This window comes from Mesoplodon mirus (assembly GCF_964341445.2).
Source record: "Mesoplodon mirus genome assembly, chromosome: 4".
In the NCBI taxonomy this organism is placed as follows: Eukaryota; Metazoa; Chordata; class Mammalia; order Artiodactyla; family Ziphiidae; genus Mesoplodon; species Mesoplodon mirus.
In genome coordinates this window covers 42,869,042-43,157,399 of record NC_138979.1, presented here as the reverse complement: position 1 = coordinate 43,157,399, position 288,358 = coordinate 42,869,042, and the positions used below count along the sequence as shown (strand labels likewise).

Here is a 288,358-nt window from a genome sequence, read left to right as displayed (position 1 = left end):
AGATTCCTAGCCTCGCCACCACACACCACCCACCAACATCACCTAAGGCTGAGCTTCCAGGTGAGTTGGGACACATCACCTAAGGCTGATATTCACAGGGCCTTACCTTCTCCTAAGGGGGACTTCCCTAAGCCCCCACAATCACCTAAGGCAAGTTTCCTGGGGGTCATCCTCACCTAAGGTAGACAATCCTGGCCCCCCACGACCGACTATGGTACATTATCGTGGCTCCCACCGTCACTTCAGGATGAGGTGATACCCTAAGGGTGAACTACCTCTACCCCACATTCACATCAGGTAGAGATTCCTGAGCCCCCGTAATCACCTATGGTAGAGTTTCCTGGCCCCCTCAAACTTAACTAAGGCGGACATCCTGGCCTCCCACAATCACCTAAGATCCATATGCATGCTCCCCCACAAACACCTAAGGTAGAGTTTCCTGAGCCCTCACAATCACCTCACATAGACGTTCCCAGGGGCCCTGGGATCACCTAAGGTAGAACACCTCAGGTCCCCAAATACCTAAGGTTCAATAATCTGGGCCCCCACAATCAAATAAGGTCAACTTTCGTGGGTCTCACAGTCACATAGAGTCGAGTTTCCCGGGCCACCTCCATCACCTAATGTCTAGTTTCCAGGGCCCCCACGGTCAACTAATAGGCAGAGGTCCCTGGCCCACAGTCAACTAATGCACAGTTTCCTGGGACCCCGCAACCACCTAAGGTAGTGTTTACGGGGCAACCACAGTCACTGACATAGTGGTTCCTGGCCTCACAATCACCTAAGCTAGTTCCCTGGGCCCCTAGAAGCAGTAAGGCATAGTTTCTTGGGCAGCCACAGTCATGCAAGCTAGGGTTTCCTGGCCCCCGTAATCACCTAAGGTCGTTTCATCGACCTTCACAAACAACTAACCTAGAGTTTTCTGGGACCCCATAAGCACCTGAGGGGAGATTCCTGACCCCCTACAATGACCTAAGCTAGAGCATCCTGGGACCCAACATTCGCCTAAGGTAGAGTTTCCTGGACCCACAATCACCTAAGGTAGAGGTTTCTAGGCCCCCACGATCACCTAAGCCAGCGTTTCATGGGTCCCCAAATCTCCTAATGTTGAGTGTTCTGGGACCCCACAATCAGGTAAACTAGTGACTCCGAGGCCCCCAAATCAACTAAGATTATTTCCTGAGCCTCTACAAACACATACGGGAGAATGTCCTGCCACACCCACCCCCCATAATTACCTAAGGTACAGTTTCTTGGCACTTCTTGGGCACCCGCAATCACCTAGGATTTGTTTCCTGGGCCTCCAAAATCCCCTAAGTTAGAGATAGGGGTCTCGCAAAATCACCTAATGGAGAGTTTTCTGGCCCCCCACAAACGCACACTAGTTTCCTGGGCTCTGACAATCACCTAAGGTGTTATTTCCCGGGTCCCCTCAATCATCTAAGATCGGGTTTCTGACTCCCCACATCACCTAAGTTAGACTTTCCCGTGCTCCCAACATGACCTAACGTACAGTTCCTTGGGACCACACAGTCCCCTAAGGCTGGGTTTCCTGAAACCCCACAATCACCTCAGGTAGACTTTAGGCCATGATCACCCACTATAGAACTTCTGAAGCCCACAACACCTAACGTAGAGTTTTCCAAGCCCCCGCAATCACCTAAGGTGGAGTATCCTGGCCCCATAATCAACTCAGCTAGATTTTCCTTGGGCACCCACCATCACCTACACAGAATTTCCTCAGGTACCGTTATCGCGTAAGATATAGTCTCCTTAAGCCCCCAACACCTAGGTCAAGTTTCCAGGGCCTCATAATGCCCTAAAGGTAGATTGGATTAGGCCCCCACCATTGCTTACACAGAATTTCCAGGCATCCAGATCACCTAGGTAGAGTTTCCTGGGCCCCCACCATCACCATAGCTAGATTTTCCTGAGGCCACAATCACCTCAAGTAATAAGCTGTCAACCGCACAGAATTACTTAAAGAAGACTATCCTGGTCCCCCACAATCACTTAACACAGAATTTCCTGGCCCTCTGCGCCGCCCCCCCATAGGGGAGAGTTTCTTGGGCACCAACAATCACCTAAGCTAGAGTTCTCTGGCCCTACAATCACCTAAGTGAGACCTTTCTTGGTACACCCCCCAGTCAACTAAGGTAAATTCTCTGTGTCCCTCAATGGACTCGGGTAGGGTTCCTGGGCCACCACAATAACCTAAGTTAGAGTTACCCAAACTACCATGGTCACCTACGGTCGACTCTTCAGGGCCCACATAATCACGTACACTAGAGCTTCCTGGGCACCACAATCACGGTAGATTTTCTAGGGTCCCCACCGTCACCTAAGGTACAATTACCTTTGGCCGAACGCTCACCCAAGGTAGAATTTCCTTGGTCCACAACCACCGATCACCAGAACTCGAGTTTCCTAGGCCCACAGTCACTGAAGGTAAATATTCCTAGTCCCACCAAAATCACCTAAGGTAAGAGTCTCCTGAGCCCACAATCACCTAAGGTAACGTTTGCGGGGACCACTTCCACCCGAGGTAGATTTTCCTGGGCCCCCAATACCTAAGGGAGAGTTTCCTGGGCCCTCACTATCACCTCTGGTAGTTACCTGGCCCAATTGCCTAGCTAGAGATTCCTTTCAGTTAGACACTCCTAGGCTCACAGGCACCTAAGGTAGACTTTTTAACCCACCACGTCCATCTCGGTAAAGTTTGGGCCACAGTCACCTACTTTAGAGTTTCCTGGGCTCCCACGGTCCCCTAAGGCAGAATTTTCTGGACTCCCGACCATCAGTTCTAAGGCAGAAATTTGGGACCCCACAATGAGCTAAAATAGATTCTCTGGAGTACCCACAAACACCTAAGCTAGAGTTTCCTGCCCCCCACCCCCGCCAAGGGAGAGTTCCTGGGACACAGCATCACTTAAGTCAGATGTTTTTCTAGCCCCTCAAAATCAACGAAGGTGGAGTTTCCTAGGTCCCCACCATCAATTATGGTATAGTTTGCTTGGATTACACTCACTTAGGTACCATCCCCTGGAGCGCACACTCACCTAAAGCCGTCTCTCCTGGGCCCACAGTCACCTAACTAAGAGTTTTGTGCCCACAATCACCTAAGGGAGAGACTTCTGGACACCACAGTCACTTATGGTAGAAGTTTCCAGGCCATCAAAGTCACTTAAGGTACACGTTCCTTGGTCCCCACAATGACATAAGCTACTACCTTTGCCTCCACAATCACCAAAGCTAAACTTTCCTGAGACCAAAACCACCGAACATAGAGGCTCCTGGAACCCCAAATCACCTAAGCTAGAGTCCCCAGGGTGCCACAGTCACCTCCACTAGGGTTTTCTCAGCCCCCACTATCACCTAAGGTAGAATTCCTGACCCCCCCCCAATCACCTAACATAGGGTATCACGAGCCCCCAAGAATCACATAAGCTAGGTTTCTGGGCCTCCTAAATGACGTAAAGTAAGATTTCCTGGGGCACCAAAATCACTCTTATACTTCCACGGCCCCCACGGGGAACTGAGGTGCAATGTCCTGCTCCTATAATCCCCTAAGCTCGAGTTTCCTGGGCCCACGATAACGTAAGACAGTTTACTGGGTGGCCAAAACCTCCTAAGCTCGAGTGTTCAACACCCCCAAATCATGAAAGGCAGCATTTCCTACACATACAATCGTCTAAGCAAGAGATTTATGGCCCACTACAATCACATAACGTACAGTTGGGGGCCACTACTGTAGCGTTTCCTGGGTAGAATTTCTTGTAACAATCATCTAAGGTAGCCTTCCTGGACCCACACAGTCACATAAGGCAGAGTTTCAAGAGGCCACAATCACCTAAGATGGGTATTGCTGGGTTTACAATCACCTCAATAATTGGTTTTGGTCCCCACAGTCACATAGGGAGGAATTTCGAGGCACCCAACAATGAATGAAGACAGGCCAAGCTAAGAAGCACAATCACCTGAGCTAGTGTTTCTTGGGCCCCCACAATCAGTTAAGAGTTTTCTGGGCTCCCAGTCACCTAGAGTGTCCTGGGTGCCCAACGTCGAATAAGGTACAATTTGATGCCCCACAAAATCAACTACGTTAAGGCTTCCCTGGTGGTGCAGTGGTTCAGAGTCCGCCTGCCGGTGCAGGGAATATGGGTTCGTGCCCCGGTCCGGGAGGATCCCACACGGAGCGGAGCAGCTGGGCCCGTGAGCCATGGCCGCTGGGCCTGCGCGTCCGGAGCCTGTGCTCCGCAACGGGAGAGGCCACAGCAGTGAGAGGCCCGCGGACCGCAAAGAAAAAAAGCAAAAAACACAAGAGAACACAGAAAATGAACTACCTTACACCCTCCTGGGCCCCACAATCCTGTAAGGTCGAGTGTCCTGGGCCCCAACAATGTCTAATGTCAAGATTCATGGATCCCAATATCACCTTTGGCTGAATAGATATATGTTCCCCTACAAACACCTAAGGTCGAGTCTCTGGGGACCCCGCTATCAGCGAAGTCAAGTTGCCAGCACCTCCACGAGCTCCTGAGCTCGAGCTTCCAGGGTCCCCAAAGTCACCAAGAAGGAGTTTTCCGGGCCTCCACAATCTCCTAGGGTCACGTTTCTTGGGCCACCATCGTCTCCTAAGGTAGAGTTTCCCAAGCTCATAATCACCAGAGGTCAACTTTTGGGGGACCCCACAAACACATAAGATAGAGTTTCTCTGGCCAACAGTCTCCTCCATAGAGATTCCTGGAATCCCACAATCACCTAAGGTCCAATCTTCAGCGCCCCACAATCACCAAGGAAGAGTTTCCTGGGACCCCACTGCCACTTAAGTTTGAGTTTAGGGCCCCACAATCACTTAAGTTTGATTTTCCCAAGTGCCCACAATCACCTAAGGTATAGTTTCCTAGGTCACCGTCATCATATAAGGTAGATTTTCCCAGGCCCCCACTATCTTCTAAGGGTGATTTCATGGACCCCCACAATCAGGTAAGGTAGTGTCCTCACAAACAACAGGGTAGAATTTCCTAGCCCTTCCATGATCCAGTCAACTAAGGTAAACCATTCTGGGACCCCACAATCACCTAAGGTTGTGTTTTCTGGGCCCACACAATCCCCAAAGGTAGAGATTCCTAGCCTCGCCACCACACACCACCCACCAACATCACCTAAGGCTGAGCTTCCAGGTGAGTTGGGACACATCACCTAAGGCTGATATTCACAGGGCCTTACCTTCTCCTAAGGGGGACTTCCCTAAGCCCCCACAATCACCTAAGGCAAGTTTCCTGGGGGTCATCCTCACCTAAGGTAGACAATCCTGGCCCCCCACGACCGACTATGGTACATTATCGTGGCTCCCACCGTCACTTCAGGATGAGGTGATACCCTAAGGGTGAACTACCTCTACCCCACATTCACATCAGGTAGAGATTCCTGAGCCCCCGTAATCACCTATGGTAGAGTTTCCTGGCCCCCTCAAACTTAACTAAGGCGGACATCCTGGCCTCCCACAATCACCTAAGATCCATATGCATGCTCCCCCACAAACACCTAAGGTAGAGTTTCCTGAGCCCTCACAATCACCTCACATAGACGTTCCCAGGGGCCCTGGGATCACCTAAGGTAGAACACCTCAGGTCCCCAAATACCTAAGGTTCAATAATCTGGGCCCCCACAATCAAATAAGGTCAACTTTCGTGGGTCTCACAGTCACATAGAGTCGAGTTTCCCGGGCCACCTCCATCACCTAATGTCTAGTTTCCAGGGCCCCCACGGTCAACTAATAGGCAGAGGTCCCTGGCCCACAGTCAACTAATGCACAGTTTCCTGGGACCCCGCAACCACCTAAGGTAGTGTTTACGGGGCAACCACAGTCACTGACATAGTGGTTCCTGGCCTCACAATCACCTAAGCTAGTTCCCTGGGCCCCTAGAAGCAGTAAGGCATAGTTTCTTGGGCAGCCACAGTCATGCAAGCTAGGGTTTCCTGGCCCCCGTAATCACCTAAGGTCGTTTCATCGACCTTCACAAACAACTAACCTAGAGTTTTCTGGGACCCCATAAGCACCTGAGGGGAGATTCCTGACCCCCTACAATGACCTAAGCTAGAGCATCCTGGGACCCAACATTCGCCTAAGGTAGAGTTTCCTGGACCCACAATCACCTAAGGTAGAGGTTTCTAGGCCCCCACGATCACCTAAGCCAGCGTTTCATGGGTCCCCAAATCTCCTAATGTTGAGTGTTCTGGGACCCCACAATCAGGTAAACTAGTGACTCCGAGGCCCCCAAATCAACTAAGATTATTTCCTGAGCCTCTACAAACACATACGGGAGAATGTCCTGCCACACCCACCCCCCATAATTACCTAAGGTACAGTTTCTTGGCACTTCTTGGGCACCCGCAATCACCTAGGATTTGTTTCCTGGGCCTCCAAAATCCCCTAAGTTAGAGATAGGGGTCTCGCAAAATCACCTAATGGAGAGTTTTCTGGCCCCCCACAAACGCACACTAGTTTCCTGGGCTCTGACAATCACCTAAGGTGTTATTTCCCGGGTCCCCTCAATCATCTAAGATCGGGTTTCTGACTCCCCACATCACCTAAGTTAGACTTTCCCGTGCTCCCAACATGACCTAACGTACAGTTCCTTGGGACCACACAGTCCCCTAAGGCTGGGTTTCCTGAAACCCCACAATCACCTCAGGTAGACTTTAGGCCATGATCACCCACTATAGAACTTCTGAAGCCCACAACACCTAACGTAGAGTTTTCCAAGCCCCCGCAATCACCTAAGGTGGAGTATCCTGGCCCCATAATCAACTCAGCTAGATTTTCCTTGGGCACCCACCATCACCTACACAGAATTTCCTCAGGTACCGTTATCGCGTAAGATATAGTCTCCTTAAGCCCCCAACACCTAGGTCAAGTTTCCAGGGCCTCATAATGCCCTAAAGGTAGATTGGATTAGGCCCCCACCATTGCTTACACAGAATTTCCAGGCATCCAGATCACCTAGGTAGAGTTTCCTGGGCCCCCACCATCACCATAGCTAGATTTTCCTGAGGCCACAATCACCTCAAGTAATAAGCTGTCAACCGCACAGAATTACTTAAAGAAGACTATCCTGGTCCCCCACAATCACTTAACACAGAATTTCCTGGCCCTCTGCGCCGCCCCCCCATAGGGGAGAGTTTCTTGGGCACCAACAATCACCTAAGCTAGAGTTCTCTGGCCCTACAATCACCTAAGTGAGACCTTTCTTGGTACACCCCCCAGTCAACTAAGGTAAATTCTCTGTGTCCCTCAATGGACTCGGGTAGGGTTCCTGGGCCACCACAATAACCTAAGTTAGAGTTACCCAAACTACCATGGTCACCTACGGTCGACTCTTCAGGGCCCACATAATCACGTACACTAGAGCTTCCTGGGCACCACAATCACGGTAGATTTTCTAGGGTCCCCACCGTCACCTAAGGTACAATTACCTTTGGCCGAACGCTCACCCAAGGTAGAATTTCCTTGGTCCACAACCACCGATCACCAGAACTCGAGTTTCCTAGGCCCACAGTCACTGAAGGTAAATATTCCTAGTCCCACCAAAATCACCTAAGGTAAGAGTCTCCTGAGCCCACAATCACCTAAGGTAACGTTTGCGGGGACCACTTCCACCCGAGGTAGATTTTCCTGGGCCCCCAATACCTAAGGGAGAGTTTCCTGGGCCCTCACTATCACCTCTGGTAGTTACCTGGCCCAATTGCCTAGCTAGAGATTCCTTTCAGTTAGACACTCCTAGGCTCACAGGCACCTAAGGTAGACTTTTTAACCCACCACGTCCATCTCGGTAAAGTTTGGGCCACAGTCACCTACTTTAGAGTTTCCTGGGCTCCCACGGTCCCCTAAGGCAGAATTTTCTGGACTCCCGACCATCAGTTCTAAGGCAGAAATTTGGGACCCCACAATGAGCTAAAATAGATTCTCTGGAGTACCCACAAACACCTAAGCTAGAGTTTCCTGCCCCCCACCCCCGCCAAGGGAGAGTTCCTGGGACACAGCATCACTTAAGTCAGATGTTTTTCTAGCCCCTCAAAATCAACGAAGGTGGAGTTTCCTAGGTCCCCACCATCAATTATGGTATAGTTTGCTTGGATTACACTCACTTAGGTACCATCCCCTGGAGCGCACACTCACCTAAAGCCGTCTCTCCTGGGCCCACAGTCACCTAACTAAGAGTTTTGTGCCCACAATCACCTAAGGGAGAGACTTCTGGACACCACAGTCACTTATGGTAGAAGTTTCCAGGCCATCAAAGTCACTTAAGGTACACGTTCCTTGGTCCCCACAATGACATAAGCTACTACCTTTGCCTCCACAATCACCAAAGCTAAACTTTCCTGAGACCAAAACCACCGAACATAGAGGCTCCTGGAACCCCAAATCACCTAAGCTAGAGTCCCCAGGGTGCCACAGTCACCTCCACTAGGGTTTTCTCAGCCCCCACTATCACCTAAGGTAGAATTCCTGACCCCCCCCCAATCACCTAACATAGGGTATCACGAGCCCCCAAGAATCACATAAGCTAGGTTTCTGGGCCTCCTAAATGACGTAAAGTAAGATTTCCTGGGGCACCAAAATCACTCTTATACTTCCACGGCCCCCACGGGGAACTGAGGTGCAATGTCCTGCTCCTATAATCCCCTAAGCTCGAGTTTCCTGGGCCCACGATAACGTAAGACAGTTTACTGGGTGGCCAAAACCTCCTAAGCTCGAGTGTTCAACACCCCCAAATCATGAAAGGCAGCATTTCCTACACATACAATCGTCTAAGCAAGAGATTTATGGCCCACTACAATCACATAACGTACAGTTGGGGGCCACTACTGTAGCGTTTCCTGGGTAGAATTTCTTGTAACAATCATCTAAGGTAGCCTTCCTGGACCCACACAGTCACATAAGGCAGAGTTTCAAGAGGCCACAATCACCTAAGATGGGTATTGCTGGGTTTACAATCACCTCAATAATTGGTTTTGGTCCCCACAGTCACATAGGGAGGAATTTCGAGGCACCCAACAATGAATGAAGACAGGCCAAGCTAAGAAGCACAATCACCTGAGCTAGTGTTTCTTGGGCCCCCACAATCAGTTAAGAGTTTTCTGGGCTCCCAGTCACCTAGAGTGTCCTGGGTGCCCAACGTCGAATAAGGTACAATTTGATGCCCCACAAAATCAACTACGTTAAGGCTTCCCTGGTGGTGCAGTGGTTCAGAGTCCGCCTGCCGGTGCAGGGAATATGGGTTCGTGCCCCGGTCCGGGAGGATCCCACACGGAGCGGAGCAGCTGGGCCCGTGAGCCATGGCCGCTGGGCCTGCGCGTCCGGAGCCTGTGCTCCGCAACGGGAGAGGCCACAGCAGTGAGAGGCCCGCGGACCGCAAAGAAAAAAAGCAAAAAACACAAGAGAACACAGAAAATGAACTACCTTACACCCTCCTGGGCCCCACAATCCTGTAAGGTCGAGTGTCCTGGGCCCCAACAATGTCTAATGTCAAGATTCATGGATCCCAATATCACCTTTGGCTGAATAGATATATGTTCCCCTACAAACACCTAAGGTCGAGTCTCTGGGGACCCCGCTATCAGCGAAGTCAAGTTGCCAGCACCTCCACGAGCTCCTGAGCTCGAGCTTCCAGGGTCCCCAAAGTCACCAAGAAGGAGTTTTCCGGGCCTCCACAATCTCCTAGGGTCACGTTTCTTGGGCCACCATCGTCTCCTAAGGTAGAGTTTCCCAAGCTCATAATCACCAGAGGTCAACTTTTGGGGGACCCCACAAACACATAAGATAGAGTTTCTCTGGCCAACAGTCTCCTCCATAGAGATTCCTGGAATCCCACAATCACCTAAGGTCCAATCTTCAGCGCCCCACAATCACCAAGGAAGAGTTTCCTGGGACCCCACTGCCACTTAAGTTTGAGTTTAGGGCCCCACAATCACTTAAGTTTGATTTTCCCAAGTGCCCACAATCACCTAAGGTATAGTTTCCTAGGTCACCGTCATCATATAAGGTAGATTTTCCCAGGCCCCCACTATCTTCTAAGGGTGATTTCATGGACCCCCACAATCAGGTAAGGTAGTGTCCTCACAAACAACAGGGTAGAATTTCCTAGCCCTTCCATGATCCAGTCAACTAAGGTAAACCATTCTGGGACCCCACAATCACCTAAGGTTGTGTTTTCTGGGCCCACACAATCCCCAAAGGTAGAGATTCCTAGCCTCGCCACCACACACCACCCACCAACATCACCTAAGGCTGAGCTTCCAGGTGAGTTGGGACACATCACCTAAGGCTGATATTCACAGGGCCTTACCTTCTCCTAAGGGGGACTTCCCTAAGCCCCCACAATCACCTAAGGCAAGTTTCCTGGGGGTCATCCTCACCTAAGGTAGACAATCCTGGCCCCCCACGACCGACTATGGTACATTATCGTGGCTCCCACCGTCACTTCAGGATGAGGTGATACCCTAAGGGTGAACTACCTCTACCCCACATTCACATCAGGTAGAGATTCCTGAGCCCCCGTAATCACCTATGGTAGAGTTTCCTGGCCCCCTCAAACTTAACTAAGGCGGACATCCTGGCCTCCCACAATCACCTAAGATCCATATGCATGCTCCCCCACAAACACCTAAGGTAGAGTTTCCTGAGCCCTCACAATCACCTCACATAGACGTTCCCAGGGGCCCTGGGATCACCTAAGGTAGAACACCTCAGGTCCCCAAATACCTAAGGTTCAATAATCTGGGCCCCCACAATCAAATAAGGTCAACTTTCGTGGGTCTCACAGTCACATAGAGTCGAGTTTCCCGGGCCACCTCCATCACCTAATGTCTAGTTTCCAGGGCCCCCACGGTCAACTAATAGGCAGAGGTCCCTGGCCCACAGTCAACTAATGCACAGTTTCCTGGGACCCCGCAACCACCTAAGGTAGTGTTTACGGGGCAACCACAGTCACTGACATAGTGGTTCCTGGCCTCACAATCACCTAAGCTAGTTCCCTGGGCCCCTAGAAGCAGTAAGGCATAGTTTCTTGGGCAGCCACAGTCATGCAAGCTAGGGTTTCCTGGCCCCCGTAATCACCTAAGGTCGTTTCATCGACCTTCACAAACAACTAACCTAGAGTTTTCTGGGACCCCATAAGCACCTGAGGGGAGATTCCTGACCCCCTACAATGACCTAAGCTAGAGCATCCTGGGACCCAACATTCGCCTAAGGTAGAGTTTCCTGGACCCACAATCACCTAAGGTAGAGGTTTCTAGGCCCCCACGATCACCTAAGCCAGCGTTTCATGGGTCCCCAAATCTCCTAATGTTGAGTGTTCTGGGACCCCACAATCAGGTAAACTAGTGACTCCGAGGCCCCCAAATCAACTAAGATTATTTCCTGAGCCTCTACAAACACATACGGGAGAATGTCCTGCCACACCCACCCCCCATAATTACCTAAGGTACAGTTTCTTGGCACTTCTTGGGCACCCGCAATCACCTAGGATTTGTTTCCTGGGCCTCCAAAATCCCCTAAGTTAGAGATAGGGGTCTCGCAAAATCACCTAATGGAGAGTTTTCTGGCCCCCCACAAACGCACACTAGTTTCCTGGGCTCTGACAATCACCTAAGGTGTTATTTCCCGGGTCCCCTCAATCATCTAAGATCGGGTTTCTGACTCCCCACATCACCTAAGTTAGACTTTCCCGTGCTCCCAACATGACCTAACGTACAGTTCCTTGGGACCACACAGTCCCCTAAGGCTGGGTTTCCTGAAACCCCACAATCACCTCAGGTAGACTTTAGGCCATGATCACCCACTATAGAACTTCTGAAGCCCACAACACCTAACGTAGAGTTTTCCAAGCCCCCGCAATCACCTAAGGTGGAGTATCCTGGCCCCATAATCAACTCAGCTAGATTTTCCTTGGGCACCCACCATCACCTACACAGAATTTCCTCAGGTACCGTTATCGCGTAAGATATAGTCTCCTTAAGCCCCCAACACCTAGGTCAAGTTTCCAGGGCCTCATAATGCCCTAAAGGTAGATTGGATTAGGCCCCCACCATTGCTTACACAGAATTTCCAGGCATCCAGATCACCTAGGTAGAGTTTCCTGGGCCCCCACCATCACCATAGCTAGATTTTCCTGAGGCCACAATCACCTCAAGTAATAAGCTGTCAACCGCACAGAATTACTTAAAGAAGACTATCCTGGTCCCCCACAATCACTTAACACAGAATTTCCTGGCCCTCTGCGCCGCCCCCCCATAGGGGAGAGTTTCTTGGGCACCAACAATCACCTAAGCTAGAGTTCTCTGGCCCTACAATCACCTAAGTGAGACCTTTCTTGGTACACCCCCCAGTCAACTAAGGTAAATTCTCTGTGTCCCTCAATGGACTCGGGTAGGGTTCCTGGGCCACCACAATAACCTAAGTTAGAGTTACCCAAACTACCATGGTCACCTACGGTCGACTCTTCAGGGCCCACATAATCACGTACACTAGAGCTTCCTGGGCACCACAATCACGGTAGATTTTCTAGGGTCCCCACCGTCACCTAAGGTACAATTACCTTTGGCCGAACGCTCACCCAAGGTAGAATTTCCTTGGTCCACAACCACCGATCACCAGAACTCGAGTTTCCTAGGCCCACAGTCACTGAAGGTAAATATTCCTAGTCCCACCAAAATCACCTAAGGTAAGAGTCTCCTGAGCCCACAATCACCTAAGGTAACGTTTGCGGGGACCACTTCCACCCGAGGTAGATTTTCCTGGGCCCCCAATACCTAAGGGAGAGTTTCCTGGGCCCTCACTATCACCTCTGGTAGTTACCTGGCCCAATTGCCTAGCTAGAGATTCCTTTCAGTTAGACACTCCTAGGCTCACAGGCACCTAAGGTAGACTTTTTAACCCACCACGTCCATCTCGGTAAAGTTTGGGCCACAGTCACCTACTTTAGAGTTTCCTGGGCTCCCACGGTCCCCTAAGGCAGAATTTTCTGGACTCCCGACCATCAGTTCTAAGGCAGAAATTTGGGACCCCACAATGAGCTAAAATAGATTCTCTGGAGTACCCACAAACACCTAAGCTAGAGTTTCCTGCCCCCCACCCCCGCCAAGGGAGAGTTCCTGGGACACAGCATCACTTAAGTCAGATGTTTTTCTAGCCCCTCAAAATCAACGAAGGTGGAGTTTCCTAGGTCCCCACCATCAATTATGGTATAGTTTGCTTGGATTACACTCACTTAGGTACCATCCCCTGGAGCGCACACTCACCTAAAGCCGTCTCTCCTGGGCCCACAGTCACCTAACTAAGAGTTTTGTGCCCACAATCACCTAAGGGAGAGACTTCTGGACACCACAGTCACTTATGGTAGAAGTTTCCAGGCCATCAAAGTCACTTAAGGTACACGTTCCTTGGTCCCCACAATGACATAAGCTACTACCTTTGCCTCCACAATCACCAAAGCTAAACTTTCCTGAGACCAAAACCACCGAACATAGAGGCTCCTGGAACCCCAAATCACCTAAGCTAGAGTCCCCAGGGTGCCACAGTCACCTCCACTAGGGTTTTCTCAGCCCCCACTATCACCTAAGGTAGAATTCCTGACCCCCCCCCAATCACCTAACATAGGGTATCACGAGCCCCCAAGAATCACATAAGCTAGGTTTCTGGGCCTCCTAAATGACGTAAAGTAAGATTTCCTGGGGCACCAAAATCACTCTTATACTTCCATGGCCCCCACGGGGAACTGAGGTGCAATGTCCTGCTCCTATAATCCCCTAAGCTCGAGTTTCCTGGGCCCACGATAACGTAAGACAGTTTACTGGGTGGCCAAAACCTCCTAAGCTCGAGTGTTCAACACCCCCAAATCATGAAAGGCAGCATTTCCTACACATACAATCGTCTAAGCAAGAGATTTATGGCCCACTACAATCACATAACGTACAGTTGGGGGCCACTACTGTAGCGTTTCCTGGGTAGAATTTCTTGTAACAATCATCTAAGGTAGCCTTCCTGGACCCACACAGTCACATAAGGCAGAGTTTCAAGAGGCCACAATCACCTAAGATGGGTATTGCTGGGTTTACAATCACCTCAATAATTGGTTTTGGTCCCCACAGTCACATAGGGAGGAATTTCGAGGCACCCAACAATGAATGAAGACAGGCCAAGCTAAGAAGCACAATCACCTGAGCTAGTGTTTCTTGGGCCCCCACAATCAGTTAAGAGTTTTCTGGGCTCCCAATCACCTAGAGTGTCCTGGGTGCCCAACGTCGAATAAGGTACAATTTGATGCCCCACAAAATCAACTACGTTAAGGCTTCCCTGGTGGTGCAGTGGTTCAGAGTCCGCCTGCCGGTGCAGGGAATATGGGTTCGTGCCCCGGTCCGGGAGGATCCCACACGGAGCGGAGCAGCTGGGCCCGTGAGCCATGGCCGCTGGGCCTGCGCGTCCGGAGCCTGTGCTCCGCAACGGGAGAGGCCACAGCAGTGAGAGGCCCGCGGACCGCAAAGAAAAAAAGCAAAAAACACAAGAGAACACAGAAAATGAACTACCTTACACCCTCCTGGGCCCCACAATCCTGTAAGGTCGAGTGTCCTGGGCCCCAACAATGTCTAATGTCAAGATTCATGGATCCCAATATCACCTTTGGCTGAATAGATATATGTTCCCCTACAAACACCTAAGGTCGAGTCTCTGGGGACCCCGCTATCAGCGAAGTCAAGTTGCCAGCACCTCCACGAGCTCCTGAGCTCGAGCTTCCAGGGTCCCCAAAGTCACCAAGAAGGAGTTTTCCGGGCCTCCACAATCTCCTAGGGTCACGTTTCTTGGGCCACCATCGTCTCCTAAGGTAGAGTTTCCCAAGCTCATAATCACCAGAGGTCAACTTTTGGGGGACCCCACAAACACATAAGATAGAGTTTCTCTGGCCAACAGTCTCCTCCATAGAGATTCCTGGAATCCCACAATCACCTAAGGTCCAATCTTCAGCGCCCCACAATCACCAAGGAAGAGTTTCCTGGGACCCCACTGCCACTTAAGTTTGAGTTTAGGGCCCCACAATCACTTAAGTTTGATTTTCCCAAGTGCCCACAATCACCTAAGGTATAGTTTCCTAGGTCACCGTCATCATATAAGGTAGATTTTCCCAGGCCCCCACTATCTTCTAAGGGTGATTTCATGGACCCCCACAATCAGGTAAGGTAGTGTCCTCACAAACAACAGGGTAGAATTTCCTAGCCCTTCCATGATCCAGTCAACTAAGGTAAACCATTCTGGGACCCCACAATCACCTAAGGTTGTGTTTTCTGGGCCCACACAATCCCCAAAGGTAGAGATTCCTAGCCTCGCCACCACACACCACCCACCAACATCACCTAAGGCTGAGCTTCCAGGTGAGTTGGGACACATCACCTAAGGCTGATATTCACAGGGCCTTACCTTCTCCTAAGGGGGACTTCCCTAAGCCCCCACAATCACCTAAGGCAAGTTTCCTGGGGGTCATCCTCACCTAAGGTAGACAATCCTGGCCCCCCACGACCGACTATGGTACATTATCGTGGCTCCCACCGTCACTTCAGGATGAGGTGATACCCTAAGGGTGAACTACCTCTACCCCACATTCACATCAGGTAGAGATTCCTGAGCCCCCGTAATCACCTATGGTAGAGTTTCCTGGCCCCCTCAAACTTAACTAAGGCGGACATCCTGGCCTCCCACAATCACCTAAGATCCATATGCATGGTCCCCCACAAACACCTAAGGTAGAGTTTCCTGAGCCCTCACAATCACCTCACATAGACGTTCCCAAGGGCCCTGGGATCACCTAAGGTAGAACACCTCAGGTCCCCAAATACCTAAGGTTCAATAATCTGGGCCCCCACAATCAAATAAGGTCAACTTTCGTGGGTCTCACAGTCACATAGAGTCGAGTTTCCCGGGCCACCTCCATCACCTAATGTCTAGTTTCCAGGGCCCCCACGGTCAACTAATAGGCAGAGGTCCCTGGCCCACAGTCAACTAATGCACAGTTTCCTGGGACCCCGCAACCACCTAAGGTAGTGTTTACGGGGCAACCACAGTCACTGACATAGTGGTTCCTGGCCTCACAATCACCTAAGCTAGTTCCCTGGGCCCCTAGAAGCAGTAAGGCATAGTTTCTTGGGCAGCCACAGTCATGCAAGCTAGGGTTTCCTGGCCCCCGTAATCACCTAAGGTCGTTTCATCGACCTTCACAAACAACTAACCTAGAGTTTTCTGGGACCCCATAAGCACCTGAGGGGAGATTCCTGACCCCCTACAATGACCTAAGCTAGAGCATCCTGGGACCCAACATTCGCCTAAGGTAGAGTTTCCTGGACCCACAATCACCTAAGGTAGAGGTTTCTAGGCCCCCACGATCACCTAAGCCAGCGTTTCATGGGTCCCCAAATCTCCTAATGTTGAGTGTTCTGGGACCCCACAATCAGGTAAACTAGTGACTCCGAGGCCCCCAAATCAACTAAGATTATTTCCTGAGCCTCTACAAACACATACGGGAGAATGTCCTGCCACACCCACCCCCCATAATTACCTAAGGTACAGTTTCTTGGCACTTCTTGGGCACCCGCAATCACCTAGGATTTGTTTCCTGGGCCTCCAAAATCCCCTAAGTTAGAGATAGGGGTCTCGCAAAATCACCTAATGGAGAGTTTTCTGGCCCCCCACAAACGCACACTAGTTTCCTGGGCTCTGACAATCACCTAAGGTGTTATTTCCCGGGTCCCCTCAATCATCTAAGATCGGGTTTCTGACTCCCCACATCACCTAAGTTAGACTTTCCCGTGCTCCCAACATGACCTAACGTACAGTTCCTTGGGACCACACAGTCCCCTAAGGCTGGGTTTCCTGAAACCCCACAATCACCTCAGGTAGACTTTAGGCCATGATCACCCACTATAGAACTTCTGAAGCCCACAACACCTAACGTAGAGTTTTCCAAGCCCCCGCAATCACCTAAGGTGGAGTATCCTGGCCCCATAATCAACTCAGCTAGATTTTCCTTGGGCACCCACCATCACCTACACAGAATTTCCTCAGGTACCATTATCGCGTAAGATATAGTCTCCTTAAGCCCCCAACACCTAGGTCACGTTTCCAGGGCCTCACAATGCCCTAAAGGTAGATTGGATTAGGCCCCCACCATTGCTTACACAGAATTTCCAGGCATCCAGATCACCTAGGTAGAGTTTCCTGGGCCCCCACCATCACCATAGCTAGATTTTCCTGAGGCCACAATCACCTCAAGTAATAAGCTGTCAACCGCACAGAATTACTTAAAGAAGACTATCCTGGTCCCCCACAATCACTTAACACAGAATTTCCTGGCCCTCTGCCCCCCCCCATAGGGGAGAGTTTCTTGGGCACCAACAATCACCTAAGCTAGAGTTCTCTGGCCCTACAATCACCTAAGTGAGACCTTTCTTGGTACACCCCCCAGTCAACTAAGGTAAATTCTCTGTGTCCCTCAATGGACTCGGGTAGGGTTCCTGGGCCACCACAATAACCTAAGTTAGAGTTACCCAAACTACCATGGTCACCTACGGTCGACTCTTCAGGGCCCACATAATCACGTACACTAGAGCTTCCTGGGCACCACAATCACGGTAGATTTTCTAGGGTCCCCACCGTCACCTAAGGTACAATTACCTTTGGCCAAACGCTCACCGAAGGTAGAATTTCCTTGGTCCACAACCACCGATCACCAGAACTCGAGTTTCCTAGGCCCACAGTCACTGAAGGTAAATATTCCTAGTCCCACCAAAATCACCTAAGGTAAGAGTCTCCTGAGCCCACAATCACCTAAGGTAACGTTTGCGGGGACCACTTTCACCCGAGGTAGATTTTCCTGGGCCCCCAATACCTAAGGGAGAGTTTCCTGGGCCCTCACTATCCCTCCTGGAAGTTTCCTGGCCCAACTGCCTAGCTAGAGATTCCTTTCAGTTAGACACTCCTAGGCTCACAGGCATCTAAGTTAGAGATTTTGGCCCACCACGTCCACCTAAGTGGCCCAGTAAACTTTGGGCCACACTCACCTTCTTTAGAGTATCCTGGTCTCCCACAATCCCCTAAGGCAGAATTTTCTGGACTCCCTACCGTCAGTTCTAAGGTAGAAATTTCGGACCCCACAATGAACTAAAATAGATTTTCTGTAGTACCCACAATCACCTAAACTAGGGTTTCCTGCCCCCAAACCCTGCCAAGGGAGTGTTCGTGGGACACATCATCAGTTAAGTTAGATTGTTTTCTAGCCCTTGAAAATCAACGAATGTGGAGTGTCCTAGGTCCCCACCATCAGTTTTGGTATAGTTTGCTTGCACTACACTCACCTAGGTAACATCCCCTGGAGCCCAACGTCACCTAAAGCTGTGCTTCCTCGGCCCACAGTCACCTAACTAGTAGTTTTCTGCCCACAGTCACCTAAGGGAGAGACTTCTGGATCCCACAATCACTTATGGTAGAAGTTTCTGGGCCATCAAGGTCACTTAAGGTACACTTTCCTGGGTCCGCATGATGACATAAGCTACTACCTTTGCCTCCACAATCACCAAAGCTAAACTTTCCTGAGACCAAAACCACCAAACATAGAGGCTCCTGGACCCCCCAAATCACCTAAGCTAGAGTCTCCAGGGTGCCACAGTCACCGCCACTAGGGTTTTCTCAGCCCCACTATCACCTAAGGTAGAATTCCTGACCCCCCATAATCACCTAACATAGGGTATCACGAGCCCCCAAGAATCACATTAGCTAGGTTTCTGGGTCTCCCTAATAACGTAAAGTAAGATTTTCTGGGGCACCAAGATCACTCTTATACTTCCATGGCTCCCACGGGGAACTAAGATACTATGTCCCGCTCCTCTAATCCCCTAAGCTCGAGTTTTCACCGATCACCAGAACTAGAGTTTCCTAGGCCCACAGTCACTGAAGGTAAATATTCCTAGTCCCACCAAAATCACCTAAGGTAAGAGTCTCCTGAGCCCACAATCACCTAAGGTAACGTTTGCGGGGACCACTTCCACCCGAGGTAGATTTGACCTTACTTGATTGTGGGGGCCTAGATTATTGAACCTTAGGTATTTAGGGACCTGAGGTTTTCTACCTTAGGTGATCCCAGGCCCCTTGGGAACGTCTATGTGAGGTGATTGTGAGGGCTCAGGAAACTGTACCTTAGGTTTTTTTGGGGGACCATGGGCCCACAATAACGTAAGATAGTTTACTGGGTTGCCACAATCTCGTAAGCTCAAGTGTATAAAACCCCCAAATCACCAAAGGCAGCATTTCCTATACATACAATCATCTAAGGAAGAGATTTATGGCCCACTGCAATCACATAACGAACAGTATGGGACCACTACCCTAGCATTTCCTGGGTAGACTTTCTTGTAACAATCATCTAAGGTAGCCTTCCTGGACCCACACAGTCACATAAGGCAGAGTTTCAAGAGGCCACATCACCTAAGATGGGTATTCCTGGGTTTACAATCATCTCAATAATTGGTTTTGGCCCCCACAATCACATAGGGAAAAATTTCGAGGCCCCCCCCAATGAATGAAGACAGGGCAAGCTAAGAAGCACAATCACCTGAGCTAGTGTTTCTTGGGCCCCCACTATCATATAAGGGTTTCCTGGTCTCCCAATCACCTAGAGTATCCTGGGTGTCCAAAGTCGACTAAGGTACAATTTGATGCCCCAGAAAATCAACTACGTTACGGCTTCTCTGGTGGGGCAGTGGTTGAGAGTCCGCCTGCAGATACAGGGGACGTGGGTTCGTGCCCTGGTCGCGGAGGATCCACCTGCAGTGGAGCGGCCGGGCCCAGGAGCCATGGGCTCTGGGACTGCACGTCCAGAACTTGTGCTCCGCTTCTGGATAGGACACAGGAGTGACAGGCCCGCCTACCGCAAAAAACAAAACACAAAATACAAAAAACAAGCACATGCAAAAAAACACAAAATCTACTACCTTACACTCTCCCGGGACCCACAATCATCTAATTTCAAGTGTCAAGGGGCCCAACAATGTCTAAGGTCAAGATTCATGGATCCCAATGTCACTTTTGGCAGAATAGATATATGTTCCCCTACAAACACCTAAGGTCGAGTCTCTGGGGGCCCCACTATAAGCGAAGTCAAGTTTCCGGCACCTCCACGAGCTCCAGAGCTTGAGCTTCCAGGGTCCCCAAAGTCACCAAGAAGGAGTTTTCCGGGCCTCCACAATCTCCTAGGGTCACGTTTCTTGGGCCACCATCGTCTCCTAAGGTAGAGTTTCCCAAGCTCATAATCACCAGAGGTCAACTTTTGAGGGACCCCACAAACACATAAGATAGAGTTTCTCTGGCCAACAATCTCCTCCATAGAGATTCCTGGAATCCCACAATCCCACAATCACCTAAGGTCCAATCTTCAGCGCCCCACAATCACCAAGGAAGAGTTTCCTGGGACCCCACTGCCACTTAAGTTTGAGTTTAGGGCCCCACAATCACTTTAGTTTGATTTTCCCAAGTGCCCACAATCACCTAAGGTATAGTTTCCTAGATCACCGTCATCATAGAAGGTAGATTTTCCCAGGCCCCCACTATCTTCTAAGGGTGATTTCATGGACCCCCACAATCACGTAAGGTAGTGTCCTCACAAACAACAGGGTAGAATTTCCTAGCCCTTCCATGATCCAGTCAACTAAGGTAAACCATTCTGGGACCCCACAATCACCTAAGGTTGTGTTTTCTGGGCCCACACAATCCCCAAAGGTAGAGATTCCTAGCCTTACCACCACACACCGCCCACCAACATCACTTAAGGCTGAGTTTCCAGGTGGGTTGAGACACATCACCTAAGGCTGATATTCATAGGGCCTTTCAATCTCCTAAGGGGGACTTTCCTAAGCCCCCACAATCACCTAAGGCAAGTTTCCTCGGGGTCATCCTCAACTGAATTAGACAATCCTGGCCACCCAAGACCAACTATGGTAGATTATCGTGGCTCCCACAGTCACTTCTGGATGACGTGATACCCTAAGGGTGAACTTCCTGTACCCCACATTCACATCAGGTAGAGATTCCAGGGCCCCCGTAATCACCTATGGTAGATTTTCCTGGCCCCCTGAAACTTAACTAAGGTGGACATTCTGGCCTCCCACAATCACCTAAGATCCATATCCATGGTCCCCCAAAAAAACCTAAGGTAGAGTTTCCTGAGCCCTCACAATCACCTCACATAGACGTTCCCAAGGGCCCTGGGATCACCTAAGGTAGAAAACCTCAGGTTCCTAAATACCTAAGGTTCAATAATCTAGGCCCCCACAATCAAGTAAGGTCAAGTTTTGTGGGTATCACAGTCACATACAGTTGAGTTTCCTGGGCCACCTCCATCTTCTAAGGTCTAGTTTCCTGGGCCCTTACGGTCAACTAATAGGCAGAGGTCCCTGGCCCACAGTCAACTAATGCACAGTGTCCTGGAACCCCACAACCACCTAAGGTAGAGTGTACGGGGCACCCACCATCTCTGAGATACAGGTTCCTGGCCTCACAATCACCTGAGCTACTTCCCTGGGGCCCTAGAAGCAGTAAGGTATAGTTTCTTGGGCAGCCACAGTCATGCAAGCTAGGGTTCCCTGGCCCCCGTAATCACCTAAGGTCATTTCATAGACCTTCACAAACAACTAACCTAGAGTGTTCTGGGACCCCATAATCACCTGAGGGGAGATTCCTGAGCCCCTACAATCACCTAAGCTAGAGCATCCTGGGACCCAACATTCGCCTAAGGTAGAGTTTCCTGGACCCACAATCACCTAAGATAGAGATCTTTAGGCCCCCACAATCACTTAAACTAGCGTTTCATGGGTCCCCATATCTCCTAAGTAGAGTGTTCTGGGACCCAACAATCATCTAAACTGGTGAGTCCTAGGCCCCTCAAATCAACTAAGATTATTTCCTAAGCCTGTAAAAACACATACAGGAGAATGTCCAGACCCACCCATAATTACCTAAGGTATAGTTTCTTGGGCACCCACAATCACCTAGGATTTGTTTCCTGGGCCTCCAAAATCCCCTAAGGTATTATTTCCTGGGTCCCTTCAATCACCTAAGATCGAGTTTCTCACTCCCCAAATCACATAAGTTAGAGTTTTCTGTGCTTCCAACATTACTTAATGTAGAGTTCCTTGGGACCACACAGTCCCCTAAGGCTGGGTTTCCTGAAACCCCACAATCACCTCAGGTAGCCTTTAGGCCATGATCACCCACTATAGGACTTCTGAAGCCCACAACACCTAACGTAGAGTTTTCCAAGCCCCCGCAATCACCTAAGGTGGAGTATCCTGGCCCCATAATCAACTCAGCTAGATTTTCCTTGGGCACCCACAATCACCTACATAGAATTTCCTCAGCTACCGTCATCATGTAAGGTATAGTCTCCTGAATCCCTCAATACCTTGGTCGAGTTTCCAGGGCCTCATAATGGCTAAATCTAGATTTGATGAGGCCCCCACCATTGCTTACACAGAATTTCCAGGCCCCCTGATCACCTAGGTATTGTTTCCTGGGTCCCCACCATCACCATAGCTGGATTTTCCTGAGCCCACAGTCACCTAAAGTAATAAGCTTTCAACCCCACAGAATTACTTAAGGAAGACTATCCTGGTCTCCCACAATCACTTAACACAGAATTTCCTGGCCCTCCACATTCCATAGGGTAGAGTTTCTTGGGCACCAACAATCAACTAAGGTAGAGTTTTCCCGCCCTACAATCACCGAAGTTAGACCTTTCTTGGTACACCCCCCAGTCAACTAAGGTAAATTCTCTGTGTCCCTCAATGGACTCAGGTAGGGTTCCTGGGCCACCACAATAACCTAAGTTAGAGGTACCCAAACTACCATGATCACCTATGGTCAAGTTTTTAGGGCCCACATAATCACGTACACTAGAGCTTCCTGGGCACCACAATCACGGTAGATTTTCTAGGGTCCCCACCGTCACCTAAGGTACAATTACCTTTGGCCAAACACTCACCCAAGGTAGAATTTCCTTGGTTCACAACCACCGATCCTCGGAACTAGAGTTTCCTAGGCCCACAGTCACTGAAATAAATATTCCTAGTCCCACCAAAATCCCCTAAGAGTCTCCTGAGCCCACAATCTCCTAAGGTAAAATTTCTGGGACCACTTCCTCCCGAGGTAAAGTTTCCTAGGCCCCCAACACCTAAGGGATAGTTTCCTGGGCCCTCACTATCACCTGTGGAAGTTAACTGGCCCAATTGCCTAGCTAGAGATTCTTTTCAGTTAGGGATTCCTAGTCTCACAGGCACCTAATGTAGAGTTTTTGGCCCACCACGTCCATCTCGGTAAAATTGGGGCCACACTCCCCTTCTTTAGAGTTTCCTAGGCTCCCACAATCCCCTAAGGCAGAATTTTCCAGACTCCTGACCATCAATTCTACGGTAGAAATTTGGGACCCCACAATGAACTAAAATAGATTTACTGGAGTACCCACAATCACCTAAGCTAGAGTTTCCTGCCCCCCACCCTCGCCAAGGGAGAGTTCCTGGGACACAGCATCACTTAAGTTAGATGTTATCTGGACCCTAAAAATTACCTAAGGTGGAGTTTTCTAGGTCCCCACCATCAATTAGGGTATAGTTTGCTTGGACTACACTCACCTAAGGTACCATCCCCTGGAGCTCCACACTCACCTAAAGCCGTCTTTCCTTGGCACACAGTCACCTAATAGTTTTGGGCCCCACAATCACCTAAGCGAGAGACTTCTGGGCCCACAGTCATTTATGGTAGAAGTTACTGGGCCATCAAAATCACTTAAGGTAGACTTTCTTGGGCCCCCACAATCACATAAACTACTACTTTTTCCTCTACAGTAACCGAAGCTAGACTTTCCTGAGACCAAAAGCACCGAACATAGAGACTCCTCGGCTCCTCAAATCACCTAAGCTAGAGATTGCTGGTCCTTCACAATCACCTTAAGTACATTTTCCTGGGCCCCAATCAACTAATGAAAATATCCTTTCCCCACAATCACTTAAGGTAGACCTTCCAGGCAGTTCACCCACAATCACCTAAGCTAGAATTTCCAGGGTCCCAGAATCACCTCTTCTAGGGTTTCTGAGCCCCATAATCAACAAAGGTCAAATTCCTAGCCCTCCTAATCACCCAACTTAGGGTAACCTGAGCCCCCAAGATTCACATAAGCTAGGTTTCTGGGCCTCTTCACTCACCTAAGGTTAGATTTCCTAGGGCACAAAATCACCTGTATACTTCCATGGCTCCCACGGGGAACTAAGGTACAATGTCCTGCTCCTATAATCCCCTAAGCTCGAGTTTCCTGGGCCCACAATAACGTAAGATAGTTTACTGCGTGGCCACAATCGCCTAAGCTCGAGTGTTTAAAACTCTCAAATCACCTAAGGCAGCATTTCCTAGACATAAAATCGCCTAAGTTTGAGATTTTTGGCCCACTACAATCACATAACATAGAGTTTAGGGCCATGATCACCTACTGTAGGGTTTCCTGGGTAGAATTTCTTGTAGCCCCCCAAAATGAATAAGGTTTAGGGTTTCCTTTTCTGAAAAATCCTATAAGACAGTTTCTGGGGCCCCCAGATCACTAGCATATAGTTTTCTGGTCCATACAGTGAGCTAAGGTATGGTGTCCTGGCCCCCTGAAATCCCTATGTTAGAGTTTCTCGGATTCCCCAAATCGCCTAAGATTCCCGAGTCCAAAATCACCTAGAGTTTTCACGGTCATCAATATTACCCAAGGTAGAATTTCCTGGGGCCCCCTCATCTCTGAAGTTTAGTATCTTCTCCCCCACAATGAACTAAGGTAGATTCCTGGGTGCCCACAATCTCCTAAATTCAAGTTTTCTGGTTACACTATCACCCAAGATAGAGTTTCCTAGAATCAAATCACCTACGGTAGATTTTCCTTGCCTGCATAATAACATAAGCTACATTTTCCTGTCTGTCTGCAATTACTTAAGGTAGGATTTCCTGGGCCCCACCAATGACCTAAGCTAGAGATTCCACAGTCCCTTCAGGTAGACTTCCCTGGGCCCCCAAAGTGTTCTGAGGTAGGTGTTCTGGATATCAAAATCACCTGAGGTAGAGGTCACAGGCCCCAAATCACCTAAGGCAGGGTTCCCTGGGCCCACAATCACTTAAGGTTGAGTTTCATGAGCCCCCAGCAATCATCTAAGGTAGAGTCCATGGCTCACCACATCCATTTAGGTAGACTTTGGGTCACAATCACCCACTTCAGGGTTTCCTGGGCACCTGCAATCACCTAATGTACAATTTTTCTGGACCCCTGCCATCACTAAAATAGAATTATTGGCCCCTACAGCAAATTAAGTAGGTTTTCCTAAGCACCCACAGTCATTTAAGGTACAGTCCCCCAGAGCCCCACCATCACCTAAAGTAGAGGTTCCTGGGCACCCCACAATCACTTATGGTAGATTTCCTAGGGCACCCACAATCACCTAAGGTACAATTAGCTAAGGCAGAGTTTCCTGGGACCATAATCACCTAAAGTAGAGTTTGTCGGGCCCTCACAATCACCTATCTAGATTTACCTAACCTCACAATCATCTAGATAGATTCCCAGCCCCCTACAATCACCCAAATTAGGGATTCCTAGGCCCACAATCACCTAAGCTAGAGTTCCCTGGGCCCTCACTATCACCTAAGCTAAAAGTTCCTACCAGGAAACGGGCTCAGAGTTGGACGGAGCCAGCACATCAGTTAATCTCAATTAGTAGCTCTCAACTCCAGGCGCACATAGAAGCACTGGGGGGAGCTTTACACCAATGCCCAGGGCCTCTCCCACCTCCCCCAAAATTCTGACGTAGTTTGTCTACATGCCAACTACAGCATTCCCAAGTGATTCTAATCAGCAGCCAGAATTAGATGAGATCTAGGCCTTCATCGTTAACTATTACTTAACCCCCAAGATTCACCAAACATTGAAAGAAAACTCCAACTGCACAGCAGAGGTAACAAACATGGCAGAAAGAATATTTCCAAGGGAGCAGGAACAGTAAAGAAGAAACCAGAATACAACATTAATGCCTCAATTTGGAAGCCATATAAAAATCTTCCTGGGAGGGCTTCCCTGGTGGCACAGTGGTTGAGAGTCCGCCTGCCGATGCAGGGGACACGGGTTCGTGCCCCTGTCCGGGAGGATCCCACATGCCGTGGAGCGGCTGGGCCCGTGAACCATGGCCGCTGAGCCTGCGCGTCCGGAGCCTGTGCTCCGCGGCTGGAGAGGCCGCGGCAGTGAGAGGCCCGCATACCGCAAAAAAAAAAAAAAAAAAAAACCACACAACTTCCTGGGATAAACTTCTTGGAAATTAAAAATATTACTGAAATGAATTTGCTGGGCATTGCTTCCACTAATTTTTGCAATTTTTACATAAAATTCACCATTTTAACCATTGTATAGTATACAATTCAGTGTATTTACAATGTTATGCAACCATCACCATTATCCAATTCCAGACATTTCCATCTCCTCAAAAAGAAACCCCACATCCGTTAGGCATTCACTCCCAATTCTCCCTCCCCCAGCCCCTGGCAACTAGTAGTCTACTTTCTATCTCTGGATTTGCCTATTCTGCACATTTCATATAAATGGAATTATACAACAAGTGGCTTTTAGAGTCTGACTTCTTTCATTCAGCCTGATATTTTCAAGGTTTATCCATGTTGTAGCATGTATCAGTACTTCATTCCTGTTTATGGCTGAGTAATACTTCATTGTATGGCTATATACACTTTGTTTATCCATTTGTCTGTTGATAGACATTTGGGTTGTTTGCAGTTCTTGGATATTATGAATAATGCTGTTATGAAGATTCTTTTGCAAGGTGTTTGTGTGGACATATTTTCAAGGTATATTCCTAGGTGTGGAATTATTGGGTCATATGGTAGTTCTACATTTAATATTTTGAGGAACTGCCAAACTGTTTTCCAAAGCAATCGTACTATTTAACATTACAATCAGCAACATAGGAAAGTTTCAACTTCTTCAGCTTTTAAACCTCAGGGTTTTGAAGGGGAAAGGGAAAGAGCTGCCTGGGGACAATCTGAGGAAACTACACCTTGTGCCTTTAAAATGCAGAGAGGACCCCGATGACGCGTGCCCCCTGCCCCCTGACTTGTCCAATGCCACACGGCCACCCATCCTGACTTGCCAACCCCACAGCTGACAGGGCACCTCTCCTAGACAAGGTCGGAGGTCAGCCACTGGATCCTCCGGTACAGAACCAAAGGTGCTTCTGTTAACCCACAACACTCCGCCACTTCTGCCCCGAGGCCTCCATCTTGGTTTGTCTGCCATTCAGCTGCTGTTATAAGTTCTGCTCACGGAGCTAACAAAGTGTGTCAGTTTACATTTCTCAGCCAAACCTCTTCTAATATCATTTAAAACTCAAAGGAATTGAAAATGCAGGTGACCACAGTTAATAAAACCCCTGAGACAAGGCACTGCTGTCCCTGTTTGGTTAGGCACACCCTTGGGGTTATCCTTATGACTTACCTGCTACAGCTCTCTGAGTTTGGTCGCCAATTTAATAAGGTATCCAGAGTTTGAACACACAGATCCAGACAGCGCCTTCCTCTGCAACGCTAACCGATTTCAATGTCCTTCCGAAGTTCCCACAGAGGCCCAAGGCTCTGTAAAGCAGCTACCGAGAGCGCACCTCTCACGCAAGCGCTTTGCACACCACCCAGGTGTGCTCCTTTTCCCAGTTGGCTGCCTCGTGGATCTCGGGGCCAGGTGGGAAGCCAGGTGCCTCCCATTACACACTGAGACAGGCATACATGTCAGGCCAGAGGCGTGTGCTAACGCTGGAGTACTGCAGGCCTTACCTGGCCCCCTGTGTTTTTTCCAAGGTGAGGATGAGGGGGTGAGCAGCAAAGATGAGCTGGGATGGGAGGGTTGAATGAGGAGGAAAGAGAAGCCATGAAGGAGGGGCCACTTCCACCTTCTGCCGCCTCCCAGCAGCCCTCCTGGCTTCTTTTCTGGAGTCCCATTTGCCCTGCGGATATTGAACCCAGTCCTGTCCCAAAGCTGAGCCTTCTACCTTGAATTCTGACTCTTATTTGTAACTACCAGAAGCCCTTCATACAAACACCTCAGTGATGACAGTACACACAAAGGACTTAGAGCATTGCTATTACATCTCCATTCCTGATCCCAGGGCCAGCCTCAGAGAGTTCTAGCAAAGCCTAGAGGGAAGGGCGGGGTTGGGGGGAGGTTATGTTTCAGGGGAGTGGGACTCTCCGTTTTGCTTACAAGCCAGTTTCCACCCTATGCCTCAGATGAGGGGACCCCATAATTGCCGAAACTATATCCTAAGAGGTACGACACAATGAGGCCATTGCTCTTGACTTGGATTATAATGATAGTGACCTTGATTTTCTGATAGGGTCCTGGATATCCTGGCACAGTCTTGCCTCCAAGTGTTTTCTACATTCAATTTATGAAGAATGCCAAGTGGGGAGGATGTTTCTGCTGACCTAATGCTTGTCCATAAAACGTGTTTTTAAAAATAGGGTGCAGGGGCTTCCCTGGTGGCGCAGTGGTTGGGAGTCTGCCCGCCGATGCGGGGGACACGGGTTTGTGCCCCGGTCCGGGAGGATCCCACGTGCTGCGGAGCGGCTGGGCCCGTGAGCCATGGTCGCTGAGCCTGCGTGTCCGGAGCCTGTGCTCCTCAACGGGAGAGCCCACAACAGTGAGAGGCCTGCGTACCGCAAAAAAAAAAATAGGATGCAGACCTAATGAATCATGAAGTCATGCTGCCTCAAGACTAATAAAAGATGGTCTGGCAGCCCAAAGGGAGGTACAGGATCATAAAGGGGTCATCAGTTTGCACTAATCATCTGCTAAACATAATCTTTTTTTTTTTTTTTTTTGCGGTACGCGGGCCTCTCACTGTTGTGGCCTCTCCCGTTGCGGAGCACAGGCTCCAGACGTGCAGGCCCAGCAGCCATGGCTCACGGGCCCAGCCGCTCCACAGCATGTGGGATCTTCCCAGACTGGGGCACGAACCCGCGACCCCTGCATCGGCAGGCAGACTCTCAACCACTGCGCCAGCGGGGAAGCCCCAACATAATCATTTAGAGAGCTTGATTTTATGTGTTTTGTGTTTGCAGGGGTCACTGGCTAACTTGTGCTCTGATCACCTGATGAAGAGGAAACCTCCCAGCTGGTGGATATTCTCCACCAGTTATTTAAATCTCTTGGCTTTCAGGAACTGAAAATGCAAAAAGAAAGGAAAAAGTAAAGAAATCTGTGATCTGCACCCTGCACCCTTATCCTGTGTTGAGACCATGGAGGCCACTGCTCTCCTGACCTTAGGACTGTAGTGACACTGACCTTGACTTCTCCATACAGCCTAGATACCCTGGCCTGGGTCCGCCTCCATGCTGGGTCTGCACATCAGCCTTCACTTATATCTTCCACCATACCTCCTTCTTCGGGAAATGGGGTCACTGATCAAGTATCCTGTGAGCTGCATTTAAAGGAAATAGGGTAAATTTTAAAATATGTTCCTCAGGTTGTCATTAGACTGGTGGGTCTCAATCTTGATACACATCAGAATCACCTCAAGTAAAACTAGGGGTGCCTCTGCCAGTTTGGAGGCTCAATTTGATTGGCTTAGGTGAGGCACAGCATGAGCAGTTTCTAAAAGTTTCCCAGGTGATTCTAATGTGCAGCCAGAGTTGAGAACCAATACATTAAGTGAGTGAGTACCTGACAGTTAACCTTTCATGATAATACAGTTCCATTTGAGCTCAATCAAGTTAATTGATAGGTTGATTTCAATTAAATCTTAAGATACTTAAAGATGTCCATTTGAATATGATGAGTGTCAAATTTCTTTTTTTCTTTTTTTACTTTTTTGAAGTTATATATAATCATAATTTAAAGAGTCTAATAGTTCAGTAAGGTCTGTTCAGAAAAACAACAGTACCTAGTCCCCCTCCTGCCATTTCCCAGCCCCAGAGACAACTCCTTTTAACTCTTTTAACTGGTTCTTTTGGTATTTGCCTCTATATCTTTAAGCAGAATGCTTGGATTGCTATTTCTTGATTTTCAGTTTGGGATATTATCTCGTCTTCACACCATGATAGTGAAGATTTATCTCTTTCATCCCCACCATCTCCTGCCACACAGAGATTTCTGTCCCCCTACCCCCACCCAATATAATAATTTTGCTTAAATAAATATCATAATTTTGCTTAAATAAATATTCATTTTTTACATTATTATGATTTTGTATACCATTCAGAGCTGAGCCATGTAACAAACTATGATTACTTCTCCTTTCTTGTACATTTATTTTATTTCCTTGAGTTAATATTTGTCTTAATTTTTCACTTGATTCATTTTTTATTAGCGTTCTATGAACTTTTCATTAATCCATCCTTAAATTCTCCACCAGTTGTTTAAATCTCTTCTCAAGACATTTATTCACATCAGGTATTTTATAAATTTCATCTTCCTGAAGAACTGTCACCCAGAGCTTTCTGACCTGCTCAAATCTGTTCTGGTTGCCCTCTGTACCTGGTACACAATTGTCATCCTGCAGTATCCCTTCAGTATCATCATCCTGGGATTCCCTTAGCTTTTATTGCCTGTTAGATCTCCTGTTTCTGTAGCTCTCTCTGCCTTTTCTCTTTCTTGGTTTACTCCCTCATTTTGCTGAAGTACATCCTCCAGCAACTTCTTGAGAAAGAGTATGTGGGAAGTAAAAAATTTGAAGCCTTGCATGTCTGAAAATGTCTTAGTTCCACCCTCACACTTGATTAATACTTTGGGTATAAAATTCTAGATTGTAAATTATTTTCCTTCAGAATTTTAGAGGCATTTCTCCATTTTCTTCTAGCTCCCAGTGTTAAAGGCAATCTTCCATGTTCTTTTAGCTTGCAGTGTTGATTCCTGATCCTTTTTTGGTGGCCCATTTTCTTCTCTCCAGAAGCCTGAAGGATCTTCTCTATGACCCTAGGATCCTGAAATTTCACAATGATATATGGGTATATTTTCATCCATTGTGCTGGGCACTTAGATGAGTCCTTTCAATCTGGAAACATGTGTCCTCCAGTTGTGGAAGTTGCTTTCCCAGTTGCTTTTGCAGCTGGAAGTGTCCACGTGACATGGTCTGGCCAAAGGATTGTTAGCAAAAGTCTATTGGGAATTCTGGGAAATCTTTTGCTTCCCTAACAGACAGTGCTAGCATGGTCCCTTCTTCTTTCTCCTTGTCTTGAATATAGATTCATATATATAAGAATGGAGCTGTAGGGAACTCCTGGCAGTCCAGTGGTTAGGAATTGGTGCTTTCACTGCCATGGCCCAGGTTCAGTCCCTGGTCGGGGAACTAAAATCCTACAAGCCATGCGGTGCAGCCAAAAAAAAAAAAAAAAAAAGGAGCTGTCACAGTTATCTTGAACCCATGAGGGAAAGGTAAAATATATCTCTGATATTTATCACTGAACCAATATCAGAAGCTGCATGTCTCCTGAATTTTTTTAATATGAGAAAAATGAATCTCTATTTTTCAAAAACTCTGTAGGTTGGTTTTTCTGTTACGTGCAGCCAAATTTATTCCTAACTGATAGATTCCTGCTGACAGTAGATGTTTGATAAACATTTGTTTGGCTGAATTCTACAGAGGGGATGAAAGATTTGAGCTCATAGATGTCATATGTGAAACTGTGTCTTCTCCAAGGGAGAAAACTGAGAAAGAAAAGTGCCCAAGTCTCTCTTGGTGTCTTCAAAACCTCTGTAAAAAAGAGGAACTCGACCAAACTAGGCAGAGGTACAAAAGGCACTTGGGGGAAGTGAGAAGAGATCAGTGTCATGGCTCTGAGAAAGCATGTAAAACTCCACTGCACACACTTCACAAGCTTAAAGAATTATAGTATTTGGACAGTAGGGTAGCATTTCTTAAAGTAGCAAGAGAGGGAAAAGACCTTAAAGCTCTGGCAGAGGAACACTTGGTTTTATCTAAAATACTGGCGTATCCACTTGTGCTTCTTGCCTGTTATATATATTGAACCCAAATAATAATTACATTGTAATCTGTGCTCCCAAGATAGACCATCCTTGAATCAGAGTTTTAACAGGGAGCAAAAGAATGGCATAAGAAATAAAGCTTGTTTCATTCTAAAAATCAGACATTGAGCCCGGAGGAAGATGGCGGAAGAGTAAGACGCGGAGATCACCTTCCTCCCCACAGATACATCAGAAATTCATCTACACGTGGAACAACTCCTACAGAACACCTACGGCGGCCGCCGCCGCCGCCGCCGCCGCCGCTGACAGAACGCTGACAGTACGCTGACAGAAGACCTCAGACCCCCCAAAAGGCAAGAAACTCCCCACATACCTGGGTAGGGAAAAAGAAAAAAAGAATAAACAGAGACAATAGGATAGGGACGGGACCTGCACCAGTGGGAGGGAGCAGTGCACCTGCACCAGTGAAGGAGGGAAGGTTTCCACACACTAGGAAGCCCCTTCGCGGGCGGAGACTGCAGGTGGCGGAAGGGGAAAGCTTCGGAGTAGCGGAGGAGAGCACAGCAACAGGGGTGCGGAGGGCAAAGCGGAGAGATTCTGGCACAGAGGACTGGTGCCCTCAGGCACACACCAGCCCGAGAGGCTAGTCTGCTCGGCCGCCGCGGCGGGCGGGGCTGGGAGCTGAGGCTCGGGTATCGGCTTTCAGTCGAAGCGCAGGGAGAGGACTGGGGCTGGCGGCAGGAAGAGAGCCTGAAGGGGTTAGTGCACCACGGCTAGCCTGGAGGGAGTCCGGGGAAAGGGTCTGGAGCTGCCGAAGAGGCAAGAGACTTTTTTCCCTTTTGTTACCTGGTGCGCGAGGAGAAGGCATTAAGAGGGCTGCTTGGGGAAGCGCCGGAGACGGGCGCGAGCCGCGGGTAAGGCGCGGACCTCGGAGACGGGCGTGGGACGCTGGGGCCGCCGCCGCCGCCGCCGCCGCCGCTGCCGCGGGGCCTGTGTGCGAGCGCGGGTCACTGTCCGCCCCGCTTTCCGGGGGGCCTGTGCACCCCGCCACTGCCGGGGTCCCGGGACCCGGGGACGGCTTTCCCGGGAAAGCGCACGGAGCGCCACGGGCTGCTGCAACGTCACGCCGGCCTCTGCCGCCGCAGGCCCGCCCCACACTGCGCGCCCCTCCCTCCCCTCTGCCTGAGTGAGCCAGAGCCCCCGAATCAGCGGCTCCTTTAAACCCGTCCTGTCTGAGCGAAGAACGGACGCCCTCCGGCGACCTACGCGCAGAGGCGGGGCCAGGTCCAAGGCTGAGACCCGGGAGCTGTGAGAGCAGAGACAGGGAAATCTCTCTGTGCAGCCTCGGAGGCAGCGGATTAAAGCTCCACAGTCCATTTGATGTGCCCTGCGACTGTGGAGTGCATGAATGGACAGCGAATCATCCCAAATTGAGGAAGTGGACTTTGAGGACAAGATTTAAGACTTTTCCCCCTTTTCCTCTTTTTACAACGAATTATCCCAAATTAAGGAGGTGGACTTAGAGAGCAAGATTTCAGACTTCTCGCCCTTTTCCTTTTTTTACAATGAATTATCCCAAATTGAGGAGGTGGACTTGGAGAGCAAGATTTTTTATTTTTCCCCCTGCTCTCTTTTTGTGAATGTGTATGTGTAATCTTCTATGTAAGATTCTCTCTGTATAGCTTTGCTTCCACCATATGTCCCAGAGTTCTATCGGTCCACTTTTTTTTTCAATAATTACTTTTTAATTTTAATAACGCTACTATATTTCATACTTTATTCTATTTTACTTTACCTGCTCTTTCTTTTTTTCCTACCTTCCCTTCCTCCCTCCCTCCCTCCGCTCCTCCTTTCCTTCTTTCTTTTTCTCTCCTCCCTCCCTCCCTCCCACCCTTCTTCTTTCCACTTTCTTTTTCTTTCCTTCCTCCCTCCCTCCCTCCTGTCTTTCCTTCTTTCTTTCCTTCCTCCCTCCCTCCCTTCTTCCATTCACTCTTCCTTTTGCTTTCATTCCTCCCTCCCTCCCTCCTTTCTTTCCTTCTTTCTTTCCATCCTTCCTCCCTTCCTCCCTCCTTTCTTTCTTTCTTCCTTCCTTCCTTTCTTTCTTCCCTTCTTCCTTTCTTTCCCTCTCTCTTTCTTTCTTCTACTAATTCTTTCTTTCTACTTTTTCTCCCTGTTATTCTGAGCCGGGTGGATGAAAGGCTCTTGGTGCTGCAGCCAGGAGTCAGTGCTGTGCCTCTGAAGTGGGAGAGCCAACTTCAGGACACGGGTCCACAAGAGACCTCCCAGCTCCACATAATATCAAGCAGCGAAAATCTCCCAGAGATCTCCATCTCAACACCAGCACCCAGCTTCAGTCAACGACCAGCAAGCTACAGTGCTGGTCACCCTATGCCAAGCAACTAGCAAGGCAGGAACACAACCCCACCCATTAGCAGAGAGGCTACCTAAAAACATAATAAGGTCACAGACACCCCCAAAACACACCACCAGACACGGTGTTGCCCACCAGAAACAAAGATCCAGGCTTATCTACCAGAACACAGGCACCAGTCCCATCCACTAGGAAGCCTACACAATCCACTGAACCAACCTTAGCCACTGGGGACAGACACCAAAAACAACGGGAACTACGAATCTGCAGCCTGCAAAAAGGAGACCCCAAACACAGTAACATAAGCAAAATGAGAAGACAGAAAAACACACAGCAGGTGAAGGAGCAAGATAAAAACCTACCAGACCTAACAAATGAGGAGGTAATAGGCAGTCTACCTGAAAAAGAATTCAGAATAATGATAGTAAAGCTGATCCAAGATTCTATTTCCAAGATCCATAATCTTGGAAATAGAATAGACAAAATGCAAGAAACAGTTAACAAGGACCTAGAAGAACTAAAGATGAATCAAGCATCAATTAAAAACACAATAAATGAAATGAAAAATACTCTAGATGGGATCAATAGCAGAATAACTGAGGCAGAAGAACGGATAAGTGAGGTGGAAGATAAAATAGTGGAAATAACTGATGCAGAGCAAAATAAAGAAAAAAGAATGAAAAGAACAGAGGACAGTCTCAGAGACCTCTGGGACAACATTAAACGCACCAACATTCGAATTATAGGGTTTCCAGAAGAAGAAGAGAAAAAGAAAGGGACTGAGAAAATATTTGAAGAGATTATAGTTGAAAACTTCCCTAATATGGGAAAGGAAATAGTTAATCAAGTCCAGGAGGCACAGAGAGTCCCATACAGAATAAATCCAAGGAGAAATATGCCAAGACACATATTAATCAAACTGTCAAAAATTAAACACAAAGAAATCATATTAAAAGCAGCAAGGGAAAAACAACAAATAACACACAAGGGAATCCCCATCAGGTTAACATCTGATCTCTCAGCAGAAACTCTACAAGCCAGAAGGGAGTGGCAGGACATAATTAAAGTGATGAAGGAGAGAAACCTGCAACCAAGATTACTCTACCCAGCAAGGATCTCATTCAGATTTGATGGAGAAATTAAAACGTTTACAGACAAGCAAAAGCTGAGAGTTCAGCACCACCAAACCAGCTTTACAACAAATGCTAAAGGAACTTCTCTAGGCAAGAAACACAGCAGAAGGAATATACCTACAATAACGAACCCAAAGCAATTAAGGAAATGGGAATAGGAACATACATATCAATAATTACCTTAAATGTAAATGGGCTAAATGCTCCCACCAAAAGACACAGAGTGGCTGAATGGATACAAAAACAAGACCCATCTATATGCTGTCTACAAGAGACCCACTTCAGACCTAGAGACACATACAGATTGAAAGTAAGGGGATGGAAAAAGATATTCCATGCAAATGGAAATCAAAAGAAAGCTGGAGTAGCAATTCTTATATCAGACAAAATAGACTTTAAAATAAAGACTAGTAGAAGAGACAAAGAAGGACACTACATAAAGATAAAGGGATCGATCCAAGAAGAAGATATAACAATTGTAAATATTTATGCACCCAACATAGGAGCACCTCAATACATAAGGCAAATACTAACAGCCATAAAAGGGGAAATCGACAGTAACACAATCATAGTAAGGGACTTTAACACCCCACTTTCACCAATGGACAGATCATCCAAAATGAAAATAAATAAGGAAACACAAGCTTTAAATGATACATTAAACAAGATGGACTTAGTTGATATTTATAGGACATTCAATCCAAAAACAACAGAATACACAATTTTCTCAAGTGCTCATGGAACATTCTCCAGGATAGATCATATCTTGGGTCACAAATCAAGCCTTGGTAAATTTAAGAAAATTGAAATTGTATCAAGTATCTTTTCCGACCACAATGCTATGAGACTAGACATCAATTACAGGAAAAGATCTGTAAAAAATACAAACACATGGAGGCTAAACAATACACTACTTAATAACGAAGTGATCACTGAAGAAATCAAAGAGGAAATTAAAAAATACCTAGAAACAAATGACAATGGAGACACGACGACCCAAAACCTATGGGACACAGCAAAAGCAGTTCTAAGGGGGAAGTTTATAGCAATACAATCCCACCTTGAGAAACAGGAAACATTTCGAGTAAACAACCTGACCCTGCACCTAAAGCAATTAGAGGAAGAAGGACAAAAAACCCCCAAAGTTAGCAGAAGGAAAGAAATCATAAAGATCAGATCAGAAATAAATGAAAAAGAAATGAAGGAAACGATAGCAAAGATCAACCAAACTAAAAGCTGGTTCTTTGAGAAGATAAACAAAATTGACAAACCATTAGCCAGACTCATCAAGAAAAGAAGGGAGAAGACTCAAATCAATAGAATTAGAAATGAAAAAGGAGAAGTAACAACTGACACTGCAGAAATACAAAAGATCATGAGAGATTACTATAAGCAACTCTATGCCCATAAAATGGACAACCTGGAAGAAATGGACAAATTCTTAGAAATGCACAACCTGCCAAGACTGAATCAGGAAGAAATAGAAAATATGAATAGACCAATCACAAGCACTGAAATTGAAACTGTGATTAAAAATCTTCCATCAAACAAAAGCCCAGGACCCGATGGCTTCACAGGCGAATTCTATCAAACATTTAGAGAAGAGCTAACACCCATCCTTCTCAAACTCTTCCAAACAATATCAGAGGAAGGAACACTCCCAAACTCATTCTACGAGGCCACCATCACCTTGATACCAAAACCAGGCAAGGATGTCACAAAGAAAGAAAACTACAGGCCAATATCACTGATGAACATAGATGCAAAAATCCTCAACAAAATACTAGCAAACAGAATCCAACAGCACATTAAAAGGATCATACACCATGATCAAGTGGGGTTTATTCCAGGAATGCAAGGATTCTTCAATATATGCAAATCAATCAACGTGATACACCATATTAACAAGTTGAAGGAGAAAAACCATATGATCATCTCAATAGATGCAGAGAAAGCTTTCGACAAAATTCAACACCCATTTATGATAAAAACCCTGCAGAAAGTAGGCATAGAGGGAACTTTCCTCAACATAATAAAGGCCATATATGACAAACCCACAGCCAACATTGTCCTCAATGGTGAAAAACTGAAACCATTTCCACTAAGATCAGGAACAAGACAAGGCTGCCCACTCTCACCACTGTTATTCAACATAGTTTTGGAAGTTTTAGCCACAGCAATCAGAGAAGAAAAGGAAATAAAAGGAATCCAAATTGGAAAAGAAGAAGTAAAGCTGTCACTGTTTGCAGATGACATGATACTATACATAGAGAATCCTAAAGATGCTACCGAAAAACTACTAGAGCTAATCAATGAATTTGGTAAAGTAGCAGGATACAAAATTAATGTACAGAAATCTCTGGCATTCCTGTACACTAATGATGAAAAATCTGAAAATGAAATCAAGAAAACACTCCCATTTACCATTGCAACAAAAAGAATAAAATATCTAGGAATAAACCTACCTAAGGAGACAAAAGACCTGTATGCAGAAAATTATAAGACACTGATGAAAGAAATTAAAGATGATACAAATAGATGGAGAGATATACCATGTTCCTGGATTGGAAGAATCAATATTGTGAAAATGACTCTACTACCCAAAGCAATCTACAGATTCAATGCAATCCCTATCAAACTACCACTGGCATTTTTCACAGAACTAGAACAAAAAATTTCAAAATTTGTTTGGAAAAACAAAAGACCCCGAATAGCCAAAGCAATCTTGAGAACGAAAAATGGAGCTGGAGGAATCAGGCTCCCTGACTTCAGACTATACTACAAAGCTACAGTAATCAAGACAGTGTGGTACTGCCATAAAAACAGAAAGATAGATCAGTGGATCAGGATAGAAAGCCCAGAGATAAACCCACGCACATATGGCAAACTTATCTTTGATAAAGGAGGCAGGAATGTACAGTGGAGAAAGGACAGCCTCTTCAATAAGTGGTGCTGGGAAAACTGGACAGGGACATGTAAAAGTTTGAGATTAGATCATTCCCTAACACCATACACAAAAATAAGCTCAAAATGGATTAAAGACTTAAATGTAAGGCCAGAAACTATCAAACTCTTAGAGGAAAACATAGGTAGAACACTCTATGACATAAATCACAGCAAGATCCTTTTGGACCCACCTCCTAGAGAAATGGAAATAAAAACAAAGATAAACAAATGGGACCTAATGAAACTTAAAAGCTTTTGCACAACAAAGGAAACCATAAACAAGACCAAAAGACAACCCTCAGAATGGGAGAAAATATTTGCAAATGAAGCAACTGACAAAGGATTAATCTCCAAAATTTATAAACAGCTCATGCAGCTCAATAGCAAAAAAACAAACAACCCAATCCAAAAATGGGCAGAAGACTTAAATAGGCATTTCTCCACAGAAGATATACAGACTGCCAACAAACACATGAAAGAATGCTCAACATCATTAATCATTAGAGAAATGCAAATCAAAACTACAATGAGATATCATCTCACACCAGTCAGAATGGCCATCATCAAGAAATCTAGAAACAATAAATGCTGGAGAGCGTGTGGAGAAAAGGGAACACTCTTGCACTGCTGGTGGGAATGTGAATTGGTACAGCCACTATGGAGAATAGTATGGAGGTTCTTAAAAAACTACAAATAGAACTACCATATGACCCAGCAATCCCACTACTAGGCATATACCCTGAGAAAACCATAATTCCAAAAGAGACATGTACCAAAATGTTCATTGCAGCTCTATTCACAATAGCCCAGAGCTGGAAACAACCTAAGTGTCCATCATCGGATGAATGGATAAAGAAGATGTGGCACATATATACAATGGAATATTACTCAGCCATAAAAAGAAACGAAACTGAGCTATTTGTAATGAGGTGGATAGACCTAGAGTCTGTCATACAGAGTGAAGTAAGTCAGAAAGAGAAAGACAAATACCGTATGCTAACACATATATACGGAATTTAAAAATAAAATATCATGAAGAACCTAGGGGTAAAACGGGAATAAAGACACAGACCTACTTGAGAATGGACTTGTGGATATGGGGAGGGGGAAGGGTAAGCTGTGACAAAGCGAAAGAGAGGCATGGACATATATACACTACCAAACGTAAGGTAGATAGATAGTGGGAAGCAGCCGCAGAGCACAGGGAGATCAGCTCGGTGCTTTGTGACCGCCTGGAGGGGTGGGATGGGGAGGGTGGGAGGGAGGGAGGTGCATGAGGGAAGGGATGTGGGAACAGATGTATATGTATGACTGATTCACTTTGTTATAAAGCAGAAACTAATAAAAAAAATTAAAAAAAAGAACCAAAAGATGGAAAATAAATAAATAAATAAATATTTATTTATTTATTAATCAAAAAAAATAAAATAAAATAAAAATAAAAATAAAAATCAGACATTGAAGCTTTCTAGAAACAAATGCATTTTGGCATGATTGCAATTGTATGTTTCCATCACCCTAAAAAAATCAAGGAGCCAAAGCAACAGTAAATTTTATTTAAAAGACATGTATTGGGCTTCCCTGGTGGCGCAGTGGTTGAGAGTCCACCTGCCGATGCAGGGGACACGGGTTCGTGCGCCAGTCCGGGAAGATCCCACATGACGTGGAGCGGCTGGTCCCATGAGCCATGGCTGCTGAGCCTGCACGTCCGGAGCCTGTGCTCCGCAACGGGAGAGGCCACAACAGTGAGAGGCCCGCGTACCGCAAAAAAAAAAAAAAAAAGACATGTATTAAGCACCAATTGTACATCAAGAAAAGGCTCAATTTGGCTATGAAATTGATTTCCTGCTGAAAAATCAGGCAGGGTCAGATAAAGGGGGTTCAGGGCTATCAATCACCATAGGATCTCTGTACCTTTGGGAACTGAAGTTTCTCCCACAGCTGGAGACCACAGTAGCTATTCAATGGGAGAAGACTATTTCTCAGAAATCAGTTTTCAGGAAAGAGAAGTTGGGTTTACTGTGGTTTGACAGCTCTGACTGGTCTTTATTGCAGCTATTTATATTTTTAAAGCTGCTTTCCAGTAACTGTGAACAGCCCTCAAGGTTGGCAGCTGTCCTAGTGACCAGGGCCTGCTCCATAAGGAGATGGGGGGGGTCAAGGGGTATGGGGACTGAATAAAAGAAGGGGCCAAAAGACAGCGAGAGGCATTGTAGTGAAGTAGGGAGAAGGCACCTGGTGGGTTAAGGGCAGCAGGTGACCTCGTGCTGACTGCCCCACTGTGCGGGGTGAGCTGGCATCTATGTTGCCTGAGCAGTGCACTCGGAAACAGCCCTGCTCTCTGCTGGTCTCCCAACATGACCTCCTTTCACAGGCACTGAGGAGATGAGAGGAGGCTCTCGAACAGTAATTCTTGGTAATCCTGGCTCTCTCTTCGTGGGGGGTTTCTGAGGGTCCCCTGGTGGTGAGGCAGAGGGATGTGGGCCCTGGATGTGCCGAGGCAGGAAGGTTGCCTTCGCCTCTAGGCTCATGGGGAAGGCTTGGGTCTTCTGGGGACCCAAGGTACTTGGTTTGCCTCTTTTCTGCTCCCAGAGGAGAGAATAAATGAGCACAGAGGAACATGCATCCCACAATTGCCAGTGTGGTTCGTCTGGCTTATTTTCTTTTGAAGAAAATTGAAATTCTCTTTCAACCTTAGCTGTTTACCTGTTGAAGCTAGATTTTAAAATTACTTATTCAATTTTATGTACAATTAAATCCCTGCAATTTTTTTTTACAACTTGGTCCTTTTTATGTGGCACAGCCACGTTTTATTATTTTTAAATTTCTATTATGGACAATTTCAAAAATACAAATTTAGAGGAAATGACATAACGAATCCTCACATACCCCAAATCCAGTTTGAGCTATTATCAGCTCACAACCAATCCTTTTTCATTTATACCCTCCCTTACAATCTATCGCTTCAAAAAGCAAATCCCAGCCACTCCATTGCAAGCTTCTGAGTTCTCTGACCTGCACATAGTGGTCTTCAAGTGGTCCTGCTTCCTGTTATGATAAGCTGCTCCAGGTTCATCCTGTACTTTTGCTGTCCCAGTGGAGACAGCCATTTCCTTTAAATAAATAGTATTTTGAGAAGACAGTCTGGGTCCTCAGGGTACTGTTACATCTGAGCTGATCATTTTTTCTAGGATACAATGCCCACTTTGGCGTTCTTTTCAAACTCTAGTAAACATTTATACTCACATCACTGCAACAGGTCACACTTGGCATTGACTTCACTTAGAATGAGGATACAGGACAAGAAACATAGCCCACCAGCAGGGCAGTGGCAGGCATTTCTCTAGGTACTGCCAGCCCCTGGCCCTTCAAGGAGGTCATCAAAAGAACATGACTGCCAGTTGACCCATGAGCTGGACCCAGGCAATCAGAGGTTCCTCACCTCCTCCCCTGTCCTTAAAATGCATGTTTTGCCAACCGTTTCCACAGTGGGAGCTGTTCCAGGGATGCAGCCTTGAGAGAGTAAGGTGTTGTTGAGACCATCTGAACGGTATACATGACTGAAGCCAGTTAAAGCAGTCAGCCCTCTGTATCTACAGGTTCCACAACCTTGGATTCAATCAACCTCAGATTGAAAATAGTCAGAAAAAAATTTTCTAGAAAGTTCCAAAAAGCAAAACTTGAATTTGCCAGTGGACTGGTAACTATTGAATACGTAGCCTTTACATTGTATTTATAACTACTTACATAGTGTTTACATTATATTAGGTATTATAAGTAATCTAAAGCTGATTTAAAGATAAGGGAGGATATGCACATACATTATATGCAAATACTATGCCACTTTATGTAAGGGACTTGAGCATCCATGGATTTTGGTATCCATGGGGGTCCTGGAACCAATCCCCTGAGGATACCAAGGAAAAACTGTATGAACTTTAAAATTTCTGGCAGGTGGGTGCAGCGATCTACTCATCTTTCAGCATCCTAAGACAAGCCTGGTATGTAAATTATCTTTTTTATTAAAACCTGCCACCTACCAATCTGGAGTGGTCTGCCTCTTTCTTCGGTCTCTCCTGGCCTTCCATGTATGGGGGCCAGTTTGCAGACCAACACCACCTCCCCGCATAGGTTGTCAGATAAAGTACAGGATACCCAATTATACTTGAATTTCAGACAAACAATGAAGATAAGCCTCATATTCCAGTTAGAAACCAATATCCTAATATTAGCAATATTTTTATGGGACCAGCTTGCTTCCATGTTCCCTCAAGGGACATGTCCAATTCCAAGAGTCATAATTCTCAGGAAACTTCAAAGCCACAGCTTTCCATCAGGTCTTTCTAATTCATTCACAGTCCTCATTGTCCAGATGCAGTGTGTCATTTTTACCACAAGCAATGTTGCCTAGTAACATAGCTGACATTCTACCTTCATCAGATTTTCAGGAGAAGAGAGCTATAAAAAGTAAACTCCATAGAGAATGAGAAATGATTTTTTTTTTTTTTAGCCCTTTACATATACAGGTCTTTTCCTTAGTCAGAGCTAGAACAAAATAGAGATAGACAGATTATAGATGATAAAGGAAAAACTCAGTTTTCCACCTGAATAGGGAAAAACCCAGTACTTCCCTACTAGTCTTTCTTTCCTGTGTGCCTTCTTTACTACTCACACAAAACACTTCACTTCTGACACTTCTGGTCACCAAATGTGTGGAGGTTTTTCCCCCACACCAAGCAATTCTCTATGACACCAGCTGAATGTCCTACAATTCAACTTAATTCTGACACTATGTACCTGAAGATAGTGTCAGATCCAAAAAATGAGCAGTATCCTGTGGGACCCTTCCAGGTACAAAAGCCTTTCCATGTCCCCCATTTCTTGTTTGTAAGAAAAAGACTTCAGCCTCCTAGACTTTCCCTGAGTTCCAAAGGTCAGATTCAGACAGTTGCTTATCAGGGAAGGGAGGGGATGCAGAGACAAGGTAGGAGCAGCCAATAAACAATAATGCAGCTGTGGGGCAGGGTCCTGGTTCCTCCTCAAAGAATATACATAACAAAATACCTTTGAGTTCTGTTGGGAACTAAGGTCTCCACCCAGATGGAGGATGTTAACTTTAGGCTGAGCACAATATTCCTGGAGCTCCACCCTGTTACCTCATCACCAACCAATCAGAAAAGTCTGCACCCAGTGGAGGATAACAAAGACACCCTTCCCAAATGTTTCTCCCTTTAAAAACTTTCATGGTTGAGCAGAATCTTCAGAGTTGTCTTTTGGTTTTTTTCTGGGCATGCCACGCGGCATGTGGGATCTTACTTCCCCCACCAGGGATCAAACCCATGCCCCCTATAGTGGAAGTGCAGAGTCTTAACCACTGGACCTCCAGGGAAGTCCCTGGAGATGGTTTTTGGACACAAGTCTGCCTTCTCCCCAGGTTGCCAGCCTTCTGAATAAAGCAATTTTTCCTTTCTAGTCAGTATTGGCTTTCAAGTGGTGAGCAGCCAGACCTCAGTTCAGTAACAGTATACTTTTTTCTCTATTACATATGCTTATAATTTTTAGTAATAAAAAAAGGAAGGCATATAATCTTAAGGCATCCTTCCACAAGGAGTTATTGAGCACCTACTATGTGCTTGGCACCGCTCTAGGCATTTGGGATACATCATTGAATAAAACTGACAAGGTCCTGCCTTCTTGTAGCTTACATTGAGGGGGTGAGGGAGAGACACACACCACCAATAAACATAAGAAATAAGAAAATTGTGTAATAGGTTAAAAGTGATAAGTGTTGAAGAAAACAAAAGTAGAGCAGGATGGGGAGCCAGAGTGCTGAGAGGTGGGGCAAGGGCTGGTTGCAGGGCTAAACAGGGGCACAAAGACTTGAAGACGTAGGGCTTAGTCACGCTGCTCTCAAGAGGAGTACATCTATGTTCAAAAGTACGTCTATGGCCTCACCTGTCAAACTTATAGTTTAACTTCTATACTACATATATATCCTTATGTAGTCTCTTTACATATCTCATATTTTCATAGAAAAAAATATATACTCCAAAATGTCAGCAGTGGCTATCTGTGGAAGGTGGGATTGTGGTGATTTTTTATTTTATCTTTTTTATAGTTTGCTGTATTTGCTACATTTTATAACATGAATAGCCCTAGTTTATTATCAGGAATAAAACAATATATAACATGACATGTTTTAAAAAGCAGAGCTATTCTACCTTTCAACCCCAGGAAGGGTTTTCTGAAAGGAGCAAGGAGGTGTGATTTAAAGGCATGAGGGGTCTGACCTTTCTGAGGAGACTGTATTCCTCCTCAAGGGGGAGTTTTGCCTTCAAGTAATGAGGCAGCTGAGCCCTGAGTCAGGAGTCGGATTTCAAGGGAGCGATGTGTAAAGGGTAAATTTTTCGAAATTCCACCTCCACACCTAAGAACCATGCTGAGAATGGCTCGAAAGATTAGAACACCTGCCTCCCTGGTCAGTAATAATATAAAAGTCCATCTTCCTTGAAATCAGTTAGCAAGTACAGTTTAGGAAGGTTTGGACTCAGCAAATACAAGGAGGAAGAACATGCTCCTTGCCCTTGGGGAGTTAATAACAACCAAAGAGGCCAAACTCACAGTGAGGAGGAAGAGACCTGCGGGGCAAGGGAAGATCGGGCAGATTCATCAGTGCAGAAGCAAATGTGAATAAGCATGATGTTATCAGATGCTTGAAAGATGGGTACATAGAGGAGGGAAGGGCTTTGGGGGAGGAGGGCAGGTGGAGAAGCAGACAGAGGCAGAGGCCAGCAAGTACATACAGGAGGCACAGATAGTGCTGTGAAAAGCCTCTGACCTGAGCTGGTACTGGAGATTTTGCAACTTAATGACCCCGAGGAAGGGGTTACCAGGAATTGCACTCCTGGCCATGGGTCTCTTAGCAAACCTGACCTACATGAAACAGAAGAGCAAAGAAACGCCGGCGGCTCGTGGTGCTGACGCAGCCATTCCACCGCTGCCAGCCAGTCTGGCTCGCAAGTGTTTACTTACCTGGTCAGAGGGAAGCTGGATGCAGTCCCTCTTCCATCAGCAAGGCTTGCTTCCCTGCATGCTCGGGAACATAGTGGGGCAGGTCCTGACCAGAAGACTGGGGAATGAAGGTGGACAAGACATGCCCCTGGGGGAAAACATACCTTTCTCATCCTAATACACGATGTGATGGGAAGAGAGAAGAGGACCACCCTCTACCCAACCTGGGGGTCAGGGAAGGCTTCCTGAAGGAAACGGTACTTGAGTTATTTGGGAAGGACATACAGGAGTCTGAGAGGAGGAGAGGGTTCCAGGCAGAGGGAGCAGCACAGGAGAGAGAATGTGGCATCTGTCCATGCAAGCAGCTCAGCCTGGCTGGAGCCTGGAGTGGGTGCATGGATGTGGTGAGAGGCTATGCCGGAGTGGAGGCCACCTTCTCTGGAGGGCAACGGGAAGCTCTGAGGGTTTTAAACAGTGGAGTCAGATGATCATTGACATGGAAGTTTGCTAAAGTCACCAATGACTTTTGTGTTGCCAAATCCATTGGGTACTTTCAATCTGCATCTAAAGTAAATTCTTGTGGTGGCATTTGGTCCTGCTGCTCTCTCCCTCCACCCTGGAGCATTCTCATGTCTTGACTTCTCAGGCACCACATTCTCCTGGTTTTCTTTTTTTTTTTTTTTTTTTTTTCCTCCCAGTTTTCTATCTACCTCTCTGGTCACTTTTTCTCAGCTTCCATTTTGACTGCTCCTTGCCGCTCTGGGCTCTGAATGTTGGTGTTCTGTAGGGCCTTGTCTTGGTCCCTTCTCACTATTAACTCTTGCTCTCAACCACCTCGTTTATTCCCATGGCTTCACATGCATCTGTTATACATAATAGCATCAGGGGAGAGAGGAGGGGCCAGAATCAAGTCAAATCAAGTATACGGTCCAATTTCCTGGGTGTCATGGCTGAGTCTGCATGTTCATACTGAACCATGAGCAACTGTGGGATGAGTCAGGGTGGAAAGGGTCAGAATGTAATGGGGGCTGGTGGGGGGAGAGGAGAGATGTTGATTAGTATAGTCAATGTCCTGGATCAGGAAGAAAGCAGAGAACACAGCTCATTGTTCCCAAGTGTGGAGGGAGTAGTGGACAATGATGTGCATTAAAAGACCAAGTCCAAGGTCTGAGAAGAATGTGATTGCAGGGAGGTGCAGGAAAGATGGGTAGGCCCAACTGACTCCAAAGTCCAGGAAATCAAAGGAAGGAATCCAGACCACAAGAGCAAGGCCAGCAGACTGGTGGCCCCTGGCCTGGCTTGGACCTCTGCTGTGGTGTGGGCAGGAAGGCATCCACAGATGTGCTCCCAGCCTGGGGACAAAGGCTTGCAGGTGTTGGTGGGCTCTGTGTGCAGTCCAGACCACACTGACACATTCATGGTGAGGCAGGGAAATCATGAGCCATTCCTGGTCCCTTCTGTTTTCCAACCTCACATGCTGAGAGGACAAAGAATTTCTCAAGGCTCCAACATTACAGCCACTGATAAAGCAAGTTCGTTTTGTGCCTCATCAGGAGTAAGGTTGCGATCAAGATCCAAAATGGTCTAAAGAAGTTTCTGTGGCATTTACAATTAGTAGGAATAGGTAGATCATTCAGTAAATGATGCTAGAACAATTGACTATCTATTTAGAAAAAAATTAAGTTAGAGTCCCACCTTAAAATCACGCACAAAAATAAATCTAATAATTGGTAATTAATTTTAAAAGTTCCCACAAAGAAAAGCCTAGGTCCCGATGACTTCACTGATGAATTCTACCAAACATTCAAAGAAGAATTAATACTAATCTTTCACAAAGTCTCCCCAAAAATAGAATAAGGAATATTTTCTCATTCTATGAGAAGACAACCCACAGAATGGGAGAAATATTTGCAAATCATATATCTGATAAGGGATTTGTACCTAGAATACATAAAGAACTCTCACAACTCAATAACAAAAAGACAATCCAACTTAAAAATGGGCAAAAGATCTGGGTAGACATTTCTTCAGTGAAGATATACAATATACACATGAAAATATCTCAACATCATTAGGGAAATGGAAATCAAAATCACAATGAGACACCAGTTCATACTTAGGATGACTATAATGGGAAAAAAAAACCCAGGCAATAAAAAGTATTGGCAAAGATGTGGAAAAATTGGAACCCTCATACATTGTTGGTGGTAATATAAAATGGTACAGTCACTGTGGAAAAGAATTTGGCAGTTTCTCAAAAAATTAAACATAGAGTTACCATATCACCCAGCAGTTCCACTCCTAGGTATATACCCAAGAGAACCAAAAACATACTTCCACACAAAGACCACATGTTAATGTATGTGGCAGCATCATTCGTAATAGCAAAAGTGAAAACAAATTAAATGTCTACCAAATGATGAATGGATAAACAAATTGTGGTGTATCTATACAATGGAACATTATTTGGCAAAAAAAGAAATGAAGTACTGATACATGCTACAGTATGGATGAACCTTGAAAACATTATGCATTGAAACATTATCAGTGGTTGCAGGGGAATGGAGAGGAGGTGGAGATTGGGGAGTGACTGCTAATGGGACACGGTTTCTTTAGGAGACATAAAATGTTCTGAAATTAGAGCGTTGTGATGGTTGCACAACCCTGTGAATATAATAAAAAGCATTTCATTATGCACTTTAAGAAAAGGTGAATTGTATGTTATGCAAATTATATCAAAATTAAGCTGATAAATAATCTGAGGTGGATTGAATATATAAATGTAAAATAACCCTTAAAAATAAAAGAAAATATAGAAGACTGGATCAATACTTTTGGTGTGGGGAAGGCCATTCTAAGTATGATACAGAACTAGGAATACATAAAGGACAATATTGACAGATTGAGCACATTGGAATAAATAATCTTCAATGTAGAAAGACACTATAAAATTTAAATATATATATATATATATGAATAACTTTTGCAACATGAGAAACAAATATATTTAGAGAATAGTCTTTAAAATCATTAGGAAAAAGATGAACTCCCCAGTAACATGCAGTGCCGGCCAGAGTGTGGGGAAAGGGGCACTCGTGTGGAGAAACAGTGAGTGTAAATTAGTGCGGCCAACTGGAGGGCAATTTGGTGTCCAGGAGTGACCTGAAAAACCTTTTCAATGGGTACGGCACAGTCTAAGTGAGAAGCACCAGCTGAGAATAACCAGCCTCCCACACTGAGGCAGACAGGCTGAAAGTCAGCCCTGGGGAATTTTTGAAATGTTCAGCATAAGCAGAATTTTGTCCCAGCATTTCTACTTCTAGGATTGTATCCTCAGAAATGTTTCAAAGGCACACAAAGAATGTTTACTACAGCTGTGTCTGTAGTAGTAAACAATTAATGTCCATTCATAGGAAATTGGTTATATAAACGATTGTATCCTCACCATCAGATACTATGCAGCCATTAAAAAAATAACATAACTCAATCACTGCTGACATAGAAAGATGCTTGAAATGCATTGCTAGAGGAAAAAACGTAAGTTACAGACAGTATGTATAACGTGATCCCAATTTTGAAAAAATAATGGTATAGATGTTTGTATATGCACAGAAAAAATTCTGGATAAATGCACAATGAACTGTTAATGGTAGTTACCTGTGAGGATTGAATATTTGGAGGGGAGAGAGTATGGGGGGGAAGGAAATTATTTTATATACCTTTGAATTATTTTTATACTTTGGTAAATATGGAAAAATAAAGTAATTACCTTAGGAGAAAATAAGGAAGGAAGCAGAGAAGGTGAGAGGGAAGGTACAATATATGAATAGTAATTAACAGTGGTTATACCTAGGTGATGGAGTTTTGGGGAATTCTCCCCATTTGCTTATCTGCATTTTCTCATTTTTCAATGAGTTTTATTAGTTGTTTAAAAAACAGAAATAGAAGAACATCCTCATGCATTTCTGCTTACCAGTTGAACAGACTGGTGATGTGGGTGCAAAAGGAGATAGTTTCTAAACAATGAAGCCATTTAGAAGATAATGTTAAGAGAGTTGGTGATGGAAACATATATAAAAATGAACTCCTAAGTCACATACTTAGTTATCACGAATGTATCTCTTTGAGACATCAGGACTTCAAAATTTTAATGTATTCTTTGTGAAACATGCACTTGAACTTTGAAAGTTCTATTATGCTAATTGATCGTTATGGACAACAGAACTCAAATGACATCTGTGAGTCCAGATGGTATATAAGGTAGGTAACATTTTAATTTGTTAGAAGTCTTAGAACTCCTTTGTCTTTTCTCCCATTGTGCATGAAGGTAGCTAAATAATTGAGTCAGGTAGGTTCCCTGTCTTAAAGCAATATGGACAAGGAAGTTTATTCCAACAATATGACATGTTTGAAAAACAATCATTTTTTAAACTCTAAAAGTATATTTACATTTGTGTATATATCTATATCTATCTGTCTGTCTGTATATACTATAGGTATACTCTGTAAAGGATACATATGATTATCAGGCATGTATAGTGGGGCTTTCTGAGAGGGAGAGGGAGTAGACAACTGGGGAGAACCAAGCAAAGAAAATAAAATGTACTCAAAATGTGTGAAATTACATTTATGTATTTGTGTTAAAACAAAAATAGATTCAACAAATATTTGAGGATTTACTATATGCAGGCCCTGTTTTAGGTGTTGAGGTACATCAGTGAACAACTCTGACAAAGATCCCTACCCTCATGAAGCTTATATTCCAGAAGATAATAAGCCATAGACATAATGTGTTGGTAAATCATAACTTACACAACTGTGTGTGAAACACACAATGTCTTTCCTTACCCTCACACTACTATCACACTCACGACAGTCTGACACATGTGGGGGATATTTCCAATTCTGCAACGCCAGCTGGGTATCGCATAATTTAACTCAATTCTGACATTGTCGTCCCAGAGATAGCATCAGATCCCATAGGTTAAGGGGATCTGAGTCTGCCCTCCTCTTCAGATGCCAATCACAAGCAGTCAGTCCCAGGTTACCTGCAACTTCTGTCTGACTTGGCTACAAATTGGGGGTTCCCATGACCTTCTCCCCTTTGGATTTAATTATTTGCTGGAACAGCTCATGGAACTCATGGAAACACCTACTTATGCTTACAAGTTTATTATATAATAAAGGATGTGATGAAGGATGCAGATAAACAGCCAAATGAAGAGATACATAAGGTGAAATCTGAGAGGATCCTGAGCACAGGAGTTTCTTCCCCGTGTAGTTGGGTGAGTCACCTTCCCAGTATGTACAGATGTTCATCAACCTGGAAGCTCTCTGAATTCCATACTTTTAGGATTTTTATGGAGGCTTCATCACATAAATACAATCCATCATTAACTCCATTTCCAGCCCTTACCCCATCTCTGGAGAACGGAGAGTAGGGTTGAAAACTTTAAGCTTCTAATCATGGCTTGGTCTTTCTGGTGACCAGCCCCCATCTAGGAGCCCACCAAGGGTCACTTCATTAGAACAAAAGACACTGCTATCACCCAGGAAATTCCAAGGGATTTAGGAACTCTGTGGCAGAACTGGGGTCAAAGACCAAATATTAGAACAAAAGACGCTCCTAGTGGTCTATCACTTAGGAAATTACAAGGATTTTAAAAACTCTGTGTCAGGTACCAGGAGCAGAGACCAACATATATATTTCTATTATCTCACAATGAATAAATATAATTTTAAGAATTATAATGAATGATTATTAAGTGATAGATGTATAAAAATTAAAAGAACATATACACATATTCTAAAATTAAAAATAAGAAATTGCTTTATCAGTAATTTAGTAATTAATACCACCAACAAAAAAGAAATATATTAAATGGTGTGACAGCAGAGAATTTAAGGAAATTTTTATTCTAATAAAAAAGAACTGAAAAGACACCTAAGAATTAGGTGGCCTCAATCTAGTCCTGATTCCACCACTGTCCAAAGCTCAGCTAGTTACTTAATTTCTCTTTCTGTATCCGTAACTTGCAACTGGGGATAATAATACCTGGTCTGCTTGACTTCATTGGGTTATTGTGAAACTCACATGAAGTATAGAAGTACACTCTAAAAATCATCAAACACTATATACAAGTCAAAGAATTGAGACTGATAAAGCTATAGATTGTTCTGATGAACCCAACAAGAGACAAGCCAGTGGAATCAATGCCTGGAGGACTCCAGTGGGTCCAGTTGGAAAAGCATTGCCCTTCAGAATGCTAGAAAGGTGACTAAAATATAAGAGGAAAGAGGTAGTTTATTATACCATGTGTTGCAGGCATACTGGGGACAGCCAGCTAAAAACAATCCCCCACCTGCCTGCCACTCTCCCTTAACTAGGATTGACTTCCGGCAGCACTGTTTCCTCAACACAACACTGCCAGCTGGTCATAGTTAAGTAGAGGTGGGGCAATATGATTTTTTTCCAGAGAAACTTTGACTTAGGAGAAGGGAATAAATAGAGGGATGGACAGCCAGACAGAATTCTGTACAGCTGGAACAGTTACATTTGAAGTTGGCGCTATGAGCAGCCATCTTTGGGCCAGGAAGCCCGGCTGGTGTAGAATGAGGCAGAGTTGAGAAACAGCCTAACCCTCCTCGGGCTGCTGGTGCCCTCCGGCCTGGTTCCGGTTCTTCCTGAGGCCCAGTTCTTGGGCTCCATGAGTCACCCTTGAATCCTGAAAATTTTTCAAAGGTTAGCATGTTTTCTGTTGCCAAGGATCCTTAACTAAACATATAATCTACATCTGGCTCATTTGGCAGGGTTACGATTAACAGGAATAGCGCAGAGGCAGTTAAAAAATAAACCACCTTGCACTGGCTTAACTGGGTCATGAACATATTGTGCAACCCTGACAGGTATAGTCATTCCAACAAAGAGAACAGGATAATAGCAAAGCAGCTGAGTCAGGAGTAAGGCAGTCATTAACCTAAACTGCACCAACATTTGAAAATGCAGTTCAGGAAAATGAACATGCTGGACCAGACATTTTTTGAGAATTTCTAACTGCTCTTGGGACTGCGGCTTAGAGCTTGCTGGTTCTGGAGAGTCACAGCGAAGGAACCCCGAAGTTACACACTCCCTGCTGCAAATCACAGACAAGTTGGAGAACCATGAACACTATAACTTAACCTCAAAACTATTAAGCGAACCCCAGGAATATCAATAGAGCCTCACTGCCCCTGAGTCCCATCAATATAGAAGAATTTAGAAAACAGCAGTCATCATTCATTTCCTTCATGCCTTCATTCATTCAACAAATATTGAGAGCTTATTACGTGCCAAGTACTGTGTTAGGGGCTGGGGATACAGCCGTGAAAAAAAACGATGAAGTCCTTGCCTCAAGGAGCTTATGGTCTAAGTGGAGGGAGAGAGACAATATAAAATCGGGATGTAACATGTTGTTGTATGCGCTGGAGAGAAAAATTAAGCATGGCAGGTGTATAGGAGTGATGGATGTGTGTTATTTTACATACATTGGTCAGGCACAGCCTCTGTGATAAGGTGACATTTGAAAAGAAATTTCTGAGAAGGGAAGGAGAAAGGGATACAGCTCTCTGGGCCAAGAGCTTTCCAGGCAGAAGGAAGAGGTAGTAAACAGCCTAAGGTGGGAGCCAGTGGGAGCCCATGTGGCTGGAGCCACGTGAACTTGAGAAGGAGTGGTGGAGGGGTGCCTCGTAGGCCTTGGTAAAAACTCACATTTACTCTGAGGAAGGGAGTCATTTGAGATTTTGAGTAACTAGAGGAGTGACATGGTCTGACTTATGGTTTAAAAGGATCACTCTGGCTGCTGTATAGAGAATAAACTGTAGGGGATCCAGGGAGACCAGTAAAGAGACTATGACTGGGGCTTCCCTGGTGGCGCAGTGGTTGAGAGTCCGCCTGCCAATGCAGGGGACACGGGTTCGTGTCCTGGTCCGGGAGGATCCCACATGCCGTGGAGCGGCTATGCCCGTGAGCTATGGCCGCTGAGCCTGCGTGTCCAGAGCCTGTGCTCCGCAATGGGAGGGGCCACAACAGTGGGAGGTCCGCGTACCGCAAAAAAAAAAAAAAAAAAAAAAAGAGAGACTATGGCTGTAGTCCAGCAGACAGATGGTGGATTAGATCATGTAGCAACAGTGACGATGGTGAGAAGTGGTCAGATTTTGGATATCACCATAAGGCTCACTGAGGGATTGCATGTGGGTTTTCAGAGAAAGTACAAAATGACTCCTAGGCTTTTGGCTTCCAAATGAAGATGCTTGTCCTCCGGGGGGATGTGGAGCGGGGAGGCAATGCAGACTATTTACATCAAACACAGAAAGTAGACATGAACTCAGTCTAGTCGTTATGGATCTGAGAGCTGCCTGTGCTGAAGCACTTCAGGCCAAGGTCTGGGCTGATGAGGAAGGATCAAAAAATGGAGCCAAGAGCTGGGCAGAGCTGACGAGCAGTATGACTAGAACAGAATGCCATCTGTAAGTCAAGGCTGGATGTTAAGATACTTAGATAAGGGGATGCAATACTGAAAGTAAAGGCAAGGTCAGAGTTCAGAGTTTCAGTCCAGTTTGGGAGGCAAAGGCAATAATTCAAACGGGACAAGAGCAAGGATAATTTATGAAATATGAGAAGGCTTTGAGTACAACATCTCATTTAATCTTTACAACAACCCCAAGAATTAGGTGTCATTAGCCCTATTTTACAAATGAGGAAAATCAAAAGGGTGAATAACCTATACGTGGCTGGTAAGCAGTAGAACACGGTTTTAAGCTTAGTTTGGATCTGACTCTGCAGCATGAGTTTAAGCTTAAAGACTGAGCAATACTGCAAGTTTCAATGTCTCAGTAGGCAGCTGAAGTCATCTCAGAGGTTCAAGTTAGGTGGGTGTGGGAGTAGTAAGCACAAGTGGAAGCAGAGTCCAAGTATACAGACAAATTTGGATCCAAGTTAGAGTTTGAAATCAGGAACCCAGGATCTGACACAGCAACACACTCACCCTACTGCAGCAGCATCAAGAGCTAAGCAAGGCATTGCAGATGCAGATGGCTGTAATGCAAGGTAAGTATTCTGCTTAGCTAGATTTGTTAGATTTGTAACACTGCCACCGTATTATACCAAGGCATCAAGGGTAGCATGCAAATCCAACGGAATTTGATTGTTAGACCTCTGCACTGGAACTGAGAGTGTTCCAACATGGGTAATCAAACGTCTTTTGTGTAAGATACTTGTTACATACTAAGCATTGGAAGAGCTCATAAATATCCTTATCTTTACCTGGTTTATTTAAGGAGCCTGGCCGAGGCATTACAAGGAAAGAGCTTGGTGAGTTCATAATGCCCTTTCAAAGGTAGACAACTTTGGGCTTCCAATACTTTTGTTTCTTTTCTTCCACCAAATGCAGGAACTGAACACACTGAACACAAATTCCATTCTTAATCTGCTTAAAAGGCACATTAATGCACTCAGTCCAATGCAGCTATTATAGAAATAAGAGCTATAAGCAGTATATACTGGTAAAGGCTAATCATCGTGGCTATTACAGTGGGTTAGAATTCAACAAGGTGCTGTCCTGTTCAGAGTTGTCCCAGGTAGGCTGTATTGTTAGGCTCAAGTAATTTGCATCTTCTAAGTTAACAAGGACGTTAGGCCCATAGAGATAAGTGCCGCCCAGTGACAGAGAGTGAGTTAGTGGTGAAAGTGGATCCAGAACTCTGATCTCCCAATTCCCAATTTGTCCTCTTTCTTCTCTATCTAGATTTTAATGAGATAATAGATTTGAATAGTAAGCAATCCTAATATGAACAGGCATACGGTAAAACTACAATTACTAATACTAGATACATGATAAACCCATTTAGGGTAGAGCGTCTACTTGATTTGAATTCAACAGTAAATGGGAACTGAAAAGGCCAAGATTAGGTGAGCAATTCAGTCAGAGAACATGACAACCAGCCTACTAACTAAATGTGCTACACACCACAGCATATGATGGAAAACAGTACTTTTAAATAATTTTGTAAGGAATACTATGCAGAACCTACACTATTTTAACCTAGAAGCAAAGGTGATACCATATTGAATTTTATTTTAAAAAGTTTGATTCATAATGCTCTTTTTACTCCTTAGATGTAGGCCCCAGTATAAATTTATATATAACTGGCTCAGTCTTTATGATACAAACCACCTGTTCCCAAGCTGCAGCAACTGCAGCAGGAAATAAGAAACAAGACTATCTCATCATCATCATCACTGAAGTGGCTGCATAAGGATCCCTAAGGTGTAGTCATGACTTTGTCATGAAGTTGTTTGGCATTAGAAATTCCGATTCCTACTGTAGTTAAAGTAAACTAAACACAGCAAGCCTGGTAAGGTTAACTGAATAGAAAATACCCGGTTTCTTATTTGGGAAGATGTGGATGAATAGGAACTCTCATATGCTCACAGGAATGTAAATCAATATGCTCACTTTTGGACAGCAATATAGCATCTCATAGACTTGAAGATATGCATTCTCTGTGACCCAGCAATTTTACTTCTAGATATATACCCTAAAGACACTCTTATACATGTTTACAAGAATTCTCACTGCAAATGCGTTTGTAGCAGCAACATTTTAAAAACAAGTGTCATTTAAAAAGTGGATAGGACTTCCCTGATGGTCCAGTGGTTAAGAACCCACCTTCCAATGCAGGGGACATGGGTTTGATCCCTGGTTGGGGAACTAAGATGCCCACATGCTCTAGAGCCTGCATGCTGCAACTACTGAGCCCCTGACCCCAAAAGAAGAAAAAAAATGGATACACTGCAACACAGCAATTAAAATGGAATTAGAGATACATATATCAACATAAATTTCAGAGACATGTTGAGTGAAAAACATAAGCTGAAAAAATAGGAATATGCCATGAGATTTTAAAACATGCAATATTTACAAGCATACAAAATCATTAGTAAAAGTGAAACCGTGCACCTCAGAATGGGACTTGAACCCACGTGCTGGGACTGGAGCCCAGCCAAAACTCTGACTGGGACTTGAACCCACACAGCTGGGACTTGAACCCAGCCAAAACCCCCAGTCTTCCAACTGACATCACACACCTGGTTTTAGGACTTAAAGAAACTCAGGTTCTTGATGTCTCATTGCAGAAAGAATTCAGTGAGAGACAAAGTGATAGGTAAGAAGTGGATTTATTTAGAGAGAAACACTCCACAGAATGTGGGCCATTTCAGAAGGTGAGAAAGGCACCAGGGTATGGGGTTGTCAGTTTTTATAGGAGTGGGTAATTTCATAGGCTAATGAGTGGGAGGAGTATTCCACCTATTTCAGGAAGGGGTGGGGATTTCCAGGAATTGGGCCACCTCCCACTTTTTGATCCTTATGGTCAGTCTTGGAACTGTCATGGCACCTGTGGGTGTGCCATTTAGCTTGCTGATGTGTTAGTTAGTGTATACTGAGGCTCAAGGTCTAGTGGAAGTTGACTTGCCACCTTGGACCCATCAGTTTATGTCATGTCCTTGGGCTACGTCATTCTTTCAAAGGTTGTGCCCTGCCCCCTTCCCTCCTGTGTCAAAAGTATAAAACTGTGCATGGGAATGATAAACAAAATTCAGAAAATTGTCTACCTCTGAGGAGGGAGATAGGGAAATGAGATGTGGGAGGGTTAAAGAGAGGGATTCAATTGTATCTGTAGGTGTTTATCTGAAGCAAATGGACATTAGATGAACTGATAAAGCAAGTGGTATTGAAACAGGAGGGAAGGAGGCAAGGCACAACCTTTGAAAGAATGACATAGCCCAAGGATATGACATAAACTGATTAGAACCAAATGGGTCCAAGATGGCAAGTCAACTTCCACTAGACCTTGAGCCTCAGTATACACTAACTGTAACACATCAGCAAGCTAAATGGCACACCCACAGGTGCCATGACAGTTCCAAGACTGACCATAACGATCAAAAAGTGGGCGGTGGGGGCTTCCTTGGTGGCGCAGTGGTTGAGAGTCTGCCTGCCGATGCAGGGGACACGGGTTCGTGCCCTGGTCCAGGAAGATCCCACATGCGCGGAGCGGCTGGGCCCATGAGCCATGGCTGCTGAGCCTGTGCGTCTGGAGCCTGTGCTCTGCAACGGGAGAGGCCACAACAGTGATAGGATAGGATACAGCAAAAAAAAAAAAAAAAAAAAAGTGGGCAGTGGCACAATTCCTGGAAATCCCCACCCCTTCCTGAAATAGCTGGAATACTCCTCCCACTCATTAGCCTATGAAATTACCCACTCCTATAAAAACTGACAACCCCATACCCTGGTGCCTTTCTCACCTTCTGAAATGGCCCACATTCTGTCTGTGGAGTGTTTCTCTCTAAATAAATCCACTTCTTACCTATCACTTTGTCTCTCACTGAATTCTTTCTGCAATGAGACATCAAGAACCTGAGTTTCTTTAAGTCCTAAAACCAGGTGTGTGATGTCAGTTGGAACACTGTGGGTTTTGGCCGGGTTCAAGTCCCAATCAGGGTTTTGGCTGGGTTCGAATCTCGGCAGCATGGGTTCAAGTCCCAATCTGAGGTGCACAGCTTCATATCTATACGTTTTTTTAAAAAAATTTTACAGTTTTCCCACATGCTTGAAATCTTAAATAATAACCAAAAAAGTGTGTGTGTGTGGGGGGGTGTTGCTGTTTCCAAATTAAACCTAATATCTAAGAGTCAGAAATAGCTCTAAAAATTGTGATGTCAAACCAACAGCTGGGACATTCCTCTAAGTTAGAATGAGTCATTTAAAAGGTAAATTATTTTTGGACATAAGCAAAATGACAGAATAGAAACCTCTAGACCTCACTGCCCCATAGAAAAACCGACTTTAACAATATATGGTACAAAAAGCCTTTATGAGTACTCCAGATCCCAGTTAAGAAGTCACAGAACCCCCAGACAATCTCAAAGCCAAGAACAGATGCACTGAAGTGAGTAATTTGAAAAGCAGTTTTGTTTCAACCATGTCAGCCCCTTCCTCAAGCCAGCATCGCTCATGCTTGAGAGGGAAAGCCCACTTTGAAGCTTCTCCTTTGGGAGGGACAGGGAGGACTAGAACAATCAAACCAGGTTTTTGGGGGCTGCCCAAAAGATTGATTGCAGTCTGGCCTGACTCAAAGCACCACTTTGGCTGCCTGGGGGCCGCTGAGAACAAAAGAGAGCTCAGGGAATTGCTGCAGCACCAGAGAACCTGCAGTACCTGGGACAGACATCGGACAAAGCAAGAGACGACAACCTCCTGGAAAAGAAACTTAGCTGGGGGATGAGGGGTTGGGGGGTGTGTAGCAACACACACAAGTAACGAGATTACACAATCCCACAGAAGGTTTGAGAATCTCTAGCTTGGACGATTGGTGAGATTACTCCCCAGTACAAGCCAGTCTGTAAAGATAGGTAGAAGCACCTGTTTTTTCAGATGCAAAAATCAGAACAAAAAATAACACGACACATGAAGAAACACGGAAACATGGCCCAAAGAAATAAATCTCCATATACTGAAAGGAAATGAAATGGAGGTCTATGAATTACCTGACAAATAGTTCAAAATAATCATCTTAAAGAAGCTCAATGACGGGCTTCCCTGGTGGCGCAGTGGTTGAGAGTCCGCCTGCCAATGCAGGGGACACGGGTTCATGCCCTGGTCTGGGAAGATCCCACATGCCGCAGAGCGGCTGGGCCCGTGAGCCATGGCCCCTGAGCCTGCGCGTCCGGAGCCTGTGCTCTGCAATGGGGGAGGCCACAGCAGTGAGAGGCCCGCGTACTGCAAAAAAAAAAAAAAAAAAAGCTCAATGTGCTACAAGAGAACATAGATAACAACACACAAAATCAGGAAAATAATGCTAGAACAAAATAAGGATACAACAAAGATTTAGAAACTATAAATTCACAAGAGGGGCTCAACAACAGACTTGATCAAGCAGAAGAATCAGTGAACTCGAAGACAGTTCATTTGACATTATCAAGTCAGAGAAACAAACAAAAAGAACAAAAGAAGAAAGCCTAAAGGACTTATGAGACAAAAATCAAGTGGACAAATGCATATTACTTAGTAAAAGAAGCCAGTCTGAAAAGGCTACATACTATATGATTTCAATATATAACATCCTGGAAAAGGCAAGACTATGTATGGAGAGTAAAAAGATCAGTGGTTGTATTGGTTTTGGGGCAGGGTGGGAGTGGAGGAATGAGTGGGCAAAACACACAGGATTTTTAGGACAGTGAAACTACTCTATATGATACAATGGTGGACACATTATACATTTGTCCAAACCTACAGTATGTACAGTATCAAAAGTAAACCCTAATTAATGCAAACTATGGACTTAGGCTGATACTGTTGTGTCAAAGTTATGTTCATCAATTATAACAAATGTACCACTCTGGTGGGGGATATTGACAATGGGGGCGCTGTGCATGTGTGGGGACAGTAGGTATATCAGAAATCTCTGTACCTTATGCGTAATTTTGCTGTGAACCTAAAACTTCCCCTAAAAAATAAAGTCCATTAAAAACAAACAAAAAAAGGCTTCAAATCAACAATCTAACTTTACACCTCAAGGAGCTACGGAAAAAAAAAAAAAACTAAACCCAAAGTTATCAGAAGGAAAATTAGAACAGAAATAAATGAAATAGAGAATAGAAAAGATACACAAATTTAACAAATGCTTAGGTAGAGTGAGAGAGTCAACATAAATCAGAAATGAAAGAGACAGAAATTAAAAAGGGATCATATGAGACTATAATGAACAACTGTATGCCAACAAACTGGATAACCTAGAAGAAATGGATAAATCTCTAGAAACATGCAACCTCTAAGAGTGAACTGTGAAGAAATGGAGATTGAATCAATCATCAAAAACCTCCCAACAAGGGGGAAGGGTAAGCTGTGACAAAGCGAAAGAGAGGCATGGACATATATACACCACCAAACGTAAGGTAGATAGATAGTGGGAAGCAGCTGCAGAGCACAGGGAGATCAGCTCGGTGCTTTGTGACCGCCTGGAGGGGTGGGATGGGGAGGGTGGGCGGGAGGGAGATGCATGAGGGAAGGGATGTGGGAACAGATGTATATGTATGACTGAATTCACTTTGTTATAAAGCAGAAAAAAAAAAAAAAAAAACCTCCCAACAGGGCTTCCCTGGTGGCACAGTGGTTGAGAGTCCGCCTGCCAATGCAGGGGACACAGGTTTGTGCCCAAGTCCGGGAAGATCCCACATGCCGTGGAGCAGCTAGGCCCATGAGCCATGGCCGCTGAGCCTGTGCATCGAGAGCCTGTGCTCCGCAACGGGAGAGGCCACAACAGTGAGAGGCCCACGTACCGCAAAAAAAAAAAAAAAACCTCCCAACAAAGAAAAGCCCAGGACCACATGGCTTCACTAGAGAAGTCTACCTAACATTTAAAGAAGAATTAATATCAATCCTTCTCAAACTCTTCCAAAAAACTGACGAGGGAATACTTCCAAACTCATTCTGAGGCCAGCATTATCCTGATGCCAAAATCAGACAAAGATCTAAGAAAATAAAACTACAGACCAATATACCTGATGAATACTGATATAAAAATACTCAAAAAAAAATACTAGCAAACGGAATTCAACAGCACAAAGAATTAACATTATAAACAGGTGGGATTCCTGGAATATAAGAATCAACCAACATATGAAAATCAATGTAATACAACACATTTTCAGGATGAATGACAAACCCCACATGACTATCTCAATTAATATGGAAAAAGCATTTGATAAAAATTCAACACCTTTTCATGATTAAAAAACTCAACAAAATAGGAACAGAGGGAAATTACTTCAACATAATAAAGGCTACATATGAAAATCCACAGCTAACATCATATCCAAGGGTGAAAAACTGAAAGCTTTTCCTCTAAGAGCTTGCCTTTTTAAGGTAACTTGAATATACGTTTAAATTCACAATGATATTCATTGAAATCACTGAATTCATTGAAAATATGTGCATTTTTAAAACCTTTGTGAATCCAGATGAAATTAATAAATAGGTCAGTGGAAAGGTAGAAGTCCAGATATTAAGAGAACTGGCTTTGTACAAAACAGGAATGGAAGACAAAACAGAAAAGTGAGGTTAAAGGAAGAATGGTTATATTTGGATAGGTAAATGGGTAAGTTCTTGAGCAAAGGAAAGACGGTGTATTGTAGAGCAAATACATTTAAAGGAGGTTCCTCCAACTGCATAGCTCAAAGCTTCCACACACATCTTACATAATAAGTTTTGAAATCTATGAAGGGCTTATTCCATTTTAATGTGTGAGGTTAAGTCAACAAGAGATTTTTGTGTGGAGACGAAGAATTTTTTTCTTTTAAGTCTTTTAGCCTAACATAGTTTAAACTGTAGCTATGATTCAAAGATGCTGAAAAGTGGAACTAGATAAGATTCTGCTAGTGGTCTTCATTCTAGCAGGTAATTATTTTCATTACCTAAAGAGTTAAACAAGAGCCATATTTGCCGGCCATGATTTATTTGTCCTTTTTCTTCAAACAGGATACCAAAGATACAGACAGTATTCAATAAAATAAAATAGATGAAACAAATTCTAAGAGACTGCGATGCCACATGCTACATTTAACCTAATTTTATTCATGCTTGCCTTGGGATGGGGAATAGATCATTCAGTAAAAACATACAGTAAAAACAAAATATGTCTTACCATGTACAACTTTTAAACTACAATAATGATGTACCTTAATTACTTCCATGCACACAAGTCTAACATTACAGTTCTTTTTCTTAAAATAAACATAATTAAGACTTCTAGGAGCATTTTATAATAAAGTAATTCCTAATTTTTCTTTGTAGATAGATCAAGCACCTCCAAAATACAAATTCCTATACACAGTGAGCGCTTTACTTAAAATGAATACTTAAGTAAATTAAGTACATGGACAGCCTTAGGATAAGCTGACATTATATATTCAGCTAAGTAGGCAACAAACCATAGTGCCAAATGGAAAAAGTGTATTTGCAAAAAAATTTCAAAAACTACGTTAACTTTTTATAATTAAATACAGAAAATATACTGATTTGCTAAAATAAATAAGATGTGATGTAGTAACACTCCACTATAAAGAATGCATACCAAAACATTTATCAACGGTGAGTGAATCTTATTAAGAATAGTTTACTACAATAAACGCTGGCTAAATAGAAGTGCACATTGTGAAGCACTATGGGTGGTATATGTTTTGCCACATACTTTGTTACCTTGAGGTAGATAACACATGTGTACCAAATTCGGCATTCATTTTCAGTTGCTGCTGGTATCATGTGTTTTTAAGAAATGTGTACAGTATGAAAAACTTGAAAATACTCATGAATGAAAAATGTTTTAGGAAAAAAATAGATATTTTCATGCAATTATGTACAGTCTCACTGTGTAAATTTCAAGGCAAGATTTTTGTTTCCTGTAAAACAGATCATTGTTCTATGAGAGAATGTTTTTTACTTGTCTTAGTGCATTTCTTTTGTCTCCTCCTGCATTGCATTATTTTGCTCTATTCTTTATTTTTGTGTGCAAACGACATGCCAGTTAAAACGAAAACCATCTCACATGTAGAAAAAAAGTCTGGATTTTAAAAACCAAGAAAATATCCTTTCTAAATGACACCATCTGATTCAAGTAAAAAAATGACTTAAACACTAGTAATAAAGAAGACAAAACACATTTCATGAAGAATACAAAAAGAAATGTCTGCTGAGTGTTTTAGTTCAGATGTTTCAGAATGCTGCTGTATGTTTTATGAGGAATCTGAGGGGAAGATTTCATAGCAGAAGGTGTTAATGTGGCCTGTATTGACTTAAGTGGTGACCCAACTGGACTGTGAAACTGTGGGATGCCTATGGATTCAAGCTGCTTGTTAAAGAGGAACTCCCCACTGTTGTTGAGAAATCCTTCCTCATTTCCTCTCTCCCCAAGCTTCCCATCCTCTACCGGCTCAGTTTCTAGCATTTCAGTATCCTCTTTCCTGCTAAAGAACTTGTCCAGGTAACTGGTGTAGGTGTTTTCCTTTTCAATTTGCTCATCCTTCCTTACCTCACAACAAAACTGATTTATGAGAAAACAGTCCTCCCCACCTCCCACAAACTGGCTATCCCAAGAAGACTGGTACAAGGCTTCTAACTGAGCCAAATTGGCCATTCCTTTCTCCTGTTTTTCTCGGCTTACTGACTTGGATATCAAACTTTTCAATTCTAGTTGGGACACTGAGCTATTCAAGTCATTTAATTTGTCAACAACATCAGTAGGCTCATGTTGTGAACTAAGTTGAATAGTTCCTGCAATAAAGGAATCAAAGTCAAATCCCTGATTCTTTTCCCTTTCTTTTTCAGCCAGTTGCTGTGACGCTTCCTCTAGAGCTATCTGGGCTTTAACCAATCCATTCCTTTCACACTTTGACTTGCCTTTCTTATCAGATTTTTCTTTGCTTTGTTCTTTCCAATTGGAAAGATCTATAATAAGCTTGGGTTCATAGTAATGATTAACTTCACTCTCTCTCCAAACTAAGTTATCTAAGTATGATGATGACCTCGTTTTATAGTTACAAGTATGACTACACTCCAGATCACAATATTTGTTTTCATGATGATCTGAGTATTGCCAACAAGGCTCAGTAGAGTAACTGGTGTCAAAAGCAGGATCCTCCAAATACTTTTCACGATCTCCATCCAAATATTTTCGAGGATCGACTTGTACTTCTTCTTCATCAGTGACATCGGACAGAGCTCTTGGGTCAAGCTGAACTTCATCAATATCAAAGTTGTTATGTATAGGCCAATCATGCTCTGAAAACTGACAATCATGGTACCTGAAAAAAATTAATACATTAGTCTTAGTCCAGGTGTATGATTTCATTTTCAAATTCCCTGCGTGCCTTTTAGATCAAAACACTGTGTGTGCTAGGTCTATGAGGGGATAATAAGAGTGTTAAGTCACGAGCCTTCCTCCAGGAATTTATTATTTATAATCTTAACGGATAGGTAAGCTCTGTTACTATATAAAGCAATATGAGGCAATATTTGGTAATTACCAATAAAGTATATAATTATATAAAATGCATATAAACATCTGAGTGGCTGATCTACAGTTCAATTCTAACACAGTTTCACACGCAGAAAAAAATACTTTATGGCCACAAAATGTAGATCTCTAAACTCAATCAGGTGTCATACAGATTTTCACTCTACTGGTAATAAAGCAGATAAGGACTTGATGGAAATCATCACCATGAATAGAAAAAACAAAAAAACCCAACAAGTATCCATGTATACGTTTTACTGAATGTGGTATCCTCTTACTGACACATTACAGTAAGGTGACCACACCATGCTCAAGTAGAGGCAGACCGAGACACACATGAAAACATGGGGGGTTGAGAAGAAGGGCAATAGAAAAGAGATTAGATAACTAATAAGTATGACAGAAAATGTGGAGACTGGAAAACATCTGGGTATGTGAGGAAAGAACTATACACAGATGGTAGAAATGTTCATGTGGAGAAAGAAAATGGTTAGCAGATGTGTGTAAACATACTCTCAAACACCTCAACATTTTAGGAGTAAAAAAAATGCAACAAGTGAACAAACTAATTTCAACATTAACTACTTCTTGTTCCAAAGTAGCATTTAATTTTTCCCATCATGTATATCCTAAGCAGTAATTATTAAATATTTAAATCACATATAGGCTATTCAAAGACAGCAGTAACCAAAGACCATTTCTAAATTTTTAAGACTTTTACATTGCCTTATCACATATAATTTAAAAATAAAACTCACTATATTATGGTTCATTGAAAATAAAATCATTTTCAAAAAAAAATCTTTTTCTAATTTAGAGTCAATTTACCTTTCCCAGTTATAAATGTGACTATGAGTTTCATCCATAAGCAAAATATCATCAACTTCATCTTCAATATGAAAAGGATGACTTGAAATTGGCTCATCCATTGGAAAAGAGTAAATGCTCATGTAAGGATGGGAAAGCGCTTCTTCTGCTGTCAACCGATCCATGGGGCTAAATGTCAAAATTTGTTCCAGGAAATCCAGTGCTGCAAAAGAGAGGAATAAAACACCTTAACTATACTGGAGGTCCACCAACCCATAAAGGACAAAAGGGATTATACAATTAAAAGGTAAGTTAATTTAAGTTTTGTCAGAGAAATAAAACTAACTTTCCTGGTTCACTGATTGAAAAGACACGTGTCCAAGAAACAAAGTAAATATTTGAAATATACCACAATCTCATATTATGGCCAGTCATAAAGAAAAAGGAATATATTAAGTTGAACCATGTGAAACTTTCATTTTTGTCAGTCAAAAACGGTCAAATAACAGCAATTTCATATGGCTCGACCTAATACATAGGTCCTAATTTCAGCTCTGCAACTCACTAGCTTAGCTGAATTACTAGCTATGTGGGACTGGACAGGTTATTTAAACTTGCTGAACTTCAGTTTCTTCATGTGTAGAATGGATATATAGATAGATGTCTTACAAGGTGTAAAAATTAAATGTATAGTGTCTAGTGCTTAATATAAAGCCCTTTCCTCCCCTTATCTCACTGACTAGCTGTTGTACTAATTTGTTGATTTCTGTTTCACATCAATCACACTACAGCATATCACACAATGCACTTGATCATTTTAGGGCTATGGTGGAGCTACCACAAACCCAATTCTTCCCACTCAATCTTTTAGGCCTTCCTAAGCTCCTTACCCAGCCTGAACCACTCTGTCACCAGCCCTCCACCACCACACACTTGTATGCCTTAGGACTGACACCAGTCTTCAACTCTGAATCATTCCTACCTTCCACTTTCTCCATTTCCTAGCCACACAGTGCTGATAAAAACTAGATGCAAAATCACATGTATATCTAGCTTTCTACAAATTCATACATACTGTGGAATTTCAATTTGGCCTTTGCTATTGCTTAGCAATGTTCCTCACCATCTCTTTATGCTATCTATCTTCCCATTAGTCTCAACAGATAAACCTACTTCACATTGATCTCAATCCCTACTTCTTCACTATGGTCTATCACACATCTACTTAACCTTACCTTCTGTCTCAAAGGAAAAGCTAGCTAGCCCTTCCCTCTAAAACTAAGCTGCACTCTAGAAAGGATGCTATTCTCAATTCCCAATCTCTCATTAACATGAAAAGTAGCTGACATTTATATAGCCATTTATATTTTCACTTTTTCTCCACTCCTCTCTATTATATTACCCTAATCTAGGAAGTCATTTCATGATATAACAAGCTGTTGTTCTTGGTTCTCCTGCAAGTCAGTCTTAGGCCAGGGCCCATGTGTCTCAAGGCAAGAGACAATCTGAGGCACAGAGTTATGAATGGTTGACTCAGCATAATCACCATCCTCAGAAGAAAATATATCCAGCTACACAAGAGGAATATACTCTAAAATCCCTACCATTTGGGAACAGCAGATAGCAGGTAGAAAGAGGCAGAGGTAACAAAGAAAGTAGTCAGGCTGATGGACTTCCCTGGTGGTGCAGTGGTTAAGAATCCACCTACCAATACAGGGGACGGGTTCGATCCCTGGTTCGGAAAGATCCCACATGCCGCAGAGCAACTAAGCCCGTGCGCCACAACTACTGAGCCCGTGCTCTAGAGCCCACAAGCCACAACTACTGAGCCCGCATGCCATGACTACTGAAGCCCGTGTGCCTAGAGCCCATGCGCAACAAGAGAAACCATCGCAATGATAAGCCCACACACTGCAAGGAAGAGTAGCCCCTGCTCGCTGCAACTAGAGGAAGCCTGTGCGCAGCAACAAAGACTCAACGCAGGAAGAAAAAAAAAAGAAAGTACTCTGGCTGAGCTGACTACTCAGCTCAGAGGAGAACATAGGAAAAGCACTCTTTGACATAAACCACAGCAAGATCTTTTTAGACCCACCTCCTAGAGTAACGGAAATAAAAACATAAATAAACAAATGGGACTTAATTAAACTTAAATGCTTTTGCACAGCAAAGGAAACCATAAAGAAGACAAAAAGACAACCCTCAGAATGAGAGAAAATATTTGCAAATGAAACAACAAAGGATTAATCTCCAAAATATAAAAATAGCTCATGGAGCTCAATCTCAAAAAAACAAACAATCCAGTTAAAAAATGGGTGGAAGGCCTAAACAGACATTTCACCTAGGAAGACATATAGATGGCCAAGAGACACTTGAAAAGATGCTCAACATCACTAATTATTAGAGAAATGCAAATCAAAACTACAATGAGTTATCACCTCACGCTGGTCAGAATGGCCATTATCAAAAAAGCTAGAAACAATAAATGCTGGAAAGGGTGTGGTGAAAAGGGAACCCTCCTGCACTGTTGGTGGGAATATAAATTGATACAACCACTATGGAAAACAGTATGGAGGTTCCCCAAAAAACTAAAAATAGAACTACCATATGACCCAACAATCCCACTACTGGGCATATACCAAGAAAACCATAATTCAAAAAGAGACATGTACCACAATGTTCACTGCAGCTCTATTTACAATAGCCAGGACATGGAACCAACCTAAATGTCCATCGAAAGATGAATGGATAAATAAGATATGGCATATATATCCAGTGGAATATTACTCAGCCATCAAAAGAAATGAAATGAGTTATTTGTAGTGAGGTGGATGGACCTAGAGTCTGTCATACAGAGTGAAGTAAGTCAGAAAGAGAAAAACAAGTACCGTGTACTAACGCATATATGTGGAATCTAAGAAAGAAAAAAAATGGTACTGATAAACCTAGTTGCAGGGCAGGAATAAACAGGTAGATATAGAGAATGGACTTGACATGGGGTGGGAGGGCAAAGCTGGGGCAAAGTGAGAGTAGCATTGATATATATACACTACAGAATATAAAATGGTTGGCTGGTGGGAAGCAGCAGCATAGCACAGGGAGATCAGCTCGGTGCTTTGCGATGACCTAGAGGGGTGGGATAGGAAGGATGGGAGGGAGCTTCAATAGGGAGGGGATATGGGGACATGTGTTATGCATATGGTTGATTCACTTTGGTGTGCAACAGAAACTAACACAATATTATGAAGCAATTATACTCCAATAAAGATCTATTAAAAAAAAAAAGAAAGAAGTGGTAAACTATAGAGAAAGGGAGGATGAAAGGTAAGAATGGAGGGAAATTTAAAAGATTGGGTATTCATCTAACGACACTAATGGGAACAGGGTTCCTAGTAGTCTTAATGGGTTAATTCACATGTACTTAATCTTATTTGCTTTTTCCCTCTGATGATCATGAACAGAACGTGAGAAAAGCTTAAGATGTTTAGGAAACTATATATCCTTATCTTTATGATTCATGAAAGAACTATTACAATCCTGGCATTGATGTAGCTAAATACAGTATGACAATTCTTAAAGATATGAGACACAATCAACTTTTAAGAAAGATGTTTTTCATGTCTAATGCTCTTCTTTTAAAGAATGTTATCTTATTACAGATAACTATTACAGGAGTTAGACTTTTGTATCTTATTTATATCAACAAACCCTAAAGATAGGTCTTATTTTGAGATATGAAATTAATTACTTTAGTGGTCAAGTTTTGATTCTCCCCAAGTTCCTACTATTTTCAAGTTTGCACAAACTCTCACATTTAGCACCTAATACTACTAACAGTGACCCATCAACTTTTATGTAGGAAGTTTGCTCATATGGAGTTTTGATCTTTCCTCCTTCTCTTCCTTGTTCTGAAACCTCTGCTTTCCCTGACTCAATTCCCTCTTTCATATCTAAATCACATTTATATTCATACTCACACTTACGTACCATATAACCCTCACAGAACCCCATTCCAGCTTAGTGAGAGTCAGTGATTAATATGTTCACCTAGCGTAGACAATTAGAGGTGTAAGCTGGAAAAGTAGATGGAGTTAGAACCAGGAGAGAGGGGTTACTTTCTGGAATCTAGAAAATTATTCAGAGCAAAGAAACAGATCCCAGCCTAAGTGCCAGGCCAAAAAAGGGAAAGCCAGAGCTGAAGTTTTAGGTATACCTTAAAGTGTCTAAAGATTACTTGAGAGAATGCTACATATCTAAGGATAAAAAGCTAAAGCTTCCCTACACAAATCCTGCTTACACACAAACACACCATTACATGATGGCTACTCTTCAGTCACAATACCTTCTCGACTAATTCCCGGAAGCAGCTGAGTTAAAGGTTTGTGTGGCTCAGTCATGTCATTTCTAATGTAAACTGGAATTACGCTGAGAAGCTCCTGACGATCTTCCTCATGTACGACAGGAATAGATTCTAAAATCAGCTGCATCTGTTCAAGTTCATGTGCACCTGAGATCAAAAAAACACCAAATACAACAGGAATAAACACACTGTTTACTTATTGGCAATAAACATTCTAAAGCTATAGGAAAGTAACTTAAATATTGTAATGAACACTGGGGGGAAAATGGTTTTAACTTAATTATTAATCAGCAGATTTCACTGCATTGAATATCATCATCAACCTGCTCAAAAAGCATATCTATTTCAACTACTGCTCACTGATATGTTTAGTTTTAGCTGCTTTGTTTCCATAAGAAACTGACTTGAAGTCTGGCCTCATATTAAGGTATCAAAAAGTAGTGAAAAAAGCAATGAATTGCGATTTAAAGACCTAGATTCTAGTCCTAACTGTACCACTAATTAACTCACTGTAACTCTGAGAATACTTAACACGGTGATGACTTAATTTCACTATCAATAAAATAGAGGCCTGGACTAGATTTGGGAAACAAAAAGTTTTGTAGTTATATATTAGGCTCAGTTAACATTTCAGGACCACTATTAAAGAAATAAAAGGGGAAACACTTCAGGCTAAATGGGCAACTAAAATTTAAAAATAACCATTCATTTGCTTTTCCACTTATTTCTAGAAATTCATTCAACATTCAAAATTTTTCTTGAGTGCCTACAATGAGCAAGCCACTTTAGAATACATCTGTGAAACAAAACTGAGCAAGTTCCTGCTTTCATGAAGCTCACAATCTAATGGAGGAAGACAGATAATAACTCTGTAAACATTCACATCAAACGGTGACAAATGCTATGAAGAAAAATAGAGTAAGCTAAGGGGGACAGAAGCACTGTTGGGGGTAGGGTTAATTTATATTAAGAACCAAGGATGACCAAGGAAGGCCTCACTGAGAAGCTGAAAATTAAGGAAGTTAGGGAACACACCATACATTCATATGGAGGAAAGGAGTTCCAGGAAGATGAGAAAAGGCCCAAAGGCCTACAGGAGACAGTGGGCTTGGGATGTCCAAGAAACAACAATTAGGCAAGTGTAGCTGAAGTAGAGTGGCTCGGGGGGAAGTGACAGGAGATGAGGTCAGTGGTACCAGAACACAAAGAGTTTACTTTATCCTGAATTTGATAAGATGCCATTATAGAGTTTTGAACAGAGAAATGACATGAGCTATGTTTTCAGAGAACTACTACACTGCTATATGGTAACTAGACCACAGACAGCAAAGGTTAAAGCAGGAAAGCCAGTCAGGAGGTCATGCATTAGACCAGGAGAGGCAAAATGGTTTACTAAACTGGCAGGAGGTGGGTAGTGATAGAGATACTAACAAGCAGTTAGATTCAAGACATATTTTGAAGGAAGAGCCTGCAAGATCTGTGCTGAGAGAAGTGAAGGATGATACCAAGATTTTGGCCTGAGCAACTAAGAAGTGGGTCTGGTTTACTAAGATGAGGAAGAGAGCAGAAAGACAAAGTATGAGGGAGAAATATCAGGAGGTCAGTTTTGGATAGGTTAAATTTGAGATGCCATTAGACATCCTCCAAGTGGAGATATTGAGTAAGACCGAAAAATAAGGCTAGGACACTTACCATAGGTTAAAAATACACAGATTTCCAATGAATGCTTAGTCCTTGCCTTTATTGCTCTGTTAATATATTGAGGCCTATACTAATCAACACTTTCTCCCTCATGTCGCTTTTACTGGATGGTTCACAAACCTACCGAAGAGGCTTTAGAAGGGAACTATCACTGAATCTTTCAAATCATTTCACTTGTTTGAATTCTTGTTAAAATTCTCTTTAATTAAATGTTTAAAGTTTAAAAGGGTTTAAGATCGGAAATTACGTTATTTAGAGGGTTTTTTTTTAATCCACCTTAACTAAAAACTCTCACGCACTTTTTTAGACTCCTTCATAGCACCAAACTCTGCAAAAATTGTTTGTTTCTGAAATATCACAGCAGTCAGGCAACAGGATATGGCAAATCAAGCAACAGGGTTGATAGGGGACACAGAAAGAATTACTGAATTTTCAACAACTGCTAAAAAATTTTACCAGGAAGTGACAAACACTGACAGAATCAGGCTACTCAGGTATCATTTAACACAGATAACCAACAAATACTATGGATCTACAAAATATGAAATTATGTTCAAGAAGATATATGCTAAAGAACACTAGAATTCTGACTAAATTTACTGAGTGAACAATTCAGTGAATATGTAAGTTTTCTCAATTTTTTAGATATTAAAACCATTTTATCTTTTCATTTTAATATTCTACACTACAATAAATTGTTTTAAATCTTACATAAATCTTGCTTCATAGATATATGCAAAATTATTTCTCTTTGGGATAATTTTTTCCCCTGTATTTTAAAATTTCTAACCTGCAAAGAGGGTTTTACCAGTCAGCATTTCAGCAAAGATGCAGCCTGCAGCCCACATGTCAATGGCTTTAGTATAATTATTAGGAGAAAGTAAAAGACGTGGAGATCTGTACCATTTAGTAACCAATCCTTCAGAAAGATGACCCTGAAAAAGAAACAAAAATATACTTTTTACTTTAGCTGAATAACAGTACATAAAAAACATGATTCACTAAAGAATCCTTAATCTAAAAACAAACTGTAATTGTAAACTCCTAAAACAATACTGTTGATCTCTATGCCTATTTTCAAGTCTCTTGCACTTGTGAGCCTGAATGGAGGTTAAACTCCCCCTGTAATATACCATCTATAAAATTATGTTCACGTGAAGGCTGCTAACCAAAGTATACTGTAAGAATTTAGTGTTAGGACTTCCCTGGTGGCGCAGTGGTTGAGAGTCCGCCTGCCGATGCAGGGCACGCGGGTTCATGCCCCGGTCCGGGAAGATCCCACATGCCGTGGAGCGGCTGGGCCCGTGAGCCACAGCCGCAGAGCCTGCGCGTCTGGAGCCTGTGCTCCGCAACGGGAGAGGCCACAACAGTGAGAGGCCCGCGTACCGCAAAAAAATAGTGTTAACTCTAGGCCACATATTCAAAACAGGTTTCACAGGAGGAGCTATTTTTCACTTCAAGTCTGAAGTTAATGAAGGAGCAGAAAGGCAGGAAAGAGCACCAGAGGTGCTATTTAAAAATGCATTGCTGGGGCTTCCCTGGTGGCGCAGTGGTTAAAAATCCTCCTGCCAATGCAGGGGACACAGGTTCGAGCCCTGGTCTGGGAAGATCCCACATGCTGCAGAGCAACTAAAGCCCATGCACCACAACTACTGAGCCCTCGTGCCGCAACTACTGAAGCCTGCGCACCTAGAACCCATGCTCCGCAATAAAAGAAGCCACCACAATGAGAAGCCCACGCACCACAACGAGTAGCTTCCGCTTGTTGCAACTAGAGGAAGCCCGTGCACAGCAATGAAGACCCAATGCAGCCAAAAATAAATAAATTAATTAATTTAAAAAATAAATAAAATAAAAATGCATTGCCAACCTCCTTACTGACAATCCAGCAGGCCTGGCTTTACTGCATACCCCATTCCTAATCAATTTTACTAGTTTACATTTATGAATTGTTTGACAAAAAAAGTTACACATATATTGCCTCATTTCATCTTCAAAACAACCCTGAGAAAATGTGAAGGTAAATATTAACACAGATTAAAGAATCTGCTTAAGGTCATATAGCTTAGTTGGATAGAAATTAACTCGATTTTAGATAGTGTAACTTCTAGTTGAGTGTTCTATCTACAATACTTCACTGCTATTCATGAAGAGGATGTGGTCATCCATTTCATTTTGGTACTCAATTTCTATGTTAAAGTTTTTTTTTTAATTAAGTTATACTCAGTGTGAGATGATACATGAAAATGAAAAGATTTGTCTTACACATGTGCTATGGGAAACCAAGCAAGCAGGCCTCCCAGGGATGCTTTATAACCAAAGCAGCTCCATTTTTATATTTTGAACATCAGGATCCCACATATGATTTCATTTGAAAACTAAAAGACCAGAGTTCGGCTCAGAAAATTAAAGCAAGATTTTATTTAAGGCAAAGTTACTATGAATCCTTTTGGCTATTCTTATTGTCTACTTTATGCGAATTTAGATTTCAAACTAAACTAAGTTTACTAAACAAGGCAAAACAGAATAGTATACGCGAATGGACCAAAAAAAGGCATAAAAGTTGAAATAGCAACCCCTATTACCTTCAGATAGGACCACCTTCTGCCCTAAACACATAAGGATATATCCTACTTTTAAATAAGGGAGAATTTCAGTTATATAATAAATATAAATATATAAATCAATAGAATAAATAACCATACACTTTTAAGAATTTGTATTTAATCAGGATTCTACTCCTTCATTTCAAACACAGGGAGAGTGTGAATGGAAAAAAGGTACTATGTAAAGTTTAATACAATTAACTAAAAATTCTGCCACAACACACAAAGGAAACATAAGCACTTATATCTGATGATGTATATCAGTTTAAAGGTCTGTCTCAGCTGACTTTCCACATACCTTATGGGAATAATGAGGATCCATGATCCGTGCAAGACCAAAGTCGCCTATCTTCAGCACCAAGTCTTCAGTATTAATGAAAAGATTAGCTGGTTTGAGATCTCTGTGCAGTACGTTTGCTGAGTGAATATATTTGAGCCCACGTAGCAGCTGATACATGAAAAGCCTGGCATGCTCTTCCAGTAACGGGCCCTGCTCCAGGACATTAGCCAAGTCTGTCTCCATGTACTCCTGAACAATGTAAACACTGTTCAGTTCAGTAAGAGAACCCACATCATCTGTTAACTGGCTTCCACTAGGACCAAGAATTTCAAACACCTTCACAATGTTATCATGGTCAAGTCTTCTAATAATTTTGATTTCACGTAGAGCATGTTTGACACTCTGGGGATCAGTAAGGACAATTTTCTTGATGGCTACTCTTTTGTCACAGTCATTGTCTACAGCAGAAAAAACCAAGCCATTGCCTCCACAACCCAATGGTTTTAAGTCCATATACCTAGAGCCCAGATCAAAACCATGAATGTTCATGAGACTTTCAAATTTCTCTGCCATTCTGAAACCCTCACTATTGCCTTTTCCTTTCGTATTGTTGAACTTGTGTAAATAAGGAAGAAAGCTGGCATCAAAAGGAAAGATCTTTCAAAAAGGTAGAAAAAAAATAATTTTGCTTCCACAGCAAGATGGTTTCATTGCATATGCCAACCAGGCCCGTTGAGTTCCCCTTAGATTTAAAGCTCAAAAAGCTCTACTCATACTGAGAATTAAAAAGATTGCAGTACTCATAGTTCAAGAAAGGGGCAGCAACTCTGCAGACATTTAAAGAAAACACTCAAGAAACTCAAACGGAATGAAATGACATACTATGCACTCAGATTTACTGTGCTGAAGGATTTAACATTTAACAAAAATGTGAATAAATATGCACACAACAGGCTCCTATGAACATTCTCCTCACAGTGCAGATACATTCAGTGTTGGACTGGTCCTGAGCAGCATCATTCTAAGGTGCTGGTAAGCACTATTTCCGTTTTGCTTCTTTTCTTCCTTTGTTGCTGTATATTTCAACAGGAAGCCCTGGTGGCTGTTGGTTAACAGAAGATGTCTTTTGTTAGTGATCAGGTGGCTCCAGCTCACCACAATCACAATCAAAGCTACCGTCCATCTTACTCTGATACAACCTGGAGGATGAGAAAAAAGAAGGAGAAGAGTCACCACTGTAGGAAATGCTTTTTTTTTTTTATGGCTGCACCTTGTGACAGGCGGAACTTCCCCGACCAGGGATCAAACCCATACCCCCTGCAGTGTAAGCGAGGAGTCTTAACCACTGGACCACCACGGAAGCCCAGGAAATGCTCTTTTATTCAACTCTGTAAAATGACACAAATTGGGTATTTAGCTATAGGCTACTACTGGTACATTAAACATACGTATTTATAGTCACTAAGTGGAAAGATGACCCTCAATCAAAAACAGCTATCTATGTTGTAAGCAATTCACATGTGTTGGCTCAGACTCCAGATCCCACCATACTAGATTCTTTATATTATTTAGGTCATTAGCTTGTATAATTTCTTAAATGTCAATGAGCAAAGGAAGGCTCAGAATATTTTTAAAGAATTCTCTAGAATTTTTGAGGGGTAAAGCATTAGTAACATTTTTCTAAAAATATATATATATAATAGCCTGCAATGTGTTAGTTCGTTAAAGAACATGTTTACTTATTAACTCTGCCTAACAATATCTAATGAACAAAAGTGTAGCAGTACAAATAAGAAATTTGCCGAGCATGTTCTTAAATTTACATAGAAGTGAACTTAAACAATGAATAAACCTATGAATAAAACCCATGAAATGATGTTTAACTTCACTGGTAATCAGAAAAATCAAATTACTTCATGAAGATAACACTTCAGATTGAAAAACATTTTTAAGAGTCAGCTGTTAATATCAAGTCTGGAGAGCAATGTGGAAAAACAGGAACTTTCATACAATATTGGTGCGAGTTTAAATCAGTAAGAACATCAAAGAGCAATTTGGCATAAGCAAATAAATAAGGATCATACCTATGACTTGGCAATTTTTCTTCACGGACAGGTTCCTAGAGAAATGCTTGCAAATGAACATGCAAATGTTCATTTTCTTTGTAATGGCAAAATATCAAAAAAAAAGCCTAAACTTTCAGCAATAAGAGAATAAATGAGTTATACTCATATAGTGAACTACTATATAATAGTAAAAAATGAATAGAGATGGTTGAAATCACCAAATATACACTAAATTAAAAAAGCAAACTGCAGAGAGAAATGTGCATGCTGAAACCAGTTATATCAAGTGCAAAATGATGCTTTTAGGGTGCATACAGATGTAGCAAAAGTATAAAAAATGTAAGATTGATAAATAACAAATTCATAACAATGATTACCTTGAGGAATGAAGGAAGGGATAAGAATCAGGGTAGGATTACACAGCACTCTTCAACTGTATTTTTAATGTGTTAGTTCTTTAAAAAAAACTGAAGTGTGACAAATTATTAGAATTACAATTACATTGTTAGGTGGTATGTAAATGAAGAGCTCACATTATAGTGGGGGAATACAGGCAGACAAAGAAGTAAAACACAGATATTAGATGGCAATAAGTGTTGTGGAAAAATAAAACAGAGAAAGAGGACAGGGAGGGTAGTTAGGAAATGCCTCTCTGATAAAGTGTTATTGGAGCAAAGCTCTAAAGGAGGAAGTAAGGAAGTGTGTATGCCTTAGGGATGCTATGTGGGAGAAACTGTTGTAGACAGAGGGACTAGGACTGGAAAGCCACTAAGGTGAGTGTCTCATGTCCCAGAAGCAACTAGGAGGCCAATGTCGTAGCTCATTTACATGTACATGCCTATGAGCATGTAATACAGCCTAATTAACCCTTAAATGGAAAGGCTTCCTGTTGCTTAAAAAAATTTTTTTTTATTTTTATTTTTGGCTGTGTTGGTCTTCGTTGCTGCGTGCGGGCTGTCTCTAGTTGCGGCAGCTTCTCTTGTTGCGGAGCATGGGCTCTAGGTGCGTGGGCTCAGTAGTTGTGGCTCACGGGCTCTAGAGAGCAGGCTCAGGAGTTGCGGCACACTGACTTAGGTGCTCCACGGCATGTGGGATCTTCCCAGACCAGGGCTCGAACCCATGTTCCCTGCATTGGCAGGCGGATTCTTAACCACTGCGCCACCAGGGAAGCCCAGGCTTCCTGTTGCTGACTTTTGATCTTAAAGCTGGTATAGGGGCATATACAGTGCTATTTTCTGAATGGGTCTGAAGAGATTGGAAATAGGACAGCTGTAATAGTCCTTTGTTCAAAGAGCTAATCGTTTAAAGGCAAGGAGAAAATTTATCATTTATGAAATAAAGCAGTCCATTCTGAACCTGAACATGTAACAACTTACAATCACCTTCAGGTGTGGCCTAAGAACTGCTAGGACCCAAACACATCAGCTATTTCACAGTGGTGAAGCTTTCGTTCAACAGAGGAATCTGCCTTTATTTTCTGCCTGCTTCGTTCACATTCCTATATACTTCACATGTGGAAACACAAGATTCTGAAAAATAAAATAAGGTAACAGCATTTGCCTCAATCTGAGCAAATCTTCAATTCTGAGAAATCCACAAACATTAAAAATAATGTGTGAAAGAGAAACTGATGATACTAATAACTCAGAGACTAAGTAGATAAATGATCCTAATGGCAATAGCTTATTTAATAAAAACTGATTATTTACTATCCCTGAGTTATTTTAATAAATATGAATGTTTCTTACATCTACTTAATATTGTGAAAGACGTTAATAGCATAATAGCTTTCTTTGTTTCACTATGACAGAGATGGTTTCTTCTGTATGCAAGTATTTTGTCTGCTTCTCAGAAATAAAATAAACACAAACAAACAGACTCCTAAAAATTCTGTAGCTTATCAGTCTATTTGTAGTAAAACATTTAAAAGTTAAATTAAGGTTTACAAATAAACTTTTAAATTAAAAAAATACTTCAGATTTTTAAAGGGCTTTAATTAATACTGTGTGCCTCCCCCCACTCCAATTTTTTCTATTTGTATACATCTTGATTCTTCCTGTTCCCTACCAAATATCTTAGAAAAAAATCAGTATTTGTCGGGACTTCCCCGGTGGTCCAGTGGGTAAGACTCCACGATCCCAATGAAGGGGACTGGGATTCAATCCCTGGTCGGGAAACTAGATCCTGCATGCATGCCGCTACTAAGAGTCTGCATGTGGCAACTAAAAGATCCTGCGTGCCACAACTAAGACCCAGTGCAGCCTAAATAAATAACTAAGTAAGTAAATAAACAAAATAACAATGATTCTTAAAAAAAATAAAAGAAATAATTGTTCATTTTTAAAAAATCAGTATTTTTCAAAGGCTGTCCAGTGTTTCTGAAATTTACATTTCTAGTCTCCACATGAAATAGAATGTTTGTTCACACCTATCTTTTTGCCCAACGTAGACAATTCCTTAAAGCTCAGTCAAGTTTTAAGTTTTTGATAAATGTACATTTTTATGTCAGTTTAACAGACTTGACATAAGAACAGTAAAACCTCTAGGTACTCTCTTAAGCTTCTAGTTCACTAATACAGCAATCATGGGCAAGCAGAAATAAGGATTTGCTAAAAGCAACACCACTGGGACTTCCCTGGAAGTCCTATGGTAAAGAATCCACCTTCCAATGCAGGGGGCGCAGGTTTGATCCCTGGGGAACTAAGATCCTGCGTGCCGTGGGGCAACTAAGCCCGCGTGCCACAACTATTGAGTGTGCGAGCCTCAACAAGAGAGCCCCCGCACTGTGGAGGCCGTGTACCACAACTAGAGAGAGAAAATCCGAACGCCACAACTAGAAAGAGCAAACCCACGCGCCACAACTAGAGAGAGAAAACCCACACACCACAACTAGAGAGAAACCCAAGCGCCAGAACGAAGAGATCCCGCATGCCTCAACAAAGATCCCATGTGCCGCAACGAAGACCCGACGTGTCCCCCCCACCAAAAAAAACACGACTATTATCCAAGAGCATGACAGTAGGAATTGCAGCCAGATTATGAGAGAGACATCTTTACTCAGATTATGAGAGATCTCTGCTCAAGACCTCCAACCACAACTGCCCCCTTTCAATTTCAGTGAGACCAAGAAGCATTACAGAGCAGAAACAAGTGGAAGGATGAGAATGCCTCTTCAGAAATCTCAATGACTGGTCAGCATCTACAGGGGTAAAGAGTGGGTAAAAATTCATCTTGGGGAAGGTAGGAGTTTTACCTATGCTGAGAACTGCAGAGTTCTCATTATAGATTCAGATGATGACTATACTGAAAGCCTTAAGCAGACTTTACAGAAGTGAGACCAATCTAAAGAAAGAAGGTAACATTTATCAACAAAACTGTAATTCCACTAGACAGTGAGGACTGTACCAATAAAAAATTGGGGGGGGGGGCGAAGGAGAATATCCCATTATTTACAATAGTGCTTGCCCAGTGAGTTGCCTCACTGTCTGTGAGTAGTACTCTTTGAAGTCCTTCAGTATCTATTAGACCAAAAGCTATTTCTTTAGCACCTTTTCATCCAGGAGCTTGAAGAATAAGCTCACCTTAAACAGTAAGTTGGAGGTAATGTTACACCTCTGCATGATAAAGTAGATCCAGTAAATGTTTCCAATTCAGTCCCACTCCATTCAGCAAGTATTTGCTAATTATATGTTATGTACTTGTCAATATACTAAGCACTGGGGATAAAATGGTAAGTAAAAATAGGCTTGGGCCCTGCCCTCATGGAGTTTATGGTATGGTTGGAGACAAACAATAAACTAACAATATGAAAAAGGAGAATGCAGAACGGAAAAATGGTACCAGATGGTACAGGATGGTATGAGAGCCTAGACACTGGGGGATCTGACCTAATTAGAGGTCAGGATATATGCCTCTGGAAGCCCTAAAAAGCCAGAGGTCTCCCATGCTCCTCCTTAGTGACCATGAAAACAGCTTCTTCCTTATCACCTTGACCCTTATGGCAGCTATATTCCAAATCCTGATCTCTCCAATCACCTCCATCTTTCATATCCATCAGGGAGCTCCATGGGCATGCACATGCAACTCAACTGGATCAGCAGATTACTCATCAGAGCATTCTTCATCCACATCACCAACCTCTAGAAATGTCTCATTTATACCATTTTCTCCACCATCTTTCATGTTTAACCTCATAAAAGCGAAGTTCAAGGCTTAGACTCTGGAAAGATCTGCGATTCTATATTCCTTTTGCACTTTCCACACACTTCAAGGGAGGAAAGGGAAAACTATGACAGGACAGTAACTTAAAAATGACCCTTCCCACCACCTTTGCAATTTCTGCCTCCAAACGTTACCCGTTCCTACCAACATCAGGGCTGACACTGTGTTGCTTGGAGAGAGATCACTCGTTACGTTTTAATTAGCTGAATCAATGTTGTTTTGTTTTTAACAATTTGGTAAATAAAATGAAGTACAGAGAATGGTTTATAAGGAAGAAATTGGCTCTTTGGTTTTCTTTCAGTGATTCACCATAACATGGAAGTAAAAGCTCTCTATGTAGCCCAGGCTGGGTACCAGCTTTCAACATTTACATGCAGTTTCCTGAAGCTGCATTAGCCACAACTGTTGCCTCAAGCTCTCCTTTCTTCCCTAAATTGCCTCCTGCTTTCGGTCAGTTAGCCTACCCCCACACCAAGAGAAATGCAGGTACTCTGAGTCAAGCCTAAGTGTATGAAGTAAAATTATAAAATGCAAAAGAAAGAAAAGACAGTAGAATAACTTCACTCTGCACCATCTCCACATTCTACAGAAATTGGATTTTCTTTCCTTTCTTATCCAGGAACACTTGGTCAGTGTCAGAAAGTACGAAGTTTGAGGTGAGGGCCTTAAACATAAAGGTTATTTGTCTGGCTTTCTCTTCCATCTTCTATTCTGCTGCTTCTCAGGTTAAATGCTGACTTGGGTCTGGCCTGATCATACTCACTCACTTAAACACCCCCCCACCCCCCTACCCCCACCCAGCTCTTGCCTATTTCGCTCTTTTCCAGGGTGAAGTGAGTAATTTGAGTTAACTGGCATTCAGCCAGCCTCACATCTCCTCAGCCAAAACCCAGCTGCTTTTGGAGAGAAGGGAAAGGTTGAGCTCTACTTACATTCACCTAGGACTGTCTCCTAACCCTGGCACAGAGAAGTGTTGTTATAGCAAATTCACCCTTCTCTAAGATCATGTTCTCAAGCTCTCAACAAAGATACTAAGTTTCTAGGGCAGAGAAGGCCAAAGGTTACAGCTTAACTGCTTGCTTATATGCATTCTTGACAAAGCCCTCACTCCTAATGTAGAGTAGCCCTCAGAGTTACCAGGGACCCCTCTCAGGATTTAGACCTAAAGGAGGTCCAAAGTGCAAACCAGTGTCAGTGAATCATCTTAGGAACCTGGCTGGTGTGGGAAGGAGGACCTTAACACTTGAGCCCTGAAGACTTAACAGGCTTTGCCTGCTATCAGTAACTACTGTAAGCTACACAGAAAAACTCTCAAAGGTGGATGATTACATAGCTTCTAATAAAATATCCAGTTTTTAAAAAACTCCTCTTCTACTCCTAACTTCTGTTCTTAAATTGTCTGAAACTTTGCCTAAAAAACACTAACATTAGGGACACTTCAGCCATTTAAAAGGCCATTATAGGGCCTCCCTGGTGGCGCAGTCGTTGAGAGTCCGCCTGCCGATGCAGGGGATACGGGTTCGTGCCCCGGTCTGGGAGGATCCCATATGCCGCGGAGCGGCTGGGCCCGTGAGCCGTGGCCGCTGGGCCTGCGCGTCCGGAGCCTGTGCTCCGCAACGGGAGAGGCCACAACAGTGAGAGGCCCGCATACCGCAAAAAAAGAAAAAAAAAATAAAATAAAATAAAAGGCCATTATAAAATAAATGTCATTGTTTACTTTGATGTTCATTTCTAGTTGCTATTTAATTTACTCTAAGTACCTATATTGGAATATTTGAACTTCACAGACCAGATAAACAAGTCAAAGAATCTCTAAAGACCCTTCCAATTCTAAAAGTTTACAATTTATGAAAGCACCATACAAGTCTTTTACTTCATTAGTTTTTGCTCCCACTTATTATGGTGGGATGCCCAGAATGGTGGAAATGTGATTGAAATTACTATAAACCTAACATTAAACAAACATGATCCCTTCTACAAATTTATGGCTGGAAAATTTTAAATTACTGTAATAACCTTCATCCCTCTCCTATCCTCTTCCTGCCTAAGCCCTCATTTCTAAGACTCTCTCCTAACTAATGGTAAGGAAACACTTGAGGCAAATATGTAAGTAGGAGACAAGTAGGCAGCCTCCTTCTTCAAGTACCTTTGGAAATCTGAGGATTCCAACCAAACAAAAATGAATATAAATTTCTGTAGTAGTCAAGATAGGTTATGCAGTGTTACAGTAACTAATAACCCTAAAATCTCAAGTGACTTAAACTTTTAAGTCCTGCTCATGCAACAAGACCAACATAGCTGTTATATAAACTCTTGAAGTAGCTACCATCTCTATCATTGCCACTCAATGTGCCAGAGGGAAAGAAGAAGGAATATCTCACTGGTGCCTAAACCTTCGTCCAAAAATGATATACTTCACTTCTACTCACATTTTATTGACCAAAGCAGGTCACACTGTCCCACCTACTTCAGGGCAGTAGGGAAATGCAATCCCAACATGGCCCAGAAGCAGAGAGAACCTAGATTGTTTTGAACAGCTTTCACTAAAAGAGCTTCAATTCTTCCATCCATCCACTACTGTTTTGTTTTGTTTTGTTTTTGCGGTACGCGGGCACTGTTGTGCCCTCTCCCGTTACGGAGCACAGGTTCCGGACGTGCAGGCTCAGCAGCCATGGCTCACGGGCCCAGCCACTCCGCGGCACGTGGGATCTTCCCGGACCGGGGCACGAACCCGCGTCCCCTGCATTGGCAGGCGGACTCTCAACCACTGCGCCACCAGGGAGGCCCCACTACATTTTTATTCAACAAAACCTTGAGTGCTTACTAAATGCCAGGCATTCTTTTAGGCATTAAGATACATAAGGGGTCAAAATAGTAAAACAAAACAAAACAAAACAAACCTCATGGAGCACATATTCACTCCTAGAGCATCACAGTATCAACAGACTCCACTGTAGTACATTCCTCCCTGTCCCACTAGGCCTTCTTTCTCTCTTCTCTTTTCTAATAGCATTCTCCTTCCTTTGTCTTTGGCCATCTACCCCCAATCTCATCTAATATGTAATCTTCAAATCCTATAATCTTCATTTTCTAGGGCACCACTCCCTTCCCCTTTGTTGTAGCTCTATTTTAAAATAAAAGGTTTGGGACTAAGTAGCTTTACTCACATTTTCTGATCATAGCTCCTCCTACTTAGTAAGCCCCTTAAAAACTACTGAATGAATTAATGTAAATAACATATTCTACTTGGTAGTAGAAAGTTTTGGAGAAGACAAGCTCTACCCTCAGTTTTTCAAAATCTGATCACATTCTGACCTACCAAGTGGGAACATCAGTGATGACTCCTAAATATGGTACTTTCCTTTCCATGCATTCCCACAAGAGCCTCACCCTATGGTGAACACGTAGGTCTGCCAACATCTGAAGAAAGCAACTGATTTCAACCCACTCAGACTGAAGAAACAAAAACACTTCAGCTTTGTTATAGCTCCTGGTTTGTTTTGCTGAGGTAGTGGAGAGGGACTGTGCCACTGAAATAGTATCCTATATAACCAGATGAGTAGGATTCTATAAAAAGTCCTACTAGCCTATATGATAGCAAGTAGGTATCATGAAGATATGCAAGACCCTGACATTACTCTGATTTTACTGTTATTTACTCCATCCTAGTAGGGTCTATGGCATCTAGCACCACAGCTTTCCAGACTATACATCAAATATAACAGCTGTCACTTTTGAGCTAACCCTGGTGAGGGTCTGAAGAAGACCACATTGTGCAAGGCCACACAAAACATTTCTGGACCCTCATCAAATGGAGACAACCACATGCTTGGTTAGAGAGTCCCCAACATTTCTTTTTTTTTAGAGATATCCTTTTTTTTTTAATTTTATTAATTTATTTTTGGCTGTGTTGGTTCTTTGTTGCTGCGCATGGACTTTCTCTAGTTGTGGCAAGTGGGGGTTACTCTTGGTTGCGGTGCGCGGGCTTATTGCGGTGGCTTCTCTTGTTGCAGAGCATGGGTTCTAGGCACACGGACTTCAGTAGTTATAGTACGTGGGTTCAGTAGTTGTGGCACACAGGCTTAGTTGCTCCACGGCATGTGAGATCTTCCCAGACCAGGGCTTGAACCCATGTCCCCTGCATTGGCAGGCGGATTCTTAACCACTGTGCGACCAGGGAAGGCCCCCCCAGTTTTTAAAAAATGATTCAGAATGGCATACAACTTTTCTGGAATATCTTTCCTCCTTTGTTTCTCATTTTCTCCGGACCTGAACAAAGCTTGCAAAATAAAAAATAGTGTAAGTTTCCTTTCAGGTTCACACTATGGTTTGGCACTGCTGAAAACTTCCTGTCTGATTTCACTAACCTCATACTAAAAAAAAAAAAAAACCAAAGAAACATGAAGAGATCTGAAGTCTAGTCCAGGATCTGTGGCTAAATTAGCTTTGTAATCAAAGCATCTCAGATTTCTACATCTTAGTTCCTCATCAGGAAAATGATGGGGCCTCCCTGGTGGCGCAGTGGTTGAGAGTCCGCCTGCTGATGCAGGGGATACGGGTTCGTGCCCCGGTCTGGGAGGATCCCATATGCCGCGGAGCGGCTGGGCCCGTGAGCCGTGGCCGCTGGGCCTGCGCGTCCGGAGCCTGTGCTCCGCAACGGGAGAGGCCACAACAGTGAGAGGCCCGCATACCGCAAAAAAAAAAAAAAAAAAAAAAAAAAAAAAAAAAAAAAAAGGAAAATGATGGAGCTAAACTACGTGATTTCTATGGTCTCTTCCAGCTCCAAAATGTTTTAAGTTTAGTGAAAGGCTCAGGATTTCCACTCCTGATTAGAATGCAGAAAGTTGCAAGAGACACCATTACTCTCACCCTATAAACCATGATAAGCTGAATAAGCTATAAAATTGTAGTTTTTTTGTTTTGTTTTGTTTTTAAACATCAAGGGACTTCCCTCGTGGTGCAGTGGTTAAGAATCCACCTGCCAATGCAGGGGACACGGGTTCGAACCCTGGTCCAGGAAGATCCCACATGCCGCAGGGAACTAAGCCTGTGTGCCACAACTACTAAGCTTGCGCGCCACAACTACTAAGCCTGCGCTCTCGAGTCCTTGAGCCACAACTACTGAGCCCACGAGCCACAACTACTGGAGCCCGTGCACCTAGAGCCCATGCTCCACAAGAGGAGCCACCACAATGAGAAGCCCCCGCTCACCGCAATTAGAGAAAGCCCGTGCACAGCAACAAAGACCCAATGCAGCCAAAAATAAACAAATAAATGTTTAAAAAACACCAGAAAGTTAAGGATGCAAAGAACTCTAAATAAATTAAGTTCTAGAAAATGTCAAGCTCTTCATAAGACAAGAGACCATGGCTATTCTCATTCTTGGCAAAGTGGCAAGAAAACAAGAAATTTTCCACTAACAGGACTAAGAAGAAACCAGCCAAATTTATAAATAAATTTTACTGGCTGAATGTGGATTCAGGTAACAGATTAGAATTCAGAGGAAGCCCAGTTACAAGCCCCACCTGTCAATTCTTCCCCATGGGTCCTCACTAAGTGCACAAGTCTGAAGCCAAGGCTGGAAAGCTGAGAGAAAATCTCATGAAGCACATAGGTCTCCACTGTGTACAAGACAGATGCCCTCTTAAGGTGGAGGCCAAAACAGGAATATGAGATAAACCCCTCCAAGTCACTCTGAATGTAAGGCAGATATTCTTCATAAGAAAATGGGCAAAAACATGAGTTAAATAAAGAAAACCTGAAGTGGTACTGAAAAGCGAAGAAAATGTCCAAGCAATCCAAAGAGCTGGCTGCTAGGCTGAAAAGTAGAGAGCCCCAAGGTTCAGAAAGCTGACAGGGCAGAAGTATGTGATGAGAAAATGGACAAAAACTTTCCAAAACTGATAAAAGACATCAACTCACAGACCTGGAAGCTCAATGAACAGCAAGCAGGATAAATACAAAGAAACCCATACTTGGGCACATCATAAACTGTTGAAAACTGGGGGGTGGGAAGGGCGGAAGAACAACTCTTAAAAGCAACTATGGAAAAGAGAAAAAATATATACTAGGGAAAAACAATAGAAACAATGGCTGATTTATCATTAGAAACAATGAAAGCCAGAAGACAACAGAACACCACCTTTCAAGTTCCAAAAGAAACTATCAACCCAGAATTCTACACCTAGGAAAACATACTTCAAAAATGATGAAATAAGAACATTTCAAAGAGACAAAAGGAAAAAGAACTTGTCTCCAACAGACTTTCACTACAAGAAATGCTAAAAGAAGTTGGTTACAGTGAAGTAAAATGACACCAAATGGAACCCCAGATCTGCAGAAAGGAACAAAATCTCCAGAAAGGGTAAATAATTGGAAAATGCAAAAAACCTTAAAAACAAAACACATGTTTAAATGTTTTTAAGAGACTATTGATTGTTTAGAGCAAAAATAATAATGTACTGTAGCGGTTATAGCAGATGTAGAAGTAAAACATAAGAGCACAATGTGCTAGAAGGGGGTAAACTGAATCATGCAATCGTAAGGTTTGCAGTGTTAGTGAAGTAGTTTATATTATTCAAAACAGACTGCGACAAATAATGAAAGGCTCATGGGTCATCTTTAAACACCTTCTCCCTTTTTGGCCATTATGTATACTTACTAATATGCCCATCAATGGGGAGTAAAGGGAAGGGAAAAGAAAACTAAGTAAATCAACAATTTTAAGTAATGATTCATTTTGCCAAGCAGTTGTGTACTTTTCCATCAATAATAATACAAACTAATACATTAACATTTAAATACCACAGATTCGGGACTTCCCTGGCAGTTGGGCAGGGGGCATGGGTTAAATCCCTGGCCTGGGAACTAAGATCCCACTTGCCACATGGCATGGCCACAAATACATACATATGTACATACATTCATATATACATACCACAGATTCACTGACACTTCCAAAGAAGATAGAAATTAACCATGTTACTCAAGATAAATACACATATTTTATTATTTTTTCCCAAATATTTTAATTGAAATAATTTTGAGGGGCTCTACTTTCTACTTTAAAAGTATATAGTTTTGGGCCTCCCTGGTGGCGCAGTGGTTGAGAGTCCGCCTGCCGATGCAGGGGATACGGGTTCGTGCCCCGGTCTGGGAGGATCCCATATGCCGCGGAGCGGCTGGGCCCGTGAGCCATGGCCGCTGGGCCTGCGCATCCGGAGCCTGTGCTCCGCAACGGGAGAGGCCACAACAGTGAGAGGCCCGCATACCGCAAAAAGAAAAAAAAAAAAAAAAAAAAAAAAAAAAAAAAAGTATATAGTTTTTAAGAATTTAAGGACTTCCCTGGCAGTCCAGTGGTTAAGACTCTGCGCTCCCAACGCAGGGGGAACCGGTTTGATCCCTGGTCAGGGACTAAGATTCTGCATGCCACGTGGTGCGGCCAAAAATTTTTTTAAGAAAGAGAGAGAATTTAAAAAACTACATTATGGAGTACAGCTCAAAAGTTCTAAGTTGACGATATAAATAACATTATCTGGTACATATTTATCCTACATTATCAGCTTTTATAAAAGCAATTAATGAAAAACATTTGTATTATAAAGGAAGTCACAGCAATGAAAATGAGAATAGAATTCTTTTAATAGTTAAATTTTAAAAGAATTGAATAAACAATAGCAAGCTTAAGAACGTAGTATGTGTGAAGCATACTACTCTTACACTAAATCCTCCTAACAACACTGCAAAATGAGTCCTAAGATCTTTAAAGAATTTAAATAATGCATTAAAAATCACATATCAGTGAGAGCCAGAATTTGAACCTCAGGTTTCAAATCAAAGCCCATGACCATCTCTCAAATTATAATGTAATTTACTGACAAGTACACTACACATTCCCTCCCAACCCTTTAATGGTATATTTCTTATAGACAGAACATTCTTCTTCATAACCAAAATATAATCATCAAAGTCAGAAAATTAACACTGGCATAGTACTACTATCTAGTACTCAGATCCCATTTAAGTTTTTACAATTGAACCAATAATGTACTTGAGAGCTAAATAAACCCAGTTCAGAATCACCTGTTACAATGACTACAATGCAATCTTTAATGTACTTTTTCCCTTTAGAAGTTTAAGGGAGTCAAGCAAACATTTTATACAGTGCACAAAAATTTACTGAGCACTTGGCATATGTCAGCCACTGTTTCCTGGTACAGTGGAGAATAAGACAGTTAAGGTTCTTCTGCTTCCAAAGACTTTACATTCTAATGAGGCAAGACTAACAAGTAAACGTAACTTCAGATTTGGCCAAGTGCTATGGCTGGGTGGCTTGGAAATGGCCATCTAAGGAACTGAAGCCTGAATAGTAAGACAGAACCAGTGTTGCTAAGAGATGGGAAAAGAGTGTTCCAAACAGAGGAAAAAGCAAATACAACCTAGAGCAAGACATAACTTGGTATTCTGGAGGAAAAGAAAAGATGCGACAGCGTCCTGAGCAAAGGAAGCAGGGACTGATGGCAAACACATGAGGCAGGATTCTGAATTTTATAACTAAGAAAGCTACTGAAGGATTTTAAGCAGACAACTGGCATGGTTTCATCTCCATTTTTTTTTTTTTTTTTTTTTTGCGGTACACGGGCCTCTCACTGTTGTGGCCTCTCCCGGAGCACAGGCTCTGGACGCGCAGGTTCAGTGGCCATGGCTCACGGGCCCAGCCGCTCGGCGGCATGTGGGATCTTCCCAGACCAGGGCACGAACCCGTGTCCCCTGCATCGGCAGGCGGACTCTCAACCACTGCGCCACCAGGGAAGCCCTGGCTCATCTCCATTTTTAAAAGATGATTCTGGCTACCAGGAGGAGAATGCACTGAAGAAGATGGTCAAGTGAAAGCAGAGACCAGTTAAAAGCTATTTCAGTAGGCCACATGAGATGATGGTGACTGAGATTAGGCTCGTAGAAATGAAGATGTAAAACAGGAGACAAATCCAAATGATATTTTGGAGACCAAGAAAACTTGATGATGGATTAGATATGGTGGATAAAGGGAAAAATGGGTTTTAAGGATAACTCCTAGGTGACAATTACTGAGATGGGGAAGACTTGGAGAACAATATGGGAGAAAGAGGTCTATTTTGGACATATTAAGTCTATTTAGGTGAGAAGTCTAAACCAGAAACAAACACTTGAGAATTATTCACATATAGATAGTATTTAAAAAACTAAACTGAATGAGACCTCCTATGGAAAGAATCAAGAGAAGGGGGGAAAAAAGTCCAGGACAAACCTCTGGGATATGACAATACTTAGAGGCAGGAGAGGAGAGAGAAGCCTGTAAAAAAAAAAAGTATGACAAAGTATGAGGTAGGAGGAAAACAGGAATATGCGTCCCATAAACTAAGAGAAGCAGGCGAATAGGCAGAAAACTGTGGTCAATAATACTGAATGCTGCTGCAAGATCCTTTAAGATAGAATTGGTAAATGGATATGACTGGTAACCTTGACTAGAGTACTTTCAGTGGTGAGATGGTGACAGAAACCAGTCTGGAGTTGAAGAGCAAATGCAAGTGGAGAGAGCACACAGACAGTTCTTGAAAATCTGCTTTAAAGAGGATCAGAGAAATGAGGCAGTGGCTAGAGGAGAAGAATGTGGAATCAGGAGAGGGCTTATAACAGATTTCTATTCTATATCTGCACTGTCCAATACAGAAGTCAATAGCCACACATGGCTACCAAGCAACTGAAATGTAGCTAGCATGACTGAGGAACGGAATTTTTTAAAATTAATTTTTGTTTAAATAGCCACATGTGGCTAGTGGCTATATTGGACAGCACAGCTCTAGAGCACATTTGGATACCAATAAAGATGGCCCAATAGAAAAGGGCAAAATTCACGATGCAGGCAAGAAATGAGTCCTTAAGAAGTCAAGAGAAGGAATCTAGAGTACAAGTGGAGGAATGTACAAGGGATATAACATGAATGAAGCAAGGCATGAAGCCATGTAATCAGTGGGAACCAACAAGACTTAAAATCAGAATACCTCTTAAGTTTGGTTGGAATCTTAAACATAAGACTAAATACAGAAGGCTATAAAAAGCTAAGCACAAGGGGAAGGGACAGTAATTCAAATTTACTATCTATTAAGTGACAGGCACTTTCTAAAGCGAACTACTTCTGTTATTCAGAACCAACACCTTGTAAGTCACATTTTACAAATAAGAACACTTCTGCTCCGAGAGGTAAATCAAGTTCACTGAAATCGCACATATAGTAAATGTCAAGATCTGGACACAGGCCACTCTTACTCTAGGGTTAGAATCTTACCACTGCATAAGGTGGGAGGTTAAGAACCACTCAAAGTTTCTATGCCTGGAAATAACATAACAAATGGCAGATCAATCTGGCAGCTTATCAACAAGTGGAAAAAAGCCTGGAGGTACTAGGCCGGAGGCAAAACTGTCCCCTCAATGCTATCTGCAAGATAATTAAGGAACATTTACTTAACAGGTTATTTTTAATATTTTTAAATCCAAGTGAAAATATCTTTATTGAGACAAATGGGAAAATGCATATTCTTGCAACTCTGAGTGTCTACATTACTGAACACAGGAGTATCAATCAGAAAATTGGCATTGTTTTATAATAACTACTAAAATAATATCTGGGCATATTAGAAAAGCAGGTAGTTAGAAACCTACCATCTCTCCAATTTGTAAATGAAGAGGGAAATTATTAAATTAAGCCTAATCAGTTATTTTTTTTAGGGGTGATAAAAATATTTTACATTTTAATGTTATATGAACTCTCAACTCGACACATTTGTCAAAACTTATCAAACTGTACATCTTAGGATCACACTCACCATGCCATAAATTCATACATATCATAGTTTTAAAATAAATTGCATATTTTTCATAAGTTATCAATTGCTTTTATAACATATCTATTTAATAAGTACCTGATACTTTTCTCAAGAATCAAGGAGAAAGATTAAATTTTTTTCCTTCAAAAAAATCTTCTGTTAGAAGAAAATTATACGTTAAAAGCCTAATCAGTTATTAAATTACAGCTTAGACTATTTTAAATTTAGTGTGGGCAAAGATCATCTAAATCTGTGCTGTCCAATATAGTAGCCACTAACTTCATGCAGCTATTTAAGTATAAATTAATTAAAATTACATATAATTAAATATTCAGTTCCTCAGGTGCACTAGCCACCTGTCAAATGCTCAACAGTCACATGTGGCTAGTGGTTATCTCATTGGACAGCACAGAATAAAACATTTCTATCATCACAGAAAGTTCTACTGGACAGTGATTAGACCCTCAATCTTCCTTTTGACTTTTTTTTCAGGAGGGCCAATGGAAAGAGCGACTCAGAAGACCTGAGTTTTCCAAATCAGTCACTAACCAGCTGAGCAACTTATGTATGGTCACTTAGCAGTGCTTCCAGAAATGAATGTGCATTTGAATCACCTGAGAATCTAGTTAAACTGCAGGTTCTAACACAGTAAGTCTTGAGATGGGGTCGAGATTCTGCACGTCCAACAAATTCCCAGGTGCTGCTAATACTGCTTGTCCAGAAATCACCCTGTGAGTAACAAGGTCTTAGATTTCTCTGGGCCTCAGTTTCTTTAGCTGTCAAATGATGTACCTGGGGGAAGATAATACCCATGACCCCTCCGTAAAAACTAACATTTTATAGTTTTATGGTTGTATAGAATTAAATGCACACAGATTTCTCATACTCTTGAAGAGGCAGTCTCTTCCCTGAAGTAAATGCTAGGATTCTAACAAACAATTTTTGTGATACCATTTTTTCCCCATAAAAAAATAACAAATTTACATGAGTATCAATGGGAAAATGTGATTTGCTACAGACAATCAGTCTCGGTACTACTTTTCAGAAATGGATTTAAAAGGCTGACATGTATATAAGACAAACCTTTCTAAATGCATCACCTCCACATGACAAGCAACTCCCAGGAAAAAAAAGTAACTACAATTACATTATTGTTTTTATAAAGTCTCAGTCAGGGCTCTGAGCAATAAAACCGACCAAAATCCCCATACCCCTAGCAGGCAGTGGAGTAATGTAACAGCCCAAAAAACAGGCTGAAGGAGCTCACAGTGGGAAGCCAACAATGCTACAAAGAATTTACTTTTGAGGCATCTTCTATTTTAACACGGGCCCTAGAGTAGGCAATGCAAACAAGGAACTGGATAGCAGTGGTGAGGCTCATAGTTTCAGAAGGCAATACCTCATAGAAAGGAGATAGGCTAACACACCAGTTTGTTTATAAATTCTGAATGAAGCATGACAGGTAATTACCTATATTCTCAAAACACACACACTGGAAATACATGTTCAACCTCTAAATGACAAGATGCTTTGAAAATCTATAATACTTTTAAATTTGTATTTTTAGATTTCCTTTAGTAGGAAATAGTTTAAAGTTTGAATTAAACTTTACTAAAGTTCCCCTATATAAATCATACAACGTTCTTCCAAAATCTCTCCAAAGATTTGATTCTCATTAATACACTTTACTGCCCACAAAACCCTTCAAATACATCACTGAGAAGATAAATCATATATACAAAGAAAAACCTGGGAGTGGGGAGTTTTTTCTCACTTTTAAAACAAACTGCTATCTCAATCTTCTTTCTTACCTCAATCTTACTTTAAGCCAACCTGCTAAACAACGGCTTTCTACAATGGTCAAAATATTTTATTACCAAATTTCAATGTAAGTCCTAAATTTGGAGCTGTACATTCAGCTTATCTTAGAAAAAGACTGATGAAAAAATAGTGCCTATAACAATACCTGTTCTAAGTTGTCTTTATTAAAACAGCAAATTCACGTAGATCAGGAGAAAGCACTAAATATAATTCCATCAGAGTGAAATGTTCATATTAAGAGCTTTATCTGGGGGCTTCCCTGGTGGCGCAGTGGTTGAGAGTCCGCCTGCCGATGCAGGGAACACGGGTTCGTGCCCCGGTCTGGGAAGATCCCACGTGCCATGGAGTGGCTGGGCCCGTGAGCCATGGCTGCTGGGCCTGGGCATCCAGAGCCTGTGCTCCGCAACGGGAGAGGCCACAACGGTGAGAGGCCCACGTACCACAAAAAAAAAAAAAAAAAGAGCTTTACCTGATTAAACACTGCTGTGCTTTTACAACACTTATTTAAACTACAGTAATTCCTAGATATTATAAAGATAACTTTTACATTACCAATGAAAACAAAAGGTTAATTTCTATCCACACCATAAAAGTACTATCTGTCCTTTGTAAATAATCCATAAGAAATCTCTCTCAATAATAACCAAGGAACTGCTAGTATCAAATATTTAATCGCAGCAACTGACCAGCAATTAATTTTACCTCTCCTCTCAACAAATACTACAAAATTCCACCTGCAGGATATATGATATCCTTTTAGAATGCAATTTAAGAAGCCATTACTTTTTTACAGAAACTGTGGCTCTTCTATGAGAGAGACAATTATAATGTGTACAGGAGCATTTTAGCCTATCATTTAAAAAAATACAGTGTGTAAAAAAAAGGCCACGTAGCAGTCCGTGGGCAGGATGAGTCATCACCCAACTCAAAACTTGCAGCACTTCTAAGCTTCCTCCTACCCGACCCCATCCCCTTCAGCAATGTACCCTGAGTCAGCAAACCTTCCTATTTTGTCAGTTATGAATTCTCACGATGCTTAAATGAACTTATGCAAAATGCTGCAACACTTTTAGTACTAACATTTGTCATTAGAACATGTGCTTTTCCTACTGCAAAATTAACTGATCTTCAATCTTCTCTGGATTCTTTCTTAATCACAGAAAGTAGCAAACACTTTTAATCCTCTTTTGCAAATAAGTGAACTGCAAAATATGGTGATATATAATGGTTTTTCTAAATAATTCTCCATTTCCCAGAGTTTTTTTTCTCAACAGTAATACTTAGGTGATTAAAACGTATCCTGCTCAAATGTGGCATATTTCCTAGATGACTGCAATTACTGAATTTAGGACACCAATAAGCAATTTTACCAAGTTTCACAAGGCAATTCTTATTAAGTGATGTAACACATATATGTAAAAGGACTCCACGCTCCTTGGCACATAGCAAGCCCTTTGTAAACATATTTGAACAACTACCTGTTAAAGAAGTGTAAAGTCTCTGCCACCCAATTATAAATTATATTTCAAACATAAATATCTGACATTGCTAAGAAGAAACTCTAGAGGCAGTTCCCTTTCAGGGCCCAGTCCTGTTTGGTCCCTTAATTCTTCTAGCTCAGACTACTCATTCTTCTAGTCAGACCATCTCAATTTCCCAACGTTAGAGAGAATGTGTCCAATCAGAACTTTAAAAAATGACATGGCTAGACAAATCAAACAATCAACAATCAGAAAACTACTCTGAAGCTGTTTTCGCTCCATTTTGTCCCCGGTTAATTTTTGTTTCCCTTGACAAACCATCTTGTACCTGTAAAAAAGTTAACACTCAGACTGACTTTGGGGAGCATTTTTAGCATTGAAGGAAAGAACATGAATTTTGCTGCAAATGCAGTAGGCTTCTAATTCCACCTCACCAGTTTCCCTTTACTGGACCTTTTCCAATGAGCGAGCAAAGGGAAAAAGTAAAACAGGAAAGGAATCAAAAATATCCTGCTTCGGGGCGCTCCCACATAACACCTGAACCAGTCTTACTAAGCCAAGGAACAAAAGGCGGCCAAAACGCCCTTACTTTTCAACGCACCTCACCAAGTCAGGGAAAAATGCACAGCGGAGCGAGGAGGCCCCTTTTCAGTGAACTGACAAAACAAGTTTTCATTTGGGGACCTTCATGGACCACCACCGCTCTACGTTCCGAACGCAGCTCAGGCAAGGGTGTAGTAGAGGAGAAAGAAATTAGGAATTCCGATTCGGACGACTTTTTCTCTACCTCCTTTACGGCCACACTCAACTCAGGCAGAGGACTTCAGGGCTCTGAGCCGAGCCGGGTGAGCGGCGCGCTACGCAATTTGCCGAGTGCACTGGAGACTTTGCCCGGCCGGAGTCAGCTGAGGCCGAGTCACCCGAGTGGGATGGGGGAGGAGACGCGGGAGCATTTCGAAAGGCAGCTTGCCAGGAAGGCGAGACTCCGCGCCACCTCACGCTCCCGGGGCGGGCCGCCCCTGCCGGCCGCCGCCCCGGGCCCGGGCCAGGCTTCGAACCTGCTGACCCGGGCGCGGGCGGCGGTGCGGTAGCCGGAAAGCGGGGCCCCGGGGCGAGCAGTCGCGGCCGGGCCTGGAACCGCGGCCGGCGAGGGGCGTGCCGGGTGGGAGGGGCGCGCCGGTCGCACTGCCGGCCCCACGCGGGGACCCCGGCCCGCCGCCCGCCGGCCTGCGCGGGGCCGCGCCAGCCAGGCCCGAGTTAGCGAGCCGGCGGGCGGGCCGGGGGCGGGCGGGAGACGGAACAAAAGCGCCTTTGTTGAGCGGCTTCAGCCGGAGGGTCACACACAATGGAGGGAGCCGGCTCCGCCGCCGCCGCCGGGCCCGCCGCGGCGCCCTCCCGAGCAGCCTCGCCGGCGCGCCCAGCACACGTACACACACATACTCACGGGACTTCTCCGACTCATCGAGGGAGTGCGGGGCCCACGGACAGCCCCCAGTGTCGGCTCAGGTCTCCGGCTGTGCTGGCGGCAGCGGCGTCTCCGAGGCTCTCGCTTTGCCGCAGTCGCCGCCATGTAACCCCAACCCGCGAGAAAGGGCGAGGAAGAGGGGGCGGGGTTTCCAGGAGCCACGCCCTCTCACGTCAAGCTCACTCCACGGGTTCCCCCGCCCCCGCCCCCGCCCCTGCCCCAGACCAGCCCCGCGCGTCGGCAGGCGCCGGAGTTTCCAACGTCAGTGCCTGGAGTCCGCGCGGCACAGGGGCTGCAGGAGAGGCACGCGGGCTCGTCAGGCGTCTCGCGTGGGGTGGGGTGGGGTGGGCCGGGCCGGGCCGGGGGTCTGGCGCGGAGGTAAACAGACGGGCCCTCTTCGCTCTACGTGCCCCAGCATTAGAGGGCGAAGTGACCAAACTCTTTGCGAGCGTTTACTGCGCACCTACTACGTGCAAGGTACTGGACAACCTAGAGGAATAGGCCTTTGTCCCCGCCTCCGGGGAACTAGGAGTCTGGACCTGAAGATATATGGGCTAGAAAGCAGCAGCCATCGAACAAGGCTAACGCGTTAAAGGTCAGGTGCTAAGGAAGGCTTCTAAATTAGGTTGCCACTGGTGACCTTTCAGCTAAATGAGAAGGAGCCCATGAAACCAGAGGAGGTGAGGGGACGGCTGTTCCTCCGGAGGGAACAGAATGAGCAAAGACAGGGAAGAGGAGAGCACCTGGCTTGTTGCAGGAACTGGGACTAGGCCAGTTTGAGGGAAGTGTAGAATTTGAGCAGGAATGTACTGTGAGATAAGTGGGAAACGTAGATTGGTGCCTTTTTGGGCTCACTTGGACGAAAAGCAAGCCTATTTTATCCATCATGGCTTACTGAATCCGAGAAGCCTTCTAGTGTTTATGTGAATTGTATGTAGGTATTTATGAAATTAGAGACGCAGGTCAACATATTTTTTCAATGACTTATTTACCATTCCTGATGAGAACCAAACGTTTGGCAGCCCTTTATCCATTATTATGCGCATCCTCCAGCTTCGAGCACGAGGCAAAGACCACTTCAAAGGTAACATAGTGGCTTGAAATTAAGTGGTTGGGATGGAGTTTGAATGTTTTATGTTTTTTATATTTAAGACAATACCATCTGAATACCAGGTGTGGAGGGCACAGTAAGTAGATAAAACCAAGAGAAAGAGGAAGGTTGTCCTAACCACAGGATTTCTTATTTCTGGATGCAGCCTTTCTGCAACAAGAGCTCCTTCCCTGTGACCATTGTACATCCCTGCTGCCCCTGCTCTAGGCTCCCCTGAGGTTCCTAAGACACCTTTCCTCCCCCATCCATCAATGTTTGATCACTAGGAGGAGAGGGTAGAGGATAAGTACTGTGCCTTCCCTCAAGTAGGTTATACTGTGTCAGCTCTTAACTTCTGTCAAAGACCACCAAAATAACCTGTTGATCAAGCAAAGCCAAATGTATTCCTTACAGGAGGTAAGAGAAACCACTGTGTTGACAGAGTCTTAGTAGCATCTCAAAGAGGGAGGTCAAGAGTGGGATGGTTTCAGAGGGTCAGGATTAATTTAAGACAGGTCTTTCAATGAAAGCATGATTGAGATGGGACTAAATTTGTTATATAATCTTTTAGGATTAGTAGACACAAGGAGGGGGAGAGTTTTGAAGCAAACCTAGAAAAGTCAACAATGGTTTGATAAACCCAAGAGTAATTTTGTTGAGGAGGGGCTGTTTACCCTGATGAAGGCTAGTCGGTTGTAGTCTGTTGTTCAGTTAAATGGACTTTGAGGAAGTTCTTGAAACTGCAGTAAAGTTACTTGCAACTTCATTTTTTCAGGCAAGAATTTCTTGGAATTGAAGTCATGTTTATGCAGATGTTAGGGTTGTAAAGTCATGTTGAGGTAGTCGGTTTTAGTTCTTAATCCTGTTGTGCAGCTGTACATAGTCTAAGTTCTCAGTAGTTTTTCAAACTGCTATACACATTGAAATCATTTTGGTGGATTATGACCTGCATTTTTTTCTTAATGAAATAGAGAGAAAGAAAACCAAACTAGAGACCATAGTCTATAACAAAGGGTAAACACTGTTTTGTGAAACTTTTGTTTTGGTTATGTATCATATTCCAACAAATCTAAAATGTCATCAATTATGACAGACCATTATTTTATGTACTATGAAGAAAGCGAAAACTATCAAAATAATGATACCCTATTGCTACATCCTGATCTCAGAGATATTAAAATGGAGGAAGTGCTTCTTAAAATTGTTGAACTGTAAGGTATCTATAAATGTGCCAGTTGGATTACAGTGGCACTAATTATTGCTCATTATTGCTGTGAGCTATGTTATTGTTAAAAAGAGTTTGAAAGCCACCGTTGTAGTGGAAGAATGCAGGAAAGGAACAGGTAAAGTACACCATAAGGCAGCTTGAGATTAGTGCGTACTGAACAGAGATGCAAATTACCTGCTCTTGTTGGAAGGAACAATTGATAAAGGACTGGGAACATCAGGAAAGTTCCAACAAGAAGACAGAGCATTTGAGCTGGGCTTGATTCCATCAGGAAGTATGAGGAAAAAAGAAATTTCAGGATGAGAGGGCAGAGTGTACAAAGGCATGAATGTGCTGGGCACACTTTGGTAAAAAGTCTGACAGGCCTGGGGGAATGAAGGCAAGTTAGCACCAGTTGAGAAGGCCTTATTTGGATGCCAGAACTTTTGGATTTATGCTAAAGGCAGAAGGAGAGGAATTTAGATGATTCAACTAGTATTTTAGAGTGATAATTCTGCTGTGAATGGGAAGGGTAGATTAGATGAGCAAGAGGTTGGCAACAGGAAGAGGGCAGGAGGATCCATTGTTGTTTTCCGCTCTGTATCCAGTCTGCTTTACACTGGTAACAATACTCTAATGTCCTTTAAGGAGCCCTTTCCTGTATAATTCAGAATTCTTTTTGTTACAGTGGCAGAAAACCCAATCCAAACTCTGGTTTAAGCATGAGAGAAAGAGAGAGAATGTGTCTCTATTGGGCACAGAAAGGGGATGACAATACAAGTGATATTCTTGGAGCCAGATCAACTGGACTCCATGAAGGGAAAGTCTTGAATTAACCAGTTGCTCCCATTTTGCCTATTTGAGTTTAAATTCCCTCATTAGAGGGCTTCCCTGGTGGCGCAGTGGTTGAGAGTCCGCCTGCCGATGCAGGGGACACGGGTTCGTGCCCCGGTCTGGGAGGATCCCACATGCCGCGGAGCGGCTTGGCTCATGAGCCATGGCCGTTGAGCCTGCGTGTCCGGAGCCTGTGCCCCGCAACGGGAGAGGCCACAACAGTGAGAGGCCCACATACCGCAAAAAAAAAAAAAAAAAAAAAAAAAATTCCCTCATTAGACTACCTGTTTTATCTTTTTCCATTCTGATGACCATCTTCCCATGAAAATAAACTGTCAGGGCTTCCCTGGTGGCGCAGTGGTTGAGAATCTGCCTGCCAATTCAGGGGACACGGGTTCGGGCCCTGGTCTGGGAAGATCCCACATGTGGCGGAGCAACTAGGCCCGTGAGCCACGACTGCTGAGCCTGCGCATCTGGAGCCTGTGCTCCGCAACAGGAGAGGCCGCGATAGTGAGAGGCCCGTGCACTGCGATGAAGAGTGGCTCCCGCTTGCCACAACTAGAGAAAGCCCTCGCACAGAAATGAAGACCCAATACAGCAAAAATAAATAAATTAATTAAAAAAAAAATCTCACGATAAAAAAAATAAATAAATAAACTGTCAATATCTTGATTTTCAAGATGAAGGGAAAAGCGGATTTTAGAAATAAGACCACTAAGCTTGATGCCAATTCCTGGAAATTTTCTAATGTAAATCATTGAACACGATATGTTAGGGAAAATGTAACAGTTAATAGGAGTCATCATGGATTCTTGTCAAGTAAATCATGACAAAGAAATACCACTTCCTTTCTTGATAGGATTATTACATTACTAAACAAAGATGTTGGTCATTTCAAAAACTCAAGACACTTGTGGATAAGATTGAGAAATATGGGTTTAGATAATTGCAGAGAATTGATTCAAAGAGTGCTAATTACTGGAGTGACATTAATCTTGAGGCCTCAAGTTCTCAAGAAGAGCAATGCAGATTTGTCCTCCTTTGTCCAGACCTGAGCAATATTTTTATCAATGTTTTGAGTTAAGATATCAAATTTGAGGAAGATATAGAACTCAGATCAGAATATGATGACAGAATAGTTATTCAAAATCATGATTTTTCTTTTAAAGAAGATGACATTTGGCTGCAATAAATATAAAGTATAGTATCTTTGTTCAGAAAAATCATTTGAAAGAGGCCAGGATTTGGGGAACAGCTTGACCTGATAATGTAACTATAAGTTACAGATATTCATGCAGTGTGAGCTGTCACCAAACAACTAACAAAATGTAGACTGTGTTAATGCAAAACAGTGTTCAAGTCACAGGGGCACCAGACCTGTGCTGTTCAGCTCAGGATTTCTGAACTCATGTGTTCAAATATAGATACCACATAAAAAGAGCTACCTTGCATAACAAATCAGAATTCATTAGGAAGAGACATCTAGGAAGAGTGTAGAAACCATTTTTTCTCTGAAGAAAAGATGAGGGAATTGGGTCTGCTTAACCTGCAGGAAAGCAATTTGCTAAAGGGTTATTATGCAGAGAAGAGAGAAGATTTATTCCATGTTGCACTGGAGTTCAAATCTAAGACCACCAGGAGGGCTATTACAGAGAGAAAGATTTTGACTCAGTGTAAGAAAGGACAGTTTTGGATATTGGAACTGAGCTACAGTGGACAGGACCTCCTGGTGAAGTGAGCGCTACATCACTGGAAGCATTCAGTCAGAACACAATGGCCACCTGTCAGGGATGCTATAAAAGACATTGCTGGGGGGGAGGAGGGACCTGCAAAGAGGTGATAACATCCAAGGTCTTCTCTAACTATTGATAGAAGCTTCTATGTGTCGATGTTTATACTCTTAATTTAAAATGATTGCTTTCCTAGACATGGTTTCTAAAAGAATACATTGTAATTTGATTTGTAAACAAAAGAACTTTCCACTGAAGAAACTGGTTGCCAAGTACAGTTGATTCTTGTTGTTTGTGGTAGTTATGTTCTGTAAGGTCACTTTGAGCACTGAATTAGTAACTGCTGAACCATTGCTTCTAAGGGAAATACAGGATTAGTTTCCTGCAAACCTCTGGTCATGTTTTCACCAACCAGTCAATACATAACCTTGTTTTATGTGTGCTTCTATTTAAAGACATCTTATTTAATATATGTTGTTGATTCATTAACATTGAACTCTGACCAATAGCACTGTAACTCATGCTGAATGAAGCTTATCTAACACATATTTTCTCCGAAAGGCATATCACAGCTTTCTTACATTTATAGCCAGCACATCAGTACTATGCTTAGGGACCATTTTAAACAGCTAAATCACCAACAAAAAAGCAAAAAATGCAAAAAACATGGTGCTAACTAGACCACAGAAAGGACATTTGTTTATAAGGTGAGAGTTGAAACAAGAAGGCAGAGTGTTGCCTCGTTCAAGCTCAATGGGAACACACACACAGGGCAACAATTTTTTCACCACTCTGCATGTCAAAAATGCTGTGAGTATTGATTTAGGGGTTACAAATAAATTTTAGCAAGTAGGCAAATTCGCAAGCAATCTGCGAATAATGAGGATTGACTGTAGTTAAAGATTATGAAGAGAATGTTTTCAGTCAGATCCATTGAAGCTGTATGTAAAGTTCAATGAGAGGCAGATCACATGAAGGTTTTTTGAAGCGAGAGACAGCTGTAAATGAAGATCAAGGGTCCTACATTTAACGTGATGGGGCAGCAAAGAGCTTACTCCTTGGGAGAATGGTAATAGCATTTATCAAGTAACCTGTTTAAGGTAAACACTTTGTAAACATTATTTCATTCTCTTAGGCTATGGTAAATAGGATTTTGTAGGAAAGCTGCAATAAACTACTTAAATTTTTTAGACAAAACCTCGCTTTCCTTGTAACAAAATCTCTGAAACAATCTGTACATACTATTTATTTATTTATTTATGGCTGCGTGGGTCTTCGTTGCTGTGCACGAGCTTTCTCTAGTTGCGGCGAGCAGTGGCAACTGTTCATTGCGGCGCGCATGCTTCTCATTGCCGTGGCTTCTCTTGTTGCGGAGCACGGGCTCTAGGCGTGCGGGCTCTAGAGCGCAGGCTCAGTAGTTGTGGCACACAGGCTTAGTTGCTCCGAGGCATGTGGGATCTTGCTGGACAGGATCTTCCCGTGTCTCCTGCACTGGCAGGCGGGTTCTTAACCACCTCGCCACCAGGGAAGTCCCTACACTTACTTTTTGAATAATGTATAACTAAATACATAAATGTACTGGGAAATACCTATTGGGGTAATTTTACAAAAACAGCAAGTAATCAAAGGATCCTCCCTGTAATTTATCTGCCTTGAAAGTCAGTATTTTGTGGAAGTCGGATAAATTTGTAGAAATGGTAGAATTAAACGACTAATACAATAGTTGTAGCTCCCGCCTGCCACCCCCCCACACACACACACGCACACTTTTTAAGAGGAGCAGAGAGATGGTGACACTCTTGGCTTTAGGGAAATATGGTCCAAAGGCTTTCTTATTTACACTCTGTCCATCCTCCTCCTATCTTGAGAGCTCCATTAGCATGAGGAGAACAGATGCTCCTGAGTTCTGGAGATAGTCCATATTTTTGAAACTTGAATGCTTGAGACCACAGTCTTCTATAAACATCCTCAGTTTTTGAGAACAACCTGGGCCTCCAGCACATGACCAATGCAAATAAAAGATTAGACAAGGTGTCCGTCAGCCCATCCACAGAGTGATAAATATTTTGAGTTGTGGGGGCAAAGCAGCTTTCAGTACACAAGGTCATTCCCCTCCTTTTTGTACTCCAAAATAGTCAAGCTATCTGTCATTTGGGGAAGAAAGTAATCACTATCTGTAACTCTAAGTAAACATGCTGAAGGTGTGTTTACATTGGTCATTCTGAGTGCTCAAGTTATCAGCCAGTATATAATATGGTGCAGTAGGTCTACCTTCCACAATGTGATCTCCTTCTATTTGACACATTTTGCCAGCTGGCAGTTACCACCACTGGAAGAACCTTCCCTGAAGATGTCATCCCCAGAGACCAGTACCCACCTCAAGTCTTTTGTTTGTTTGTTTGTTTATTTATTCATGGCTGCATTGGGTCTTTGTTGCTGTGCGCTGGCTTCCTCTAGTTGCAGCGAGCAGGGGCTATTCTTCATTGTGGTGCACGGGCTTCTCATTGAGGTGGCTTCTCTTGTTGCAGGGCACAGGCTCTAGGCACACGGGCTTCAGTAGTTTCAGCACATGGGCTCAGTAGTTGTGGCTCGTGGGCTGTAGAGAGCAGGCTCAGTAGTTGTGGCGCACGGGCTTTGTTGCTCCGCGGCATCTGGGATCTTCCCAGACCAGGGATCAAACCCGTGTCCCCTGCATTGGCGGGCGGATTCTTAACCACTGCACCACCAGGGAAGTCCCACCTCTGGAGTCTTGACTGAAGCCTTCACTGTTTCTAGCAATACCCTAGGAGTGGTGTTCTGAAAGGAAAATGGCCAGGCCCTCAGGAGGCTTAAGATCCATCTGCCATCCTGTGTAGCTCTATCCCTGTGAATTCCTACCCCAGGCTACCACAGACCTCCCCCACCTTTGGCCTCCACCCCACCCCATATCCAGGGCATTATGCAGTACCACACGCTCAGAAAGACCCCATGCTTGGTTTAATACTCTCCTATTGCCATCTTGAAATTCCTAATAAGTTTATCTTTGAACTCATGTTTTGTAGTGCATTTGGATGGGACAATAGAGTATGCATGTGAGCAGAAAAGAGGCGCAATGGGTGTCCACTGTTCCTTGCCACCCCATTCACATATAGCTTTCTTAGGACCCCATAAGCACAGAATTCTGGTGGACCCACAAGGCATTGGAGTTCAGTGAAACATGAGTATAAGGTGTGTTACATCTACAACTGAGTAACTGGGCGTGCTGATAGCTCTGAGAGGCCATGCTTTCCACTGGAACCAGAACTTGCTTCAAACACAGAAAGAAGGCAATGGCGTTCTAGGAAGCACAAAAGATCAAGGAACCCTATCGTATCCTTTCTTGCGTTACTTCCCCATATTAGCCAACAGCCTAGGCCAAAACATTTCTTTACTTACTTACTCCCTTACTTACTCCTCAGTAAGTCAAAGGTAGAGAGTGTTGGTCGAATGTGTGTATCAAGAAATGAAATAATAATGGTTAAGTTAGTTTTCTGCAGTGTTTTCCACTGCTCTGGTGAGAACAAAATATATATGCATGTAGGAGCTGTAACATAGAAATTGTGTCATTTTGGTGATTTCACATAGGAGTTAAATACTCACATTTGTATTTCAAACTATATTTGCATCTTACAATATAAAAATTAATTATAAAAGTCATGCTGACAACTTAAATTTTTAATTTTTCCTTACTTAGAATATTAGTTATGATTATTGACTATCTAAATTAAACACCATAAGTCAAGGGAGAGAGACCAGAAGAAAGGGAAAAGGCTTTATGTTTTGGTACCTTTAGCTCCATCCATTTTTTTCCTACTTTTGTGAATAAGAGGCCCCAGAAATTATGTAGCCCGCTTTGAACCCCCCACGCCCCCCAAAAGAATCCCAACAGCCCTGCTCCGGAGATGGTGGATCAGGGAAAGACTCCACACCTGCCCCCACTCTCTTCACTGACAGAGTTAGGGCAGGAGAGGTGAGAGAGTATCTCTGCCCCGTGGATCAGGCATCCAAGGCTGCTGCAGTGCCCAGCTACCCGCAGGCAGGAGCTGCATTTCCTGTAGTAAACGCACTGGCTTCTGCTCATGGAGGTAGGAAGTGGGGGAGGAAGGAAGTCCTTATTCTGCTGCTGGGGCACATTTTCCCATGGAAACAATGCTGTAAGCCACAGTTCTCATCGTCTCATAGTCGAGCTGCTTGTGGGCTAAATGGGCTTCTAACAGTTGGCCTGAGGACCTACCAGTATTTGTCACATTGTTTCTCTGGGGAAAATGCATTTTCAGTTTCAAACAACTAAGAAGTCAACTTTTGGGAACATAACTCAGTCGTACAGGGACTATCTTTATTTTCCTAGCTCAGAAGAAATGCTGAGAACACAGAGAAGGATGGTGTCTGTAAGACCCAGATAAACAACTCAACATTAATGAGAAGGTTATTAATAGTAATAACTTCACTTTATCCTCTGGGGGGTATGAAGAGTCCAGTCCTAAAGATTTGCAGCTTGAAGAACTTGATTGCAGGTTTACCATGGTTGATTGGTCTCTAGCAACCAACACATACCAACCAAACCCAAGAGACTGCACTATAAACCAGATGCCAGTTCATAAAGAACACAAGAAAAGCTGTGCTGAGTTGGACAAAAGATTCATCTGGTCTGGTATTCTCTGACAATGGCTGTGAATTCTATGTGTTACTCACTGTAAATTCTAGTGTGGGGCATAGTATCTGAATATAGTGTCCTCCCAATAAAATGTTTGTTGAAAATGAAGTGTTTTTGAATATTATAATTGCCCTCTATGACATAAACTTCAGAAAGGTAAATAAGAATTTCCTCCAAATATCCACTTATTTACTCCTATTTTTAAAGCAACTTTCTTCTTAGGGAATCTGTTTGATTATTTCAGTTGCTCTTTTCTCTCACCTGGTATACTGACTAGGCTCTTTTTTAAGGTTTTGGGGCAGAATTAGATGCTTGACCCCAGGTATAGCTTCATTACCGTTTTGTCGAATATAGGACAAAACAGTGCTTTCAGTTTTGTTTTCCATGTTTTTAGCAAGGAGGCTGGGAACTTGGACATTATTGCTATATGACTTTAGGAAACATTCAACAATAACTCATGGTTCTCTTTCTTGAAATAAAACGTAGCTCCAAGCTCATCTTCTTTCAAGTGTCCTTCAGACTAACAACCTAAATGCATTATCCAAAATCAGTACAGAATGAAACTAATTTGCCAGACCTCTGTCCACTCACATAGCCTCGTTTATTTATCTTTACTTCAATTTAGATTGATCTGCTTGATGTTTACTACTCTGGAGAGCTTAAGGACACCTCAGCCTAGTGACTTTTCTTATATGAGCCCACTTTCAAACAGTCTATGAAAAGTTTTCAGTAAGTCCCCTAGCAGTAATCCTTGAGGACTCCACTCTGAAATCAGAAAAATCCATCTGGTATTTGGGCACCAACAGTAGTCAGCAGACCTGCGTACTGGCACCAGTTCTGCCACTTATTAGTTGTTAGGGTACAGGCAAGTCATTTAATCTTATCATAAAAATGCCTCTCCTCCCTTGCAGGTTTGTTCCAAGGATTTCATGAGATAACCTGTGTGAAAGCACTCTGAAAATGCTAAACGACTGTATAAATAAGTGGTGCTATTAATATCTCCACCCAGAAGCTTGCCTGTTTAAACCACAGTTTCCTGAAGTTAAGGCAGCTCTCTCTTTCATTCAGTTCATTCTACAGATATTCTTTAAGTGCCTACTTTACCCAACATAGAACTTTGTCTCCATTTTCTGAGTAACTTAGTTAGGTAGGGCTTTTCTTCAACGTTTAGTATGTAAATTGGTAAACACTTTTTTTTTAAAATGTAGCTTTCACTGTTTCTATGCTTATTTATCCCTCAAAGAATTGTGGTCAAATAGTGAAACATGAGACATGCCGTAGCATGCTGCAAAGGTAGAAGGCCAGAAGAGTCTCTGCCTGCATCTCCCACAGGAAACAGGAATGTCTTCTGTGCAGCCCAGGAGAGACGAAGGGAAAGTTCAAACAGGGTACAGCTGATGGCACAGTGAGACGGGGAGGAGGAGGAACTGTATATAACTTCTTAGATCCCAACAATCAGTATTATAAGAAATAGATTTACTTACATGAAAGCAGCTTCCGGAAATCTCCTTTAGCTGGTGGCCCATTCAGCAAAGAAAAATTTCTTCCAGTTTTAGAAGCTTCTGAAGGTTTATAAATACTGTTTCCAAAGGAAAAATAAAAGGCAAGTGATTCTTGGGGAAGAGGAAAAAAGACAGATTTTAAAAAATGATTTAGCTGTACAGCAGGTTACGAAGGAGGGAAAAGGAAGAGATTAAAATGATTCTTTCCCTCCTCCCTCTGTGACTCAGAGATTAATTTTAAAAATAATCTTCATCCTAGTATGGGAAGCTGTGCAAAGACTCACATCTTCACATTCCAAGTTCCATGATGGCCTTGGAGAGGAAAGGAACAAAAGGAAGAGGGAGTTAGGAAACAGTAACTATTAAAGATAATCTGGAAAAGACTTTACCTACTCAGAAGAGGTGAGATGAAATTAAAGGCAGGTCTAGCTGTGATGAAATAGGCATTTTCTGTTATCGCCCTATTCTGAAGTATGTTGTATCAGCAAGGATGAAGCCTCAACTTGTCTTTTCATTCTTACCTCCCACTAACTCTTCTGATGATCCATATTTTACTCATTCAAATGAATTTTTATCTTTCAACACCATTCCTCTTTCTTTGTATCAGCAACAGAAGGCTTTCTTCTAGGTGTTTCCTAAGTCACATTTAATTTATGTAAGCATGTTCATTTTTTTAAAGTTTTTTTTTAATTTTGAAAGTATTAAAACTTACGGAAAAGTTGCACACGTAGCATAATGAACTTTTTTTTAACTGACTAATTTGAGAGTAAGTTGCTGGCATGACACCTGTGGTGGAAATTGAGATGCATTGACCAGATACCCTTCAAGGAAGGACTTGTTGCTCAGCTGTGGGGTCAACAAGCATCTGTCCACTGTCATTCCCTTCAGGGTTGGTCTCATCTGCAGAGAGCTACCTTGCCCAAGGAGATGCCCCTTTCCCAGGTGGCCCAAATCCAAGGACTGATCAAGGGAAGGATAGAGCGGCCTGGCTATTTTGGCCCTGTGCAGGGCAACTTCAATGGGCCATTTCTGCTCAGGAGCTCCCAATGGGGTTAGTTGAGTTTATCATCCTGTATCTCAGATCAACATCTCCCTATGCTCAGTCCTGTTTTCTTTCCTCCAACCCATAGACATGGATCTCAAGAGCTTGCCTTCATAATTATCCTGAACACTAAAGTCTGTCTCAGAGTCTGCTTCCTGGAAAACCCAAACTGCCACAGTTGGAGCCAGGAGATATCGAGAAAGCAGATGACAAGATGGGGTTTTGAAGCTGGATCACTACCCGGATGGTATGAGGACCTCATCACTGGTGATGGATGGAGCACAGATAGCCCCTGGCATAAGGTAACAGTACAGTTACTAATACTTTCACCAGTGGTGAATTGGGATAGTACACTAGTGAAAGAGAATGTATTAGTTGGTACAATATATGGAGAAAATAGTAACTATAAGGACAGTGGGATTGGATGGTTATTGCTTAGATCTATTAAAGCTCTAGGAGAAGGAAACAAAAAGCTAAGAGAGTGACTAGCAGGCAACTGAAAGCCAAGTATGAAAGCCAGAGGGTCTCTTTGGTAAAGAGGCTTTCATAACCTGCAGAGGGAGTGCAGAGAAGGCTGAGGACCAGACCACACTAAATCATCAATGTGGCCAAGCTCCAGAGAAGGTTAAACTACTAATCAACTAGGTCTCCTAATCCAAGGACAGGGCTGTTGTTGGGAAAGAATGAGACCCTGACACATGGGATGGGGACATTTGAATTGATGCCCCCCAATATCTTATATTCCCAGGTTCCTTTTGATCCTCTGAGCCTGCAGAAGTGAGCCACCCTTTTCTACTAAGAGCCATACACTCCCCTAGCTTGAGACAATGCCAGGGCCTCTTCCTGCAATACAACATGTGTCTCCTCAGAACCTTCCCCCACCAACCCTCCTGTCCACTAAATCTATAACTAGGGTTAAGTGGCAGCATAATCCAGCTGGGGACATGCTAGGCCTGAGAAGGGAGGAAAGAAACCATATCCCAAAGGAGTAAAAAGATTTAACCAGCATGGATTGCAGGAGGTGGGGGAATACACATGGGACTAGATTCTGAGAGTACTTGATCAAGGTGGATAGAACATAAGATTCAAAAACATTTTGGGTACATTCTCCCAAAATATAAGATTTATACTCTGTCAAAAGACCCCAGGAATTGGTGCAAACTTACTAGTAAGATGGCTCCTATGAAGCATGGAAAAAGTGATGGCCCATGCTAAGAGATATCAAAATGCCATAAATATCTTGGCAGATGGTAGAGGAAAGGATTAAAACACTAAGGGAAATCAAAAATAATAAAATACCTAGGAGTAAATTTAATAAGACATATACACTGAAGACTACAAAACTTTGTTGAAGGAAATGAAAGAAGACCTAAATTAATGGAAAGATATTCCATGTTCATTTATTGGAAGATTAATGTTAAGGTGGCATTAATCTCCAAATTGATCTGTAGGTTCAAGGTAATCCCTATCAAAATCCCAGCTGGCTGTTTTGCAGAAATTAACAAACTGATCCTAAAATTTGTATGGAAATGTCAGGGACCTCCAACAGCCAAAACAATTTTGAAAAAGAACAAAGGTGGAGGGTTCAATTCCCAGTTTCAAAACTGACTACAAAGTTATAAAAACAGTGTGGTACTGGTATAAGGATAGACATGTAGATCAAGGGAATAGAATTGAGGGTCCAGAAATAAACCTACACATTTATGGGCAGTGGATTTTCAACAAGAATGCCAAAAAAATACTATGAAGAAAGAGTAGTTTTTTCCAGCAAATGGTGCTATCCACATGCAAAGAAAGAGTTTGGACACTTATCTCCCAAAATACACAAAAATTAACTTAAAATGAATCATAGTCTTAAATGTAAGAGCTAACACTATAAAAGTCTTAGAAAAAAGTAAGTGTGAATTTTTGTGACCTTGTATCCGGCAATGGTTTCTTAGACATGACACAAAACGCAGTCAACCAAAGTTGCACTTCATCAAAATTAAAAGCTTTTGTGCTTCAAAGGACACCACCAAGAAAGTCAAAAACAACCTACAGAATAGGAAAAAATATTTGCAAATCATATTCCGATAACAGTCTAGTATCAAGAATTTATATATATATATATATATATATGTAAACTTTACTCAACAGTAATGACAAATAACCCAATTTTAAAATAGACAAAAGATTTGAATAGTCATTTCTTTAAAAAAGATATACAAGTGGATAACAAGCATATGAAAATATGTTCAATATCAGTAGTCATTACAGAAATGTAAATCAAAACCACAATAAGATACCACTTCACACCAATAGAATGACTATAATAAAAAATTTTTAAAAAGAAAGAAAAAGAAATGTTGGTGAGGTGGGGAAATTGGAACCCTCATACATTGCTGCTGGGAAGGTAAAATGGTGCAGCCAATTTGGAAAACGGTGTGACAACTGCTGAAAAAGTTAAGCATAAGGTTACCATTTGACCCAGCAATTCCACTCCTACGTATATTCCTCAAAGAAATGAAAACATAATGTCCACACAAAAATCTGTACACAAACGTTTAAGGCAGCATTATTCATAATAACCGAAAGGGGGAAACAACCCAAATGTTCATCAACTGATGAATGGGTAAATGACATTTGCTATACCCATACGATGGAATACTGTTCAGTTATAAAAAGGAATGAGACTGATATATGCTACAACATGGGTGAACCTTGAAAACATGCTAAGTGAGAGAAGGCAGACATACAATGCCACACATATTGTGTGCTTCCATTTAATGACATGTCCAGAGTAGGCAAATTCATAGAGACATAAAGTAAATTAGTGGTTTCCAGGGGCTGTCAGTAGGGAGAATAAGGAATGACTGCTGACTGACACAGGGTTACATTTTGGGGTGATGAAACTACTCTAAAATTGTCTGTGGTGATGGTTGCCCAACCTTGTGAACATACTAAAAACCAATAAGTTGTGCACTTCAAAATGGTGAATTTTGTGTATGTAATGCTATCGCAATTTTTGAAAAAGGACACAGGGAAGTGGGCATGCTGGTATAGCTGTACTATGTCAGGCCAGAAAACCCACCAGATGACTCTTCCATAGGAGGACCTGGAGGATACACCATCTACCAAAGCAATAAAGAATGTGCTGGTGAAAGGGCACCAGAATCACTATGAAGTTCAGTAGCGGCTCTCTTTTGCAGGCTGGACTGATGATGGTAGGCGATGCTGTTATAAAACTGACTTCCTTATTAGCAATGGAGTTAATACATCCCAGAAATAATTGAACCAGATGGCATCACACACGTGTCAGAAACCATGTGGACGCAATTATGATAATAAGCAGCAAGATCAAAGTGGCAACCAGGGGCCCCTGACCTGCAGAGAGTTATGGAGATAATTAATAAAACATGGTGTCACTTGCTGAAAAATAGATGGGCAGCCAATAAGGGTACTAATTGGTTTGTACAAGCAAAAGAAAACAAAGAGGGCGTAGGGAATGGAACTATTTGGGAGCAAAGTTTTTGAATAGTATTGAAATTAAGTTGGTATTAATCTGAACAACATTGTTATAAATTAAGATGTTAATCATAATCCCAGCAACCACTAATAACTCAAATATATATGACAGGGAAATTAAAATGTTACATTGGAAAATATCTTTTTAGCACAAAAGATGGCAAAATATAGGAATAGAGGAGCAAAAAAGCCATGGCATATGGAAAAGAAGGCAAAATGGCAGTTGTAAATCCTCAATATAAAATGACTCAGCCGGTTGATTCCCCCTTGGTCAGTGACCACACCATTTCTGGCACAATGGATACTTGAATAAAGTGGCCATGTGGCAGACATTGAGGCTATCCTGGGCCCATTAGCATGGGTTCCCACTTATCAGTTATTGCCTCTGCCAAATGTCCACCTTGACAGCAAAAGAGATCAATGCTGAGCTCCTGATATGGCACCATTCCTCAAGGAGCCCAACCAACAAGTTGGTGGCAAGTTGACTGAAAGGTAGAATGTTTCGTTCTGACCGGAATGGACACATATTCTGGGTAAGGATTTAAAAATCTTATCTTCAGGCCTCACTCTGGGCTTAAACAATATTTGATCCACCAGCAGGGGACTTCACTTAACATTGCATCAGACCAGGGGACCCAATTTACAGTAAAAAGATGTGAGAGTGGACCCATGACAATGGTATCTGCTGGTTTTATCACTTACTGCAACACCCTGAAGCTCCTGGCCTGACAGAGTATTGGGGTGCCATGCTGAATGTACGGCTGACATGTTAGCTGAGGTGCAATGCTCTGTGAGTGCCATCCCCCTGGATACATTAAACACATTGAATCAAAGATCTTTATTTGGTGCTGTGTCCCCAACAGGAAGAATACATGGGTCTGAGAAGCAAACTATGGAAGTACGAATAGACCTGCTTATCATTATTCCCAATGACCCAATGGGAAATTTATGCTTCCTGTTCCTGCGATTCAGAACGCTGCAGGGTCAGAGGACCTTGTTTCTAAAAGGGGAGTATTTTCACCCAAGGATACAGCAAAAGTCCCTTTGAACTACTAGCTTAAACTTCTGCTGGGCACTTTGGGCTCCTAGTATCCAGGAATGAGTGGGCTGGAAGTAGAGGAATCATCTTAGCAGGGGTATTAACCCTGATCATCAGAAGGACTTAGGTCTGTTGTTATACAATAAGGGTAGGGAAGACTGTTTTAGCACTCGGATGATCTACTTGTGTGCTTCTTGTTATTCTCTTGCCCAGTTGCAATAGTAAATGGATAATGCAGCAAGGACATGGCGACCAGGAACCCAGACCTCTCTGGGATGTGAATCTAGATCATGACCCCAGGTAAGTCACTGAGGCCAAGAGAAGTGGTAGCTGAGAATGAGAGGAATTTAGAAAGGATGGTTGAGAAAGGAGGCTGTAAGTTTCAATTGCAGCCCCAAGACCAGCTGCAGCAGAGAGGGCTATCGTTTGTTTGTCCTACAAGCCTTCCTCTTCTAAGTTTCCCTAGGAGGAGAGGTTCATCAGAAACGTGAAGAAGCTACTCCTCAATGTATATGAAGAAGTAGATCCGGGAGCAGCACAGGGAATGAACGTGGAGATGACCCACTGAGATTTCCCTTTGCAGAGGGATTTCTCGTCCTAGCTACTTGGGGCACTGTCAGCAGACAGCCTTTAGGCTTTAGGCAGCAGAGAGTTGCCTTATCAGAGCTCACACCCCTTTGGAGACAGCTAACATCCATTAACTGATCAAGGTGTGGTTTTAAAGCCCAGCCATTTCAGCCCGGTTTGGGGCAATGCTGAAGGACCGTTTCAGCTCCAAAGCTCCTCATGGGGTCAGTTCAGGCTACTGGGCTTTCCTTTTATGCAACCTGCTTTTCCTTCCGTCTAAGCCTGCTTCCTTCTCTTCTATTCCACAGGTGTCGATCCCAAAGGCACTCCCTGATAAACATCCTGGACACTAAACTCTGACTCAGGGTCTTCCTGCAGAGCCTGAACTGTGAAAATGCCCTGTCATCACAAATACTTTAGTATGTATTTGTTACTAGTGAGTATTCTTCTAGATAACCCCAGTACAATATCAAAATCAGGAATTTAACATTGATATGTTACTGTATAATCCTCATACCCCATTCAAATTTTGTCAGTGGTCCCAATAATGTCCTTCTGCCAGAAATTACGCGTTGTATTTAGCTGTCTCTTCAGTCTTCAGTCTTGAACGGTTCCCTAGTCTTTGCTTTACTTTCATGACCTTGATACTCTTTAAGATTACGGCCACTTATTTTTGTAGAATGTCCCTCAGTCTGGGTTTGTCTGAGGTTTTGTGATGATTAAATACAGGTTATCTTTGGTGGAACGATTAGAGAAGTGATGCCATGTTCTCACTGTATCCTATTAGGTGGCACATGACTTCAATCTGTCGTGTCACTGGTAATGCTAACTTGATTAAGGTGGCATCTGCCTTGTAATTAAGTATTTTGTGGGGAAGTACTTTGAGGCTATGTAAATATCCCATTCTTCATCATACTTCCTAGTTATTCTTTTTAAAATTTGTATCTGTATTAGCCAAGGAATTCCTCTTTTATTCAGTGGACAATAACCCATTACTGACGTTATTTTGACACTTAGACTGTTCCACATTTGGCCAGTGGAAGCCTCTTCAAGTTGGCTTCTTTATCCTTTTAACATAACTCCATCATTCTTTTGCACTTCCTTGCTTATTGCATGAGATAGTCCAAGCTTATTTTGTACTTTTCCTGCTCCAGCCCTGGGAATCAGCCATTTCTCCAAGGAGCTCTGGTTCCTTTTGGCAGAGAATGGCATTCAGAAACTAAGATCTTGGTGTTAGATGTGCTCATTGCTATTGAGGTATCAGTGTTCTTAGGCCCTTTCAGCAGACAGATCTAGGGAATATATGAAATATATGTATGTATATGTATTTATGTATATAAATTTACATTTATGTTTACACAAACACATTTTACATCTATATTTCTATATCTATATATATTCAAAATCATGAGTTCACACTGATACCTCCAATTTCAATCCAACACCAACTAGTTCATTCTGATTTTTTCATTATTCATATATGTAACTACCATGTCTACCAGTAACAAACGTAACTCCCATTATCCTTAGTATGACTATTATATTTCATCAATCCTTCTGTGCATAAATAATCTCCTGTGATTACCCCTTCCCCCTGTGTGGACACCTCCTCACCCTGCACTGGGCTGCTACTCTGCCTGGATACCTTCTGTATCTTGCTTGGGCTCCAATGCCCCAAGCTGGACCATCCCCTGCACAGTCACCTTCCTCACCCTGGTCTGACTCTGACACCCTGTGCCAGATGGCCTTCCTTCAATGGATGGCCTCCTTACCCAGCTTGATCTCTGCACCCACAGTACGCCTCCTTTCTTCTTCTCCCTTCCCCCTTCCCCATGTAGATAGCTATCTTACCCTCATTGGGTTCCAAAACCTGGCAACCACAGGCTAACCCTCTGCAGGGACTCCATTCTCACTATGCTCAGGCTACCACATCAGTCTCCCTCTCCTTGCGGGGGGACACGCTCCTCATCCCAGTCAGGCCACCCTCCACACAGACGCCCCTGTCACCTGTCTTGGGCTTTGACACCTGCACCTGGCTGACCTCTTACCCAGATGCCCTCCTCACACCTTTCAGCCACCACAGTTCCACACCCCCACCAAGGACGCCAACCTTGCTTGGCTCCATGAATTGGCTTTTGGACTGATTTGTACAGAAAGGGGAGGGAAGAGAATGGGAAGGTAGAGGAAGAAGTGGCAGACCATTAATTCATTCTCTGAAGTTCTTTTTTTTTAAGTTTTATTTTTTATTTATTTTTTGGCCATGCCGCGTGGCTTGTGGGATCTTAGTTCCCCAACCGGAGATTGAACTGTGCCCTCAGCAGTGAACGCATGGAGTCCTAACCACTGGACCACCAGGGAATTCCCTAAAGTTCATTTTTAATAGAATCATTTTTCTGATATTCACTTCCATTTTGGCTTGGGGCTAGATTTATTTCTTTTTTTCTTTTTCTTTTTTCTGACTAGATTTATTTCTGACGTCCTGTCTATTAAATTCATGTGTGCCAAAAGAGCCAAAGCTGCCTGCTCAGCCCATTCCTTATCTGTGATGGCCACCATCTCCTCTACCAGAACAAGATGGCTCACACAGGTCAATACACGACAGGTTGCTCACCATTCTTTTCAGTGGGGTTTTCGGGGTAATATAGATATGGTTGTGCATATTTAGAAAAAGGGTATCTTGCTTTAATACTTCCAATTTCTTTTCCCTGTTTCCTTTTTTTTCTCTCCCTATCAAAACTGTTAATCTTGCTAGGTCAGTTTAAATAGAACCTCAGTTGCCTCTAAATTTCTCCTAGACTTTTTCCCATAGGAAGATACTTCAAAGGTATCTCCAGATCCCAATAAGAATGGATTATTCGCTCTTCTTCAAATATGCCCCAGGCTGTTCTACGTGTGAGCCTTTATTCATGCTGGTGCTTCTACCTGGTCTGTCCTCTCATTGCTTCTCCAAAGGTCAAAGCCCTACATCCTGCAAAGTACACTTCATATGCTACCTCCTACCAAAGTCTTTGTAAATATCCCCAACTCTGGACCCCAATAGAACTTTGTATGTATTTATGACATAGATCCTGTTCTGACATATTATCATTGCTGGGAGATGGGAAACTTGTTGCTTAGGTACAGGTACCATTCTTTTTCATTTATTTTCTCCCTGGAGGCCTTGCACATAGTAGAGACTACACATGTTTGTTGAATTGAAACATAATCAAGGTTTCTATACTTTATATTAATTTTTCTTTTTACATAGTATACTCTTCAAAACAATTAAACTCCCTAGTAGTTTTTTCTGGCATGAGACCTAAATTTTTTCCCTCATAGAAGAGAATGATGTTTAGTTTTACCATCCAAAGGACAAGAAAGTTAATGTGTTTATCTTTTTTCCAATATGATGCAATAGGTTGTATTAGTATACCAAGAGGTACAATCTAATCTCAAAGCAAATTCATATTTGCCTATGCAAGCCTATATTTTTATCCTGCTCAAATGGTACACTATTTTGACTTTTGAAATTATTAATTTTTTTTTTTTTTTTTTTTTTTTTTGTGGTACGCAGGCTTCTCACTGTTGTGGCCTCTCCCGCCACGGAGCACATGCTCCAGACGCGCAGGCTCAGCGGCCATGGCTCACGGGCCCAGCCGCTCCGCAGCATGTGGGATCCTCCCGGACCGGGGCACGAACCCATGTCCCCTGCATCGGCAGGTGGACTCCCAACCACTGCGCCACCAGGGAAGCCCGAAATTATTAAATACTGACATTGTCCTAGAACATATGCATTACTTTGCATAGTGAATAAAATCATATTTTCACCTGCAGAGAGATAGCCCCAATTCCTCACTCCCCACAGGAATTATGTAGCTACAGTAGGAGACCGACCTGCTTCTTTTGTGTTGGTCTTAGCCTGGATTCTCATAATCTGCTCCAAAGTAGGGCAGTATCAGAAATCTAGGCTGCTTTGTCATATTTTTTTCTCCATTTAACTGTTTATTGCAAGGGCAATCATTAGATTGTAAACTCTTTGACTTGGAGGTGTCTTCCAAGTCTTTTGTAACCTTCTTTTGTAGGTGATGATAGCATACTGTAGATGTGCAATGAATGATTTCACCAAATTAGTCTTAGAGTGCTTGACTTCACTGGGCCGTCACTTCTAAGCTTGTTGTGTTCAGAAGCCAAAAATACGGACTTTTAGTGTTCTTCTCCTGCAAGTTCTTACTGCTTTTAGACCTCTGTTTATCCCTAGTGGCCTGATAGCTATTGTACCAAGTTTTTAGAGTTGGAAGTTTAATGAATTTTAAGCTTCTCTCTCTATGTCATGCCTTGAAATTGGAAGAACTGAGTAGAGAAAGAAGGGTTGGGGACCATGAAGAGCTTTCCTGCTTAGTAAGAGAACTCCTTCTGACAGGTATCTGTGGTAGGCTGAGTTATGGCTCCCCAAAAATGTCCATGTCCTAATCCCCGGACTCTGTGGATATTACCTTGTATGGCAAACAAACAACCAAAAAATTCCAAGACTTTGCAGGTATGATTGAGGATTTTTAAATGGGGAGATTATTCTGGATTATCTGAGTGGGACCTAAATGCAATTCCATGCATCCTTAGAATAGGATAACAGGAGATGTGACACGTAGGAGAGAAGGCAATATGACTATGGAGGCAGAGACTGGAGTGATGTGGCCACAAACCAAGAGGTGCCAGCGGCCACTAGAAGCTGCAAGAGGCAAGAAACAGGTTGTCCTACTGTCTCTGGAGGGAGCACAGCCCTGCTGGCATCTTTATTCAACCCAGTGAAACTGGTGAACTTCTGGCCTCCAGGAATGTGAAAGAATAAATTTCTGTTGTTTTAAGCCATCAGGCTGTGTGGTAATTTGTTACAGCAGTTACAGGAAACGAATACAGTATCCTATATCTCAAATGTTTCTATATTTTCTTTTTACTGCTCCCCTTCTTTAGCCTATATGTATGTATATATCCCATTTTGTTCTTTCTTTTCTTCCTGACAGATTTTTTCCTGTGGGTGTCCCTAAGAAAACAACTTTTCATACCCTTTTCAATTACTTAGATGTTGGGTTTCAAAACAATTTAATAAACATTTAGGGACCATCCACTGTGCCTCTAACATTGTTTAGAGACTATGGGGGGACATAAAGAATAAACATAAACTCCACCCTCAAGTATCTGTAAATTAATTAAGAAACAATTTACATAATGTTATGACCCAATGTGTGCTAAAGTGCAAAGATAAATACCAAAGACAGGAAGTGCTGTAGAAATTCAGAAAAGTGAGTAAACTGTGAGGGGTATGGAGTAAATTGGGTGGGTTTTATTGAATAGGTGGATTTTGAAGGCCGGCATTTGGACAAAAGGAGAGGAGTTTAGATTTCATCCTCTGGGCAGTGGTAATTCATCAAGAATTGCATCCCCACTGTTATTTCTTTTTGCAGTATGAAAGTAATCTAGGCTTTTCTTAAAACATTTCAGTGATATAAAAATTAGAATGTAAACATATCCCTATAATTCCACTACTCCTGGAGAAAAGCTTTGCTATCAACTTGACATATATTCTTCCAGATTTTTTTCTGTACATATGGTAATCTTGCTTATATAATTATTGCAGAAATGGGATCATGCTGTAAATATTCTTTTGCCACCTGCCATTAAAGACTTTTGAGCAAAATGAAAAGGAAAATCATATTGTAAGATGATTAATCTTTTGGCAACATGCATGTAGATCTCCCTAATCTGTTCTAATTACAGTATGGACTGGACTTAGGGGAGAAATGGAAACAGAGAGAGAGAGAGTGAGAGAGAGAGAGAAGCTAATGGCTGTTACAATAATGTGAGCAAAAAAAATTAGGGTAATGGCTATGGCAGTAATTGACAAAGTAAGAGATTGGGAAATTTTTCTGTTAAGAGTTAGGAGATATATATATATATATATATATATATATATATATATATATATATATATATATATATTTCCAGATCTTGGGCCACATAAATAAAAACTAACTGCTCCTTTTAGCTTTGAGAGAGGGAAAAAGATGAAAGATTCCATTTATCCACATTTTAAGTTAGTCACATGCTCTGACTGTAGTAATAGCAATCCCAAAGGGAAGAAATTGCTTTCTAAGCAGTGACAGCAGGGTTATGTATTTTATACATAATGATGTCTTTTGTGATTATGAAAGCATTATATAATTATAAAAGCATTTGTAGAAAACATGGAAAATATTGAAAAGTAAAACAAAGAATAAAATCACCCAGAACCCCATCACTCAGCTATAACCACCATGTACATTTTGGCGTATTTTCTTTCAGACATTTTCCTGTGCAAAGGAATGCACGTAAATGAAATTGAGATAATAATACAGGATACTTCTTTGAAACATACAATTTTTACTTGGCACTGTGTCATAAGCATCCTCCCATGTCTTTAAATATTCTTTTAAAAATCTTTGTTTTGTCAAATTGGCATTTTTATTCACTTTTTTTGTGGATTACAACAGTGGTGCAATTTTGTTGTAAAAAATGCAAACAAACACAGAAGTAAGTAAGGCAGAACATGAAAGTCTTCTCATAATCTTACCTCCGAGGGGTATAGAGATGTGCTGGAGTCTGCTCACACTGGCTCATTAAGCTAATTGTGTGCATACATCAAGAGCTTGAAATCAGCCACGGCAGGAGTACTTAACGCTGTGAAGATCGGCAAACACCACCTATCAACGATTTTTTTCCCCCCTGGAAAACTGGTTGTTAAACTTTTACCAGAACATCACTATGCTGTATCCTCCTAGTCATTTTCTGTATATTTAAATATTTATTTACATAAACATAGAAAACATCCAATTTTCTTTTTTCCCCCAGCTTTATTGATATATAATTGATATATAACATGTAAGTTTAAACTGTATAAAGCAGTAATTTAGTACATGTGTATATTTCAAAATGACTACCACAGTAATATTAGTTAACACATCCATCACCTCAAATAGTTACAATTTGTGTGTGTGCGTGTGTGTGTGTGTGTGTTTGGTAAGCACGCTTAAGATTTACTCTCTTTGCAGTTTTGAAATATACAATATGGTATTGTTAACTGTGATCACCATGGGGTACATTACATACTCAGGACTTAACAAGTGGAATTTTGTACTTTTGACCATTCTCAACCACTCTCTCCTTGCTGTGTCCCCTCACCCCCAACCCTGGCAACCATCAATCTACTCTCTATGAGTTCAGGGTTTTTTTAGATTCCACATATAAGGAAGATCACACAGTATTTATCTTTCTCTGTCTGTCTTATCTCACTTGCATAATGCCCTCAAGTTTCATCCAAGTTGTCTATAGCAGGATTTGCTTCTTTTTTTATAACTAAATAATATTCCATTGTGCATTTTTCCACATTTTCTTTATCCATTCATCCATTGATGAACACTTAGGTTGTTCCATGTCTTGGCTATTGTAAATACTGTTGCAGTGAATATGGGGGTACAGATATCTCTTTGAGATAGTGATTTCACTTCCTTCAGATACACACCCAGAAGTGGAATTGCTGGATCATATGGTAGTTTTATTTTAATTTTTTTGAGGCACCTCCATACTGTAGAAAACATCCAATTTTCTCATTGGCTTTGGCAATCCAACAATATATTATTCCCCTCTACTTCAAAACACATTCATCTACCTAATCCTTGCTACTTAGCACTTCACTCTGTGACTGCATTATAACTTATTTGAACAATTCTCCATTGATGGGTGTTTTGATTGGTTCCAACTTCTGGCTATTATAAACAAAGTTTCAGTGAATATTTTGTCCATATATATCTGCATATTTGTCAAATTATTTTCTTGGGATAAATTTCTAGGCAGGAGATGTTGAATCAAAGAGTATTCCACAATTTAGATAGATGATACCAAAGTCCCTTTAAACGGTTTCTTATTTTTATACTCCCTTCACTGGTGTATGACAATGCCCTGAAAAACATAATTTAAATGATTGCATAGTATTTCAGTTTATAAATGTCTGATAATTTATTTGATCAATTTCTTACTATGTTGTTTACAGTATTTCTCATTTCTATAAACAGTGTTAATAACAAACACCCTTGAAAATCTTCAGGTGAATCTCTTATTTTCCTAAGATAAATTCTTTGATATGGAAGAACTACAGAGTCAAAGGTAAGAATATTTTTATGACATTTTTGTACATATTATTAGCTTCAGGTCAGTATTTAGTACTTAAGGTTTTTTTTTTTTTAAAGAATTTACTTGATGCTAAATAGAAAAAATATTTTTTTCTAATGACTAATATTGTTTTTGGAAATAAAGTCTTATGACTCTTAAATAACCTTTAGGCTATTTTCCATTTAATTACTTCTTTGGAATTTTAGGCTCAGGATTCTACCCTATTCCCCCATCCAAATTTTGTTTCTGTGTTAAGTAGCAGATAAAAAGTATAACATATACATGTGTGTTTGCATGTTGGAAAGTTAAATGTATCCATACATATATATGAATCATTTTTTTAAATTAATTAATTAATTAGCTTTTGGCTGCTTTGGGTCTTCCGGGCTTTCTCTAGCTGCGGTGGGCGCTACTCTTTGTTGTGGTGCACAGGCCTCTCATCGTGGTGGCTTCTTTTGTTGTGGAGCACAGGTTCTAGGCACACGGGTTACAGTAGTTGTGGCACGCGGGCTCAGTAGTTGTGGCTCGGGATCTCTAGAGTGCAGGCTCAGTAGTTGTGGTGCATGGGCTTAGCTGCTCTGCGGCATGTGGGATCTTCCCAGACCAGGGCTCAAACCCGTGTCCCCTGCACTGGCAGGCAGATTCCCAACCACTGCGCCACTAAGGAAGTCCCTATATGAATCATTATTAACCTTACATAGTCGCACCCATTTAAGGTATGGGATTAACCCTACCTGTCATTTCCTTAATGAGTAAGGAAATAAATTGCAGTCAAAGAAATGAAATCTTCACTGGACTCTTTAGGGAAATTTCATATTATGAAACCCAAGAAAAAAATCTAAATTTTCCCAGAAGGTAACAGTTACTTTATTTAAATGTATCACTTTATCAGTAGATACATAAAAATCAGAGTGCCTATAGCTGAAAAATATTTCCTTAATGTTTGCCAGTCTTAAAAGTACTGCTTTTTTTTTTAATTGGGAAAAAAGAGAAAACAAATGGATAAATATTTCTAAATATTTTTATAAGAAGTGTTTTGATTACTATCTAAAGTTAGTGTTTTTCAAATCTCTCCTTCACACCCCAAGTCAATTTTTTGTTAGGGAAAAATTGGTGAGGGTATATGTGGGGGGGTGTGTCTCATTCTGCAGAAGGAGGTCTCTTCAGGGTATACCATCACCACCTTGTGGCCTTTTGCCATATTACTGTTAAGGGGTTTAACACCATAATGCTCTTTTGCAATTGCAAGCATGAAATGCAGTGTATCTCCTTTTGGTAATCCTTCTCTGGATTAGATGAAATAAACTGAGGGCCAGAAACTGCCTGCATGTAGGGTTCCCACCCTATGGTGAGATGATATCCCTGCATTTATGTTGTTTTCACTTGGTGCTAAAACAACCAGTTGAGTAAGGAAATCTAGTGAAGAGATGTAAGGAGCAGTTTTACTGTAAAGTGAAATGTTCAGTTATCTTTTGTGTTTTGTGTTTGCCGAATCTGTTTTAGTGATTCCTTCTGATTTGTAAAAATATTGGTTGGCACGGGAGCCTGTAAATCTCCTTTTTTCTCTGTTTCTTTGGTTATATTGTTGGAGTGTTTTCCCATTTTCATTTCAATATTCCCCCCTGCCTTTAGTAGTATTTTATTATGTTCTTTTTTAAAAAATGTTTTTTTTCATGCTCTTCTCTTGTAGATGATTCCTCCTTTCCCTTTGTCTCATTAATATATTTTTCCTTCTTTTCTCTCCTTCCTCATCCTTCTCATTTTCAGTTTCTTTGGTATCCTTGATGCAGATCACTTTACTTATTCAGCGGCCTGTACTAACATCCACATCCACAATGCCCCCTCCCCCACTTGTGTCCTCCTTTCTTTGTTCCTTCTAATTCCTTCCCCCAGTAGCTGATGTTCCGGCACTGATCTCATCTGGTCTGCGGCTTAGGTCTTTTAAGGACACGGCTTCCTGGTAACCCTTAAACTTCCGGGAGGAACCTAAATCCTACCTATTCAAGGAAGCCAGTGCCTAAACCTAACCCTAATTCAAGAGAAAAGGTTTCAAAAGGACAACCTTAGCTTCAGTCTTAAGAAATAATTACTGACTCATTATCTTTCTTGTTCTTTTTTCTCAACACAAGTGCCAATTTTCATAGGAAGCATACTGGGACATTTTCCAAGCTCATATTTGCCTGTCCAAACTCTCATTTGCGTAGGGAACAGTTATTCACTAGTGCTTTGGAGTTGACATTAGAATCTTATAAAAGTGAGTTAGATTAATGATAGTGAAAAGAAAAAGATTGGCAAAAGGCCGTGCTATCATTTTGAAAAACAGCTGAAATTGTATTGTGAGATGTATATTTCTGTCTTTTCTTGTCTCATCTTCCACCAAAATGCAATCTTCTGAGAACAGACACTTGGTCTATTTTGTTCTCTGTTGTATCTCCAGTGCTTAGAATAGCTTCTGGCACAGAGAAGGCACTTAAATCCTTATCGGATGAGTGAATGTATCAGGTATTCTCTTAGTTTTGTTTCCATCTCAGTCTGTTCTCTCACGGAGACTTCTGTCCTCTTGTTCCAATCTGGACCAGCATCCCTCTAGGCCTGCAGACCTAACTATCATCTTTGTAATTCCTTTTGCCTGTGGCCAATCTTGGGTTTCCTGCCTCTAAACCTTTTCTATTCCTTGGTTTAGTCCTTCTTTTTTGGTGGACCACATTCATCAATTGTACAATTTTTGAATAACTCTTCCAATTGCTATTGCTGTGTAACAAACCACCTCAAAACTTAGTGGCACTCTTCCACAACACTTATTTATTATCTCCTGGTTTCTGTGAGATAGGAATGCAGGAAAGGCTCAGCTGGGCACTGGTGGCCTGCAGACTGGAGCTGGAACTGCAGGAGGTCTACAGAAGCTGAGGGCTGGTTATACATCTCTATGTAGTTTGTCTGCATGGGCTAGTTGGGCTTCTTCACAGCATGGCAGCCTCAGGACTGTTGGAGCGCTTACATACAGGCTGGCTTCCACTGAATCTCATTATTCTTCCCTAGTACTAAATGATAGCTTGGGGAGAATAACATTCTAGAATGGATTATTTTCCTTCAGGATTTCATAAGCAATTCTCCATTGTTTTATAACTTTCAGAATTGTGGAATGTCATTTTAATTCCAGATCCTTTATATGTCAGCTGATTTTTCTCTTTACAAGTGTTTAGAATAATCTCTTTATCCCCAGTGTTCTGGAACTTCATGTGAATCAAGGAATAGATTTGATAAACGAACTGAAGTCTTGCTTGGTTGAATTTTAAGTTCCACTCAATTTTATGTCGATAACTGGGTTTCCTCCCATTACTTCATTATTCTAGCTTGAATCATTCTGTCTGTCTTAGTCTATTCTCACTATTAATAACAAAATACCAAGACTGGGTAGCTTATAAATAACAGAAATTTATTTCTCACAGTTCTAGAGGCTGAGAGGTTCCAAGATCAAATAGCCAACATGATTGCATTCTGGTGAGAGCCCTCTTCCTGGTTCATAGCCAGAGACTTCTCACTGTGTCCTCACATGGTAAGAAAGGGCTGAAGAGCTCTGTGGGGTCTTTTAAAAATAAGACTACTAATCCTTTTTAAATTACCTAATCACCTCCTAAAGGCCCCACCTCCTAATACCATCACTTGAGCATTAGGATTTCAACATGAACTTTGGGGGACACAAACATTCAGAACATAGTACTAAGAAACCTTTCTTGACTAACTTCCAGGGATATTAATCATTTTCTGTTTCCTATTCTTCAGCACATGAATATAGTTTATAATTTATTTCTAAAACTTTAATTCTTCAGATGTTTTAGAGATTTGTTTCATTTCCCCCAGGCTCTTCTGTATATATGAAAAAAATCATGTTTGCTATTATTTTTATATCCCTATAGCACCCATTGCAGGGACTCAGTTAAGGCAGATGATAAGTGAATGCTCTGCATCTTCCAAGAAATGAGCTGCCCCGTTTTTCACTTACTGCTCTAGAGAAAGACCTCAGGACTTCTCCTTCTCTTTAGTTCAGATCAATCTGCCCCTTCTAAAAGCTAGCTCCTTCCACAAAGTACTCAGAAATAAGCCACATGATCCTCCCATGGAGTAGCAGTTTACCATAAATGGAGTGAATTTGCAGTTAATGTATTGTTTAATCAAGCTGTTGTTTTTCCTCTAAGTCTTTAAGATGTTATACAAATTTTTAAAACATATATTCCTGTTTTAAAACTTGGTGTAAGCATAGATTTCAGAAAATTTAAAGATATTTAGTTACCTTATAAAAGTGTTTGTACACTAATTGTGTCATGTTATATTCTATTGTGTTAATCAACCTAGTTGAATCTTTGTTCTTTGACTGGGGGTATTGATCACTATTTTGAGGATCTTATGAAGGCAGAACATTGGAAAAAGACAAACTCTCAAAAACTGGGAAAAATGATAAAGCTACCCTGGGGATGTTTTATCCAGTTACACACATAACAGATGAAATTCTCCATCCCTGAGAGCAAAGCATGAGATTATCTTAATACCCAAAGTTAAATTAGTAGAACACAAACCCAATAGGATAAACTTCTCCATCTCTGGTAGTAAATGAAAAGGTGATTTTAACACTCTAAACATCAATGATAGTGATCTGGGTGTAACCTCAAGCAAGCAGTACCAGAAAATGATTGTGATTGATTCAGCTGAAATCTAATTGAATGTATTATATCCTGTCTGAAGAAAGACAACTTGAAGAGCAGTGGTCAGCACAAAGTATAGCAAAAACAAAAACAAAGAACCAGAAGTTATTTGTTTTGCACTATTCATATGGGATAAACACATTAATTCTGCTAGTCAAGAATATGGTTAGGGTGATTCAGCAGGCCTCACTGTAATTCAATTTGTTAAGATTTAATCAATGCCCTTTTTTTTTTTTTTTTTTTTTGGCTGTGTTGGGTCTTTGTTGCCGCGCACAGGCTTTCTCTAGTTGTGGTGAGCGGGGGCTACTCTTCGTTGCAGAGTGCTGGCTTCTCATTGTGGTGGCTTCTCTTGTTGCAGAGCACAGGCTCTAGGCGTGTAGGCTCAGTAGTTGTGGCTCGCGGGCTCTAGAGCACAGGCTCAGTAGTTGTGGTGCACGGGCTTAGTTGCTCCGTGCATGAGGGATCTTCCTGGACCAGGGATTGAACCCGTATCCCCTGCATTGGCAAGCGGATTCTTAACCACTGTGCCACCAGGGAAGTCCTCAATGCACTTTTCAAGGATAGTATTCCAAATGAAAATGAAACTGAATCACAATCAAATAGAATACTTGTTTTTCCAGTATTCCAGAAAGTTTTAACATGATCCCATCTACCTACTCTTACATCATCCACTTTATACACAATAGCTCTAGGATAACATACTCAGTCCCACTTCTTATCCATTCGAACCCTGTCAGTCACTCCTATTTGCAACAAAAATATATCTCATAACCTCCAAACTAAAAATCTACTGTTGCTTGTCCAAGATCAAAACCCTCATATTGAAAACAAACAAACCAACCAACCCTCATGTTGGGCTAATCAGGTAAGATCTTAACGCAGGATGTACATTTAAAAAATTTTTTTATTTATTTTATTTATTTTTGACTGCATTGGGTCTTTGTTGCTGCGCGGGCTTTCTCTAGTTGAGGTGAGCGGGGGCTACTCTTTGTTGCGGTGTGCGGGCTTCTCACTGCAGTGGCTTCTCTTGTTGTGGAGCACAGGCTCTAGGTGCACAGGCTTCAGTAGTTGTGGCTCGCAGGCTGTAGAGTGCAGGCTCAGTAGTTGTGGCGCACGGGCTTAGTTGCTCCGAGGCATGTGGGATCTTCCCAGACCAGGGCTCGAACCTGTGTCCTCTGCATTGGCAGGCGGATTCTTAACCACTGTGCCACCAGGGAAGCCCCAGGATGTACATTTTTGACAACTAAAAATTTAAGCTTCCTAAAAATGACCTAGTTGTTTAACATGTGCAAGTCACTTCATTTCTTTGAGCTTCTATAAAGAAGAGGGTCTATCTAGCACTGACCTATTATGAAAATTCTATTACTGTCAGATTTTATAAGGTACAAGTATAGCCACATTTCCTAGCAAAATTAAACTTTTTCCCGAAAAAATAAACAAGCCAATGGAACCCTCTGAATAGTGTTTCTCTAGCTGCAAGCTGCAATCCATTAGTAAATCACGAAATCAATTTAGTGGATGCACCACCTGCCAGCATTAAAAACAAGCTGAAATAGAATAAAAGAGAATAGGAAATCTCAGACTGCATCTTAGTAATCAGTATTGTTTTGTGAATTATTTCAATTTTATACATAAAAGTGTATACCGGGTTAGGATGGGACAATTTTGATGTTTGAGATACACTGCTCTAAAGCTGTGGTTATTAAAGAGTGGACCGAAGAAGGCCCTTTTGGGTGTACGAGAGGCCCTCCCTTTCCCAATCACATACGTACGTGTGTTAGGTCTGATTTTCTTCATAAGCTTCAACCAAAACCTTTCTCAAAAGATTGAATGTAGAAGCAGGTATGAGAATTCAGCTGTTTTCATTCGAGACAGACCCTAAAGATATTTTCAAAACTAAAACAATCCCACTCTTCAATTTTTTTTTTTTTTTTTTTTTTTTTTTTTGCTTTACACGGGCCTCTCACTGTTGTGGCCTCTCCTGTTGTGGAGCACAGGCTCCGGATGCGCAAGCTCAACGGCCATGGCTCATGGGCGGCATGGGGGATCTTCCCGAACTGGGGCACGAACCCGTGTCCCCTGCATCTGCAGGTGGACGCTCAACCACTGCGCCACCAGGGAAGCCCTTCCACTCTTTACTTTTTTTTTTTGGTTTTGTTTTAGAAAAATACAGTTGGTTAAAATTTTTAAATGCTATTTATGTTAACCTGTTTATTATTTTTAAGCGAGTTTTAAAAATTTCTGCCTTAATTACTATTACAGTAAATAGCAATAGATATAACCCACAGAAACAAAAGCACTTTGGAATTTGCAACAATTTGAGAACCCCTGATCAATACGAAACAAAGGAAACAAAGGACTTCAGGCCTACAAAGCTACAGTAATCAAGACAGTATGGTACTGGCACAAAAACAGAAAGATAGATCAATGGAACAGGATAGAAAGCCCAGAGATAAACCCACGGACATATGGTCACCTTATCTTTGATAAAGGAGGCAGGAATGTACAGTGGAGAAAGGACAGTCTCTTCAATAAGTGGTGCTGGGAAAACTGGATAGGGACATGTAAAAGTATGAGATTAGATCTCTCCCTAACACCATACACAAAAATAAGCTCAAAATGGATTAAAGACCTAAATGTAAGGCCAGACACTATCAAACTCTTAGAGGAAAACATAGGCAGAACACTCTATGACATAAATCACAGCAAGATCCTTTTTGACCCACCTCCTAGAGAAATGGAAATAAAGACAAAAATAAACACATGGGACCTAATGAAACTTAAAAGCTTTTGCACAGCAAAGGAAACCATAAACAAGACCAAAAGACAACCCTCAGAATGGGAGAAAATATTTGCAAATGAAGCAACTGACAAAGGATTAATCTCTAAAATTTATAAGCAGCTCATGCAGCTCAATAACAAAAAAACAAACAACCCAATCCAAAAATGGGCAGAAGACCTAAATAGACATTTCTCCACAGAAGATATACAGACTGCCAACAAACACATGAAAGGATGCTCAACATCTTTACTCATTAGAGAAATGCAAATCAAAACTACAATGAGATATCATCTCACACCAGTCAGAATGGCCATCATCAAAAAATCTAGAAACAATAAATGCTGGAGAGGGTGTGGAAAAAAGGGAACACTCTTGCACTGCTGGTGGCAATGTGAATTGGTACAGCCGCTATGGAGAACGGTATGGAGGTTCCTTAAAAAACTACAAATAGAACTACCATATGACCCAGCAATCCCACTACTGGGCATATACCCTGAGAAAACCATAATTCAAAGAGAGACATGTACCAAAATGTTCATAGCAGCCCTATTTACAATAGCCCGGAGATGGAAACAACCTAAGTGTCCATCATCGGATGAATGGGTAAAGAAGATGTGGCACATATATACAATGGAATATTACCCAGCCATAAAAAGAAATGAAATTGAGCTATTTGTAATGAGGTGGATGGACCTAGAGTCTGTCATACAGAGTGAAGTAAGTCAGAAAGAGAAAGACAAATACTGTATGCTGACACATATATATGGAATTTAAGGAAAAAAAATGTCATGAAGAACATAGGGGTAAGACAGGAATAAAGTCACAGACCTACTAGAGAATGGACTTGAGGATATGGGGAGGGGGAAGGGTAAGCTGTGACAAAGTGAAAGAGCGGCATGGACATATATAGACTACCAAACATAAGGTAGATAGCTAGTGGGAAGCAGCCGCATAGCACAGGGAGATCAGCTCGGTGCTTTGTGACCGCCTGGAGGGGTGGGATAGGGAGGGCGGGAGGGAGACGCAAAAAGGAGGGGATATGGGAACATATGTATATGTATAACTGATTAAATTTGTTATAAAGCAAAAAAATAAAAAATAAATTAAAAAATAAAAAAATAAAATATACATTTTCTGATGAAGTAGGAAATAGAAGTACGAATTCTGATTAAATGTGAAGTTGATGTATCATTAAATATTAGTTACCTGGTAATTAAAAAAAAAAAAAAAAAGGACTTCAGGCCTGACTCCTGGCAGGTTTAACACGGTCCCAGGCCCTCTGGGGAGCCCCCAGCTGCGGCCCGCTACACTGACACCCAGACCGGGTGTACCCCGATGAGAATCCTCGCGAATAAGAACAGATATTGACGAAAGGTCAGGGTTGCTAACGTAAGAGAGCCGACAAGTGCAGGTTCACTGCGCACGCTATACTGTGTAGCTGAAAAGCCGACTTTTAGCGAATCTTTGCGACACTGTCGCGTTTCGATGGTTACGTGCCGTAAAGACAGAGGCGGGGCCGCCCCCGGTGAAGACAGCTGACGTGCGCGGCAATGGCGGATATGGAGGACCTTTTCGGGAGCGACGCCGACAGCGATGCTGAGCGTAAAGGTGGGGTCGGCTGGGCTTGGGTGGAGGCGAGCGTGGAGGGGCTTCTGCGGTGGGAGCTCGACAGCGGTCCAGTTCCGGGTCTGCGAGCGCTCCGGCGCCGCGGGCGAGTGGTGGCTCTTCCTTCACTCCTGCCTCAGCTCCCCCTGCACCCCGGCGGTGCCAGCCTCCCCCCGGAGGGCGGGAATGAAGTGACAGACGCAGAGTGTGTACCTCGAGGTTCTTGGTGTCCATGGAGCAAGCCGTGCCTGGGAGCGTGTGGAGCGAAGGGGGCGCGGGGCAGGGGTGGAGGCCGGGCGAGCCAGCGCAGCCGGAGGAGGAACCTTGGAGTCCTGCTGCTCTCTCCTGCCTTGCACAGGCCAGCGCAGAGTAAGGGCTCTTGTGAATGAATGGAAATTAGGTGTTCGGGAACATGGGGATGGGCTGGGCGAATTTGCAGAGGGGCTCAGAATGCCCTCTTGAATGAAACCAGAGCGTGGCGTGTTGGGGAGTTTGAGATGTCTGGGTGAGGAGATTGGGAAGGATACCGAGGTAGGGCTGCATGTAGGCGTTACACGCAGAAGATAATGTGTCCTCCGAGAGCCTGTGCAGAAACTCTAGAATTTGAGTCGGTGGTATTAGATTGGGGAGCATAGGAGGTCTGTGTTTGGAGAGAAGGGATGAAGGATTTGATGCTGAAATGAATTAGTGAGTGTATGTTTATGGTGCAAGGAAGTCTTTCTGGCACAAAGAATGGGTATTTGAGTTTGAAATATGAATAGGAGATATTTGAAGTCAGAAGGGGCCCAAGACCAAGTTCAGAATTCTTGCGAGTCCCCGGGCTCAAAGTAATGTAGTAATTACTTTTTTCCTTAGCATAGTGCATTATCGTGGTTGTTTTTTTCTTTCTCCAGCTTCAGTTTATTCATACTTTTTAGCACCAGGTGGAAGTCTAGTGTGAGGGCTCTACCAGGATGGACATCCAGAATGTTCTTTCTAGTCAGGATGCCTGGAAGTATAGAGCCCAGTATAATAATTCTTGTTCCACTCACTTTGCTGATGTTTTCCTTTCCCCTTCATCTGTACTTGTCCGTATCCCGTTCACCCTTCAAGGCACAGAACCATGTGAACCCTCCCGTGACTCACTTCCATGAAGTTGTTCATTCAGCATTTATAGATCCCCTGTCATGTTTCAGCTATTTTGCTAGATGTAGGGGATATAATGATGAAAAGATCATCTCCCCCCCTCCCGCCCTCAGCTTATGTCAGTGCTTAATGCATACTTGATAAATAATTGGATGGGTAGAAGCAATAGTAGGGGTACCCTGCAGTGCTTTCGCATTGCAAACTCAGGGTATGGGGAAGTGATGTATGGAGATGGTTGCTTCTCTGGGCTTCAGGTTTTACCTTCTTGTAAGTCTACTGCTGCATTCTTCTCTCTTACCATTAAATTATAGAACTCTCTACGATTTACTTCCAAATCTGTCCTTGAAGGTTGCTGTTGGTCCTGAAGTTAGGATGGATGTGGCAAGGTTAACTCCTGTTATATCATCATATTTAATTATTTCCCTGGGCTAAGACAGATGCAGAAAATAACTACACTTGACAGATTTCTTGGTATAACAGTGGGCAGAATTCCTACCTAGGCCCAGTGTGTTTCTTTCATGTATAAATGTGCCAGGTCTTCTTTAATTTCTTTCAACAATGTTTTGTAGTTTTTATTGTATAAGTCCTGCACTTCCTAGGTTAAATTTATTCCTAAGTATTTCATTTTGGATACTGTTGCAAGTGGAATTGTTTTCTTAATTTCATCTTTGGATTGTTCATTGCTAGTGTGTAGAAATACAGCTGATTTTTGTTTGCTAATTTTGTATCCTGCAACCCTGTGTAATATATTTGCTCTAATAGTTGTTTGGGGTGTGTGTGTATTCTTTAGAATTTTCTACATATAAGATCATGTCATCTGTGAGTAGAGATGGTTTTACTTCTTCCTCTCCAATTTGGATGCCTTTTGTTTCTTTTTCTTGATTAATTACCCCAGCTAGAACTTTCTGTATAATGTTGAATAGAAGGGTGAGAGTGGACATCTTTGTCTTTTTCCTAATCTTTGGGAAAAAGCATCTGTTTCTTTACCACTACATATGATGTTAGCTGTGGGTTTTTGTAGATGCCCTTTATTACGTTGAGATAATTACCTTCGATTCCTAGTTTGTTGAATAGTTTTATCATGAAAGGGTGTTGAATCTTGTCAAATGTCTCTTCTGCATCAATTACGATGATCAAAATTTTTTCCTTTATTAATATTGTGTTTCATTTTGATTTTTAGATGTTGAATCAGTCTTGTATTCCTAGGGTAAATTCCACTTGGTCATGGTGTATATCCTTTTAATATGTTGTTGGATTTGGTTTGCTAGTATTTTGATACTATTTTTGCATACATATTTATGAGGGATATTGGTCTGTGGTTTTCCTTTTTTGTGATTTTCCGTCTGGCTTTGGTATTGGGGTAATGCTGGCTTAGAATGTGTTAGGAAGTGTTCCCTTTACTCAAGTTTTTGGAAGAGTTTGAGAAGGATAGGTATTAATTCTTCTCTAAATGTTTGATAGGATTCACCAGTGAAGCCATCTTGTCCTGGCTTTTCTTTGTTGGAAACTTTTTGATTACTGATTCAAACTCTACTTGTTATAGGTCTATTCAGATTTTGTTTCATTTTGAGTCAGTTTTGGTAGATTGTGTATTTCTAGGAATTAATCCATTTCATCTAAATTATCTAACTTGTTGGTATACAGTTGTTTATAGTGTTCTCTTTTAGTCTTATTTTCTGAAAAATTAGTAGTAAAATCCCCATTTCCATTCCTGATTTTAGTAACTTGAGGGTTTTTTTCCCCTTGGTCAGCCTAGCTAAAGGTGTGTCAATCTTAAGTTTTTAAAGAATGAACTTTTGGTTTCATTGATTCTATTATTTTTTCTGTTCTTTATTTTATTTATTTCTGCTCTAATCTTTACTATTATTTTTTCCTTCTGCTTGCTTTGGGTATAGTTTTCTTTTTCTAGTTCCTTAAAGTGAAAGTTTAGATTATCAGTTTGAGTTTTGTTTTGTTTTTTAATATATGTGTTTACAGCTACAAATTTCCCTTTTTTTAAAATTAATTTAGTTGTTTATTTATTTATTTATGGCTGCGTTGGATCTTCGTTGCTGCGCGCAGGCTTTCTTTAGTTGCGGCGGGCGGGGGCTACTCTTCGTTGCGGTGCACGGGCTTCTCATTGCGGTGGCTTCTCTTGTTGCGGAGCATGGGCTCTAGGTGCGCGGCTTCATTAGTTGTGGCTTGCGGGCTCTAGAGCACAGCCTTAGTAGTTGTGGCATATGGGCTTAGTTGCTCCGCAGCATGTGGGATCTTCCCGGACCAGGGATCGAACCCGTGTCCCCTGCATCGGCATGTGGATTCTTAACCATTGTGCCACCAGGGAAGCCCTACAAATTTCCTTTTTAGCACTGCTTTCCCTGCATCCCTTAAGTATTGGTAGGCTTTGTTATCATTTTCATTCATGTCAAAATATTTTCTAATTTCCCTTGTGATTTCTTCTTTGCACCATTGATTGTTTGAGTGCATTGTTTAATTTCCACATATTTGTGAATTTTCCAGATTTTTTTCTGTGATTGATTTCAGTTTTATTCTGTTGTGGTCAGAGAACATACTTTGTATTATTTTAGTCTTTTCAAATTTATTGAGACTTGTTTTGTGTCCTAAAATTATGGTCTGTCTTGGAGAATGTTGCATGTGCAGTTGGGAAGAATGTATATTCTTCTGTTGAGTGGAGAGTTCGACTGATTTCTATTATGTCTGGTTGTTTTATAGCATTGTTCAAGTCCTCTTTTTCCTTACTGCTCTTCTTTTTGTTCTGACCATTATTGAAAGTGGGGTATTTGAAGTTTCCAATTGTTACTGTTGAACTGTCTATTTCTTCCTTAAATTCTGTTGGTGTTTTTATTTTCTTTTGGTGCATATATATATATATATATTTTATTGAAGTGTAGTTGATTTACAATGTTGTGTTAGTTTCTGGTGTACAGCACAGTGATTCAGTTATATATTATACATATATACATATACATATATATTACATATTTTTTTCATATTCTTTTCCATTATGATTTATTACAGGATATTGAATATAGTTCCCTGTGCTATGCAATAGGACCTTGTTGTTTATTCATTCTGTTGGGTTGGCCAAAAAGTTCGTTTGGTTAATGAATACATTTAATAAAGTTCTTGGTGAAAATGGAAAGAGTGTGTTTTGTTTTTACTTAAAACCGAATGAACTTTGTGGCCAACTCAGTGTATATAATAGTTTGCATCTGCTAGTCCCAAACTCTCAATCCAACCCTCTCCCACCCCCACGCCCACTTTGCAACCACAGGTCTGTTCCCTGTGCCTGTGAGTCTTTTTCTGTTTCGTAGATAAGTTCATTTGTGTCATATTTTAGATTCCACACATAAGTGATATCCTATGGTATTTGTCTTTTTCTTTCTGACTTACTTCACTTAGTAGGATTATCTCTAGGTCCATCCACGTAGCTGCAAATGGCATTATTTCATTCTTTTTTTATATTCCATTGTGTGTATATGTGTGTGTATACATATATATGATATTTATGTATATATCATATATATATATATATATATGATATATATATGTATCTCACATCTTCTTTATCCATCCATCTATCTATGGACATTTAGGTTGTTTCCATGTCTTGGCTATTGTGAACAGTGCTGCTATGAACATAGGAGTGCATGTATCTTTTTGAATTATAGTTTTGTCTGGATATTTGCCCAGAAGTAGCATTGCTGGATCATATGGCAACTCTGTTTTTAGTTTTTTGAGGAACCTCCATACTGTTCTCCATAGTGGCTGCACCAATTTACTTTCACACCAACAGTGTAGGAAGGTTTCCTTTCTCCACACCCTCTCCAGCATTTGTTACCTGTAGACTTTTTTTTTTTTTTTTTTTTTTTTTTGCGGTACGCGGGCCTCTCACTGTTGTGGCCTCTCCCGTTGCGGAGCACAGGCTCCGGACGCGCAGACTCAGCGACCATGGCTCACGGGCCTAGCTGCTCCGCGGCATGTGGGATCTTCCCGGACCGGGACACAAACCCGTGTCTCCAGCATCGGCAGGCGGACTCTCAACCACTGCGCCACCAGGGAAGCCCATCTGTAGACTTTTTTAATGATGGCCATTCTGACTGGTGTGACGTGGTACCTCATTGTAGTTTTGATTTGCATTTCTCTAATAATTAGCTATGTTGAGCATCTTTTCATGGTCCTGTTGGCTATCTGTATGTCATCTTTGGAGAAATGTCTGTTTAGATCTTCTGCCCATTTTTTGATTGGGTTGTTTGTTTTTTTGTTATTGAGTTGTATGAGCTATTGGTATATTTTGGAAATTAAGCCCTTGTTGGTCTCATCAATTGCAAATATTTTCTCCCAGTCTGTATGTTGTCTTTTCATTTTGCTTATGGTTTCCTTTGCTGTGCAAAAGCTTGTAAGTTTGATTAGGTCCCATTTGTTTATTTTTGCTTTTATTTCTATTGCCTTGGTATACTGACCTAAGAAAACATTGGTACGATTTATGTCAGAATTTTTTGCCTGTGTTCTCTTCTAGGAGTTTTATGGTGTCATGTCTTATGTTTAAGTCTTTAAGCCATTTTGAGTTTATTTTTGTGTATGGTGTCAGGGTGTGTTGTAACTTCATTGATTTACATGCAGGTGCATATATGTTTTAAATTATTATATCTTCATGTTAGATTGACCCTTTTATCATTTTATGATGTCCTTTTTTGTCTTTTCTAACAATTTTTCTTAAGACTTATTTTGCCTGATATTAGTATAACTACTGTGCTTTTTGGTTGCTGTTTACATGGAATATCTTTTTCCATTTTTTTCACTTTCAACCTATACGTGTTGTATTGGTTCTAAAGAGACTGTCCTGTAGACAGCATATAGATGGATCTTTTTTTTTAATTATTTATTTATTTTTGGCTGCGTTGGGTCTTTGTTGGTGCATGCGGGCTTTCTCTAGTTGCAGGGAGCAGGGGCTATTCTTTGTTGCAGTGCGTGGGCTTCTCGTGGTGGCTTCTCTTGTTGCAGAGCACAGGCTCTAGGCACACGGGCTTCAGTAGCAGTGGCTTGTGGGCTTTAGAGCACAGGCTCAGTAGTTGTGGTGCACGGGCTTAGTTGCTCTGCGGCATGTGGGATCTCCCCGGACCAGGGCTCGAACCTGCGTCCCCTGCATTGGCAGGCGGATTCTTAACCACTGCGCCACCAGGGAAGTCCCAGGATGGATCATTTTTAAAATTCATCCTACCAGTTTCTGCCTTTTCATGGGAGAAGTTGATTTATTTACATTTAAAGTAATTACCAGTAAGGAAGGACTTCTGCCATTTTGATATTTATTTTCTATGTCATGTCTTTTTTGTTCCTCAATTCTTATTACTGTCTTCCTTTATGACTGCTTTTTCTGTAGTGTACTGTTGTGATTCCCTTCTTGTTTCTTTGTCTGTATATTTTTAGTTTTAGTAACTTTCTTAATGGTTACTCTGGTGACTACAATTAATCTTAATTTCTAACAATCTAGTTTGTATTAATACCAACTTAGTTTCAATAGTATACAAAAACTTTTTGTCTATATAGCTCCGTCCTCTCACCTTTTTATTGTTGTCACAAGTTACATCTTTATACACTGCCCAGTGATGTAGATTTATAATTATTGTTTTATACAATTGTCTTTTAAATTAAATCTTATGAAAAAAGAGGAGTCACTAACTAGAAATACATTAATACTGACCTTTATACTCACCTGTTCAGTTACCTTTACTGGTGTTCTTTATTTCTTCTTGTGGATTCAAGTTACTGCCCATTGTCCTTTCATTTCATCCTGAAGGACTCCCTTTAGCATTTCTTGTAGGGCACTGGCAACAAACTCTAAATTTGTTTTTATTGAGGTGAGATTTACATAACATAAAATTTACCATCTTATTTTATTTTTATTAAGGTATAATTGACATACAACATTAGTTCCATGTGTACAACATAATGATTTGATATTTATATATATTGTGAAATGATCACCACAGTAAGTCTAGTTAACATTTGTCACCATACCTTGTTACAGAATTTATCTTACTGTGATGAGAACTGTTAAAATCTACTCTCTTAGCAACTTTCAAATATGCAATACAGTCTATTAACTGTAGTCACCATGCTGTATATTACATCCCCATGACTTATTTTTTTTATAACTGGAAGTTTGTATCTTCTGGCTCCCTTCACCCATTTTGCCCACCTCTCCCCCTTCCCTCAGTCTCTAACAACCACCAATTTATTCTCCGTATCTATGAGCTTTGTGTTTTTGTTTTTTTAGATCCCAAATATAAGTGATATCATACATACAGTATTTGTCTTTCTCTGTCTGCTTATTTTACCTAGCATAATGCCCTCAAGATCCATCCATGTTGTTGTAAATAGCAAGATTTCCTTCCTTTTTTCTTTGGCTGTGCCACGTGGCTTATGGGATCTTAGTTCCCCGAACCCGGGGCCCCTGCCACGGAAGCGCCCAGTCCTAACCACTGGACCGCCAGGGAATTCCCAAGATTTCCTTCTTTTTTATGGTTGAATAATATTCCATTATATATATATGTCATATTTACAGTGGCATGAATAGTATTTTATTGTATATATACACCACATTTTCTTTGTCCATTTATCTCTAGATGCACACTTAGGTTGTTTCCATATCTTGGCTATTGTAAATAATGCTGCAGTGAACATAGACATGCATATATCTTTTCAAATTAGTATTTCTGTGTTCTTTGGGTAGATACCCAGAAGTGGAATAGCTGGATCATATAGTAGTTCTGTTCTTTTTCTGAAACATTTTCATAATGTTTTCCATAGTGACTGCAGCACTTTACAGACCTACCAACAATTACAAGTGTTCCCTTTTCTCCACATCCTCTCCAACACTTGTTACTTCTTGTCTTTTTGAAAATAGCCATTCTAACTGTGGTTTTGATTTTCATTTCTCTGATTAGTGATGTTGAGCATCTTTTTATGTACCTGTTGGCCATCTGTCTCTTTCAGGAAAGTGTCTATTCAGGTCTTCTGCCCATTTTTTAATTGTATTGTTTGTTTGTTTGCTATTGAGTAGTATGAGTTCTTTACATATTTTGGATATTAACCCTTTATCAGATATATGATTTGCAAATATTTTATCCCATTCAGTAGGTTACCTTTTCATTTTGTTGATGGCTTCCTTTGTCGTATAGAAGCTTTTTAGTTTGATGTGTCACACTTGTTTATTTTTGCTTTAGTTGCCTTTGCTTTTGGTGTCAAGTCCAAAAAATGATAACCAAGACCATGTCAAGGAGCTTACTGCCTGTTTTCTTCTAGGAGTTTTATGGTTTCAGGTCTAAAATTTAAGTCTAATCCATTTAGAGTTAAATTTGGTATATGGTGTAAGATAGTGGTCCAGTTTCATTCTTTTGCATGTTGCTGTCCAGTTTTCCCAACACCATTTATTGAAGAGACTATCCTTTCCCCATTGTGTATTCTTGGCTTGGTTCCTTTGTTTTAAGTTAATTGACCATATATGTGTGGGTTTATTTCTGAGCTCTTTATTCTGTTCCATTGATTTATGTGTCTGTAATACAGTTTGAAATCAAGGGCATGATGCCTCCAGCTGTATTCTTTTATCTCAAGATTGCTTTGGCTATTTGGGGTTTTTTTGTTGTTGTTCCATACAAATTTTAGAGTTCTTTGTTCTATTTCTGTGAAAAAATGCCATTGGAAGTTTTATAGGGATTGTGTTCAATATGTAGATTGCTTTGGGTAGTATGGACATTTTATTTATTTATTTATTTATTTATTTATTTGACTTTTTTTTTATTAGTATCTGTTTTATAACAAAGTGAATCAGTTATGCATATACATCTGTTCCCATATCCCTTCCCTCTTGCGTCTCCCTCCCTCCCACCCTCCCTATCCCACCCCTCCAGGCAGTCACCAAGCACCGAGCTGATCTCCCTGTGCTATGCGGCTGCTTCCCACTAGCTATCTACCTTACATTTGGTAGCGTATATATGTCCATGCCCCTCTCTCGCTTTGTCACAGCTTACCCTTCCCCTTCCGCATATCCTCAAGTCCATTCTCAAGTAGGTCTGTGTCTTTATTCCTGTTTTACCCCTAGGTTCTTCATGACATTTTTTTTTCTTAAATTAGTATGGACATTTTAACAATATTGATTCTTCCAATCCAAGAGCGTGGAATACCTTTCCATTTATTTGTATCTTCTTCAGTTTCTTTCATCAGTGTTTTCAGCATACAGGTCTTTCACCTTTTTGGTTAAATTTATTCTAAGTATTTTACTTTTTTTGATACAATCGTAAATGGGATTGTTTTCTTAATTTCTCTTTCTGATAGCTCGTTATTAGTGTAGAGAATCACAACTGTATATTGATTTTGTATCCTGCAAGTTTATTGAATTTATTTATTAGTTCTAACAGTTTTCTGGTGGAGTCTTCAGGATTTTCTATATATAATATCATGTCATCTGCAAATTGTGACAGTTTTACTTCTTTTCAGTTTGGTTGCAGAATATGCCATTTTTTTCTTTCTCTAGTTGTGTTGCACGGGCTCCAGGATGCATGGGCTCTGTAGTTTGCAGCATGCATGCTCTCTCATTGAGGCGCACGAGCTCGGTAGTTGTGGCGCGAGGGCTTAGTTGCCCTGTGGCATGTGGGATCTCAGTTCCCTGAGCAGGGATCATATCCGAGTCTCCTGCATTGGAAGGTGCATTCTTTTTTTTTTTTTTTTTTTTTTTTTTTTGCGGTATGCGGGCCTCTCACTGTTGTGGCCTCCCCCGTTGCGGAGCACAGGCTCCAGATGCGCAGGCCCAGTGGCCATGGCTCACGGGCCCAGCCGCTCCGCGGCATATGGGATCCTCCCAGACCGGGGCACGAACCCGTATCCCCTGCATCGGCAGGCGGACTCTCAACCACTGCGCCACCAGGGAGGCCCGGAAGGTGCATTCTTTACCACTGGACCACTGGGGAAGTCCCCGAATATGCCATTTTTAAGTGAACAATTCAGTGGTATTTAGTACCTTTAAAATGTTGTGTAGCCACTATCTCTGTCTAGTTCTGAAACATTTTCATCACCTCAAAATAAAACACCATACCCATTAAGCAGTTACTTGCCATTTGCTCCTTTTGCTAGCCCCCATGAACCATCAGTCTGCTTTCTGCATCTATGGATTTATCTATTCTGGATATTTCATACAAATGGAATCATAAAACATGTGGCTTTTTTTTTTTTTTTTTTTTTTTTGCTGCGCCTCGAGGCTTGTGGGATCTTAGTTCTCCAACCAGGGATTGAACCTGGGCCCTTGGCAGTGAGAGTGTGGCATCCTAACCACTGGACCACCAGGGAGTTCCTAACATGTGGCCCTTTGTGTCTGATTTCTATCTCTTACCATCATGTTTTTGAAGTTCATCCACATTGTAGTATGTATCAGTACTTCATTTCTTTTTAATGACTGAATAGTATTCCACTCTGTATATATATCCCAATTTGTTTATCCAGCTGTTGATGGACATTGGGTTGTTTCCATCTTTTGGCTTTTAAATAGTGATGCTATTTGTGTCCAAGTACTTGTGTGAGTGCCTGTTTTCAGTTCTTTTGGGTATATATGTAGGAGTGGAATTGCTGAGTCATATGGTAATTCTTTGTTTTACTTTTTGAGAAACAACCAAACCATTTTTTATAGCAGCTGGACCATTTTAAATTACCACCAGCAATGTTTGAGTGTTCTGTTTCTCCACATCCTTGCTAATACTTATTTTACTTCCCCCCCACCCTGCTCTTTAAAATACAGCCATTGCTGTTGGTGTCTAGTGATATCTAATTGTGGTTTTGATTTCCATTTCCTAAAGGCTAATGATGTTGAGCATCTTTTCATGTACTTGTTTCATTTGTATAACTATGCAGAAATGTCTATTCAAGTCTATTGTCTATTTTTCAAATGGGTTTTTGTCTTTTTGTTTTAAACATTCTTTATATATTCTGGATACTATACTGTAAGTATATACATATACTTGACAGATATATGGTTTGCAAATATTTTCTCCCATTCTGTAAGCTGTTTTTTCGCTTTTTTGATAATGTCCTTTCTTGCATAAAAGCTTTTCATTTTGAGGAAATCCAATTTATCTTTTGTTGTTGTTGTTGCTCATAATTTCTTCATTTTTGAAGGATAGTTTTGCTGGATATAGAATTCTTGGTTGACAGTATTTCTTTGAGCACTTTGAATATTTCATACCACCGCCTCCTGGTTTTTATGGTTTCTGATGAGAAATCAACTGTTATCCTTATTGAAGATCCCTTTGTATGGGACCTGTTGCTTTGCTGCTTTCAGGATTTTTTCTTTGTCTTAGACAGTTTGATAATGATGTGTCTAGGTGTGGGTCTCTTTAACTTTATCCTACTTGGTATTTGTTGATCAACTTGTATGTGTACATCAATGTCTTTCTTCAAATTTGGGAAGTTTTTGGCTATTATTTCTTCAAATATTCTTTCTGTCCCTTTCTCTTTTTTCTCTTCTTCTGGAACTCCCATTATGCATAGATTGGTACACTTCCTGGTTTCCCACAAGTCTTCAGACTTTTCATTTTTCTTCGTTCTTTTCTCTTTTTGTTCACCAGACTGGATAATCTCAGTTGTTATATCTTAAAGTTTCCTGATTCTTTTTTCTTCCTACTCACATCTGCTGTTTAGTCCCTTTAGTGAATTTTTCATTTCAGTTATTGTACTTTCCAACTCCAGAATTTCTGTCTGGTTCTTTTTTTATAATATCTGTCTTTTTATTGATATTCTCTATTTGGTAAGATATCATTTTCATTGACTGGGCTTCTTCAGGGACAGTGTGTAGCCTTTTTTCATATGTATGGGCCATGCTTCCTTCTTTCTTTGCAGGCCTTATAATTTTTTGTTGATAAATGGACATTTTGAATATTATAATGTGGTGACTCAGGACAGCACTCTCTTCCCCCCACCCCCCCAGCATTTGTTGTTGCTCTTTGTTGTAGTAGTTATTGTTTAGTGACTCTTTTGAACTAATTTTTTAAAGTCTGCAGTCTTTGTTGTGTATAGCCACTAAAGTCTCTGTTCCATTAGCTTAGTGGTCAGCTAGTGATTGGACAGAGATTTCCTTAGATGCAAAAAAAAAGAAACAACAATAACGAAAAACTCCCAGCCTTTGCAGATTGGCTCTGTGTATGTGTTAGGGCATGCTTTCAACACTCAACCAGGTTGTTTACAACCTGTCTTTGCCTTCATTTCCTGCTTGCACAGAGCCTGAAGGTCAGCTGGAAGTGAGAGCTTAGGGCCTTCTTGGTTCTTTCTTGAGCATGTGCACAGCCCTGGGCAAGTGCATGGCTTTTCAGGTCAGTAAGAATATGTGGGTGGTGTTTTTCCTTTTCTTTTTTTTTTTTTTTTTCGTTTATTGTGGAAGCTTTTAAAAGCCCTTATATTTTGTCATTCCTCAGCCTTTTCTCCCAAGCTTTTTAGTTAGTCTGTTGTTTGCCTCAACTGCTTTCCATTATCCCAGACATAGGCAACTAATACATTTGCCTGTAAATATTTTTGACCAACACTCTCAGGTAGCTTCCTTAGCAACAAGAGAGTTCCAAGTTAGGTAAGATAAAGTCAAGCCCTTTGAGCCAGTCCCTTCAGTGATCCACCAGACAGATCAAAACCAACAACCATGATTCTTTGCAAATGAGGTGCCTTCTGCTTCCTCCGTTAGTGGTACATGCACCAGAAATTTGGGCTATTATTTTCAAGGCACCCTTGACCAAGGGGTGGGTTGGGGGTGGGGGGAAATGTTGAAACACCCCTTTTTTCTTACTGAGACTCACCTATTTTTTCTTGTTAGGCATTCCCTTGGTTGCTGCAACTTTTAGTTAGTTTCCAGAGTCTGAGAAAATAGATGCTAACAGCTTTTGACAAGTTTTTTCATTGCTTTTATGTTGGGATGGACTTTTGGTATGCCTTATTCTGCTTTTTTTTGCTTACATCACCCTGTGTTTATATGATCCCATAGATTCTGATTCTGGATCAGGCTCAGATTCTGATCAAGAGAATGTTGCTTCTGGCAGTAATGCCTCTGGAAGTGAAAGTGATCAAGATGAAAGAGATGACTCAGGAAAACCAAGTAATAAGGAACTGTTTGGAGATGACAGTGAGGATGAGGGAGCTTCTCATCATAGTGGGAGTGATAATCACTCTGAAGGCTCAGACAATAGATCAGAAGCTTCTGAGCGTTCTGACCATGAAGACAATGATCCCTCAGATGTAGATCAGCACAGTGGATCAGAAGCCCACAATGACGATGACGATGAAGGTCATAGATCAGATGGAGGGAGCCATCACTCAGAAGTGGAAGGTTCTGAAAAAGCACATTCAGATGATGAAAAATGGTGCAGAGAAGATAAAAGTGACCAGTCAGATGATGAAAAGATGCAAAATTCTGATGATGAGGAGAGGGCACAAGTATCTGATGAAGATAAACTGCAGAATTCTGATGATGATGATGAGAAAATGCAGAACACAGATGATGAGGAGAGGCCTCAGCTTTCAGATGATGAGAGACAACAACTGTCTGAGGAGGAGAAGGCTAATTCTGATGATGAACGGCCAGCAGCTTCTGATAATGATGATGAGAAACAGAATTCTGATGATGAAGAGCGGCCACAGTTGTCTGATGAGGAGAAAATGCAAAATTCTGATGATGAAAGGCCACAGGCCTCGGATGAAGAACCCAGGCATTCAGATGATGAAGAGGAACAGGACCGTAAGTCAGGTAATACATTTATGAGAACCATAATGGTTTAGTAGAAGCATTAAGGTACAGCAGGGGCTCATTTATTCTTTTCACATTCCTACTTTTAGTACCCTGTTTTTTCTCTTCTGTCCCTCCATTTTAGCCTTTTCTAACTCTATACATTTTGCCTTTAAACATTTTCCTAATCCATGTATTATTTCTCTCTATTCCCCTTCCATTTAATACATGATAGATGAGGAAGAAAAAAATTTAAAGAGGAAAGTCTTAGAGAAAGATGTATAGTGCTAAAGTAGCTAGATATCAAATAGTTCCATTTTTGTGGGTAACTAAGAGCATGCCTCAGGTGAGAATAGATTTGCTTGGGCGAAAAAACCCAATACCATTGAAACTCCCCCATAGGGTAGCTAAAATGAGGTGTGAACACCAGGTTCCAGCTCAGTTTATTTGAGATCCAAAATTTCGTCCTCCAGAGGTAATCAGGCTCCAAGGAGTTTACTCAAACTAATCAAATTCACAGGAAACTATAAAAATTGAATTGCAAAATTGTTTGTTTCAAGAGCATCAAGTATTTCTCTCTTATCATTGTATCCTTTCCTTTGGGGGAAAATCTACATTGGGTTCCAAATTATAACAATCAGGAGGTTACCTGGGGAGCATAATATCCAGAAAGTGAAAACACAGCTGGATGATCTCAATGAGCTATGATAGCTTGACACATGCATCCTCATCCTGGGGACATGTGCTTGGATCAGAACATTCATTCCCTAAAGACAGCAGGGTACACAGAGCTGAACTTTGGCTCCTGGACCCCGTTTTATAATGGTCATTTACACTATTTTCCTGAAGTTAACACATTCTCATATAGAATGTTAAAAGAATTAGCCATCTTCTTTTTTTGTATTATATAAAAGTCACTTTGATTAGGTTGGAAGTCTTCCTGAAGTAATTAATATCTGGATTGCTTCATTTTTATAAGTGATTGATTATGATTACATATTGATCCTGTCTTCTTAGAGAGCTGCAGTATGGAGAGAGGGGGTCTTTTCCCCTGTAATGTACATACCTCAGGATAGCATTCAAGACCACATTTTAGCATTATTTAGGAGAGGAGATCAGAAAATTTCCAGAGATGGATATACGTCTATATAGACTATAGGACTGCAGTAAGTACTCAGTAACTAGTTCTGGGTAGAGTTATTTGTACTGTTACCAAAATCATTAAGGCTCATGCACTACTTCCCAAATACTAGCAGGCTAATATAAAACTAGGGTCATAGTAGGAATCTTATAGCTGGTCATTCTGCTTAATTCTTAACTAGTTCTACAATGGTTCTTTTTTTTTTTTAACATCTTTATTGGAGTATAATTGCTTTACAAAGATGTGTTAGTTTCTGCTTTATGACAAAGTGAATCAGCTATACATATACATATATCTCCATATCTCTTCCCTCTTGCGTCTCCCTCCCTCCCACCCTCCCTATCCCACCTGTCTAGGTGGTCACAAAGCACTGAGCTGATCTCCCTGTGCTATGGGGCTGCTTCCCACTAGCTATCGGGTTTACATTTGGTAGTGTATATATATACATGCCACTCTCTCACTTTGTCCCAGCTTACCCTTCCCCCTCCCCATGTCCTCAAGTCCATTCTCTAGTAGATCTGCATCTTTATTCCCATCCTGCCCCTAGGTTCTTCATGATTTTTTTTTTTTAGATTCCATATATATGTGTTAGCATACGGTATTTTTTTTTCTCTTTCTGACTCTGTATGACAGAATCTAGGTCCATCCACCTCACTACAAATAACTCAATTTTGTTTCTTTTTATGGCTGAGTAATATTCCATTGTATATATGTGCCACATCTTCTTTATTATAGTGGTTCATGTTTGAAGTTTACAATTAGGTAAATAATTGTACCTTCCAGATATATTTGTCTCCTCCATTGCAATATTTTTTTTTTTTTTTTTGCGGTACGCGGGCCTCCCGTTGCAGAGCACAGGCTCCGGATGCGCAGGCTCAGTGGCCATGGCTTACGGGCCCAGCCGCTCCGCGGCATGTGGGATCTTCCCGGACTGGGGCACGAACCCGTGTCCCCTGCATCAGCAGGCGGGCTCTCAACCACTGCGCCACCAGGGAAGCCCTGCAATATTTTTACCTCTTTTTTTTTCTTCTGTAATGAGTGGTATATAAATTTAATTATAAGTTTCAGTACTGCTTTTTGCATTCTCTCAAGTTTTTCTGCTTACAGAAACCAATGTTCCTTTTATTAATTTTATTTTAAAATTTACTATAGTAAGTTGATTTTTGTGTGTGTATGTACAGTTCTGTTAGTGTTAATGCATGTATAGATTTGTGTAACCACCACCACAGTCAAGATACAGAATAGTTCTGTCACCCTAGAAAACCCGCTCATTCTATACCTTCTGTAGTTATATACTTCCCCAGCTGTGACCCTTGACAACTACTGCTCTGTTCTGTCACTGTAGTTTTGTCTTTTGGAGAATGTCATCATATAAATGGAATCATACAGTATGTAACCTTTTCTCTTTCACTTAGTGTAATGCATTTGAGACTTACCCAAATCGTTACATGTATCAGTAGTTCATTCTTACTTATTACTGAGTAGTTTTCCATTGTATGGGTGTACCACAGTTTGTTTATCCCTAATGTTGCTTTTATTTATTTATTTATTTTCCTAATGTTGCTTTTAAAACACAATTCTAAGTAACGATATGACTGTGATTATGCAGATCTTCTGATTCTCCTCTTACAGAATCTGCAAGAGGCAGTGATAGTGAAGATGAAGTTTTACGAATGAAACGCAAGAATGCAATTGCATCTGATTCAGAAGCAGATAGTGACACTGAGGTACCAAAAGGTACTCCAATTACTTCTTTTATACATCTGTATTTCCATCCCTCTCTCTGCATTTAACTGTAGTGCATTCCCAACCCTGGGCACTGGCCCCAGACTGCAAGACCCACAGAAGAGAGTGTGGATACATTTAGTGTACACAGGCAAGTTATACAGATATGAGAAACTGCTTGCACTTAATTAGTTGAAGAACCTGCTTCATTCAATAGCAGAGTGAGTCTGCTATTAGGGGCTGAGGCTCTGGTTGAGGTGGAGATGGCAATGTCCATTCTTTGGTTTGAATAATGACAGTTCCAGTGCAGCTTGTTAGCTTGTTCTTTTTTAAAAAAATAAATTTATTTATTTTATTTATTTATTTTTGGCTGCGTTGGGTCTTCGTTGATACGTGCGGGCTTTCTCTGGTTGCAGTGAGCAGGGGCTACTCTTCGTTGCGGTGTGTGGGCTCTTCATTGTGGCTCCTGTTGTTGCAGAGCACAGGCTCTAGGCACGCGGGCTTCAGTAGTTGTGGCATGTGGGCTCAGTAGTTGTGGCTCACAGGCTCTAGAGCGCAGGCTCAGTAGTTGTGGCACACGGGCTTAGTTGCTCCGCGGTATGTGTGATCTTCCCGGACCAGGGCTCGAACCCATGTCCCCTGCATTGGCAGGTGCATTCTTAACCACTGCGCCACCAGGGAAGCCTGTTAGCTTGTTCTTAAGTTCTTAATAGGTTAATATCAGATGAAGAACCATATTCTTCAAGCTATGGTTTATTTATTTATTTATTTACATTAATTAATTAATTAATTTTGGGCTGCATTGGGTCTTTGTTGCTGTGGGCAGGCTTTCTGTAGTTGCAGTGAGCGGGGGCTACTCTTCATTGCGGTGCGCGGGCTTTTCATTGCAGTGGCTTCTCTTGTTGCAGAGCACAGGCTCTAGGCGCGCGGACTTCAGTAGTTGTGGCTCTCAGGCTCTAGAGCGCAGGCTCAGTAATTGTGGCGCATGGGCTTAGTTGCTCTTTGGCATGTGGGATCTTCCCGGACCAGGGATTGAACCTGTGTCCCTTGCAATGGCAGGCGGATTCTTAACCACTGCGCCATCAGGGAAGTCCCCAAGCTCTGGTTTAGATGAAGAGTTTATAAAAACCCAGTGTTAGGTAAGGTGGGTTTGTTGTAAGGTTAAAAGATCTACCTGTTCACCTCTTCATGTGACTACGTTTCAAATGGGTAATTACTATACAGTAAAGATAAGATGTTAGTATAAAAGTTACAGCAAACATAAGTTTGATATGCACAACTGTTTTTGTGCTGAATGGTAATTAAGCATTAATGTTAAATAGCTTATATAAATTATCACAAGTAACAGTATAACTAAAGGAAACATTTAGAGAGTCAACTAGAGAGAAAAGGAGAGAGCTGGACAGAACAAGCTCTGGGGTTTACTTAAAGATCTTTAGATCTATGTACGTGGACTTCGGAATCAGATGATCCAAGTTAGAATCTCTGTGGTTCTTTGCACTTTCCAACTATATGATTTTGGTCAAATTAATTACTTACTACACTTAAATTTTCTGATCTGTAAGAGGGAGGTGATGCTAACTACCTAACAGCGTTGTTGTGAGAATTAGATATATTAGTTATCTGTTTACAGTTATTTATTGAGAATCTGCTTTGTACTAGTACTATTCTGTGCACTCAGGATGTAGCAATAATCAAAACAGTTAAAGACTTCTCCCTTGTAGAACCCATATTCTGGTGGGGTCAGTGTAAGGTAGGGAGACTAATAACACAATAAGTAAATGAAATGTTAGATGGTGATAAGACCTAAGAAGAAAATAATCAAGTGGGGACACGAGAGTGTTGGTGGATGGAGTTGTAGTTTTGGTGATTTTATCATATAGATGAACTTTTCAATACTTGTGACCTTCCTCCTTCCTCCTCTTTAAAAAAAAAATTTTTTTTTTTAGATCAGTTTAAGGTTTGCAGCAAAACTGAGGGCAAGGTAGAGATTTCTCATATATGCCCTGCCCCCACTCAAGCATAGCTTGCCCCACTATCAAGATCCTCCACCAGAATGGTACATTTGTTACAATTGATGAACCTACAATGACACATTGTAATCACCCAAAGCCCATAGCTTACATTACGGTTCACTTCTTGGTATTGTACATTCTATGGGTTTGGAAAAATGTATGATGACATGGATCCACCATCTTCATGTCATACAGAATAGTTTCACTGTCCTAAAATTCTGTGTGCTCTGCCTGTTCATCCCTCCCTCCTGCCTAACCTCTGGCAACCAATGATCTTTTTACTGTCTCCATAGTTTTGCCTTTTCCAGAATGTCATAGTTGGAATCATATAGTAAGTAGCCTTTTTAGATTGACTTCTTTCACTTAGTAATATGTATTTAAGTGTCCTCCATGTCGTTCATGGTTTTACAGCTCATTTCTTTTTAGCACTGAGTAATATAGGCATACCTTGTAATATTGCAGTTCAGTTTATTGTGCATCTCAGATACTGTGTCCTTTGCAAATTGAAGGTTTGTGATAACCGTGCATTGAGCAAGTCGGCGCCATTTTTCTAACAGCTTTTGCTTACGTCATATCTCTGTGTAACATTTTGATAATTCTTGTGATATTTCAAACCCTCCACCAGCAAAAAGATTATGATTCACTGAAGGCTCAGATGATGGTTAGCATTTTTTTTTTTTTTTTTTTTTGCAGTATGCGGGCCTCCCACTGTTGTGGCCTCTCCCATTGTGGAGCACAGGCTCTGGACCCGCAGGCTCAGCGGCCATGGCTCACGGGCCCAGCCGCTCCGAAGCATGTGGGATCTTCCCAGACCGGGACACGAACCCGTGTCCCCTGCACTGGCAGGCGGACTCTCAACCACTGTGCCACCAGGGGAGCCCTTTTTTTTTTTTTTTTTGCAGTACACGGGCCTCTCACTACTGTGGCCTCTTCCATTGCGGAGCACAGGCTCCGGACACACAGACTCAGCGGCCATGGCTCACGGGCCCAGCCGCTCCGTGGCATGTGGGATCTTCCCGGACCGGGGCGTGAACCCATGTCCCCTGCATCGGCAGGCGGACTCTCAACCACTGCACCACCAGGGAAGCCCAGTTAGCATTTTTTAGCAATAAAAATATTTCAAAATTTTAAAATTTAAAGTGTTTTAAAATTAAGATATGTACATTTTTTTAGACATAATGCTTTTGCACACCTAATAGACTACTGCATAGTGTAAATACAACTTTTATATGCCTTGGGAAACCAAAAATTTCATGTGACTTACTTTATTGCAATATTCACTTTATTGTGGTGGTCTGGAACCAAACCCAAGATGTCTCCGAGGTATTCCTGTATTCCATTGTCTGGATGTACCAGTTTATCCATTCACCTACTGAAGGACATCTTGGTTGCTTCTGAGTTTTGACAGTTATGAGTAAAGCTGCTGTAAACATTCGTGTGCAAGTTTTCATGTGGATATAAGTTTGCAGATCCTTTGGGCAGATACCAAGGAGCACAATTTCTGGGGCATGTGGTAAGAGTATGTTTAGTTTGGTAAGAAACTGCCAGACTGTCCTCCAAAGTGGGTGTACCATTTTGCATTGCCACCATCAGTGAACGAGAGTTCCTGTTGCTCCACATTTTTGTCAGCATTTGGTGTTGTCAGGGTTCTGAATTTTGGCCATTCTAATAGGTTGCCTTTTTTTGTTGTTGTTGTTGCCTCTTCTTTTTCTGTGATCTGTCCTTCACCTTGTCTCAGTAACTCACTCCCATGGTTTTATCCTAGATCATGTCATTACCAATAATCATAACTCTTTTATAACCCTAATTTCAAACAGTCTACTTTTTGACTGCCCTCCTATCTTCTTGTCACTTCCTCTACTACCCCACCTTGATTTATTGATTTATTACAGATGGTTGTTGATGTTGTTTTGCCTATACCTGGGTGAAGTTCTGCTTGAGAGGAGGAGGACCTGGGTAGACATGGACCTGTAATTTTAAAACTTGAGGGACTCTATAGAGAATAAGCCTGTGTAGAGTGCTTAAGCCCCAAATTTGAGTATCTAGATTGTAGGAGGATATTTTTGGGCTCTGGGGGAATAAAGGAAAGTGGAAGAACAAGGATGCAGTAAGTGAAAGGAGAAAGGAGTGCCTCCTGTGCAGCTTTGCCCTTCACTGGACTTGCTCCCTTCCCTCTCCACAGACATTCTCGTCAGATCTTTGAGAGCCAGACTCAGAGTTGTGTTTGAGTGGTTTCTGGGAGCTTGGTCTAGATACCTTGGGAATATGTTGAAGTGATAGCTTTGAAGAATCATTGTTATAGATATTAATACTGAGCATTTTTTTCTCCTATATGGAAGATAATAGTGGAACCATGGATCTCTTTGGAGGTGCAGATGATATATCTTCAGGGAGTGATGGGGAAGATAAACCACCCACTCCAGGACAGCCTGTTGTAAGTAGAATTACCAGTGAGAATTGGAGGAGGGTATTAAATCTGTCTTCTATGCTGGGAAGAGGAAGTCGATAAATGAATTGCAGTATGAAAATACAACACACAGGTGACATTCTCAGTTAATTAGGGAACACTTGGTTATAAGGAGGATTAGAAATAACTGCCATGGCACATCCATCCACAGAATACTACTGAGCAATGAAAAGAATTTAACTATTGATATATGCAGCAACTTGGATGAAGTTCCAGGGAATTATGCTGAGTGAGAAAAAGCCAGTCCCAAAAGGTTACATACTGTATGAATTCACTTATATAACATTCTTGAAATGACAGAATTGTAGAAATGGAGAAGAGATTAATGGAGATTAAGGAGGGATGAGGGCAAGAGGGAAGTGGATCTGACTGTAAAAGGGCAGCATGAATCTTTGTGGTGATGGAAATGTCCTGTGTCTGCCTGTATCAGGGTCAGTCTCCTGGTTGTGATATTGCACTATAGTTTTGCAAGATGTTATCACTGGGAAAAAAAGGATAAGAAAAAGAAAGAAAGAAAGAGGAAGAAAGAACTGCCCAGCATGAGGTTGGCGCCATACCTTAAGAGACTAGACTGCAAGGACCTGTGAATTGAGAACCATTGATTTAAATGTTTTTTGTGTTTTGTTGATAATCTTCTCTGATTTTAATTGATAGAGTGACTTCATATTGAAGTGCCGATTAATTTCACACTTCTATCGGTGAATATGTGGAAGGTAGATTTATCACAAAAGAGATATTTTCTTATATCGATGCTTCCAAACAGATCTTGTTTTCCATGAGGTTTTTGGGGAGTTGGTTGGTAGGGATGGATGTTAGCCCTAAAGTCATATCTCATTATACTTCTTATCTTCCTAAGCAATTAAAGTGTGGAAGTTGAGCTAGACCACCTCTAAGGTCCCATCAAGATCTAAAATTCTGTGACTCTTTTACTAGGACGAAAATGGATTGCCTCAGGATCAACAGGAGGAGGAGCCAATTCCTGAGACCAGAATAGAAGTAGAAATACCCAAAGTAAACACTGATTTAGGAAATGACTTGTATTTTGTTAAGCTGCCCAACTTTCTCAGTGTAGAGCCCAGGTAAGGGAATCAGTTAATAGTGTTTTTTAATGTTGGATAGAAATATGTAGAATGTTGATATTTTTCTTATTTTGTATGAGTTGACTAATCACAAAAATGGAAAACTGGTTACGCAGCTCTGAAAAAATAAATCAAGTATATACTGTGATAGAAAAAGTATGGACTATTGGTAAAGGAGACTTTTAATGCTTGTAATTGTTTTTAGCAGTCTGGTATTTCTTATGAATTAACAGACACCACAAGTCTTTGGTTGTTTCTGACTATTGGATCCTTGAAAAAGCTGGAATTGAGAGTGGTGAAGTTTGCTAGAGAAACTGCAAATGTCTACTGTAGCAGCCATTGTGGATCTAGAAAAACTAATGGTTTTGGACAGTTAAACAGTGTTGATGGCTATTATTCACTAAGTAACATGCAAGCTCTTGTGCAATTTAAAATTTTTTCCCTAAGCAAAATGATGTGGAAAGCTAGAGTATGTGTAGTCTACTCTTTGGAAGATATAAAAGAAAAAAGAATAGTTTGAACATTTAGCCTTGCTTGCACTTTATTTCAAGCAATATGTATTAACACCAAATTTCAAGAAGGTACAGTAATTTGAATGCTTCCTTATAGTTGACCATTATGATTTTTAATTGTGATTTTTTAGAGTTGCATTATATAACAGTAATGATATTTCTTATAAAATGTGATTAATAGCTTATTTTAAAAACAATTTGTAGACCTTTTGATCCTCAATATTATGAAGATGAATTTGAAGATGAGGAAATGCTGGATGAAGAAGGTAGAACCAGGTTAAAATTAAAGGTACTATTCTGTGTTTTTTTTTTTTCTTCTTTTATAAAGTAAAACCTGGGAATATTAACTTGAGACTTGAGCTTTTGAAAATGATTTTTTATGTTTCTTGTTTTATCAACAAACAGATTATCTACCTTTTCAGAATATTTTTAGAAAGAAAATACGTAGCTTTTTCTCTGTAAAAGGTGTCACTTTTCTGTTACTTTTCTCACTGTTAAACTTTTTTGATGCTTTAAAAAAATTATTAGCTACTTCCTTCAGAATAAGTTGTACTGTGGTTTGGTGTTTAGAACAGCTACCTCCATACATACTGTGGGTTAAGTTCTAACAACTTCCTGCAAGGGGAATTTCTTCAGGCTCTTTGATCGATGGATAAACAAATCAGATACAAAAGGAGAATTTATTACTAGTACCTAACACTTTACCCATATGGCTGTCTTTGTATTCTTCCAATTGTTCTTGTTCACTATTAGGAGAGATTTTTATTGTACTAAATTCCTAATGCTTCTCTTTGATACCTTGTATTATCTGGTTACCTCTATCCAAGGACGGCCTCTAATCTTCCTTTAATCAAGGAGGATGTAAGTTTAAGCAGATGCTTTAGAGCTGAGCTGTAGCAAAGAACAAGGAGCAGTTGGGACTTCCCTGGTGGCGCAGTGGTTAAGAATCTGCCTGAGAATGCAGGGGAAATGGGTTCGATCCCTGGTCCGGGAGGATCCCACATGCCGTGGAGCAACTAAGCCTGTGCCCCACAACTACTGAGCCTGCGCTTTAGAGCCCTTGAGCCATGACTACTGAGCCCACGTGCCACAACTACTGAAGCCCGCGCACCTAGAGCCCGTGCTTTGCACCAAGAGAAGCCACTGCAATGAGAAGCCCGTGCACTGCAATGAAGAGTAGCCCCAGCTTGCCGTGCTAGAGAAAGCCCGCACGCAGCAACGGAGACCCAGTGCAGCCAAAAATAGATAAATAAATAAATTAATTAATTAAAAAACAAGAAACAAGAAGCAGTTGAACTCATGATACTGAAATTGGAGCTATGTGTTTAAAATTCTTAAATCTGAAGGATTTCCTGTAAATACTTTTTTTTTTTCCTTGTGGATGTTGTACATGGTGTTAAAATATTAAGAAGTGGCAGTCTGGCATTCTTTGAATTCCAGGGCTGAAACTTTAGAGTAATTCCATATCTTCAAGTGTGATAGATCCACAAGTACCTAAAGAACCTTGATATAAGTGGTTTCCCTAAAATGCATGGGCTTCCAAAGCTTTTCAGTGAAATGTCATTACTCCTCCTTCTTAATGGAAATGCAGATCAAATGAAAAAATGGAGATAAACAGGCACCATTAACTTGGTCAGGGTCACACAATTAATAAGAATAGTACTTAGACTATTTTTGATGTTTTGCTGTTCTTACCCTTGCTTCCCCACCCCAAACCCCACCCCGGTCTCCATTAGGTTATCTCTTAATATCTTTCCTCAGAACATGTGTATCTGTTGATTTAGGCTGAGCACTGTGAATTTTTCATGCCTGTTTTAGTACCTCTGGCATTATTCTGTTGCCTTTCTTTCTCACCATTTATATAAATTAATGTGATAGTGCCTTATTTGTTTACTTTTTATTGATTTTTGCATTTTCCCCTCACGTTCTATCATGATACATCAGCAGTGTCAATGTATCTGTATTTTAAGACGATGTAAATCAGACTGTAGTATAGGCATCAGAGTTTAGAAATAAGTAGTTTACTCTAAAACCTTGGTGCTTAGAGTACAAAATGTCAGTGTATAACAGACTTTTAATTTTTATTTTAAAAAATTTTATTTATTTTTTATACAGCAGGTTCTTATTAGTTATCTATTTTATACATATTAGTGTATATATGTCGTCAATTCCAATCTCCCAATTCATCCTCCCCTTCCCCCCCGCCCCTATGCTTTCCCCCTTGGTGTCCATACATTTGTTCTCTACATCTGTGTCTTTATTTATGCCTTGCAAACTGGTTCATCTGTACCATTTTTCTAGATTCCGCATATATGTGTTAATATACGATATTTGTTTTTCTCTTTCTGACTTACTTGACTCTGTATGACAGTCTCTAGGTCCATCCACGTCTCTACAAGTGACCCTATTTCTTTCCTTTTTTTTTGTGGTACGCGGGCCTCTCACTGCTGTGGCCTCTTCCGTTGCGGAGCACAGGCTCCGGACGCGCAGGCTCAGCGGCCATGGCTCACAGGCCCAGCCGCTCCGTGGCATTTGGGATCTTCCCGGACCGGGGCACGAACCCACGTCCCCTGCATCAGCAGGCAGGCTCTCAACCACTGCGCCAGCAGGGAAGCCCTCGTTCCTTTTTATGGCTGAGTAATATTCCATTGTATATATGTACCATTCGTCTTCTTTATCCGTTCATCTATTGATGGACATTTAGGTTCCTTCCATGACCTGGCTATTGTAAATAGTGCTGTAATGAACACTGGGGTGCATGTGTCTTTTTGAATTATGCTTTTCTCTTTTCCCAGTAGTGGGATTGCTGGGTCATATGGTAATTCTACTTTTAGTTTTTTAAGGAACTTCCGTACTGTTCTCCATAGTGGCTGTATCAATTTACATTCCCACCAATAGTGCAAGAGAGATCGCTTTTCTCCACACCCTGTCCAGCATTTGTTGTTTGTAGATTTTCTGATGATGCCCATTCTAACCAGTGTGAGGTGATACCTCACTGTAGTTTTGATTTGCATTTCTCTAATAATCAGTAATGTTGAGCAGCTTTTCATGTGCCTCTTGGCCATCTGTATGTCTTCTTTAGAGAAATGTCTATTTAGGTCTTCTGCCCATTTTTTTGATTAGGTTGTATGTTTTTTTAATATTGAGCTGTTTATATATTTTGGAGACTAATCCTTTGTCCATTGATGCATTTGCAAATATTTTCTCCCATTCTGAGCATTGTCTTTTCATCTTGTTTATAGTCCTTTGGTGTGCAAAAGCTTTTAAGTGTCATTAGGTCCCTTTTGTTTATTTTTGTTTTTATTTCCATTACTCTAGGAGGTGGGTCAAAAAAGATCTTGCTGTGATTTATGTCAAAGAGTGTTCTTCCTGTGTTTTCCTCTTAGAGTTTTATAGTGTCTGGTCTTACATTTAGATCTTTAATCCATTTTGAATTTATTTTTGTGTATGGTGTTAGGGAGTGTTCTAATTTCATCCTTTTTACATGTACCTGTCCAGTTCCTCCAGCACCACTTTATTGAAGAGACTGTCTTTTCTCCATTGTATATCCTTGCCTCCTTTGTCATAGATTAGTTGACCATAGGTGTGTGGGTTTATCTCTGGGCTTTCTATCCTGTTCTATATTTCTCTTTTTGAGCCAGTACCATTTTGGCTTGATTACTGTAGCTTTGTAGTATAGTCTGAAGTCAGGGAGTCCGATTCCTCCAGCTCCGTTTTTTTCCCCTCAAGATTGCTTTGGCTATTCAGGGTGTTTTGTGTCTCCATACAAATTTTAATGTTTTTTTTTTTTTTTTTTCTTTTTGCGGTATGCGGGCCTCTCACTGTTGTGGCCTCTCCCGTTGCGGAGCACAGGCTCCGGATGCGCAGGCCCAGCGGCCGTGGCTCACGGGCCCAGCCGCTCTGTGGCATATGGGATCCTCCCAGACCGGGGCACGAACCCGTATCCCCTGCATCGGCAGGCGGACTCTCAACCACTGCGCCACCAGGGAGGCCCTACAAATTTTAATGTTTTTTGTTTTAGTTCTGTAAAAAATGCCATTGGTAATTTGATAGGGATTGCATTGATCTGTAGATTGCTTTGGGTAGTATAGTCATTTTCACAGTATTGATTCTTCCAATCCAAGAACATGGTATATCTTCTTCATCTGTTTGTGTCATCTTTGGTTTCTTTCATCAGTGTCTTATAGTTTTCTGAGTACAGGTCTTTTACCTCCTTAGGTAGGTTCATTCCTAGGTGTTTTATTCTTTTTGTTGCAGTGGTGAATGGAATTGTTTCCTTAATTTCTCTTTCTGATCTTTCATTGTTAGTGTATAGGAATGCAAGAGATTTCTGTGCATTAATTTTGTATCCTGCAACTTTACCAAATTCATTGATTAGCTCTAGTAGTTTTCTGGTGCCATCTTTAGGATTCTCTATGTATAGTATCATGCCATCTGCAAACAGTGACAGTTTTACTTCTTTTCCAATTTGTATTCCTTTTATTTCTTTTTTTTCTCTGATTGGCGTGGCTAGGACTTCCAAAACTATGTTGAATAATAGTGGTGAGAGTGGACATCCTTGTCTTGTTCCTGATCTTAGAGGAAATGCTTTCACTTTTTCACCATTGAGAATGTTGTTTGCTGTGGGTTTGTCATACATGGCCTTTATTATGTTGCAGTAGGTTCCCTCTGTGCCCACTTTCTGAACAGTTTTTAGCATAAATCGGTGTTGAATTTTGTCAAAAGCTTTTTCTGCATCTATTGAGATGATCATATGGTTTTTCTTCTTCAATTTGTGAATATGGTGTATCACATTAGTTGATTTGCATATATTGAAGAATCCTTGCATCCCTGGGATAAATCCCACTTGATCATGGTGTATGATCCTTTTAATGTGTTGTTGGATTCTGTTTACTAGTATTTTGTTCAGGATTTTTGCATCTATATTCATCAGTGATATTGGTCTGTAATTTCTTTTTTTGTAGTATCTTTGTCTGCTTTTGGTATCAGGGTTGGTGGCCTTGTAGAATGAGTTTGGGAGTGTTCCTTCCTCTGCAATCTTTTGGAAGAGTTTGAGAAGGATGGTTGTTAGCCCCTCTCTAAATGTTTGATAGAATTCACCTGTGAAGCCATCTGGTCCTGGACTTAGGTTTGTTGGAAGATTTTTAATCACAGTTTCAATTTCAGTGCTTGTGATTGGTCTGTTCATATTTTCTATTTCTTCCTGGTTCAGTCTTGAAGGTTGTGCCTTTCTAAGAATGTGTCCATTTCTTCCAGGTTGTTCATTTTATTGGCATAGAGTTGCTTGTAGTAATCACTCGTGATCCTTTGTATTTCTGCAGTGTCAGTTGTTACTTCTCCCTTTTCATTTCTAATTTTATTGATTTGAGTCTTCTCCCTTTTTTTCTTGATGAGTCTGGCTAATGGTTTATCAATTTTGTTTATCTTTTCAAAGAACCAGCTTTTAGTTTTATTGATCTTTGCTATCGTTTCCTTCATTTCTTTTTCATTTATTTCCGATATGATCTTTATGATTTCTTTCCTTCTGCTCACTTTGGGTTTTGTTTATTCTTCTTTCTCTAGTTCCTTTAGGTGTAAGGTTAGATTGTTTATTTGAGAATTTTCTTGTTTCTTGAGGTAGGATTGAATTGCTATAAACTTTGCTCTTAGAACTGTTTCTGCTGAATCCCATAGATTTTGGATTGTTGTGTTTTTGTTGTCATTTGTCTCTAGGTATTTTTTGATTTCCTCTTTGATTTCTTCAGTGATCTTTTGGTCATTTAGTAACGTATTGTTTAGCCTCCATGTGTTTGTGTTTTTTACGTTTTTTTCCCTGTAATTGATTCCTAACCTCATAGCGTTGTGGTCGGAAAAGATGCTTTATATGATTTCAGTTTTCTTAAATTTACCAAGGCTTGATTTGTGACCCAAGATGTGGTCTCTCCTGGAGAATATTCCACGTACACTTGAGAAGAAAGTGTAATCTGTTGTTTTTGGATGGAATGTCCTATAAATATCAATTAAATCTATCTGGTCTATTGTGTCATTTAAAGCTTGTGTTTCCTTATTAATTTCTGTTTGGATGATCTGCCCATTGATGTAAGTGAGGTGTTAAAGTCCCCCACTATTATTGTGTTACTGTCAATTTCCTCTTTTATAGCTGTTAGCAGTTGCCTTATGTATTGAGGTGCTCGTATGTTGGGTGCATATATATTTATAATTGTTATATCTTCTTCTTGAATTGATCCCTTGATCATTATGTAGTGTCCTTCCTTTTCTCTGGTAACATTCTTTATTTTAAAGTCTATTTTATCTGATATGAGTATTGCTCCTCCAGCTTTCTTTTGATTTCCATTTGCATGCAATATCTTTTTCCATCCCCTCACTTTCAGTCTGTATGTGTCCCTGGGTCTGAAGTGGGTCTCTTGTAGACAGCATATATATGGGTCTTGTTTTTGTGTCCATTCAGCAAGCCTGTGTCTTTTGGTTGGAGCATTTAATCCATTCACAATTAAGGTAATTATCGATATGTATGTTCCTTTTACCATTTTCTTAATTGTTTTGGGTTAGTTTTTTTAGATCCTTTTCTTCTCTTGTTTTTCCCTCTTAGAGATGTTCCTTTAGCATTTGTTGTAGAGCTGGTTTGATGGTGCTGAATTCTCTTAGCTTTTGCTTTTCTGTAATGCTTTTGATTTCTCTGTTGAATCTGAATGAGACCCTTGCCGGATAGAGTAATCTTGGTTGTAGGTTCTTCCCTTTCATCACTTTAAATATATCATACCACTTCCTTCTGGCTTGCAGAGTTTCTGCTGAGAAATCAGCTGTTAACGTTATGAGCGTTCCCTTGTATGTTATTTGTCGTTTTAACTTTGTTGCTTTTAATAATTTTCCTTTGTCTTTAATTTTTGTCAATTTGATTACTATGCGTCTCGGTGTGTTTCTCCTTGGGTTTATCCTGCCTGGGACTCTCTGCGCTTCCTGGACTTGGATGGCTATTTCCCTTCCCATGTTAGGGAAGTTTTCAACTATAATCTCTTGAAATATTTTCTCGGGTCCTTTCTCTCTCTTCTCCTTCTGGGACCCCTATAATGTGAATGTTGGTGGGTTTAATGTTGTCCCTGAGATCTCTTAGGCAGTCTTCATTTCTTTTCATTCTTTTTTCTTTATTCTGTTCCATGGCAGTGAATTCCACCATCCTGTCTTCCAGGTCACTTATCCATTCTTCTGCCTCAGTTATTCTGCTACTGATTCCTTCTAGTGTATTTTTCATTTCAGTTATTGTATTGTTCATCTCTGTTTGTTTGTTCTTTTTTTTTTTTTTTTTTTTTTTTTGCGGTACGTGGGCCTCCCACTGTTATGGCCTCTCCCGTTGTGGAGCACAGGCTCCGGACGCGCAGGCTCTGCGGCATGTGGGATCTTCCCGGACTGGGGCACGAACCCGTATCCCCTGCATCGGCAGGCGGACTCTCAACCACTGCGCCACCGGGGGTGGGGGAGCCCTGTTTGTTTGTTCTTTAATTCTTCCAGGTCTTCGTTAAACATTTCTTGTATCTTCTCGATCTTTTCCTCCATTCTTTTTCCGAGGTCCTGGATCATCTTTACTATCATTACCCTGAATTCTTCTGGTAGGTTGCCTATCTCCACTTCATTTAGTTGTTTTTCTGGGGTTTTATCTTGTTCCTTCATCTGGAACATAGTCCTCTGCCTTTTCATTTTGTCTATCTTTCTGTAAATGTGGTTTTCGTTCCACAGGCTGCAGGATTGTAGTTCTTCTTGCTTCTGCTGTCTGCCCTCTGGTGGATGAGGCTGTCTAAGAGACTTGTGCAAGCTTCCTGATGGGAGGGACTGGTGGTAGGTAGAGCTGGGTGTTACTCTTGCAAGCAGAGCTCAGTAAAACTTTAGTCTGCTTGTCTGCTGATGGGTGGGTCTGAGTTCCCTCCCTGTTGGTTGTTTGGCCCGAGGTGAACCAACACTGGGGCCTACCCGGGCTCTTTGGTGGGTTTAATGGCAGACCCCAGGAGGGCTTACGCCAAGGAGTACTTCCCAGAACTTCTGCCAGTGTCCTTGTCCCCGCGGTGAGCCACAGCTGCCCCTTGCCTCTGCAGGAGACCGTCCAACACTAGCAGATAGGTCTGGTTCAGTCTCCTATGGGGTCACTGCTCCTTCCCCTGGGTCCCAGTGCGCACACTACTTTTTGTGTGCCCCCCAAGAGTGGAGTCTTTGTTTCCCCCAGTCCTGTTGAAGTCCTGCAATCAAATCCTGCTAGCCTTCAAAGTCTGATTCTCTGGGAATTCCTCCTCCCGTTGCCAGACCCCCAGGTTGGGAAGTCTGATGTGGGGCTCAGAACCTTCACTCCGGTGGGTGGACTTCTGTGGTATAAATTTTCTCCAGTTTGAGTCAACCACCCAGCAGTTATGGGATTTGATTTTATTGTGTTTGCGCCCCTCTTCCCATCTCATTGTGGTTTCTCCTTTGTCTTTGGATGTGGGGTATCTATTTTGGTGACTTCCAGTGTCTTCCTGTCGATGACTGTTCACCAGTTAGTTGTGATTCTGGTGCTCTCGCAAGAGGGAGTGAGCACACGTCCTTCTACTCCGCCATCTGGAACCAATCTCTCCAGACTGTTTTTCAAATCCTTGATGTATGATGGAAAATAACCGTGGACCTTTGGTTTCTTGAGTGATGTTCTAGGGACTAGGCTGACCTTTTTTTTTTTTTTTGCGGTACACGGGCCTCTCATTGTTGTGGCCTCTCCTGTTGCGGAGCACAGGCTCTGGACACGCAGGCTCAGTGGCCGTGGCTCACGGGCCCAGCCGCTCCACGGCATGTGGGATATTCCCGGACCAGGGCACGAACCCATGTCCCCTGCATTGGCAGGCAGACTCTTAACCACTGCGCCACCAGGGAAGCTCTAGGCTGACCATTTTTAAAGGGTCAGTTGGTGGTATAATTAACTCTTTAATGAGCAAAGAACCAGGTACAGTTTATGTACCTCTATGAGGTCCTGTGACTTTAGAAGTATTTTGATGTGTCTTTCATCCCAGTAGGGTAAGACCTAGGAGTGTTTTATCCTTTCATAGCATCATTGTTTGAATCACCTTATATAATAGGAAGCATTTTTCAAAGTGGCTTCTCAGTTAATAATGGCCCATATGTGTCTTCATACTTGTATGTGGTTAACCTATTTTTTATGAGAGGGAAGGCAGGAATTGTGACAGATCATTTCGTTTTGTTTCCTTTATTCAGGAAAATTTTAAGCATACACAGCTATAATGAGAACAGTATAATAAAATTTCATGTACCCGTCTCTCATTTCAGTGGTTGTCAGGTTGGACACCTTGTTTCATCTGTATTCCCCACCCCACCTTACCCAGACTATTTGGAAACAGATCTCAGATTTGACATCATATTTAATTCATGAATATTATCGAGTTTTTAATCAGCCAGCTTCACAGTCGTTTGTTTATACAGTGAGGAATAAAGAAGTAAAGGGGGAAACTGGAGGGAAAACATTAGCACTCAGTTGTAAAGGCAGTTGCAGTTAACAGAGGAGATCCAGAAAATCTAACTGGGAGTGGGAGCAGCTGCTGTTAGGGTCGGTGGTGAGGGCAGGGGCAGAGGGAAGCTTGGGCTTAGATCTGTCGGTTTTCAAAATGTTGGCTTCTCTTTGATGCCATCTTAATTCACATTTTCTTTATCCTCGTGAGTTTATCCTTTTTTTAATTCTTTACTGTCATTTTAGTGTGTTTCCAGGATGCAGCAGGGACAAACTACGTGGATTTAGTGTGCTGTATTTTCCTGGAAGTCCCATTGATTTTTGTTTTGTTTTTTAAATTAATTAATTAATTAATTTTATTTTTGGCTGCATTGAGTCTTCATTGCTGCATGTGGGCTTTCTCTAGTTGAGGAGAGCAGGAGCTACTCTTCGTTGCAGTACACAGGCTTCTCATTGCGGTAGCTTCTCTTGTTGTGGAGCATGGGCACTAGGGCGCATGGGCTTCAGTAGTTGTGGCACACGGGCTCAGTAGTTGTGGCTCATGCGCTGTAGAGAGCAGGCTCAGTAGTTGTGGTGCACGGGCCTAGTTGCTCCGTAGCATGTGGGATCTTCCTGGACCAGGGATCGAACCCATGTCCCCTGCATTGGCAGGCGGATTCTCAACCACTGTGCCACCAGGGAAGCCCCCATTGCGTTTTCAATTTCAATAACAGTGGTTTTCATTTTAGGGAGCCCTTGAATATTTTCCACATCTGCCTGGTACTCCCTCTCCCCAACCCCAAACCACCTCCTACCCCCGACCTACCCCATAAAGTTAAGATAAAGTTAGACTCTAAACCTGCTCAAACCTGGGGTTTTTATTTTCATAAGGTGCTTTTTTTTTTCCTTACCCATGTGTGGGGAGCTTCCCTAGGCCAGTTGGCAGAGTTTTTTAGTCCCACATTTATTGGGTTTTTAGCTCTGTGAGAGGACCTGTTTATACAGGGAGTCTCAATCCTAAACTGCCATTTCATATGGCCTCAAGCCTTATTTCTTGTCCTCCTAGCTCTTACTGCGTCTTAAAACTTCTGGAGTTTACCACAGATTTAGCATCTGCTCAGATGCTCTGGCACTGAGCTCTGTCTCTGGTTCTAGCACTGGGAGCTCAGAAATTCACTTAAGCATACTTTCTTTCCTGTTTTTATTTTATCCAGCATCTCTAGGTGATTAAAACAAGAGGGTTTCAGTGTCTGTTTTTCTGTCCCTATCTATGCACGTTTATTCTGTGATTTTGTGTGTCTTGAGGAGAGAAGAAGCACAAACTACAGTGTTCTGAGGGACTTGTGTTTTAAAACAGGTAGAAAATACTATAAGATGGAGGATACGCCGGGATGAAGAAGGAAATGAAATTAAAGAAAGCAATGCTCGGATAGTCAAGTGGTCTGATGGAAGGTGAGCACAAATGCCTGAAGGGTATGGAAATGCCCAGAATGTGGCTGGGAGGGATCAAGCTTTGGAATATGAGCTTATTTGGGGTACACCTCTTATTAAAGACTTTCCATTGTTTAGTCCCTGGCATTGCAAAGAAAACCTGAGAGAAATATAAATAGGCAGTTGAGGGTCATACAGGCTGGTGGAAGACATTAAAAGTAGGCCAGAATGTGACCATCCTCTTTGGCTCCAGCATAGTAGTCTGGAAAAGTTAGACCAACTTCCCTCCCTCCTTACAAATTGATGCTTTAGTAAAACTGCCCTTCACTGGGAAGGTGGTAGAGGCTGAGTGAATGTCACAGCATGTTTTACTTCTAAGCATAAACATACAGAGTGTTTTACTTCTGTGTAGGTCATTTTCCACATCAAGCCTTCTTCATTCTTTCCTTCCTTCTGAATTCTGTGTAAGGAGAGAAAGCAGCAGCCGAATCACATTTTAAGTGAAGTAAAATGATAGAGTGAAAGCTTTCTGACTTACATGTGAAGTGTTCCTTCTTTTCAGCATGTCGCTGCATTTAGGCAATGAGGTATTTGATGTTTACAAGGCTCCACTGCAGGGCGATCACAACCACCTTTTTATAAGACAAGGTACCGGTCTACAGGGACAAGCCGTCTTTAAAACCAAACTCACATTCAGGTAATTACTCTCATCAACGTACTATTTGTTACAATAAAAGCGGTGAAATATAGGTGTTGTTCAAAGTGCCTGACTCCTGATTGGCATAACCTTGCAGTATAGTTCCCCAAAGACCAAGATCTGGTTCTCAGCTCTGAAGGTTCAAAGACTATATTGTCAAGTTGCTGTTTCACAGGGAACCAGGTCATGCTAACTAAACTTCCAAGAGACTGTTATGTAAACCAGAATGTCAAGTTTATTAACTCCAGTGATTACTATAACTGCCAGGAGGTCTAAGAATCCTTGCAGGTCAGTGTGATAATTAGAGGTTGTCAGTGTGTATGCGATCAGAGGAAAGGCAGTGAGTTGGTGGGTGTGAAGGCTGAGGACATCTTGTTCTTTAGGCTGCTGCATCTATTACCTCTCCAAGGATGTGTCCCCCAAGCAGCCCAGGATACTCAGGTCAGCTGGTGAGAGTATCCCCCTTGTCTAGGCAGCGTAGGCACTACAATGAAACATTCCTGTTTTTCTTTTCTTGATTCTAAGCAGACCATCCTCCTTGGGTAATGCTTATCTTTGGGGAGGGCACAATATTCTTGGTTATGACTTACAGTTTTGAAAATTGTAATGGTCAAGATTATAGGCTTTGGAATCAGATAGACCTGTATCTGAGTCCCATTTCCACTTGCATGACCTTGTGTAACTTTCTCAACCTTTCCTTGCCTCAGTTTCCTAATATATAAAATGTAATAATTATCTCATAGAGGAGCTGTGACAATGAAGTCACGTAATATGTAAAACACAAAAGTACAGTGCTTGGCACTTAGTATTCAGTAAATGCTGCTTATGCCATCCATTTACTACTTCTAGAGGGTAATTGTGCTGTGCAAACCTTTTTTACTCTACTTTTCCGTATTTCACTTTACTTGTGAGATAAGAATGTTTTAGTAAGCTACAGAATGAAGAAACTTCAGAATCCCCATCTAGTATATTGTTTTGTGTCCCTGCCTATTTTTTTCTAGAGAATAGGAAATGGTCACTGGCCTCCTTTGATGTTGATATGACTGGCTCACAAATGTATTTGCTAAACAATGAGGTATTTTTGTTCATTTCCTGCAGACCTCACTCTACAGACAGTGCCACACATAGAAAGATGACCCTGTCACTTGCAGATAGATGTTCAAAGACACAGAAGATTAGAATCTTACCAATGGCTGGTCGTGATCCTGAATGCCAGCGCACAGAGATGATTAAGGTATGTTGGCTGAGGTTTATCCTGGATATTTGGAATATTAAGAATAGCATTTCCTAAAATGTTGTTCATCATCTCTTATTGACCCACTGTTTATCCTTCCAGCTGGCATGAACACGGAGCTGGTTTCATTTCCTAAGCATTTGGCAAATGGGTAAAATGGTGATAGTCCTAAAACAAACCCTGGCTTGGGTTCTCTCCCACCAGGTCCTGAGAGTTTGGCAAACAGATGACTGAAAGAATCTGAACTTTCACAGATAATTTCAAGGATGATTAAATCATCTATGTCTGGTTTAGAGTTCATGTCAAAAATCAGTGGAAACGCTCCAGAGATTTGGTCTAGGTAGAATATAAATAGACAAGAAGTTTCCCCCCTTTTCTCCTGAAGGTAGGGGAGCTGGAGGGACCTGAAGACTCCAGGACCACATTGAGAGATGCCCCAAGCCCTCCTTCACATCCCCAGCTTGCATGGAAATGCACAAGGAATCAGCTAGTTTGTTCTTAATCCCTATTCTACTGACAGTGATTTTTACTCTATACTCAGCACAACCACATACTATTTAATGAAACAATGTCCAGCAACAGAATTAGAGTTGTATGCAGTAATAAAGCAATTAAGTGAGGAATCAAAGAAACTCCAGAATATCCCTGACTTCTCATACCCTGGCCCTGCCTAGTGAACCCCAATGTATAGAAGCCAGGCAGATGGAAGGGAATGAAGGCTCTGCTTTGGGGCTCGGACCCTCCCCACCAGAACCTTCCCATCCTGCCATCAGGAGCTGTGGGGAGCTCTCTGGGTTGAGGGCCCCAGACTGGAATATGTGGGCACCATGGTAGTTAGGTGGAGCCTGGGCAAGTCAGGTGTCTGTCTCAGGGGTGAAGAGAACCCGCCTCCCTCAGGCATCCACTGGACATGAACGAGGTTCCTCAGGCTGGTTGCTGCACTCTGGGCTCTGCCTGGCAGCACAGGGGACGCTGCATCTCCCAAGGCTGTGCCGGTGCCAGTTCTGATGGGGAGGTTGGTGTGAGGGAGGGAGCCTTTGCCTCTTCACCCTGTGTTGTCTTCACGCCTTCGAACTGAACAAGATGATGACCATGTGTGGTAACAGGGGTGTAAAATGGAGAGAACTGTACCCTGAGGACATAGGAACTGGTGTTATCCTGGGCGAGGCATTTAGGTGTTCTTTACAGTAAAGTAGTTTCAAGGGAGCACTAAGTGAGTTCATTTTTTTTTTTTAAGTTCAGTAATTTATTTGCTTCTTTACAGAAAGAAGAAGAACGTTTGAGGGCTTCTATTCGTAGGGAATCTCAGCAGCGCCGCATGAGAGAGAAACAGCACCAGCGGGGGCTGAGTGCTAGCTACCTAGAACCTGATCGATATGATGAGGAGGAGGAAGGTGAGGAGTCCATCAGCTTGGCTGCCATTAAAAACCGATACAAAGGGGGCATTCGAGGTGAGTTTGGGCAGAAATTAAATGTCATCATGTCAGGGTCCAGGAATTTATCTTTGCATTGAGCATACTCTGAATGCTCAGTCACTGGACATTTTATTTTTAAGGAACCAGTGTTAATGAGTGAGACATTTTGACATCTAAAGAGCTAAAGAGTCATTGTGGAATCCTTTCAGGTCAGCCTGGAAGGGCAGAAGCTGCCTGTGCTCTCTCGCTTGCAGACTCATCCCTTGAGCTTCTGCTTTCTGATTTGAAAGTCTGCCGATTATATTTGGAACTTCTCTCAACTTTTTAAATTACTAGTTAAGAATCAAGAAGTTCAGTTTTTAAGAATCAGGAAGTTCAGTTTTTCAGCGAATACATGTGTTTTCTTTCAAAGTTCTCCATTGCATATTCCCTTCTTTCACAAGTACCAGTAATTTATAATGGTTAACATTTACTCAGCACACACTGAATCCCAGGCAAATACTCAAACATGCATCCTATTGGATCCTCATAACAATGTTAAGACCCAGTTACTACTGTTGTCTTGTTCTTTTTAAAAAAAAATGATTACTAAACTAATTATATTAGTTTCAGGTGTACAACCTAATGATTCGGTATTTGTATATATTGTGAAATGATCACCATAATAAGTCTAGTTAACTTCTGCCACCAAAGATAGTTACGGAATTTTTTTTCTTGTGATGGGAACTTTTAAAGTCTGCTCTCTCAGCAACTTTTAAATATGTGTACAGTGTTATTAACTTTAGTCACCACACTGTACATTATGTGCCCATGACTGATTTATCTTGTAACTGGAGCTCCTACCATTTGATTCCCTTCACCCTTTCCTCCACCCTCCACACCACACCTCAGGCAACTGTATCTATGAGCTTGTTTTTTTGTTTTCCTTTTTTTTACATTCCACATACAAGTGTGACTTATTCACTTAGCATAATGCCTCAAGGTCCATTTTTGTCTTGTTCTTACTGAGGAAATGGAGACTTTGAGAGGTTGAGTGGCTTGCCCAAAGACACATAGTTGGTACATGGACAGTTCTGAACCAAGGCCATCTGACCTCTGACGTGTCTGTCTCCAGAAGTTTCCCCACAGCCTGCAGCAAGATGTCATGCTTAAAAAAGCAAACTGAACCTGAAGATGGAAGACCTGGGCTGGACTCAGCTCTGCCACTTTTTGTTTTGTTTTGTTTTTGGCCACACTACACGACCTGCAGGATCTTAGTTCCCCAACCAGGGATCAAACCCACACCCTCAGCAGTGAAAGCACGGAGTCCTAACCACTGGACCACCAGGGAATTCCCAACTCTCTTACTTTTTAGTTGGATGACTTTTGGAAAGTTACAGTACCTCTTTTCTGTTACCCTTATCAAGAAAAGAACAACCTATTGGTAATAGTATTTATACCATGATGAGGTTGTTTAGAGAATTGAATGACACTATACGTATAAAGTACTTCATCCAGCCCTTGGCATATAAGAAGTACTAAATAAATGTTACCCCAAACTATTGTCATTGTTCTTACCACTCATCGGCTTCGGGCACGTGACTCCATGTCTCTGAATACTGAGTTCCCCTGAGGATCTAATCCCCACCAGGTAAGATTTGATAGAGATTTGGGAATCACTGTACAATGTAAGGTATACCTTGGGTGACCATGTTCCTGGTTTTGCCCTGTTAGAATGATAAATTATAAGAACACCCAATTTTCCCTTTCTCTGACCATCCTGTGAAACTCCCTTCTCCTTTTTCACAGCAACTGCATTTTATTTATTTTGGGACTATAGTACAGAGACCTTTTATTTTTATTTTTATTTTTTTGTTAGTGCAGATTTCCCACAGAAAAGATTAACTGTGGAAATAAATCACATATACGCTAAATAAAAATGAAAAAATTGAGGATTTTTTAGGGGAGAGTTATATAATATTCAGTTTCCCAGTGATTAAAAACCTAATGGAGAAGTTCATTAGTGATCAGTTCTGTCCAATAGTCGGATAGTCTAGGGATAGGCAGGGAATGGGGAGAAGGGGAGAGCATTGGGTTCTGAGGTGAGGGGGTTGGTCTAATATCAGCTGTTCTTATTCAACCTGCGCTTCACCTGGGCTGGGGCATCAGCACAGGCTGTTATTCATCTCCATCTCCCTTTGAAATGTCCATTTGGCAACAAACCGTCTTTACAGGACCAGGAAACTACCTCTTGCTTTTATCTTTAAAGCTTATTTTGGAATTAACTGTTACCCCGATAAAAGAATGACTCAGACTTTAAAAACTTATTTGGAAATAGTGGTGTCTGTCTCTTTAATCAGCTTGCACAAGCCTTTTTAATATTTAAAAGTGGTCAGATACCAAAAAAAAAAAGTGGTCAGATAAACCATTCTTGTATTTGAGAGGATAAGTGCTTCATTTCAACATATCTAAACTTACATTTACCTTTTTTTAAAAAATAAATTTATTTTTATTTATTTATCTTTGGCTGCATTGGGTCTTGCTGTGCGTGGGCTTTCTCTAGTTGCGGCTGAGCGGGGGCTATGCTTCGTTGCGGTGCGCGGGCTTCTCATTGCAGTGGCCTCTCGTTGCAGAGCATGGGCTCTAGGCGCATGGGCTTCAGTAGTTGTGGCTCTCGGCTCTAGAGCGCAGGCTCAGTAGTTGTGGTGCACAGGCTCCGTTGCTGCGTGGCATGTGGGATCTTCCTGGACCAGGGCTCAAACCCGCGTCCCCTGCACCGGCAGGCAGATTCCTAACCACTGCACCACCAGGGAAGCCCACGTTTACCTTTACGTTTTAAAATTTTTTACTTATTTGTTTCCTCTGGAAAAAAATGTACAAAGGAACTAAAGATATTCATCAGAAGAAAAATCCGGGAATGAATGGATCATTGTCTTTGAAAGTCACTTACAAATCTTCTTCCTTTGCTTTCAGAGGAACGAGCCAGAATCTATTCATCAGACAGTGATGAGGGATCAGAAGAAGATAAGGCTCAAAGATTACTCAAAGCAAAGAAACTCACCAGTGATGAGGTAAACCAAATTTATTCAATTCTAGAGGTTTACCCTGTACCTACAAGTCAACTCCTGGAATGAAGAGGACCTCACAGCCCAGGAGCACAGATAGATGTCTATACACTTCACTGAAGCTCAGAGAGATAAATCCAGTAACAGGACTAGGGCTGGCCCAGAGGAGGGTCTGATACCTCTGCTCAGAGAAGGAGACCTCTCGTTGGGTGTTGAAGGAAGAATGCTAGGTGTGCAGGGCAAACCAGCCAGGGTGGGCATGCCAGGTAGATGGAAAGGCCTGGGAGAAGACACATGGCCCTGAGATATACCAAGGCTCGACTAGAGAACTAGAAATCATTAGTGTGGGTAGATCAGAGCATGTATCTCTTTTTTCTTTTCCTCTTTTTGTTTATTTTCAATATATTTTTTTAATTACAGAAATAATTCTTATGGTAGAAAAATCTGTTTTCTTTTTGTTTAGATGAACTCATATTTGAAATAGTATTGAGTAATTCAAGAAAATAAATTTCCATCTATTATTGAAATAATAAATTTTCAAAGGAATTTTAACTTACGTTTTTGACAGTATCCTTTTCAAATTATAAGAGTACAGGTGCTGAGAAATTTTAAGTCTTTTTTCAAAATATAATTGACATGTAACATTGTATAACATATTAGTTTCAGGTATACAACATAAAGATTTGATCGATATATGTATATATTGCAAAATGATCACACTACAATAGTTATATGTTTAGTTATAGTTATATGTTTTTTTCTTGTGATGAGAACTTTTAAGATCTATGCTCTTAGCAACTTTAAATTGTACAATACAGTATTTATTTATTTATTTATTTATTTTTGGCTGTGTTGGGTCTTTGTTGCTGCATGTGGGCTTTCTCTAGTTGTGGCAAGTGGGGGCTACTCTGTGTTGCGGTGCATGGGCTTCTCGTTGCGGTGACTTCTCTTGTTGTGGAGCACAGGCTCTAGGCACGTGGGCTTCAGTAGTTGTGGCACGCAGGCTCTAGAGCGCAGGCTCAGTAGTTGTGGCGCATGGGCTTAGTTGCTCTGTGGCATGTGGGATCTTCCCAGACCAGGGCTCGAACCCATGTCCCTTGCATTGGCAGGCGGATTCTTAACCACTGTACCACCAGGGAAGGCCACAATACAGTATTATTAACTGTAGTCACTGTGCTGTACATCATGTCTCCATGGCCTACTTATTTAAGTCTTTTTATTTTTTTTAAATTAATTAATTAATTAATTTTTGGCTGCGTTGGGTCTCTGTTGCTGTGCACAGGCTCTCTCTAGTTGCGGTGAGCAGGGTCTGCTTTTCATTGCGGTGTGTGGGCTTATTGCGGTGGCTTCTCTTGTTGCGGAGCACAGGCTCTAGGTGTGCTGGCTTCAGTAGTTGTGGCTCACGGGCTTTAGAGCGCAGGCTCAGTAGTTGTGGCACAAGGGCTTAGTTGCTCCGCAGCATGTGGGATCTTCCTGGGCCAGGGCTCGAACCTGTGTCCCCTGCATTGGCAGGCAGATTCTTAACCACTACACCACCAGGGAAGTCCCTATTTAAGTCTTTTAAGATTATTTTTATCTTTGCTATTCTTGAATTTTGCTATGGTATCTTACTTTGTGTTTCTTTTTATTTTCCTGATTGGGATTTGTTAGATTTTCTGAATCTGTAGGTTGGTTTCTTTCATCAGTTCTGAAAATTTCTGAGCCATTAATTCTTCAGATATTACTTCTGTACCATTCTGTCTCTCCTTTCTTCATGAAACTCTGATAAGGTGCATGTTATTCTTTCTTACTTTATCCTCCATGACAGATCCTCAATCTGTCTTTCATATTTTCCATGTCTTTATCTCTCTGCATTCTAGGAAAGTTCTTCATATCCTTCTAGTTCAGTGCTTCTTTCTTTAGCTGTCTAATACATTGTTAATCTCTTGCATGAGATTTTTACTTTGTTTCAGTTTTTTATCTCTAGAGGTTTAGTTTCTTTTTCTAATTGGTAATTTTTAAAAATTCTGCTCCTAAATTATGTTTTTCAGTTTCTCCTTTTAATGTCTTTAAATATTTTAAACCTACATGTAAGGTCTTTTATGTCTGATAATTCCAATGTCTAAAATCTTTACATGTGTGATTTTACGGCCAATTACTTCTGCTGGCTCTTTTTCATGATCACTTATTTCTCCATGTATTCTGCAATTAAATGATTGATTTACTTAGCTCAGATCAATGGGAATTTTTGTGGCTTAGATTGATGGATTCCTCCAAAGATGGTATATATTTGCTTCTGCCAGGTACCTTGGGACCACTTTAAATTATATTCTTGGAATAAGGTCTTCTTAGTTTTACTGGAAGTATGGGTTCTGACTTGTGGTTATGAATTTTCCTAGAAATTTTTAATTTTTTGTTTTAATCCCCTGTTAATTAGTTCTAATGTTAGAGATTAGAAATTATCCTTGCAGACATTTAGAACAGGGGTTGGCAAATTACATCCCACTGACCTAATCTGGCCTGCCGCCTGTTTTTTCAAATAAAGTTTTTTAGGAATCCACCCATGGTTATTCATTTATGTATTTGTCTATGGATGTTTTCCTTCTATAGTGACAGAGTTGATTAGTTGCAACAGAAACCATACATATGTCTTGTAAAGGCTAAGACATTTATTCTCAGGCCCTCTACCAAAAAGGTTTGCTGACCCCTGCCTCAGAGAAATGGGCCTGGGTTTATTTCTAGTTCACCTGAACAATAAAGATACAGTCCTTTGGGGTCTGCTATTAATCTGCTCCACTTGGCCTTTGTCTCCTGTCCTCAGCACCCTGCAAGGCATAAAACCTAAGCTCATGTTCACACAGTTTGGTAAATGTCTTCAAGGAGAAAGCCTGCTTTAGTGCTGTGCTTATCTCTGTGGGTTCTTGCTTTTGCTTAATTTTTGGTCTCTGATTACACCTTATTTTCTTGCCATCACTTTGGTTTGTTTATAGTTTTTCATCATTGTAATTTTCAATGGGAGGGTTATTCAAAGGATTGTTCTGCCATATTGTGGGAACATTGCTGTGTTCCTGTTATTCATGATTTTAATGTATTTTGATCATTTTGGCCTGTGAACTGTGAGCTTCCATGAGCTCTTTTCTCATGTGAAACAGAATTTTCTTGCGTTATTGTTAATTACAACATTTAATATTTCCCAGTCTTTCTTGAAAGTGGCATGCTATGGAAGATAACTAGACAAAAATTGTTAAATTATTCTGCAACATACTTGTTTTAAATTAGATAGGAAACATCTTAATCATGCATTTATAGTGTGTTGAACTGTTGGCAAACAGGAATCCTCATCTAAGCAGATGCCGTTTTATTCTTTGGCAAGCAGAAACTGAATAAAACTTGAAAAGTGCCATGGGACTTCTGTTTATTTCTAGTATTCTCAGAAATGAGATTTCTAAATGTGATCCATCAAATAGTCTTCTTCTAGTCTGGGCAATTGCAAACCTGTAACTTCCTGACTTAAAAATGTCTCTTGCGAATGCCTCCTAGCTGTCTGTTATAGGAGCTACCCTCTACCTTCCACACCCAAATACTCACCATTAAGTCTTCCTGTACCCCTCCCTTCCCCTTTCCTGACAGCAGAGACTTTACTTCTGCCTGGACCTCCCAACCCCTGCCTCTGCCTCCCCTTATTGCCCCAGTTCAAGTCCTGGCATGGGTCACAGTGGGAGAGAGGAGGAAAGGGGTCAGACCTGCTCTAGGTCCCTCTCCTTATTTGCACACTAAACCCTACCCACACGCCATGAGCCTAGTTATTCCTCTGAGATAAAGCAAGTTTTCAGACCCTAAGTCCCCACCCCAGAGAACCACCGTTGTCACCAGAGCATTCTTTGATATGGGGAAAGGGCATGGGTCTGGATTAGAATGAACTGGATTACTGAATCTTGGGCTATTTTATTTATTTATTTATTTTTAATTTTTATTTATTTATTTTTGGCTGTGTTGGGTCTTTGTTTCTGTACGAGGGCTTTCTCCAGTTGCGGCGAGCGGGGGCCACTCTTCATCGCGGTGCGCAGGCCTCTCACTGTCGTGGCCTCTCCCGTTGCGGAGCACAGGCTCCAGACACGCAGGCTCAGGAGTTGTGGCTCACGGGCCTAGCCGCTCCGTGGCATGTGGGATCTTCCTGGACTGGGGCACGAACCCGTGTCCCCTGCATTTGCAGGCAGATTCTTTTTTTTTTTTTTTTTTTTTTTTTTAAAGAAGATGTTGGGGGTAGGAGTTTTTTTTATTAATTAATTTATTTATTTTTGCTGTGTTGCGTCTTCGTTTCTGTGCGAGGGCTTTCTCTAGTTGTGGCAAGCGGGGGCCACTCTTCATCATGGTGCGCGGGCCTCTCACTATCGCGGCCTCTTGTTGCGGAGCACAGGCTCCAGACGCGCAGGCTCAGTAGTCGTGGCTCACGGGCCTAGTTGCTCCGCGGCATGTGGGATCCTCCCAGACCAGGGCTCGAACCCGTGTCCCCTGCATTAGCAGGCAGATTCTCAACCACTGCACCACCAGGGAAGCCCCTGCAGGCAGATTCTTAACCAGTGCGCCACCAGGGAAGCCCCTTGGGCTATTTTATACTACTTGCATGGCCTTGAGCAAGTCATCTCACATTTCCAAGTCTGTTTCCTCATCTGTTCTATGGGGTTTATGCTCGCTGCCTTGTAAAGTTGTATTATAATAAATAACAGATATGAAAGTGGGTGAATGCTAGCTTCCCTTCCCCAGCAGGGTCTAAGTTACAAAAAAGGAGAGAGGGCCTCCCTGGTGGCGCAGTGGTTGAGAGTCCGCCTGCCGATGCAGGGGATACGGGTTCGTGCCCCGGTCTGGGAGGATCCCATATGCCGCGGAGCGGCTGGGCCCGTGAGCCATGGCCGCTGAGCCTGCGCATCCGGAGCCTGTGCTCCGCAACGGGAGAGGCCACAACAGTGAGAGGCCCGCGTACGGGAAAAAAAAAAAAAAAAAAAAAAAAAAAAGGAGAGAAACAGAACTTTTTATCCTCCCTTATTTTTGTAAGCAGTGAAAACTTTAGAAAACCTAAATTACAACCAAAGTGGAAAGATGGGTAGTGGAAAAGGGAAAGACTGCCGTGGGAAGGAACATGCAGACAATGGGAAGGAAGGGCATCACTGCCACACCTCAACTTTCTCGGATGAAAGAGACGACCTGCCAAGGACTGCCTAGAATGTGGTGCTGGTGGTCTGCTTCCTCTCCGTGTCTCTCTTTCCTCCCCCAGCTCTGCCTCGTGAAGCCTCCATTCCCCCCCTTGTCAGCCCTGCCTTACCTGTTAGAGGCCCCTCTGTTTATGGAGCCATCTGCAACTTGGAACCAGGGTGGTCCCAGCTTCCCCTCCAGTGTGGTTGGGATTCTGAATGTGTTTCCCTGGAAGCCTTGACACTCTTGGTGTTGGTCACTTATACTTTAAGACACCCTTATTTGTATATTTTCTTGGGTATATTTTGGGTTAAATAAACTCTGAGAGCTGGTTTCTAATGTGAGTTTTACAATCAGTCTAAAAAATAAATTGTTGGAAGACAACTCCTCCATAACTGTGGGCTGCCTGTTCCTGTGTCTTTAGGGACCTGCATTCATGGCTGTATTAGGAAGCTTTGTGTTCATCTCAGAGGTCTCTGAGACTGTCCTCAGTTCTTTTCTTTCTTTTTTCTTTATTCTGCTCTGCAGTAGTTATTTCCACTGTTTTATCTTCCAGGTCACCTCTCTGTTCTTCTGCCTCAGTTATTCTGCTATTGATCCCTTCTAGACTATTTTTAATTTCATTTATTGTGTTGTTCATCATTGCTTGTTTCCTCTTTAGTTCTTCTAGGTCCTTGTTAAATGTTTCTTGCATTTTCTCTATTCTATTTCCAAGATTTTGGATCATCTTCACTATCATTCTGAATTTTTCAGGTAGACTGCCTATTTCCTCTTCATTTGTTAGGTCTGGTGGGTTTTTACCTTGTTCCTTCATCTGCTGTGTATTTTTCTGTCTTCTCATTTTGCTTAACTTACTGTGTTTGGGGTCTCCTTTTCGCAGGCTGCCAGTTCATAGTTCCCATTGTTTTTGGTGTCTGTCCCCAGTGGCTAACGTTGCTTCAGTGGGTTGTGTAGGTTTCCTGGTGGAGGGGACTAGCGCCTGTGTTCTGGTGGATGAGGCTGGATATTGTGTTTCTGTGGGCAGGTCCACGTCTGGTGGTGTGTTTTGGGGTGTCTGTGGCCTTATTATGATTTTAGGCAGCCTCTCTGCTAATGGGTGGGGTTGTGTTCCTGTCTTGCTAGTTGTTTGGCATAGGGTGTCCAGCACTGTAGCTTGCTGGTCGTTGAGTGAAGCTGGGTGCTGGTGTTGAGATGGAGATCTCTGGGAGATTTTTGCCGTTTGATATTACGTGGAGCTGGGAGGTCTCTTGTGGACCAGTGTCCTGAAGTTAGCTCTCCCACCTCAGTGGCACAGCCCTGATGCCTGGCTGGAGCACCAATAGACTGTCCTCCACACGGCTCAGAATAAAAGGGAGAAAAAATAGAAAGAAAGAGGATAAAATAAAATAAAGTAAGATAAAATAAAGTTTTTAAAATAAAAAATAATTATTAAGAAAAAAAATTTTTTAAGTAAAAAAAACAAACAAAAAACAACGGACGGACAGATCCCTAGGACAAATGGTGAAAGCAAAGCTATACAGACAAAATCTCACACAGAAGCATACACATACACACTCACAATAAGAGGAAAGGGGGAAAAAATAATCTATCTTGCTCCCAAAGTCCACCTCCTCAATTTGGGATGATTCATTGTCTATTCAGGTATTCCACAGATGCAGGGTACATCAAGTTGATTGTGGAGATTTAATCTGCTGCTTCTGAGGCTGCTGGGAGGGATTTCCCTTTCTCTTCTTTGTTCCCACAGCTCCTGGGGTTCAGTTTTGGATTTGGCTCCGCCTCTGCGTGTAGGTCGCCTGAGGGCGTCTGTTCTTCGCTCAGACAGGACGGGGTTAAAGGAGCAGCTGATTCGGGGGCTCTGGCTCACTCAGGCCGGGGGAAGGGAGGGGTACGGATGCGGGGCGAGCCTGCGGCGGCAGAGGCCGGCGTAAAGTTGCACCAGCCTGAGGCGCATTGTGCGTTCTCCCGGGGAAGTTGTCCCTGGATCACGGGACCCTGGCAGCGGCGGGCTGCACAGGCTCCCGGGAGGGGTGGTGTGGAGAGTGACCTGTGCTCACACACAGGCTTCTTGGTGGCGGCAGCAGCGGCCTTAGCGTCTCATGCCCGTCTCTGGGGTCCTTGCTGATAGCCACGGCTCACGCCCGTCTCTGGAGCTCCTTTAAGCAGCCCTCTTAATCCCCTCTCCTCGCGCACCAGGAAACAGAGGCAAGAAAAAGGCCAGGAAACAGAGGCAAGAAAAAGGCTCTTGTCTCTTCGGCAGCTCCAGACTTTTCCCGGACTCCCTCCCGGCTAGTCGTGGCGCACTAGCCCCCTTCAGGCTGTGTTTACGCCGCCAAGCCCTGTCCTCTCCCAGGGATCCGACCTCCGAAGCCCGGGCCTCAGCTCCCAGCCCCGCCCGCCCCGGCGGGTGAGCAGAGAGGCCTCTCGGGCTGGTGAGTGCTGGTCGGCACCGATCCTCTGTGCGGGAATCTCTCCGCTTTGCCCTCCGCACCCCTGCTGCTGCGCTCTCCTCCGCGGCTCCGAAGCTTCCCCCCTCCGCCATCCGCAGTCTCCACCCGCGAAGGGGCTTCCTTGTGTGTGGAAACCTTTCCTCCTTCACAGCTCCCTCCCACTGGTGCAGGTCCCGTCCCTATCCTTTTGTCTCTGTTTATTCTTTTTTCTTTTGCCCTACCCAGGTACAAAAGTTTGTACCTGGGGAGTTTCTTGCCTTTTGGGAGGTCTGAGGTCTTCTGCCGGCGTTCAGTAGGTGTTCTGTAGGAGTTGTTCCACGTGTAGATGTATTTCTGATGTATCTGTGGGGAGGAAGGTGATGTCTGCGTCGTACTCTTCCGCCATCTTCTCCTGTCAGTCTGTGTTCATCTAATATGAGTATTTTTTTGTCATTTGTTGCATTTACATGGCACAGGGATTTATTCCAGCCACGTTCACTAAGGCAGAATCCCACACCCCTGGTTTCACAAAATGAGGTCTCCTGAAGGTTGCCACTCAACTTTCTAAGTCCTGGGAGTAGCAGGCCTGCATGCCTTTGCTGGGCTTTACTGTGCTTGTCTGTAGCCGCCGGAGAAGTCGGTCCTGGAAGGATTTTCAGAGCAGAATTCCAGAGCGTCTTACCCGAGACAGTGGATTAGAACCGGTGCCAATTAGACTTCTTTGGGAGAGCTTTGACCTGGCTCCTGACTTCCCAGCTGCTTGGCCCTGTCTAGGTTCCTTTAGGACAGGCTCTACCACCTTTTAGAGGTACCATGCCCATTATTCTTTTATTCACTCAAATTTAAACCCATTAAAGAACTTTAGAGCTGAAGAGACCATACACACTGAAGTTTACTTGGGGAAGGTTGCCACAAACCAGGCTGGCATGTAAAGAGTTTAAGATAAGATTCATCAGCTGAAAATAAATGAAAAGTGGTGGTAGTAGTGAATGTGCTTCTTGCCTTTGCCAGTGCGGGGTTGGGAGAGAAGTGTCTAGGTTTGCTCAAGGCTGGGAAGTAGAAAGGAGGCTTGTCACAGCCTGGGGGCAGGATCCACCCTCCAGGCTTGCTGTTGGGGTAACTTTATTGCTGCCAGCTGGGAAGTAAGTGCAGGAGGACTTCTGGATCTCTTCCTGTGGATTCATAACTTACCCCTTTGAATTCTCCTATGACTTCAGGTCTGTGGGGATGCATTTGGGACAATAAGGCAGGAAACAAGTGTGAGATAGTATTGATATCTTCTCCTCAGAGGGCCAGGCATCAGAAAAAGTGGCTATGCCAGCTTGTATGCTACATCCAGAAGCATTCTCTGGTCAGGGTAGTAAGATGCTTGGCCTTCCCCAACTTCAACCTTTAAACTTTGTTCACCCTGTTTTATTTTTGGTGAGGAGTCTTGTTAAGGCAATTCTGGAGTATCATATTTAGTATCATTTCATTTTAATCAATTTTTGATATTATTTAATGTTGATCTGTTCAAATTCTATCTGTAAGAAGTATTTTTAGAAAACTTCCCAAATTTTTGTTTCTATTAGAACGTTATACAACGTGACTTTAAGCAGTGGAAACTTGTGTATGAAAGCCTTTAATTTCTTCAAAAAATTTTTTTCAAATATTAAAAAAAAACTTTATTATGTGAGTTTTTAATACATCCAAAACAAGAAATAGTTATTTAAAAAAATTGACAGTCTTGGGCTTCCCTGGTGGTGAGAATCTGCCTGCCAGTGCAGGGGACACAGGTTCGAGCCCTGGTCTGGGAAGATCCCACTTGCCACGGAGCAACTAAGCCCGTGCACCACAGCTACTGAGCCTGCGCGTCTGGAGCCTGTGCTCCGCAACAAGAGAAGGCCGCGACAGTGAGAGGCCCGCGCACCGCAATGAAGAGTGGCCCCCGCTTGCCGCAACTAGAGAAAGCCCTCGTACAGAAACGAAGACCCAACACAGCAAAAATAAATAAATAAATAAATAACTTTATTTCAAAAAATTAAAAGATAAAAAATTGACAGTCTTTAGGGCATCCTTGGTGGCGCAGTAGTTGAGAGTCCGCCTGCTGATGCAGGGGACACGGGTTCGTGCCCCGGTCTGGGAAGATCCCACATGCCACAGAGTGGCAGGGTCCGTGAGCCATGGCTGCTGAGCCTGCGCGTCCGGAGCCTTGCTCTGCAAGGGGAGAGGCCACAACAGTGAGAGGCCCGCATACCGCAAAAAAAAAAAAAAAAAAAAGACAGTCTTTAGAATGCTTTTTAGATAACGAAGAAGTGAAATGCTCAGCAAGTGGAGAAAAAAGTTTAAGTAAATACCTAATTATGGTCAAAATAGTCAGCAGAACAAGCAGTTATATAGGCTGACTTCTTTGGGAGAGCCCTAACTCTTCCCAGGGCAAAGCCCCTTTCCACTTTCCTGCAGCTCTTCTCCATGTACAGCAGCTTCTTCCCCCTGTGAGACTGGGTCACAATTGCTTAGCTCGCTCTCATGGGCCTGAAATTGGGGTTTAGGGTCAGTTTGGTTATTACTCCGTAGTCATTTTGAATGCCTCTAGTACTTGTAGGTTTGGAAACTCGCCATGACCTTAACCACTGGTTTTCTTCAGCTGGTAAATGTTCTTATTAAAAGTTATGTTATTTTTGGGTTTTCAGAGGGTTATTCAGCTCAGAGCTACTTTTGATAAACCTTTCTAGAAATATTCTCTATGAACTTTGAGATTTTTAAAATTTTTATCTGTTTAGGAAGGTGAGCCTTCTGGAAAGAGAAAAGCAGAAGATGATGATAAAACAAATAAAAAACACAAGAAATACGTGATCAGTGATGAAGAGGAAGAAGATGATGATTGAAGTAGAAAATGTGAAAACTTTATGTATTTTATTGTACAGTTTGTTTTATAAATATGTAAACATGAGTTATTTTGACTGAAATAAATTGATTTGCTTTTGAGTAATTTTAATTGTAATAAAAAAATTTAAAAAGCAGGTCTCTGTTCAAGAAATTGACCCCTCCCAAAGCAGGCTGATTTTGTTAATGCCTTACACTAGTTCTTAGGTTTTAGTGAATTCCTCCCAGGCCCCACAAAGAAGCCTGGCAAGGGCCAGGTGAAGCGAGTGAGGCATTCTTCTGGGGTGCAGAGTTTTTAAAAGGGGCGCAAAAAAGCCTCCATAATTGTATTCGTTTGTTAGGTCTGCTGTAGCAAAGTACCACAAACTGGGTGACTTAATACCACAGAAACACATTATCTCACAGTTCTGAAGCCTATAAATCCTAAATAAAGGTGTCGGCAGAGCCGTGCTCCCTCTAAAGGGAAGAATCTTTCCCTGTGTTGTCCTAGCTTCTAGAGAATCCCAGTAATCCTTGGCTCGTAGTAGTGTAACTCCAATCTCTGCCTCTGTCTTCACATGGCTTGTTTCCCTGTGTGTCTGCTCTGTGTCTCTCTGTGTCTCCACTCTGTGTCCCCAGATCCCACTCTCCTTTCAGGACACCCATCAATGGGTTTAGGGTCAACCCTAATCCAGTGTGACCTCATCTTAACTAATTACATCTGTAAAGATCCTATTGCCAAATAAAGTCACATTCTGAGGTTCTGGGTAGATATGAACTTTGAAGGGTCCCTATTCAGCCCACTACAGTAATCAAGTTTAATAATACCGTAATACAACATTTAAAAAAATTAAAATTAATGTTAAAATATGATGAACAAAATGTCAAAAATTCAAATAAAGATGATCTAACAGGGCTGGGATTAGGGTAAGGCAAGTGAGAAGAGTGGCACAAGTACAGAACTGGATGGATTGTCTCTTTATTTGAAATTTTGATGTTTTGTTTATGGGAGTTTTTTGCATGGAGTTTGAAATGTATTGCAATATTATTTACCTTGATCACTGAGATTCTGGCACCACTTATATTTTTCACCAAAGTGAGTATCTCACGTGTTGCGTCCTAGTTGTGGCCCTGCTTTCTCACAGCATGGTGGCTGGGTTCCAACGGTGAGCACCCCAAGAGAGCTGTATTATCTTTTTTCAAAATCCACCACATTCTGTTCAGTAGAAGTGAGTCACTGATGTGAGCTCATATTCAAAGGGAGGGAAATTTGACTCCTCTCGATGGTAGAAATGGCAAAGAATTAGCAGGTATATTTGAAATCCATATTTAAGATATGTATTTGTCTTTTCTGCAGTGCTCTTCTACACAGCCTAATCTTTCCCTTAGGAATGGACTAGGCCTGTTAATACAATCTAGGAGGGGTGGCTTGTGGGAGGCTTACCCTGAAGCCTGGTTATAGAGAAGTGACATTGAAAGAGAATAAGGTCCTAACTCACCACTGTGTCACTCTCCTAAACTCAGAAACCTTTAGTCCCTTGCTATTTCTTGGTTTATCAAGTTGAAAGTCCGATGCCTGGCTCTTGAGAGCCTTCATTTTGACTGTCTTTTCCAAGGCAACAGTGTGTTTGTTTTGTCACTAGCAGACACATATGTGACAGTGATTGAGCTCTTGTCTCTTGTCTCCAAACCTGCCCTTCTCTACAGAGCTTGACTATGCAGGGCCAAGGCTCTGCAAGCACATTTCAGCTTTGCCAGCTGCCCCCTGTTATGGGGTGCCAGAGAAGACTGGGAGCCTGGATAACAAAGAAAAGATTGCTCCTTCCTGTTTGTGTATGAAACTTTTCTGGGGGCTTCCTGTTGACCTGCAGTCTTTCTGAGGGGGCGCAGCAGCAGCAGTAGTTTCTTCCCACAGAAGCTCAGTCCGGTTTGCAGTTTTACCAAGACTTGAAGAGGCAGCTTCATTGTACTCCCAAGAGACATCAGTACCAGCTGGACACTTCTCTTCCTCAGGTATGAGTTTCAGCTCCAAGGGGCCCTGTCTGTAAGTCTGTAAGTTTAATGATAATTCTAACTTTCCCCTTTGTTCCCTCATCTCTAGGGGTGGAAGTTGCTCTCTGAGTTTGCTAATCCTGTGATCCCTTAGGGAGTTCTCTTTGTGCTTTTTGTAACCAAATCAACTTTAAACCTAATTACAATTTTTAAAAAATACTAAGATCTATCTGTGTAGACAACTGGTATGTTTTCTGTTCCCCAACTTGGACCTGACTGGGTAGCCCAGGAAGCAGATCCTCAAAGATGAGATGTGTAGATTGGTTTGGGTCTGAGCTCCTCGCCAGTGGGAAGCAGGATGCTGGTGGTGCCTTGGCATCATGATAAACCAGATCATCCCCTGTGATTGAGGGCTCAAGCGGCTGCTACACTTGTTAGGCAGTCCTGGTGACTAAGGACTGTGGTGTGGGATGGATGCTTCTGAGTGCCCTGGAGCACTTACAGAAAGTCGACAAGCTTAGGTTAGTTTTGGTTTGTTTTTAAACGTTATTGAAGTAGAGTTGATTTACAGTGTGTTAATTTCTGCTGTACAGCAAAGTGATTCTGTTATACATATATATTCTTTTTCATATTCTTTTCCATTAGGGTTTGTCACAGGATACTGAATATTGTTCCCTATGCTATACAGGAGGGCCTTGTTTATCTGTTCTCTATATAATAGTTTGCATACACTAATCCCAAACTCCCATTCCTTCTCCCCCCACACCCTCTCCCCCTCGGCAACCACAAGTCTGTCCTCTATGTCTGTGAGTCTGTTTCTGTCCTGTAGATAGGTTCCTTTGTGTTGTATTTTAGAGTCCACATATAAGGGATGTGGTATTTGTCTTTCTCTTTATGACTTCACAGAAGCTTAGGTCATGGTCAGAGAACCAGGGAGCACTTTTGACAGCCCTAAAGGAATCTCATATCTTGTAGTCAGAGGGCTGAGGTAGCTGAAAATCAAACGCATGTAATTGTGTGGTTGCAGAACTACAACATCAACTGAATTCACAGCCTCTTCAAGACTCTCATGTGAAAGGGTATTGATTGAGAAAGAAACTAGGAATGGGGATTTCTGTTTGGACTCAGATAAAGCTGAAAAACGAATTTTGTAGTCCCTCTGAGCCCGCCTTGCCTGTGAGAGGCAGTCTGCGTTCCTATATCTGAGGAAACAAGTTTTTTTTTAATTGACATATAGTTGATTTACAATATTACATTAGTTTCAGGTGTACAAAATAGTAATTCAAATATTTTTATAAATTATACTCTGTTTAAAGTTATAAAATGTTGGCTATATTCCCTGTGCTATACAATATATCCTTGTAGCTTATTTATTTTATACACAGTACTTTGTACCTCTTAATCTCCTTTCTCTATTTTGTCCCTTCCCCCTTCCCTTTCCCCACTGGTAACCACTAGTTTGTTCCCTACATCTGTGAGTCTGTTTGTTTTGCTATATTCACTGGTATGTTTTATTTTTCAGATTCCACATATAAGTGATAACATAGAGTATTTGTCTTTCTCTGACTTATTTCACTAAGCATAATACCGTGTAGGTCCATCCATGTTGTTGCAAATGGCAGAATTTCATTTTTTTTTATGGCAGAGTAGTATTTCATTGTACATACATACCACATCTTCTTTATCCGTTCATCTGTTGATGGACAGGTTGCTTCCATATCTTGGCTATTGTAGATATTGCTGCTATGAACATTGGCCTGCACATATCTCTTTGAAATAGGGTTTTTGTTTCTTTCAGATATATACCCAGGAGTGAAATTACTGGATCATATGGTAGTTCTATTTTTAGTTTTTGGAGGAACCTCCATACTATTTTCCATAGTGGCTGCACCAATTTACATTCCTTCCAACAGCATACAAAGGTTCCCTTTTCTCCATATTCTCCCCAACATTTGCTATTTGTAGACTTTTTGATGGTAGCTATTCTGACAGGTGTGAGGTGATATCTCACTGTGGTTTTGATTTGCATTTCCCTGAATGATTAGTGATGTTGAGCATCTTTTCGTGTGCCTGTTGGCCATGTGTATGTCTTCTTTGGAAAACTGTCTATTCATGTCTTCTGCCCATTTTTTAATCAAGTTGTTTGTTTTTTTGATACTGAGTTGTATGAGCTGTTTATATATTTTGGATATTAACCCCTTATCGGTCCTATCATTTGCAAACATTTTCTCCCATTCAGTAGGTTGTGAAACTAGTCTTCTTGCTTGAAAATGCTGTAATAACATCACTTGGGGCAGTCTGCATTCCCCTCAAGAGTCACCCAGCTGAGTGCTGTCTGACCTACTTTTTACCAGCAGACCCATCACTAGGATCTCATCATACTCTGGCAAAGAAAGCACAAACTCTGACTGAAGAAGAAATAACTTACACACCAAAAGAATTGCAAGATTTTGCTATTAAATATGAGCAAAAGCCTGGGGAATGTGTGTGGACGTGGATTCTAAGAATGTGAGATGAAGGACAAACACTAACTACCTTGGGCCAAATTTACTGATACGTGTGCACTTTTATTGATATATTCTGGATTTGTTGTGTTAGGACATATAGCTGGACATGGCTCTATACTTGATTGGTTCACCAAAAAAACTCAGTGGTGGCCTTCATTTAATGAAGTTGAGATACCAAAGCTTCCCTGGCTTTGTGCAGAGGGAATTCAAAGACAGGGAGATAGGAGTGTCAGAGTAGACATATTTTGTGTGACTTGCATACCATCCCCCACCTTCCCTAACTACATTCCTTGAAAGTGCCAGCTTAAAACAACAAACATTTAATATATCTCACCATTTCTAAGGGTCAGGAGTAGTTTAGCACTGGCTCAGGGTCTCCCACAAGGCTGCAATCAAGATGTTGGCTGAGACTCTATTATTTAAAGGCTTGCCTGGGGCTGAAGGATCTGTTTCCAAGATAGTTCACTCACATGGCTCTTGGCAGGAGACCTCAGTTTGTCACTGCATGAGCCTCTCCACAGCAGTTTGAGTGTCTTCACGTCACAGCAGCTGGCTTCCTCCAGAGCAAGTGACCCAAGGGAGAAAGAGCAAGGCAAAAAAGCCACAATGTCATGCAGAGCCTTGGAAGTGAGGCTGTATTCTATTGATCACATAGACCAACCGTGATACCTGTGGGAGAGGACCACACAAGGGCAAGAATACCAGAGACAGGGATCCCTGGGATCCACCTTGAAAGCTGGCTATCACAGCAGCTTGGCCTTCCACCAACTAACTTTGCTGTTTTCCTTCCCTGTAGACACTCTTGTGAGGCTTCTGAGGACCAGGCTCAGGGAGCCAGTCTGATCATGGTTTAGTGGAGGTTTGGTTTATGAATCTTGGGAATATGTTGAAGTGATGGGCTAAGAACTGTGTGAAGAACTTTAGTGAGAGAAATTAATACTGTGCATTTTTCCCCCAACATTGAAGATTATAGTGGGACCATGGATCTGTTTGGAGACATAGATGACATTTCTTCAGAGAGTGATGGGGACAATCAACCACCCATTTCAGGACAGCCTGGTACTGTAAGTACAATTACAAATCTCAACTGGGCCCATTGTTCAAAGTTAAGAAAAAAGTTTCAGAGGCTGATGGGTCATGTAGGGAGGGGACATGGATGATGAATAGCAGCCTGAAACATCTGACGAATGGGTGACTTTCTTAGCTATATTGGGAATTTCTGGATATTAAAGGGAATAGAAGCAGTTGCTCAGAATGAATTTGATGCCAAACTTTAGGGGCTAGACTGTGAGGACGCATAATTTGAAAACCTTTGATTTAAAAGTTTTTCTTATTTAAACCTGTGCCAAGAAGTGTGTACTATTTGACATTCTTCTCTGATTTTAATAGTTACTTAGCATTGAGGGGTTGCATAATTTCACACATCTGTTGCTAAATATCTTATGCAAGCTAGATAGGTCAACATTTTTTCTGGTAATGCAGGCTAACAGGTCTTGTTTTGCATGGTGGTTTTTTTTGGGGGGTGGGGAGAGGATGAAATTTTAAGGAGAGGCCTGGAGGGGTTGCCAACTGCTTTATCTCTGAAGGGGTGTCCAAGTTTCCTTCTGGTCACACCTGCATCTGCCTAGTGCAGAAGGAGAGCTAGAGCACTTCTAATGTCAACTCGGGCTCTCACATTCTGATTCCCTCTTAGGATGGACGTGGAGTGCCTCAGGACCAGCAGGAGGAAGAGCCAATTTCTGAAACCAAAATAGAAGTAGAAATTCCCAGCATCAACTCTGATTTAGGAAATGGATTGTACTTTGTTAAACTACCCAAATTTCTCAGCATAGAACCCAAGTAAGAGGACTGATTAAAGTTTTTTTTTTTCCCGAAGATATTGAGTAAAAATATGTGGAATGTAAATGTTTTTCTTATTTATAATGAGTTGGCAGGGGCTTCCGTGGTGGCACAGTGGTTGAGAGTCCGCCTGCCGATGCAGGGGATATGGGTTCGTGGCCCGATTCGGGAGGATCCCGCATGCCACGGAGCGGCTGGGCCTGTGAGCCGTGGCCGCTGGGCCTGCGCGTCCAGAGCCTGTGCTCCGCAACGGGAGAGACCACAGCAGTGAGAGGCTCGCATACTGCCAAAAAAAAAAAAAAAAAAAAAAGTAACCCTTGATGTACATCATTAAACTGTGTTAGCCAGATAGGAGGTGATGTGGGAAGGTCAAGAGGACATTCCTGACTCAGTTGACACTGGCCCTGCCTAGTGAACCCCAATGTGTAGAAGCCAGGCAGATGGAAGGGAATGAAGGCTCTGCTTTGGGGCTCGGACCCTCCCCACCAGAACCTCCCCATCCTGCCATCAGGAGCTGTGGGGAGCTCTCTGGGTTGAGGGCCCCAGACTGGAATATGTGGGCACCATGGTAGTTTGGTGGAGCCTGGGCAAGTCAGGTGTCTGTCTCAGGGGTGAAGAGAACCCGCCTCCCTCAGGCATCCACTGGACATGAACGAGGTTCCTCAGGCTGGTTGCTGCACTCTGGGCTCTGCCTGGCAGCACAGGGGACGCTGCATCTCCCAAGGCTGTGCCGGTGCCAGTTCTGATGGGGCGGTTGGTGTGAGGGAGGGAGCCTTTGCCTCTTCACCCTGTGTTGTCTTCACGCCTTCGAACTGAACAAGATGATGACCATGTGTGGTAACAGGGGTGTAAAATGGAGAGAACTGTACCCTGAGGACATAGGAACTGGTGTTATCCTGGGCGAGGCATTTACGTGTTCTTTAAAGTAGTTTCAAGGGAGCACTAAGTGAGTTCATTTTTTTTTTTAAGTTCAGTAATTTATTTGCTTCTTTACAGAAAGAAGAACGTTTGAGGGCTTCTACTCACCAGGAGACCATCCATCTGCAGGAAAAGCAGAACCAGCGGGGCCGAGTGCCCCCTACCAGGGCCCCAGCAGTGGTGAGGAGGGTGAAGCCAGCAAGAGCCATGGCGAGGTGAGTTGGGAGAGGAGGTCACGCTTCACGATCTCAGGGCCGTGGGAGCGATTGTGCTCTGGTGGGCTCTTACTGTCTTGCTGTTATTCACTTAGGACAACCGTATAAAGGCCTTTTATTTTGTTTTCCCTAGGACCACTTTGCCACACAAAAGCTTAGCTGGGAAAATAAGGCACCCCTATAATAAATCAATTAAATAATTTTTGTCCTTATGGAGGAAAATGTGTAACAGGCAGTTCTCCTGCTTGTATAGGGACCCAGCGTTTAAACTTTGTAGTTTAAAAAAATGTGGGCTTCCCTGGTGGTGCAGTGGTTAAGAATCTGCCTGCCAACGCAGAGGACACAAGTTTGAGCCCTGGTCCGGGAAGATACCACATGCTGCGGAGCAACTAAGCTCATGCGCCACAACTACTAAGCCTGTGCTCTAGAGCCAGTGAACCACAACTGCTGAGACCATGTGCCACAACTACTGAGCCCGCATGCCACAACTACTGAAGCCTGTGTGCCTAGAGCCCATGCTCCACAACAAGAGAAACCACCGCAATGAGAAGCCTGTGCACCACAACGAAGAGTAGCCCCTGCTCGCCACAACTAGAGAAAGCCCGCGTGCAGCCACGAAGACCCAATGCAGCCAAAAATAAAAAATAAATAAAATAAAATTTAAAAAAAATGTGTGCATGAAGCCCCTTGGGTATCTAAAAATGATCAGACAATCTCTCCGAGGGAAAAAACCTCTCCAATCTAAGTCATTTAAGCATGTTTGAAAGCTGTACATACTTCTTCATGAAAACTTTAAAAAATTGTTGGCTCCTCAAGGGGAATATATGGTGGGAAGTAGCAATATTCAAGAGTAGAAAAATTCAGGAATAAGTGGGTCTTCATCTTTAAGGTCAATCCTATATCTAAAGTCCCTTTGCTTTCAGAGGAAAGGGCCAGAATCTATTCTTCAGAGAGTGATGAGGGACAAGGTGAAGATAAGGCTCAAAGATCATTGAGAGCAAAGAAGCTCACCAGTGATGGGGTAAAACCAAATTTATTCAATCTGAAGGGGTTTGCCCTGTAGCCACAAGTCAACTCCTGGAATGAAGAGGAGCTCACAGCCCTGGAGCACAGACAGATGTCTACACACCTCCCTGTAACTCAGTGAGATGAATGCAGTAATAAGCCTAGACGTGGCCCAGAGGAGGGCCTGACACCTGTGCGTGGTGGGAGACTGCCCGGAGCAGGTGCCGTCTTGCTGGCTGCTGAAGGAAGAGCGTTAGGGTGGACATGCCAGAGGACGGAGAGGCCTGTGAGAAAAGACACATGGCTGAGACACCAGGGCTCGACCAGAGAATTAGAAGTAGCTGAGTGCAGTAGAGCAAGGGGCCTCTCACCTTCATCATGGGTATGATAATAGTGGAGGGTTAGTTCGTTTCCATATTGTTAAAATTATTTTCCTTTAATTATTTCCTTTTCCACTTATAAGAGCACAAGTGCAAAGAAAATGTAAGTCTTAATTACACAAGCAAATCACTATGTTGTTGCCATTGTGCCATATTCATTCATCCAGTGTTTTCTGAACACTTAACATGCTCCGCTATGGGTTTGGGGTTACAGATCAGAGGAAACATCTCAGTAATAGAAATCGGCCTTACTGTGTAATGGAAGCACTAATTTTTCGTGTGAAAAAAATATATTTAAAACTTGGAAAGCATACTGAAAAAGCACATAAAACACAAGTAGTCCTTTTAAAAAAATTGACAGGCTTTAAAATACTGAATTTTAGGTAGAGAAAGTGAAGTACTGAGGAAGCAGAGGTATGTATTTCAAGTAATAATGAGCAGAATCCCCGTCAGGATAGAGTGAGGTGTCCCTGAGCCCTGACTGCTGCCCAGGGAAGCCCGGGCTCCCCCTGTCTGACTTGTAGAGACAGTGTTTGTGGACAAGGTCGCCGCTGGTGGGTAGGGTTCTAACATGAAGGGCTAGCTCCCCCATCAGCTCAGAACTACTTAAGACAAAATTTCCAGAAACGTTCAGTATTAAATTTTACACCTTCTCTCTCATATCTGTTCAGGAGGTGAACGCTCCAGAAAGAGGAAAGCAGGCGGCGAAGAAGAAGAGGATGACTGAAGCATGAAACGCGTGCTTGCTGTAAATATGGTTTTCAACTGTTTGTTTTAAAACTGATGAAATGACTTGTTTTGATTGAAGGGAGGAATTGAGTTGCTTTTGCATAATCCTAGTTGTGGTTAAAAAATGTTCAGAAGCAAGTCTGTGACTTTAGAAAATACATTCTTCCCAAATGAGAAGTTTATTTTGGTAACTGTTTGCTCTGGGTCTTGGGTTTCCTTGTCCGAGCAGGTACAGCACGGGAGCGCTCGCTGGAGACTCGGTGCTTTGCCAAGTGCTGCATGGGTCTTACCAGTTCTAATCCTCAGAACAACTCAAAGGGCAGCTGCTGTTATTCTCATTTTATAGACATGGAAGCTGAGTTAGAACTTAAGACCTCTGCCCAAAGCTTTTTCTTAAGTTAAAAACAAAAATATTTTTGAGACAAGGGTCAGGAACTTATTTGCACAGCAGTCACACTGCTGAGCAGATACATTAGTGACCTTATGGAGAAAGACACCCAAAATACCTGAGAGAAATGGTCACCAAAAGGTTTAGAGAAAAAAGAGCAGTGGGAAACAAAACACTAGATTTGCCTTCCAGCTTTGTGGCTGGTGCAGTAGCTGGAACATAATAGGTGCATAAAAAGTATTTATTGAATGAACAAACCAATGATACTATCTTGGGCAAGTTATTCAACTTCTCTGAAGTCAGTTTGCTCAACTTGATGGGGTTTGGACTTGACCACGTAAATTCTTCATGATTTAATGTTTATATTCCTCTACCTCTGAGAGTTGAATACTAATTAGATACGTTTTTTTAGAAGTCTTTTGTTAAATAGAACTGGTCAAAGAAAAGGAAATGGCCCATCATCTGACCACGCAGAAAACCTGGATGTACATTATATTTCCCTCCCTTTTATATTTTTAAAGTATAATTTCATAGTTGTGCAGTAAACACAGACATAATTAGCACCCGCTCCAGAAAGGCCATTTAGAGACTCATCCAGAATGCTGAGAAGTACTAGCACAGTTCAATCATGACGTCGGCTATTCTTTTTTTTTTTTTAATTTTATTGAAGTAAAGTTGATATACAATGTTGTGTTAATTTCTTCTGTACAGCAAAGTGACTCACTTATACATATGTATATATATACTTTTTCACCTTCTTTTCCATTATGGTTTGTCACAGGATATTGAATATAATTCCCTGTGCTATACAGTAGGATCTTGTTTTTTATCCATCCTATATATAATAGTTTGCCTCTGCTAATCCCAAACTCCCATTCCTTCCCTTTCCTATCCCTCCAAACCCCTTGGCAACCTCAAGTCTGTTGAGCTGCAAATGGCATTATTTCATTCTTCCTGATGGCTGAGTAATATTCCATTGTATATCTTCTTTATCCATTCATTCATTTAAGTTTTTCCATGTCTTGGCTATTGTGAATAGTGCTTCTATGAACATAGGGGTGCATGTATCTTTTCGAATTAGTTTCATCTGGGTATATGCCCAGGAGTGAAATTGCTGGATCATACATCAACTCTATTTTTAGTTTTTTGAGGAAACTCCATACTGTTTTCCATAGTGGCTGCACCAATTTACATTCCCACCAACAGTGTAGGAGGGTTCCCTTTTCTCCACACCCTTTCCAGCATTTGCTGTTTGTAGACTTTTTAATGATGGCCATTCTGACTGGTGTGACTTGGTATCTCACTGTAGTTTTGATTTGCATTTCTCTAATAATTAGTGATGTTGAGCATCTTTTCACGTGCCTATTGGCCATCTGTATGTCTTCTTTGGAGAAATGTCTATTTAGGTCTTCTGCCCACTTTTCGATTGGGTTATGTTTTTTTTGTTGTTGTTGAGTTGTATGAGCTGTTTGTATATTTTGGAAATTAAGCCCTTGTTGGTCACATCATTTGCAAACATTTTCTCCCAGCCCATAGGCTTTTTTGTTTTGTTTATGGTTTCCTTTTCTGTGCAAAAGCTTTAAGTTTGATTAGGTCCCATTTGTCTATTTTTGTTTTTAATTTCTGTTGCCCTCGGAGACTGACCTAAGAAAACACTGGTATGATTTTTGTCAGAGAATGTTTTGCCTGTGATCTCTTCTAGGAGTTTTATGGTGTTATACCTTATGTTTAAGTCTTTAAGCCATTTTGAGTTTATTTTTGTGCATGGTGTGAGGGTGTGTTTTAACTTCACTGATTTACATGCAGCTGTCCAACTTTCCCAGAACCACTTGTTGAAGAGACCATCTTTTTCCCATTTTATATTCTTGCCAATTTTGTCAAAGACTAATTGACCATAGGTGTGTAGGTTTTTTCCTGGGCTCTCTATTCTGTTCCACTGATATGTCTGTCTGTTTTTGTGCCAGTACCACACTGTTTTGATTACTGTAGCTTTGTAGTATTGTCTGAAGCTTGGGAGGGTTATGCCTCCTGCTTCGTTCTTTTCCCTCAGGACTGCTTTGGCAATTATGGGTCTTTTATGGTTTCATATAAATTTCAGGATTATTTGTTCTAGTTCTGTGAAAAATGTCATGGGTAATTTGATAGGGATCACACTAAATCTGTAGATTAGGTCAGCTGTTCTTTATAGGGGCTGGTCTTGAGGCTCTGCTACTTCAGCAACAGGGCAGTTGGGCCGAGCCTAGAGGCCCTCAACCCTTGTAGACATGGTGGAAAGCTTAATATTTGAAGGCCAAAAGATGTTTGGGGATTTTGGACCCTCCCATTGTTTGGTGCTTGGAGCAGGGTGCCACTGGGCTGAGCATGAGGGCACTGTCTCCCACAGCCACAGCTCCTGGCACCACGTCCACTCAGACTCACAGGAGCTGGAGTTACCTGACAACCCAAGCACCCTAGCCTCCAACAGGCATCAAGACTTCCCGAATGTGAACATAAGCCCAACAGCCATCCTCGGAAGGCCAGCCAACACTAAAGATTCAAGGGGAATTTTGTTATTCCTTAAGTTTCAAAATTCAATTATTTGATGTTTATCCCTAAAAGTTTCCTCAAACCCATTACACGTTGCGCTGATTTTCTCTTTTGGTTGGTGGATATAGGTGACTGATGAGAGATGTTTTTGTTTTACTGCAAAAATAATCTCTAGTTTAATAGCTGGATTGGCTCCCATCAGGTCCAGAACGCACCGGTCCCTGTTTCTTCATATTTGTCAACTCAATTTTTTTTTTTTTAACTCGATTTTTTTTTTTTTTTTTTTTTTTTTTGTGGTACGCGGGCCTCTCACTGTTGTGGTCTCTCCCGTTGCGGAGCACAGGCTCCAGACGCGCAGGCTCGGCGGCCACGGCTCACGGGCCCAGCCACTCCGCGGCATGTGGGATCTTCCCAGACCGGGGCACGAACCCATGTCCCCTGCATCGGCAGGCAGACTCTCAACCACCAGGGAAGCCTTTTTTTTTTTTTTTTTTTCCAATTTGATTTTATGGACAGACCAGATGGAGTACTGATGGTATGAGATTGAACCGTATGAACTTACTATTTTTATGGGTATAAATGGTCACGTATTGACAGTTTTATATGGTTTAACTTAATAGGGTAGGAAAGAATAACTCAGGGAAATTAATAAACTTGTTCTTAAGAGGTGTGTAAGGAATGAACTTTAGAACATAGGCACTAAATGGATTTTCCAGAAAGTCCAAGTCTACAGTATATTTGATAAACTTTAGTGAAATTATTTATTCCGATATGAAGTGGTAAATTCTAAATGCCTATAGTCCATATTTTTCAAAAGAACCTTCACTCTGCTATTATGAGCCAATAATATTAATATTTTGTAATATTTAAGTATCAGTATTATAAAATTCAGTTTTTATATTTATAAAAATTGAAAAAGTATAGCATTTTGGTATTTTAGAGTTAAAAAATGTATTTAAATGCCCAATTTCATGTGACAGAGAATGATGCACTGTTATAAAGGTACTTCTCAAGCTTTTAAAGATAACTAAAACCAAATATAATTCATCCAAAAGACTGAAAAAAAATGTGGGCATTTATTCAAAATTACAAAGGTTTTTATGCTATATGTGTGTGTAAATGCACATGTATGCATGCAATTTTTTTCACTTTTTTTTTTTTTTTTTACAATTCTTAAGCAGACAGATCTAAAAGGTTTAAACAACTGAATCAAAGACCTTTTCTTTTGTGAGTTAAGGTGAAATTGAAACTCCTAAAAATTGCTATACACAGCCACCAAGAAGCACCCAGAGGGCTTCCCTGGTGGCACAGTGGTTGAGAGTCCGCCTGCCAATGCAGGGGACACGGGTTCGTGCCCTGGTCCAGGAGGATCCCACATGCCGCGGAGCGGCTAGGCCCGTGAGCCATGGCTGCTGAGCCTGTGCGTCCGGAGCCTGTGCTCCGCAAGGGGAGAGGCCACAACAGTGAGAGGCCCGTGTACTGCAAAAAAAACCCAACCGAACAAAGAAAAAGCAGCACCCAGAATTTGTTCTTAAACCTTACTCTCTGAGTGGACTACAATATCTGACAGAAAAATTTTAGGCCTATTAATGGCTTTGCAGCACTTAAAACATACTGATAGTCTGTAGAAAAGGGAGTTAAGCCTCACATATGTAGACTCCAAGGGAGTTAAAAGTGTACGAACTTGAACAACAATGCTAACAAGACATGGCTCGTGGTGTTTCACAGTGTTACAATCTATTCTTATCTAGCTACTAGAGCAGATGTCCTAAGTAAAAGTCTTTATATGTCAATGAAGGCTGTCTAAAATTCTTGGTAATGGTTTACAAGATTGGCTCCTCTGAATGATCAGACTGCAAGTTAGAGTTCAGCATTAACAAACTGTTATAAATGTTTTATAGTTAAAAATTTTCCAATTTTTTCAGTTTTTATAGGGAAAGACTTATGGAACTAAATTATAATGCAGAAAAATCAGTATGACATAAGAAAGAATGACCACATTAAAATGACATAAGAATATAAAAATCTTTGCTTATTGTAAATACAATTTTCTCAATTTAAAAATTTATGAAGAGTTCCTTTGACTGAGAAGTAGCTAGAAACATTAACTGTCGTATGGTGAGAAACAGCTAGAAACATTAATGTTCAGTGGGAGCTGATGGAAAAGATGGTTCTATAGATGTTTAGACTGAAGAACTCACACCCCTTGATAGGAGGTGCTCTGACACATCCAGTTTGCTTGGTTCTTGTGGGTGCCATGTCTTTAGTTAATATTGTTCGAAAATAGAGTGGTCTTGAGGGCATTATGCTAAATGAAGTAAGTCAGAGAGAAAGACAAATAAATACTGTATCATCTCACGTATCAGAATCTAAAAAAACTAAATTCATAGATACAGCAAGCAGAGTGGTGGTTGCCAGAGGTGGGGCATGGGGAGTGGGTGAAATGTGTGAGGGTGGTCAAATGGTATAAACTTCCAGTTATAAGAAAATGTCCTACGACTAATGTACAGCATAGTTAGGACAGTTAATAATACCGTATTACATATTTGAAAGTTGCTAAGAGAATAGATCTTAAAAGTTCTCATCACAAGGAAAAACATTTTTTAAAACTACGTGAGGTGACAGATGTTAACTAAACTTATCGTGGTAATCATTTTGCAGTATGTGCATATATCATGTTGTACACCTTAAACTAATACAATGTTATATGTCAATTATCTCAATAAAACTAGAAAAAAGTTTTTTAAGTGAAGTGGCATTTGAAATGAAGGAGAAAAACTGGACAGTACTGAACTTACAGAGAACGGAAATTGCTATGGATTCTAGAAAAACAATGATCCTTGCATCTGCTGGGAGGTAACAGTGATTCCTGATTTTATAAGGAAAAAGTGAGGCAGTCCTGGGACCACAGAGCGAAAATTTAAAGATTTTATGAAACCTCATGAATTATTTAATCTTATTTTAATGGTAGCAAGGGTTAAATATAATGTACAATAGAACATGACTAACATTTTATCAAAACATTTTTTCTTTTATAATTTTCAGTATACCATGGACTCCCCTTTTTAAATGAAAAAAGATCAGATGCTGTCAACGGAAAAACAATATACAAAGCTCTATACATGTAACTTTTCCAGAGGACACCTACTGTACAAAGCAAGTATGTGGATTATTTCATTCAAATAACAAGAATCTGCAATTTAACAATCAAGACATAATTCTCCTTAAGATCTCTAACAGTCTGCTAATTTTTTAAACACAAAATGTTTATTTGGTCTTTTAAACGACAGGCATCACACCATTAGAAAATGTATTTCACCTATGAATTAGACTTCTACTAGGCTTTAGCTCCAAGTATACAGCACCAAGATCCATTTTAATAATATCAATATTATTAATATTGATTTTTTAATACATACAATTTCATGCAGACAAACTGGAAGAATTAGAACTTCCAATATGAATATAAAATTTTATAAAATGGGAAATTAAAAGCTTTTTAAAAAACAGCAATTTAAAAATGCAAAGAATAGTCTTTGCTTAGATAACCAGACAAGTTTACATTGGTTACACTACAAAAACTTAAAGTCTTAGAAAATCTTTGGTCTAAAAAATCAAGAGTATTTCACAACTCCAATCTGTTATAAAAAATTTTAGAGAAATACAGAAATACTGAAAGTTACTAAAAGGGTAAGAGGTGCCAGATTTTTAAAGATCAAAGTAAACATCAGTTTTCTCCCTTGTAATTACAATTCTTGAAAGATTTTCTGCATTTAATCAGATGAATGTTCACCCCTATTTATTAAGAAATCTCTTCTTCAATTATATAATGAACTATTGTAGCTCAGAACTGGAATGGTACAAGGAAAACACTCAACTTCTTCATACTTTGATAAATAATAAGTGGAAAAGATATTACCCCAAGTATAACACACAATTTTAGGTGGGGCCCACCTACCTATATTTTAAAAAAAGCTTTGGGGAGGAAAGGGTAACATCCTTAGCAATTTACTGACTGACTTACAGGGCAGGGCAAGCAAGCAAGCCTTGCTAAAAGTGTACAGCTGCTCCATGCTGACTCCCCACCCTGCTGGAACTGTGCAGTCTCTAAAACCAAGTGCATTTCCAAAGTCATTTATGAAAGGAGAGAGGGAGAGAGCGAGCGAGAGTGAGCTTGACTTGCTAACTTGGAAAAACCTCCAGCACCCTATAACTGAAAGGGAATAGCAGTATAGTACAAAGTCAATCTTTGGCCCCTCTCAAACAATGGATACTGATTCCAAAAACACACACACTCAGTCCTCATGAGGAAAGCTTTTGCCTGTTAAGAAGGCTTATTACTGTAGCATGCAAGGAGCTGCCTAGCTCATTAGATAAACTGTCCAACCCAAGACAAAGGAGCAGACATTTTATAATTCAATTTCAAGAAGTTTAAAAAAATTAACAATAGACCTCTCCCTTATTCTGGAAGGAGATTCCTCCTTTAGAAAAATCTCCCTGTAAGTGATACACCCAGGCCTGAATTGTGAAGGCCAGGACTGCTCAGACTCCTTTGCCCCTGTCGTCTGCAGCTGTAACGCCTCTGCTATCTCCTGCTCCGGGGCTGCGCTGAAATAGGACATGAATGCAGGCCCAAATTGTCTATCATACTGTTGGGTCTGGAGTAGTCCTCCCACCACAGGACCACCGTTTAACTGTTCACCTTAATACTTTGAATGATAGGAAGACAGCTTGTATTATGAGAAATTACTTTTATACAATGTAGACCAAAAAGTACAAGATGAAAGGAAACAGATAATAAGAGTTAGATTTATCAAGAACAGCCATTTTCCCTATTGGTTGGGAAAATCTGTAGTGAGTGGTGATTATATACCATTCAGACAATTCTGTGTTGCATATAGGAACATCTCACTATCCTGTGCAGCTCTTAATTTATACCCAGGCTAGTTTCTAATTTACCATCAATTTAAAGGACTGTTTTGCATGCTCCTCAGACTTCATCTCCACCATTTATTAACTTTGATTTCATGTGTTTAACAACAGCTTTCTTTTTTCTTTTACCCTAAATAACTGAGAGTTGGCTGTATGCCTTTTACAGGGAAGGAAAAAATAGCTTTCCTACTCAGATGCTTTTTTTTTTTACTATGAGCTTTCACAAAAATTTAATAATGCCCACATTATTACAATGAAAAACGGTAGTGAATTTAGACCTAACTATATTTTTAAACAAAGTGTGCAACCTGGCCAAGCTGATGACTTTGTTGAAAAAAAACTGTAGGTGTTGCTGAGACACCTTGGACAGGTGCAGTGCCGTGGAATGCACAGGAGACTGCTTCCTCTCTCCTAGAGATCTGCTTTGACTCCAAAACAGATGAACAGGTTTTGAGTCATCTGTTTTAAAATGCTGGCATTTCGCTTTCTTGATAGAAGCAAAAACCATACTCTTGCCAAGTTCATGTGTTCTGAAACTTGGAAAAGTCTCCTTGCCATGGAATAAGGAAAGCTTTGAAGTTCCTTGTATCTAAGAGGTGCAACAATTCTGACATCAGCAATGTCCCTTTTTGACTTAAAAAAAGATTGGTCCTTAGAATGTTCATATTACTCTACATAAATGACTTCCTAAACTTTTTTATAATTGTATTTTTTTAACCCAAGACTCATCATAAACCATTTAATTAAGCTAAATTAAAATTGATTTAGCAGAAAGTAGAAATAATGCTTTAGAATACAAAATATCACCTACTAGTGATTTACAATTTGAAACTGGTAACAACTTAAACTAGATAAAAGATACATGTAGTTAAAAAAAAAAAAGATTTCCAGTCTTTTCCCTTCTCCCGAGGAAAATTTTACATCTGATATCACAACACGGGCCCTTGGCAAACTTTCGAAGTCTTCCAAAGATTATATGCTGGCAGACTTACTGGTGGTCTCCTTCAACTCGTCTCTTGCGAACTATGAGAAAAATAAAGAATGTTAGAAGTCCCTGTTAGTTTGTACAATGTTAATTTGCTTGTGACAAGTTTCTGTGTGATCCAGTTAGAGTTGTACAAAAATGAATTGTCCATTTGCAGTTCAGATGGCCATTAAAACAAAAAATTCACATCTTTCACCATGGTTACTTAACCTGTTAAGAACTGAGGGGCTAAGCTCAGCTATGCTTACACAGCAGTAACATTAGAAATCTACAACAGAATGGTCAGCAGTCACCTTCAAGTCACTGTGCCTGTCTCATTTGTGTATTAAAATTTATACCTCCATTAAAAAATGATTAATAACTTACTGTATTAAATTTTGAAATGACATTCAGGCAGCTGGGATTAGAAAGTATTAAACGTAACTATTTGCATGCTCTTCTGATTAATTCCTCAGTTTGTGCAAGAACATACCAAAAATAGTATTATCAGTTTCAAAGGTAAGTGACTTGCTGCTACTGCTCTCCAAATTTTCCTTCTCTTATCTCCTACAAAATGAGCCAGTTCAGGGCTCTGAGAAAACAACAAATGCAAAGTAATGAAGATCTTAGACCCTGGTAATGTGGTGATGTCACATCTCGCTACCATAAACTTGGGCAGCCACAGTGGTTGGTCAACTAGTCCAGTTAATGGAGTAAACAAAGGTGCACATCTGAGGACCCCCAGCCTCTTCCCGGGCTGGTGACCCTGAGCCACTTGGCTGTGCTCACTAGAAGCAGGGCAAAGTCTTCAGCGTCAGGGTCTTGCTACCTTCACTCTCACCTGTCAGCTACCAGAGAATATTTGCTGAGAGCCACCAGGTCAGGGCTCCTCAGCATTGTGGCAACTCCTATTTAGAGAGGAAAACGAACACAGGTTCTGGAGTCAGCAAGAGTGGGGATCTGTTGCTTTTTGTGGTTTGCTCTTTGGCAAGTAAGGTAACCTCTCTGAGCCCCACCTCATCCTCTGTAACAGGGGATAATGATACCTGTACCTCACGGCTGTGCGAGTAAAGTCTGCTTAGTGTAGTGTTAATACAGAAAACATTCAGTGAAGGGTACTCAGCCTCATCGCCACAGTGGGGTCATGGGATGGTCCTGAGGTCAGCCATCTTTTCGGGATGAGGAAAGTCAATTTAGCTTTTATAAAGCTAGAGGATTTGCATGTATACGTAATTGGTTTTAATACTCTAACCAGTAAGTTCCTCTGTTTAAGTTACATTGCTGGTCTATTAATTTCTATACTCCCTTCTATGGAAGCAAGTAGGAAGACACCTGCCTTTGTTCAGCCTGAATTGGCTGTTTTAACAGAGGAATGAAAATCTAACAGGTGCACTGGCCTCCTGGCCAGGCTACGAATTCTGCTCTCATGCTGTTCTGACTGCTGGCTTCTGTTCACTGGCCTTCAAGAGATGAGACTGGACAGTTAAGTGATGCACATAAAAGCTTGTCCAGAAAATAAAAACCAGGAGGACTGAAGTATCAGGTCCCCATGAACATTTTTATACTTATTTAACTAGGTGCACCCCAACTCTAATTTCAGTCCATGTTAATTAACAAGTTTCATGTATTTACTGAAATATTAGGGGAAGAAATCAAATGGAGAATTGAGTCCTCAAATACAAACTTAATTCATGTATATGGATCTCTGAAGAAGATAGATGTATCTGAAAGGCAAAGCACGTAATTCTTTAGGGTAGGACATTTCCAAGAAAATTTTGAATTGCAGTAGTGTTTGGATGTTATTGGCAGACCATTTCAGATGTTAAAAAGCATGTTATTAAAAACACATTATAAACAAGATCAACAAGGACAGATGGAACAAACAAAAAAAGTATAGAAAATTAATTACGTAGTTAGCTAGTGTAAAGATAGTAACGTGAGACAAAGTTCAATCGAATATTTCACGTACACCATATAACCTCTTTGCTGTTATAGCCGTGATACTCCTTTAGCTGAAGAGATGGCGAGTAGGTAGGATTATTTCAATGAAAAGTTGAGACTAAGAAAACAATGAGAGAGGGAAAGACAGTATCAAAATCAGAACACTAAAGCTCTGATGTAGCCCCATTTGCAAGGTGAAGAAAAACTATATGTCCCAGAGATGCTGTACAAATTTCAAGTCTTGTGCTCCAATATCTCTGTCCAGTTACCACATACTAGAAAGCAAGTAAGAAGACGGTCTTTAGGCCTGCCACCTTGATCCACAGGCAGAGATCAAAGTGCAGGGCTAAAAAACAAATCCAGCTGAGGGTGGATGGAGGGCCGGCTGCTGTTGCTGTGACGCAGCACAGCAGAGGGAGGTGGGCAAAGAGCACTTCCGATCCCTCTTCCTCACTTTGTGCCCACTTGTTACCTCAGCAATTCTTCAGTTCATCCTGTGGATGAAAGACTAATAAATTCGGCCCTATTAACAATTCTTTGGCAATTTCTTTCCAAAATCCACTCCACTAATATAAGTTCTCGATACTTCATGATTAGTCAGTTGCCAATAAATCCTAACTAATCTCATTTCTTCTCTATCTCCAGAAGAGTAATAAGAATAGTGTTTTTGAAGTATCATTTTAATCATGCACTCAGTGGCTTATAAACTCTCAAATGCCTCCACATAAAATCCAAAGGAATCTAAGTTCCTTACCACGTAATTTTAGTGCCTTCTATCAGCATTCCCTCTTAATCTGCTGAAATAATTTTTTTTTATTCTGTTAGCTTCAAATAGCAAGTGCTTGTTCAAAGTTTATTCTGGATCCTGCATCCTGTTATGAGAGTCAGTTCTCAAAATCTGCAGGCTGTCTTCAGCATATAAATAACTTGCTTACTCCCAAATTTGAGCTTTTATTAATGCAATTCCTCACTCCAGGAATGTCCTTATTCTCATGTCATGCCTAAGACCCATATGTCTGAAGACCTGGTTTGGATCAGAATGAACAGCATGGGGAGGGCAGGCAGCCTGTCTGGAGAGCTGCCAGCACAGAGCTGTGTGCCGTTTCTCACCTCTGCTTCGTGTCAGACCGCACCTTCTCCAACACGGCCTCCTCGTCCTCTATCACACGTGCCTGCGCACAGCTCCTCGACTGCTCAGTGTTGACATAAAGCAGCCTAGGGAACTGTTTTCATCTACTCCCCTCATCTTCCATCTGCCAAAATCTTCCTTGCTCTAACAGTAGGCCCTCTTTCCTTAGAAAGATCTGGGCAAAGCACCTGCCATAACAGGCTCGCAGAAGGGCACAACTGCTGAGGCCTTGAAAGGTTGGCGTCCCTTTCACGTGCAGGCATGTGCACGTGCAGACTCTCACTCTGCTGCTCCTGCAGCACGGCTGCCGGCACCGCCTCCTCAGGGAGGCACAGCTGACAGACGTGGCTAGGGCTACAAAGATGTCAGTGGGATCCTGGGACAGCTAAGGTGGTTTCTGAGGAAAGGAAGAACGGAGACCCTTCTGGCTTAAGTTTATAGCTGCTTAGTTACCAGAAAATTTCAACTTTAAGCAGGATTCAAATTCTACCACTTTCTTTTTTTACTTAATAAATATTAAGTACCTACTATTGTCACACATGGTTTTAAAGAAAGTTGTGAATTCAACAGATGCACATGGCCCCTGACCTCCAAAAGGTTAAAGTCTTTGAAAATAGACTATTACAATGAAGTATAACCTAGTAAGTAAAAAACTAACTTTTTAGGGCCAATAATGTATATGTTCTTAAGGTTCTCTATTTATGAAGTTCAGTTAGACTTGAGAAACACTGCTCTAAAAAGCAAAATTAAATTCCTGAAGGAAAAAAAATAGAAGCCAACGAATGAAGCAACACTAAAATACTAGCATGACCTTGCAAACTACATCTAAAATCAACAATACACCAAAACACACCAAATTTCTCTTTTAAAAAGCAAGAGGCTAAAATCTTCCATGGGAAACTACAGTCATCAAAGGACAGAAAGGGTTTGAACTAATACTCTTTACAGTGATCTAGATTAAAGGAATGAGGCTGTAGTTCTGCTCCAGAAATCTTTAAAAAACTGCAAACTCAAATATGGCCAAAGCCTAAAAGAACTGCATCACGGTGAAATGTGACTCGCTTTAAGAAGTATTATTTTAATTCTTGTCTAAATGCATTTTTTTAAGTATTTCAATGACAAACACCAAACTTAAAACTCAGGTTAAAACTATTTTGGGGACTTCCCTGGTGGCGCAGTGCTTGGGACTCCACGCTCCCAATGCAGGGGGCCCGGGTTCAATCACTGGTCCGGGAAGTGGATCCCACATGCATGCTGCAGCTAGGAGTTCGCATGCCACAACCAAGGAACCAGTGAGCTGCAGCTGGGGAGCCCACAGGCCACAACTGGGAGCTGGGAGGCCGGCGAGCCGCAGCTAAGGAGCCCTCCTGCTGCAACTGAGACCCGAAGCAACCAAATGGATAATAAATAAATTTTTTTAAAAACCTATAATTATTTTATATTTTACCATACAAAACTGAATTTCTATCTAGGCCTTTGATCAAAAGGGCAAAACTTTCCTGTAACATTGAAATCTTTGTTTTACTAGCTCCAAGAGGTGACCTGTAATTGAGAACAAAATATTTTTTAGGGAAGCATTTTTTATAATGTTTGTTGTAGAAAACTATTTCACTAAAAGCTGTGAAATAGGTTGTCACCCACTAACCTATAATCACTACAACCTCAGTTAAACTGAACTATAATTCAGTGAGTATTATAAAGGACTGTGTGGATTTTAGAAACAAAGGCCAAATAATCTTCCTGTGTAAAAATGTATTTTTAAAAAAGTCCCTCCAATACATTAGCTTAATGATACAATTCAGAAATTCAATTTTACACCGAATATGTCTTACCTAAGTCATTATTTTTTGTTATAGCATTAGCTGCCCTGGTTCGGGGTCCCTGCTGCGTAAACTGATACCCAAATTTAAGGATATTGGTATTTTCCTCAAGCATCTTGGCCATTTCCAATTCTACAGCCGTCCCCAGCTGCTGCCTCTGGAATAATTGAAAATAAAGAATAGTGTTAATGAGCTAGATCAAAATACTTTTCAGGTACATGCTGATTCCTTAAAAATCTTCCCAAGTCTTATACCATACATAAGAGAAACAAAAATGTAAGTTTAGTGTATGATCATACAGACATCAAAAAAATGTGGATTATTACAGTGAGAGACCACTTCATACCCACTAGGATGACTATAATCAAAAAGACAGACGATAGTAAGTGTTAGCAAGGATATGGAAAAATTAGGAGATTTAGGCATGCTGGCAGGAATGTAAAATGGTAGTACAACTGTTATGGAAAACGATTCGGCTATTTCTCAAAAGGTTAAACACAGAGTTACCATATGACTCAGCATTTCCACTCCTAGGTATATACCCATGAGAAGTGAAAACATATATTCATATACGAATCTGTACATGAATGTTCACAGCAGCATATTTGTACAATTCGAAAAGTGGAAACAACCCAAGTATAATAGATTATTCAGCCATAAAAAGGAATAGGTACTGATATATGCTACAACATGAATACACCTCCTTAACATTTTGCTAAGTGAAAGAAGGAAGACACAAAAGGTCACATATTACATAACTCCATTGATATGAACTGTCCAAAATAGGCAAATGCATAGAGACAGAAAGTCGATTCGTGGTTGCCAGGGGTTGGTGGGAAGGGCGGCTAGGAAGTGACTGCTGACGGGTGTGGAGTTTCTTTTTGGGGCGATGAAGATGTTCTGGAGTTAGACAGTGGTGACAGTTGCACAACTCTAAGAATATACTAAAAACCATTTAATTGTATACTTTAAAAGAGTAAATTTTATGGTAAGTGAATTATATCTCAATAAAAAAAATTGGAAACATTGATTAAATAGCATTCTGGTTAAATTTTAAGATATAACTCTTCTTTCTACCTTCATAATCTACAAAATTTACTTTGAAGGATTAAGGGAGTCATTTACCACATTTTTTTTTAAATAACTGGAGTTATTTTTCAAATAAAATAGACTGAAGTGTTTTAGTCAAATGTGTAATGTTGTTTTATTTTTAGTTAATTACCACTCTGGATGGAAACACCTCTAACGTGTATATTTCTCTGCTTCTTTAAAGAAAAGTGCGTCTGGCATGGGTGACTCAGCATTACCTTACAGCGTCAGCACTGAATGTGGCTGCACAGGAGTATGTGTCTCTGGGTAACCTGGGTACTGGAGTTTTTTGTTTTTCACTGAGCCTATTCTGTTCACCTACTGTGTCTGGGACTGACATGCTACAGATGCAAAAATTCTATTATGTGGATCTTGCCACTGAAGAGCTGAAAAATTTGAGGATGGACTGTCACCTGTAAGAATTATTCCAGTTCAAAACAGCCAGCCGTCTAAATTCTCTTAAGCCAACCAGGGAGAGTTGCTTGTATACCTTTCTATACATTAAGTTAATATTCTGGATGCCCCAAATGTTCCTCTCATCCCTTTTCAGGACCATCTTCCCAAGGATTCCCTGAAAGCCCTCCTCCCACCCACCTCCTGAGTCCCCAAGCCCTGCACAGAGTGTGGGCTGTAGTTTCCTCAAAGCTGCTGCTGTACATCACCGACCTGATTGTCGATTTTCAGCTCAGCCAGGGTTTCATTATCTCTCAAAGCATCAATCAGTGCTAGAATCCCAGCTCCTGTAATAAAGTTGGACTCCATATTTAAGCTCTTCAAATTTTTGTTCACTCTTAGCATCTCTGCAAAAGCCTGGAAATTAAAGAAAATATTTGGAGATTACAGTTTGACAGCACCTAGTAAATAAACACTGAACAAGCCTGAAACAGATACACAAATCAATACAACTGCTTTAATGTTTCTTATTAGATTGTTTTAGCTTGACACACTACACCTCACAGGTCTCACATGTATCTATTTTCACATGCACTTGGTCACAGACTTCAGATTTTTTTTTTGTCATGTGTAATTCCCCATTGGTAACATTCGCTACTGCTATTCATTCCTACTTCCACTTCATGCTTCTTTCTCCTGCGTCTCTCATACTTTCTCTGAGTCTCTGTGTAGGAGTAACTTCATCAATGTCTCTTTGCTTTTTTATTTCCCTTTGCCGGCACCACACAGCATGCAGGATTGTAGTTCCCTGACCAGGGATCAAACCCACATGCCCCTGCAGTGGGAGCGCAGAGTCTTAACCACTGGACCGCCAGGGAAGTCCCATCAGTGTCTCTTTGGAACATCTTTTCTTACTTGCATCCTGCTGCAGCTGGGTTACTGTGAAGCCCAAATGAGGGTAAATTATGGACTAATTTCCAAGGCAGGGACCAAAAGGACTGCCTAAGGCAGAAGGCCAGAAAAGATCACAGATGACTGGAACTGAGAGAGCACAAAAACTATGGAGAAGAAGGGGCTAACTAAATATTCAACTCAAAGAACGGTATGTTTTCCATCTGCTTCTGTTACATTTCTCACAGGATACGGCAGTGCTAGGCATTTGATCCAGTGCTTAATAAGTGCTCTACTGATTAATTAACAAAGCCTGTAAGTGAGCAGAGGGGAAAGAGAAGGGAGGGGGGAGGAGGAAGAATACGAGTGAGTTTATTTAAAAAGCCCTGCAGAGGCGTCAAAAGAAAGGTCGAACTCCAGAGAATATGGGTAAGATCAAGCTTAAAATTAAAGTCAAGTTAAAGAAAAGGCAATACTGCGCAGCGATACTAGAAAGAACTGGCGACAGATATCTACACACTTGAACACTCTAATAGCAACAACTGGCTATGTGACTTGGAGCAAATCCCTTATCCATCCATCTGTACACACATTTATTAAAATATTACAATGGCCTATTTTTGATAAGTACTGTTCTGTAAATTCAGAAATAAAACATACAAATCTCTACCTGATGGAACTTACATTTTACTGGGGGGCTCACATAGTAAGTAAGCAAAATGTAATGTCAGATGGTAAAAAGGGCTATAGAGAAGGAAAAAAAGGCATAGCAGGGTGGACGGGGAGTGCTGGAGGTAGGAGTAGGGTTGCTGTTTTATATACGGGGGTCAGGAAAGGCCTCACCTGGAAGGTGACATCTGAGCAAGGACTGAAATAATTTAAGTGATGAAGTAAAACTACGTGGACTATCTTCAGGGAGAAAGTGCTAGGCAGGAGGAACAAGTGTGAAGGCTCTGAGTCAGGAGCATCACCGGCATGTTTGAGGCAGAGCAAGGAGGCTGTATGGCTGGAGCAGAACGAGAGAAACAGCAAGAGGGGACATGAGGTCTGCTCAGGTAAGGCCTTATTAGGCCACTGAAAGATTCTGATGTTTACTTAGTTAGAGAACTGCTGGAGGGTTCTGAGTACAGGAATGAGAACATTTAAGTTTTAAGAGTCACTTCTGATGCTGTGTATAGAGATGAAGCAGGCAGCTCAGTTAGGATAATCCAGGTGAGAGAAGTCAGTGGCTTGGACCAGGGTGGTAGCTGTGAAAATGGTGAGACGTGGTTGGATATACAGGAAATATTTGAAGACATAGCTGGATATACGTTTAAAGTTGTGAGAAAGGGAAGTCAAGGATCACTCCATTATTATTATTATTATTATTATTATTATTATTATTTTATTTTTTTGACTTGAGCAAATGAAAGAATGAAGTTGCCATTTAGTGAGATAGGAAAGAGTGTGAGAGAGGCAGGTATGGGACGGAAGTCAGGAGTTTGGTTTGGGACTTGGGTTTGAGATGTCTGTTAGATATACAAGTAAAGCTGTTAAGCAGTAGCTGGACATGGGTTTGGAGTTGAGGGGAGAGGTATGAACTGGAGATAATAATATTGGGAGTCATCAGCATGCATAGATAATAAATATATAGTAATGAAACAGAATGAGATCTCCCAGGAGGTGAGTGCAGATAGAGAAAAGAGGAAGGACTAGAACCGAGCTCTGAGCCATTTAGGTGTTTAGATGTTGGGGAGATGAGGAGGAACCAGTGTAGGGACCAGAGAGGTAGGAGGAGAATCAAAGGGAGTGATATCCTCAAAGCCAAGAAGAAAAGGGTTTATACCCTGATCAAGGGGGATTTACCCCAGAAATGCGAAGTTGATTTAACATATAAAAATTAATCGGGCTTCCCTGGTGGCGCAGTGGTTGAGAGTCTGCCTGCCGATGCAGGGGACACAGGTTCGTGCCCTGGTTTGGGAAGATCCTGCATGCCGCAGGGCGGCTGGGCCCGTGAGCCATGGCCGCTGAGCCTGCGCGTCTGGAGCCTGTGCTCCACAATGGGAGAGGCCACAACAGTGAGAGGCCCGCGTACCGCAAAAAAAAAAAAAAAAAAAATCAATGTGGGACTTCCCTGGTGGTGCAGTGGTTAAGACTCCACCTGCCAATGCAGGGGACACAGGTTCGATTCCTGGTCCAGGAAGACTCCACATGCCACAGAGCAACTAAGCCTGTGCGCCACAACTACTGAGCCTGCGCTCTAGAGCCTGTGAGCCGCAACTACTGAGCCCACGAGCTTAGAGCCCGTGCTCCACAACAAGAGAAGCCACTGCAATAGAAGCCTGCGCACCGCAATGAAGAGTAGCCCCCACTCGCCACAACTAGAGAAAGCCCACGCACAGCAACGAAGACCCAATGCAGCCAAAAATAAAAAATAAAATAAATAATAAAATAATTATTAAAACAACTAATCAATGTAATACACCATATTAACTGAATAAAGGACCACATGAATAAAACCACATGATCACCTCAACAGACACAGAAAAAGCATTTGATAAAAATTCAACACTATAGATCCATAAATGGAACCCTCTTGCAGGTGTTAAAAGAATGATGTAGAACTTTATATGCTGATATGAAAAGCTCTCTGAGATATACGGTTAAGTGAAAAATTAAGTTGCAGAACAGCCTACATTGCATGACTCCATTTATGTTTTAAAAATTTCATAGGAAATACAGGAAAAAGTAAACATAAAATGGTAGTAAATAATGTATTGCCTAATAGTAAACATCAACTGAAAAAGAGTAAATTTTTTTTTTAACTGATAGTTGCTTTGATTGTTGAACATCATGGTTACTAACAGTTGATCTTACAACACAGAGTTTTGAAACTACATTAAAAAATTAGTTTTTATATTTATTTTTTATTGAAGTATAGTTGAATTAAAAGAGAGTAAATCTTGTTCATAAAATCAGTTTAAGCACCTTTGTAACATGCCCTGGTATTACACAGCCATAATTTCGATATTATTAGTAGTTAGCTTACTTACAACAGCAACGGGGTCATTGCTTCGGGTGGCTGCAAGACTGAAATATTTCACATGTGTGTTGGTTTCCAAAGCCTTTGCAAAATCTTTTAGGGTTGGAATTGGGATATTCTTGAAAGACAAAAATGTGAAACATTATTACATTTTAGTTTTCAGGAAGTTCAGTCCATTAATCAAATACATCTGTACTTTCTTTTTTGCATTAAAATGTATTCAGAAATTATGCAACATACAACCGCTGGTCTACAACTGAAAACAACTCAGCCTCCTTCTTACCTCTTTGATTTCTCTGTTATGGTACAAACTGTTGGCATAGAGCAGAGCATACATAACTGTTTCTCTAGCATTGAGGTTAAAGAAATTCTCTTTTTAATTATTTGTATTATGAGAAGTCAGCCCTTGAGTACTCAAAGTGGATCCACTTTTCTACAAAGAGAAAGATGTGGGAATCTACTTATGATGATTCCTGAGGCAGATGACATACTGTTTTCAGTCACTCAAGCTGTAAGGTATTAAGAGAGATTAACTCTACATTTCTTGAAATGAGGAAAGAGATAGTTTTAGGAGACACTGATCTTTCCCCTTAGTACCAAGACTTTAATTTCCTGTAGCCTGCCTATTTTCAGATTGTTACTATTGATTTAGAGACAGACATACACTGAATTGAACTGAATTTTTTTAAAAAATAAGAAGACTAGTGATCAACTAGGGATATTAGCTTTCCCCAAGGCTTTTCCCCCTCCACTCACAGGAAGGAACACCCACAAAAAGAGCACAGAGGTCTTATTCCCTAGGTTCTTGTAATTTCCACATGTTCTCCCTGCCTCCAATTCAGATAAATTAAGATTTAAAATGAGGAATTTGTAATGAAGCTATTATACAATGGCTAATACGTTAAAGAGATCATTTGAGTTTACTCTTTGGTAATTAATTATCCCTATGCCCTCCTAACTCATTTCTTCTTTCTTTACTCCAGGGAAGAGTTGCATTTTAAAAATCCCAATGAGATCCCACAAAGCCCAGTTCTAGGTGTTTACTCAAGAGAAATGAAAACATACGTTCACGCAAAAACCTGTATGTGAATGTGTATAGTGGCTTTATTTATAATCATCCCAAACTGGAAGCAACTCATGTCTATCAACTGGTGAACGGACACACAAACTGCAGCACATCCAGACAAAGGAATGCTGCTCTACAACACAAAGGAGCAAACCACTGAGACACACAACAGCATGGACGAGTCTCAAATGTACTGTGCGAAGTGAAAGAAACCAGACTCAAGGGCTACACACTATATGGTTCCATTTATATGAAATTCTGGAGAAGGCAGAACGATAGGGAAAGAAAACAGATCGCTGGTTGTCAAGGGCTAGAGCTGGTGGCAGGGAATGATGACACAGGGGTGTGACATGTTCTACATCTGACTGTGGTGGTAGTTGTACAACTGTATGCATTTGCTTTAACTCATAGAACTGCACACTAGAAAGGGAGAATTTCACTATATATACCTTATAGCTCAAGAGAGCTGATTAAAAAAACAAAACCTGAAAGGCTAAAATGCTCCTAAAAGTGGGCAGTACTTTGGAAGCCCTAGAGGTATACTCTGACAATCCGTAGAGCTTATATTTCTATGTGATAGCCTTTAAAAAGTAAATCAGAAAAATACTATAATACTTTAACTTCTAAAATTGAAGGAATCTATGTTAGAATACTACTAGAAGTAAAAACTTTACCATTAAGTAGAAAGGATTAGACTACATCAAAACTGCCCAGCTCTCATCCTAGATCCAACTGACTCAAAGCAATTCAAAACAACTTTTTGTTTGCTTATCACACCTACCTTTATATTATTCAAATTAACTTCAACAAGACGAACATCATTTTCTTTAATTCTCTGTAAACTCTCTTCAACATTGGTTGGATTTGGGGGCTCATCAAATACAGGAAGAATCTTTTCACCTTTTACCACATCTGTAGCAACAAATGAAAAGAGCAAGAGTGTCACTGGTTGATACAATTACAGTGAATGCATATATTAACTTGGAAACACATAGCACACATAAACATATTCAGTAGAACAAATTTATAAGTTTTTTCCCCCAATTTCTAAAAGATCCTTTATGTGCTCCCACATAAAGCACTGAAATAAAATTTTACTGAATATAAATACCAAACATAATTCAACATTTAATTTGTTTGCAGTGTATCAGCCTTCAGAAATGAGTATTTTCACTGCCTCTTGCCTCTTGGTGTATTACAAGATATCTTTACCATGAAAATATAGTTGATGACATAAGCTGGTGATCCCATTTATTTTTAGCAATGTTCAAGATAAAGTTCTCATATGACAAAATCTAACAACTCATCATTTTCTCTGAGGATTGACTAGTAATTAATGCAAAGGCAGTAAGAATCAGAGACATGAACAAACACAGCCTCCACAAAGAGTGCGCTGACAGAAGGACACACTGCCTGTTCCTCCCATGGGGAGTAAAGGGCAGAGGACTCTATCAGGAAGAAGAATAGAGACAGGGAATGGGGAGACAGAGAAAGGTAATGGTACATAGAAGAACTACTGAGACAGGGATTCCCTGCCCTCCTTCATCCCACAGCCCAATCCTTCACCATTTATACCCACACGCATGGCCAGAATACAGCTATTCAAAACTGAAAGAGGACCCAGAAGCCTTGAACCCTCTAGTGAGATGTAAATGCGCTCTGAGGTATGTGTGGAGGTCCATGAACACCTATAACAGATAAACTTTTATGGATATATTTTCTGGGGAGAACACCTAGAGCATCAGATTCTCAAAGAGGAGAATGACCACAACATTAAGAGCAAGTGACATGGAAAGACTGACAGGGTCGCTGTCTGGCTTAGTTACTCCCTGGTGCCCTCCTCTAGCTTTTAAGAGCAAAACTCACCTTAAGACAAAGTATATTCTTACTCATGCAATAAATTCCCTCTAAGAGTACCTTGTTCTTTTCAAATATCACACACACACACACACACACACACACACACACACACACACACACACAGAGACACCCTCCTACACACAGCATCCTGAAGAGATCAGCTTAGACAAAAGTCTGAAAATTAATTTCCTGAGGACAGCTGAAAGATCAGCAAGGCAGTCTTCTTCAAGATGGTAGATCAAGGGGACTGGAGAAAATCTTCCTCACTGAATGGAAAATTCAATGAGCTCTTCCTCAGTTCTAAATTTTTGAAAACCACAAAATTCCTTTTCTTCTCTGCAGAATGCATATAAAGAGCCTTGCTCTATAATGAAATAATGGATCCAGTCCACAGGATGTGGAAACCATTAAGAAAGGTTCATGGGGAACTTTAATTGGATGGATCAGGGTGCCAAAAGATCAGGGTGCCAAAATTTGAGTCCACTGATCAATCTTAACACATTCCCCAAAGAGGAATGACCAGACTTGATATGCTTCCTAATGTGATTCGATCACTACCCAGGAAGCATTCTTGCCAAAAAAAATTAAAAACTGCACCTGAATTTGATCAAGCTTCTAGAAAACAACAGTTTACAGAAACACAAGAGGTAGAGAGAAACAAGTAAAATGATACCACAAGGTTGCAATCAGCCAAATCCAGAATGTGGAAAATTCTACATGACAACACAGTTTCTTCAAGGGATAAATGCCATAAAGAAAGTGGGAAAGAAGTTGAGGAGGAGAACTGTTAAGAAATTAAGAGGAACTTAAACCAAACGACAACCAAATACAATATGTGACCCTTATCTGGATCCTGATTTGAACAAACCAGCTGTGAAATGACGTTTTTGAGAGAAAATGGGAAATCTGAACATGGGCTGGGCATTAGATGATATGAAGGAATTGCTGGTAATCTTTAAGTTTGATAATGGCATTGTGGTTATGTTATAAGAAAAGCCTTTGTGAGAGATACATATGGAAATATTTATGGGTGAAGTAATACAAACAAACAGGATTTGCTTTAAAATATTCTAGGGAAAAGAGTAGAAGGGGTGGGAGGGAGGCAGATGGTGGATGAAACCCAGCTGACATAATGTGAAAAACAGCTGAAGCTGGATGATGGATATATTATTCCCTCTTCTATAATGTATGCTTGAACATTTCTACAATAGAAAGTTAAAAAAATAGAGGAATGGCCAATTATAGAACATTCATAAAATGGAATGTTATACAGATGTTTGAATGAGGTAAATCTGTATGTACTAACTAGGAAATGTGATATATTGCTAAGTGATATACTATATAGCATGGATTAAAATCCTCACCACTGATTTCGTGGGATATTGAAGCTAGTCACTTAATCACTCTAAAACCTCAGCTCCTTCAAAGGCATATTAAAGATAATAATAATACTTGTTTCATAGAACTGTTGTGAGGATTGAGAACAATTTACATTTAAGAGCTGTGCACAGAAGAACATGGCCCATGGTAAGCATTCAAAAAAATCAGCCAACAGTATTATTATTGAAAAATTCAGGGACAAGAAATATCTCTAGTATGATCCCATTTTTGTAAGAAAAGAAAAGACAATTCGTGTATAGCACGTATACATATGTAAGTTTATATAAGCATAATACAAAGTCTGGAAGGATATATTCCCAATTGTTAACAGTTAGGGAGGGTGTGGAGGTGGGGTACGGGGAGTAGGAGGCATGACGGCTGTGAATAGAGACACTTCTACTGCTTACCTGGTCCCCTCAGGTCTTGTTTAAATTTACTACAAAATAGGCATGACTTTGGTGATTTTTTTTTTTTTTTTTTTGCGGTACGCGGGCCTCTCACTGTTGTGGCCTCTCCCGTTGCGGAGCACAGGCTCCGGACGCACAGGCTCAGCGGCCATGGCTCACGGGCCGAGCCACGGATGTGGGATCTTCCCGGACCGGGGCACGAACCCATGTCCCCTGCATCGGCAGGCGGACTCTCAATCACTGCGCCACCAGGGAAGCCCGACTTTGGTGATTTTAAGATGTCTTATAAATAAATTTTTTAAAAAGCTTTGCTTTAGGTTATCTAATACTTTCCGTCAGACTAAAAGGTTTAGGGGCTGAATAGTTCTTTGCTTTCCCCTGAATCTGATTTTATAATATACTTTCTTTGTCAGCACTGTTGGGGGTTTCTTGAAACTCAGGAACACTGAAAACAAAATGTCAGTAAAAGCCAAGTTTGACTAGTTTTTATAACGTTTACCATTAGTATTATTTAGTGAGGTGAGAGTAGTTCCTATTGCATTTGCTGACACATTAAGCATAAAATATTTAATATTCCATTCTCAATGGTTTTCTAGGTCAATACCATCTAACTGGAATCTTAGGTTTCAAGTACATATGCATTACATTTGGTATGCAAATACTGAAGCTATTACATGGAGAAAACAAAACATAATTAACAAAGGACTGGAATTTACAAAGCATTATAAGTACTCACTTGAAAAATGTTCTTGGTCGACACCATTACTACTTCCCACTATATTGCAGAACTGTGTATTCGTTATCAAATTGTGCATCCCAAGAATAGCTATAAATATAGAAAAAGAAAATTATTTTTTTATTTCCATCAATTTTAAACATAAAGAATTAATTTTATGCCCCCAAATTTCTATCAACGATTTTAACACTCTCTGGGCTTTTTCCTACTCAATTAAATACACATTTCATAGCTAAAGAAAAAAAGAGAGAAAACATGATTAAAAACCACCTACAATCTCTTTCTTATCAATACCCTTGTAATTTCTCCCCACATTTCTGAATTCAGACACAGCTGGCGCCAGCTTAACCCTAAACCTAAGTCTATGCTTAGCTCCATCTGGTGGCCAAGAGAGAAAATGGAAATGATCTATTGTTGCTGTTCATCCCCAGAGGGTTTCTCCAAACATAATGCGATAAAAGGCAGATTTTTCAACTTAACCTTAACTCTCATATTAATTTACACTTGTATTTTAGCTAAGAGTAGAATACTACAAGTATGGTTGAATTCTCATATTTAAGATTAAAGTAGCATCCCTCAAAATTGACACTTAGGAGGAGAAATAAATTTGGTTTTTGATGGCCTTTTGTACAAATAAGGCAGAAGCTACAGTATGCCTCTGGCCCATTCCACTCTGATGAATGTACCATTTATAAATCCATTAGCCCTCAGCCCCAACCCCAGGGAATAAGATACCTGCTCTAGCTGTGGTACCACACCTTGACTGTCCCTTCCCTGGGTCCTTCCCAAAGAACCATCACTGCTCCTTTTAAACATGTTAGTTCTTGAAGTTATTTGGTACTAACCTCTCCCCATGTGTCATATTTTTCTATCTAGAAAAATGGGTGTGGGTGGAGGCAGCTGGGGGAGGATACTGGTCCAGATAAGAAACTGGTAATGATGAAAATCACAGGGAGGTCTGGAATGTTCCATATATCTTCAGAAAAGTTGGGAAAGTGGTGAGTATAGCTCAGGACTGACTATCTTATCTAATTTCCAGTTACCCGTTTCTGGGTCTTCTAATAAAATGGGATAGCAGTAGACTCTGGAGACAGCTTCTAGCTGAGCACCAGCTGATGAAAGATTTTTTATAAAGACTTTCAAAGATGGCAACATGGGAAAAGACATCCAATAATCAATAAATTCCATTAATACAAAAACTTCACCATTAAGAGAATTTAAAGAAACTAAATCCTTTATGTCAGATTTATAGTATAAAAAACAAAGCCAAGTGTACGGTTACTTATTCAACAGCACTCTGCTGGGCAAAGCAAGCATTTGTATAGTGTGTATAAGGTGTGTGCTGGTATTTTCCTCCCCTCTATACCATTCACAAATTAATTTGTTTTAGGAGATACCTGCGAGATCACACAATTCTGTATCAGAAGCACTTGTCAAAGCTTCTTCTAGTTCTGGATCAAGAGATACTTTTTCTTCTGTAAAAGTCTGTACAGGTTTCTGCTTAGGGATAAATATTTTCCCTGTAAAATAAAGCAGTTTGTTAGTTTCACTACTACTGCTAGTAACTCACCATTTTATTCTTACAAAAATTATTAGAAGTATGTGCAGCTGAAGCTGAAGTAAAAGGTCAAGATTAACATCTACAATAATTTTGTTTCATCTTCGGTATGTATTTATAAGTTTCTAAGGCAACACTTTGGCCATATAAGTTGGAACAAGAAAAAGAAATGAACCGAGAAATTTTCCCATTTGTGAAAGTAAAAATAGGCTCTTTTTGGAGTAACTATGAGTTATTCTACAAATACTAAATCAAAAAATAAACGAATAAACAAAAAAATCTATAAATTAAGGAAAAAACAGAATTCATTTTCTTATTCTTAAGCAAGGAACTGCTACAGGCCCTTGGGGGATGGCAGAGGCAATTCTAATTCCAGAAATTCAAGTTCTAATTGCAAAGAAATTCCTGTATGTCCTGAGTGATAGTCTGAAACTTTCTGGCACTGTTCTTCTAAGCCTCTATGACACTAACAAGGTTACCTGTTAAGAAACTAGTTATTCTAGAAACCTACAGTATTTATTATGTGAAAATCAGTATTTTATTACCATATGTTCAACGCAAAACTGAAGACATGAAGGGAATGGAAAATGATAAGGATATAGCTGCAGCACAAGCCAACCAAACAAGAGGTACTTACACATGGTGGGACTGAGTTACCAAGATTGACTCTGGTTTCCCCCGAGACAGGTGAAAATTCTAAGTGATCTAGGAAGGCCTATGTGTGGATTCACACAAGCTCCAATTATTTTCTTTTCTATCAGAAAATTACCAGGAAAATGTGTGAGAATATGTGACCTGATGAATCTATGTAGTGTTCTATCAAAAGAAATGTTTGTGGGCTTAATAATCAGTGTAGTGAATGTTGTACAATTCTTGTTCAAGGTAAATATCAATCAGTGTAACTCATAAGAAATCCTTCCACAATACAGATTGCTCCCAGGAATCTGACCAAAACTGGTCAGGTATTTTCAGCTAAGCCCATCTAAAAGATTTAACTTCTGATATTATATTTCTTTTTTTATTATTTCCACTTGGTTCTTTTTTTTTTTTTTTTTTTTTTTTTTTTGCAGTACACGGGCCTCTCACTGTTGTGGCCTCTCCCGTTGCAGAGCACAGGCTCCGGACGTGCAGGCTCAGCGGCCATGGCGCACGGGCCCAGCCGCTCCGTGGCATGTGGGATCTTCCCGGACCGGGGCATGAACCCGTGTCCCCTGCATCGGCAGGCGGACTCTCAACCACTGCGCCACCAGGGAAGCCCTCCACTTGGTTCTTGTTAAAAAAAATTAGCTTCCATCTCTCTGCCAAAATTCTTCATCTCTTCACACATGCCTTGTCCACCAGATTTTCTGAGATTTTTATCATAAAGTTCCTGACTGATAACACCAATATTTGGGTCATCTCTGGTCTTCTATTGACTGTTTACTTTTCTTGACTATAGGCCACATGTGTCTTAAGACCTCTGACTTCGTATTGGGCATTTTTGTATAAAAGTATAGCAGAGACTAAAGGAAATGACATTTATTCCTAGACAGGAATGTGCCACTCAGGTCAGTGCTGAAGTAACATGCTCTACAGTTGAGCTGAATCTGGGCTTTTTGTTGCAACGTTAGTTTGATTCATTTCCTCACTGGCTTCAAACATTTTGAGGACAGGATCAGGACTTAATCTTCAGCAAGGCCTAGGATTAGAACTCTGGTGAGGTTCTGGAGATCTCCTGAGCTGCCACTGCCTACTGTTTTGAACTGTAAAGTAGCAACATTGCTCCTGATGTGTAGTCCTGGCTGCCAGATTTCTAGGAGCTCTGTTTTCCAGTCCCACCCCCCACTTTCCCACTTTTGGGGCCTCGGCAGATCTTTCAGCCCGACGCTTATGTTGTCTGCTCTACACTTTGTGAAGTGGGAGATGGCCTGAAAGGGGTTTCTCTCAGCTCTCCTGTCTCTCTCTCAACCTTCCGAGCTAAAAACCTATGCCTCAGGAATTTTCTCTCAGCTCTGCTTCACGGCCTCAGTTCTTGGAGTAGCATCCCTAGCACTAAATGAAGGCCTGAAGCAAAGAACTGGAGGGTAGCGCAGTCTCACCCTGTCTCTAGGGCTGCACTGTTCAATATGATATGTTCAATACGGTATGTGACTATTTAAGTTTAAATTAGTTAAAATTAAAAATGCAGTTTCTCAGTCACACTAGCCGCATTTGGCTAGTAGCTACCATACTGGTTAGCACAGATACTGAACATACCCATCATGGCATAAAGTTCTAGTGGACGGTGCTGCTCTAGGGATTCTCTGATTTCTAGTCTACCATGCTGGCCCATACACAGCCATTAAAAGTTTAAAAGTTAGGCTGACTTCTCCTTACTCCTCTCTATGGTAGTTTCCTCCTTTTCCCTATATTTCAGTCAGGAAAGAACGCAGAATGGATCACCTTTTTTTTTTTTTGGATCACCTCTCTTATGGAGGGCTTGCCACTTTCTGGAGTCACTAAGATTTGTGTCTTCAAGCTTTCTGATTTTTTTTTTAACTATGATAGCTTAATGTAGCTTAATGTAGCTTACATTGCTTGTTTTGGTGAGAATAAGTCTCTTGCAATTTCCTACATCTGAATCAGAAGTCTTTCTAGGCAAGTATTTTCTTATTTAAAAAATGGCACTTGGCTAATCTACAATGTATTTATATTAGTAAGGATGCTTTTTAACTGCATATAACAAAATACCCATTTTAAAGTGGTTTAAACTGGTGCTTCTCAAGCTTTAATGTGCATGTCATCTACCTAGTGATCTTATTAAAGTGCAGATTCTGATGTAGTAGGTCTAACATGAGCTCTAAGAATCTGAATTTCTAAGCAGCCTCCCAGGTGATGCTGATACCGCTGATCCACAGATCAGTCTCAAAGCAGCAAGGGTTTAAACAGTAAGTTTTTTTGTTTTTTGTTTTTGCGGTACATGGGCCTCTCACTGTTGTGGCCTCTCCCGTTGCGGAGCACAGGCTTCGGACGCGCAGGCTCAGCGGCCATGGCTCACGGGCCCAGCCGCTCTGCGGCATGTGGGATCTTCCCAGACCGGGGCACAAACCCGTGTCCCCTGCATCGGCAGGCGGACTCTCAACCACTGCGCCACCAGGGAAGCCCAACAGTAAGTATTTTTTATCTCACTTAATAACCCCACAGGTAGGTGGCTGAAGGGTTGGTTCAGCAGCTCAATGTTGACGTCAAAGATCCAGGCTCTATTTTTCTCTTTGTCTATAACTAGCATGGAAGCCTCTGTTCTCAGGCCATTAGTCTCAAGATGACCTTTGTAATACTACATATCACATCCTCATGTGGCAAGGTCGGGGCAGGAAGGAAGGACACTTTCTCAACTGCTGACTTTTATAAGGAAAACTGTCCGATAGATTTCTTCTCTGGTCTCATTGACCAGCACCAGGTCACATGTCCATGCCCCACCTGCAAGGGTAGCTTGAAAAGCAAGCATCTGGCCTTTTCAGTCTATTTCAGAGATGGATTCTGCCAGTAAGGAAGAAGGAATTTGTGAATGCTTGTTAAACAGAAAACTACCACATTTGTCCCAATACTGAACCAGATGAAGTACACTTCTGTGCTCCCTTAATTCCCTGAACATTTCACTGTGGCTACACTTACTCATTTTGGATGTTTGTCTGTCCTCTGTGAGCTTTTCAATGTTCTGTTCCATCCTTACATTTCCTAGCTCACAGCAGGCAATCCAATTTGTTGAATAAATAATCTGGTGATCACCTCTAGCTCAACTACCTCATTGTATAAAGTATAATATAAATACCCTGGTTCAAAGTTACACAGCAGAGTTAGCACGAGAACACAGGCTCCCAAACTCTCAATCCAGTAATTTTTCCAATAAACTGGTGGCTTTCAAACTTAACTCTTTAGCAGTGGACTTTTCAACTCAAACAAGTGCTTATCTATATGGTGGAACATAACTGATCTTCTTAGTACCAAACTTTGGAGTTCTGGTGATTATTAGATAATCTTTTATCATTAGTTCACAGAGAAAATCAAATCCAAATCATTGCATTCTGATAATTCCTTAATACTTTTCACAGTGGCTGATATAACAAAGTGGCATACAATTCAGATGGCATGCCTTTAACTGCCATTTCAGGATAATTACATTTTCCTGAGCAAAATCTTACCAGCACTTTCAGGTGTCTATCTCCGTGGATAATGTTGGCTGCACAATGGATTCACCTGGAAAATTTTAATAAATTCTGATGTCCAAGTCCCACCCCCAGAGATTCTGATTTAACTGGTCTGATGTGCTGTATGGGACATCTGAATTTTCAAAAGCTCTCTAGGAATTCTAATGCATAGCAGCCAAGGTCAAGAAACACTGGATTATGGTATTCACTTAGTAAACAAAACTATATAAACTATCAAGAAGCTGCCTATGTCTTATTCTAGGGACCAATGGAATCTAAAGCATTATAAAACTCTAAAATGTTTATTTTTGTAATCCTCATTCGCAGCGCATAGAGGCATTATTCTCTCTCTCTTTTTTTTTTTTGCAGAAGGGAGTTCCAATCCCCCATCAGCATGTTCTTTCTTTTCCTTTTTTTAAAAAATGTTTATTTATTTATTTATTTGGTTGCACCAGGTCTTAGTTGCAGCAGGCAGGCTCCTTAGTTGCAGCTCACCAGCTCCTTAGTTGTGGCATGCAAACTCTTAATTGTGGCATGCATGTGGGATCTAGTTCCCTGGCCAGGGATCGAACCCAGGGCCCCTGCACTAGGGGTGTGGAGTCTTAACCACTGCACCACCAGGGAAGTCCCGAGGCATTATTCTTATCTAATTTTTCCCCATACATAAACTTTTGCTAATACTTTACAAATACAAAATGGATCTCATCAGAAAAAAACAACAAAGCAAAACAAAATTTCCAAGGGCTTATGGAAATTCTGTGACACAGAATTTTGCTCTATTTATACAGCTGTGAAATAATTTGGTACCTCTTCTGATACTCCTCTTTACAATTTCTCTGTATGTAGAGATTTTTGTTGCAGAGGTATTTAGCTTATACAGTATTGTGTTTTTAACACTACAAAAAGTAATCACTTCATATTTCTTCATGATTAGTTTAACATGAATACACTGTAAGAATTATACTTTAATGTGTATATATAAAATCTTGTTATAGAAAATTAAAAGTAAAGAAAATTACTTTTGTAAGAAAGGATAAAATAGGCAGAACTTAAGTTTAGTATTATGAATATAGTACTTAAGCGGTTCCCCTCAAACTCTTTATAGACTTAACCCCTTAAACAAATCTCAGCTATTTGCAGAAAGTGACAAGGTGATTCTAAAATTCATGTGGAAATCCAAGAGACACAGAATAGCCAAACAATCTTGAAGAAGAAGAACAGCTGAAGGACTCACACTTCCCAATTTCAAAACTTAATACAAGACTTCGCTGGTGACCCAGTGGTTAGGAATCCACCTGCCAGTGCAGGGGACACGGGTTCAATCTCTGGTCCGGGAAGATCCCACGTGCCGTGGAGCAACTTAGCCCATGCGCCACAACTACTGAGCCTGTGCTCTAGAGCCCGCAAGCCACAACTGCTGAAGCTTGCACGCCTAGAGCCCATGCTCGGCAACAAGAGAAGCCACCACGATGAGAAGCCCACGCACCGCAACAGAGTAGCCCCTGCTCGCCACAACTAGAGAAAGCCCGCACGCAGCAACGAAGACCCAACGCAGCCAAAAATAAATAAATAAATAAATAATTTTTTAAAAACCTAAATACAAAGTTCTGTAATCAAGATAGTGTTATGGTGTACAAGAAAAGACATTTACATCAATGAAATAGAATTGAGAACCCAGAAATAAACTCATATTTATGGTCAATTGAATTTCTACAAGGATACCAAGACAATTCAATTGAGCAAGAGTTGTCTTTTCAACAAATAGTGCTTGGACAGTTGGATAGCTATATGCAAAAGAATGAAGTTGGACCCCTACATTTTATACCATACACAAATATTAATTCAAAATGAATTACAGACCTAAATGTAAGAGCTAAAACTATAACTGAGAAAAAAAAAACCTAAGAGTAAATATCCATGGCCTTGAGTTAGGGAATGATTTCTTAGACATAACAACAAAAGTACAAACAACAGGACTTCCCTGGTGGCACAGTGGTTAAAAATCCGCCTGCCAGCCCTATTTACAACAGCCAGGACATGGAAGCAACCTAAGTGTCCATTGACAGATGAATGGATAAAGAAGATGTGGCACATATATACAATGGAATATTACTCAGCCATGAAAAGAAACAAAATTGAGTTACTTGTAGTGAGGTGGATGGACCTAGAGTCTGTCATACAGAGTGAAGTAAGTCAGAAAGAGAAAAACAAATACCATATGCTAACACATATATATGGTAAAAAAAAAATGGTTCTGAAGAACCTAGGGGCAAGATGGGAATAAAGACACAGACCTACTGGAGAATGGACTTGAGGATATTGGGAGGGGGAAGGGTAAGCTGGGACAAAGTGAAAGAGTGGCATGGACATATATACACTACCAAATGTAAAATAGATAGCTAGTGGGAAGCAGCCGCATAGCACAGGTAGATCAGCTTGGTGCTTTGTGACCACCTGGGAGGGTGGGAGAGAGGGAGACACAAGAGGGAAGAGATATGGGGATATATGTATATGTATAACTGATTCATTTTGTTACAAAGCAGAAACTAACACACCATTGTAAAGCAACTATACTCCAATAAAGATGTTAAAAAAACCCAAAACAACAACAACAACAAAAAAACCAAAAATAAATAAATAAATAAAAAGAATCCGCCTGCCAGTGCAGGGGACACAGGTTCGATCTCTGCTCCAGGAAGATCCCACATGCTACGGAGCAACTAAGCCCGTGTGCCACAACTACTGAAGCCTGTGCACCTAGAGCCCATGATCCACAACAAGAGAAGCCACCGCAATGAGAAGCCCACACACCGCAATGAAAAGAGTAGCCCCTGCTCCCCGCAGCTAAAGAAAAAGCCTGTGCGCAGGAATAAAGACCCAATGCATCCAAAATAAATAAATAAATAAAATTTAAAAGGTTATTGTAAAACAAAGAAAAGTACAAACAACAAAAGAAAAAAATAGATAAATTGAACTATATCAAAATTTTGTGGGACAGTGATACCACCAAGAAAATGAAAAGACAAGCTACAGAATGAGAGAAGAAAAATTTCAAATCATATATTTGATAAGAAACATATCTAGAATATATAAAAAGTGTTTATCAATAATAAATCAAATATTTTGATTCACTGACAAAAATCAGTAATAAAAAGACATCCCAATTTAAAAATAGGCAAAGGGGTGGCACAGTGGTTAAGATTCCACCTGCCAATGCAGGGAACCACCAGTTCGAGCCCTGGTCCAGGAAGATCCCACATGCCACAGAGCAACTAAGCCCGTGTGCCACAACTGCTGATCTGCTCTCTAGAGCCCATGAGCCACAACTACTGAGCCTGCGAGCCACAACTACTGAGCCTGCGTGCCACAACTACTGAAGCCCGCATGCCTAGAGCCCATGCTCCACAAGAGAAGCCACTGCAGTGAGAAGCCCGTGCACCGCTACTAAGAGTAGCCCCAATCACTACAACTAGAGAAAGCCCGTGCACAGCAATGAAGACCCAATGCAGCCAAAAATAAAGAAAAATAAATAAATAAATAAATTCATTTAAAAAATAAAAATAGGCAAAGGATTTGAAGAGACATTTATCCAAAGAAGATATAAGATGTCTAAGAGCACATGAAAAAATGCTCAATACCATTAGTCATTAGGGAAATGCAAATCAAAACCACAATGTATGTTATCACTTCACACCTACTAAGATGGCTATAATCAAAACGACAGACAAGAGTTGGTCAGGATGTGGAGAAATCGGAACCCTAATACATTGCTGGTGGGAATGTAAAATGGTGCAGCCACTTTGGAAAACAATTTGGCCGTTCTTCAAATTGTTAAAAAATAGTTACTAAATGACCCAGCAATTCCACTAGTAGGTATACATAGCAAACTGTACACAGCAGCATTATTCATAATAGCTAAAAATTGGAAATAATCCAAATGTCCATCAACTGATAAATGGAGAAACAAAGTGTGTGTTTCCATACAATGAAATATTATTCATTCATAAAAAGGAATGAAACACTGAAACATGCTAAAACACAGATGAAACTCCCAAACACTAGGCTAAGTGAAGGAAGTCAGTCATAAATACATATTGTATGATTCCATTTATTTGAAATGTCCAGAATAGGCAAATTTAGAGAGAGAAAGTTGATTAGCGGTTTTCTGGGGCTGGAGAATAGAGTGAGGAATGGAGACTATTCATAGGTACAGCGTTTCCTTTTGGGATGACAGAAATGTTCTAAACTTAAGATTATGGTGATAGTTATACAACTCTGTGAATGTACTAAAAACCATTGAATTGTACACTTTAAATGGGTAAATTTTATGATGTGGGTTGCACCTTAAACACATTCAGCCAGCTAGTGCTTATGCTTCTTAGTTAAAATCAGCTGTTCTCTGGGAAATACACAATCAGCAAACTGCTTGATTGATTTCATATTAACAGAAAATGCGTTTCTAAACATGTATGTTAATTTAAATTAGTCTCATATAAATTAGATTTAAGTTACAAATCTTAATTACTAAGAGATGCTGATAAATAGATCTCCATTATAATGGTTAATGTGATTTGTGCCCTCAATGTCTTGCAGGATGAGTGAAATGTTCAGCTTTTATTTGGTGTATAGGTATTGTGTGTGTGTGTGTGTGTGTGCGTGTGTGTGTGTGTGTGCGTGTTTGCAGAGGGTAGGGAAATGTGTAAATTTGATACTGCTTTTATCCAAAACCAACTGTTAACAAAATTAGTACACCATTTTATTATGATCATCTTTCTTCTGATATGTTTTTTTAAAAATTATGGATTATTCTTTATAGACATTTCAGTCTCATTCTGGTAAAATGATTTAACATATATAAAGCAACTGGTATACAGTAAACGCAATAGACACATGTTAATTAGTTATTCTTATTTTCTCTGGAATTTCTTGCATGTGTACATGAGAAAGACACAGAGCGTTTTCCAAAACAAACAACCCAGGAGGACTGAAAACCATAAAGTCCCAAGTATCTATATCAGTGATTGTTTTTTAAAATTCATTCATTCATTCATTTATTCATTCATTTATGGCTGAGTTGGGTCTTTGTTGCTGCGCATGGGCTTTCTCTAGTTGTGGCGAGCGGGGGCTACTCTTCGTTGCGGTGTGCGGGCTTCTCACTGTGGTGGCTTCTCTTGTTGCGGAGCACAGGCTCTAGGTGTGTGGGGTTTCAGTAGCTGTGGCTCGTGGGCTCTAGAGCACAGGGTCAGTAGTTGTGGCACATGGGCTTAGTTGCTCCGCAGCGTGTGGGATCTTCCTGGACCAGGGCTTGAACCCATGTCCCGTGCATTGGCAGGTGGATTCTTAATCATTGCCCCACCAGGGAAGCCCTATATCAGTGATTCCCAAACTCAGAAAACGAAGATTGACTAGGCATGGATATTTTTGAAAAAGCTCCCTAGGTGATTCTGATTTTTACCTACTCATGTTGATAAACTGCTAATCTGTATAATTACAGCTCTGAAAAGATTAGGATGAGTACTCCTGTACTGATCTAATTTTACTTTTCCTCTCCTTGAAATATGTTCAAAAAGCTCTGACTTATAACTTTTAATATTTGTATTTATTTGAAATAACATAATGTCTTAAAAAATGGTTATTCACTTCTATTCTTCAGTACACAGCATTCTATCTAAATACTTTATTTAACAAAGCAACATCTAAAACTGGATTTTTTAAAAACTGAAATTACAGTTCTTTATATTGTAGCAAAATATGAAAATAAGCAATGACAAGATCAGAAAAATCTCTTGACAAGTATGAAAAGATATGCTTGCCACCCCCAAATGAAACAAAACAAAAACAGGGCTATGACTCTGGGTTGCTAAGAATGTTGAAAGAGTTCAGTAATGTTTCTGTAACTACAAAATGGCAGCTAAGGAAATAGAAGAAACCAAGATAAGAATTCATATAATGGTAGCTTAAATGCATGGCATTTATCCAAACCTGTGTTTGTGCCAAGAGGAGGAAAAAAAAAAAAAAAGGAATATCTTGCCAAGATCCTTGTTATTGTTCTAAAATAAGTAAGATACTATGAACCAAATTAACAATTTTATTGCCAGGACCTTTCTTCACAAGTCCTCATCTCTTTTGCTCTGATATCAAGTTACAGCTACTACAATGTTAAGAATTATCTTAGTCATGGTCCCATCCTTGCTAAGTATATAAAATGTACAATAACTAGGGGCTTCCCTGGTGGTTGAGAGTCCGCCTGCCGATGCAGGGGACACAGGTTCGTGCCCTGATCCGGGAAGATCCCACATGCCGCGGAGCAGCTGGGCCCGTGAGCCATGACCGCTGAGCCTGCGCGTCCGGAGCCTGTGCTCCGCAACGGGAGAGGCCACAACAGTGAGAGGCCCGCGTACCACAAAAAAAAAAAAAAAAAAAAGTACAATAACTAGAAACAAAGGAGTCTCTCAGTTATTTCATTTCTACAGAGGTGAAAGGCCCTAGCTAATTTTACTACGTGTATGTTTATAAGCTACCTTGTTCCAGAAAAGATTTAAGGGAACTAGGCCACTATAATCTCCACAGGGGGCTTTGGGATATCCTTTTGACAGGAAGTGCACAAACCTCAAATCAACCAAACCAAAGGATGAGGGGGCAGATACTGGAAAGGCATGTTTGGTTTGGCCCAACAGCACACACGACACCTGCTCAGTGCTACAATATGATCCCCAATAGATGCTTCTGTATTCAACAGATGTTTAGTGAGCCTGTACATACTAGAGAATGAGCTAGAAAGATAACAGACAGAAAATGAAATATGAGATTCTTTACTTTGAGGAGCTTATACTCTAGTTGGGGAAACAGGATATCTATTGTATATGATTCTGGAGACTTCCACTTCTGGCCAAGATGGAGTAATAGGGTCAGGATTTACCCATGACTGAAACAACCCCCAAATGGACAAAATATAAGAAAGTTTACAAGACACTGATCATCAGGCAAAAAAGAACAGTGATTCCTGAGAGATGAGAAACACAGTGAGCTCCATGACTGCCCAGGTTACTGCCTGGAGAAAAGTGTCCAGGCTGCAGCACAGGGAACAGAACCCAGGCAGAGCCTGGGGAACTATCTGAACCAAAGAGACACAGCTGAGGTCCAGAAAGACGAGGGCAGCCAGCATTTATAGAACAGAGTGCCAGAGAGGACAGAGTTACACAGCGCACTCTGGAGATCTGCAGAGCCCTGCCTTTTAGCGTTCAGCAGAGCAGCACATGTGTATGATGAAACTACCTTGGGCCAAGGTAAAAAAAATCTGAAAAAATTAGAAATAACAGTGCACAGGCTCATGCAGGGCTGGGAATAGAACGTGCTCCCACCAGCCAGACTGGAAAACCTCATAATTCACAGGGCACTGGGTAGGGAACTCAGGAGAGTCTTGCCTCAGTAGTGGAGAAATAATGAGCCCTAGACCGAACACTGCTCCAGTCCCACCTAACAAATCTGAAAAGCAAGATCCTAAAGGATCAAATGACCAAATTGTTTCCAAGTAACTTAATCTTCTCTCAGAATGAAACTCAAGACTATTTATAGGGGTATCAAAATATCCAGCACCCAAAAAGTTAAAATTCATAATGTCTGGTATCCAATAAAAAATTACCAGCATGCAAAGAAGCAGGGAAATTCGACCCGTAAGGAAGAGAAAAAAAAAATCATAACTGACTTAGCAATGACAGATGATAAAATCAGCAGGTAAGGATGTTAAAACAGTTATTATAATTATATTCCATATGTTCAAAATGTTATATAGAGCCATGGAAGATATGAAACAAAAAAAAAAGTTGGAAAGAGAACAAAGAACTGATGGGACAAACAGAAAAGATACACTATGTTAACACTAATCTAAAGAAAGCAACATTGGTTATATTAATATCAGACAAAGTAGATTTCAGAGCAAAGAATATTACCAGGGATAAAGAAGGTCATTCCATAATGATAAAATGGGCAATGCATAAAGAGGATATACAAGCTTAAATCAACTAAAAAGAAAAAACATGGGGGGAGGAGTCAAGATGGTGGTGTGGGAGGACGGGGAGTTAGCGTCTCCCCACAACTAGGGCACGTGCCGGCCGCTGATGGAGGACTCTAACCCCCAAGGAGACGGGAGGAACCCCAGAGTGAACCAGTAGGATGTAGGGGGACTGAAGGGGGAGGAGAAGTAGAGGCCCGACAAGATCGGCACCCCTGAAGCTGGAGAGATCAGGAGAGGCAGGTGGCAGGGACTCTCTGGGAAGAGCGGGAGAAGAGTAGAGGGTGATTGCCTGGACCACTGGGGCTGGGGAGCCTGCTGAGCTCGCAAGCCGGTTCCCCATCTTTCCAAAGCCCCCTCCAGGCCACATGGGTCCTGGGGGCATAGGAGGGAGGCCAGAGAAATCAGGAGACGCAGGCAGGAGGGGCCCTCCCACACCCCAGACCGGAGGAGCAGGAGAGGACAGGAGGGTGTTTGACCCACCCACTTGAGTCCAGGAAGCCTGCTGCGCTCCCAGGTGAGGGCCCCTGCCCTCTGAGACTGGGACCCTTCAGTTCCTTGAGCCTAAGCCCCACCCCACACAGCCCCCAGGGCCTTTTCCAGTGCTGTGGGTCCTGAGCATTGGCCCTGCCCACCATCCAAACCTCGCCCTTGCTTAGGCCCTGCTCTCCACAGCCAAGGCCTTCCCCCCCTCCTTTTATTTATTATTATTTTTCTTTTCCCTCCTCCTCTTTTTTTTACTATTGTGGTACTGATGTACCTTCCACTTGTTGATTCATCTATATTTTTATTTTTACATTCTTTCTAACATATCTGTTTAGTTTACTAGTCTAATTTTTTTTTTTACTTTGTTATTGTTCTTTTTTTTTTTTTGCCACCCCATGCAGCTTGTGGGATCTTGATTTGCTAGCATGGGGTCGGGTGGAAGCTCCTGCGGTGCGAGCTCTGAGTCTGAACCACTGGACTAACAGACACCTTCAGACCCCAGGGAATATTCATCGGAGTGAGATCTCACAGATTTCCTCATCTCAGCACCAAGACCCAGCTCTACCCAATAGCCTACAAACTCCAGTGTTGGAAGCCTCAGGCCAAACAACGAGTAAAACAGGTACACAATCCCACTCATTAAAAAAAAAAAAAAAAAAAAAGATGGCAAAAAAATATGTCACAGATGAAGGAGCAAGGTAAAAACCTACAAGACCAAACAAATGAAGAGGAAATAGGCAATCTACCTGAAAAGGAATTCAGAGTAATGATAGTAAAGACGATCCAGAATCTCGGAAATAGAATAGAAGCACGGATTGAGAAAATACAAGAAATGTTTAACAAAGATCTAGAAGAACTAAAGAACAAACAAACAGATGAACAACACCATAACTGAAATGAAAAGTACATTAGAAAGAATCAATAACAGAATAACGGAGGCAGAATAACAAATAAGTGAGCTGGAAGACAAAATGGTGGAAATAACTGCCGAGGAGTAGAATAAAGAAAAAAGAATGAGGGCTTCCCTGGTGGCGCAGTGGTTGAGAGTCCGCCTGCCGATGCAGGGGACACAGGTTCATGCCCCGGTCCGGGAAGATCCCACATGCCGCGGAGCGGCTAGGCCCGTGAGCCATGGCCGCTGAGCCTGCGTGTCCGGAGCCTGTGCTCCGCAACGGGAGAGGCCACAACAGTGAGAGGCCCGCGTACCACAAAAAAAAAAAAAAAAAAAAGAGAAAAGAATGAGAAGAATTGAAGACAATCTCAGAGACCTCTGGGACAACACTAACCGCACCAACATTCGAATTATAGGAGTCCCAGAAGAAGAAGAGAAAAAGAAAGGGTCTGAAAAAATATTTGAAGAGATTAAAGTGGAAAATTTCCCTAATATGGGAAAGGAAATAGTCACCCAAGTCCAGGAAGCACAGAGAGTCCCATACAGGGTAAACCCTAGGAAAAACACACCAAGACACATATTAATCAAACTAACAAAAATTAAATTCAAAGAAAAAATATTAAAAGCAGCAAGGGAAAAACAAAAAATAATATACAAAGGAATCCCCATAAGGTTATCAGCTGAGTTTTCAGTGGAAACTCTGCAGGCCAGAAAGGGAGTGGCAGGATATAGTTAAAGTGATGAAAGAGAAAAAACTACAGCCAAGATTACTCTACCCAGCAAGGATCTCATTCAGATTTGATGGAGAAGTCAAAAGCTTTTCAGACAAACAACAACTAAGAGAATTCAGCACCACCAAACCAGCTTTACAACACATGCTAAAGAAACTTCTCTAAGCGGGAAACACAAGACAAGAAGAAGACCCACAAAAACAAACCCAAAACAATTAAGAAAATGTAATAGGAACATACATACTGATAATAACCTTGAATGTAAATGGATTAAATGTCCCAACCAAAAGACACAGACTGGCTGAATGGATACAAAAACAAGACCCATATATATGCTGTCTACAAGAGACCCACTTCAGACCTAGGGACACATACAGACTGAAAGTGAAGGGATGGAAAAAGATATTCCATGCAAATGGGAATCAAAAGAAAGCTGGAGTAGCAATACTCATATCAGATAAAATAGACTTTAAAATAAAGACTGTTACAAGAGGTAAGGAGGGACACTACATAATGATCAAGGGATCAATTCAAGAAGAAGATATAACAATTGTAAATGTTTATGCACCAAACATAGGAGCACCTCAATACATAAGGCAAATGCTAACAACCATGAAAGGAGAAATCGACAGTAATGCGATAATAGTAGGGGACTTTAGCACCCTACTTACACCAACGGACAGATCATCCAACAGAAAATAAATAAGGAAACACAAGCTTTAAATGACACAACAGACCAGATAGATCTAATTAATATTTATAGAACATTCCACCCAAAAGTGGCAGAATACACTTTCCTCTCAACTGCACATGGAACACTCTCCAGGACAGATCACATCTTGGGTCATAAATCAAGCCTCAGAAAATTTAAGAAAATTGAAATCACAGCAAGGAGCTTTTCTGACCATGATGCTATGAGATTGGAAATCAATTACAGGAAAAAGACTGTAAAAAACACAGATACATGGAGGCTAAACAGTGCACTACTAAATAACCAAGAGATCACTGAATAAATCAAAGAAGAAATAAAAAAATACATAGAAACAAATGACAACAGAAACACAGCAACCCAAACCGTATGGGACGCAGCAAAAGCAGTTCTAAGAGGGAAGTTTATGACAATTCAATCTCACCTCAAGAAACAAGAAAAATCTCAAATAAACAATCTAACCCTACACTTAAAACAACTAGAGAAAGAAGAACAAAGAAAACCCAAAGTCAGTAGAAGAAAAGAAATCATAAAGATCAGACAGAAATAAATGAAATAGAAAAGAAGAAAACAATAACAAAGATCAATAAAACTAACAGCTGGTTCTTTGAGAAGATAAACAAAATTGAAAAACCCTAAGCCAGACACATCAAGAAAAAAGGGAGAGGACGCAAATCAATAAAGTTAGAAATGAAAAAGGAGAAATCACAACTGACACTGCAGAAATACAAAGGATTATAAGAGACTACTACAAACAACTATATGTCAATAAAATGGAAAACGAAGAAATGGACAAATTCTTGGAAAGGTACAATTTTCCAAGACTGAACCAGGAAGAATTAGAAAATATAAACAGACCTATCACAAGACTGATATTGAAACTGTAATTAAAAATCTTCCAACAGGGGCTTCCCTGGTGGCACAGTGGTTGGGAGTCTGCCTGCCCATGCAGGGGACACGGGTTCGTGCCCCGGTCCGGGAAGATCCCACGTGCCGCGGAGCGGCTGGGCCTGTGAGCCATGGCCGCTGAGCCTGCGCGTCCAGAGCCTGTGCTCCGCAACGGGAGAGGCTGCAACAGTGAGAGGCCCGCATACCGCAAAAAAAAAAAAAAAAAAATCTTCCAACAAACAAAAGTCCAGGACCAGATGGCTTCACTGGCGAATTCTATCAAACATTTAGAGAAGAGCTAACACCAATCCTACTCAAACTCTTCCAAAAAATTGCAGAGGGAGAAACACTCCCAAATTCATTCTACAAAGCCACCATCACCCTGATACCAAAACCAGAAAAAGATATCACACAAAAAAGATAATTATAGGGTTTCCCTGGTGGCGCAGTGGTTGAGAGTCCGCCTGCCGATGCAGGGGACACAGGTTCATTCCCTGGCCCGGGAAGATCCCATATGCCGCGGAGCAGCTGGGCCCGTGAGCCATGGCCGCTGAGCCTGCGCATCCGGAGCCTGTGCTCCACAACGGGAGAGGCCACAACAGTGAGAGGCCCATGGACCGCAAAAAAAAAAAAAAAAAAAAGATAATTATAGACCAGTATCAATGATGAACATAGATGAAAAAATCCTGAACAAAATAACAGAATCCAGCAGCACATTAAAAGGATCATAGACCATGATCAAGTGGGATTTATCCCAGGGATGCAAGGATTCTTCGATGTATGCAAATCAATCAATGTGATACACCACATTAACAAATTAAGGAATAAAAACCATATGAGCATCTCAATAGATGCAGAAAAAGCTTTCAACAAAATTCAACACCCATTTATGATAAAAACTCTCCAGAGGGCTTCCCTGGTGGCGCAGTGGTTGAGAGTCCGCCTGCTGATGCAGGGGACACGGGTTCATGCCCCGGTCCGGGAAGATCCCACATGCCGTGGAGCGGCTGGGCCCGTGAGCCATGGCCGCTAAGCCTGCACATCCGGAGCCTGTGCTCCGCAACGGGAGAGGCCACAACAGTGAGAGGCCCGCGTACCGCAAAAAAAAAAAAAAAAAAAAAAAACCTCTCCAGAAAGTGGGCTTAGAGGGAAACTACCTCAACATAATAAAGGCCATATATGACAAACCAACGGCAAGCATATTCTCAATGGTGAAAAACTGAAAGCATTTCCACTAGGATTAGGAACAAGACAAGGATATCCACCCTCGCCACTATTATTCAACATAGTTTTGGAAGTCTTAGCCATGGCAATCAGAAAAGAAAAAGAAATAAAAGGAATACAAATTGGAAAAGAAGAAGTAAGACTGCCACTGTTTGCCGGTGACATGATGTTATACATGGAGAATCCTAAAGATGCCACCAGAAAACTACTAGAACTAATCAATGAATTTGGTAAAGTTGCAGGATACAAAATTAATGCACAGAAATCTCTGGCATTCCTATACACCAACAATGAAAAATCAGAAAGAGAAATTAAGGAAACACTCCCATTTACCACTGCAACAAAAAAAATGAAATACCTAGGAATAAACCTGCTTAGGGAGGTGAAAGACTTGTACTCAGAAAACTATAAAACACTGATGAAAGAAATCAAAGATGACATAAAGAGATGGAGAAATATACCACATTCTTGGATTGGAAGAATCAATACTGTGAAAATGACTATACTACAGTATACAGATTCAATGCAATCCCTATCAAACTACCAATGGCATTCTTCACAGAAGTAGGACAAAAAATCTTACAGTTCATATGGAAATACAAAAGACCCTGAATAGCCAAAGCAACCTTAAGAAAGAAAAACGGAGTTAGAGGAATAAGGCTCCCCAACTTTAAACTATACCACAAAGCTACAGTAATCAAGACAGTATGGTACTGCCACAAAAACAGAAAGATAGATCAGTGGTACAGGATAGAATGCCCAGAGATAAACCCACACACATAAGGGCACCTAATTTATGACAAAGGAGGCAAGAACATACAATGGTGAAAAGACAGCCTCTTCAATAAGTGGTGCTGGGAAAACTGGACAGCTACATGTTAAAGAATGAAATTAGAACACTACCTAACACCATACACAAAAATAAACTCCAAATGGATTAAAGACTAAAATGTAAGACCAGACACTATAAAACTCTTAGAGGAAAACATAGGAAAAACACTCTTTGACATAAACCACAGCAAGATCTTTTTAGACCCACCTCCTAGAGTAACGGAAATAAAAACAAAAATAAACAAATGGGACTTAATGAAACTTAAAAGCTTTTGCACAGCAAAGAAAGCCATAAACAAAACAAAAAGACAACCCTCAGAATGGGAGAAAATATTTGCAAATGAAACAACAGACAAAGGATTAATGTCCAAAATATACAAACAGCTCATGGAGCTCAACGTCAAATAAACAAACAATCCAGTTAAAAAATGGGCAGAAGACCTAAATAGACATTTTACCAAGGAAGACATACAGATGGCCAAGAGGAACATGAAAAGATGCTCAACATCACTAATAAGTAGAGAAATGCAAATCAAAACTACAATGAGGTATCACCTCACGCCAGTCAGAATGGCCATTATCAAAAAAGCTAGAAACAATAAATGCTGGAAAAGGTGTAGTGAAAAGGGAACCCTCCTACACTGTTGGTGGGAATGTAAATTGATACAACCACTATGGAAGATAGTATGGAGGTTCCTTAAAAAACTAAAAATAGAACTACCATATGACCCAGCAATCCCACTACTAGGCATATACCCTGAGAAAACCATAATTCAAAAAGAGACATGTACCACAAAGTTCACTGCAGCACTATTTACAATAGCCAGGACATCGAACCAACCTAAATGTCCATCGACAGATGAATGGATAAAGAAGATGTGGGACACATATACAATGGAATATTACTCAGCCATAAAAAGAAACGAAATTGAGTTATTAGTAGTGAGGTGGATGGACCTAGAGTCTGTCATACAGAGTGAAGTAAGTCAGAAAGAAAAAAACAGATACCGTACGCTAACACATATATATGGAATCTAAAAAAAAAAGGTACTGATGAACCTAGTTGTTGGGCAGGAATAAAGAGGTAGATATCGAGAATGGACTTGATGACATGGGGTGGGAGGGCAAAGCTGGGGCGAAGTGAGAGTAGCATCAACATATATACATTACCGAATGTAAAATAGTTGGCTGGTGGGAAGCAGCAGCAAAGCATGGGAGATCAGTTCAGTGCTTTGCGATGACCTAGAGGGATGGGATAGGGAGGATGGGAGGGAGGCTCGTGAGGGAGGGGATATGGGGACATGTGTATGCATATGGATGATTCACTTTGCTGTGCAACAGAAACTATCACGGTATTGTGAGGCAATTATACTCCAATAAAGATCTATTAAAAAAGAAAAAAAATCTAATAACAGAGCCTCACAGTGTATGATTCTGGAACAATTAAAATCAAAATTCTGTGATATGCAAATTATATACAGACATGTTGGAGGGAAAGGAATATCCAGAGTGGGTATGTTTATACAGGGAAAGTTTCCCATAAAACATGAACAATCCATCAGGCTAACTCCCCACCCCAAAGGAGTAGTGAGTGAATCATTCAAAAGATACAGTGACTAGTCTCCAAAGGAGATGCCTGCATCTGCATGACTAATTTAAATAGCCCAGTCTACATATCAGTGCCTGATAAGACCATTTTTTAGAGGTATATAAAGGACATTTAGAATTTATGAAATTTGAGTACAAAAACAGAGCCAGTCTTTATCTTGAATTTAGTGGAAACCAACTGCACACTCACAGTTACATAATCCTGCTGATTTAGGCAGTTTATAACTATGATCCTCTGGTTTAAGAAATCAAGTCTGCCTTTCCTCCAAAAAGAAATCATGTACTCAGAAAGATGAGGTAAGCATCTTTCAGAAGAGTGACTATAGTAAGTTTTCTGGAAGGCTAAGGGAACTGTGAATAAATAATCTAGAAAGTATATGAGAACCCTTAGTTTAAGGCAATCTGGTTAAATTCACCTTAGTAAGCAGAGCAGGGCATAGGAGATTCTTGGGAAGAAAACCCAAGGGCATTCCTTTATCCAGGAGAGGAAGGGAAACCACCAGAAAGAATAGATGGCTCTACCCCAAGGGCCAACTGGGAGCACAGGCATGCTCTTCAAGGAGGGGAGGGGCCCAACCTAGGAGTGTCAGTGGCTTGAAGGGAGGGGTTCTTTGGTGGTGCACAGGAGAGAGTGTACAAGGTGCAGCAGGCTCTAGTCTATGAAATAAGGGACAATAAGGGGGAAAAAAGTCTTAGGCTAGGTAAGGGTAAAGTGTGATGTTAGACATGGGGAGGAAGACTCCTGGCAAAGCAAAGCAAAATGAGAGTCAGTAAGAAGTATTAAAAACTGGGCCCACGTGAGCGGCTGGGCCCGTGAGCCATGGCCGCTGAGCTTGCACGTCCGGAGCCTGTGCTCCGCAACGGGAGAGGCCACAGCAGTGAGAGGCCCGCGTACCGCAAAGAATTAAAAAAATAAAGAAAAAAAAAAAAAACTGGGCCCAATTATTTCTCTAAGTGTCAAATCCATGGCAAGGCTCTGAGCCTTATCTATCCTGGAGACAGAATATTCAAGACATGTAAAAATATGATGAGAAATAATAACCAGTCCGAACTCTGCATTTTCACTATTCTCAGGAATGAGAAAGAGCTGGATAAATACTTCACCCTTGGTCTATGCCTCAGTTACATCTTCTGCAACATTTCAAGGAGAAAGAGGTAAAAAGCTTCCCAACATTTTAATATATATTCAAGCAAATGGAACATTATATTGCAATTATGTTATTGTTTTAATTTTTTTAAACACTTAATTTCTCAACATTTTGAACATAGTAGGCTCACAGCAAAGACATTTCCATTAATCTCTACCAAGATTACTTGATACCATGATACCATTCCTACCATGAGCTTGTTAGATTTAGATGAAATTAACAGTGTATATTGTGAATTCTACTGTAAATAATGCACTTAAAAACAATCCTTAATATATCTTTTGTCAGCTGTGCCTTATTAGCTGCCTAATACCTTCTTTTTTGCTGTCAACAAAATTACAGTTATTAAAAGGAGAACATTTATTACTGTAGGACAAAATGTTCCCAAAATGCATCAGAGACATAATGCCTTGAATTTCACCTAATTAGGATGAATTCCTCCTTCTCAGATGTTGACATATGCTTTTAATTCTGTAAAATGTACTATTATAAACAACCATTTTACAAATCACAAAATGAAATTACTAATATATCTCTATATAACAACCCTCAAGTGTTCTTACTCTGTAGGTCTTTTCGAGGCAGTCTGAGATGATCTAGAAAGATAAAATTTGGCATGAGTGTACAGTTTTTGTTCATGGTCAGAAAGAAAAATCATGAAATGTCCAATTTTCAGTTTTATGGGGATTCCCTTTTGTCATACCAGTTCTGTATAATTTCAGCTCCAGAAAGAGTGTGTCGTTAAGTTAAAAAATAACAAGTATAATTAATCATCATTTAGTCTCAGAACATAAGAAAGTAGTTGGATAACTATTCCTTTTAGTGGTTCCCCATTTTTCTTTTAAAAGAGAATTGAGTAGTCATCTTTAAAAATAATTTACAATGAGAGATCCCTATGAGATTCTGGCATATAACTTGGAAGGAGTTCAAGGAACTGAGTGAATCGCTATAACATTCCCTGGTACAGAAAACTAATACTGCCATTGGGGACTGAACTCTGAAACCAGTCATCTTAGTATGAAAAATGATTTAGTTTAGAGAACAATGGCACATTTTACAGATTCTAGCTAGTCTGAGTACACCAAAAAAGTAAAATGCTCTTATTTCTTAACAGGTTTGCAAACTGTTTTAAGAAGAACCAGGAGAAACTCTTCTGTCTGGGAAGGCATTCTCCATCTGAAAGTCTATCTCCTGTGAAATAAGCCATTAAGTAAGAAACCTGGGACTCAACCCAGGTGTTTAGGTAAAGAGTCATTGGAGAGGCAGCTTAAAAAAAACAAGCTTCTGAATTCTCAGAGCTAAGGAGGGGATTCACATTTAGCTTGATTGGAAGGTATGCTAATACGACGTAGATGAATTATTCTGAGGATCTTCTGGAATGTGATCAAAATCTTGGGGATGAGATCCAAAGAAAGGAAGGCATACTAGTGACTACGAATAACTAAGGCCAACCAATTTAAGGATGAGCTCAGGGTGGCTTTAAGAAGCTGAGAGCCATCTCTTATCTGTATTTCAAAACAGAGCTCTGCAACCAAAGTTCTCCAATTGTTGAAGGTAAACTTGCCCTTCTTCATGTCTACAATACTGTAACATGGCTTTTAAGGCTTGGCCTGAGGAACATGACACATAGAGGGCCCATAAATAAACGCATGCACCTATGGTCAACTCATCTATGACAAAGGGGGCAAGAATATACAATAGAGAAAAGACAGTCTCTTCAATAAGTGGTGCTGGGAAAACTGGACAGCTACATGTAAAATAATGAAATTAGAACATTCTCTAACACCATATACAAAAATAAACTCAAAATGGATTAAAGACCTAAATGTAAGACCTGAAGCCATAAAACTCCTAGAAGAAAACATAGGCAGAACACTCTTTGACATAAATCTTAGTACTTTTTTGGATCTGTCGCCTAAGGCAAAAGAAAAGCAAAAATAAACAAACAGGATGTGATTAAATTTAAAAGCTTTTTGCACAGCAAAGGAAACCAAGACAATCTACTGAATGGGAAAAAATACTTGCAAATGATATGACTGATAAGTGGTTAATACCCAAAATATATAAACAGCTCATAAAACACAACATCAATAAAACAAACAACCTGATTAAAAAATGGGCAGAAGACCTAAAGAGATATTTTTCTGAAGAAGACAAAGAGATGGCCAACAGACACATAAAAAGGTGCTCAACGTCATAATCACCAGAGAAATGCAAATTAAAACCACAATGAGATATCACCTCACACCTGTCAGAACGGCTATCATCAAAAAAACCCACAAATAACAAAAGTTGGTGAGGACGTGAAGAAAAGGGAACCCTTGGTGGGAATGTAAATTGGTGCAGCCACTGTGGAGAACAGTATGGAGGTTCCTCAAAAAACTAAAAATAGAACTACCATATGATCCAGCAATTCCAGTCCTGTGTATACATCTGAAGAAAACAAAAACACTAATTCAAAAAGATACATGAACCCAATGTTCATGGCAGCATTATTTACAATAGCCAAGATACGGAAGCAACCTAAGTGTCCAACAACAGATGAACGGATAAAGAAGATGTGGTATGTATATACAATGGAATAGTACTCAGCCATTAAAAAGAATGAAATTTTGCCATTTGCAACAACATGGATGGACTTGGATGGTATTATGCTTAGTGAAATAAGTCAGAGAAAGACAAATACCACATGTTATCACTTATATGTGGAATCTAAAAAATAAAACAAACTGGTGAATATAACAAAAAAACAGACTCACAGATATAGAAAACAAACTAGTGGTTACCAGGGGGAGAGGAAAGGGGGCGGGGGCAAAATAGGGATAGGGTATTAAGAGGTACAAACCACTATGTATAAAATAAATAGGATAGGGACTTCCCTGGTGGTCCAGTGGGTAAGACTCCGAGCTCCCAATGCAAGGGGCCTGGGTTTGATCCCTGGTCGGGGAACTAGATCCCGCATGCATGCCGCAACTAAGAGTCCACATGCTGTAACTAAAGAGCCTGCATGCCACAACTAAGGCCCGGCACAGCCTAAATAAATACGTATTTAAAAATAAATAAATAAATAGGGTACAAGGATATACTGTACAGCATAGGGAATATAGGTAATATTTTATAATAACTAAATGAAGTATAACCTTTAAAAATGTGAATCACTGTGTTGTATACCTGAAACTTATAAACTGTACATCAACTATACCTCAATTTTTAAAAAAAGGAATGAATGAACGAATGAATGAATGAATAAATAAAACTCTCTCTACACACACACACACACACACACACACACACACACACACACACACACACACACACTTTTGGTTCTATTTCTCTGGAGCACCCTGACTAATACAAGTATCTAAGGTAGTGATTCTCAACTAGAGATAAGGGGAAGTGGGGTCGATAAAAAGAGCAGAGGGCTTGGGGATGATAATTTTGAAAAGGCATTATGGGCAGACCTTGTGGAATACCTACCCAAAAGCCATTCACAACCTTCAGCTATTACAGAGGTGGGAATACTAAAACGAATTTTCCACCTTCCCCTGCAGCTAAGGGATAGCCATGTAACAGAGTTGTGGCCAGAAGGGCTTCCTTCCCAAATAAAAAGCTAAAGCCTTCCTAGGAGAAAGCACTATGCTCTAACCGTTCTCCCCTCCTGGCCTACTGAGGATTCAGATGGAAACCCGGTGCCTGGAAGAGCTGACGATCAACTCTGCTGCTGCCACCGTTCCCCAGTGTTCCATGCACAGCATTTGAAAGAGGAGTGCAAGCAGAATCGGCCTTCTTAGGCCAACCTGTACTGAAAGCTGAGAAATTTAACCTACTTCATGTTAAATGTTATTATATAGACAGCTTTTAAAATTATAGATGTACTCCTCCTCCACTGAGGCTAGCTAAGGTCAAAATCTGCAATGGGGGGCTTCCCTGGTGGCACAGTGGTTAATAATCTGCCTGCCAAAGCAGGGGACATGGGTTCGATCCCTGGTCCGGGAAGATCCCACATGCTGCGGAGCAACTAAGCCCGTCTGCCACAACTACTGAGCCTGCACTCTAGCGCCTGCAAGCCACAACTACTGAGCCCGTGTGCCACAACTACTGAAGCCCACACACCTAGAGCCCATGTTCTGCAACAAGAGAAGCCACTGCAATGAGAAGCCCGTGCACTGCAACGAAGAGTAGCCCCCGCTCGCTGCAACTAGAGAAAGCCTGAGTACAGCAATGAAGACACAACACAGACAAAAATAAATAAATAAATTAAATAAATTAAAAAAAAATCTTCAATGGGAAGGACTTGGACTAGAAGAACTTCCTGAAAGTAATGATTATGAAGCACTGACAATTAAAATTATAATGGTTATGAATCAATGAATTAATAAGGAAGGCTGTAGGGTAAGAGTCTTTGAAAATATGTCCTGAATTTTTTTATGGCATTCCACTTTAAAGACAGGAGTTAGAATTGAGTGGCACTTTGACATCACTGCATTTTGTAATACAGTAGTGCATTTAAAATTTTACCTCAGTACACTTTTAATATTTGCTACAGTTGAGAACTAAAGAATTCTAAAGAGAACTAAAAATCACTGTGTAACAAAACCTCACTAACAAATCATTAACAAGGAACTTACTGGCCAAGTATGTGAATGTAAAGGAAGTGCCCAAATTACCTAATATTTATTTATTTATTTGTTTGTTTGTTTGTTTGTTTTTGGCTGTGTTGGGCCTTCGTTGCTGTGCACTTGCTTTCTCTAGTTGGGGCGAGCGGGGGCTACTCTTCACTGCAGTACACGGGCTTCTCATTGCAGTGGCTTCTCTTGTTGTGGAGCACGGGCTCTAGGCATGCGGGCTTCAGCAGCTGTGGTTCGTGGGTTCTAAAGTGCAGGCTCAGTAGTTGTGGCACATGGGCTTAGTTGCTCCACAACATGTGGGATCTTCCCAGACCAGGGCTCGAACCCATGTCCCCTGTGTTGGCAGGAGGATTCTTAACCACTGCGCCACCAGGGAAGTCCCCTAATAATTTTTACAGTCAACAGTATCATATCTTTGAGGCTATCAATGATGCACCTTTAAAAATATTTTCTCCAGTCCTACCTGTAAGAAGAAAAATCGAGTGCTGTCAAATAATGACTTCAAAATTCTGTGCTTACCTTTTTTTTCTCCAGTGTAGGGCACATAGTCTTCCCTGTCCTTATGCTCCAAAGCTTCCTTCTCCAAATATGAAAGGAGGTGTTCTCTATCAAATGGCCCTGTGGCAGACTTTGATGTCTGGTTCTTCTGCCGGAACCCTGCAGGCAGAAGGGCATTCTGCCAAAGAGAATGAATCAGCCATTATGACCAGCAAGAATGCCAGTGCTATATACGTCCAGATGTTACCATCTAAGAAAGATTTATAGACTAGAATGGGATGTAGGCATTAAAGACTTCATTACAGGGTTTTAGGGCAGCAACATAAAAGTGTTCCAAACAAAGTTTTTAAAAATTAGGTAGAATTCACTTACATTATTATTAAAATAGGCACATTCACCTTTTCTTCAGAAAGTATTCTACTAGCAGGAAACACCCTTTACTTTTTAAGTATCCTGGGACAGTAATGATAAATAGTTTGTAATGCTTAATAACAGCTCAGCATATATGTATACATAGAAAATAATTCCATTGCAAAAGAATGTTAAATGACTATATACATCATAGTCCTTCATAATGTCTGCTATTTCATCATAAAGACTTTCTCAGAAGAAAAACATGTATATCATACAGTAGGGTATCAGGATAATAATGTTTACTTGTTTGTGTTTAAATGCAAAGGTTCAACTTCTGCGTGTACGTTATGTGTGTATATATCAGCACTAGGACGTATCTGCAGCAACCACTGTCATTGCTACTCAAGACACTCAGAGATTCTCACGGCAAGAGTTATATCCCTAGGTTTCCAGCTGGGTACAGCCTTTTTGAGTGCATGGAGTAACTGAGAGTCGGGGAGGGGTGAGAGGCAATGGACTAAAGTTGTCCCTTTTAGTCCCTACTCTGTATTTTCACTAAGCCCAGGAATAACAAGCGGTGACTAAACAATGTGAGCTGCATCTTTTTGCTTGTCAAAAACCGAAGAGGTGATACTACCTTGTCGCACAATTCCCAAGTATTCTTTGCTTTGAAAATGGGAGATGGCCAGAAAAGTTACACAAAAGGGCCAACTCTGTTCTACAACACCTCACAATACTGGCAAGGATGCTGAATCTCCTAGGTGTTATAAGATCATTTTTCATTACAAAGAGTGATCTTGTATGGATAATGATAATAAGAAATACTCATTTTATAACTAGAAAATATGGCACTTCAACTTTGGCCATTTGCTGAAATCCACAATAATTTTCATAAAATTCACCTTTGTGTTTTCCTCATGTAATGGTGTATGCATAACACAGAAAGCTCACCTATCAAGATGAAATACAAAAGAGGTTTTTCCTAACCATGCACCAAAAATGTTTCTACAACACAAAATTGTCTATAGGAATATTAAAAAGAAACACAAGATTTCTACCCCCAGACTTTGAAATCAAGACAAGACTTGTACATGAAGAATCCATTCTCAACAAACCATCAAGTCCTATCCATTTTTACTTCCTAAAAAACTGTCTAACTTTTCTCCATCTCCAATACCATTACTTTGGTCTACACTATGATCCAAGCTGGGATGGACTATTACATTAGCCTCCCAACTGGTCTCCCTGGATCAGTTGCTGATACTCTTCAACCTTCACTCCCACCCGCTAAGGTCATCCTAGCCTCATCTCACATACCCTCCCGTTCTAACCACATCAGCCCTTGTTCCTCCCTGTACTTGCCATATACTTCTTTCCCTGGAATGCTCTGTCCATCCTTTTTTGCACCTCATTTTTCAGACTGCAGCTCCATTCCCCCAAGGAAAGCTTTTCCTGACCTCCCATTATATGCTCTTATATATGGCACGATTATTTGATTGATGTCTAATTCCTCACACTCCTACCAGACTATACATCATGAGGGCAAAGACCACATTTGTTTTGATCACTCTCATATCCCTAAGCCTAGCATAGTACCTGAGATCTATAGGTTGCCCCCCACCCCAATACTTATTGAATAAAGATTTGAGAATACTTTTAAAGAAAAATGCTTGTTAAGGCAAATTAATATAAGTTACTTTCCTTCACCATCAATAAGGCACATGTATACATACTGCTACTTCATGGTGGTAGCAATGGAGTTGCATTATACCACCTGCCTGTTCAAGCCCATGTCAAACATACAGGTTTTAAGTGATATGTTAGCTTGAATCCTGGCCCTTAAAAACAGTCTTTGACCACAAAATAAATGACAGCTAACTGGCTTTGGAGGCTATGAGCTAAGCTTTATTAGAAGCACACTTTAATCAAGAAAGTCAATGGATCATAATTACTTAACAAATAGATAAAAAATCTCATTAAAATGACTGCCACTGAAAATTACATGCTTCTCCCTTGCAGTGGAATTTTGTTGTAATAATTTATTCCCAGTCTTAGAAACGAAAAAATACCTTTTGCCTAGGCTTGGCTGGCTGTCTTTTTGAGACAGAAGTTTTGAGAAAACACAGTTAAGTTAGCAAATAAATATATTGAATGCAGAGTAAGGAAAGTAAAATAGCCCTCCAAAATATAACAAAATAGCACCATATATAAACTTCATCTGCTCTTCTCTTATCTACCTTCTGAGACTTTGTAAGGTACAGTGTGTTCCTCTGGTTGAAGTAGCTGCTGCTACCCTGGCCCTCGTCTTCCCTGGTCCTTTACCGAAACACTTTCCAAAAACTTCACCCAACGAGTGGCAAGCTGTCAGTAAACAGCACTGTTCTTCTAGTCTCAACTAACAGTATCTGAGGTTGGGGAAGTTACAACTAGGGTTGGGGAGTCTGCAAAATACATCCAGAAGTTAGAACCCAAGCCTCCCCATACAAGAAGCAGGCCATGGATTTGCAAATAAGAAAATATAAGCCATCAGCTTTTAGACCTATAGAATAAAGCACGAGTTAAAGGGGACTCACTGTAGTTTAACAGAAAAGCCACTAGACTCGGCCAGGGATCAATCAGGTAGTAAAGGATCTAGTCTCAGTTCTTTCCCTAATTGTAATAACTGAGGCAAGTCACCTAACTTTTGTTTTCCATCTGTGAAACAGAGGGCAAGCACTACATCAGTGTTTCTCAACCGGGGGTGTTTTCATCCCCCAGGGGACAACTGGCAATACCCGGAAACATTTTTGATTGTCACAGTTGGGGGGAGGGCATATTAATCACTTTTTAAATTTTCTGTATTTTATGATGCTTTGACATCTTGGGGGCCTTGTTAATCCTGGAAAGACTGCCCCTCCCAGGGCTAACTAATTCCTAAGGATAGCAAACAACTCCCCACAAGCCCCTGCCATGTGCCTCTCACATGAAAACCAGCCAATCCAGAGCCCACACCCCCGACCACCTCTTTCATCTTTCACACACCAAGCCAATACTTCCCCTGCCCTAAACTGCCCAGGGCCAGGAACTAGACAACTAGAGACCACTCCTGTAGCCCAGAGCCACTGAAATTATTCAAACTATCCAATTCTAAACTTGCTCAAATCTGCCCACCCTGCCTCACCTATTCCTTCCCTTGGAAACCACAAGAAAAGTTCTGGGCCACACTTGCACCTCACTCCTACCTCCTGACCAACCCAGCTGCTCCCCCATGTGGCCCTGCGTGGCTTGGTGCGCCTCCTGCTGTTGGGAACTGAAAGTAATAAACTCTTCTTCAAGGAACTTTCCACGTATGGTATCTCACCAGAGCTGATTAAAACAAAATCCCAGGTACATTTTAAATCAGGAGGGTATGCTATTAGTATGTTGTGAGTAGAGGCCAGGGATGCTGCAAAACACCCTACAATGTACAGGGCAGCCCCACAGCAAAGAATTATCCAGCCCCAAATGTCAACAGCGCCAGGGCTGAGAAACCCTGGACCAGATGAACTCTTATGCTCCTACCATTTGATTCAAATAGGTCTGATAGGCTGAATTGCCTGGAGCAGATGCTGCTGTGACATGCAAAACAGCATTGTTATTCTGAGTTACCCCCCACAGACTTAGGTGCACTGAAAAATCTTCCCTATAGTAACAATTATGGTTAAGGGATTTAATCAGTGGTATTGACACATTACCCAAGTGCTAAAGTAATGCTGAGAAAAGGAGAGTAATTCTCAATATAAATGAGAAAACCTTCTAGCAGGAAATAAATGTGTGGTAGTGACAAGAACATTTTCATAAAACAAACTCTTACCACAGTCCTTAAAAGGCACTAAAAGTCAATGTCTTTTTTTTTTTTTAAAGTCAGTGTCTTGTCATAATAAAATGCGGTAAAAAAAAAGCAGCCTAGCAAATAGCCATTACCTTCAGATCAATGAGCCACAACCTTAGTGTTCTCCCCTCACTGCCTCCCAGCCGCATACGCCCAGCCACAACAACCGCTCCAAACATACCAGGGATTAACAATCCCAGGGTCAAGGGTCTCCACCTTAGCCTTATGTAATGCATAAGGTAAGCAACGGCCATTTTGCAAAATAAAACATATATACATATATTCACGTCTGCTCTACATGGATTGCAGTATTGCCCAGAGTCTGCTTAGATCTATTCTACCAATAACTAGAAACTTTGATCCAATTTGGTCAGCATCTTTCAGAAAGGTAATAATTAGATTTTAAGGTCATGAAGGACCCTCTAGAGACACTCTCTACACTGCAGCCATCCTGGTACAGAAGCCCTGAAGAGGTATAGAGGCTGGCGTACGTCAAAGAGCTAATCATCTGCTGCATTTTACCAAAAACATTCTTCCCAGCCCAGAGAGAAAAGATTTCTTAAAGGGAAGAAAATTTCAGGAGATGTTTGAAAATAAAAATGTTGTAGAAAATAGTTTAGAACAGTCATGTCATTAGAGATACCAGGCAGACGTGGGGGTACTGGAAAGGAGGCCAAAAATTCATTTGGATAAAGAGGAGGAGGGGGATGGCAGTGTCAGGGAAAAATCATGGAAAAGCTAACTGTTCAAAGGCAGCTACTTAGTATCAAAGGGTTTGAAAAATTATTTCATTTTTCTGTATTGCCTAGCACCTACCTCGGGGTCAAGATCATCCAGCACAGTTTCCAGTTGTTTCAGTTCTATTTCTGATAGATTCCCAAGGAGTTCATCTTCATCAACGTCCTTGTACTTTTCTAAGTCCTTCCGGAATGATAGTGCCATGGTTTGCAGTCACTTAATTTTTGCTATTCAGTACAGTCAGAAGTGATTTCTTATTTTTTTTCTTAAAGCTATGGAGAGAAGAAACAAAAACATTTAAAATATTAAGTCATCCCCACCTAATTAGATCTATTTTAGGTTAAATGAAATGTAATTTCCATGTGTCATATATTCTTTGACTATGTAACACACACTACCCTTGCCTATGAATCATTCAATGTCTTTACCTTTTGTCTTTTGTTGACAAAAAGCAACCAAACAAAAACAAAAAGCCACACTGGGAAAAAAGAGGGGGAGGAGAGAATAAAATTGAAATCCATTAAAACAGCTACTTGACAGAATTTAGATTCCTGATAACTGAGCTTTAGGGGGGAAGAACTTATAATATGTACCAAAATATAATTTTTTCCATCAATTGCTTTCAAATGATTGCTACCAGTACCAGAATACTTTGTTTAAGCACAGTATGTTTGAGGCATGCTTGTTTTCCTGTAAATTGCTTAGAACATTATTTTCTGACTCAATATTAATATAGGAGAGATATTAATATACTTCCATGGGAGGAATGGCCATTGGAAAAAACATTTTTTGAAAAGGTTCATTTAAAAATTTTTTTGCATTTTTTCTTCTAATTTATATTTTGTTGCATTATGAAAACAATACATTTATTTGGCAAAGTAATCTAGGTTACAAGTTGAAATAAAAGAAAATTCTGAAGAAAGTGCACTGATTATTTTTTAAATATGAAATATTCGATGTATTCTAACCAATACATACTAGCATTCTTATTAGGAAAAGGCATTTTTAAAGGAAAAAAACAGCATTCTGAAAAGGTTTCAGCAAAATATTCAAAACCATGCTGGGATATGTCATCCACTGACTGGCAAGATTGGTCAGGAGGGTCTGGTGGCAGGAAAGGATCTTCACCATTTCCTCACCATGTTCATCTCTCCCAAACAGCTATGAAGTGACTCAAAAAGCAGCATCTTTCCAGATATAGCAGGACTATTCTATAGGGGGAAAAAAGTACTTAAAATAAGTACTGTAAAAAGCGTGAAGTAAAAATGAAGTATTTCTATAAATTCTAGCCATATATGTGGATCATTTGCCTCATAAAATGTTCCTATGTGAATAAGAAATAATCCTTAGACTTCCTGATTTGGCTAAATTTTTCTTGGCTGTAAAACGCCCAGTACTTCAAAGTCTGATATACTTTCTACTCCCTTCTCCCAAGTTTTCCCAACTTAATATTTTAACGAATACATTTTCCTCCTCAAACTAGTAACATTTTATGGACCCTTTTATGTGTTTTCATATCCTATGAAGACAGGAAGGTTCACCACAGGGGTCTGTCAGCTAGCAAGCATCTGGGACGAATAACAAGCAAATTAACAGAGCTGTGCTTATGCAGATGTTAACTTGCAGGCATTTTGTGTAACTGCCCAAGACAGGTCTGGGTTACACCTGTTCTACTGGCACTTCATTGGTTGAGCAGTTACCCTGGATTTTTTTCGCTTTTTTGAACACATAATTATCATTGTTGTCATTACTAAGTTTGGTAAACATTCTTCGTATTTCCAACTTTAAGACAACAAGCTTACCAAGTATCCTGAGAGTGTATTTTCTCAATTAAAAATAATACAGTCTGAGGAGACGATTCAATAGAAGGTAGCAGCACTTTCAAATATATTAACCGTAAAATGCAATTTTAAAGAAGGTGGCACAGGACTTCCCTGGTGGTGCAGTGGTTAAGAATCCGCCTTCCAATCCAGGGAACACAGGTTCGAGCCCTGGTCCGGGAAGATACCACATGCCACTGAGCAACTAAGCCCGTGTGCCACAACTACTGAGCCTGCGCTCTAGAGCCCGTGAGCCACAACTACTGAGCCCATGTGCCACTACTACTGAGGCCCACACACCTAGAGCCCGTGCTCCACAACAAGAGAAGCCACCGCAATGAGAAGCCTGCGCACTGCAACGAAGAGTAGCCCCCACTCGCCACAACTAGAGAAAGCCCACGCACAAAAATGAGGACCCAACGCAAACATACATACATACATACATACATAAGTAAATAATTCACTTTAAAAAAATAAAATAAAATAAAGAAGGTGGCAGGCAACTTTAGGAGAAAAAATAAGTAGATGAACATTTTGAAAAAATACTCCCTTTATTAAAATACCAATGGTATGGTATTTGAGACAGATAAGGGTAAGAAATTGATAAAAGTACATGAATAGTTACCATGAGTAATTATTTAGTTTTCACTATTCTTTAATGTTTGGACAATCAATCCAAAAAGTTTTTAATGTAGTTTATATTTTTGAGGTTTATAACATACAATAAAACCAACTTCTTGTTCAATAAATATTTCAAAGAAATACATATTATTTTGAGCATCCCCTCACTTTACTCTCAAGTGTTCCAGTTTGGGCCATAAATTCAACGGTCATCCTACTAATAAGGTATTATAATGGGCAATATGATAGGAATGAGGTGTTAGGGGCAAAGGCAATGTTATATGCCACCCAGGGTCTATAGGTTTGGAATATGACATCCCTTAGAGTGACTAAACAGGTTACTCCAGAGATGGCTCCTTATCCCAAAGTAAAATCTGTCAAACAAAGCATGTTTATAGTATTGCTTAAAGATCAATAAAATGAACACCATGAACACACCACCCAGCCTCAGAAAGAAAACATTACTTTGTACTCTCATGTTCCCCTTTCCAGTTGCATCTCTTCCCCCAAAAGAAGTAGCCATTGTACTGAATTCTGAATTAATCATTTCCTTACTTTCTTTAGTTTTACCTTAAATGTACATATCTTTAAACAGTTTTAGTTTTGCTATTTTTTGCACATATATATATATATATATGGACTCACACAGTATGTATCCTTCTGTGACTTGGTTTTTACACTCAGCATTGCTTTGAGTTCATGCTTAGAGCTGAATTTCTTTCATTTTCATTTCTATATAATATGCTGTTATATAAATGAACATCTGAATTACTTGTAGTCTTTCCTGCTCTACTTTTCTGCTGTTACCTATTTCCTGGTATACATGTGCAAGAGTCTCTCCAAGTTGTCCAAACCTAGGAATGGAATTGCTGGGAAAAGGGTATGGTATTACTCAAGTTTACTAGGTAATGTCAAACTATTCTCAAAGTGGTTGTACCAATTCACATTCCTAGAAGATTCAATGCATGACAATTTCATGTTGCTCATCCTTGCTGATTGCTGATATTATCAGTTGTTGTGGGGGGTTTTTGCCCATTCTGGTAGATGTGAAATGATATTTCATTGTGGTTTTAATTTGCATTTTGCTGAGTTATGATGAGGTTGAGTATCTTTTCATACGTTCTTGGCCGTAGTCACTTAGACATAGTGGTGTTCCTTAGTCTGTGAAGAATCTTTGCCCGTTTGTTTTTTTTTAAATAAATTTATTTAGTTTATTTATTTTTGGCTGCGTCAGGTCTTCATTGCAGCGAGTGGGGGCTATTCTTTGTTGCGGTGCGCAGGCTTCTCATTGCAGTGGCTTCTCTTGTTGCGGAGCACAGGCTCCAGGCACATGAACTTCGGTAGTTGTGGCAGGAGGGCTCAGTAGCTGTGGCTCCCAGGCTCTAGAGCGCAGGCTCAGTAGTTGTGGCGCATGGGCTCGTTGCTCTGCGGCATGTGGGATCTTCCCGGTCCAAGGGTCGATCCTGTGTCCCCTGCACTGGCAGGCGGATTCTTAACCACTGCACCACCAGGGAAGCCCTCTTTGCCCATTTTTATATTGTGTTATCTTTTAAAAAAAAAAGTAGATGCTCTTTACTATATTCTGGATACTAATCTTGTCAGTTATATGTTAAAAATCTCTTCCATTTTCTTTCTTTTTTTTTTTTTTTTCAGTATGCGGGTCTCTCACTGTTGTGGCCTCTCCCATTGCGGAGCACAGGCTTCGGACGCGCAGGCTCAGCGGCCATGGCTCACGGGCCCAGCTGCTCCGCGGCATGTGGGATCTTCCCAGACCGGGGCACAAACCCGTGTCCCCTGCATCGGCAGGCGGACTCTCAACCACTGTGCCACCAGGGAAGCCCTCTTCCATTTTCTTTTAATTCATTAGTTTATTAAGGTATTTCTAGGGGGAAACATATCAAAGTGTTTTTCATTTAATCATTTAAGGAATTTACTTCTTTGGCTTGTTTTTTCCTTTTCAAAGCAATGGAAAGGCATTTCCTTCAAGTTCAGATTATGAAATCTTGCCAAGAACTTCCAGGTACTATACCAGAGTTTCCCAGAAGCTTCAATTCTGCTTCAGTAAAAAGCAAACAACTGCTGCTCATCCTACCTAATGCTGCTCAAAACTCACCACAAGTGTTCACATGCTCAGAGTCTCTAACTTGATTGTACCTTCTCTCTCAACTCTCATCCTTTACTGGGGATTACCTGTGTGCTGACAGTGTGCCAAGTATTAGCAAGAGAAGCTCAGAACTCCTTAAGAAGGGAAGCTCTGGAAGCCGTGCTTTGCTCTGCTCTGTCCCATGGATAACATGTCCTCTCTTGCTTGTCCTCTGCCATCTGTATATTGGAAGGGGAACAAATTCTGAATGGTTTCAGCCAGTGTGCTAGAAAAGTATCTTAAATCTACACTAGGTCTACAGGAACTTTTTTAAATCCCCAAGCTAATGTAAAATACATTTCATAAAAATACACTTCATAATCTACACAGCACAGGAACAGATTTTTTTAACCATAATATTCTCAGTCTTTTTTTTTTTCTAAAGGTTGTATATAAGCAAAAGTTAGTTTTGCCAGATAAGTTAGGTAAACTTTCAGGCGGATGTAGAAAATCTTTTAACTTGAAATTCTGGTATGATCAGACTGTTTAATTCTCCATCCTTAACTCACTTTTTAGAGCAGTGGTTTTCATGTTTTAGACTGAATCAGAACCCCCTGGAGGGCTTGTTAGGACACCACACCTGGGCCCCACCCCCAGTTTCCTGATTGAATAGGTCTATAGGGTAGGGCTGAAAATCTGCATTTTTAACCAGCTGCCAGGTGGTGCTGATACAGCTGGTCAGGAACTAGGCTTTGAGAGGCACTGCTCTAGAGGAACTGACTTCATAAATTTGTAAATTCTGACAACTAGGTCTCACATTCTTGTGGCAGTCTATCTTGTCCTACTCACAGGCTGCAGAACTTTGTTAAAATAGTCCCCAGAGTCTACGGGATCTGTTGCCATGGTACGCTTTCCTTTTCACTCTGCCACTGCTTCACTGGATTTCAGTTAGCGGAGGCAATACCGAGGAACATAAGGAAACTCCTGGAGTATTCTGGGCCAAAAGCTTTCATTCCATTAACCAACTTTCTTTTCATATATTACTAGTCTCTAGAATCCTCCTTATTTTTCACACAAGACTTTCAGGACCCTGTTAATTTCCAGGTGGATTCTCAGCCATCTCATTTCACAGATGTTTTAAATTTTAGCTTTCTATTTAGATACTTTTTAAATAGCTGTATTCTAGATCTTTGGGATCTTTTTTAAAATTAATTAATTAATTTATTTATTTATTTATGGCTGTGCTGGCTCTTCGTTTCTGTGCGAGGGCTTTCTCTAGTTGCGGCAAGTGGGGGCCACTCCTCATCACAGTGCGCAGGCCTCTGACTATCGCAGCCTTTCTTGTTGCGGAGCACAGGCTCCAGACGCGCAGGCTCAGTAATTGTGGCTCACGGGGCTAGCCGCTCTGCGGCATGTGGGATCCTCCCAGACCAGGGCTCGAACCCGTGTCCCTTGCATTGGCAGGCAGATTCTCAACCACTGTGCCACCAGGGAAGCCCCTGGGATCATTTTAAATGAAGCACTGTTGTGAGATTTCAGATGCCATATTTACATTTATTTATCATTGCATCAGCACCAGGTAGAACTGCCTTAATTGTTCTAAACTAATACAGAGGCGGTCTTAATACCTAAATGATGCATTTGTACAAAATGGAGACACAGCACTACGTAACCAAAGGTTGCTCTGAGATTCAAACATAGAAAAATAGTAGAAGGGGACTTCCCCACTGGTCAAGAATCCATCTTTCAATGCAGGGGACGCAGATTCAATCCCTGGTCAGGGAACTAAGATCCCACATGCCACGGGGCAAACAAGCCCAAGCGCTGCAACTACTGAGCCCGCGTGCCTCAACTACAGAGCCCACGCACTCTGGAGCCCACACGCCACAACTAGAGAAAGAAAAACCAGCATGCCACTAGAGAGAAGCCCGCACACCGCAACGAAACATACAGCATACTGCAACGAAGATCCCGTGTGCTGTAACTAAGACCTGATGCAGCCAAAAATAAATAAATAAATAAAATGTTTAAAAATCTGTATAAAAAAGAAAAATAGTAGAAGAGCTATACCTGCACATGGCAGATGGTCAGAGAGGCAAAGTGAACTCAAAGAGAACTTGTACTGAAGCAGTCAGTGCCATATTCCCATCGATGGCAATTTAGTTTTTGCAAAAATCAATTAACACTAGGATCCACAATAATTTTTTAAGAGAAATACTTCTCTATGTAACCAATCTCCACTTATTTTCCTTCAGTTTCACATTGTTTTATAGAGTAAGGTCTTGACAGTGACTATTAAGAAAAAAAACTGGAATTACATGATTCAAAGTTACATTCTCTCAAAATATGAGGTGTTAACCCCCATTTCATCACTATTTCAACAGGGCAGGCTCAGAGTTCAGCCTCTTATCTGTTCTCTCTTAAATGCACACATGTGATCATGTTGTTCTCCAGTTCAAAAATCTAAAATAGACTCATAGTACCTTCAATGGGGTTAGGCAAAGTACAGTGTCAGTGGGCCAAACTCGGCCTGCTGCCTATGGCTGTGAATAACGTTTTACTGGAACATAGTCCCATTCATTCACTTACGTATTGTCCATGGCTGCTCTTGTGCTACAATGGCAAAGTTGAATAAATGCAACAGAGACCCATATGGTCTGTAAAGCCTAAAGTATTTACTATCTGGCCCTTCAAAGAAAAAGTTTGCCAAGCCCTGACCTATAAGATAAAGTCCAAATTCCTCAGCGTGATATATGTAGTTCACAACCAGGTCCCAGCTAGCTTTCTATTATAATATTATCTCCGGCTGCTCACCATCACATAGCCTATAGGCCAAAGAGGCCCCAAAGTTTTAGGTCTCTAGGCCATTTGCTTATTTCATTCCCTCTCTCCACAATGCATGCACTCTTTCTCATTTACCTCTGTCCTCAAACCCCTACATATTCTTCAAGGCCTAGCTAAAATGTCATACATATCTTCCCTGAAATTTTCCCTGCTCTCCTGTTTGATCGGACCCCCAGGAAAGATTAGTATCTTCAACTGATAAGATCAACATACGATAAGAGAATGTTTCCCAAAAAAGTAGATAGAACAAATGACTATAGAATGATGGTAACATAACCATGGAAAGAAGGCAGTAAGCAGGCAGATATAAGAAAATGGGGTTCATTAAGCAAGATTTGGCCGTGTTCATGAAGCACAAAGGAGGTATGATATCCTGACCAGCAGACGTGATTGGTTGGTTCCCACTGCAGTTATATGTCCCATCTGAAGAAGCATCAGATGGCCAATGCCTGATGTCATTCGACATTTACATCACTCAATTCCCCTTATTCCTCTCCATGCTCACACCAAGTAATCTTCTAATTAAAACTTGGCTATTGGGCCTCCCTGGTGGCGCAGTGGTTGAGAGTCCGCCTGCCGATGCAGGGGATACGGGTTCGTGCCCCGGTCTGGGAGGATCCCATATGCCGCGGAGCGGCTGGGCCCGTGAGCCATGGCCGCTGGGCCTGCGCATCCGGAGCCTGTGCTCCGCAACAGGAGAGGCCACAACAGTGAGAGGCCCGCATACCGCAAAAAAAAAAAAAAAAAAAAAAAAAAACTTGGCTATTCATGTAGTCTTCCTCACTGTAAATTAATAAACTGATGTTTTGACTTACGCACCAGTCTTTTATGAGTGTGGTTAGTATGGGTCACTTTTTAAGAAATTAGGCACCTATTGGTGGATTGAAATCAGGTCTCTGCAAAAGCAAAGCTGAGGACCATCACATGAAATCCTATCCCAAGGATGGCTGGTCAGCTACTCCTAAAGACACCCTCTATCTCATGTCAAACCAACAATGACAGTGTATTAGGTCATCTTCTGTCTCTCTTGCTGGACACTGTAAGCCCCTTGATGAAGAGAGATTCTCTCCTAGATCTCATTTCTTACTGGGTTGCCATCACCAGGTGCAGTACGTGGTTACACATAGTTAAGCCAAATTTGATTTAATTGGATCATATATCAGTCTCTCCTTTCCCTTTTTTGGTAGTTCCCTCTACCTGCCCCAGATATCTAGTATCTCTCTTGCTCCCTCACTCTATTTCCCTTATCACAACTAACAAGGCACTGATAATCAGTCCTTGATACTTCTGCTAATCCTTTACAACCTCTGCATTGTTCATCTTTTCTTCCCTCAGTGTCAAACCATTTTGGCTCAGAGTTCTCTGCTGTCTAATCTTCCCTAGTTAAAACAAAAGAAAAACATCTGATTATCAGTCACCAGACCTCTGAAATTAAATACATGCCCTGATGATGATTTGATTTTCTTTTGAGGAGAAATGAATTTCCTCCTTGGGAGATACCAAGCCTTACACGTCAGACGTGCTGGGCTTATGACTGCGTGTCTTTTCCTCACTGGCTTCTCCTAGGACCCCTGGGTACTAAACCAACCTGACCCGCCAGATCAGAAACTTCTTTTTTTCTGTCACAAGATTCCCAGGTGATTGTTTTCCAATATATTTACTGTTCATTTAACAAATATTTTTGAACATCTTCTGTACCAGAAATTGACTTGTTCCAGACAATAGGCATAAGAATTATACAAGACAGACAAGTTCCTTGCTCCAGTTTAAAGGTGGTGGAAAGACAAAAAACAATGAACAAAAAACCAAGGTAATAACAGATAGCAATAAATATGATAAGGAAAAACCCAGGACAATGCTATAGGAGAAGTGAGGGTCGGGAAAGTTACTTTAAGTGGTTCAGATAGACTGTTCTGAAAGGTGACTTTTAAGCCAAGATCTAAAGGTCTCTCGCAACTCTCTCAGCCTAGGACTCTGCTAACAGCAGCAATCTAGGTGAAAAACAATGGTGGCTTTGCTTGAAGTTGTAGCTGTGGAGACAGAAGTGGGAAAAAACATGTGACATATTTTAGAAGCAAAGCCAAAAGGACTTGTTCACAGACTGGCTGTAAGGAGATAAGGACAAAAGATGCCCTAAGGGATGACCTCTGTGTTAATTTCAGTTAGTATTTAATAATTTTCATTGTTGTTGTTCCATACCTATTTTTTCTGAAGAGCTGAACATGGCCCTATGCCACCTATATTTCTAGGTCTGAAAAAAAAAAGGTTCTTGGTTAATATTTTCATAATCATTTGTTTTGAGATCCACATTGTAAACTGTTCTCATATGACAAATCTTGAACACCCATAATAATAATAACCAATTAATGAAACAAAATAAACCAATTAAAAATTACTAAATAAAACAATTGCTGGCTATGGTCTTTAAATATATTTGTAGGCTAAACAAAAGTGCCTGTCTATGTTAATACTATTTCTGGCATCATCTTTTGCAAAGAGCTGAGACTAAAAAGTGAAACAAGCAAATATTTTCATGGTTTAAAAAACAATATTATACAATTACTGTTCCAAACTTATTTTTCTCTCCAATATTTTTAATACTTATAGTCAAACTGCTGAAGAAGAGATGATCATGAATTTGGCACCCAGCAATCACTGTGATTTCAAGATCCACACTGCTGACCCTCAACACCTAGTCTCTGAGTTCCTTGACCTTCTCTCTTCTGATGGTCCCGTCCTCTGCCCTACCTCAGCTCTACATCCCTATGGTTGTAACCTAGTTCTAATCATTACCAATAATTGTACCCCTCCATAACTCTCAATTTCTTTGATCCTCTCTCTCTGGAATTCCTCTAGCAAAACCCCAATCCTGGTTAAAACGCTCTTCCTACTTCTCACCTGTACCAGGGTGACAGATAAAGCAGGAGAAAAACACACCAACTGACCAGCCATATTTAATATTTATCACCACTAACATCAGAGTGCTGCCTACTAATCCCACTGCATTTCCCTAGTCCAGTGAGTCTCCCACAATCTGACTATTTTACTTCTTCTTTTCCCTCAGACCTTTAATATTTCTTATCTATCACTCTCAGATGAAGACCCTACCTTAATATTTCACTGACAATATAGAAGCAAACATAAAAGGATAACTAAGCTCCCACTGCTACATCTACCAACCGACCTAAATTTGTACCCATATACTCTATCTTCTCTCTTGTTTTTATAGATAAACTGTCCAGACTCTTATCTAAGGCGAATCCCACTGCCTGTGACCAAATCCCATCCATGCTCATTTATACAAGATCACTTCAATAATTGGGCCCTTTTTCTACAGGATCATGCCCATCAGCATACAGACTGTAACATACCTCCCAAATTAAAAACAAGCATTCCTTTGACTTTATATCCCCCTCCAGACACTTCGCATCCCCCTCCCATCAATTTCTTGGCTTCTCTCTATAGCAGAATTCATTGAAAGAACTGTTTTTGGTATCCCAAGTTCCCTCCCTCTTATTCTCTTATACCTTCTCCAATTTGGCTTTTGTTCCCAGCATTTACTCCACCCAAACTGACCTTGTCAGCAATGACCTGCATGGTGCCAAATCCAGCTGTCAATTCTTTTTTTTAATTTTAAAATATTTTATTAATTACCTATAGTATATTATTACATTTTATAAATTACATATAGAACTGTACATCATTCTGATGTACAGTTCTGTGAGCTTTGATAAATGCAGAGAGTTGTATAACCACCACCATAATCAAGATACAGAGCCATCAATTCTTAGTCCTCATCTTAGGAGGCCTATGAGAAGCAGCAACTGACAAAAGATCACTCCTTTATCCTAAAACACTTTTCTCACTTGGCTGTGGGGACATTATTTTCTCTTGGTCTCCTTTTATCTCTCTGACTCTCCCACCTCATTCTCCTTTGCTAGTTCCTCCTCATCTTTCCTACCTTTAAATGTGGGAGTGCCCCCAGGACTTAAGTTCTTTGGACAGCTTCTCTTTCTATATTCACTCCCTAGGTGATTTCATACACTGACAACTCTTGGATTTATATCTCCAATTTGGATCTCTCTCCCCAACTCCAGACTTAAAAATAACTACCTATGTAACATCTCTACTTGGACGGCTAACAGGTATCTCAAATGTGAATGAACAAAACAGACTCTTGGGCTTCCCTGGTGGCGCAGTGGTTGAGAGTCCACCTGCCGATGCAGGGGACACAGGTTCGTGCCCCGGTCCGGGAAGATCCCACATGCTGCGGAGCGGCTGGGCCCGTGAGCCATGGCCACTGAGCCTGCGCGTCCGGAGCCTGTGCTCCACAACGGGAGAGGCCACAGCAGTGAGAGGCCCGCGTACCACAAAACAAAACAAAAAAAACAGACTCTTAATTTTCTCCCCCAGACCTGCTCTTGCCATGTTTTTATCATTTAATAAACAGCAACTCCATTCTTTTAGTTGCTCAGTCCACAGATTTTGGAGTTAACTTTGACTTCTCTCACACTCCGCATCTGATCCATCAAACATTTGGCTCTATCTTTAAAATATCATGGACTTACCATCTACACTGCTTCCACTCTGGTCCAAGTCATCAACATCTCATTCCTGGACCACTGCAATCTCCTCCTAACTGGAGCTCCTCCTCCCACTCTAATGCCCATACAGCCTATAGTCTATTTTCTGCTAAGGTACCAGAGCTATCTTATTCTTTTTAACTGAAGTTTTTATTGAGATAGTTATAGATTCATATGCAGTTGTAAGAAACAACACACAGGGATCCCTTGAACACGTTGTCCAGTTCTCCCTGATGGCAACATTTTGCAAAACTATAGTACATCACAATGAGCATATTGACATTGATATAGTCCACTGATCTTATTCTGATTTCTCCAGTTTTACTTGTACTCATATTTGTGTATATGTGTGTATAGTATGTTCCATACAATTTTATCACCTTTTAGGTTTGTGTATCCACTACAGTCGAGATACTGAACAGTTTCAACACCACAAAGATTCCCCATATTGTCCTTTTATAACCACACCCATCTCCTTCTCTAACCCCTGGCAAACAACTTATCTGCCCTCCATTTCTAAAATTAAGTCATTTTAAAAATGCTATATACATAGGATCATACAATATGTAACCTTAGGGATCATTAAGCATAAATTCCTAAAGATTCGTCCAAGTTGCTGTGTATCGATAGTTCACTTTTAAAATTGTATTCCATGGTATGTATTTTCTGCAGTTTAACCATTCAGATGTTGAAAGACAGTTCTTGACTACTACAAATAAAGTGCCTATTTGTGTACAGGTTCTTGTGTGAACTGGCCAGATTCCATTACCTCTGCTACTCACAATCTTCTAATGGCATCTCATCTCAATCAGAATAAAAGCCAAATGGCTTTACAATGGTCCACAGGCCGTACACAATCCCCCCACCCCACTAAGCCTCAACTCATCTCCAACCATTCTCCACTTTGCTCACAGCACTTCAGCAACTCTGATCTTCTTGCTCTTCCTCCAACAAACCAGGCATACTCCTGCCTGAGGGCTTTTGCACTTGATGTTCCTTCTACCTGTAAAACTCTTCCCTGAAACAGCTAAATGACCTGTTCCCTCACTTCTTTAAGATCTCTGCTTAAATATCAATTGCTTAGAGAGGACTTCCCTGTCCACTATATACAAAATATCAACTCCCACAGGCCCCTCCACTACTGCACTAGGCCATCTCTATTTTCTTACCCTGTATTTCCCTCTATATTATTATCTGACATGCTATATATTTATTGATTCATCATCTATATCTTGTCACTAAAATCTAAACTATATTCAGTCAGAGACTCTCTTTTGTTCACTACTACATCCTCAACAGAGAATAGATCATGGCACATACCAAGTACTAAAAAACAGCAGATATATGTAATTTCAAGGCTAAGTGTAAACTTATTAAAGTCACTTAAGTTAACCTGGAGTCATTCAAGATTATTGAAACACTAACCTCTTACCTTTATATGACAGTAGCTTTGTTTATGATGTTTCTTCCTAGATCAAAGTTAAGAAGTTGTTTAAGAACTAAATCAAGGCTTATTTATTAAGAAGTAAATAAATTAAGCTAAGAATAGGATAGTTAACATTCGACTGAGCTGCCTAACTCTGTATTTTTAAGTTTCTCATATTAAATTGCTGAGATGGCCTGGCTTTTTTTTTCTTCATAACTTGCCTTTTTAAAAATAAAAATACATATACCTACCAGCATGGCTAAAATGAAAAAGAATGACAATACCAAGTGTAGACAAGGATGTGTAGCAATGATACGCATAATTTGCTAATGGAGTACAAATTGATTCAACCACTTGGGAAAAGTATTTGGTAGTATCTACTAAAACTAAACATACTCATACCACAATGGTGTAGCAGTTTCACTCCTAGCCATCTACCCAAGAGATGGCTAGGAGTGAAATAGTGTTTGTGTTAATAAAATAAGATGTACAAAAATGCTCACTGCAGCTTTACTCATAATATCTCCAAACTAATAGAAAATGAGCCAAATGTCCATTATCAGGAGAATACACAAATGAACTGTGGTACAGTTATAAAAGACAATTCTTCGTTAAAGAGCAACTATGATTATGTGCAAAAACATGAATGAATCTCACATGTATTATGTTGCAGCCAAAAAAAATAAAATAAAATAATAAAATAAACACGCAAAAAATACTTATAAAATAAAATAAGTTATCTCTACCTGGAGATTTTAACATTTAAAGCATCTAAATGTTGTCCCATTTAATGTCGGCCTTTAGTTTCATCTCTGCTGGTCTGAGGAACATTCTCTTTGATGGAGAAGGCTGGAGTAAAGAAAGTCATCTATTCCTGGCATTGCTAAAGCACAGGCTGAGTATGAATATCTGTCTGGGATATTGTGCAGCAGATTCCTCAACTGAAAGGGAGTTTAAGAGTCTCATAAGGTCATTTCCTTTTTATGAGCTTATGATTCTAGATAACACTAATTATAACCAAAAAATGTACTTAGTGCTCACTGCATCCAAAGCACTACGCACACAGTATTTACCTTCTAAAAAATAAAAACCATTTTATTTTAGTTGTATATTATGTATATTACTTTTGTAGTAAATAAGACATTTTTAAAGGAAATAAGTTGGATGCTAAATCTATCCTTCTGTTCTGTTCATTGCCTCTTCTATACAATGAAGTGAAAAAGCCAGTGCATTAAGTAATGATTTTTGCGGAGTTCTTAGGATGCTATGGTTGACCCAGATGTGGACACATCTGAGTGAGGTAGGTGCTCAGCACACAGAAGTTTGAGAAACTGGTGGTTGATTATTCTGTGTAAAAGTTCTATGGAAACTTACCAACCTTCACTAATTATGAGATTAGCTAAGCAGCCCCATCTTTCCTGTCACTGCAACTGATGCCATCTCGATTTTTAAAAAATGAGATCTGTAGATCCCAAAAGCACAAGGAAAGAAAATAAAGTCTGAAGTCTGAGGGCAGTCTGGAAAAACTTGTTAGGGCCAGAACAGAGAAGAGATTTAATTGGAAGCAGGTTACTGAGGGCAACCTTAAAGTTGAAAGCAGCAAGGTCATTTCTGTGACTATTAGGAGAAATACTTCATAGGTTACTCATAGCACTTCAAAAACAATCTTTCAACAAGACTCTACCGAGAGACTTTGTGGCTCCCATGTGAGTACCCCCATTTCCTTTTCTGGCTCAAAGCAGCCAAACCAGCTCCCAGTGGTAGCCCACCTCCTCTCTATTTATTCTTTGTGGAGTTGCAGCAACAGAGGTACAAGGCAAGGTCAGAGAGGAACCCACTCAGTGCTAGGATGAATGCCACACCAGCCACACCCTTAACACACCCGTTTCTCAGTACCAAATGTTTTCCAGTCTTCTTTTTGGTTTGTTTGTTTAATAGATTGGGCAGGGGAGGAAATGCTCAAGCTTTTTAAAAAGTTATTGCAAACTCAAAAAAATCTTAAAATAGGAATGACATCATAAACAAGTCTCTCAGGATAATCAGGTTACAGAGCTCTTTATCTCTGCTGGTTAACCTAAAAAGATTCTTCTACCAGTTATAGTGTGGACAAAATCAAATATGACATGAGGTGGCTTGCAGGAAAAACTTATCGGTGCTCAGCCATCAATCAAAATGCTGAATCCATTCCAAGTATATAATGGAGAGACTGAGGGTTTTCTTTCTCTTCTCTACCAAGGGAAGTATCGCTATGACTCATTCTTCCTCTTGCAAGAATTTTCTTAATACACTGAGTTAGTAAAACTATATACAAAATCCTAAAATAAACTAGGCTAGATCTTAAAGAAATCATGCTGAGATCAAGTTGAGTTTTATGCAGTGAACAAACGGTGAACGGCAACATCTTTCCTCAGTTTCACCCTTCTGAATTTCCTGGGCTTCAGACCAGATTTTTTCCTTCATTCTGAAAAATTCTTTTCAACCTTACCAATTTCCCCATCTTCAGATCAATATGTATCTGTATATATTTATTAAGTGCCTATTACATTTAACGTGCTGTCCTGGGGAAGGGAGACATTGGACTGGAGGCGGGTAGGGCATAGGGAGAGGAAAGGGACCACGGGAAGGAGAGGAAAAGAATTTCAAAAAATTGTACAAACAGATTGTTGTTCTCTCTCCCCACTTTATAAGTGTTTCTCAAACTGGAATTTAAAAGATTATAAGAATCAAAGACATGGCAAAAATTGGGCACAGAGACTGTAATATTCAACTGTAGATGTAATGTTAAATGCAGATTCAATCTCAACACTTTAAAGTTTTCTTTGGATATACTGTTGTGCTGTCTCAATATGCAAAACTGGTGATCAGCAAAGCTGGGCATATAGTGAAAGCAAATCTGATTCTCCCTCACACCTTCTCTTGCCACCTTCCATCATAAGAGTACAGCCCAGGTGGCACACTGAAAAGAACCCTTCACTGGCATGTCTCTTCTCTTCTCCACTTCCTTTTACATCCATGGGTATGCAGAACCCTATCCTCTAGCAATGCTGTGTATCAATAATTGTGCCACAAAAAAGGATTAAGAAGTACATCACTGTCCAACTGAAAATGTGTTTATATAGAAAAATATACCTCCATATGAGAAAACTATCCTGGGAGAAATCAACTATTCTCAACAAAATGTGACTTGATGAAGATGTACATAACTGTTGTTGGCAATACTTGCAGACCTGCTGGTTAACAGTTAATAAGGCATAAAAATATTTTGTGTGAAAGCTGTCCCAGCATTCTAGAGTCTTAAAAAAGTTAATGTTTTGGTAATACATGGAACAAAGTGCTCTAAGGAATTACCAGAACTATTCTAAACCACCAAAATAAGCCCATAAGATGTAGAAGATGTCAGAGAAAATATATATATTTTAATATGAAGTTTTCCCAAATCAATGATCATAAAATAAATACTAACATACACACAGAATATAGCTACTATTGTTATTTGTCTTGTGTATTGTGTTACCTGTATTTGTAATTGCAAAATAATGCATGATCTTGGCCAAAATGTCAAATAGTACAGTTGATAAATGTTGAAAGTAAAACGTTATTTAAGGACCTCCCTACCCTGTCTCACTCTGCTGGTGTTTTAATCCTTCTAGACCAGATTTTGTTTTGAACCAACAATCTCACTCTAATAAAATTCACTCTTTCTCATAAAATTCTACTTTTCCTCCCTTTTTGGGAGGGTGGGTCTGGTTGGATAGTAATGAGGATAAATTTTAAAAGTTTAATGGGAAAACTTTCAGTCTTAAAAATAAATGAGGACTTCCCTGGTGGCACACTGCTTAAGAATCTGCCTGATGGGACTTCCCTGAAGGCACAGTTGTTGGGAGTCTGCCTGCCAATGCAGGGGACGCGGGTTCGAGCCCTGGTCTGGGAGGATCCCACATGCCGTGGAGCAACTGGGCCCGTGTGCCACAACTGCTAAGCCTGTGCTCTGGAACCCACGAGCCACAACTACTGAGCCCGTGTGCTACAACTACTGAAGCCCGTGTGCCTAGAGCCCGTGCTCTGCAACAAGGAAGGCCACCCACAATGAGAAGCCCACACACCGCAGCGAAGAGTAGCCCCCACTCACCACAAATGGAGAGGGGCCGTGCGCAGCAGTGAGGACCCAACGCAGCCAAAGACAAACAAATAAATAAAAAAATTTATATTAAAAAAAATAAGTGAAAAGAAAGTTCTCAGTTTTAGCTAGACTATGTAACTCAAACCCCCTTTCTTTCCTAGGATAAGGAAAAGCCTATTTTTAAACTGCCCGATGAATACTTCTGAGTTTTTCCTGAAGATACAACAAACTGTGACAAGTTGATGTACTTAATAGAATTCAATTATGACTCGAGGAGGAAAAACAAAAACAAACCAAAAAATCCAGAAAGAAATCCAGAATTCTTAGGGAGAAAAAAGGCCTAGCACTTAGCTCCTAGCATTGGGGGTCAGTAGATCCATGGACTTAAGGGCTCTGTGACTTTGAGCAAGTTACTTCACTCCTCAGTTTTCTGGGCTAGATGAGGAATAACCAAGATATGTCCTAGTTCTGACAGTAGACTTCTCCAGGTCCAGACACGGGAAATAAAACAGCCTTTTCCCCAGTCAGGGTAAATTCTGCCTCAGTCTTTAGGCAGCCACTAACAACAGATGAGAAGTGGCAAAGGGATGAAGCCTATTCACTTCATTCCCAGGCTCAATGTCATCAGGTCTCTTGTAGCTCTAATGTCTATGATCTTAAGGAAACACTAACTCAAACTTGCCAACATGAACAATGTATAAGCAGAAAGGAAAAATATGAGAGCTGAATCATGCTAGGTAAGCACAGAAACAATAAAGTGAAATACTTTAGGAAAGTGACTTGAAAAACCAGAACAGATTAAACAATGAAAAAAAGTAAATAATGAAGTCAAACATGGGCTTATGTTGTTATGTACTAGAGAAAAAGAAGTTAAAGTGGAATGACCATATTAATAAATGCTTTCTTGAAAGTTGCCAAATAAAGCAAATTTCTACAGGTCATTTCCTATTTTCCCATAATAAAATTAGAACTGTTTCTATGAAAACATGAATTCCTAATACATCATAAATCATAAGAACGAATGCAAAAGAATTTTAATCACAAAATTAAATATAAATTTTAGTAAAACTGCTGAAGTATAAAGCAGCACATGCACTTCTGTCTTGTTCTTTATTTCATTTTCTTTTTTAGAAATAAATTTAAATGCATCTAACTACTGTCTCTATTTTAATTAAATATTAAATCCAAGACAATCAAGAGTAGGACAGTACTGGAAGATATTAGGAAAAAGACTTTAGAACAAGGAAAATAGATTGGAAAAATAGATTTGGAATTTAGGAAAGAGACCTTTGGGAAACAGTCTTCATAAAGGCTTTAGTTTCAGATGGTGATATTCTAAGAAATTTTAGAGGAGTCACTCAACCCCATTAATTCATCCATGTCCATTCCTCAAATCTGGCCCACTTTTCTCTATACCACAAGAAACACTAACGGGGCTTCCCTGGTGGCACAGTGGTTGAGAGTCCGCCTGCCGATGCAGGGGACACGGGTTCGTGCCCCGGTCTGGGAAGATCCCACATGCCGCGGAGCGGCTAGGCCCATGAGCCATGGCCGCTGAGCCTGCACGTCCGGAGCCTGTGCTTCACAACGGGAGAGGCCGCAACAGTGAGAGGCCCGCGTACCGCAAAAAAAAAAGAAACACTAACAGTTGACAAATGACCCCTATGGTCCTTCCAAATCTAAAAGTCTAATATCACTCAACTTTTAAAAATAAGTGCCTTGGGAATAACTCTGGAAAGATCCACGAGAACCAGAGACAAACTAGAGAGCTAAAGATACAGGGAGAGTGTTCACCAGATATCCAGTGGTCACTTTTGAGTTTTGTATCATGTGCATTTATTTTATTTTTAATTTAAATAATAACTCAATCATTTGTTGCATTTTGTTGCTGTGTATGAAAAAACAGTAACAAATATTGCCTCTGACTTTATGCATGCCACCCCCAGGTAATAGCAAAAAGTGCTTTGGTGGAAAAGCAAAACAACGAAAAGCATCAGCCATTAGAGAGTCCTATTAAAAGAATTTCAGAACATTAATTAAGGGGGAAGAAAACTAACAATCTATGAGACCAATAGTAAGAATCATTTAAAGAGATATATAATTATATATTCTCCAAAGCTCCACAGCTTGGGCCCAAAGGCCCTATATAATTGAGATTTTGAAACTGGGATGGGGCCAGTTTTGGGGTGTTTTATTCCTTTTCCCTAAGGAAACATCAAGAGAAATAACTTTTCTGAAGTTCTGTGCAGGCCTTCAAAGCCTTGTGTTTCTGAACCCTGCCCCTTCCCAGGAACAGTTCCAGTACCTAGGGAAACTTCTGGAGTCTCATAAAGACAGGAAGTAAAAAACAATGCGTTACCAAGCCCTTCCTCCTGGGGGCAAGCAAACTCCTTGCCTGACTAAGCTCTTGCCTTCCTGCTCTAACGATCTTGATCACAGTCACCTGACTATGCTTCCTGAAACACTGCTTTTACATTTCATTCCTTTGCTAAGAATTTTTTTCTTATTTGTTAGGTGCTTGTATTTTGACAGTTTCTCTTGTGATTTTGATAAAACTCCACTTTCCTACTTTCACTACGAATTACTAGGAATCCTCAGCTCTAATCAGGCTGGTTTCCTCAGGGTCTCACAAATATCCTAAGTTCACTTTTACCTTTTTGCCTCAGTTGTTTCCCAATATGGTCTGCACTTCTCTTCAACAATTCTCCTTACCCGAAGCCCAAATTTCACTCTCCATCCTATCCAAACTTGCATACCCTTCAAAGACTAGCTCAAGTCCATCTTCTCCAAAGCCTTTCTTAGCTCCTCCAACCCTACTTGGCCTCTTTTCCACTCTGAAGGTCAATAACACTCAGGATGCACCACACCATTTAGCCCCAATACTCGCCATTGATTCAGGCGTCTGGTGCCCCGCCTGCTATGAATGCATGTCCCCCAGCGGAACATGCCCCACTCCTACACGGTGAAGTATTTCATATACACCTTTGGAGAAATAGCACACTTGTGACTTTTAGGGATACCACTCGTTTTACCCTAATCAATTTCAGGGGACTAGGGACATACCAAGTTTGCTATAGCAATTATTGAATTAATTTTCAGAGTAACATGGAGAAGCAGTTATGTTTTGGAGAGGCACATGCCTAAATTTACATAATGTGTCTTGATGTCTCAAGGGGGAAGTGGGGAATACAGAGCCAATCAGAGAGATTTGGAAGGCCCTGGAGTTAGGGTATAATTCTCATCAGGTGGAGAATACCTAAGATGAGAGAATGAGTTCCCTCAGTTAATGCCAAAAAGGAGCCATTCTTCAACAAAATGGTAGTGTCCCACCACTTTGACTCAGTGTCCCAACTATAGAGAACCTCACTGTTAATGAAGTACTATGATATCCAGAGTGAATAACAGAAGCAATAACCAACAGATGGGGTACGTGTATGTAACCGCATGGCAGCCAGGAGCAAGACCACACAACCCACCATAAATGACCTTGGGAAAAAAAGATGACTATCCTCTTATAGACTAAATACAGCTCTGAAGAGTTTTTGATAGGAAAATGTTATTTGCTATTATTGAATTGTACACTTAAAAACGATGAATTTTATGATGTGTAAATTATGCCTCAGTAAAATTGTTCAAAAACTTTTTTTGGTGATTTGAGCTGGAGTACTTGCATGTGGTGAAGCATCTGACAGTCCAGTAAGGAGAGGGTATCACAGGTTTTTACTGGAATTTCAAGACAGAAGGCAAAACCTCTGGTGCCAAATTTTTTATCGTATTAAGATAGGAGAGTTCCCTATAAATAATAAAAATTACCAAAATATAGCCTTTGAGAAATACATATACACACACAATAAAAACCAAACCGTATAAAACTAGTGAAATAATAACCATACAGCTAATGTGGATAGTTTCTGAGAAGGGGGAAATGGAAGGGGGTGGGGCTAGAAAGAAAAACAAATTAATATTTAAGCTAGAGATAGCTGAAAAAAGCAGAACTGATGAAAGAAAGGAAGTCTCAGAAGTCACGGTTATTGGCCAAGAAGCTTGGTTTACTGCCCCCAGTGTCATAAGGTCTGCCTTGGCACAGGTTCTTTTGAAAAGGGCTAAGGGACATTTTTCCTTTAATAGCAAACAAGGAAAATCAAGAAAGCCACCCAGAAAGAAGTAAAGGCAACTTAATTTAATGCAGAGAAGGAGAGGAGGTTACTGAGAGCTTAGTACAAGGACCCAAAACAGAAGTTTAGGGTAATACTCAAATTAACGCTTATGACACCAACTGTAAACTAATATTTTTAAGTGATAGAATAAAAGTGTCTACATCTTTCTTACATCTTAGAAACAAGTTTCTTTCATTTACCTGAGTTTCTCAGATTAACAAAGAGGCCATATGCCATATTCCAACATAATGAAGAGAAAAATAAAGGGATCAGTTTTTACTTGCATACCTAGTATTTGCCAGGTATTCACTTTACCAAATACATCTCCTCATAATAACTGCAAAATATTGTTATCCCCATTTCATAAATGATGAAACTTAGGCTCAGAATAAAGAGCCTGCCCAAGGATATATAACTTCCTTCTCAACAGTAGATGTGAGATTTGAACCTGACCCTAAAATCCATGCTTTTTATACTATATCATACTGCCTCTATAAAATACTTAGTTTCTACCATGCTTTTACTTTTATGTTACTACACACCACACATTAACAGAAGCAAGTTACTGATATGACAGTAATTGGTAAGAAGCCGCAGCTAGAGGCAAAAGCAAAGGAAAAACTATAAAGTAACTAAAGCACTAAAGTGTGGGGCAGTTTAATTACCAATAGTCCATGAACTGCAACAACCTCAGAAGGCAATTCAGTAGCACAGAATAATACCTGATGCACACAATGAATTCGAAATTCTATGTCCTCCAAATCATCTTGGTTAAATTAAGTTTGAAGAACTTCATTTAAGAAGACCAGGAAAAGCTTTATAATGCATTTTACCAAAAATGACATTTAAAATAGATTTTTAAAAAAGATCTAAATCTTCTTACAGATATTTCACTTTGTAATCTTAGGCAAGACAGTAAACTACATTTTGTCTCTCTGTTTTTAAAATGAGAATAATAATAGTACCTATCTCATGGGGCTGATACATTAATTCATTAAATGAATACATATAAATCAATTAGAACAGTTTTGACACAGAGCAAGGGTTCAATAAATTTTAGCCAATAAAGTCATTATCTTCAAAATTCATTTTTAAGGAATACTTCATTATTTCATACTAGGTAAATGAGATATTACCATACTGAGATCCATATAATCCAGACAATTAATTGCAAAGACTGGGTGAGAGCAATGAAGACTAAAAAAGGGAATATAAAAAAATGAGAGACAACAAATGTACAAAGAAAGCAACAGAAGAAGAGAGGTGTTAAGTCACCACTTTGCCTACACTTCTATCAACATTTATCTCATCATAATCAGTTGCTTAATACATATCTTCTTCATAGACTGTGAGCCCTTTAAGGACAGGAACTTATTTTTTTATTTTATTTTTTTTAGTATTTATTTATTTATTTGGTTGCACCAGGTCTTAGTTGAGGCAGGCGGGCTCCTTAGTTGCAGCTCATGGGCTCCTTAGTTGTGGCATGCGAACTCTTAGTTGTGGCATGCATGTGGGATCTAGCTCCCTGAGCAGGGATCAAACGCAGGGACCCTGCATTGGGAGCATGGAGTCTTATCCACTGTGCCACCAGGGAAGTCCCCAGGCACTTATTTTTATATTATCAGCCCAACATAGTGCCTGCAACATAGCAGATACTAAGTATATAACAAAATAATAAGGGGGTGGGACTCAATAAGATTTGAGATCAATGATGGGAGTACCTGATTTTACCATATCCTAACAGGACTGGGGGGCAGAGTCTGTAAAGACTTATCACTTTTTATTTAATTGATTATCAATATTCTACTCCTCTATTCTTTCTGAACTAGAAAATAAATTTCAAAAATATTTAAAAAATAGTTAATTTGCTCTAAAATTAGAAATCTTTCAAATGATGATAAAACAAATTTTGGTAATATTTTTAATATTAAAAATATCTCTGGGACTTCCCTGGTGGCCCAGTGGTCAAGAATCTGCCTGCCAATACAGGGGACAAGGGTTCGATCCCTGGTCCGGGAAGATCCCACATGCCGCAGAGAAACTAAGCCCGTGCGCCACAACTACAGAGCCCACGCACCACAGGTACTAAAGCCTGCATGCCTAGAGCCCGGGCTCCGCAACAAGAGAAGCCACTGCAATGAGAAGCCCAGGCACCACAACGAAGAGTAGCCCCCGCTCGCCACAACTAGAGAAAGCCCACATGCAGCAATAAACACCCAATGCAGCCTAAATAAATAAATTTATTTATTTTAAAAATATTTCTCTGATTAGCCTGTTATGCCCAAAAGGTAATCCTAATGGTCAAATGGTCAGGGAGTCATAGCAATAAACAAATACTAAAGAGGCACACCCACTTTTTAGCTGTTAATCTGCCAGATGCAGTGCAGATACAAAAACAATGACATGGTCACTTCCCTCTTACCTCTGGTACTAAAGTAAGCATGTTTGGGGATGACCAACCCTTAAAGCCCCCTCTCTGGGACCCTTACCCCAGGCCTTGTGAAGTACACAACCATAACAATGCCCCTCCCTCACAGATATTCGGTACAGGCAGTACCCCTAGCCCAAGCAAGATAGATCAAATCCAGTTCTTCTCCAGGAATTTGGAAAGCTGAGAAACAAAACCTAAGCCGAGAGATCATGTAGCATCCAGTCTGGAGGCAGCATCACAGCAAGCTAAAGTCACATTTAACCCGAAGCTGAGGTGAAAGCAGAAGCTAGAAAGAAAGCAAGAGAGAGTAGAGAAAGCCGGCCTACAAAGGAGAGAATGGAGCGGCGCTAGGGCATTTGCCTCAGGTGCAAGATTTAAGAGGATGCCAAGAAACTCAGTAATCAAGGTAGATAATAGTGTTGTGCACGGTATTTTTAAAAATCCAAATTACTGTTCTGGTATGAAGCAGAGGCACAGAAAGAAGCCGAAGACAGTCCAGGCAAAACTGCAGCCAGAGGGAGAAAGGACAGGGACTTTCCAAGTGCTTGCTCTGGGTTCCAGCTGTAGTTCATTTCAAGGAGCACAGCTGCCTTAACAGGGTAAAAACCCACTACAACTCCCAGCCCTGCTGCCGTATCTTCTAGTAGCCTAGCTTAAGTGGGTGGTGTTCCTGAGACCTAAGAACCTTGATTAATAAACTCTATTTGGGAAAATGAGACATGCACATAAAGCTTTTTTTTTTCCTTTTTAAATCAAGGCAATACATATTTAACTGACAAAAGAATGGTACTGGCAATTAGTGATACAGAAGTTCAGAGATTGCTATGGGTGGTCAGGGAAGGATAGATTTAGCCAGATAGAAGTGGGGAGGAGCAATATCTAAGCAAAGACATCAAAGTACGTGCTAAAAAGGGGGTGGAAGGAGGATGGGAAGGGAGCCAGGGAAAAGAGGAAGAAAAGTCAAGTAAAGGGGAAGGCATGACCTTCACACACCCTGTATCATAGCCAAAGAAGTAAATACAGTTCCCTGCTCTTCCGCCTCCAGCCCTCAGACTACACTGTTCGTTACACGTGAAATATCCTTTTCTACCTTTTTTCATGTTCAAATCCTTTCACATCTTTCAGGGACCAGTTAGAACATTTCTTTGAAGAGGCTCCTCTGATATCCCATTCAAAAGGAGTTATAAGCCAGAATTCCTATCTGGCAGTGGGAAAAGATAGAAAAGAGGATATGGCAGATGGGAAGGCTAACTAAGAAGCTGAATGCAGTGACAAGGGCTGTCCTGTGGTGGGGAGCAAACTATATCCAGCAGTTTACTTGTGATGTCGTCTGATATCTTAGGAGAGTACGAAGTGAGATCATTTGACGAGGAGTAATGGGGGCTCCAGAAAAGTGGCAAAGAAAAAGCACGTGTAGAGGGTGTGCTGATAGCTGACAGAAGGGCCGAGCTGCACAGAAGGCTTTGCAGAGATAAAAATGTGCAAATCTGTCGAGGTCCATTTCTGTGCATGGTTCTGTGATTTTCTCTAAGAACGTGTAGATCTTTGGGACAAATGAGTGGAACAAAAGGGGGGGGCTGACTTTTAAATAATCATTTATTGATATTTCCAAATCAAATTAAACTTTCTTCCCCATCTCCCCACCCCCTAATCCCACCCTCAAGCCAAGTAAGCATCCCAGTGGCCATTAAAGACAAAAGAAAGAAAAAAAAAAGAAAAAAAAAGGAACAGTTCTTTAAGAATACTAACTTGGGTTAATAATCGCCCACCATAAACAAAAATAAATCCTGGGGTTATACCAAATCTTGCCACACTTGCTCCAGGGTAAGGGCTGCCTGAAGATGTCAGACTTATAATGTATATGTTTGTATACATTAGTGTATCCTCTTTTCACTGGTATGCATATCAAGGAAATATTCCTTAACAACTCCTCATTAAAATGATAATACCACACCCAGTGAACTAAAATATTTTGTTGGTTATACTTTTCCATGTGCAAATCCCCTACTTTACAATTAATAACATCCTGCTCAAAAGGACTGCTATATAATAAGCTAATTACAACAATCTTTCCTACAAGTCTATATACATATTAAATAATACAAACATATCAGACAATTGCTACTGGTTTAAAAGATGAAAAGCTCTAGAAAGTGTTTTAAACACCAGGAGAATACACTTTGAAATAAACACAACTTGCCATCACACTCTCATTCACTCTTGTCCACTCAGGCCTCTTTTCCTCCCAGTTTATCATTTTCTCACATATGCTTCAGGAGTTGTGTTTACATGTGTGTACGTGTAGTGATATTAGTGCTTAGATATGCCCAGATATGAAACTGTTTATTTGTAAAGGGTTATCTCCATGTATCAGTTACCTTAGTTTGTAAGTTCATCTTGGTGTGTTTGTGTTCCTCCCTTAGTGAGTAGGTGTAAGTGTTTGAGCATATGTACCAAAGGGAGTGTATCTCTCTACAGGTCAAAAAGTGTGCACATCTGTGGAGGAACCTACCTTGTAATACGATTCTCAAAGCAAACTAGTAAGAGTATAATGGTGAAAGAGGCCCGTCACAAAAGACTATATATTGTATGATTCCATTTATATGAAATGTCCAGAATAGGCAAATTCATAGAGACAAAAAGCAAAAAGCAGAATGGTTGCCTATGGCTAGGGGTGTTGGGAGGAAGTACATAGTGACTACTAATGGTCAAGGGGGTTCTTTTCTTTTCTTTTCTTTTAATTTATTGATATTTATTTATTTGGCCACGGCACGTGGCATGTGGGGATCTTAGTTCCCCGACCAGGGATCAAACCCACGCCCCCTACTTTGGGAGCTTGGAGTCTTAACCACTGGACTGTCAGGGAAGTCCCAGGGGTTTCTTTTTGGTGTGATGAAAATGTTCCAAAATGAACTGTGGTGATGGTTGCACAACTCTGTGAATATACTGAAATCCATTGTCCTGTACACTTTAAATGGGTGAATTGTATATGTGAATTATATTTCAATAAAGCTGTTACACATTAAAAAGAGAGAGAATAAGGAAACCAAAGTTGTCCTCCATTTCCATGGAAGGGTAACCCTGTCTTTGAAAATCTTAACTTTGTTCTACTTCAATTTTAATTAAGCTTTGGATTCAAGATTTCCCACTGCTAAGTCCCCTAGTGGTCTCATCTCCATCTCCAGCTTTATTTATCTTTACTAACAAGGGTGACCCACATACAGAACACGATGTCCACTGGTTACCACAGAAAAGGACATGTACACTATGACTTCAACCATACAAAAATATGTGGATGAACAAAGCCTGGAAGGAAATGAGGAAAAATAAAACAGTTACAGTAGAGTAATATGGTTAAGGTGACGTTCTTTTAAAAATGTTATCATTGTATTGTGTTATCAGTCAATAAAATCTGGAAGAAAAAAGAACCAACCTGTCTCCTTAGAAACCGTTCCAAGACAAATTCAGGAACTGTGTCAAAAAGGATTGGACTGGGGCTTCCCTAGTGGCGCAGTGGTTGAGAGTCCGCCTGCCGATGCAGGGGACACGGGTTCGTGCCCCAGTCCGGGAAGATCCCACATGCCGCGGAGCGGCTGGGCCCGTGAGCCATGGCCGCTGAGCCTGCGCGTCCGGAGCCTGTGCTCCACAACGGGAGAGGCCGCAACAGTGAGAGGCCCGCGTACCGCAAAAAAAAAAAAAAAAATGATTGGACTAGTGGAGTAGTGTAGTAGAAAGATGAAAACTAAAATGCATGGGTTTTATACGTATATATATATTTACATCTATATTGACCAAGTCAATAAACAGGAAAATATTAAGCTCTCTATAGCTTGCTCAGGGTGCAACTTCTACTGAAATGAGATCGGCTCCATTAACTCAACCAACAGAAAAGCCATTCAAAATTAAAACTTAGGGACTTCCCTGGAGGTCCAGTGGTTAAGACTCTGCGCTTCCACTGCAGGGGGCGCAGGGATCGGGAACTAACATCCCACATGCCCAGTGGTGTGGCCAAAAAATAAATAAATAAAATAAAATTCAAATTCATTATTAGCACCTCCATCAGGAAATACACGGTAACTAGCCCTGGATCAATCTCAGTCTAGCTGCAGTATGGAAGAGGTGCATAAAAGTTGTTGCTTTGTTTGTTTGTTTTAAAGATCCAGGACGCTTCTTAAGAAACTGACAGTATAAGCAAAACTAAATTACAAAGTAGCTCAGCTTATTTTCAATTAAGTTGCCAAGTCAATCTAATGGCAAAGATTTTTTAACCTATGTTGCTGCAACGACTGGATATCTGTATGAAAGGAAAATAAACCTAAACCCCTACCTCCCATCATAACACAAAAATTAATCTGAGATGGAACAAAGATCTAAAATGTAAAACCTAGAAAAAGAAAGCTTTAAAAAAGAAAAGCTTTTTTTTTTTTTTTGCAGTACGTGGGCCTCTCACTGTTGTGGCCTCTCTCGTTGCAGAGCACAGGCTCCGTACGCGCAGGCTCAACGACCATGGCTCACGGGCCTAGTCGCTCCGCGGCATGTGGGATCTTCCCGGACCGGGGCACGAACCCGTGTCCCCTGCATCGGCAGGTGGACTCTCAACCACTGTGCCACCAGGGAAGCCCAAGAAAAGCTTTTTTTAAAGAAAGCTTTGCAAGCCTGGGGGTGGGCATAAAAAAACACTAACCATAAAATTAAAAGTTAATAAAATGACTCCATAAAAAATTTCTGCTTATCACATCATTAAGAAAATAAATAGAAAAGCCAAAGCCTAGGTTAAAAAAAATCTCCAACACGCGTACCAGACAAAAGACCTGTACTCAGAATATATAAAGAACTCCTTCAAACAACAATAAAAAGATGAACCACCCAATGAAAAAAATAGGCAAAAGACTTGAACAGATGCTTCACAAAAGAAAATAAAGGATAGCTAATTAGCACATGATAAAGCATTCAAGGTCCTTAATCCTCAGGAAAATGCAACTTAAAACCATAATGAGGTACCATTTTACATCCTCTAGTATGGCTAAAATAAAAAAGGCTGACAGCACTAAAATTTGGCAACATTAAAAATTAAAATTTGGGGCTTCCCTGGTGGCGCAGTGGTTGAGAGTCCGCCTGCCGATGCAGGGGACGTGGGTTCGTGCCCCAGTCTGGGAGGATCCCACATGCTGCAGAGCAGCTGGGCTCATGAGCCATGGCCTCTGAGCCTGTGCGTCCGGGGCCTGTGCTCCGCAACGGGAGAGGCCACAACAGTGAGAGGCCCGAGTATGGCAAAAAAAAAAAAAAAAAAAAAAATTAAAATTTGGGGACTTCCCTGGTGGCCCAGGGGCTAAGACTCTGTGCTCCCAATGCAGGGGGCCTGGTACGATCCCTGGTCAGGGAACTAGATTCTACATGCAGCAACTAACAGTTCACATGCAGCAACTAAAGATCCTGCATGCCGCAACCAAAAGATCCTGCACACGGCAACGAGGATCCCACGTGCCGCAACTAACACCTGGTGCAGCCAAATAAACAAATATATTTTTTTAATTGTGTAGGGTTTCCCTGAGAGCGGAGTGGTTAAGAATCCGCCTGCCAATGTGGGGGGCACGGGTTTGAGCCCTGGTCCAGGAAGATCCCACATGCCGTGGAGCAACTAAACCTGTGCGCCACGACTGTTGAGCCTGCACTGTAGAGCCAGGAGGCACAACTACTGAAGCCCGCGTGCCTAGAGCCTGTGCTCTGCAATAAGAGAAGCCACCACAATGAGAAGGCTGCGCACCACAACGAAGAGAACCCCCCACTCACCACAACTAGAGAAAGCCCGCACACAGCAACAAACACCTAACGCAGCCAAAAATAAATAATAAATAAATAAAATAAATAAATTTTTTTTAAAAAGAAGAAATGAGATAAACAAATTGCAGTATATTCATACAATGGAATACTATTCATCAATAAAAGAGAACCACTGATACACACAACACAGATAAATCTCAGAAACATCATGTTACAGGAAAGAGGCAGACACAAAAAAGCACATACTACTGTATGACTCCATTTATGTCAAGCCCAAGACTAAGCAAAACAAACCTATGGTGTCAGAAATACAGAGTAAGAAAGTGGTAACCTTTCAGAGGGTGGGTGAGGGAAATGGCTGGAAAGTGGCATGAGGGTAGTTTCTATGGTGAGAAAAATATTTTCTATCTCTTTTGGTAGAAGTTACAGTGTATAAAATTGGCAGAACTCCTTGAACTGGACACTTATGATAGGTGCATTTTATTGAATGTTAATGATACCTCAGTAAAACAACACAAAGTAGCACTCTGCTTTAAGATATAATGATTTTGTTTCAAATGAAATTCTAGAACACCACCCCCCACATGTTCAATTACTTTCCACTTTGGATTACTGACATCTCTATTCCTTCATTATTGCAAATCACCTAATGGATTACAGATGCACATAGGCAGATTGATATAATTGTATCTGTTCATGTTTAATTTTTCATAAATGGCAAATTAAGTTTGATTCTTCACAATTTCAATACATACCTAATGGACTATGAGAAGTTCAGTAGAATTTTCTGTTTTCTTTACCATTTTCCTCTCAATGATTTTATAGTTGTCATTTTAGAGGGTCAGATATAAAATTGACTGAGAAAGAGTAAGGCATGTAAATCGAATGTCAGCAAGGAAGGACGACAGTGCTTTGACCACTATCACAGCCTAAAGAAAAAGGCTCTCAACTATTTTTATCAAGACAGAGTCATATATATTTAAATTTAAGAACAACTGAAGGGGAGACCTTCAAGATCGCGGAGGAGTAAGACATGGAGATCACCTTCCTCCCCACAAATACATCAGAAATACATCTACATGTGGAACAACTCCTACAGAAAACCTACTGAATGCTGGCAGAGGACCTCAGACTTCCCAAAAGGCAAGAAACTCCCCACATATCTGGCCGTGTGGCTGACAGGGTCTTGGTGCTCCGGCTGGGTGTCAGGCCTGTGCCTCTGAGGTGGGAGAGCCGAGTTCAGGACAAGAATTCAGAGTAATGATAGTAAAGATGATCCAAAATCTTGGAAATAGAATGGAGAAGATACAAGAAATGTTTAACAAGGACCTAGAAGAACTAAAGAGCAAACAAACAATGATGAACAACACAATAAATGAAATTAAAAATTCTCTAGAAGGAATCAAAAGCAGAATAACTGAGGCAGAAGAACGGAGAAGTGATCTGGAAGATAAAATAGTGGAAATAACTACTGCAGAGCAGAATAAAGAAAAAAAAATGAAGAGAATTCAGGACAGTCTCACAGACCCCTGGGACAACATTAAACACACCAACATTCAAATTATAGGGGTCGAATTTGAATTCGAATTATAGAAAAAAGAAGAGAAAAAGAAAGGGACAGAGAAAATATTTGAAGAGATTATAGTTGAAAACTTCCCTAATAAGGGAAAGGAAATAGTCAATCAAGTCCAGGAAGCACAGAGAATCCCATATGGGATAAATCCAAGGAGAAACACGCCGAGACACATATTAATCAAACTATCAAAAATTAAATACAAAGAAAAAATATTAAAAGCAGCAAGGGAAAAACAACAAATAAAATACAAGGGAATCCCCATAAAGTTAACAGCTGATCGTTCAGCAGAAACTCTGCAAACCAGAAGGGACTGGCAGGACATATTTAAAGTGATGAAAGGGAAAAGCTACAACCAAGATTACGCTACCCTGCAAGGATCTCATTCAGATTCAACGGAGAAATTAAAACCTTTACAGACAAGCAAAAGCTAAGAGAATTCAGCACCCCGAAACCAACTTTAAAACAGATGCTATGGGCTTCCCTGGTGGCACAGTGTTGAGAGTCCGCGTGCCGATGCAGGGAACACGGGTTCGTGCCCCAGTCCGGGAAGATCCCACATGCCACGGAGCGGCTGGGCCCGTGAGCCATGGCCGCTGAGCCTGCGCGTCCAGAGCCTGTGCTCCGCAACGGGAGAGGCCACAGCAGTGAGAGGCTCACGTACCGCAAAAAAAAAAAAAAAAAAACCAACAGATGCTAAAGGAACTTCTCTAGGCAGGAAACACGAGAGAAGGAAAAGACCTACAATAACAAAACCAAAACAATTAAGAAAATGGGAATAGGAACATACATATTGATAATTACCTTAAATGTGAATGGCTTAAATGCTCCAACCAAAAGACACAGGCTCACTGAATGGATATAAAAACAAGACCCATATATATGCTGTCTACAAGAGAACCACATCAGACCTAGGGACACATACAGACTGAAAGTGAGGGGATGGAAAAAGATATTCCATGCAAATGGAAATCAAAAGAAAGCTGGAGTAGCAATACTCATATTAGATAAAGTATACTTTAAAATAAAGATTGTTATGAGAAGGAAAGACACTACATAATGATCAAGGGATCAATCCAAGAAGAAGATATAACAATTATAAATATATATGCACCCAACATAGGAGCACCTCAATACATAAGGCAACTGCTAACAGATATAGAAGAGGAAATCGACAGTAACGCAATAATAGTGGGGGACTTTAACAACTCATTTACACCAATGGACAGATCATGCAAACAGAAAATTAATAAGGAAACAGAAGCTTTAAATGACACAACAGACCAGATAGATTTAACTGATACTTATAGGACATTCCATCCAAAAAGAGTAGATTACACTTTCTTCTCAAGTGCACACGGAACATTCTCCAGGATAGATCACATCTTGGGTCACAAATCAAGCCTCAGTAAATGTAAGAAAATTGAAATCATATCAAGCATCTTTTCTGACCACAACGTTATGAGATTAGTAATCAGTTACAGGGAAAAAAACGTAAAAAACAGAAACACATGGAGGCTAAACAATACGTTACTTAATAACCAAGAGATCACTGAAGAAATCAAAGAGGAAATCATAAAATACCTAGAGACAAATTACAACGAAAACACAACGATCCAAAACCTATGGGATGCAGCAAAAGCAGATCTAACAGGGAAATTCAGAGCAATAAAATCCTATCTCAAGAAACAAGAAAAATCTCAAATAAACAATCTAACCTTACACCTAAAGGAACTAGAGAAAGAAGAACAAACAAAATCCAAACTTAGTAGAAAGAAATAAATCATAAAAATCAAAGCAGAAATAAATGAAATAGAAACAGAGAAAACAATGGCACAGATCAATAAAACCAAAAGCTGGTTCTTTGAGAAGATAAAATTAATAAACCATTAGTCAGACTCATCAAAAAAAAGAGGGAGAGGACTCAAATCAATAAAATTAGAAATGAAAAAGGAGAAGTTACAACAGACACCACAGAAATACAAAGCATCCTAAGAGACTACTACAAGCAGCTCTATGCCAATAAAATGGACAACCTGGAAGAAACATACAAATTCTTAGAAAGGTATAACCTTCCAAGACTGAACCAGGAAGAAACAGAAAATATGAACAGACCAATCACAAGTAATGAAATTGAAACTGTGATTAAAAATCTTCCAACAAACAAAAGTCCAGGACCAGATGGCTTCACAGGTGAATTCTATCAAACATTTAGAGAAGAGCCAACACCCATCCTTCTCAAACTCCAAAAAACTGCAGAGGAAGGAACACTTCCAAACTCATTCTATGAGACCACCATCACCCTGATACCAAAAGCAGAAAAAGATATTACAAAAAAAGAAAATTACAGACCAATATCATTGATGAATATAGATGCACAAATCCTCAACAAAATACTAGCAAACAGAATCCAACACATTAAAAGGATCATACACCATGATCAAGTGGGATTTATCCCAGGGATGCAGGTATTCTTCAATATATGCAAATCAACCAATGTGATACACCATATTCACAAACTGAAGAAGAAAAACCATATGATCATCTCAATAGATGCAGAAAAAGCTTTTGACAAAATTCAACACCCATTTATGATAAAAGCTCTCTAGAAAGTGGGCATAGAGGGAACCTACCTCAACATAATAAAGCCCATATACAACAAACCCACAGCAAACATCAACTCTCAATGGTGAAAAACTGAAAGTATTTCCTCTAAGATCAGGAACAAGACAAGGATGTCCACTCTCACCACTATTATTCAACATAGTTTTGGAAGTCCTAGCCACGGCAATCAGAGAAAAAAAGAAATTAAAGGAATAGAAATTGGAAAAGAAGAAGTAAAACTGTCACTGTTTGCAGATGACATGATACTACACATAGAGAATCCTAAAGATGCCACCGGAAAACTACTAGAGCTAATCAATAAATTTGGTAAAGTTGCAGGATACAAAATTAACGCACAGAAATCTCTTGCATTCCTATACACTAATGATGAAAAATGTGAAAGAGAAATTAAGGAAACACTCCAATTTACCACTGCAACAAAAAGAATAAAATACCTAGGAATAAACCTAGCTAGGGAGACAAAAGACCTGTATACAGAAAACTATAAGACACTGATGAAAGAAATTAAAGATGATACAAACAGATGGAGAGATATACCATGCTCCTGGATTGGAAGAATCAATATTGTGAAAATGACTCTACTACCCAAAGCAATCTACAGATTCAATGCAATCCCTATCAAACTACCACTGACATTTTTCACAGAACTAGAAAAAAATTTTTCACAGTTTGTATGGAAACACAAAAGACCCCGAATAGCCAAAGCAGTCTTGAGGGAAAAAAACGGAGCTGGAGGAATCAGACTCCCTGACTTCAGACTATACTACAAAGCTACAGTAATCAAGACAGTAGGGTACTGCATAAAAACAGAAATATAGATCAATGGCACAGGATAGCAAGGCCAGAGATAAACCTATGAACCTATGGTCAACTAATCTATGACAAAGGAGGCAAGGATATACAATGGAGAAAAGACAGCCTCTTTTATAAGCAGTGCTGGGAAAACTGGACAGCCACATGTAAAAGAATGAAATTAGAACACTCCCTAACACCATACACAAAAATAAACTCAAAATGGATTTGAGACCTAAATGTAAGACCAGACACTATAAAAACTCTTAGAGGAAAACACGGGAAGAACACTCTTTGACATAAATCACAGCAAGATCTTTTTTGATCCACCTCCTAGAGTAATGGAAATAAAAACAAAAATAAATAAATGGGACCTAATGAAATGTCAAAGCTTTTGCACAGCAAAGGAAACCATAAACAAGACGAAAAGACAACCTTCAGAATGGGAGAAAATATTTGCAAACGAATCAACGGACAAAGGATTAATCTCCAAAACATATAAACAGCTCATGCAGCTCAATATTAAACAAACAAACAACCCAATCCAAAAATGGGCAGAAGACCTAGATAGACATTTCTCCAAAGAAGACATACAGATGGCCAAGAAGCATATGAAAAGCTGCTCAACATCACTAATCATTAGAGAAATGCAAATCAAAACAACGAGGTATCACCTCACACCAGTCAGAATGGCCATCGTCAAAAAATCTACAAACTATAAATGTTGGAGAGGGTGTGGAGAAAAGGGAACACTCTTGCACTGTTGGTGGAATGTAAATTGATACAGCCACTATGGAGAACAGTATGGAGGTTCCTTAAAAAACTAAAAATAGAACTACCATATGATCCAGCAATCCCACTACTGGGCATATACCCTGAGAAAACCATAATTCAAAAAGAAGCATGTACCACAATGTTCATTGCAGCTCTATTTACAATAGCCAGGACATGGAAGCAACCCAGGTGTCCATCGACAGATGAATGGATAAAGAAGATGTGGCATGTATATACAATGGAATATTACTCAGCCATAAAAGGAAACGAAATTGAGTTATTTGTAGTGCGGTGGATGGACCTAGAGACTGTCATACAGAGTGAAGTAAGTCAGAAAGAGAAAAATAAATACTGTATGCTAACACATATATATGGAATCTAAAAAAAAAAAAAAAAAAAAGAATGATTCTGAAGAACCTAAGGGCAGGACCAGAATAAAGACGCAGATGTAGAGAATGGACCTGAGGACACGGGGAGGGGGAAGGGTAAGCTGGGACGAAGTGAGAGAGTGGCATGGACATATATACACTACCAAATGTAAAATAGATAGCTAGTGGGAAGCAGCTGCATAGCACAGGGAGATCAGCTCGGTGCTTTGTGACCACCTAGAGGGGTGGGATAGGGAGGGTGGGAGGGAGACGCAAGAGGGAGGAGATATGGGGATATATGTATATGTATAGTGGATTCACTTTGTTATAAAGCAGAAACTAACACACCATTGTAGAGCAATTATACTCCAATGAAGATGTTAAAAAAATAAATAAAGATGTTAAAAAATAAATAAAGACCTCTGGATGGAAAAAAAAAGAACAATTGAAAAGCTAGCATAATTTGCTAGCTAATTTGAACTTTAAAAGAAAATGCATCCTAAATAACAAGAGCACTGTACGTCAAACAGACAGCTGAAAACCACCGAGACCTTTTCTACTGTTTTACTGAGTCCTCCTCTGCGCCTGTATCCAGGTCTATTTTCATCTTCACCACCTCTCATCCTCCCTAGGATACTGCTCAGACCTAACTGATTTTCATATAGCCAGTTCACTCAAAGTTCCAAATAAATTAATTTATGAAATTGTACTATATTCTATGTAGATATGTCATAAACACACTCAAACAGTATAGAGAGTACAGCCTGGGGGGAAAACAGATGACCACTGAGTGGGAAAAAGATGACTTCACTTGTTTCCTACCCTGAAAACTGTAGAAGATCTCTCCGTTTGAACTCCTACCGCAAGTTTTTATTCCCTACAGACAACTCTTATAGTGCTCTGAACTATAAACAAGTACACATGCCTAATCTCAGAGGGAGTAGGCTCCCAGACAAAAAACATGTCTTCTATGTCTGTATTCACCATGAGCCTAAGACAATACCTTGAACAGGACGGGACAAAACACAAGTTGAATTACTGAATTACTGAATTAACGTAAATGAAAACAGTTGAGGGTGGAAGAGGAGGAGAGAAAAAAAAAGCTGAGAGGATACATCAAAGAGAAAGGAGAAGGGAAGGAGCAAAAGAAGAGAAAAAAGAAAAGAAAATTTGTGAAGGAAATTCTTTTTGTTAGAGTAGGATTACTTTTTTTAAATTGGGAGTTGGAAAAAGCCATTGCTATGCACCTCATATCACAGCTATCAACACTAGTCTTTTTTTTGTTGTTGTTTTTTAACATCTTTATTGGGGTATAATTGCTTTACAATGGTGTGTTAGTTTCTGCTTTATAACAAAGTGAATCCACTATACATATACATATATCCCCATATCTCCTCCCTCTTAAGCCTCCCTCCCACCCTCCTGATCCCAGCCCTCTAGGTGGTCACAAACCACGTAGCTGATCTCCCTGTGCTATGCAGCTGCTTCCCACTAGCTATCTATTTTACATTTGGTAGTGTATATATGTCCATGCCACTCTCTCACTTCGTCCCAGCTTACCCTTCCCCCTCTCCATGTCCTCAACTCCATTCTCTATGTCTGCATCTTTATTCCTGTCCTGCCTGTAGGTTTTTCAGAACCATTTTTTTTTTAGATTCCATATATATGAGTTAGCATACGGTATTTGTTTTTCTCTTTCTGACTTACTTCACTCTGTATGACAGTCTCTAGGTCCATCTACCTCACTACAAATAACTCAGTTTTGTTTCTTTTTATGGCTGAGTAATACTCCATTGTATATATGTGCCGCATCTTCTTTATCCATTCATCTGTCGATGGACACCTGGGTTGCTTCCATGTCCTGGCTATTGTAAATAGAGCTGCAGTGAAAACTGTGGTACATGCTTCTTTTTGAATTATGGTTTTCTCAGGGTATAGGCCCAGTAGTGGGATTGCTGGGTCATATGGTAATTCTATTTTTAGTTTTTTAAGGAACCTCCCTACTGCTCTCCATAGTGGCTGTATCAGTTTACATTCCCACCAACAGTGCAAGAGTGTTCCCTTTTCTCCACACCCTCTCCAGCATTTATCAACAATGGTCTTTAAACTGTCATTATAAACACCTTAAAATATCTCCCAACCCTTGATATTAAAAGTGTGGCCTCCCACTGCAACTACAGTATTCCCTTTCTGACCAGCAGATTCCAAGCCCCCACTTCAAACCTACAAGTTTCTGGGTGATTTATGGCTGTTAAAGTTTGAAAAGCACCACCTACACCATTCAAGTCCTTCCTGTTGTACTGAACCTGTGTTTTATTTAAATGGACCAGTAGCTAACAGTTGAAAAACCTCTGATTAGAGGAAACTGATCATTGTAATTGGATTTGATCTGTATGTATTTAACTTTAGGTTAAGTTACTAATTACAGAGTAATTTGGCCTGGAGGGTATACCACAAAACTTTGTAACTAGTCATAACAACATGATTAAAAGAAATCGAGCATTAGGTCAGTGACATCCTCAAGAACTCAGTTTTGTTCCTTCATGCCTAGCACTGGGCTTGAAATGACAGGTGTGGCCAGTGTTTCCTGACTGAATAAAATAAATGAATTTTTACAATCAGATATCTAGGGCTGACAATCTTGGGGTCATGTGGCCAAACAACCTCATTTTAAAGATGAGCAAACTAGAAATCCTGAGAGATTCAAAAGCAAGCAAGCTAAACTAGCCAAAATATGCTGCATCTCACATTTTCCCTTTTTGTTCCTTTCCTAGGAATGTGTTAGAAAAGTGATTCTAAGTATTCTAATAAAATGACTGTGGGCTCTTAAAGAAGTGATAGGGTAAAAAGGTGCCTAGGACTAGGAAGAAGAGACTGGCAAAAGTAAATGAGGTTGGGCTTCCCTGGTGGTGCAGTGGTTGAGAGTCCGTCTGCTAATGCAGGGAACTCAGGTTCGTGCCCCGGTCCGGGAAGATCCCACATGCCGCGGAGCGGCTGGGCCCGTGAGCCATGCCCGATGAGCCTGCGCGTCCGGAGCCTGTGCTCCGCAAGGGGAGAGGCCACAACAGTGAGAGGCCACAACAGTGAGAGGCCCGCGTATCGCCAGAAAAAAAAAAAGGTAAATGAGGTTGGACAAAACTGTTTTTCTAAGCCTAATAAACTTTTGGACAGGCCAATTAATTAATCAATTTAATCTGCTGAAAAATAAATCTGAAGGAATTCTCAGAAAAAGAAACATGAGCTGCATGAAAATGTTACAAACCAAGGGAGACCGCACATAACTAACTTAAATCTCCACAGGCTTATTTCCTGTTCAAGTATGACCTCCTGGGATAAGTTTTACTGCAGTGTTCATTACCAGATGACTTTTGGTTTTAAGAGAAGCCAAGGGCAAGTTGGAAATATGATTCTTAACTAAACATAAAAAAACCAAAAACCAGAACAAAAATCCCCCTGCGGCTGTTTCTCATTTGTTTGTAATCAGAATGCGGGCTTGCAGAGGAAACACACCAATTTCTGTAAGCAAAAATATAACGACCCAGTCACGTCCTCAAAACAAACCAACATACAAACTTCACAGCCGGATCCAGCTGTGCTGAGCAGGAGCCAGGAATTTATTCTAAGAGCAGATAGATCAAAACGGCGAACGCAAGACAAGCCAGATTTCAATCAAAAAGAAAAGGGTGTGCCCTACTTTTTTTTCTTTCTTTTTTTTTTTTTTTCTCTTCTTCTTCTTATCAACTTTCACCCAGCAGAAACCTCTGAAGGAGTCTTGGTGAAAAAAACCTTTTCAGACGCTAGTCCCCAGAGCTACACCTCCGTGGGGTGGAAAGGGTAGGCACCGCGAGCTCGCACGGTCGCGGCCCGCGCAGGCTCCAGCCGGGAGGGGAAGGGGCCGGTCCCGAACCCGGCAAGGCCGGGCCCCCCCGAGTGATTCATCAGCAACTCGGGATTCGCGCGCCTCCACCGCAGGCAACGCCCAGCGCGTCCCACGGCTCCTACCCCGGCCCGTTAGCCCCGAAGCAGCCCCCAGCGTCCCCTCGCTCCCCGAGAGGGACTGGTAGGGAAGATCCCAGCCTGGCATTTGGAAGGCAACCTCTCCCGCCTCAGCCACCATGGCCGGTGCGACTCCCTGCCCGCGCCCGCAGACGGACTTCCTGGAAAGCACGAGCTTGGCTTACCTGACTGGGGCCCGCTAGGGTCACCGACCTCCTTCACAGACCCGCGGGGACGGCCAGCCGCTCAGTTCCCAGTACCCGCCCGTCTGCCTGCTGCCGCCTCCCAGGGAGTTGTCCGATCCACCGCCGGCAGCTCCCCCAACTCGACGGCCCTGGTTCCCACACCGCCGCCGATGCGCGTGCGCACTCCCAGGTCGCGGGGCATCCTGGGAGTTATAGTTCGAGCGAGGAGGGCGCGGCTCGGCGCAGACCCTGGTCTGTTCTGTGTGCAGGACTTAGGAAGTGGCTGCGTATACCAAGCCTTACACCAGCCTGAGAAAACGTCCTTTACTAGTGGAAATATCTACCTTGGACCCTTTGGGAGCTATAAACAGCAGCTAGAGGCTCCTTAATATAGATTTCCTTTTTACTTTGACTTTTA

General features: G+C 41.3%; 4 protein-coding genes and 1 long non-coding RNA gene across 11 annotated transcripts; 3 read left to right on the top strand and 2 right to left on the bottom strand.

Annotated features, from left to right (window-relative positions):
• Positions 1 to 62,091: 62,091 nt before the first annotated feature.
• Positions 62,092 to 96,464, bottom strand: MAPK6 (mitogen-activated protein kinase 6). Of its 5 annotated transcripts, none has more exons than XM_082618346.1 (7): positions 96,311 to 96,464; positions 77,858 to 78,010; positions 74,434 to 75,614; positions 72,320 to 72,464; positions 69,811 to 69,975; positions 65,493 to 65,694; positions 62,092 to 64,452 (listed from the first exon to the last, which is right to left on the bottom strand). In XM_082618346.1, exons 3-7 carry the CDS (start codon positions 74,986 to 74,988, stop codon positions 63,351 to 63,353), a joined length of 2,169 nt encoding a protein of 722 aa, XP_082474472.1. In that variant the 5' UTR covers positions 74,989 to 75,614; positions 77,858 to 78,010; positions 96,311 to 96,464; the 3' UTR covers positions 62,092 to 63,350. The 5 variants fall into 5 exon arrangements, with proteins under 5 accessions (XP_082474472.1, XP_082474471.1, XP_082474470.1 ...); XM_082618345.1 differs by having other exon boundaries at positions 77,864 to 78,010; XM_082618344.1 differs by lacking the exon at positions 77,858 to 78,010.
• A 776-nt stretch (positions 96,465 to 97,240) lies between these two features.
• On the top strand, positions 97,241 to 113,938 carry LOC309802813. The gene is made up of 4 exons (XR_014293870.1): positions 97,241 to 97,415; positions 108,497 to 108,710; positions 113,165 to 113,251; positions 113,827 to 113,938. It is a non-coding gene; the product is annotated as an uncharacterized lncRNA (long non-coding RNA).
• A 16,760-nt stretch (positions 113,939 to 130,698) lies between these two features.
• LEO1 (LEO1 homolog, Paf1/RNA polymerase II complex component) lies at positions 130,699 to 181,432 on the top strand. The gene is made up of 12 exons (XM_082618868.1): positions 130,699 to 130,786; positions 143,922 to 144,680; positions 147,433 to 147,537; positions 151,880 to 151,974; positions 152,941 to 153,086; positions 153,803 to 153,887; positions 164,410 to 164,504; positions 165,046 to 165,180; positions 166,279 to 166,414; positions 167,679 to 167,865; positions 170,782 to 170,879; positions 181,231 to 181,432. Exons 1-12 carry the CDS (start codon positions 130,729 to 130,731, stop codon positions 181,333 to 181,335), a joined length of 2,004 nt encoding a protein of 667 aa, XP_082474994.1. The 5' UTR covers positions 130,699 to 130,728; the 3' UTR covers positions 181,336 to 181,432.
• Positions 181,433 to 183,207: 1,775 nt separating this feature from the next.
• LOC309802057 (RNA polymerase-associated protein LEO1-like) lies at positions 183,208 to 190,889 on the top strand. Its single transcript, XM_082617261.1, has 5 exons — positions 183,208 to 183,325; positions 186,778 to 186,875; positions 187,505 to 187,650; positions 188,647 to 188,783; positions 190,840 to 190,889. Exons 2-4 carry the CDS (start codon positions 186,792 to 186,794, stop codon positions 188,660 to 188,662), a joined length of 246 nt encoding a protein of 81 aa, XP_082473387.1. The 5' UTR covers positions 183,208 to 183,325; positions 186,778 to 186,791; the 3' UTR covers positions 188,663 to 188,783; positions 190,840 to 190,889.
• Positions 190,890 to 196,755: 5,866 nt separating this feature from the next.
• Positions 196,756 to 288,116, bottom strand: TMOD3 (tropomodulin 3). 3 transcript variants are annotated; one of them, XM_082620086.1, is made up of 10 exons: positions 287,941 to 288,116; positions 247,840 to 248,033; positions 242,841 to 242,997; positions 216,839 to 216,961; positions 215,442 to 215,531; positions 211,840 to 211,970; positions 210,003 to 210,110; positions 206,353 to 206,496; positions 204,610 to 204,754; positions 196,756 to 199,766 (listed from the first exon to the last, which is right to left on the bottom strand). In XM_082620086.1, exons 2-10 carry the CDS (start codon positions 247,963 to 247,965, stop codon positions 199,732 to 199,734), a joined length of 1,059 nt encoding a protein of 352 aa, XP_082476212.1. In that variant the 5' UTR covers positions 247,966 to 248,033; positions 287,941 to 288,116; the 3' UTR covers positions 196,756 to 199,731. The 3 variants fall into 3 exon arrangements, with proteins under 3 accessions (XP_082476212.1, XP_082476213.1, XP_082476214.1); XM_082620087.1 differs by lacking the exon at positions 287,941 to 288,116 and adding an exon at positions 257,329 to 257,347; XM_082620088.1 differs by lacking the exon at positions 204,610 to 204,754.
• Positions 288,117 to 288,358: the final 242 nt, after the last annotated feature.

What these genes read in the sequence shown, in the direction of transcription:
- MAPK6 (XM_082618346.1), bottom strand. Translation starts at nt 74,988, where the DNA reads ATGGCAGAGAAATTTGAAAGTCTCATGAACATTCATGGTTTTGATCTG. An exon ending in ATCCTCATTATTCCCATAAG is followed by an intron (nt 72,465 to 74,433) that starts GTATGTGGAAAG and finishes TTTCTTTTTCAG; the next exon opens with GGTCATCTTTCTGAAGGATT. An exon ending in TGGTAAAACCCTCTTTGCAG is followed by an intron (nt 69,976 to 72,319) that starts GTTAGAAATTTT and finishes TTTTGATCTCAG; the next exon opens with GTGCACATGAACTTGAACAG.
- LEO1 (XM_082618868.1), top strand. Translation starts at nt 130,729, where the DNA reads ATGGCGGATATGGAGGACCTTTTCGGGAGCGACGCCGACAGCGATGCT. An exon ending in GGAACAGGACCGTAAGTCAG is followed by an intron (nt 144,681 to 147,432) that starts GTAATACATTTA and finishes CTCCTCTTACAG; the next exon opens with AATCTGCAAGAGGCAGTGAT. An exon ending in ATACAAAGGGGGCATTCGAG is followed by an intron (nt 167,866 to 170,781) that starts GTGAGTTTGGGC and finishes CTTTGCTTTCAG; the next exon opens with AGGAACGAGCCAGAATCTAT.
- LOC309802057 (XM_082617261.1), top strand. Translation starts at nt 186,792, where the DNA reads ATGGATCTGTTTGGAGACATAGATGACATTTCTTCAGAGAGTGATGGG. An exon ending in TTTCAGGACAGCCTGGTACT is followed by an intron (nt 186,876 to 187,504) that starts GTAAGTACAATT and finishes ATTCCCTCTTAG; the next exon opens with GATGGACGTGGAGTGCCTCA.
- TMOD3 (XM_082620086.1), bottom strand. Translation starts at nt 247,965, where the DNA reads ATGGCACTATCATTCCGGAAGGACTTAGAAAAGTACAAGGACGTTGAT. An exon ending in CGACCAAGAACATTTTTCAA is followed by an intron (nt 211,971 to 215,441) that starts GTGAGTACTTAT and finishes TTGTTGCTACAG; the next exon opens with ATGTGGTAAAAGGTGAAAAG. An exon ending in TTAATTTGAATAATATAAAG is followed by an intron (nt 210,111 to 211,839) that starts GTAGGTGTGATA and finishes TTGTCTTTCAAG; the next exon opens with AATATCCCAATTCCAACCCT.